The sequence below is a fragment of the Prinia subflava genome, chromosome 12 (assembly GCF_021018805.1).
Source record: "Prinia subflava isolate CZ2003 ecotype Zambia chromosome 12, Cam_Psub_1.2, whole genome shotgun sequence".
NCBI lineage: Eukaryota > Metazoa > Chordata > Aves > Passeriformes > Cisticolidae > Prinia > Prinia subflava.
In genome coordinates this window covers 21,896,071-22,175,113 of record NC_086258.1, presented here as the reverse complement: position 1 = coordinate 22,175,113, position 279,043 = coordinate 21,896,071, and the positions used below count along the sequence as shown (strand labels likewise).

The 279,043-nt window shown below is 55.1% G+C and overlaps 7 protein-coding genes and 1 long non-coding RNA gene across 16 annotated transcripts in view; 2 read left to right on the top strand and 6 right to left on the bottom strand.

Moving 5' to 3' along the window:
- Nucleotides 1-3,605, bottom strand: part of LOC134557112 (bMERB domain-containing protein 1-like) — a 14,368-nt gene extending 10,763 nt beyond the window's left edge. Inside the window, exon 1 of one of the 2 annotated variants that reach the window (XM_063409771.1) lies at nucleotides 3,394-3,605. In XM_063409771.1, coding sequence (XP_063265841.1) covers nucleotides 3,394-3,469 — 76 coding nt within the window. In that variant the 5' untranslated portion in view covers nucleotides 3,470-3,605. Of the gene's footprint in view, nucleotides 289-3,393 lie in introns of those variants that run through there. The other variant, XM_063409772.1, reaches the window with a different exon arrangement.
- A 3,390-nt stretch (nucleotides 3,606-6,995) lies between these two features.
- Nucleotides 6,996-9,335, bottom strand: MFSD6L (major facilitator superfamily domain containing 6 like). Its single transcript, XM_063409858.1, is given in 6 exon segments — nucleotides 6,996-7,776; nucleotides 7,778-7,865; nucleotides 7,867-7,897; nucleotides 7,900-8,274; nucleotides 8,277-9,281; nucleotides 9,284-9,335. Coding segments are annotated over 6 exon segments (1,842 nt in total). The 3' UTR covers nucleotides 6,996-7,485.
- Nucleotides 9,336-9,954: 619 nt separating this feature from the next.
- On the bottom strand, nucleotides 9,955-34,684 carry PIK3R6 (phosphoinositide-3-kinase regulatory subunit 6). Of its 4 annotated transcripts, none has more exons than XM_063409289.1 (20): nucleotides 34,305-34,683; nucleotides 25,906-26,002; nucleotides 25,663-25,746; nucleotides 24,576-24,667; nucleotides 22,531-22,599; nucleotides 21,924-22,056; nucleotides 20,937-21,006; nucleotides 20,392-20,575; nucleotides 19,565-19,712; nucleotides 18,511-18,597; nucleotides 17,503-17,947; nucleotides 16,841-16,934; nucleotides 15,964-16,080; nucleotides 15,258-15,368; nucleotides 13,448-13,538; nucleotides 12,725-12,795; nucleotides 12,399-12,489; nucleotides 11,944-12,014; nucleotides 11,565-11,677; nucleotides 9,955-10,938 (listed from the first exon to the last, which is right to left on the bottom strand). In XM_063409289.1, exons 2-20 carry the CDS (start codon nucleotides 25,916-25,918, stop codon nucleotides 10,782-10,784), a joined length of 2,241 nt encoding a protein of 746 aa, XP_063265359.1. In that variant the 5' UTR covers nucleotides 25,919-26,002; nucleotides 34,305-34,683; the 3' UTR covers nucleotides 9,955-10,781. The 4 variants fall into 4 exon arrangements, with proteins under 4 accessions (XP_063265359.1, XP_063265360.1, XP_063265362.1 ...); XM_063409290.1 differs by lacking the exon at nucleotides 34,305-34,683 and adding an exon at nucleotides 30,123-30,260; XM_063409292.1 differs by lacking the exon at nucleotides 34,305-34,683 and adding an exon at nucleotides 29,924-29,945.
- Nucleotides 34,685-38,541: 3,857 nt separating this feature from the next.
- PIK3R5 (phosphoinositide-3-kinase regulatory subunit 5) lies at nucleotides 38,542-81,804 on the bottom strand. Of its 4 annotated transcripts, none has more exons than XM_063409586.1 (20): nucleotides 81,694-81,779; nucleotides 61,580-61,704; nucleotides 60,147-60,256; nucleotides 54,643-54,743; nucleotides 53,343-53,411; nucleotides 52,527-52,665; nucleotides 50,181-50,250; nucleotides 49,434-49,608; nucleotides 48,794-48,947; nucleotides 48,273-48,356; nucleotides 46,935-47,694; nucleotides 46,711-46,861; nucleotides 46,474-46,599; nucleotides 46,162-46,287; nucleotides 45,303-45,396; nucleotides 44,024-44,100; nucleotides 43,398-43,491; nucleotides 42,045-42,127; nucleotides 41,746-41,858; nucleotides 38,542-41,128 (listed from the first exon to the last, which is right to left on the bottom strand). In XM_063409586.1, the coding sequence occupies exons 3-20, from the start codon at nucleotides 60,241-60,243 to the stop codon at nucleotides 40,987-40,989; spliced, it is 2,655 nt and encodes an 884-aa protein (XP_063265656.1). In that variant the 5' UTR covers nucleotides 60,244-60,256; nucleotides 61,580-61,704; nucleotides 81,694-81,779; the 3' UTR covers nucleotides 38,542-40,986. The 4 variants fall into 4 exon arrangements, with proteins under 4 accessions (XP_063265656.1, XP_063265659.1, XP_063265657.1 ...); XM_063409589.1 differs by having other exon boundaries at nucleotides 41,746-41,855; XM_063409587.1 differs by lacking the exon at nucleotides 61,580-61,704 and having other exon boundaries at nucleotides 81,694-81,804.
- An 8,212-nt stretch (nucleotides 81,805-90,016) lies between these two features.
- LOC134556864 (uncharacterized) lies at nucleotides 90,017-98,187 on the bottom strand. The gene is made up of 3 exons (XR_010081949.1): nucleotides 98,055-98,187; nucleotides 92,030-92,142; nucleotides 90,017-90,450 (listed from the first exon to the last, which is right to left on the bottom strand). It is a non-coding gene; the product is annotated as an uncharacterized LOC134556864 (long non-coding RNA).
- On the top strand, nucleotides 97,317-184,747 carry NTN1 (netrin 1). The gene is made up of 6 exons (XM_063409276.1): nucleotides 97,317-98,634; nucleotides 145,283-145,471; nucleotides 158,931-159,080; nucleotides 161,390-161,443; nucleotides 173,885-173,959; nucleotides 179,773-184,747. The coding sequence occupies exons 1-6, from the start codon at nucleotides 97,611-97,613 to the stop codon at nucleotides 180,099-180,101; spliced, it is 1,821 nt and encodes a 606-aa protein (XP_063265346.1). The 5' UTR covers nucleotides 97,317-97,610; the 3' UTR covers nucleotides 180,102-184,747.
- A 1,770-nt stretch (nucleotides 184,748-186,517) lies between these two features.
- Nucleotides 186,518-271,192, bottom strand: STX8 (syntaxin 8). 2 transcript variants are annotated; one of them, XM_063408850.1, is made up of 8 exons: nucleotides 271,060-271,192; nucleotides 270,553-270,652; nucleotides 267,021-267,115; nucleotides 265,327-265,437; nucleotides 259,250-259,374; nucleotides 257,809-257,901; nucleotides 218,717-218,818; nucleotides 186,518-187,716 (listed from the first exon to the last, which is right to left on the bottom strand). In XM_063408850.1, exons 1-8 carry the CDS (start codon nucleotides 271,074-271,076, stop codon nucleotides 187,649-187,651), a joined length of 711 nt encoding a protein of 236 aa, XP_063264920.1. In that variant the 5' UTR covers nucleotides 271,077-271,192; the 3' UTR covers nucleotides 186,518-187,648. The 2 variants fall into 2 exon arrangements, with proteins under 2 accessions (XP_063264920.1, XP_063264921.1); XM_063408851.1 differs by lacking the exon at nucleotides 186,518-187,716 and adding an exon at nucleotides 215,533-215,597.
- Nucleotides 271,193-274,138: 2,946 nt separating this feature from the next.
- The window catches only part of LOC134556949 (TBC1 domain family member 24-like), a 5,550-nt gene continuing 645 nt past the window's right edge, over nucleotides 274,139-279,043 (top strand). The window contains 7 exon segments of the mRNA XM_063409453.1: nucleotides 274,139-274,280; nucleotides 275,294-276,326; nucleotides 276,717-276,820; nucleotides 276,823-276,874; nucleotides 277,220-277,283; nucleotides 277,756-277,851; nucleotides 278,036-278,312. Coding sequence (XP_063265523.1) covers nucleotides 274,205-274,280; nucleotides 275,294-276,326; nucleotides 276,717-276,820; nucleotides 276,823-276,874; nucleotides 277,220-277,283; nucleotides 277,756-277,851; nucleotides 278,036-278,312 — 1,702 coding nt within the window. The 5' untranslated portion in view covers nucleotides 274,139-274,204.

Sequence of the window (279,043 nt, the reverse complement as noted above, 5' to 3'; positions counted from 1 at the left end):
AGGGAAGGTTTACTGTGGAAATCCAGTGGTTTGGATTCACGTGAGTGGTTTGGAGAAGAGGTTTTTCTGCTGTTTCTGGTTTGGAAACTCTCAGAGGTTGTGTCCCCCTCCCTGGGCAGGAAGGCCACACTGAGCTGATGCCAGGGCATGACTCGTCCCTCATTCCCTGTTCCTGGGATGCTCCCAGAAGCCAGTGCTTGATCAGGACAGACAAATCCCTGGGCTGGGCAGGGTGTGAGGCCGGATGAGCTCTCCAGCATCTCCCGCCCGGGCTCTGCACAGCCCCCTCCCTTTGCCTCATTTCCTGACGTGGTTGCCAAGGGACCGGCCTGTGGCTGCTACAGCATCACCATGCGGTTGCTAAGGGACTAGACTGCTGTTGCTAGGGGACCAGGATGCTGAGGTCCCTCATCCCAAGCATTCTGGGGCTCTGGTACCCCAAAGCTCCTCTGGTCTGGGATATTTTGCTGCAGCTGCACCCAGCTGAGCAGCTGGGGATGGCCCCAGGGGCCCACGGCAGATGCTGACAGATGTGCAGGTACCAGCACAGCTGGAGGGGCAGGTGGCACAGCTGGGATGTGCCTGTGGGTGCCACTCCCTGGGGCTGTACCTCAGCTTGGCCCCAGAGCTGTCACCAAACGCTGCATTGCTACATCCCCTCTGTGCCCAGGCTGGGGGGACAAGGCTGGTGGCTGTCCTGATGTGCCAACAAACACAGAGACAGATGAACTCGGAGCTCCCTGTGGCCTCAGTCCCCAGGGGCACACCAACCGGCCCCGGGAGCATGGGGCGGGGCTGGGGAGGGTGAGGTCACTGCTGGACTGCCCGGCTGGGGAATAACCCGGAATGGCTCTGATCCCTGCTGGCACAATCACCGGGCCCAGGTTCTCAGCCAGGGATTTCCCAGCGGGAATGCCAGGGGCTGGAATAGCTGTCAGCATCCCTTCTTCTCCCTCTCATCCCAGAATGTCATTGGCACAACCATTCCAGGGGGACAGGTGAATCCTCCCCTGTGCAGGCAAAGGGAGAAGATGATAATGCTGGGAGGGGAGGAGGTGACAATTCTGGGAGAGGAGGAGGTGACACTTCTAGGAGGGGAGGAGGTGGCAGGGCTGGAAGAGGAGGAGGTGACAGGGCTGGAAGAGGAGGAGGTGGCAGGGCTGGGAGGGGAGGAGGTGGCAGGGCTGAGTTGCATTCCCCCAGCTGCAGCAGGAGGCTGGGATGTAGTTCCAGCCCCTGGGCAGTGCCCATAAGAACAGGAAAGCTCCTGGCTCCTCTCTGGGATGGTTCCCATCGGGCGTGGCTGGCACCACCCTGCCCTCACACACTGCTCCCAAGGACCTTTTTGTTGGACACTTACCAGGTCAGGAGTGTCCTGTGACATGGGGACAGTGGGAAGGCCACAGCACAGCCCAGCCAGGGCTGCAGGGCTCAGCTGGATGGTGCCAGCCCCTGGCTGTGCCTTCAGGTGCTGTGGTTGGGTCCTGGCACTCTGCATGCCTCAGGAATTCCAATGAACTGCTCCCCAAAGCAGTCGGTGCTGGACAAGAAGCTCTGACAGGACCTTTGTGTCCCTGGAGTTGCTAAATTCAGGGCAGAAGCAGAGGAAGGGCAGAGCCAGGAGAAAACTCCTGGAAAATGAAGTCCACAAACCCTGGGAGGGAGCATCTGGAGAAGGGAACACCCAAGGCAGGGTGCTCATTAAAGCTGAGATCAAGCCCAATCCAAATCTCCCTTTGGGGATGGACAGGGATAGCCTCAAGTGGGGCCACACTGCCCAGGGGTCCTTTCGGTCCCACAGCTCTCCCACAGCAGCACAGCCATACACAGAACCCCCCACACAGAAAACCCCACAGTGCCTGAGCCAAAGGGATCCTGCCTGGCACCAGTTCAGCCTGGCAAACCAAAGAGGGGGAGAAAGCTTTGACAGAAATTTGGAGATGCTTTAATCATCACATCCAGCCCAGGGAGGGGCCTCCACTAATGAGGAATGTGATAGCCAGAGACTTCCATTCCAGATGGTTTGGGCAAAACGTTTGGACAGCCAGCAGCAAGCCCGGGATGAGTCACTGCAGCCAACAGTGCAGGCTGAGTTTAAAGCCATTTTCTTCATGATTAAAGTTGGGGAATCCCCCTGTGGAGGGGTCAGAACTCTTTAAGGGGGCACCATCCCAAGAAGCCTCTAACTCAGCTGTGTGTTTTCCTCTGCTCCTGACAGCAGCAGGGACAGGGGAGATTCAGCCTGAACTCCAGCAGGACAAGAGGCTGAAGGAGCTCAATGCTGCACAGGCTTGGTCTGAGCTTTCCTGGCTGGGAGCAAGCAGCAGAGCAGCATCCAAAGAGCAGACAGGGATTGTTGCAGGTTCTTACCTGTCCCAAAGCTCTCACCCATGCCAAGGTCCCCAGGAGCTGGGAGCCCACAGAGCTGCACTGAACGAGCAAAATCACAGCCACCAAAGCCCTGCTCACAGGCACCCATGGGGGATGTCCAGGCTATACCCAGCACCCTGAGTCCAGCCCCGGCCCATCCCGATGTCACCCAGCTGCTGGAGCAGAGGACCCGGGTGACAAAGGTGCTCAGAGCCCCATGGGAGGTGTAGGGGAAGATACACACTGCCGGGAAAGGCACAATGGGAAAGGACCAAAACTTCCCACAGCTCACCCAGGGGCTGAGCAGCTTCATGGGCACCACACCCCCCCCCAAGCAGTAGCCAGCAGGATGCTGGAGTTGGCTGATCCCTCCTCCCTGGCCTGTCCCTACCCCACTGTGTGCAAGGGGCTAAGGGGGTGCAGAGAGGAACAGGGAAGGGGAGAAGTTGAAAGGATGGCAGAGCAGAGGGATTGCAGGCGCCTCCCCTCCGCACAGCCCAGCACTGCGACCCTTTCTCCCAGCCCAAGGTCGAGGGCTCTGCTCAAGGCAATTCCCCTGCCTGGCATCCCCCGCCCTTCTCACCCGGGGTTCTACTGGAGGAACTGGTAAGAGAGGGGCAGAGGCGCTGAAGGACAGGGCGAGCCCTCCTGTGCCCCGGGCACAGCCGTGCATGGCAGCGCATGGCAGATGTGACCGTGCTCCCCCGGTGTGTCCCTCCAGACATCCCCCCTACCGCCCTTCGTCCCCTCCAGCCCCCCTTCGTCCCACACAGCCCCTTCTGCAGGTCCTTTCTCTCCCCCGGCCACTCCATCCATCCATCCCCATTCCCGATGGTCGCTGCGCGGGGCTCCGCCGGTGCCGCTCCGGGGACCCCTGCCGGGCTCCGTTTGGTGGATGAAGCCGCCGGTTCCCGGGGCTCGGGTGCCCGGATTGCCCCGAAGCCCCGGGGGCGGGGGAAGTTGGGCTCGGGCGGTGCCGGTGCCGCTCCGGTGCCGCTCCGGTCCCGGTCCTGCCGCGCTCACCTGGCCCCGCACCGGCCGGCGGCCAGCGGGTGGATTCCATGGATCCGTAGCGGGGAGAAGCGCGGCTGCCCTCCATCCGCAGCCCAGCGCGCCGTGCTCCGCCGGGGCGGGGGCTCCTGGCGCTCCCTCCGCACCGCTCCCGCTGCTCCTGCCGCTCCCGCTGCTCCTGCCGCTCCCGGGGCTCTCACTGATCCCGCCGCTCCGACCGCACGGCTCCGCTTCTCCTGGGCGGGAGCTCCCGCCGCTCCCTTCCCTCCGCCCCCCACCTGCAGCCTCCGACCCCCGCTTCACCCGGGCCCTACCCCGGGGCTCGTCCCTCCCCCTTTGGGGCCGTTTCACCCCCAAAGGCGCAGCACTGAAGGCGCCCAGGCTCTGGGGACACGGGGTGCTGCAAATGAGGCACAGCACTCAACAGCCCCCAAAATTGCTGCTGAGCCAGGGCAGCTGCGCTTCCCCGTAGATGCAACTTTTCCCCATGGAAAAAGCCAACAGTGAGAGTTTGAACAATGTTCCAAGGGCTGAAATCCAGCAGGGTGGCAGCAGGGGTGGATGCTCACCTGAGCAGGACCCTGGTGGCCTTGCCTCTCTGGCCAGGTCAGCAATGACCAGTGCCACTATCCTGAAGGCTGAGCCCAGCAAACGGGCACAGCAAGGTGTGGATGGATGCGGGTGCAAAGCCTCCTGCTCACAGGGTTTGTGCTCCTGGAGCACCTGGCTGAGGATTCACAGCTGTGGAGGGACATGCCTCAATGCCCCCTCCCCAAATCACACTGAAGGGACACACAATTGTCCTCTGCTGGGACACTTCTCAGCCAGGACACTGATGTGATGTAGGTGACACTGATGTCCCCATGTGCAGGTCCAAGGGCTCAGGGGCACTTTGGGAAGTGCCACTGGCTGGAGAGCAGGGGCACAATGACATGAGGGGTTGGGGGGATCAGCCCCTGCCCAGAACCAGCCCGTGGGCTCTGCTGGCCTCACCTCCAGACAGTGAAACACAAACCTGAGCAAAATCTTGGAATTCGCACCTCCAACAGCCAAAGAGGAGCTCCTGACTTTTGATCTAGTCTAGTGACTTGAAGCAGAACCCTTGCCAAAGAGATGGTGCTTCCTTCTTCAAGGATAGCACAATAAGAAGGCAAAAATTAGGAGTCTCTGTGTAAAAACAGGAGAAGAAAAGAGAGGACATGGGAGCTGCTGCTCTGGGATGGAAATGCAGCAGCAGCACCTTGCTCCAGAACTCCTCTGAAAATGTCGGAGTACCTCTGCCAGGAGCAGCACAAAGGCATGAGGCCATGGAGGTGGGCTGTGAGCTGGAATGGTGATCCTTGACAAACAGGGAGTTCCCGTATTCCAGGAAATTGCTCAGGAATGCCCTGGGTTTGTAAGGAACTGCCAGGCTCCCAGCTGAGGGACAGGGCCACCCCGGGGTTGTTTTGGGTGTTTGGATGTGCAAGGAAGGAGAGCCATGAAGCGCCTGCCTCTCACTCATTAAATGATGAGCACCAGCAGCCTGGAACCAGCGGGGCTGCAGTGACTCACCTTGTTTTGGTCACTCTGCAGTACAGAGGAAATGAACCTGTAAATATTTTAATCAGTTCTTCAGGCAAATACTCTCCAGGATGATTTTCACTGTGAGCAGCCAGACCTGCTGGGGGCTGAACTTGAGTTTAATGCATTTTATATGCTCCCTTTATCCCTAATAAAAGCACGGGAGTAAATCAGACAGTCCAGAGTCACCCACAGGATGCAATTCACACACCATTGGATCTGCTGGATTGGATGGAATCCTCCTGGGCAAATCCACTGTGCAGAGGGAAGTGCAAATCAGGGACAGGAGCAGCCTGGGCTTCTTCCCTCGCCCAGGTCCTGGAATTCTGAGGCTGAGGAGTTTCAATGGGATCTTTCCCTGCTCCTACTTAGGGGATGTGTGCTCGTGCTGTGAAGGGGCAGCATTTAAGGCAATGCCCAGAGCTAAGCATCAGTGTAATAATCTTGCACAATAAGAGGGGTTTTTTCCCAAATATTATTAATCCATTAAACACATTCGGTGCTGATTCAAGGGAGTCACCCCTCTCCACAGCTCCAGGATGGACAGGCACCTCCAGGTCACTCCAGGGCTTCTCCTGCTGAAACTGGAATCCAGCAGCTGCTGCTGTGCTGAGGCAGATGAAAAGAGCACAGCTCACCCAGGTAATCGGCTTCTAACGAGGGCAGCGCTGGCAGCTGAAGCAGCAGCTGCATTTCAAACCATTCCAGCTCTTTCTGTGCCTCTCACAAAGGCTCTGGATGTGCTGTGTGCGGGGATGAGCCTGACTGCAGGCAGATCCCCCATTAACACGCTTTGTTCCTCAGGTATTACATGATAATAAGACCGTGAGAAATTCTTGACATCAAAATTGCTCCACTCGTGTTTGAATTCCTGGGAGAAGATAACATCTTAATAAAAAGTTCCAGCTATTCTTGGCACGGGGACAATTCTATCTATAGAGCCATTCCAGCAGAGCATTGTGCTGGCACGGAGGATCGTGCCAGGAGGAGAGGGAGCTAATTACCCTGAAAGCATCTGATGTACAGATAATGCAGGATCGATGCATACAGAGAAAGGAATTATCAGCCAGGAGTCCTTTCCTTGTCTCCAGCACTTCCTGCCGAGCCCACAACACGGCAGGGTGACACATTGCCAGTCCATTTGCATATGCCGTATTAAATATGCATTTCCATAAACATTCTGCCCTTTGCAGCTGCCTGTCTCGGGGCTTGTGAGCCACTCAGGCAGATGTTATTAAAATCCATCCCTCTGCACAGGAATGATAGGATTCCCTGACCAAGGAATACCTGACCAACTGACAGCAGCCTTTGCTGGTGGCTGAAGGAACTCCAAAGCTCATTTAAATCCCATCGAAGATCTTTTGTTGACATCAGACCACCTATTTCTCATTGATAAGCAACTTACCTCCTGGAGAGGGGCTGAAACCTGTGCCTTGGAGGTGAAGGCAAGGCAGGTAAGGAGGTTTAAGCCAGGAATGGGTTAAAAGAGGAGGGCTGGAAACCAGTGGCTTTCAGCTGGGAATAACCTGGGATAACTCAGTGTGAAGGAAATTCTCTGGCATGGACAGAGTGCTGCTCTCTGCTTGTGCACCTGTGCCCAGGTGTTGCTTTGGGGGTCCCTTGGTTCGTGAGGGACAGAAATAAATTCACCTTTCTCTTTCTGGGGTTCTGACTGTCCCTGCCTGGCTGTGCCCTCCTGGCTGTCCCTGTCTGGCTGTCCCTGCCTGGCTGTCCCTGCCTGGCTGCCTCAGCAGCTGGAGCACCCTGCTCAGGATCCAGCTGAGCCAGGCAGGATCAGCTTCCAGCAGTGCCAGGCCGGACGGACATCCCATCCTGATCTCCGGAAATTCCCAGCCCACAGAGGTGAAGCAGGCGGGAGGCCAGGCTGCTTCCTGTCACCTGGAATGCTGGGGACACCTGGAAGGACCACCAGGAAGCGCCCAGGTGGGCTGGGCCAGCCGCAGGCTCTGAGCACACCTGGAGGGTTTTCCCAGCAGATTCCAAGCATGAGCCCACTGAGAACACAAAACACGACATGGCAGATGGTCGGTGGAAAAACCTTTTACAAATGAACCAGGTTTTTATTCACATCCCGTATACAGTGCAAAGAGTTCACAGCCACCTTGGGAGAGTTCTGTGCGCTGGCAGCATGTCAATAATTTCCATTTGGTTGTGTCACAGCCCAGGTCACAACTGTCACTCACAGCCTCAGCAGCAGCTCTGGCAGCAACAATCCCAGTCTGGTTTTCGACTAAAAACTCAGCTACATTCATTTAGCCAATGTACACCTGAAATATCCTTTTGGGATTTTGGAAGCAAAATCATCAAGTTAAAAAGGAAAAATTACAAAAAAGGTAGAATGCGATGAAGTACGAAAATAAGTTTTATAGGTTGTTGGGCTTTTTGTTTGTTTGTCTTTTAAATAAAAATCTCTCCTGTCAGATATAACCTGTATATATTTAGCACTTCAGAATTGATGGTCATTTCTGGATGTTATCATTATACCAGGTTCCCTTTCCACCCCACAGATTTAGGTACAGATTAGTTGATCCCATGCTGCTGTATCCAATTCCTGTTAAAGCCCTCATCCTTTATAGCCTTTACCAGCCAGTCCTTCTCGTTCTCCTCCTCAGAGCCACTCATTTCACTGGAATCAGCAGTCAGGAGCCGGGAATAATTAATTTTTCTCTGCCGGGGCAATTTGGATGGGACAATTACGAAGAAGAAGATCCAGACCCCGAGCCCCAGGCAGCTGTGCTGGAGCAGCACTGCAGCCCGAAGCGCTGCACCACAATCCCCTGGGAATGTGCCCAGGCCGGCTCCCCCGCACACAGCCCCGCAGCAGGGCGAGCAGGGAGCGCCCCGTGCCCGGCCTGGCCGTGTCCCCCGCCGTCCCCTCCGGCCGCCACCGCAGCGCCCCTCACGGGCAGCGCTGCCCAGGGAGCCCAGAGCGGGACCAGCTGAGGAGCCGCGCTGCCAGCACGGCCAGGCTCAGCACCTCCGCCCCCCAGAAGGGCTGAAGGGCCAGCTCTGCCAGCGGTCCCAGGGCCACCCGGAGCCCCTTGAGCTCGCTGCTGCCCTGGTCCTGCAGCTGCCACAGCAAGAAGTTGTGCCCGGCAGCGCTGGCAGCACCCACGAGGAACACGGTGCCTGCCAACAGCAGCGCCCGGCCGTCCTCCCGCAGCAGGGACAGCGCTTTGGCCAGCCCGGGAGCACGGCCGCTTTTCCTGGGAATGTGGCCAGGAAAGAAGACGCTGACCATCAGGGAGAGCATCACCAGGACAGCGTAGCCGTAGAAGTGCACGGCGAGGCGGGGGATGGAGCGCCGGGGGAGCAATCCAGCGGATCCACCAGCACAGACACGCCGCTCGCCCCGTCAGCCGTGCCCACAGAACCCCACGGCCACAGCCGCCCGTACCCGTCCGTGGTGTCCACAAAGTCCAGGTATTCGTAGATACTCTCATCCATGGTCCATTCCAGGGAAGCGGCCAACAGCTCCCAAAGCACCACAGTGCCCAGGACAAGGAGAAAAACCTGGTACTCTCTGCCCTGGGAGATGCTCTGCACTGCCTCAAAGTTGACATCGCGAATGTCTGAAAGGTTTTCAGAGACGTGGGCATCTCCAACCGTGGGAAGAGCTGTTTTAAACAAAGCTGCCTCATTGCTCTCAGTAGCATTTAGGCTTTCCTCGGCGTTATCAGCACGATCGGTTGCAGCAGAGCTCGGAGTTTCCTCTTGGAGCCCAGGGAAGGGAGATCCGTGAGATGCCGGCCCTCCTGGTTCCGGTGTCGGCTGATCAATGCCTTTCACTGTCCAGCCAGAGGGACCGTCCAAGGAGCCTTTTCCCTTTGGATCACCTTCCTCAACCCCTCTGCCGTGTTCCTGAAGGGCACCTGTCGTGCCCCATAACCCCTGGGAGATTGAGCTGCCCGTAGCGGGCTCCCTGCCGGCTGCAGACACATCCGCAGGTGAGGTCCCCGCTCCCCTTGGCACAGCTCTCGCCTGCGCCAGAGCGCCCGGCTCTAATGCTCTGGAACTGCTTGTGCCGGGGCCGGGCACCGGGATGCCCACGGGGCTGGGCACTGCGGTGGGCACCGGCCGGAGCAGAGGAAAGGCAGCAGGGAGGGCAGCGGGCAGGGCAGGGAGCCGGGCACGCCGAGCTGCAGGCTGTGGCGGCAGCCCGTGCCCCCCGCGGGCGGGATGAGGGTGAGCGCCGAGCCCAGCCCCGAGCCTGCCCCGCGGGCAGCACAGGGGCACGGCCAGCGCCGCCAGCTGCCGGGCCCCGGCCGCGGCCCCCACCAGCGGCACGGGCAGCCCGAGCAACCGCAGGTACAGGGCAGGAACGGCGCGGCCAGCGCCAGGGCCCGGCCCACGTCCCAGGGCTGGCTCATGGTCTTCTCAGCATGTCCTCACCCGCTGGCCCCGCTCCGGCGATCGCACCTGCGGCACCGGGGCGGCTCCGGCCCCGCCGCACCTGCCCCGCCCCGGACGGGACGGGAACGGGAACAGGAATGGCCCGGGACCGACACGGGAACGGCCCGGGACGGGAATGGCCCGGGACCGGCACGGGAACGGCCCGGGACTGGCACGGGAACGGCCCGGTTCCGGCACGGGAATGGCCCGGTTCCGGCACGGGAATGGCCCGGCGCGTCCCCGTGCCGCAGGGTCCGGGGCGGCTCGGGCTGGAAGCGGCCGCAGCGCTCTCCCGGCCCCGCCGCCCGCACAAGGCGGGGAGCGGCGGCTGCGGTTCTGCTGGGCTCAGAGAGGACCAGCCCCGGGCTCGCCTTCATCCCGGCCCGCTGGGGAGCGGGGAACACAGACGGGAACCACACGGAACGGGATTGTGTCCAGGTGGTTCTGGAGTATCCCCAGTGAGGGACACCCCACACCCTCTCTGGACAATCTGTTCAGGGCTGGGCACTGCACGGGGAAGAAACTGAACTTCATGTTCAGGTGGAACTCCCGGACATCCGCCCCCCAGCCACGTGCAAACACACAACCACAACCAGCTGGCAGTTTCAGCTTGGGTTTGTCTTAATTTCTCTCAATTGGCACCCTCTGGTACAAGTCATCCGTGACACCTATACAAATAATTTATCATCCATCTACATAATTTACAGCTTTACAGAACAAACTCTGGACTCACAGCCCACAGTCCAGCCCGGTTCAAAGCCTTTTGGCTTTTTGAGCATTTTCTTTGTGTGCACAAACCCCACAGTGAAGCCCCAAAGAGGCAGAGGGGTGTAGAGCCACGGAAACTCCACATTATCCCACCAACAACAGCTGCTTGTGCAGGGGGTTCCTGATGTGCCCGTGAGCCTCCTGCCTCCCTCCCACTTCCTTCAGGGACAGAATGTTTGCTGCCCAAGTCTGGCATAGGGGAGCACCAGCAATGTTTGGGATGTGAGGTGAAAGCCTGATCCCTGCTGGGCTGAGACATCTCCAAAATAAATGTTGCTGCTGCCAGCTGCCCTGGGCTCCACAGGACAGCCATGGATCTTCCTCACCCTTCCTGAATGGAGGAGCTCCAAGCTTTCCCTGAGCTGTGCAAAAGGTGAAAGCTCAGTCCTGCAGCACGGCTGTGCCCCTGGCAGGGGCTGTCAGCCAATGTCACATTGTCACCAGCAGGGTGTGGCTGTGCCCCTGGCAGGGACTGTCACACTGTCACCAGCAGGGCGTGGCTGTCCCCTCCGAGCCCATCCGCCTCTGCTGGGGCAGCTCTTCATTCACACCATTGCCATTTAAAGTCACAGCTGGTGGCTTTTGGTGTGCTTTCTTTCCCCATGTCCTCTGTGCTGATCCCATGTCACAACTCACAGCACCTTTTCCCCTTTCCTTCACTGGATGACTCCTGCGAAGGTGTTGATGGGCAGCAGCAGAGACTTGGGCAGGTACTTCACAAGCCCCACGTCTTCTGTTTCATCAGGGCTGAATTTCATGGTCCTTGTCTTCTGCAGGCAGTAGCTGGGCTCGAGGCAGGGAGACACCTCCAGGCTGGAAGAGCACAGAACACATTTCCTGCATGTTCAGATCTGATCTCCGAGCAAATCCCAGCTCTCTGCACTGTCTGCTGGGGGAGAGCTCTCCCACTGTGAGCTGCAGCTGTTTTTATGCTTTCCCCAGCTGGGTTTGACTGCAGAGAGGAGCTGCTGTGTGTCAGTGCTTTACCAAGCCCCAGGTCCTGAGCCTAGCTCAGTGTGGCTCAGGAATTCACAGTTGGTGTTGGCTGGGCCTTGAACTGTCAGCACATCCCACGTCACTGCAGCTGCTCCAGGCACTTAATTAATCCCGGCCATTTCACAGGGCTGGGCTCTCTTCCCCACCTGCACCTGCACCCAGGTGAGGGATGCCGTCAGTGCAGAGAGCATCAGATATAATTCATCATTCAGGAGATCTAAGCTCTGTTTGTCCCTGGAGGTGCTTGTTTTTCTACTGTCTCAATGACAGCACTTTTTGTGTAAAGAACCATTTTATTCCTCTCACCATCACCCAAAACCACAAATGTAGGGAAGCCCCAGTGTGCCCTGCTTTCCCTGGAGAAGGAACGTGGGGTTTTTGTCATGGATGAGGCTCAGGGCTCCCTGGCAGATGTGCAGGGCCCGGCGCCCCGGGGCTCTCACCCGATCACGTCCCTGTAGGTTCTCCTGCTGTCCTTGTCCAGCCGCACCGTGAAGGGTCTCTGCTCTGGGCTCCTGACCTTGATATTCCGTGTTTTGAACCTATTTGCCACAGCCTGGATGGGGAGAGGAGGGAAAGCCTGCTGGGGGCTCTGACCAGAGATGTCATTGACCAGCAGCAAGGGCAGTGACCAGCAGGGAGGGCAGTGACCAGCAGGGAGGGCATCTGGGGCTTTGGCTCAAACATCCAGGCATTTCCATGGAAGATAATTACAAAAGTCCCTCTGAGCAGGTTGCCCCAAAGCCTTCTCCTCCCCGCAGAGCTGCCCCTTTCCCTGCTGTGTAAGGGACTCTGGCCCCTGAGGATCCCACAGGTACTCACTGAGAACGACCGTCCTGCCAAGTTGTTGATCCTGATGATTTCAGTGATGGTCACTCTCAGACAGCCCAGGCCTGTGACAGAAGCTGAGGGTTGGGCTGGGGCCATGGTACAACCTCAGCTCAGCCTGCCCCACGTTTGGGAGCACTGACTATGGCACAGGACTCTAGCAGGCTCCATGGGCAAAGGAATTGTGTGGGATCGTGCTCAGGGTGGAAAGCTCAGAGGCTGTGCTAAGGGCCAGGTGAAAGAGGAAGGCTGCAGCAGAGGGAAAATGCTTAAATCCTATCTGAGCCTCAGACACAGCATTCCTGGGAAAACCCCCACCAGACCATGGGGACGCCAACATTCCTGTCACTGATTCCACCCCCACAGCCCAGACACAGCAGGCACCAGGGACTGTGGCCAGACTTACTCCACTGAGCATCAGAAAGCTCAGCAAAGCAGGAAGAACCCACCTTCAGCCTCCTCAGCAGGGATGGCTTTCATCAGCAGGCCCGTGGAGCGCAGGGACAGGGCCAGCTCCTTCTGCCGGTCACTCAGCACAACCTGTGGGCAAGGGGCAGGGTCCTGTCAGTGCCCCTGGCAGGGGCTGGGCGTGGGGAGGGCTGGGGACAGCTTCTCACAAATACAGGGGGAGCTAACAGGTTCACCACAGCCTCTCTGTCCTTGCCTGGAGAGCAATTCCAGAGGAGAGGGAGGGTCAGGTTCCCTTTAGAAGATCTGTGCCCTGCTGGGCATCCCTGGGAGCAGAGACATTTGGGGTGCAGGGAGCCCCACTCACCTTCCTGTAGGTCACAGTGAGATCGATGCCAGGGCCCTCCAGGGTGCTTTTCCTCTTGGTCGTGCTCAGCTCTGCAAAGAGGGAACCAGGAGGTTCACCAGGGTGAATTTCCCTCATCCCACCTGTCTGTGCTCAGCAGAGAGGGATCCTCCCATGGGCTGTGCCACCCCAGAGTCACACAATGGCCTTCTGTCACACTTTGTCCCTTCTGTCCCTGCCGTGGGAGCTGAGGCTCTGTGCCAGTGGGACAGACCCACTGCAGGCTCTGTGCCCAACCTCAGTGACAAATATCCACTGGACTGAACACCAGAGTGCACTGATGGAGGAGCTGGATGGGGCTTCTGGAACAGTCCAGCCTTTGAACCCTCTTGTTCCATTCCTGGCATTCAAGGAACTGGACTTTTAACAGGAAAACATCTGGCTGTGAAGCCCAGCTTATCTCCTCAACTAAGCCAGGGCTCTGATCCAACTCCCAAGCACACTGGAGCCAACCAAAGGCACAGACTACAAACCCTGGCTAAGCCCAGGAGCCAGCAGCAACCAGGGCTTCCATTTAGCCTGATTTCCTGGGCCCAGGAGGGAGATGGAGGCCTTTAGGGAAGTCTTGTTAGGAACAAGGAATATTGCCTGTGCCCTGGAGCTCTGCAGGCTGAGGGATGGGCTGGGTGGGATCTGGGGAGGGCAGGAGCTCTGTCCAGGCTGGGGCTGCTGGGACACACACACCTCTGTGGGAGGGACTGTCCTGCACCTGGGCCAGCAGCTCCGTGAGGAACACGTCCTCTGCTGGGTCCTGTGCCGGGTCCTGGAACAGGACCTGAAAGACAGAACATCCCTGAGAGACAGCCCTGAGAGACACAGCCCTGAGGGGAACATCCCTGAGAGACACAGCCCTGAGAGACACAGCCCTGAGGGGAACATCCCTGAGAGACACAGCCCTGAGGGGAACATCCCTGAGAGACACAGCCCTGAGAGACACATCCCTAAGAGGAACATCCCTGAGGGGAACATCCCTGAGGACAATGTCTCTGAAGGATTATCCCTAGGGACATCTCCTCTGTCACCCTGCAGTGTCTCACGAAGCTCATAGCATGGACAGCTTCTCCAGAGCAGCCACGGGAGAGCTGGGACCTTATCAGGGCACTCAGGGTTGCTGTGGGATGGAGGAACTGCCCTGGCTCTGCTTCGTGAGCTCCAGGACTGTGGCAGACCTTGCCTGAAGCCCCGGGGACGTGGCCAGCCGAGCCATGGGCACTGTCCCCTGCCACTGGATGTCACTGTGCCCTCAGAGATGAGTCAGCTCCCAGCCACACACCCACACCACCGCGAGCACTTCCCCCAGGCCAGGCTTGGATGCTGCTGAGCTTCAGGGGACGCAGTTTCTCTCTGATCCTAGGGAGGATCCTAAATCGCAGGTCTCTCTGGCCCTAGGGATTATTTTCTTTTTATGGGTTTGCATTGGGCAAGTCGTGAAGAGCAGGTGCTGGGGAAGCTGTCCCAGGCACTCCTGGCCCCACACCTGGCTCCTTCAGGACTTGGCTCACAGCTGTGGGCAGCTTCCTGCAGCCAGGGAGGAACAGGGGGGTCCTGACCCAGAAGGGAAAGCAGGGGCAGTGCTTGCAGCCCAGGCAGCCTCACACCCTGTGTGACAGGAGAGCAGCTCAGGGGCTCTGTCTGAAAACCACATCTGGAGGCAGCCCCTCACCCCCTGCCTCAATCACCCACCCCCTCACTGCCAGGTTTTACCTGGGAGGACAAATGAGTGGAAGAAAATTTCACAGAAAATCAAAATACCCAGCCACAAACTGAAGCCCAGGTGCTCCAAGGACTGACAGGTCATGGGTTATTAGTGAAGTCCTGGGGATGCTCTACCGGGAATTACCAAAGCTCCTTGCAAGCATTGTGCCAGTTTGCTCATGCAGGGGCTCCTGTTGTGCTGCCACAGCAGCTGTGAGCAGATTAAAAGGAGCTCTGTGCATAGCCTGAGCTGTGGAAGGGCTGCCAGAGCTGCCAGGGGAGCAGGGAGGGCAGGGTTAGTGTTGCATGCCCAAATTTAGCCCTTCTTTGCTCTCCTCTCAAATGCCAGGCCTCACTCTGATACCATTTCAGAGCAAAGCTGGCAGGAAATAAATCAAATGGTGCTGCAGGAAACCCTGCAAAGCCCCTGCAGGTACAAGGAGCTTTTGGCAAAGCTGCTCAGCAAAGCCCTGCTTGCTCACAGCATCTAAAGCAGAAAGAGGTACCAGGACTCCTGAGCACCCCGAACCCAGCAGAGCAGGAAATCTGTGACCACGGGGGGAACATCAAGGCTCCCTTTGCTGAGCTGAGATCCTGGGATGGCCTTGCCAGGATCATGGGCTCCAGCTGAGCTGAGCTCCAGGGCCAGAGGCTCCAGGAGCTGGCAGGGAGGGCCGGGGTAACGCGGATCCAGGCTCGGATCTGCAGGAAGCCTCCAGACCCCTCTGGCTCTGCACAGCTCTGCCAGCCCTTGCGGGGCCACTGAAGGCCCGGGGGCTGTGCCAGCTGTGCCACCCACCTTGACAGAGTGCACCTGGAAGCCGATGGGCTGCGTGCCCATGCGGGCGTAGTAGGCGATGACATCGGTGAGGAACAGGTCGGTCACCAGGGCCCTGCTCGGCAACGACGGCTGGGGACAAACCACAGGCTAGGTCAGCCCCTGGCACTGCTCAAAAACCCTGCCAAAGTCCCACACCTTGCTGGACACAGTGAGGGATGAGCTGTGCTCTGGCCCCGTCATCCACAGGCAGTGGGAGCTGTGCCCACTCTCAGCCCTTCCTGTGTAGGCTGTCAGTGGTGGCTCAAACTGCCGGGAAATGAGAGCTGGGGGGATTTCAGCAAAAGTTTTCTTTCTTGAAATCTGCCATTTCCTGTCCCCTGGTCAAAAAACCCATCTCAGCAAATGGCACTTGTGGGCTGGGGCAGTGTCAGCCACGGGCATCTCCTGGCAGAGCCCTGGGGAAGGTTTGCAGAGGAAAAGCTGTCTGGGGATGGAGAGCCTGCAGGGATGGGGAGGGTTTGCAGAGGAAAAGCTGTCTGGGGATGGAGAGCCCTGCAGGGATGGGGAGGGTTTGCAGAGGAAAAGCTGTCTGGGGATGGAGAGCCTGCAGGGATGGGGAGGGTTTGCAGAGGAAAAGCTGTCTGGGGATGGAGAGCCTGCAGGGCACAGACCCCTCCTCAGGTGCTGCAGGCATTTCTGGGAAATGGGAAGGTTTTCCTCATACCATGGTGGCCAGCTTGGGGATCATGTGGCACAGGGTGTTGATGTTGCTCTCATACCAGGGGTCAGCCCTGCCCAGGTACCTGGCCACTTCACACAGCTCCTCGGGGCCAGCAGGGTCCTGTGGAGCAAACACAGCTCACAGTCACTCCAGCCTGGAGATTGTTTGCTTTTCCTGGGCTTGTATTGAGCAAAACGTGAAGAGAAGGTCCTGGAGAACCCCTCCCAGCCACTTCCAGCCCTAAATCCAGCTCCTGTGGGACTTGGCTGACGCTTCTGGGAAGCTTCCTGCAGCCAAGGAGAAACAGGGGGGTTCACCATATCAGAGAGACCTGCAATATTCCCCCATCCCTTCCCTTTCCCTGCTCCATCCAGAGACGTACGCAAACTCATTTAGCAGGTGCTCAAGCACAGAACTTCTGTGAGGACTGGAAAGAAAGAACACTGATTTTTTAACAGCCTGTTTGTCAGGGGTCACAGCCAGCTCTAAGCCAGCCTGAAATATCCTAAATGCAATTGTTAATTTACCTGTGTCTCGAGGCTGTCTGAGGGGCAGGGATGTGCCTGACATAAACCACAAGTAGAGACTCACAGACCTAAACCTGGGGCCGTGACCAAGGAGGCAAAGCCCTCAATGAGCAGCAGCTCCTTCCCCTCAGCATCAGGGAGGCGGGAAAGGCAGCAGCCCTCGGCTAAACCTCACCGGTCCTCCTGCAGCTGAGGCCTGGAGGCAGAACTGAAGGAGCTGGGGCTCCAAACTGAGCCCAGCAGCTCCGTGTTGGCTCCCACCCTCCTTGCTGTGGGACCAGGGTAGGGACGGGCAGGGATGCCTGGATGCCCCTGTCCCTCCCCCTGCAGCCCAGGCACTGCCAGGCACTCACCGCAGCAGCCGAGGGCTGCCCCGGCACCACAGGGATGTGGTAGAACTGCAGGTCCAGCCTGGCTGTCAGGAACACTCGCCGGGCCTCCCGCTTCCTGAAATGACAAAGGAGATGTCGCCAGGGGAGGGGGAGAATGTGGCTCCTGGGCAAGGCTGGGCAGTGCCAGCGGCTGCTCTGCCACGTGTCTCCCTCGCTGCCTCCTTTCCCACAACGTGTCCTAGGTCCCCAAATCAAGCACGGGGAGAGAAAGGGGAGCCTCAGAGAGGTTTTTGTCAGGGCCTGCTGTCCCTGTGCAGCCAGCTCTGCTCCCCGGGCTGTCCACGCTGTCACCCACCCCTGGGGAAGCAGCTGGGGAGAGCGGGCTGAGAAACAGCTGCTCTGCAGAATGTTTCCCTTTGGCATGGGAAAACACCTTGATTCACTTGCTGTTCATTTCAGCGAGCCCACGGACAGGAGGGACGGCTCGCTGTGTGCGTCACTCAGGCCACGAGAGCTGCTGGTGACAGTCGGGTGTGTTTGGGAGCCAAACACCCGAGTCCCAGTCTGCCCCAGGTAAGGCTGAGCCCAACCCCGGCCCCAGCCACCCTGGCTGCTCCAACAGCCTGAAGGGCAAAGCAGACACCCTGTCCTGCTGTCCCCAGAGCGTGGGTGGCCGCAGGTACCTGAGGGAGTGGAAGGCTTGCGCCAGGCGGCCGAGGATGCGATCGTCCCCCAGCAGCACCACGCGGGCGGTGTGCAGCCTCTGGAGCGGGGCTGCGGGCTCCGGGGGCATTCCTGACCTCCTGGGCGGCTTCCCGGGGAGCTTCCCCCTGGGAACAGCGCTGCCAGCCTGCAGCAAGGCCACGCTGTCCAGCGGGAACAGCTTTTTCTTGATGCCGCCCTTCCTGTGGAGCCGGGAGCGCTCGGTGTCCACGGCGCAGGGCTCGTCCTGCGCGGGCAGGTCCCGCTCGATGCCGCTGTCGGTGGACAGCACGGAGAAGCGGCTCTGCTCGCAGTAGTCACAGTCCGCAAGGATGTTCTGCATCTCCACGGCGTCCAGGTCCTGCCCGAGGCAGTCGGGCTCGCAGCTGTGCGACAGCGGGCGGAGGAACAGCACCAGCTCCTTCCCTGTGGGCACGGAGCGGCTTCAGCAGGGAGCACCAGGCACAGACAGGCTCAGCCCTGTTTCCCTCCTCCCGGGGAAGCCGCCAAGCTGAGGTCTCCGCCAGAGGCTCCAGGGGAACTCAGTCCCTCAGCCCCATTTCCCACAGAGTACCACTCCAGTCCCAGAATCCCTGACTGCTTTGGGTTGGAAGGGACCTTGATGATCATCTGGTTCCCATCCCCTGGCATGGGCAGGGACATGCTCCACCAGACCAGGCTGCTCAGAGCTCCATCCAGGCTGGCCTTGGACACTGCCAGGGCTCCAGGGGCACCCACAACCCAGGGGCACCAGGATGTGGGCACATCCTGCTGCAGCCCCAGCTCCTCCACCCCTTCACAGCCCAAACCCCCTGCGCTGGCCCCAGCAGCCCCCGGGAAGGAGGGCAGTCAGCACAAATCCCCACGAGCAAGGCCTTGGGGCAATGGTTCCAAAACTCCCTGCCCAAGGGCTGGGGCTAAGCGACCCCTTTGGGACAGGACCTCCAGGCTCAGAGCCCACCCAGCTCCCCCCAGCCCATGGCACTCACAGAGCTGCTCATCTTCTGTCCACAGGTGGAAGCTGATGTTGGGGTGGGGCAGAGGGGTCCCCTGCAGCCCTTCCTGGGGAGCATTCCCTGGGGAAAGAAGCATGCCTGGAGCACATGGGAGCATTTCCCACACAGGAGCACGAACCCCCAGTGCTGAGTGCTGGCTGGGGCAGCCCTGGGGCTCTCCCACCCCAGTGCTCCTGGCCAGATGTGAGGCTGTGAGGCCTCTGCCCTCACAAATGGAACCATCACCAAGAGACTACACCACTGGTGGGAGGGACAAATAAAAAGGGGGAAACTGAGGCACGGGCAGGAGTGAAGGACCTTGCTTTGCAGCCAGCAGAGGGATTGCAGAATAAATAAACATTCCTCTAGCACTGGGCCTCCAATGCATGTGGTGGTCTGATCTGAACCTCCTGATCCCACCAGCACCAGCTGTTTTAACCCGTGAGAGCTCTGTGACACTAGTGGGACGATTTAACACTCACTGCCCCCAAAAAGTGATGGTCCCACCCCCTCACCCCCTCACAGCCCCCAAAAGGTGATGGCCCCACACCCCTCCTGGCACCACCACCTGCTCCTCCCAAAATCCTGCACTGGGACACTCTCCAGCCTTCTGGAGGCTGGAGGGGGTTGGGACACAGGGAGTAGCCAGGAGAGGAACCATGACCCCATTTCCCTCTGGCTGCCCCAGATCTGTGTGAGGAGATGTGAAGGATTGGGATTTTGTTATAGTTTGTGTGGCTGCAGTGGCACCAGGCTGGAACAGAGCATGGCAGGGATGGCAGGAGTTGGCAGTGCCACCATCCAGCACATCAGAGAAAGGTTTGGGCACAAAGAGACCTTAAAACCTATCCAGTCCCACGCTGAATCAGCAGCAGGAATTTCCATTGTTCCTTTCCTCAGTGACAAATCTGCCTTCCAGGGCCAGCTCTCCCTGCTGGCCATCGGGTCAGCGCAGGGAGCCTGATCCTGCTGCTGCAGGGGATGGCAGGGACACTGTGGGGACACTGTGGGGACCCTGTCCTGGTGGGAACGTCTGCCTGGGGCTCACCTGCAGGCAAGGAGCCCAGGAGGCCGTGGTAAATCCTCTCCAGCCGCGCTGTGCGCTGGCCCCGCTCCGAGCCGCCCTCACTGCCCGCACACTCCACGGCCGCCACCACCTGCTGGAACCAGGGCTCCACATCCCCCGGGGGCAGGGCCTGGAGGGAGAGCGGCTGTGAACACCTGGGAATGGGGAATGAGCCATGGCCAGGGCAGCGGGATGGGCAGCGAGAGCAAATGAGCCCTGCACAAATTGCTTCCTAGGGGCACACACACGTCCTCTTGTCCCCAGGAGAGATGGTGGCTTTGCTGGCAGCTTAAAGCTCCTTTGGCAGCTGGTGGGCACCTTGGGGCATCCTCAGCCATGCTGGCACTTGGGGTGACTCTTGGGAGATTGGGATGGCAGGCACACAAAGATGTCCTGGGAGTGGAAATTGCCGAGAGCCTCTGCAAAGTTTCTGAGCCAGACATTTGTGTTACTGTGGCACCACAGCTCCTTCCAGGAGGTTTTGGAGAAAACTGATGGAAACCTTTCCCCCGAGAGTTCCTGTGGTGCCCAGGGGCTCTCAGAGGAGCTAACAGAGGCCCTGTTTCAGCTCTGCTGGGTGAAACCAACACTTAGACTAAAGGTTCCAAACTCTGGCTCTGCTCTAGCCACTGCTTTCCATCTGAGGGATGTTTGAGTCCAGCCCCAGCCCAGCTCTGGAGCTGCTGGGTCTGGAGACCAGTGCTGAGGAGCTGGGGGGTTTCTCCACTGGCCAAAACACTTTTTGTGTCTCCAAAGTGTCCAGCCAGAGCAGGAGCATTGGAAAAGCACCAGAGCAGCTGCTGCAGTACCTGGAGTCGGGCCCTGAGGCCGTGGATGTCGCAGGTGTCACCCAGGGCCGCCTGCAGGGCATGGGTGACCACGCAGCTCATGCAGCCCCCGGGGCTCTGGGACACCTGGGCCGCCTCGGTGTCGGTGACCAGCGCATTGCAGATGGCTTCAGGCAGCAGCTCTGGGTCAGCAAAGATGAAAATCCTGGGAGGCAGCAGGGTGGGCAAGGGGGGGAGATGCAGATTCACATCACCGAAGTCAGGGCTGGCAGGAGCAGCTCACATTTCACTTTTTCTGTTGTTGCTGTTGATATTCCCCTTCTCCACCCTGTCTCCCCACCAGGGGCAGCTCCCTGCCTCCCCAAATAATTTTGGACACAGGAGGAATGTGCCCTCCCAATGGCAGTTTAGTGAGGTACTGCATGTCACCCAGCTGTGTCCCCCACATGGCTTAGGCCCAGGCTGTCTGCTCCAACCAGGACTAATTCTGAGGCTTGGAAAAGGACAGGTTTCCCCAAGAGACCACGAAATAAAAGCACCAGCCCCTCCCGAGAGGCAGCACTCACTTCTCCTGGTAAGGGAACGGGGCGCTTGGCAGGCTGTGCTCGGAAATGACCATCCTTTGGTACAAGGCTCCTGGGAAGGGCAGGAACACCAACAGTGAGGGCAGCAGCAGTAACACAGCTCTTGGGATAACCCAGGGCTGCTCCCAGGTCAAGAGGCTGAGGTGGCTCTGCCAGGTCGGGGAACACCCACTGAGATGAGGTTGAACAGCCAAGAATTGGGCCAGAGCTAAAATCAGCCAAGGACAAAGGCCAGGCTCCAGAAAAAGAAACCCCCTTCTATTCTGGGATGATTTCCTGTGTTTCCCTTCCTTTGTTTAGGGCGTTTTGAGCTTGGGAGTGGAGTTGGAGGCAGGAGGAAGAGCTCTGTCGCCAGGGCCACATGGGGACGGTGTTTCAGGGCAGCTGAGGAGCACCAGGGATCAGGAGAGAGGCACTTCCCTCTGCCCCTGCTCAGGGCTGGGGCTCTATGCCCTGCCCTGGCTCAGGGACAATCCTCCTGTGAATCCTGCTCTGAGGGGAGCCCTGCTGGAGATCCCTTCTGTGCACACTGAACCATTCCTGTACCAAAAATCAGGGGAGATAGAGGTGTCCCTTAGGGCTCCAGCCAGAGCAGCGCTGGGGAGGAGTGCTTGGGGTATGGGGGTGGGCTGAGACTCCCCAAAATGGCACCAAAATTCCCCACCAGGTTTCTCCTGTTTCACCTCCCCCTCACAGGGTGTCTGCATCTTGCTCTACTCTAAAGGATTGCTTTCAAAGGCTCCTCTTAAAGAAAGCTCTAACTAGAAGAAATTTAATGACAACAGAAGAAAAGAACACAGAGGAAAAAAGGAAACCGCCTGTCCTTGGGTTTGCTTCCTATACGGGGCTGTTCCCTGCAGTCCCACTGACACCTCAGTGTCCATGGGGCTAGTTTAGAGTGGATTTCCTTCAGGCAAGCCCTCGAGGGCCCTTCCCAGTGCCAGGCTGGGCCCAAGGGGCACCCCTTACCTGGGGCTGTCCTCTCCACCTGCAGCCTGCTGGCATAGTCCAGCCCAATGGTGCAGAAGGGCTTGGGCAGGGTCAGCAGCCTCTTGCAGAAGTCATAAACCCTGGCACAGAGCTCATCAGGGATGCAGGGAGCCTGCAGGGGGACAGGGAGGTGACAGGCAGTGACCCCTAAATCTGCTTTAACACAGCCCCTGGGCTGGGAGGGCACAAAATTCACCACGGATTAAACTCAAAACATGGAGCAGAATCAGGCCCTGCAGTGGTTTGGGAGCCTCCAGCAATACCCACTGGAGGTTGGGGACACTTTTTTTTTGTCAGTTTGTGGCTTCCTGCACCACCATGCACTGAAAGGCCTCCAGGAAAGGGGTCAGATGGAAGGACTTGGCACTCTGTGTGTCACAGGGGCATGGGAAATGCACAACTGAGCCCACCCAGGGCTGGCTCAGGGCTTTGCTGGTTCTGAGTGGCTGTTCCAGTTTGTGAGTGGCTTCAGGTGGACTCTTCTGTGGCCCCTGACATTTCTGGATCCCCCCTGATGTCCCTGGATGTCCCAGGGAGGCCCAGGGCAGGCTGGAGGTGCAGGTTCCCTTTCCGAGGCAGAGCTCACCTGTATCAAGGTGTACATCAGCGTGTGCAGCAGGGGGATGATGTAGTGCCGCAGGTCCCCTCGCTCTGCCTGTGGGAACAGAGGACAGGGAAGGCACACTCAGGTCCTGGCAGGAGCAGCCCCAGAGCCCCCAGGGTGTGCCAGGTTCTGTCTCTGAGCACGGGGATTCAGCCTGGCTTAGGGGGTGACCCCTGAGTTGGGGTGGGGTTTGGGATCCCTCCCCAGGCTTTTAGGGTGAGCAGGATGGCCCTGGGGAGGGGCACGGGGGACGGTGGGAGAAGGCGAGCTCAGGATTCTGACTGAGCTCATGAAGGAGCTCCTTTCCACTCCTGTGGGAACACAAACCCCTGGGGAAAGCCTGTCTTGGGTTTGGTGAGGTGGGAGCAGAGGGAACAGGGAATGTTCCCATCCTGTGTCCCCATCCCGGCCCCTTGGAATCCAAGGGGTGCTCCAGCCCTCCCTGCAGCCTGCTCTGCCTCTAACAACAGCTCCAGCATGGGGAATGCCCCTGGCTAAACCTGGGAAAGAGATTCCCACCCCAAAGATAATTCTAGCCCCTCTCCTCAGGGCTGCTGAGCTGATGGATCTGAGTTAACGAAGCTGATGGCAGCAAAGCCTGAGGAAACATCAATAAAATGAATAGCAGGGAGCTGCTGAGTTGATATCAGCCCTGGAGGAACTCGGGCATGAAATTGCTAAATTATCATCCCTGCTTGGTGCTGATGGCTCTGAGCTGCTGGGGAGTGGAAAAAAAAAAAAAAAAAAACAAAAACAACCACAAAACAAAACAACAAACCAAACCACAAAATCCGCAAGTGACAGGGATTTCCTGGAAGAGCTTCAGGGAGATGAAGGGAATTATGGAGCAGGAGGGCTACCCCCGCTCCTGGGCAGGGGAAGAGAAGAGTGACAGAGTGATAACAGCTAGAGGGGAGGACTGGCCTGGCTTCTGCAGAGGGAAACAGCCCTCAAACACTCAGGGAGGATCCCTGAATCCACAGCCAAGGGTGACGTGGATGTTCCTGTCTGGGTTTCTGAACACCACGGGATAAAATCCATTCCCAAGGCACTGATGGAAGCTGAACTGCCACAACACAAGGGAGAGCCTGCAGATAACCCCAGAGCTGCTTCAGAGGCTGGAATTGGGATTGAGATCACTGCTGGGTGTTCCCAGCACTGCATGGGATCAGGGGTGGGCTGGGCTGGGATTGGGATCAGTGCTGGATGCTCAGTGCTGGGTGTGTGCACAGGAACCTGGGCTGGGCTGGCACAATCCAGGGGGGACACAGGAGTCCTAGGGGAGGTGACAGACTCGGCAGGGCTGCTCCAGCCTGCCAGGTCAAACGAGAAATAGCAGAGATGCAGAGAAAATGGTCCAGGGGTGTTTCTGGACAGGGGACAAAGAGTGTCCTGGCTTGGGGTAAACTGAGGCAGGCTTGGAAGAAAGTAAAGGTGCTGCTTCTCCACATGCCAGGTCCCCAGCCCCCAAAGCAGGTCACAGCAGGATGCAAAGGCTGCTGAAGGTTGGTACCAGAAGGTGATGTGAGAAATCAATGAAACCAAAACCCATCACAGGTTTCCACTGATGGCTCCAGGGCAGGGCACGGGGTTGAGTGGGGTGGAAATAAGAGATGTGGGGGAGGAATTTCCATTCTACCTGAGGCTACAGAGGCTGGGGAAGTTTGGGGTGGTTGGGAGGGTTTAGCAGTGTGAGGGCTGCCCTGCTGTGCAGGGAGCAGTCTGGGGGGCTCCTGTGGGCTCACGGGCTCTTTGGGACCAAAGCCTGGCCTCTGAGCATCAGCTGGGACAAGCCCTGGTGTCCCGCAGGGTTTTTCACTCTCTGCTGAGCCCCAGTGCCCAGCCAGGCCCCAAAGCCCTAAAAGCCCTGCTTGGGGTGGAGTTGAGTCCATCCCTCAGCCTCACCCAGCACCCGGCACAGAGGGACCAGCCTTGCACTCAGGGCACTTCTCAGAGGTGGCACTGCCTTCTCTGAGGTGGCACTGCCCTCTCTGAGGTGGTACTGCCCTCGCTGAGGTGGCACTCACCCTTTCCAGCTCCTTCACGAGGATCCTGACCAGGACACAGCTGGTGCTGGGATTCTGGTCGATTTTCTTGTGCAGGGTCCATCGCAGCATTCCTGAGAAGGGAGAGCCAGGGAAGGTCGGGTCACCAAGGGAGGCACCCGGGTGAGGTTTCACAGGGGAATCAGGGACCTGAGCACTGGAGTTCCAAAATCCCCTCTGGGACGCTGCTCTGACATCGCTGAGAGCTAAAGCAGCCCCCTCTGCCCTCTGCTTCCACCTGCAACCCTCTGCAAGGGCCTGCCCTGCCTCTGGATACAGCACTGGTGTTAGATCTAATTCTGGGAAACCCTTGGGAACGGCTCCTTGAGAGCCTAGGAGCTGGAGGAAAGCAAGGATGTAAAGTTTGTTTTCTGTTCCTCTGTTGCTCTGTTTGAGCCCAGCTGCTTTCCCCACCTGCCCCAAGGAATTTGGGATCCTGCTGGTCCCAGCACTGGTCCCTGGCTGCCAACAGCTCACCCTCAGAGCAGGGACCACAAAACCTCAGCCCTGAGGGTGCCACAGCTCATTCCAGGCAAAATCAAATTTAACTAACTGTAAAATATCCTGTGTTCTCCAAGTAAAAGCAATTGTTCAAAATTCCTTAGGTTTCCCCAGGCTGTAAGAGTTTTATCCTCCAAACCCATAACGCAGAGGAACCAGCTGATTCCTTAGGGACGAGTTGGGCAGGACACGGCAAAGGGACATCCCCGGGGAGGGACCGGGAGATTGCAGCCCGGGGCTCGCCGAGCTGGGCATGGCTGGCTGAGGGGTCGCGGTCACCCCTTGGGGCTCTGCGTTTATGTCCCAGCTCAATGCGGGACCCAGGGTGAGTGAGAGACGTGCAGGGGTGACCGAGGCTGTGCAGGGGGTGACAGAAGGGTGACAGAAGAAGGTGACAGAGGCTCCTGGGGCACGGATGCAGCTGATATAGGATTTGGCACCTCTGGGAGAGCGTTAGGAAGGGCAAGTGAGTGAAGCCACTGTGTCCCCCCACCTGCTCTGAGAGGGGAGCGGGGGGTGTTGGGGCAGGCAGTGCCCAGCGGGGCCCGGGTAGTGCCAGCCCCCTCACCTCGGTCGCTCTGGCAGGAGGGGTGGTGCCCATCCAGCTCCCGCAGCAGCGCCCGCACCCGCCGCAGGATGTCCGACTCCACCTCTGCAAGGGACAAGGGGACGTGAGCCGGCCCAGCCCCTCCGAGGGAGGGATAGCCCGGGAGGGGGCACGGGACAGAACCCCTTCCCCAGGGCCCTCAGAGCCCCGGGAAGACGCGATGGAACCACAGAGCTGTGCCCAAGGGGACTCAGCGTCACCCACCTGAGCTCTCCATGGCCGGGCTGAGGCTGCAGCTCGTGGGGGAGCTGCACGGAACTCCTCACTGCCCTCGGGCATGGCCTCGGGTCCGGGACCGTGCCTGCGGGAAATGAGGACACACGCGGCTCAGGTGGGGGTGGACATCAGTCAAAATGAACCTCGGGAGAGCACAAAGGCACCGGGACCCCTGTGGGGCAGAGGCAGAGCCCCAGGGGTGAGCACAGATCATGTTTGGGGAAGAAACCCCCAGCTCGAAGCTGATCCCATCAGGATTTTGGCTCCCAAAGCCTCGTGCTGCAAGGAGCTCCCCAGGGATGAGCAGCAGCATCACTGAGAAGGGCAGGATGGGAATCCTCATCCTCCCAGGATTTAAGAGATGTCCAACTTAAGTCAAACTGAATCTGAAATGTAAGGTTCATCTCGGAATAAAAAGGAGGGGGGAAAGCCTGAATTTCCATGATTTAATTTTTTTTTCTATTTGATTTGAAGAATTAGGGGCAAACCCCACCCAGCTAGTTCCTAAATCTGTAAATCTCCATCACCAAATCCACCACTCTGCAGGAGGAGGAGGACGGACACGGGTGGGAGAATTCCTGCCATGCACCACTCGAGCCCCTGAGCTCACAGCAGCTCCCAGACACTCGTTAAAGGCTCCTGCAGCACCTCCAGGACCCGCCTGCGCCCAGCCCCGTGTGGGCTCTGTTCCTGCCCCTGGGAACAAATGTGGCCAAGCTGGGAGGGGCCGGGCTGCTGTCCTGGGGTGGGAGGGGTGGCACAGCTGTTCCAGGCTCCCTCCAGACCCATTCCCTGGATATTCCCTCCCTGTCCAAGGCCCTGGCGATGAGCTGCACCCACGGATTTCCAACTCCCACCAAGCTTTGAGAGCTGAGAGGGCAGGGGAGGAGAGGACACAGTGTGACAGTCCCCGGCCTTCCCCTGGCACCGGCACTGCCTATCCAGGCCCCAGGTGGCTTCCCAGAAGTGCTGAGTCCCTGGGCAGAGTGGTGGGCACAGGCAGGAGGCTCCCACAGCCTGGGCACCGCTGACTCAAGCCCTGGGGCCGCTGCCACAGCCAGGGACGCGATGTGCCCGCTGGAACGCCAGCCCGGGACACACGAGAGCATCAACCAGCCCTCCTCATCCCCGGACTCACAGATCGCCCCCTGAATCCCTGGCTGCAGAAGGAAAGGCATGGCTCTAATCCATTCCAGGCACCAAACGCCACCAGCAGCGTGGCACTGCCAGCCCCGGGGTTCAGCTCCTGCTGGGAAAGCACCGGGCTCCCTGGAGCCACGGGAGAGCCCTGGCTCTGCCCTCGGGCTCCTCTTGGCCGTGCTGCCGGAGGAAGCAGCAGCTGAATGCGGCTGGAGATGTCGGTGGCTTCCCACATCCGCATCCTCCCGGCGCTGCGGGGGCGGGCGCTGCTGGCCCGCCAGAGCTTCCAAATTTAGCAAAGACCAACGTGAGCTCAGCCTGCCTGAGAAACTCTGCTTCTCGGCTCACCTGTCTGCTCCAGAGGGGCTCCTCTTCCTCCCTGGCAGCAAGGAGGAGCTGAGGCTGAGCCCGCGGTGCACCTGCTTGCTCCTGGTTCTTGGGTCTCCCGGGAAAACCAACATAAAGGGACAAAAACTGGTCCCCAATCACACTGCCCACAGGCAGGTGTCATGGGAGAAGAGGATGAAAGGACACGTACAGGAACAGGCTCTGAGGAAGAGTGGGGTCAGGCAGGGCCCTGCCAGGCTCCAGCCACTGGTTCTCCCTTGGCCAGGACCAGCACAGGACCCAGATGAGCAGAAATTCCCTCTTTTCCCTGGGGTGTTTTTGACCGGCACAGGGCCCAAATGAGCAGAAATCCCCCTGGCTTCCCTGGGATGTTTTCTGCCTGCTGTGTTCCCCGAGGGTGAGGGTACAGCCCCTCAGGCCTGGCTGTGCCCCATCCCAGATCCCCGCAGGCAGGCAGGGATGATGCCAGCCCAGAGGAAGGGGAGCACTGGGTACCCTAACCCAGAGCCCCCCACTCTAGGCAGCCTCTCTGTCTGCCACAGCTCTCCTGAAAGGATCCCTGGCACAAGGAACAGGAATTTTCCCCATTTCTGGGGATGGACCCTGCACTGGTTCCTTTCTCTGGGAACCCCTCCCTGCACCCCAGAAGGCTGGGAAGGTTCCCTGATCCTTCAGGATCCTTCCCAGGAGGGTTCTCTGCTCTCTGTCCCCTCCTCTCCCTGGATCTCCTCTCTTCCCCTGCAGCAGACACGAGGCACAGCTCATCCCATAACCGGGTATTTTGCTGTCTGCCAACTCAGCAAGACCAGAGCCTTCTCTGCATTCATCCCACTTCTTTGCAGAGCTGCAAATCTCCACTTCCTCTCTGCAATTCTTAAAATACCCATGGCATCAGCTGGATTTTATTCCTTTTGCAGGGAAGAAAATGAAAAAGGAAGGGCAAGAAGAGAAGTCGCAATTCTCCTTTCAGGTTTCAATAATTTTGAAATTCATAGTGCAAAAACCCTAAATGACCCCAAAGCCACCTTCCCCAAGAGTTTGGGGAAGTTTTGGGGAACACTTGGCTCTATTCTTAAAAAGGAAGGACTTGGCAGTGAAAGTGCAGCTCACTCTGGACACTGGCAGATAAATTCATGGATTAAAGGGAGTTGCAAGGCTAAAGGGAATACTTCTGTTCCAAACTACAGGTGCTGGAGACAGCAAGAGCAGGACCTGGCTGAGCATGGGGTGCTGAGCACCCACAAACCCATCCTCAGCCCCTCACAGCAGCACCCGTGGGGGCCCAGGGTGGGGAGCTTGTACCCCTGCTCTATCTCAGCCCAGCATTTCCAAGGTGAAGTTTGTCCCATTTTGGGATCCTCCAGCCTCTGCCTCCCTCTCCATCCTCCCCTGCTTGTCCCACTAAAGCTCCTTCCTCCTAAGCAGGGATCCCTGTTTGCTCAGGCCCAGGTGTGCACAAGGAAATTTTCACCTCCCACCAGGGTTGTCCCTTCCCTAATCCTTACAGGCTGGGAGGAACACTGGGGACAGCAGCCCAAGTGCTGGGGACAGCACCCCTGAGTGCTGGGGACAGCATTCCTGAGTGCTGGGGACACCACCCCAAGTGCCCTCTCCCTTCTCCGAGGGCTGATCACGAGCACCAAAGGCATTGCCACCAGGTGATCCAGCAGATCAAACATCACCCTGCTGGCTTATGGGCGTGTCTGGAGGGTCCTGGGCAGCAGCAGGTACAGCCAACAGGTCACTGTCCCCACAGGGCCATCAGTCCCCACACAGAGCCCAAGCTGGGCTGCTCCTCATCCTCCACGAAGGAGGATCCACGTTCTTTCAGCCCTTGTGCTGGAGGAACAGCTCAGCCCTGCAGGGAAGCACAGCCCCATCCCCACAACAGGGTATTTCCTCCTTAACCCTGGGGCAGGGGTTGAGGCTCAGCCCTTTGTGAAGCCTTTGGGGTGAGACTGAAAATCCCATTCAGAGGACGGGGACATGTCCATCCAGGTGAGTCCCTTCAGCCCCACCGTGGTGACTCAGGCTGTCCCCTGGAAATGTGGGGCTGCACAGGCTCCCCAAAGTCCCCCTGCTCTGTCTCACAGGCTGTCAACACTCTCAGAAATCACTAAACCCCAAACCCCGCTGACCAGGTGAAACACGGGAGGCACAGAAATAGCTGACGTGAGGCAGAAATAGCTGGAACCACAAAAGAAAACCTAAGCTCAAACCCTTCGGTGGGGGGAGCTGGGCTGGCAGAAAACAAGGCTCCCCTGGGAAGCTCCAGCTCGTCCAGGATCCTCTCTCTGCGCCCCGCACACCCTGCCTGGATTCCAGATGCCAGTACCTGGAGCTGGGCTGGCTACGGGCACCCTGGAGGATGTCCCTGTCCCCCCTCCCGGTCTGCCCGAGCACAGCGGTGCCAGAGCGGGACACGGAGTGCAGCCCCTCGCTCCCTCCCGGTTATATTTATCCGCTCCAAAGCCATCTCCCCACGCCTCCGGCAGCCCGTGGTTAGTTACAAACTCACCGCCCGGGCACGGCTGAGCTTCCCTGGAGCTGTTTATCGGCTGCACCACAGAGAGAGAAACGCGCACCCCGCACCCGCACAGGGGAGCGGCTGTGCCCTGTCCCCAGCCCACCCCGGGCACCGCCCCGCTCCCAGCCCTCCCCCCCGCGCTGCAGCCGACCCGGCCGGACCCCTGATCGAGGGAGGATCTCACAGGTACCATGGGCAGGATGAGCCGAGGTTCAGCGCCGCAGCGTCCTGCCGGAACCGCGGGGAGAGCTCAGCCCGGGGGACACGCGGGCAATGGGCTCAGGGAGCCGGGGTGACAGCCTGGGGACTGCCCAAATCCGCCACCCCTGGTGCCGCCCTCCCCCGTCCGCCCGCGGCTCCTGCGGGCGAGGCTGGTGCTGAAAGCGGCACAGCAGAGCCTGGCACGGCTCCCGGCACCGCCCAGCCCCGGCTGCTCCTGGAGCCCGCATGGCCGGAGCACGGGATAATGGGATGGGATGGGATGGGAGCTGGAGAGGGCTGTGGGAGCTGAAGGGCTGTGTCTCCCAAGCTGTGCTGGGGATCTGACGTTGCATCCTCTGGGCTGTATCCCAAACTGCAGCTGGTGGCTCCAAAAGTCTTAGAAACGTCTCCAGCAGCATCCCTGATGCCCCTTAACGCTTTGCACCCCTAATCCCTTGTACCTCTAGTCCCTTAATCCCCTACACTCCTTAATCCCTCACACTCCATGTCCCCTAGTCCCTGACACCCCTCACAGCCTCACCCCAGGCCAAGCTGGAGCTGCAGGGGACCCTACCAGAGGTAGATGCTGCATCCTGTTTGCTCCTCCTCTCACAGCCTGCCATCTGCCAGAGCACCATCCACTGTTTCTGGCCTGGATCCTGACCTCCAGCCCAGGTAGGAAAGTGGGACAAAGGCAGCTTTCCCTTCTCCAGCCCTCCTGGCTGGCCAGGCAATAGCAGCTCCAGGGTCCCCTGAGGACCCTGGCCAAGGATGAACAGCGAGGGCAGGGTCTGCTCCTCTCCCTTCCATCAGCTCCGAGGGCTCTCAGTTCTAATGAGAACTGGGCAAAACCCTGGGTATGAGACTCAAACCCCACAGAAAGATGCCCTGCCTCCTTTCTGGCCCTTTGGACACACTGCTGGAGTGGACAGACCTGCAGCAGAGCTGGGAGCACCTCATGTGCTGGGGCCAGCCTGAGCCCCACTCCTGCTCTAATTTCCAGTTTTAATTCCAGCCCTGGCAGGGCTCTGCCTCCAGACAGCTCTGAGATGAAAGCAGATGCTCTCCCTCAGGCTCTTACTGCCAAAGAAGAGAATCTCGAGCCCAGACTCAGCTTTCCAGCATCTCTTTGAGGCTCCATTTGCCTGCTGGCTGCTCTGGGAAGGCATGGCCCCACCAGGGGAGTCCTGCTCATGGACGGCTCAGCAATGAAACTCCTCCCCTGGCACTGCAGGGGGTGTTCATCAGCCCCCAGCTCTGGATGAGCCCCCAGGCCTTTGCTGAAGCTGTGGAAGTCCAGCAGCTTCCTGGACACCACTTACTGTTCGGAGACTTCCTTGCCAACATCACTTTGCATTCTTCCTAAGGAAAGGAAAGAGTTTTCCGGGAACAGCAGCTTTTTAGATTTAGCATCTCTTTCCATCCCCAGAGTCAAAAAACTTTGGAAAAACAATCACAGGGAAAAAATATGTGTGATTTGAAAGCCACTGCCAGGACTGTGCTCACAAACAGCCCAGACAAGCACTGTCTACCTGAGGGGAACTCAAAGCAGGGAGAGCTCAGACTTCCAAATGTGGCCAACCTGGGAGTGACCAGGCTGCTTTCCTGGGCTGGGAGGGGCTGTGGGGTGGCACAGCTGTTCCCAGGCTCCCTCCAGACCCATTCCCTGGGCATTCCCTCTCTTGGGCAGGAGCGTCAGCAGCACGGTCACTGGGACAGCCCTGCACTGTCACAGCTGTCTCTGTGTCACCGGCTGGGACAGAACAATGTCCCCGTGCCCGGCTCTGTGCAGGCTCACAGCACTGTCCTGTGCATAGCAGAGGAGCTCCAGCCTCTGCTGGGAGCTGCCCACAGGTGGCCACAGCAGAGGTGACTTGGGGAGGGCACAGAGGAATCACCTGGGGGGACAGGAAGAGGGTGAGCAGAGTGACCCCAGCACGCTGTGCATGGCACCACCCCTGTGGGCAGCAGGTGCCTGGGCTGGGGGAGCTCTCTGGGCACAGAGGGCAGAGTGATGTGACAGCTGCTGGCAGGGAGGGCACAGGGAAGCCCTTAGCCAGGAAGGGACGAGGGTTTAGGGTTGCACCAGGACAACGAGGTCAAAAAGGGGATTTAATTACAGGGCACAGGCACCAACAGCCCCCTCTGCTCTCAGTGAGCACCCCAAAACTCCAGTTTGGCCTGAAGAGCTACAGCACCCTAAGCCTCAATCAAAGCTGGCCCAGCAGAGATCTCTGCCAGCAGCTCCCCTGCCCCTTCCACGGTGGGTGGCTGGTGCTGCCTTCGAGGCGTGTCACACCTCAGAGCAAAGATGTGACTCAGTCTGCTCAGCCCCTCCTTCAGACACCAGGAGCAGCAGCACAGCTCAGCAAAGCCAAAAGCCACAGGGACAGCAGCCCCTGAGAGCCCCTAGGGCCGGCTGAGAGCCGTGCCAGCCTTAGAGAGGCTGGACATAACCACAGGGCTGCTCTGGGGGCTGTGCCTTCCCAAGCTCTTGGAGCACAGGAATCCAAGGGAAAATCGTAGTTTGGGTGCTGGGGAGGGGTCCTGCCCACATCCCACCTCATCGAGTGAATGAAAGGTCCCTGTGACCCTGTCACAGCAGCAGCTGTGCCCACCCCACCTGTCAGAGGCTGGGGGGGAGGTGGGAACCTGAATCCAGCTGAGCTGGGGCACAGGGAAACCCCTGCCAGGAGCCACACACAGGCTGTGCAGGACCCCTGTCACCTGTGCAGTGACACCACGTCCCAGCAGGGCTGCTCTGAGCTCACGGGATCCCAGGGGAACCCTCTGAGCACAGCAGAAAACACGGGAGCTGCTCCATGGGGGTGTGCAGCTTGATGCCTGAACAGGAGCCAGTCACGGCCCTTCTGTGAGCAGAGATTCTCCCATCTGGGGCCAAAGTAAGAAGGCAGTGTTTGTGTCACAGAACAACCTGGACACGTGGCCCCGCAACTGGAAACTCCAATAAAACCACTGCTGGCTGCCTGGGTCATCTCACCAGGGCCAGGACAAGTCTGTGATACTCAGAGGTGATAAATCAGCCCTAGAAGCCCAGGGGAATTTGTTCCTGTGTTCAGGCTTAGTCAAGGGGAAGAATGCCAGAATCCCAGAATTGTTTAGGATGGAAAAGACCTCCAGGATCACCAAGCCAAAGCTTTAAGGGAATGATGGAAAGAGAAAAGAGCTGCTGAGCTGCACAGACGCTTGGAGAGCTCCCGTGGGAGGGAACAGCATCCCGGGGAGGTAAATGGTCACGGGAGGTGGCTCTGAGCAGCCAAAGGATGCCGAGGGAAGCGCTCAGGGCGGGAGGACTAAGCCCTGCCTGCTGCAGGGTTGGCTCGTGTGTGTTTGTTCGCAGCTCGGGCCCCGAGCATGCAGATTTTTGCTTCCTTTCTGGACGGGGCTGTGCTCTCTGTTCGTTATCGCCGCTGCCATCGCTCTTTATTGCCCTGTCACTGCTGCTCGGGGCCCCAGGGGACAGCCGAGGCCCCGGGCCAAGGGCAGGGGAGCTGGGCAGCCACACGACTGCACACACAGCCAGTGCCAGGATGTGCATCACCCCCGGCCGTGCCAGAATCCCCAGCAGAGCCCCCCGGGCACGGGGAGCTGGGGCAGGGAGCGCCGGGGGTGGCACGGGGCAGATGACAGTCCCTTGCAGCTGTTCTGCACAGAACAAAGCCACCCAGCAGGGCTGGTGCGGCAGCAGCCCCCGGGACGGGGTGGAACCGCTCCCTCACTCCGGCGGAGTGGCCGGGGCCTGGCACGGGGCCAGGGCAGCCACCGCACCAAACCCACCCGCTGTCCTCTCCGGGGCACGGGCAGCAAAGTCCCCACGCTCCTGCCTGGGGCAAGCCCCAGGGCAAACCCCCTGCCCAGCAGGACCTGCCGGCTGGCAGAGGAGCTGGCACGAAAATTTCCATTCCCGATCTCCTGCACCACCGCTGCTCCTTCCCCTCGTTCTTCCCGAGAAAAGGAATGGCTCTGCCCCCATCCATGGCTTTCCAGGTCCTTTCACCCGCGGCACTCAGTGCTCGTGCACACGACGCCAGTCCCAGACAAACCCTCCAGTGACAGAGCAACCCCGGGAGCAGCGGCAGCCGGGAGAGGCTGAGCCACAGGATTTACCCACGCCCGGAGCTGGGAGCACCGCGCCCTCCGGGGCTCTTACCTTCCTCAGGGCGGGCACGGGGGGCTCAGGGAGTCACAGCCCCCTCCCCGGGGGCCCGGCCAGCGCGGGGGGCACCGCAGGGTCCCGCAGGGGACATCGGGGACGGGGCGCGGGTGCCCAGGCGGCTCCCGGGCTCTGCAGCCGCTTCGAGGCGCGCAGGGCAGAAAGGGAAGCGCGAGTTATTTCGAGACAACTTCCTCTTTCGCGGAGAAGTCCCCCGGTGACAGAGCTGTCCCCGTGTGGGTCTCTGGCGCTCTCTGGACGGGCGGCAGCAGTGAAGGGGGCTCAGCCTTGCCCTGGCTCCAATCCCCTCAAACCAGCCCCGCCGGTCGGGCTGCCCTGGGATGAGTCTGTGAGCCCTGGCACCGCCCCTGGCACCGCCCCTGGCTCTGGCCCTGGCACAGCCCGTGCTGGGCTGCCAGCCATCCCAGACAGGGACAATCCCTGCGCTGCTGCCGCCCAGGGAGGCAGAGCGAGCCTGGATGCTCCCAACAAACAGCGTTGCTCTGGGAGACCAGGAGTCCACCCAAAGACACTTTTGCAGCCGCCCGTTCCAGGCACGGTGTTTGCGCCTCTGCCAGAGCCTCCCGCCCACAGCATCTCCCACATCTGCTTCAGCTCAGAGCCCCGGCAGCTCCTGCTGCTGCCAGCTCGGGATACAGCCCGGGCAGGGATGGCCGGCCCCTCTGGAATGTTCCTGGAGCAGTTTGACTCTGCCCTGACAGAGCCTGGAGCAGGTGTGGCCGTGCTCAGCAGGGTGTCATTGTCACCCCTCGGAGCAGGGCTGAGCCCCAGGGCGGCTCCGGGCTCTGGCGGTGCGCTGGGGCTCGGCGCAGCCCGGGAGCTGTGTGCGGGCTGGCACACGGGAGGGGTGCGGGGACACAGCCCAAATATGGAAATGAGCGCTGCTCGCTGTGGGATGCGGGGCAGGGTGGGATGAGCTGGAGCCCTGTGTGCCCCTCGTGCAAGCCCCAGGCTCTGCTGGGCACAGTGCCCAGGGCAGCCCCAGCACAGTGCCAACCTCTCCAGCCAGCGACTGCCACCGCCAGAGCTGTCCCCTCCTGTGGCCAGGGCCGCGCTGGATCACACCCTCGCCCCACCTGGTACCTAAGTGGGGTCTGAGGCGCCGAGCTTTGCTGGAGGAACGGGGAAGAAGGGGAGGGTTGGGGGAGAAAATCCTTCCGGAGGGAGCGTGGGAACTGCAGCTGACGCTGCATCACTTCCCATGTCTTTTGCACGAGGAAAAGCCTGAGGTACGGCTCCGTACCTGGCCTCAGGTTTAAAAATAACCTCCTTCCTTCCTGAGCGGGACAGACGGGCAGGAGGAGGCAGCTCAGGCTGTCAGCGTCCCTGGCCGTCAATTCCCTCTCGCTGCGCTGGTGCCAAGTCCTGCATCCCCTTCCCCAGCCCCGCCCGGAGCCGCCCCGCGGGCAGGAAGGCTCCGGGAACAGCAGCAGCAATGAAAACATCCTCGTTTTCCCCAGCCTGTGCTCATCCTCGGGCGCTCCCGTCCGTGAAGGACGCGGACACGGCACGGGCACACACGGGACGCTGTCTGTCCCTGCCGGGGTCACGAACAGCGCCTTCAGGAGCCCAGCTGAACGTCCGGGGCGCCACTGCTCTGTAGTCCATTGTCCCGTGTCTGTCCCCCTGTCCTGACGCCACCTCTGTCTGTCCCTCCTCAGCAGGAGTTTCCCAGCCTGCAGGAGCAGTGGCATGGGCAGGACGTGCCACGCTCTCCTGTTTTCCATGCAAATTCCAGAGGGAAGAGGGCGCTGCCAGGACAGGGGTGAGGCTCACGCTTTGCGTGGGACGGGAGGGGTGGCCGGGGCCCCACGGCCACTCCGTGCCGGGTGTGCTCCTGCTTTGCTGCACCTGCCAGGGCCGGGGTCTCTCCCTGCCCCCGGATATTCGCCCTCCTCCCCTCCCAGCTGGTCACTGCAGCCCCAAGCCTTCACCATCCCCTGTTTTGCCCCAGAACTGGACCCTGTCTCCCTGCACAGAGAGGGGGGAGGCCAGAGAGCTCCCTCGGACACTGCCCATAGCACACACCCCCTCACTGCCACCAACTTCGGCATCCCAACCCAAAATCCATTTCACTCCAGGGTCCTGCTGGGAGCCTTTAGCCTCACCCCACCCCTTCCCCTGCTGCCTTTTCCATCTCTGTCACAGCACCATTAACCCTCCTCCTACCGTGGGGCCACATTTCCTCGTGGCAGCCCATAGAAGGGGGAGGAAGAGGTTGGTTCCCCGTTTTTTCTGATGTCATTAAACACCAAAGCACAGCTGACAGAAACCCTCAGAGCAGCATAGGGAACTGCCGAATCTCCCAGATAACATCAGCTCCTGGCCACAGAGAGAGGAAGAGCCAGGTATGACTGTGCTCACACAAAGCTGCCAGTCAGAAGACTCAGAAAAAAAAAAGGGAAGAACCAAACTGAAGCAGAGAAAGAACCTCTTGTGTGACTGGCCAGGGACAAACCAGCTCTTTGTCCCTGTGAACGCTGTGCTCTGGAATTTACAGGTATTTTGGAGCCCTGCCTGGTCACTTCTGTGCATGGGTGGGGTGCAGAGAGGTTTTGAAGCAGTGGGAATCTTCCTCACATGGAAAAACTCTGTCTCCTAAAGTGATCTCCTGATAGTCTGGCGGCTGGAGAGCTCAGAGCCCCTTGCAGGGCCTAAAGAGGCTCCAGAAAAGCTGGAGAGGGACTGGGGACAAGAGATGGAGGGACAGGACGCAGGGAATGGCTTCCACTGCCAGAGGGCAGGGCTGGATGGGATATTGGGCAGGAATTGTTCCCTGGGAGGGTGGAGAGGGGCTGAGATGGAATTCTCACAGCAGCTGTGGCTGCCCCTGGATCCCTGGCAGTGTCCAAGGCCAGGTTGGACACTGGGGCTTGGAGCACTCGGGACAGTGGGAGGTGTCCCTGCCATGGCAGGGGTGGCACTGGGTGCGCTGTGAGGTCCCTTCCAACCCAAACCATTCTGGGATTCAATGAAACCGAGAAAGCTCACCTGAAGCACTAATGCCAGAGGGGGTTCCCTGCCCGGAGAGGACCCTGCTGCCCAGGAAGGGGCTGTCCTGCCATGGCAGCAGCCACAGCTCTCTCTGCTCCACAGCTCCCACTGCCACCTGAACCCGTGCCACAGTGGCAGCTCCTCAACACGGTCACACCACTGTGACACCCACACGGGGCTGGCTCCCTCCTGCTGCTCACACTCCGGCCCTCAGAGCCCGTGGTAGCCCCCTCAGTTGGCACCAGCCTCCCCAGGGCTGTCGCAGTGCCAAGGGGGCAGTGGCCATGCCCGGGTGGCAGTGGCTGTGCCCGGGTGGCAGTGGCCGGCAGAGCCGGGACTGTTTCTCCTCCTCCTCCTTTGACGTTCTCTTCCTATTTCGGGCCCTGCCCCGCACCCTCCCGGCAGGGGAGCTCGGGACAGCTCCCTCCTGCCCCGGCTGCTCTTCAGGGGTGCTTTGCTTTTCCCGCTTTAATTTTCCGTCCCTCCGGGGCTGCCTCAATAACGAAGCCCCGCGGCAGCCAGGGGTCTGAAGGGAGCAGAGGGGTTTGGCCAAAGCCAACGGAGCTGTCCGAGCCCCACTCCCACCCCGCAGGGAAACTGGCCCTGGCAGAGGGCCAAACCCAGCCCCGGGTGATTTCCTTACACGATGGAAGGAACAGGTCATAAACCAAACACTTTTGATGCTGCGGCTCTATTTTCTACCCTGGCCTTCAGCCCAGTTCTATTTTTAGCCCAGCTCCAGCAAATATAGAAGGTGAGGGGATCTGGGGAGAGGGAAAGCCAAGCTGACAGCTTGGTGGCATTGAAGCTGCCTTTTTCATTTCTCTAAACTGAGTCATCTCCAACCCTTCTTATTTTTTTTGTCTTGAAAAAAAAATCGTATTAAGGAGATAAAAAGACGATCGTAATAAACCATGGAGTGTTCAAGTCTGAGCAGCATCTCAGGATGTCCTGTGAGGGTGGAAAATAGAATTTATTTGATAAAGATTGTGGAGTTTCTACCTGCAGGTTAATCCCAGGTTACCCACATGTGAGCAGGAGACTTTGGAGCACCTGAAGGAAAAATCCCGGTGCTGTGGTGGGTGCTGGAACTGTCTCATGCCAGTGAATCCCTGAGCCTTCTCCTGCTTCCAGGTCAGCTCCTCTGGGGAGATTTGGAGACTCCTCCCATGCTTCCCACCCACCCAGGAGTTCCTTGACCCAATTACTGCTCCTGTACTGGAAATAAATCAACTTTTAATATTTTACAATTACTTTAAAAGTTCTCTGCACAGTATTTTACAGATCAGCTCAGACTTTACACAGATTTGCTGAGGCTACACAAATGTACAACGATAACCCCAAAGAGCCGTGGAATTCTTTCATTTCCAGAAAGCATCAGAGGTCAAAACCTTGGCCACGATTATGAGTCCCTGGAGTTTGTGCTTGGTTTTCTCTATGGGAGGGAAATTCACTTCTGCAGGATTGTTGTAGGGCCAAATGAACCCAGAGGGATTTATGTCCTGGCACGATTTAGCCACAGATACCAAGACCCCAAAGAGCAGTGTTTGACAGGATAAGGTGCTGTTTTAAAGCCCTGAACAAAAACAACCACCCGCCAAATTCCAGCCCCACTGGAGAGAACACACCACAAACCTGTTTGGGGAAGGAAAAGTCAGTGACAAAACCTTTTCCAAGTGCATGGAAAGAGCCACTAAAATCTGATTCTGATCCCTTGAGCCTATTTGGCTTAAAATAGTGATGGAGAGGAGTGCCCAGGCATGAGGAGGGGACAGCCCAGCAGGGTCTGGCACTGCCAGGGGGTCCCTGCCAAGGACAGGACTGCTCCAGGCACTGGGAGAAGCTGGGTGCTCCTGGAGCCAGTGTGAGGCCAGGGAAGCTGGATCTTTGCTGGGAGAACAACCTGGCTCTGCTCTGGGGTGGGGCCAGGGCTTCTGCTCATGACCAAGGGATGCTTCACCCTCCCGAGGGGCTTTCCTTGGATCCCCAGGGCAGCACCAGCCTGGGGTGGGTGATTCAAGCAGGAGGGGGAAGCACAGAGGCCTCAGGAGTGCGGGCACATCTCCGATGTCCTCATCTCTGGCCCTGGCAGGAGCTGCACCCGGAGCTGCTGAGGACACCAGGGAGCACCTTGGGGACCACGGTGTTCACCCCTGGGCCCAGGCCAAGCTGTCCCCAGCCATGGGCCAGTGGGAGCAGAAGGTGTCCAGCAGCCAGCTCAGCCAGAAGAAGAGCCAGGGGCACAGGAGGGACCCCCAACACCCCAGCACGGATGAGGGAATCCAGCACACCAACCTCACCTCACTCCTCTGACACACCTGAAGCCCCCAGGAGCTCTGGCCCTTTCCCCGGCAGACTGAGCCTCAAGTGACACTGCTGCTGTGCCACCAGCCCTTGGGGACAGTGCTGAGAGCTCACCAGGTCCTGTTTCCCAGAGGATCAAGGGACTCCATGGACTGACCCCACTGTGGCTGAGCCCTGCAGCCCCCAGCAGGGCCAGGGTCCCTTCCAGACACACCCAGGGAACACAGAACCTGGGGATCAAGCTCCTTTGGGCCTGCAGCAGGCAATGAGCTCTTGTGCTGCTAACACCAGTACAATCCCCAAAAACCACCCAGAAACAGCCTGAGGCTTTTCCAGTCTTATTGCTTTGCTCATAGGGTCAAATTACCCCTAAGTATCCTCAAATATTGCACCGTTCTGTACTCACAGCCTTGCAGAGAGGGAAGAGGTTGGAATGTTTGTGGGGGGGAGGATCTCCAATCCTGCTGTCACTTGCAGGTGTCACTCAGGTTTGGTGCAGGGTCCTTCTCCAGCAAGTGTGACCCTGCAGGTGGGCCTAAGGCAACCCTGGAGCTTTCCCCAGTGCCTCCCTGCCTGATGGGAGTCCAGCACCTACTGAGCCTTCAGCCCTGGGCTGGCTCTGGCACACAGTGCTGGGAGCAGGATGCAAGACCAGGGATTACAGCTCAGTGCTGGAATCCTGCAGGGATTGGGAATTGCCTCTCCTGGTTGCACAGGAAATACACGGATCCACCAGCAGCTGTCCTTGCCCTAAGATGGCCTATTGCACTCAGTTCCCTGGGACACAGCTGCAGGATCCCTGCTCTGCTTCCCTACAGGACACTCGACCTCCACAAGAGAAGGAAAGCCTTGGGAAACCTGTCCCTATCCCAAAAAACTGTCCAGAGCATCGTCAACCTGTCACAGGTGAAAGACCACCAGGACATGGGTAGGTATTTCACCAATACAATGGGATCTGTAATTCCCATGCACTGACGGACACCTGGCACCCCTGAGCCAAGGACGTTCCTTTTCCCAAACATCCCCCCATGAGCTCACCCCCATATCCCACTTGCACCATCTTCTGGCAGGGAATATCCCTGTCCTTGCCCTGCCCTCCCACCCAGGTGTTGGCATCTGCTGATCCACAGGGAGATATCCAGGAACCACCTTCCCCTCCTTGCTGGGAACCCCAGAGCACAAGGATCCCCTGTCCCGAGGAGGGGCCGAGCCTGGAGCAGGAGCAGCTCAGCCACCACACGGACACCACAGCGACTCTGCAGCTGCAGGAGCTCTTGGCCAAGCAGGGCTGGTGTCCTCCTCCTTCTCCTGAGCCTGGATTGATGTGGGATGGAGTCTGGTCCGGAGGGACACAGCTCCTCTACGGCAGTGCCCCACTGAAAGTGGCAATGGGCAAACACAGCAGGGAGTGGAACTCGGAGGGGCCCTGCGGGGGCACAGGGGACCCTCTTGGTGCCAAGGGGTCACTGTCCCTGGGCTTGTAGCACACGGAGATCTCACACCTGGGGAGACACAAGGAACAACCACTGAGTGAGGTGTGGGCTGAGAACTGCCAGGGGCAGCGGGAACGGGCCTGCAAACCCAGCGGGAATGGGAACGGGAACGGGCCTGCAAACCCAGTGGGAATGGGAACGGGAATGGGAGCGGGAATGGGAACGGGAACGGGCCTGCAAACCCAGCAGGAATGGGAATGGGAATGGGAACGGGCCTGCAAACCCAGCGGGAATGGGAACGGGAATGGGAACGGGCCTGCAAACCCAGCGGGAATGGGAATGGGAATGGGCCTGCAAACCCAGCGGGAACGGGAACGGGAACGGGAACGGGCCTGCAAACCCAGCGGGAATGGGAACGGGAATGGGAACGGGAATGGGAACCCAGCAGGAATGGGAACGGGAATGGGAACGGGCCTGCAAACCCAGCGGGAATGGGAATGGGCCTGCAAACCCAGCGGGAATGGGAATGGGACTGCAAATCCAGTGGGAATGGGGCTGCAAATCCAGTGGGAATGGGGCTGCAACCACAGCGGGAATGGGGCTGCAAGCCCAGCACCCCTTTCCCATGCACAGCTCAGGGACAGCTCAGGATGCCCCATCCCAGGAGCTCTGGCTGCAGTTCCCACCTGGTTACACTCTGCAGGATCTTCTGCTCATCCTGGTCCAGGCACACGGCAAAGGAGGACTGGACCCCGATGATCTGGACCTTGTCCACTTTGATCTGGGACACGCTGATCTGCTGAGAGGAAAGGCTGGAGTGAGGGAGCTGCTGCCCTCAGCCATTCCCTGGGCTGGGCAGGGCAGCTGGGGGCAGGACTGGGGGCAGCAGCCAAGCGATCTCCCAAGGAGCTGCTCTCTCCAGCCCTGCTCCCCTCCCAGGCCAACCTCATCTCCCCAAATGTAAAAGCTCCAGGATTAGAGTTACCTGATTGAAACTTTTCTTGGATTTGGAGTTCTGCCTCTTGACCACCTCAGTCATGGTTAAGTTGAGACATTCTGTCTTCGAGGCTGCAACAGAAGGAAACTGCCATGACCTGGGGCTCTGCTGCGAGCCCAAGTGGTCCTTGCAACTCTCAAAGCACACCAGAGCTGGAGCTCCAGCAGGATCCCACTACTGGGGGAATGCAGTGCAGTCCCAGCTTTCCTCTCCTCCTGCTAAATGTGCTCTGTAATTCCAGCTGCTTTCTAAACACAGCAGGAAGGAACACTGAACCACCCTGGGCTGCAAACAGGAGAAGCACTGCCCATCAGCGTGAGGAAAGCCTAACTCTCCCCGCGTTGCCTCTCCTGAGCCCACTTGGAGAGGCCTCTTGGTGCCTGGAATTACAGTGACATCCTGTGGTCAAACTGCTGAACGGGAAAAGCAACGGAGCCAAGGGGATCCCATTCCTCTTGGAGACGTTTCTCCCCAGAGAGGAGCTGAGGGCACCTCTGATGCAAACCCTGAACTAGAGCATGAACAACCAACTCTACATTTACAGGGGGTGAGAAAGCCATTCCTGATGTTTTTCTCCCAGGATTGGCTGCATGACTCCATGGATGAGGAGGCACAGGAGGGACAGTGCGGAGCTCCACGGAGCATGCAGGGATGTCTCCAGTTCGGTACAACCACCTTTCCCCTGATTATGCTGCTGACAAACACCTGCCAGGCACCAGGCACAAGGAAAAAGCACCTAAACGCCCTCAGTCTCCTCAGAACTGGATGTGTCTGATGGCAAACAAACCAAATACATGCACGGACCATGAGCTTTGGAGCTTTTAAAAGGCTCAAAGCTTGATTAATTGGAAACCTGATTAGAAAAAAGGCTTCTGAGGCCAAGGCAGGTGGCTGGGAGCTGTGTCTGAGCGGCAGCAGCAGCTCAGGAAGGGCGTGCTGAGAGATGCATGTGAGGCAGGGCTGCTATGGATGCAGGACAGGCACCTGGCCCTTGGTCCTGCTTAATCTGAAGAGTTTTACCTGTTGCTTCTCCTTGCTAAATAAGCGTTGTTCTGGAAAGCATCACTCTCCAGTGGCCATCCTGGGGTTTGGAGCCATCCCAGCCCCATCCCCAGTGGATGTTTTGGGACAGTGGGACAGGACATGTCCCTTGTCCCTGATGTGGTGCTGAGGATCGGCACACACCTAAGGACTATAGCACAGCTGAGGGAACATCAGGCACCTCCCTCGTGTTTCCTGCATCCTCACCTCTCTCATTTGCTCCAGCCAGGAGATCCACTCTGTTCCCTCGCTCCCCCAGTGCCTCCCACCCTTCTCTGGGCATGGGACCCCTGTACCCACCGAGCTCCTCGTGCCTCCTGCAGGCCTTGCTGAGGTTGACGGAGGTGCAGACCTTCTCCACATCATTCCAGTGACTCCTGCCACTGGCAGCTGTCTGCAGGGACCAGCCAGAGCCCAGGGGAGAGAAGCACACAACCATTCAGCTTGGAAAAGACCTTTAAGGTCGATTCCAACCCGAAATCTAACCCTGCCAAGTCCTTAAGCACCAACCCTGCATCTTTTAATCATCCCCATTGATGATGACTCCATCACTGCCCCAGGCAGCTGTGCCAGGGCTGGAAAACCCTTTTGGTGAAGAAATATTCTCTCACATCCAATCTAAACTTCCTGTGGTGCAGCTCAAGGCCGTTCCCTCTCCTCCTGTCCCTGTTCCCTGGGAGCAGAGCTCAACCCTGCCCCAGCTGTCCCCTCCTGTCAGGAGTTGTGCAGAACCAGAAGTTCCCCCTGAGCCTCCTTTTCTCCAGGCTGAGTCCTTTTCCCAGGTCCCTTAGCTGCTCCTGGAGCTCCATTCCCTTTCCCAGCTCTGTTCCCTTCCCTGGACAGGCTCCAGCCCCTCAGTGTCCTTGCCATGAGTATCCCAGAGCTGTCCCCAGCACTGGAGGTGCCCCAGCAGTGCCAGCACAGACCTTGCTGTATGCAATCTGTAGTGTCAGTGGGATTGCTTCCCTGTCTCCATCTATTCCCAGCCTTTTGCTGCCTGGACCTGCAGGAAACAAGGAGCAAATGTCACACAGGGGCTTTTTATCCCCAGCCCTCCCTGGCTGCTGATACAGCAGCACACCCAGGAGCTGCAGGAAGGGGAAAAGGGCTTGGTGAGCACAGCTGTGGGGCAAAAGGGCAAAAAAACAGAAAAGGTGGCTTAAAAGCTGCAGAAAGCAAAGAATGCAGAGAGGAATTACAACCCAAAACCACCTTGCAGAACTGAAAGTGGCTCTGGCTGAGCTGGTGCAGAGGGGTCAGAGCTCCAGGGAAAACACAGAGCAATAAAGGCCACAGGGCTCTTCCTGGTCCTGTTCCTTCGGGCAGATTTCTGCCCACATTAAACCAGCCCTGAAACACTGGGCCTGACACTTTCTAACTGTTCTTCCCCCCGCCCCCCGGTAATTTTTTGCAGCTGTGAAGCAGTGCCAGACAAGCCAAGGGGGAAACATTGGATTCAGCACCAGTGGTTTTATGAGCTGGAGGGAAGAGCTCTTTGCCCAAGCCTGATTTTGGGGGAGAAGGGTGGGAACACATCATAGGGGAGTATTTTATGGCCTCTGCTTCAAAGGACAAGTGCAGCTCACACCAAAGCCCTTGGTTAAAGCCATGAAGAAGGTGTTCAGGTGCAGTATTGGGGGCTGGCCATGAGGTGTCTGTGTGAGCTGCACTTCACCAGAGCATCCCATCCCGAGAGGAACTGCAGCCAGATGTTCCTGCCACTGCTTCTGCTCTCCTAATATCACTAATGTTATAAATTCAGAACATTAAACACAAAAAAATACACGCAGAAGGCTCCAAGCACACACACACACCTGGCTTTGCCCAGTAAAATAAGGAGATGAAAAGAGGGATTTTATCAATGCTGCTTTTGGACAAAGCACAAAGAAAAAGCAGTAAAAAGAAAACATAAAGAGCTGCAGTATTTGGCAGGTGCTGATGAGAGGAAGGAAATGGGCTTGGAGATGTTTTATTGTAAATCCACTCTAGAGTTAAGAGCAGCACAAACAATCAGGCATTGCCATGGTTTCACTCCCAGAGGGAATACAAACTGGGATGTTTCTCTCCCAAACCAGTGAAGAGCTCTCTGGATCCTGGCTCAGCCACCTCCTGCAGCTGAGGCTCCCCCAGCCCCTCCTTCCCCTCCCTCACAGCCCCGCTTTCAGATCCCCAGGGCAGGCAGGGGATGCAGAAGCAGCTACAGACCTGAGGCCTTGATGGCCCTTGTGGCTGCTGAGTGCCCCAGCTCCAGCGAGTGGATGAAGACCTCGGTCCTCTTCTCCCCCCCGATGAAGGTCAGCTGCCAGAGGGACAAGGGAGGATGTGGGGGTGAGGGGACACAGCCTGGCCAGGCAGCCTTCACCCCTCTCAGTCCTTAGGAAATGGGGCAGTTTGGGAAAATCCTTCCCTGTTTTCAAAGCACCTTTCAGCAGCTGCTTGGGGTGGCACCTGCCTTGAACTGGACTTCAGACTGAACAGATCCCCCAAACAACACAAACCTCTCATTTTCACCTAAAAATCTACTCATACTGGAAAAATAAATCCCACAATGAGGCAACAGCAGGGTCTGGGAATTGGTTTGGGAGCACAAATCCTATGCAGCTCTGCACACCAAGCCCTGCTGCAGCTGGTCCCCAGCCACAGCCCCAAAGCAGGGTTTGCAGCCCCAAATTCAACCTTCCCCAGGACACCTGCCCCAGGCACACAGTGGGGTGTAGAAAACTCACCCCATGGAGGGGTTGATTTGGGAAGCAGAGCTCTGGAGAGATTCCAGTGATGTGGAAAACCAGGCAGCACTGTCAGGCACTGCTTTGTGCCATGGAGACAGGTACTGGGGTGGAAAACTGCTTGTGGGATTTCACAGTCTGGGCAGGAGCTGCTCGCAGTCCTGAGCCAGGAGCATCAGCCAGGGCACCACGGACAGCCAGGGGACGAAGAGCTGTGCCTTAGAAGCAAGTGGTGGCTGTGCCACAGCCCCCGTGCTTCACAGGCAGCTCCTGATCGCTGGCACAGGCAGAGCCACCCCTCTTTTCCCTCGCCAGGCTGGGCTGAGCCTCGTGCCCACCTCGGTCTGGTAGAGCTGCAGCAGCACGGGGCGCGTGGCGAAGCGGCAGTAGTAGAGGATCATGTCTGCCAGGATGGGCAGCTGCTCCTGCGAGTCCTCCTGGGGCTCAGCCTCGGGCTTGGCACACTAGGGTGGCAGAATGGGTCAGAAACGTGATGGGGTAGGTGGCACCTCCAGTCACAACTGCCCACCCGCTGGGGACAGAAACCTCCTGCATTCCATGTCCATGTGGCACAGCAGAAGATTCTCCAAAGAGCTGCCCCGTTCCCTGGGGAAGGGGCACCCCCCGCCCTGCCCGTGGCATGCACGCACCTGGCACAGGACGTCCATGGGCAGGTTCATCAGCCCCAGGACGTTGCGCTCGTACCAGGGGTCCAGCAGGCCGATGTAGTGGGAGATGTCGTTGGTGCTGCCCTCCATCCCAGCCAGGGAGGGGTCCTGGAACCGGACACCAGGGTCACCCCGAGGGTCCCCTCAGCCTGCCCCACCTCACACAGCACCCCCGGGCGGAGCAGAGCCATGCTGACCCCGCGGGGAGGGGACACCCACCTGCACCCGGGGCGGGGGGTCCCCCAGGGACGGCGAGGGGTGGTGATGCATCTGCGGGGTGGATGGAGCCACGCAGCTCCTCTTCACGGGGACGTAGAAAAACAGCAGCCTGAAGTACCGTGTCAGCGAGGGGCAGGAGCTCTCCTTGAGCCTGGGGAGGTGGAGAGAGCTGAGCGGAGCGTCCCGGCAGGGCGGGCACTGTGGCCACCCGCGGCGCGGCTCACCTGAGGTCGCTGTAGGCGCGGGCCACCTTGCCCGAGATGCGGTCCGAGCCGAACACCACCACGCGCAGCGTGCCCACCTTGGCGTCCTCGTCGCAGCTGAGGCAGGGGCGGCGGGGAAGCCCGAGGGGCCGCGGGGCGAGCGGGGCGGGCCCGCGCTGGCCCGGGCCGTGCTGCGGCAGCGAGAGCGCGCGGCGGGAGCGCGCGGGGACGCGCGGCTGCGCTGGGGACGCGCACAAGCTCTCGGCGCGCCGCAGCGACAGCGCCAGCGGGCACGGCCCCGCGCAGTCCCGCAGCTCCCGGCGCAGCACCAGCTGCTGGCTCTTGCTCTTGAACAGTTTGTAGAGCCTGTTGGTCAGAGACTGCCGGTGCTTGGGGGGCGGCCTGTCCGCCCGCAGATCCAGCCTGCCCGCCGTGTCCAGGGAGCTCTCGTCGCTGTCCTCAGCGTAGCCGCTGTCCATGCAGTCCTTCAGGCTGGACACGAAAGACTTCAGGGACTTCCTGGAGACCACCGTCAGCTCCGAGATGGACTCCTTGGAGGAGGAGAAGAGGGACACCCGCGAGGGCCTGGAGCCCTCCTCAGACAGCACGGAGTACACAGAGTCACTGGAGATGGCACACAGCGGGGACAGCAGCGAGTCCTGCTCAGGGGAGCCACCGTCAGTCTCCACATCCTCCTCCTCTTCCTCATCCTCCTCCTCGTTCTCTGAGGCCAGGGGCTCAGCAATGCTGCACTCCTTACTGAGGACATCATTGAGGATGTCTGAAAGCAACCAGAGGGAGAAGGTGTCTGCCATGGGCTCCAGTACAGCCACTGCGAACGCAGTGACCCCACACACCACTGTCACTCCTCATGGCCAAAGCTCTCCTCCATCCTGATGTCAAGCAAAGAGCTGGAAACCTCCCCAGTGTTTTTAGATTTCCACAAAAAGCTCAGTTGCAACACAAAGAAAATCGTGTTTCTCTCCTCCAGGTTCTGGCTGGGCTCTCAAAGGGCAACCCCCAGTTGGGCTTTTGCTTTCCTTCCCACCCAGCTTTCACCACATCCTCACGTCTGATCCAGGTTTAACTGGAGAGCAGGAGCAAAGCCAAGTCTTTCGCTGATCAAACCCCACCATGACCCGCCCTGCCTCCCTGTCAGGGCTGCACTGCAAAGCCTGGGCCAGAGCTCTGCTCCCGCATGCTGGGGTTAGCACGGCAGGAACACAGGGCCTTCCCAAGAACAGACAAGGTCCTTCCAGGAATGGGGAAGCTGGAGGCATCAGCTCAGCACAAGGGGAACCTTCGACTTCTTCAAAGCTGCTGGGCCCGGCCAAGAGCTCGGCCAAGCCCCTGACTCACCAAAATTGTCCTGGTCCCAGCTGTAGGTGTAGCAGCGGGCAGGCGGGAGGGGGATGGGCTGCAGCTTGCAGGGCTGGGCCTCACCTGGGGAGAGAGGAGGGACAGCAGCTGGTTTGCAGGGTCCCCCAGTGCCACCCCCACAGGCCTGCGAGGTGCCACCCACCCCTGCACATTTCAGGCAGCCCAGGCCATGCTGAGCCCTGGTGCTGCTGACATGCCATTGGAACAAGGGGACACTTCACACCTGCACAGCCACCTGCTGTCACAGCTACCACGGCTTTCTGATTGAATGCTTTCATCTTACCCTTAGATTGCTCAAAGCCTGGACAACTCACTTTGGTGCTGTTTTAATGAACCCATTTGTGGTTCACACTGTGGTCACTAAACAGGCCCTGGGTTGGTGCTTTTGTACTGCAGACCTTGCACTCCACTGAGACTCTGCTGAACCACTCCCCACTGCTGCTGCGGCAGGGGCTGAGCTGGCAGGAAACCCTGGGCAAGACAGGGATGGAGATGCTCACCTGTGATGGCAGGGAAGGAGGCGGCCCCGGCGATGTCGCACAGCACGGCCTGGAGGCGCTCCCGGGCCAGCGCGGGGTCGCTGCTGGCCGCCGCCGCCTCCTGAGCATCGGCAGCACTGGCGTAGAGCTCCGAGAGCTCCTCCAGGGGCTTGGACTGCGGAGCAGAGTCAGGGGACACGGTCACGGGGGTCTCTCCACTGAGCCAACTCCTGGGCAGCATCGCTAGTGGGATGACTCTCTCCCCTCCACTGCACCCACCCCCCTCAAGTCACCCCCAATTTTTCCAATGAAAATAAAAATGACTTTGAAAACACCTCATGATTTTTTTGCCTCTACCCCAAGTGTTTCTCTGGTCAAACAAACACTTCTGCTGATTTTCAAATCTGGGGGCCCTTCCTCTCACCACTTGGGGATGAGAAAAGAGTGACAGGGTAAAAGGGGAGTGGGCCCTCTGCACACACTTCACAAAACACTTCAGACCTCAGGTCTAACCTGAGAAGGTGAAAACATGCATTTCTCCTCCGAGAAGCATTACCAAAACTCCTTTGCCAAGCCAGTCCTATTTTGGGTAGGAAACCCAGCAGCCAAGCGCACTGCACCGCTCCTGTGGCAGCCCAGGGTGGGCACTGCCCCAGCCCACCTTGAGCAGGTGCTGCAGCCTGTCCAGGTCGCAGCGGGTGCCGAAGTTGGCCTGGTAGAGGTGCTGGAGGAGCAGCACCAGCGTGGAATGCTGGGGGGGCTCGCTGGAGCTCAGCTTCTGAGCGATGGACAGGAACTCGCTCTGCACCTCCAAGCGGTTCAGCAGCAGCACCGTCCTGGGGACAGGGACAGCAGTCAGCCAGGACAGTGCACCCACACAGGGCTCCAGCCCGGCAGCCCGGCTCACCGGACATGAGTTAACCCGAAACATCTCCCTCCTGAAGGTGCAGCTCTGAGGAGAAGCTTTAAGGATGGCACAGGTCTGTTTCCCAGCCTCATTTCCCTATTTACATAGGAGGATGGCATGGAGGGTTCAGCCCTCAAATAAGGTGCAAAGTCTGACTGCTCAGAGCTGCAGAGCTTTCACTCCTTGCTGTACTGGGGCTTCTGGCTCCAGCTGAGGTGGTGGCTCCCAGAATCATTCCCAGCTGTACAACATGTGCTGAGATCAGCAGCTCCCTGGGGAGGAGACTCTGCCTTCCCCACATCTGTGCCCACATCTGTGGGCATGGGGAGCCCACAGACCCTGTCCCAGGCCTCTGGAAATGCCCCAGCTGCTCTCCTCACCCTTCTCACAGCTCAGCCCAGCTCCTCAGCCCTCCTCCCCAGCCCCTGGGAGATGCTGCAGCAGTGCCAGCCTGTGGGGATGCCACAGGGAGTCCCCAGTAGTGCCCATGGCCACACTTACACTGTGGAGCTCTGGTAGTTCTTCATAGGCAACCCCTGCTCTGTCCTCACCAGCCTCTGGAATGTGATCCCTGGGGAGACAGAAGAGCAGTGAGACACAGAACCTCTGCAGAGCTGGCTCTGCCCCCCAGGGCAGTCCTGAGCTGCCTCTGCCCCCCAGGGCAGTCCTGAGCTGCCTCTGCCCCTGCCTGGAGGGGGAATGGCAGCACCAAGAGCCCTCGTGGGGACAAGGCACAGCCACTGGGTGAGGGGCCAGTCCAGCAGCAAGGGAACTCAGAATGTGAAGGGTAAAAACCCAGAGTGATGGGACAGGAGACCTGCTCCAGTCCCAGTCCCTTCTGCCCCACTGCTCATGCGGGATGGGAATTCCATGGATGACATTTACTAGCTTCTCCCACGTGCTTTAGCCCCCAGGCTCTGGATGTCACACAGGGCCAGCAGGTCACAGCCACCTCCCCTCCTGCAGGGATGGAGCCCTGACTGATGCAGCAGGAGAGAGGCTGCTGTGGGCAGCCACATCCTGGGTGCCTCCCTGGGACCATCCCCAGGATACGGGGTGGCATCTGATGGGTCTGGACTGGGTGGCAACAGCACAGCCCTGTCACCCCAGTCAGTAGGACAGGGGCACAACTTGGGAAAACCTCATGGCATCAGCAAGATCCAGCCCTTATCCATGCAGGGTGCCACATCTGACCCAGCCCAGCACCCACGGGGGGCGTAGCACCCACAGGGGGCCCACCCTGATCCTCACAGGTCATGGCAGCACTGACACCTCCTGCAGAGCCGCCAGCCCCAGGGTGCAGATCAAAGCTGCTGCGTTCCTGGCAAATATTGACAGCGGCTCATTCCCTGTTAATCTTTACCCTCATCTCAATAAAAAGCTGTGGCCTCGGCCCCCCAGCAGGTCAGGGGGCTGTGAAGCAAGCCTAGAACAGCCTGGAAGGTCCTGGCAGCTGAGCAGCAGGGGACACATCCTCACTGCTTCTGGAGAGGGATCCCCAAAGCCAGCAGCCAGTGCCTCCCACACAGCACCTTTGGCAGGGGGAGGAAATCCTCTCTGCTGTGGGAGGGGAAAGCTTTTGGGCCAAAATCTCCCCTCACAGCCTGGGGCACTGGGAATGGCACAGGAATGGGGCAGAAGCCCCAATCTGGAGCTTTCCAGAGGTGTGTAAAGCACAGCCCTGGCCAGGGCATAGCAAGAAATGATCAGGAGGGAGCTGGGGAGCCTCACAGGTGTCCCCATGTCCCTGTGACCCTGCAGCTCTGAAATGAAGCTGGACACAACCAGACCCTGCCTGGTGGCCATGGCCATTGGTGCTGGGGCTAAAGCAGCCAGTCCAGAGCTCCCACTGCACCAGGCAGGGGAAAAAGGTGATTTTCCAATCTTTTTGTTCCTTTAAAAGCATCTTTCATCCCATCCCCAAGTTCCCATCTCACAGGAATCGATGCCCTGACAGAGACCCTGCATCTCACATCCCCCAGGGCTCCCCAAAGCACCTTCCCAGTTTGAAGCGGGGGGGGGAACACCCCCAGCCACAGCCACATCTCCCTCCCAGGCCTCCCAAACCCTGCCCAGGATTAAACATGGGCTGCAATGTGCTCTGTGTGATAACAGCTCTTCAAAAGCCCCCAAAAGGCAGGGAGATTAGGAAAAAAGGCTTCGAGAAATAATTGGAAGAGCTGCTCCACTGGGAACCACAAGGCATCCACAAGGAGTCCTTAATTAAGAGGAGCACTGGTGCTGCTCGTGCATGTGCCCAGAGCTGGGTCACAAGAAGTGTCTGGGCTGGAAAGAACAATCCAGGGAGTCCCTCAGCCCTATGGAAATCTCCATGGAAGAGCAGGCTCGGAGGCTCCAGCCACCCTGATGCCCATGAATGGCCCCACTGTTGTCCCCCCACTGAGCACCTCACATAAAGGGCAGGCTGGGGGGAGCAGCCAGCACGTGCTCTGCTGAGGAAAAGACCCTCCAGACTGAAACCAGCCAGGAAATCCTTACCCATGTGGCTAATTGCCTCTGATCCACAGCTGGGAAAGCCTGGGATGCTCCTTGCACACCACCAGAAACACTTCCCTACCCGGCTCCTCCTCAGGAATCCAGTCCCACCCTGTGCTGGACCACCCAGGAATGCCATCCTGAGGGAGGAGGGAGGGCAGGGTCCTGACCCCTGGAAAAGCTGAGCTTTGGGATGGACTCAGGAAGCAAGGGAGGAATGAGCCAGGAGCACCAGGGGGACAAACCCCAAGGCAGGGCTGGGTTTGGAGCTGGCAGAGCCCAGGGCTGGGTTTGGTGCTGGCAGGGCCCTGTTTGGTGCTGGCAGGGCTGGGGCAGGGCAGCAGCGCTCACCTGGCGCCTTGAGCTCGTTGCTGATGAAGGTGAGCAGCTCCCGGAAGGTGTCACAGTAGGGCACGGGCCACGTCAGGAAGCTGTGGTAGACACTGGCAGCTTTCAGGAGCAGGTCAGAGCCGGGTGGGAAGTGAGGGGCCTGTGGGGACAGAGGCACAGGGTTCCAGAGGTGCAGAGACCCCAAGTGCCGTGTGAGAAATTCATGGTTCAGGCTGGAAGTGGGAGGGGGAGAAGCAAAGCAGAGGTTCCCTCTGTGCCATCCCATCTCCCCCCAAGGAAGGGCCACAGGATCCTGTGGGCACAGCTCCAAGGAGCTCCTTCCCAACCTCCCCGAGCTGTGCTCACGCGCCCAAGCCCAACTATAAATTCCTTTTCAAGCCCACAAGCCACACAGATGAATTCCATACAGCCCATGCTTGTGCAGGGTCTGGCAGCAATGATTTCCTCAGGATAATGATGCATTGTGCTGCGAATAACAATAATAAAAAAAGTATTTCCTTGGAAAGCTCTCCTCCTTTTCATTCATGTTGCCCACGTATTTTGCGCAACTATAAAGGGCAAAGAAAAAAATTCCCTTTATTGTCCATCTCCCCTTCTGATTAGCCCAGCCTTAAAAAAAAAAATCTTCAAAATCCCTGAAGCCCATTTTCTTTGTCTCTCAGCTTGCACAATGGGTGCTTGATCCTGACCCCTCTGGATTCATATGGAATCTTTCTTTCTGGGGTGAACTGATGAAAGAAGGCTGTTCCAGTCAAAGGCATCCTGATTTTGGTGCCTGCCCTGGGCTGGGATCAGTGCAGCAGCCTCAGCACTTACATAGAGCACAGCCGAGTAGAAGAGCAGGGCCAGGGGCGTCACCAGGTCGTAGTCACACCTCTCCTGCACCTGTGGGAACAGCCCGAGGGCACAGGGATGAGCTGCTGGCCAGGAGAGTGCCCAAAATCTCCCTGGAGGTGCTGGGATACTCCAGCCCCACCATCCCATCACCACGGGAGATTCCCTATCTCCATGGGAAAACCACCCCAAAAGCCCAATCACAGTGTGGGACAGGCAGAGCAGCACAATCTCCCCTTCTGTCTTCTCCCCGGTGTGACCCACCCCACTGAGGGTACTGATGCTTGAAATTCCATGCAAGTGGCTCAGAGCAGGCAGCCCAGCCACTGCAGGTATCTTGGGAGGATGGGCAGGACACTGAAATCCAGGGGATGGAATCCAGGGGGTGGAACCCTAGCCTTTATTCCAGGGAATAGCCAGCAGAATGCTCACTGAGGGCTCAAGGAGACACTTGCACAGCCCAAAGTGCAGTAAACCCTCATCTAAACCCCTCTGTACCAAAGCACTCTGCACCCAGAGCAGTTCCAGTCATTGAAAGAATACAAGCGTGAATAAGCTGGACTGCCCTCAGCTCCACAGCCTCTTGCCCATAAAATGGAAGCCAGCATTTATCCCCTCACATGAATCCCAGTGCTGGGGATTTAGGAAACACATCCCCATTTCCTGCCACATCCAGGGATTCCTCCAAGGCCTTCCTGGCTGAAGTCCAGGATGACCCTGCTTGACCAGTGAGCCTCGAGTTCCCCTGGCACACGATGGGACCATGGCAGGCCCATCTGATTGTCCCTGCTGCTGCTTTGTCCCCTCACTGTGACCCCACTGTCACCTGCCAGGCTGCTGTGCACTGCAAATCCTGCCTGTGGTCACCAGCCCCGCAGGAAACCCGGCAGAACTGCAGTGAAGTCTCCACCAAAAACAACAGGAAATTTTCCTTTGGCTCTGCTTTGGAGCAGCAGCTCCATGGACACGGCCAGGGAAGGGCTGGGGAAGGCTGGAGGATCTGCACAAAACCAAGCAGCACTTCAGGGGATCAAAACCCACCCCTGGGGATCCACAGGGCTGCCCAAACAATGGCTATGGGCTCGTCCTTGTGGGACACAGCATTGGTGCCACCAGAGCTCTGCACCTCCTGACCCAGCCCCACCTAACCCCCAGCACTGATGCCCAGCAAATTCTCATGACCCAAAATCCCCCACCCAGCTTTGCCAAAGCCCATCCTGAGCAAGCCACGGAGCTGCCAACACCTCAGAGCCTGCAGCTCCCCCTGACAGCCCCCACTCACCTCCTTGGTCTTGCCCAGGATCTTCTCCACCAGGATGAGGTAGTTACCGGCGTCCCGGCTCACCAGCTCCTGCAGGCTCCAGCAGTTCAGGCACAGCCCGGCTGTGGGGACACAGAGCCAAGGTCACTCACTGCCCCATGGTCATTCACAGCCCCACGGTCAATCACTGGTCCTGGGGTCATTCACAGGGTCACGGTCACTCACTGCCCTGGGGTCATTCACAGGGCCACAGTCACTCACTGCCCTGGGGTCATTCACAGGGCCACAGTCACTCACTGCCCTGGGGTCATTCACAGGGCCACAGTCACTCACTGCCCCGGGGTCATTCACAGGGCCACAGTCACTCACTGCCCTGGGGTCATTCACAGGGCCACAGTCACTCACTGCCCTGGGGTCATTCACAGGGCCACAGTCACTCACTGTCCTGGGGTCATTCACAGGGCCACAGTCACTCACTGCCCTGGGGTCATTCACAGGGCCGCAGTCACTCACTGTCCTGGGGTCATTCACAGGGCCACAGTCACTCACTGCCCTGGGGTCATTCACAGGGTCACGGTCACTCCCAGGCCAGCTGTGGGACAGAGCCCCACGGCCACTCATGGTCCCACAGTCACTCCCAGCAGCATTGGCACCCTCAGCCCTGCTCACGAAGGTCAGAGGGGGATGAACAATGGGAGGGGTTCAAGGGGAAGGTGCTGACCACAGGCATCAGATCAGGGCAGAAGAACAAACCTCACATCCTCCCTGGAGCCAGATCTAGCCTCAAACACTGGTGTTTATCTCAGGGACACCACAGGGCACCTGAGCACCTGCACATTCTCAGCCTGTCACACCCAGCTGGGATGGAAGCCTCTGCCCTAGGTGCCAGGTGAGTACCCAAGATGCCAGCGCTGCCAGGTGTGCACAGAGACCAAAGGGATGCACTGGGCAGGGGTGGGACCCAGCTTCCTCCTGCTGAGCTAACCCAGCAGTGTGCGCCTCTCCCGGGCCACCCCTGGCTGTTATCCCAGCTCTAAACTCCCAAATCCCTCCAAACGCAGCTGCCTGTCAGGCAGGAGCCCAACCCCTGCAGCTCTTCACACCTGCAGATGCCCCAAGGCAGCAGCATCAGCCTTGCTGCCAAGCCTGCCCAACACCCAATTCATCTCTTAGCACCCTCCAATTTTCATTGGATGTATCAAAACCCCACCAAAAGAGAGAGGGACATTGCCACGCAGAGGGATGGAGGGGCCCCAGCCCCTTCCCCAGACATCTGGGGGCTGCAGGGAGCCGCCTGGTGACAATGGCCAAGGTGTTTCCCAAGGCCATGGCTCTCCTTGGCAGTCAGGGCCAGCTCTCAGCTGCTCCTGGAGGAAACACTCCAATGTGTGAAGGCTGCCAGGAGCCTCCTTCCATCCCGGCCCGCATCCCAGGGGAGACATGCAGCTCGCTGGGATCCACCGCCCCAGGAGGAGCAGCAGCTCCTCTACCCTTCCTCCTCCTCCTCCTCTCCGCACACAGCCCTGTGGGGAATTTCAAGCGAACAGCCTCACAGTATCCGGGCAGGGTCCGTGCCCGCAGCTCCCGGCGCTGCTTTGGCACGGATTGTTCCAGCAGGGGAAGATGCAGGACACACACCCAGCACGGCCTCAGCCCAGGCACAGCTCAGGGGGCACTGCAGCTCTGCCAGGCTCAGCCCAAAGGCACGGCCAAGAGAAACAGAGCGTTTCTCTCTGCAGAGAAGAGGGGCTAAAGATCAGAGAGGAAAATATAAATCCAGCTGGGTATCACTCTCATTAGAAGTAGCACAGGACATAAACACTGATGCAGGGGGTTGGTTGTCATTCTGGAGCCAGGAGGGGACAATGCCAGGAGCTGGCAGGGGACACAGCACAAACCTTCAGGTCACCCTGCCTCTCCCTCAAAGGCTCTTTCAGCTGCAGAGGCTACAAACTCACCAGACACACAGAAATGCCACATCAACACCTTTACACACCATCCAGGTGAATTGAAGCCACTGCAGAGACCTGGGCCATGGCCAACAGCAAGACAGTAAAAACCAACGCTGAGGTTGCAAAGCTACACCCATCTCCCAGCGTGGACAAGCATTTGCTCAGTGGGACACTTGCTGTGGCTTTGTGCCAGGCTTGCAGCTGAATCAGCAGGGAAAGCCCCTTGCTGCCACACAACTTTTTACTTTCAATGAATCAACATTTTCCAGTGAAGAAAGATCCCACTGGAGACTTTCCAAGCAGCTAAGATGCACTCACTGGTAATTACAGATGCAATTCTTAATTTTCCTCTGCTGCCATCCAGCAAGAACCTGGGATATCTTGGTCAGTGAGGGAGCAGCCACACCAATTCAGGAATTCAGTTGCTCCAATTTTCCTTTGAGTCTCTTCCTTAGGACAGCACGAGGGCACAAAGCCATGGGATGGCTCCAGCAGATTGTCCAAATAAATTAATATTGTCCCAGGCTGCTGCACCCTCTAGGGAAAGCCCCAGCACCTGGCAGGGAGCCAAGAACTGGCCCAGCAGGAGTGGTCAGAGCTGCTGGGAGCTTTGCTGACCTCATTAAAGAGCTGCTGGACTCATGTGGTGTCTTGAAAAACTCATCCTGCTCCAGCTGGGAGGAGGATTTATCTTAGAGCCCTTTCCAGTGACTACAAAGAGAGCTGGAGAGGGACTTGGGACAATGACATGGAGTGACAGGAAAAGGGGGAAGCTGAAGGAAGGTAGGTTTAGATGGGATATTGAGAAAAAAAATCCTCCCTATGAGGGTGGGCAGGCCCTGGCACAGGGTGCCCAGAGCAGCTGTGGCTGCCCCTGGTCCCTGGCAGTGCCCAAGGCCGGGCTGGACAGGGCTTGGAGCAGCCTGGGACAGTGGGAGGTGTCCCTGCCCTGGCAAGGGTGGCACTGGGTGGGATCTGAGGTCCCCCCAACCCAAACCATTCCAGGATCCTTTTCACCGCTGAGAGCATGGCTGGGGGGAGCAGGATCCATGAGAGCTGGGGGAAGTGTGGGGAGCAGAGAGGAGAGCAGTTCATGGCTCTGGAGGAGCCAAGACCACCAATAAAGATGCACCTTGTACAAACAGCACAAACCAGAACTTCACCTTCCGGTCCCTAAATCCAAGGAATTTGCCCCAAGAGGCCCAGGAGACCCCCCAGCAGGGCAGTGGGAGCAGCACAGCTGAGGAGCTGCTGCCATCCCCCCACCCTCGTGCTCATCCTTTTGCTTTGGTCCACTAAACCAGGGCCAGTTGTTTCTTCGTTAAACAAAGAATGAGTCAGGTTTATCTGCCAGCAGCACAGGCAGCCCCAGGAACACGCTGTCCCCAGCTGGGGCAAAGGCAGGACTAAGCTGGGCTTATCCCAGCATCCCATAGAGTGTGAGTCAACTAAACTCAGCATGACAGTGACCCACAGAAAAACCTCATTTTGGGAGGGCAAAGCCCCCAGCAAAGCCTCTGCAGAGCCAAAGGAATTCCTCCCTCTGGGAGAAGAGCACAGCAAAGCCCTGAGCAGGCAGCAGGTGCTGGGCAGGGGCTGCTCAGGGAGCCTGGGCTCGGCTTTGATCATTATCAGCACCAAAGGTGCCAAGACCAGGCACAGCAGTGCTGGGCAGCCTCAGAAGGATGAGGCTTTGCCACTGCTTTTCTGAGAAGTGCCCCAAGATGCCCTCTTCCTCCTCCTCCTCCCGGAGCAGCTCCTTCCTGGCCTCAGAGGGTGGCATTTCCCCTCAGAGGGGGAAACCGCCAAGTCGGAAATGCAGCAGCAGAAATGGCACCTTGCAAGCTGCCCTCACCCACGGCGCTGGGCACGGCTCCTGTGCTGTCAGGAGTGACACAGCCCCGGGGTGGAAAGCAGAAGACTCCGTTTCCTCCTCCCCCAGAACCGCTGCCACCATCTCCTCAGCAGAGGGAGGTGTTTTCTGCCAAGGACTGCCCCAAGGAAGGGCAGCTCGGGGCAGCTGCTACAGGGAGGCTGGAGGTACCCAAGGACAGGCACAGCCCAAGCCTGGCAGCCACAGCATCCCTTGGGAAGTGCAGCAACCCAGCCTGCAGCTGCTGAGGCACGGAGGGTGGGTATGGATGTCCAGCACAGGGGCACCTCCACGAGGGTCCTGGGGGGGTCCTGGGGGTCCTCAGCAGCAGCACCAGGGCTGGGGCACAGCAAAGCCACCAGGGCACAGCGGAGATTCCTGGCAGAGCACAAATCCTTTGGATAAGAGGGAGATTTTTGAGGTCAAAACGGCCAAAATCCTCCCAGGAATGTCAGGTCCTTCTGCCAAAGCCCAGAGAGCCACAGGAAGGGGCCTGGGAGCCAGGGGCAATCACTGGGGATGGGGCTCCAGGGACTCAGCACAGCTGCCCCCAGCACAGCCCCCAGCCCCGACCCCTGCCCTGCACACCCCAATCTTTGCTAATGAGCTGGAAAAGTGATAGAGTCGTTGTTTAAAGGCTCCCCCAACCCAAAGAGCAGCGCCGAGGGGCTGGGATTAGAGCTGTGAGTGACACGGGAACTGATTGATGGTAATTACAGGAGAGGTGAGCTCTGGGCATGCAGGGGCTCCTCTGGCCACGCGCTGTCACCGTGCCAAGCACGAGGTCACGCTTCCAGGAATCGGCAATGTGGGTCACACTTCAGGGCCTGCTTCCCAGAGCAGGGCAAAAGAATAGGGCACAGGAACCTTGGGCAGAGCCGCCCTAACCAAGCCCCCAGGTGATGTTACAGCATGGAAGTGGCATCGCTCCAGTGGCTGTGAGGGGATGGCACAGGAATTCCTCTGGGATTGGGCAGGTAGGATCCTGATGCATCTCTTTGTTGATCTTGTCGGGGAAAAGAAAAGCAGGAAGGGTAGAAAGCACGGCACAGACTAAAAGGAATCAAAATCTGACAGCCTCCAGATTCTTTCATCCACAGGAGGGTTTGGCAGTGATTTAATCCCAGCTCACAGACACAGCTGTGAGGCAGAAAGCTCAAAATGACATTTAGAAATTATTTTTGCTCTGCTCTCTCCATGTCAGCCCCAATCCCTTCACAGCCCCCTGAGCAAGACTCAGCTCTTTATGACCACCACGGTATCTGAGCCAGGGTTAAATGATAACAAACATCTCTGAGCTGTGTGTGACAATGCAGCACAGATCACAGCCCTGCCCTGGGGGCCGTGAGCACCGCGGCAGGGCTGGCTGATTGCACAAAGGAGCCTTTCCTTGTGCTGAACAAAGCCTTCTCCTCTCCCCAGCTCACTCAGGGATGGCTGGCAACACGCACGACTGCCCTGCTGAGTCCTAACACGAGTCAGACCTGGCGTGACCTGCTCAGGGTCCTGGGGACATCTTCCTATTCCAGCAAAATGTCTAGCAGGACTGGCCAGGCTGGACACTACTGCTGGCTGACCACTGGAAGGGAAAAGGCCTCCAGCAGCACCAGCAGTTCCCTCTAACCCAGAGAGTCCTGGGTGAGACCCCACCAGGGGCCCAGGTGGATCACAGAGAAGCCCATGGGTAACAGGTCACCTACCAGCCCATCTGCTGGACACAGCGTCCCTGCTGAGCCCGTGGAGACACCTTTCCAGCGCATGGTAGATCCTGTCCTCTGTGCACGTGGTGTGCTGCATTTTAATTCATCTCCTGAATTAAAGAGGAAAGGAGGAGGACAGTTAATAAGGGATTACCCTTGATGGCTCCAGTGTTCTCTGGCAATGGCCACAAACCCACACCAAGCGGCCAGGGAAGGCTGCAGAGCTGTCCCCTTGCTGCCAACAGCCAACGGGAAGGAAAGCTCCATGTGCCCCTGTGGCAATGGTGGAAAACACCAAGGGGACGTGAGCCCAGCACGTGAGGACATTGTGAAATTGTGGCTGTTGTCACATCCCATCTCTCCTCCAGGGCCCAGGGTGCAACCTGAACCTTGGCTGCCAGAGACTGTGCTGGGGAGGAAGGTTTTATCCCACCCACTCCATATCCATTCGCAGGGGCACTGCTCCCATGTTCCCTGAGCAATCAGAGGTGACCAGGACATTCCCTTCTCCCCTGCCACCCAGAGGGACCCTAGGCACGTGTCCCCCCCTCCCAAAGCACACCCATGGGTCCATCCCACACATGCTTTGCCTCTTGTTTAGAGGCAACACAAATGCACAAAAACAATCAAGTAAGGAGAAATAAAAGCTGCCAATGTTACAAAACCACCTGCAAGGCGGCCTTTGCTTCATCCATGCCACACACCCACATAATTCCCATAGATATCCTAAAGCGCTCCCTTCTCTGCCCATCTGGCCAGCATTTGGTGCCAGTTCCCAGCCATGGCTGTGCCCATCACAGCCCCACCCAGCCCTGCCCTCGAGCCACTGTGACCTTGGCAGAGGCTCCACTGCCTTCCTTGCCTGCAGCACGGCCACCTCCACCCACACCTCATTGCCAGCAGCTCCCCCAGAAGGGCTCAGGAAAGCCACGCCTGCCTCCTGGAGCTCCCTGGGAACATGGGGAGTCAGCTCCAGCCCTGCCCCTGAGCTGGAGAGAGCCCACCAGCAGCTCCCCTGAGCTGGAAGCAAACACACCCTGAGCACCACTGACCTGCCCCAGAGGTGGGAGCAAACACACCCTGAGCATCACTGACCTGCCCTGAGCTGGAAGCAAACACACCCCGAGCACCACTGACCTGCCCTGAGCTGGAAGCAAACACACCCCGAGCACCACTGACCTGCCCTGAGCTGGAAGCAAACACACCCCGAGCACCACTGACCTGCCCTGAGCTGGAAGCAAACGCACCCCGAGCACCACTGACCTGCCCTGAGCTGGAAGCAAACGCACCCCGAGCACCACTGACCTGCCCTGAGCTGGAAGCAAACACACCCCGAGCACCACTGACCTGCCCCAGAGGTGGGAGCAAACACACCCTGGGCATCACTGACCTGCCCCAGAGGTGGGAGCAAACACACCCTGGGCATCACTGACCTGCCCAGTGCCCACGCTCTCCTTCAGCCCAGAGAGGCTCACAGCTCCTCCTCTCTGTGCCGCTGCCAAGGCCTGGAACTGGGCTCTGCAGCAGAACTTCTACCTGTGCCCGGAGCCGAGGAACTCTGCAGTGCCACAGGAAGGAGCAGAGAAATCAGCCCAGCACCTCGGTCATGGCAGGAGAAGGCAGTGAGTAAGAGCCCAGAGTGACTCACAGACACCTTTGCAACACCCAGCTCAAAAAACAGCTTAGTCCTCAGAGGGGAACGGGCTCCTCACCCCACACCAGCCCCACATCCCTTCCCTCGTGTCTTAGCACACAACAGGCAGAAAATTTAAAATAAAATACCCCCAAGATATTGCAATAACTTTCAAACCACAGAGTGCACTCTTGGGGTGTTTTTTTCCTGCTGTGGCATGGACCACACATGAATCTAAACCTCCTCTCCCAGGGCAGTGCTTAGGGAAGCATTTTCCATGGGAAAGGCCTCGCTTCATCCAGAGCAGAAACTTTGCAGCCTTTTCTGCTGTGTCTTCCCTCAGCTGTCCTCTCCTTGCCACCCACCCACACTGAGCATGATGAAAGGGCAGGGGACAGTTCTGGAGAACGTAATCTGACTTTCAGGAGCCCTGTTAAGCATCTCAAGAATACCAAGAAAAACAAGTGCTGAGGTCAAGGGTTTGGAAAATGCTTTGCTTTTTATGAGGGTGTTGAGCACCTCCATGTGACACCACCCCAGTGATGGCACAGCCCTCTCCACACTGCAGGGACAGCATCTGGGTTTAAGAGCCCCAAGAGAAACCCATTTGCCTCAAGGTTTTGTCCCATTTTCAAGAGATGCTCAACAATTCCCATTGTCAGGACTCAGGACAAGGTCGAACCCATCCTCTCTGGAGGTGTGAGTGTCCAAAAGGGCAATTTATAATAATTAATTTAAAATAACTTTCTAACTAATGACTTTCTAAAAAAGCACTGATTAAAGTGAGTGAGAAAAGGCTCAGCACACCAAAGCTCAGCTTGCAAAGTATCCTAAGATTATTTGGGAAACTGTCCTTGCATAGGTGCCAGATCCTTGGGGAATTTCAGTCCAAGATTGCTTCATTCATCTCTGTGGGTAAATATGAACAGGCAAATTTTTCTGTTAATTAACACCACACTGGTAAACATTTACTTTCTTGGTGGGAAGTGGGAACTTGCTGTCCACTGGTTTAGATTTTCCCTTGTTCTGCTTGAGGCAAAAAGTTTGTAAAAGTTTAAAAAAAAAAAAAAAGTTTTAAAACAGTATGAAAAAATTTACCAACAAAAAAAGTCTTTTCCTGCTGAGCTGTGAAGCCACCAGAGGTTATGGGAAGCCCTTGGGGTGTCCCAGCTCTCTGGCAGGGAATTCCCACTCAGCTGGGACCCCCTGGGTCCACTGGGCCTTCAGTGCCCTGGCACCTTTCCCTGCCAGGGCCTTTCTGCCACTCAGGACCTGCTCCACACCTTGCAGCAGAAGGTCCCTCGGCAGACAAGGTGACATCAGCAGCCCTGGAATGGCAGGGACAGGGCACACAGCAGCCTTTCCAGCAAGGAAAATCCCTTTTCTCATATTGAGTCCCATCTTCAACACTCAGTAACTTCCCTGAGCTGCTTCTGCAGTGGTGGAGCCCAGGACAGCCCCCAGGAGATGAGAACGGAGGAAGAGCTCAAAGATCCAAAATTCAGGAGTGAAGAGGATCAGAGCCTCCCTGCAGGACACCCCTCACCCACCAGCAGAGCACACCCCGGAGCCTGGGGGGCTCCACCGCAGGCAGCAAATGCTCCAAAATCCACTCTGCAGCACAGCAAACCCCGGCACACACGGAGCCAGCTGAGATCTCCCCTCCCACGGCAAATCCCTGCGGCATCTCCCTGCGATGCCCGAGGCAGGAAAGGACCTGCCAAAGACCTTTCCAGAGGGAATCCTGCAGCAGGGAAGCAGCCACCTCTCCAGGGCACTGGGGAAAGCCCGCGGGTACCCTCGGGGCAGGACAACGCCCTTTCCTGCCCGATTGTTCTGAGCCTGAGCATCCCGGGCAGGAAACAGGAGAGGAAAACCAGAGCCCCTGGGCCTCGGGAGCAGCTCTGAGCGCACTGCTCACGTCCGGCGGCAGTGGCTGCAGGGACAAGGATGCCCTGCCTGGGTTGGTGCCAGGACACGGCTCAGCACCTGGATCGATGCTGCAGGAGGGCTCTGGGCACCGGCAGGGCCAGAACAAGAAGCCTGACAAGGCTGAAGGAAACAGGAGCTTGGGCTGATGCTGCACCAGAAGGAAAAATCATTTATTTTGGTTTAAAGCAAAGGGATCCTACCCAGAGCTTTTTTCAAGGTAAGATCCTCACACAAGCTCCCCAGAAAGGTCATCAACACCTTCGAGCTCCACCTCAGCTTTCTGCCTCCTCCAGCTCATCCTCCAAAGGTGCAGGACAGGAGCTTTGAGAGATGCATCCTCCCTGCAGAGGAAGAGCTGGGTACGGAGCTGTGCCAGGCGCAGCAGCACACGCTGGTACCTGCCCCTCCAGCGAAACTGTTTTTCTTAGATTACAGGAGAAAACCTTGGGTTTCAGCTGTTTGTTTGTAAGATTTTACTGCCTCCCCTCCACCTCACACAGGAGCCAAAGATAGAAACCCAGAGTGAGGGAGGGAGCAGCTGGAGGAAGCCTTTGTAGAACATGGGGCAGTGCGGGGAGAAAGCTGCGATTTTCAAGAAGAACTTCAGCCTCGGTGTGCTTCTCAGGCAGGCGAGAGCTCCGCACACAGCGGGAGATGAGGGTGATAAGAGGCTCGATCAAACCACACAAAGGCAGGTATCAGGCCATGCAGGAGGCAGCTGGTTTGACAAACATCCTCTCAGGGTGCCTGCAGAGGAGGCTGTGCCATCGGAGCCCACGGCTCCTTACAGGGCCGGGTTCCTGTCCCACTGGGCGGGGGCAAGGCTGCTGTGACACTGAGGACAAGGACACACCAAGCCACAGCAGGGACCATGGGGGACACTCACTCCTTGGGCTGCAAACCCTCACTCCAGGCAGTCCCACTCCCTGAGCCAACAGGGAAGAAGCAGCAGAGCAGGAGCATGGAGAATTGCCCCCAAAGCACAGTTTAGGCAGTGATTTCATCTTAAAGCAGAAGATAAAACTGACACAAGAAGATGATCTATTTCTGAGCCTGCAGGGTAATGGTGCTGAGGGGCAGGAATGACACGGGACATCCCACTGTTCACAGGAGAAGGCAAAATCCGGAGATATTACTGGGAAATGGCAGGTTGGGAAGAGGAGAGGTACCAGCCTGGCAGCTCCCTGCAGAGAAAGAACGGGACCAAGCCCTACCCAGGCAGCCTTTCTGAACTGCAACACCTCATTTATACCAAAAATGTGAGAACTGGAGAGCTCTCAAAGAGCCACAACGGCAGAGCTCCCTCTGAGCCAGAGATCCCTCCCTGCTCTCGCTGTCTCTGGGAACAGGGCTGAAGGAGAGGCTCCCACCACGGAGCAGGGAAAGCACCCAATGTGCAAAGCAGTTTCGGAATCCTTTGAGTGTCAAACAGCATTTACAGAACGTGACTGACACAAGAGGGGCAGAGCAGGTTTCACACCCAGGGCTGGCTGCCTGCTCTCCCTGTGCCAGCTGGGCACCTACAGTGAGCACCGAGGGGCTGGGGGTGTCCTTGGCAGCAGTGCAGGAAGGGGGGATGAGCCCAGCCCCAGGAATTGAAAGGTGATTCACCAAAGTGCACCAGCCACAGTCACACAGCTCTGTGAGCCTGGGGCTGCTCAGCTCCTGTAAGGGACACCCATGGCGGGCACTGTGCCCTGCCTGCTCCTCCCCACCAAAGGCAACATCCCAAATATCCCCAGCTCGTGGCTGTGCAGCACTGGGGGAGCCCAGCAGGGACTGAAGCCCTTTAGCACAAAGAAGCCTAAATTAACTCCCAGCTCCCATTGCCATAAGCAGATGGCTCCGTGGGAAGTGGTCATGGTCACTCCATGGCCAGGACACAGATTCCTGTCAGGCAGGTGGGAAAGTGAGGCCCCCTAACAACTGCCTCTGTGTGGTCAGTCTGTGCCGGGCTGACCACGGGCTCACAGCACCAGGATGTGGCAGAAAGAAAGATTTGCAGTCAGAGGGGGAAGGTCTCCAGCGTAGGAAAGAGCTTCAAAGCACTCTGCAACCAAAGGATGGCTCATCACCCAAGCAACTGCAAAATACCATCTAAGAAAGGCAGAAATAAGGGAAATGATCTGCAACCTGCCCGAGATGAGCAGCCTCTGGTCATCAATTGTGTCTAACCGGCAAACACACACCTAAGGCATCAAACCCCAGCTAAAATCTGGAGATGGGGAGAGTTGTGTGCCCTGGGTGCCAGGCAAGGGCGAACCCCAAACCCAGACACAGCCTCATCCCACCCCAGGCTGGATTGACTTCTCTTGCTCAGGGTCTCTCCAGTGCTTCCCTCTCAGGGAAGGGCTAACCCAGTGAGCTCTGAGAGGCACCAAGACCTGGGGAGGGCGAGAAGGGGACAAGGGACAGCACAACAACACGTGTGTGACACCGGCAGCGCTCAGCACTGCAGAACCCCGAGCAACAGCACCCAAAAACCCCCAAATCCCCTGCCCTGCACGCAGCCAGGGGAGGGGTGACGCTGGTGTGGCATCGGAGCCGCAGAGAGGAGCTGGCGGGAGCGCAGCAGAGCTCGCTAATCCTCGGTGGTTTCATCGCCCCAGCCCCTCCCGGCACAGCCCGGCCCCAGGGTCACAGCAGGAAACCCACAGGAGGCTCAGAAAAGCCTAAGACGAGTCAGCCCACTCAAAGCCCTCCATCCAAGCCCTTGGTGCCACTGCAAAAAGGAGTTATTCAATGGGATTTCCCAAATCCCAGTCCCAAGGTTACCTGTGTTAGCAGCCAGAGCTTAAGGCTGGGCTTGGGAGGTGAAGGAACTGTGAACGCAAAAAAAAAAAACAGCCCGAGAGGTGCAAACAAACAACAACAGTGTAACTGCCTTTGTTTGGGAGATTTGGAGGTAAAGGCCCCACTGAAAGGATGGAAAAAATCCAAATTATCAGGAGCAGGATCCCAGCACTGCCCACCTCAGCTGCCCTTTGCTCTGGGATGTGCTGTGCTCGAGCTGAAAACGTCACAGAGATGCTGCTGCAGCATCAGAAGCAGGACTCACACCCCTCCCAGGGTGAAAGCAGCCCATGGGGGCTGCCAGCATCATGAACCAGCTGCCAAGAGGCACCTTTGCCACGTCCCTCCTGCAGGTCAGCACAGGAGGCAGCCTCACAAACAGCCTTGGTGATAACAGAGATGCTTGACCTGAAATTTAGGATTGAATTGTCCCACGTGTGTGCAACCAAACTGAATCACAGGAGGAGGAAAACCAGGGCTGCAAGAGATTCAGAAAAAAGAAAAAAATCTGAGAAACTGTTCTGAGGTGAAAGAATTCCTCAGTAAATGGAGAGGATGTCAAAAAATAGATCTGCCCAGAGGGTGCACAATGGAGAGACTGGAGAGTCTCAAGGAGTCAGAACAAAACCTTGCAACTCATCATTTCAAAACAGTGTTTGCCCTCATTTGATTGTGATTCAAAAAGAAAAAACACCCAGCCAGAAAGAACGAAACTTCTCGCTCCTGATCAAAGGAGACATTTTGCTCCACACACCAGTTTAGATTCCCGTGGCAAGGCACAAGCCCCCCAGCACACCAGCTCTCCCTGGGGCCAGTTACTGCTGGCAGAAGTGGCACCCAGGTGGGAACCTGCCCCCAAGCACATTCCTGTGCTGGTCTGCCCTCCTGCAGCATCCCTGAGACATCCAAAATCCGCAGCTCTGACTGTACTCCCGTGGCTGCAGAGCTCGCACTCACTGCCACTCCCTGTGGGAACACTCGTGGCTTCCTGGGATCAGGCTTCAACCCCATGTGAGGGCAGCTGAAACAGCTGGATCAGAGGGGGAACAATTCCCCCTGCACAGGAGGCAGTGCCCAGCCCTGAGCAGAGACCAGAGAGGGCTGGAATCTCCTCCCTGGCATTTTCCAGAGGTGTCTGGGCACAATCCTGTGCCCTGTGCTCTGGGATGGCCCTGCTGGAGATGAATCACTGGGATCCCTCCCAGCCTGGCCCATCCTGGGATTCAGGGATCCCAAGGGTACCTCAAATCCTGAGCATCTTCCCCTCAGAGCTGCTGTAAAATCCAATCAGCAGAATTATCCTGTGCTTGTCTCAGCTTTTCCACCTTTTCTATTCTAACCTGCAGCACTCACAGCTCAGCTCACACCTGGATTCAGCTGGGTGCTCAGGACTGCTTCTGTGAGCTGCCTGGATGGTCTCTCTTAGACATTTAATTTTTTAAAAAATAGAAACAGCACAGGTTGAGCCAAGTGAGGTCACTGCCAGCACAGAGGGAGGCTGGGGGCACATCCCGACTTCCCACCTCAGCACTCCCGGGCTGGCAGCAGCTCACTCCCCTTCTCACCTCTGGGGAGACCTCACGTTATTCCTGTGCTTTTTAACTTCAAAACGCGAACTCAAAATAGCTCCGCGGTTATTTTGCCCGAGTTCAGGCTGGCGGCTCCCAGCTGCAGCTCCGGGCTCCCCCCCGGCAGGGATCAAAAGGCTCGGCGAGCTGATGGGGATCACCTCCCGGGAAGTGCAGCTCCCGCCGGGAATACCCTGCACTCTCCAAATTAACAGGGAGGCGAAAAGACCCGGCTAATTAGCCGGCCTGGCCCCTGTGCTATTAGGGGCACCAATTAGCGGCACTTCGCTGTCCCGGCGGCTGGGCCGCGCTGGAGAAACACTCTGGGAGGGCAACTCCCGGCTGGGTGAAGGGCAAAGGGCTCTCGGTCACAGCTCGGGGACACCTCGCAGGCATTCCTGCTCTCCTCCCCAGCTCGGGAACACCTCGCAGGCATTCCTGCTCTCCTCCCCAGCTCGGGAACACCTCGCAGGCATTCCTGCTCTCCTCCCGGGGTCAGGAACACCTCGCAGGCATTCCTGCTCTCCTCCCCAGCTATGTGGCCACAGAACTCCTTCCCGGAGCTGCAGCACACCTGGTGGGCAGTGCTTGAGCCCCTCCTGTGCAGGGCACTTTGTTGGCATTGGAAACAGAAACCAGTGTCTTGCCCATGGCGTTCTGCGGGTGAGGAGTTCTCCCAGCTTGGGGGGAATGTTAAAGCTCCGTGTTTCCAAGAGCTTGTTGTTGGGTTTTTTCCCTCCCCCAGCTCAATCTGTAGCCAGGAGCCCCAGGAGCCTCCTGCAGCCTCCCCAGGGTGTCCCAGGGCCTGACAAGGGAGAGACAAAGCCCCAACACTCACCATCCTTCCAGAGGGCTCAGCCCCTAAAGCAAGGCAACACAAGCTGGCATTGCCCAGTGCTCCCAGAGGGAACCACAAGTCCACAATCAAAGCGCAGTGTTCGGTGAGACCTCACTGTGCCTCAGTTTCCCCTCCTGCTCAGCACAGTCCCTCTGCAAAGCAGTGGCAGGTAAAGGTGAACCAGAATTTTCTTTCATTCTCTCACTTTTATCTCCTTCCCAATCCCATCTATAAACCTGGCAGGCAAAGCTGGCAGAGCAGGGCATGCCAAAAAAAAAAAAAAAAACAAAGGCATTTTTATAATACATAAAAACATCCTAACACTTCACCGAGGTTATTTGTAACCCACAAGAACCACTTGCCTTAACCAAGATATCCTGCCCTGGGCACCAAGCATAGTACCCAGCCACCCATCCCCAAACTCCCCGGGCAGCAAAACAATGACACACACCCAGAACTGCCCATGCAGCAGCAAATTGCAGAAATAAAGCTGCACACGAGAAAACCACGTGTTCCCAGCAGCAGTGCAAGCAGGGGAGCTGTGGATTTGACCACTGGGACCAGAACTTCCTTGGAACTGGTTGGTTTTGTTTTTTTTAAACCCCGAATTTCCAAGAAACAAAATATAGAACTGCTTTGTCCAGACTCTTGCTGCTGCAGCAAGCACTCAGCTCAGTAAATCTAATTAATGAGCCAGGAAAAGTGTCACTCGTTTGCTAACTACTGCACCCAGGGCTGCCAAACAGACAGATAAAGGATTTAGCTAGGGCCTATTCCAGCCAAAGGAGCTGGGAACCTGGCAGGGAGAGCAGGAGATTAGAGGGGCCTGAAAAGAAAAGCAGAGGAGGGGGAAAAGAAAAAAATCCCACTAGATTAGCACTTGGAAAATGCAAGCATGTAAATCAGCTTAGTCTGATATAATGCCACCCTTGTGAGCATCTGGGCACAGCAGCGCAGGGCCCGGCTGAGCCCGGCTTTATTTGGGCCCGGGAGTTTGAGGCCAGCAGCTCCCTCACAAAAACAGCAGTTCTGTTTTTACCAGCTCTGGAAGTTCGCACAGGAAGGCAATTAGGGGAGACCTGGGAACAGAGGAAGATTCATAATTGCAATTAAGGCTTCAAAGTGCTGATGCCAAGTGCAGATTGCATCGAGCTGGGGGAGGGAAAAAACCCAACAAACTCTTTAGGACACAGAGCTTTGGGATACCCCCCAGGCTGGGAGGGCTCCTCACCCCCAGAACAAGGCATCACCTGGCAGAGAGGGGCTCAGCTCTGAGGGGCCCTCGCAGGACCAAGAGATTTGGGGTTAAATCTGCATCAAAGGGATCCAACATTGTCCCTTACTGCTGCTGCCCATGAGCCTTTGTCCCATCCCACCTGAAGATGTCTCTGGCCCCAACCATGGATCTGCTGCTCCTCTGTGCCATTGGCAGGAGAAAGGCTTGAGAACAGCTAAGAGAAAAGGAAACTCACCCGAGGTGTCAGGGCCACCCCTGGCTGTGGGGAGAGCCCAGAGGGGCTGCAGCAGCTCTTGTGCCACTCAGGACGGCTCCACTCTGCCCGTGCCCGCTGCCAGCTCTCACAGACACTTCCCTGTGGTGGCACCTCCTCTCCTCACACGCTCCCAGCTTTCCCTCCAGCCCCTCCTCTCTGAACAGCTGGAGAACTCCTCGCTCCAGCAGGCAGCAGAGCTGGGGGCCTCGGGCTGCTCCCCTTGCTGGGGATGCTCCTCCTTCCTTCCCCCAGCCCCCAAAAGCTGCAGCAGGAGCCCTGAGCCCGGGCTGCAGGGGAAATGCTGCTGTGGGACCCCAGAGTCCACAGGGACAAGGTGAGCCCTCTCAGTCATCTCCATCCTCAGCATGTCCCAAACTGCTGCTGCTCTTCCCCATGGGTCCAACTCCTCCTCTCCCCCCTCAGCTGTTCTGGGGAGTTGTTCCCAGGCTCAGAATTTGTGCTGTGATCTTGGAAAGTCCTTTGTGTCTCTGGAAGCACCGGCTCTGGGTATTTTTGCATAAGCTACTTTCCCTGGGATGTTTTGCCCTAGTGCTGAGCACATAGGGCTCAGTAATCAAATGAGGTCAAACAAAATTCCAGCCAAAACCCCGACAGCCTCAGTGAGAACAGCCAGGAGCATCCCCACGAGCACAGCTTAGCCTGGCTGAGGGCTCTCCCTCCCCAGCAGCACCAGAGAATCATCACAAAGTGGGAATGACCCCATGGAAACCAGCAGCACTCCACGAGATCCGAAACAACCCGTGGGCAAGCAAGGACATGGCATGGTGATCGCCAAGGGTGGGAAAATGGGAGAAGGCAATTTCCCGGAGCGAGGCCTGCAGAGCCTGCAGCCCCCCATCCTCTGGCTCTCCAGACATTCCCACACTTCCCGGCTGAGGGGGAAGCCCCAGGCCAGGAGCCGAATCCATTCCCACATGGATCCCCCTTGCCAGGGACACGGTTTCCAAGACCAACCCACCCTTCCGCAATTTCAGAGATCTTCTTACCCCACCTTCTGTGTGCTGTGCCAAAAGGAGAAGTGCTCGGAGCCAGGGGGAAGTTGTGGCACCCTTTCCTATTCTGGAGGAGGATTTCAGGCTCCTGCCACATCCGAGGGGCAGCTCCAGCCGCGCTGCGCAACGGGGATGGCACAGGGCTCTGGTTTGGGGCAAGAGGTTCCAGGAACCCCAACAGTCGTGAGCAAGAAAATACAGAAATAAAGCCCACACACAAATGATCTGGTCAGAAATAACCAGGCTGGCCCTGGCCCTCACCAGGCTGCCAGATACTCCAGCAGGGCATGTGTCCATGGAGGGCTGCGCAAGGAGACACAGGAATCTGCTCCAGGACCAAGCAAGGACTCTGAGCTCACCAAAGTGATGGCACATGTGGGTAAGCTGGGCTCAGGCCATCCTGGGGCCTTCCCTCCTTGTTTGAGGGGTCAGCTCCCCTTCAGGCAGCGCTGTCTGGTGCCGGGGAGGAGCAGAGCCGAGAGAGCCACTCCTCCCTGTGTGTTCATGCAGCTGGATCTTCCCACCTGGATGTTGAAAGAACAGCTCCATCCTGACCAGCTGCTGCCAAAAACTGAAGGAAAGGCTCTTCCCACCATCCATCACCAGAGCTGGCTCCATTTGCTCAGCATGAGGGCTCTGTTTTCCAGTCTGGATGAGACTCAATCATCACCCCTTTCCTTGCAGCCATCACAGCCTGGATTTCTGCCGCCACAATGGAAATTTCATCCCCAGTTAAAGGGAACAATCTCCTGCTTCCCTTCCCCAAGGGGGTTAAGCGCCATTACCAGAAGCTTTCTCTAGCACACCTGAAAGTAGCTCAGCCCTCAACACATTCACTATTTAAAAGTTCCTTCTGTACCTCAGAGAGGCACCTGGAGGTATTTTCAGGGGGAATATCCATGAACACAGGAATTACAGGGCATTAATTACCAGGGAGAGCATCCCAACAGTCACAAGGTCAGAAGACAACATCAGAATTCACAGCTCCTTGGGAGTTACTGAGGGAGCAACACACAAGATCTGCCACCTCCAAGGGCTTCCATCCCTCCTGAAAAACAGGGGAAGTTGACTTTCTCAGATGGACCAAGTCCTCAGGGACAGCAAAACTCACTGGGGGCTCCACAGGCAGGTGGAGAAGGAAACTGAAGGCCCTCATCAAGCCCTGATGGTTTGGGGATGGGAGGGGCAGTGAAAATAGAAGGAATGGTGAACGTTTGCTCTTCTGGGACAAACCACAAAGAAAATTTGGCTGCATTTGGTCTCTGTGGCCATCAATTCTCCTCAACAGACAATGCAGCCTCAGCCTTCCAGCTGCGGTAACTTGAATCTGAGGGATGGAGCTGCCTGTGTGAATGACTTGGGAAGATCAGAGAGAGTTTGAAGTTGATTGGTCACACAGGTGGGCAGATTCATCTTCCTGAGCTATTTAGATCTTTCCTGAGGTAGTTCCTACCCTGCCCCCACCCACCCAGCCTCTCCCACTGGGTACAACTTCCTGGCAAGGAAGTGTCAGACAGGTGAGCTGGGGCAGGGCTGCCCACAGCTCCCACTGCACCAGTGGCCACAAGGATCTGCAGCGAGAGCAGCGTTCCCAGAGAAGGCATCGTTCAGGTTCATCCCTGCTGAGCAGGGCAGCCCCACCAGAGGAGTGGATTCAGCAGGAAAACCCAGTTCCCCTCCAAAAACTCCCCAAAGAGCAGCTGCTCAGAGAGGGAGAAACCACTGGGGGATTAAAGTCCACACTCACCACCAGTTAAAGAAGCGAACTGTCATTGCTGGCCTACAAAATATTGATCTTGACAGGGATTCAGTGGAATTGTCAAACCACGCTATGAATGAACAGGAGCACAGTGCACCTGGCCATCCACAGCCAGCTCTGCTGCTGTTATCACCTTTTTGAGATGGTTTTTGAAGGAAACTCCAAAAGTCCTGTTCCTAGAGATGCTGAAGGACAAGGTTCAAATTGAAGGGTGGGGAGAAAATGGGCTCTGGTCTGCAAGAGGTGGGAAATGGGACTAACTTCCCATAGAAAGGCTGCTGTGAAGAGACTGATCTTTGCCCATGTCCTTGAAGGCAGAACAAGCAGCAGCAGACTGAGAGGGACAGGTGGACCATGATCCTTGTCCCCAGGCCAGGGAGGGACCCCCAGGAGCCCTTCCAGCCTGCACTCCACTGCCTCAGGCAGAGCAGCAGCCACGGAGCTCTGGGAATTCCTTGGGTGAAGAACTCCCTGACACTCACGGTGACTTTCTGAAAATAACAAATGGGTGGGTGGGGACCCTGTGCTTCTTTTTCTCTCCCCTCTACCAGCACTGTGCCCTCTCTCAGACCCACCAGGCCAAGACTGGCAGGTTTCAGCAACCTGGGCTTTGCTTTCTGCCCAGGAGCACAGAGACAAACCCATCTCCTCTCCTTCTGCTCTCATCAGCAACAGCAGCTCTGCAATCAGCAACATCTCCAACTCTGCCTGGAATCCCCCACACCCAGCCTGCGATGGGGGTGGAGAGGCCATCCAGGACATCACCAACCCCACTCCACCCCTGCCCACTCACTGGACTCCGTGAGTTTGGCAAAGCTCAGCCAGAGTAAGAACAGCCTCTGTTTTCCTCCGCAAAAACCCCAAGGCCAACAGAAATGACACAGATCTGATGTGAGTAAGAGCAGCCCAGTTTTATAGCTGGGTTTTCAGAGAGGAAATGTTCTTGTTCCTGGCAGCAATTCTGAAAACCCCTGGCCACATGATGCAAGAGTTAATTTTAGCCTCTACCAGTCATTGTCACCACAGTGAAGGTTGAAGTTCCACCCAACACCACGGGCAGTTCCTGGCCCCAGGTGAAATCCCAAGAGGATTTAGGCTGGGGATAGCCATGGCATGGTCACAGCCTGACAGGAGCTGGGTGTCCCCCAGCAGGGTGTGATGGAAACCCCAGGGCTGCTCTCCAGGGAAGGTGGAAGTTCAGCACAGGAGTTCCTGCGTGTCACAGGAGAGACAGGGTGGGCAGGAGGAAATAAAAAATTCAGCAAGTGCATAATTTAAAGAGGAGAAAAAGGTGTTTCCCAAAGCACAGCAGCAGTTCAGGCTGTTCCTGCTGAGAAGGAAGTGAAGGACACAGCAGTGGCCAGGGATTCCTCCCAACACTCCCCAGGGCCAGGACACAAGGGAACATCCCTGCTGGGAGCGGGGTCTGTGGCCACTCACCCGGGGTGAAGGTGGTAAAACCCCAGCTGTTTCCATGCCCAGCAGGAGCCCCTCCCAAAGACCTGGGGGACACTCCTGTGGGGTCCATGCCCACACGGAGCAGGTGCTGAGTTGCTCCCACGAACTCCTGGCAGCTGAGGATGCTCCAAGGAAGCGTTTGGATCAGGAGGGCGCCCAGCACCTCCCGCTCGGGGCACAGCCCCGTGTCCCACAGCAGCTGCCCCATACAAGGCCCTTCTCTGGCCATGGTCCCTGGGGAAATCCCTCTCCACTGTGCCACTGTGCAAGGTCACGTGTGGGTGGCACTGTCACACTCAGGGCAGCATCGAGCACAAGGGAAACACCAAGACTGCGATACCAGGAAAGCTGTTCACCACCCGCTGTGTTCCACTGACCCAGCACTTTCCTGGGCCTCTCCAAACCCTTCCCAATGCTTCTTGCCTCCCACAAATGTCCTGTGGCTCCTTACTCTGCTCCCCTGGCTCACAGGCAGGGCCGCTGGATTCTTTTCTATTGAAAAAAGATCTCCCAGCCTTAATGGGGTCAGGGACCATCCCAGCAAGGTGGCACAAGGGTCCCTCCCAGAGGGGACCCCAATCCCTGCCCCACTGCCTTCCCCTTGCAGCTCCATCATGCAGGAGGGGAGAGCTGGTCCTAATTCCTTCTAGCTGTTTGGAAAAACAAGTTTACACGTGAGATTTCAATTGGCTCTGTCTCTGCTTAACTCCTCCAGCTGTGAAACAAAGTAAGTGAGAGACAAAGCCCTACAAACAAGCAGCGTGACTATTTCTGAGGGCTTTTTGTGAGCTCTAATGCCAGACCCACTAAACAGATTAACTTCCAGCATAAACAAGCAAGTAAATCTTTCCCCCAAGGCCCTGAGTATCCAAAGGAAGCTTTAGAAGTTGCTTCCTGCCATTGTGGAGGCCCTGCTGGGAACCCAGGAGCCTTTTCAGTCCCTGGCTTGGTTGCCCAAACCCTTCGTTTACACCCAGAACCGCTGGCTGCAGCACCACAAAGGACAGATGATGGCAGGGACGTTTTCAGCGGTCCCCACTGCCCTCAGGCCAAGGGCAAGCAGGGCGGGAATTCACCAATCTGACAGGAGGGTGTGAGCCCCACTTCGGGTGGCACAGCCACAGTGTCCCCATCACAGCGAGGGGAAGAACAGAAGTCCCCAAATGGGGGGAGAGCTCAAAGAGAGGAGGGCACCCATCCAGCAGTGGCCAGGCCCAGCAGGCTTCACCCCCTGAGCACCCTCAAACTGCCACAGCAGCATTCACACTTCCTTGTGAGAGAGAGAGAGCCTGAAACCTTTCCAAACCCCATGTTCAGCTGTGGGAAGCAGCAGGCTCAGTGCTGGAGGCCACTCCCGTGTCCCAGATGTGCCAGACCTGCAGAGGTGAAGGGGGCCAAGCAGCACGGAGGGAAGGTGCTGGCACTGGGGAGGTTGGGGCAGTCAGCAAGGCCCAAGCCCCTGGGCTGTCCGTGCCCTGAGTTGGACCATCCTTTAGCCTTATACAGCCAGAACTACATCCCTGGCAGCCCAAAAATCCAGCTCTGGAGCCAGGAGAACACAAGGCTGCTCCCTTCTACACATGAAGAACCCATCCATGACTCTCCATCCCCTCTCCCCACCTCAGAGACTGGATCTGAAGGTGACACTACAGCCACAAGTGACACTAAGTGCAACCCAGCTCTGAAGAGCCTCCAGCCAGGAGGCACAGCCATGACCTCCGAGCAAGCTTCCCAACCCTCCCAGGCACCCATCACAGGAGCAGGCAGTCCAGCACATGAACTTCCAGCCCCCAGATCCTCCCAGGATAGGCTGGAGCATCATGGCACAAGGGTTTTTCTTCCAAAAGGGGCAATGCTCCACCCTAGCCCTGCTCCTGGGAGCTGGGCTGACACTGACTGTGAACAGCCAATTCCCAAAGGCTCTTCCCTTCATCCTAAAGCATCACCCTCATGCTGATGAGGGTTGGAGCCCACCTGGAGCAGATGGGACCTCGTTTAACTCTCAATATCCTTCATCACTTCTAAACCCAGCACCGGGATCTGGCAGCTCAGGGCCATGAAGTTTCCAGGCTCTGGGTCACGAAAGTGGGTTTGCAACCATTCCCCCACACCCTGGAATTCCCTAAGGGAACAGCACCCATCGAGACCAGAGCAGCCCGACCGGGAACAATTCCCAGTTAATGAGCAGCCCTCAGGGAACATTAACCTTGGTGGCTTTGATTGCAACCCAGCTAATTGATCCTGCCTCGGGCAGGATCCCCACAGCTGGATGAGGAGCAGCAGGGATCTCTCCCAGGCTGGAATTCCCTCATCCCTCAGGTGCAAAGCCTCCTCACAGGAGAGATGCTGTGACTCCTCCAGGCAGCTGCACACTCGTGTGGACCCATTGTGGGCTTTATCAACACAAAGACAGCGAGAATGAAGAAACATTGGCCGAGTTTCACATGTACAGACTGCCAGCAACAATGAGAAAAGGGAAATGCCACCTGAAAGGATGGGAGCTTGTTTGCCGAGAAGCCTCTGGGCTGAAGGTTTAAATAGACACAGCGATGGGGGAAGCAGCTGAAAGGGGAAGCGTTTCATCCTAATTTGAGACAACAAAGAATGAGCCTTTGTGGAAAGGATGAAAAACACTTCTGCATGCTCAGAGCAACGGCGCCCTTCCCAAAGCGTGCCCGCAGCAGCCGTGCCCCATGCACACAGCCCTGCGCTGGAACCGGCGAGCACGGCAGTGAAAACACCCCTGAGCGGCCACACAAACCCTCCAAGGCCGGATGCGATCATGGCAAATTCCCTCCCCCGGCAGCTGCCTGGGGCAGTCACAAGGTCGGGGGTGAAGCTGAGCCCTTCCTGCCCAGACACGGCAGCGCCGGGCACCCGCCGGCGGCGTGACCGGGGACGGTGCCCGTGTCCTCCGGCCCCACCACATGGGCTGCTCATGCCAGCTCTGCCCACTTCTGCTTCAACACACCTCAAAATAGGCACCGGCCGCGTTCTGGGAGCACCCAAGCTCCACAGCACTGCGGGGATTTGGAGCAATGAGACGGGGCGTTTGAGCGGGAGCCAAGACCCGGCCCCATCTCTGTTACAAAAACAAACAGAGCCCCTGCGGCACCCAGAGCCATTGGTAATTGCCACTGATAATTGTCACAGCGCCACGGCACCGCCCCACGCAGCCAGGGAGCGCTTTCCTATTCCCCTTTTAACTCAGCCACGGCTGCCGCTCGCATCTCCTGGCTGCAAACACGTGCGCTCCTTTTCCCTCGGCACAGGTGGGCAGCGGCGGAGCCTGCCCGGGCACCCCGAGCGTTCCGGGAAGGAGCAGCACAGGTGGGAGCGCTGAGCCACAGCTGCCCCGGCAGCTCCGGCCTCCAGGCTCGGCTTTACCAAGCCGGAGACTGAATCCGGGTGAGCTCTCAGCCGCTGCAGGTTCAACACAACTGAGGTGAAACCAGCCCAGCCTCGGGCTCCAACCCTCCCGCCACGCTCCCGGAGCATCGCTCTGCTCCGGCTCACAGAGCCAGCGGCACATCTGCCATCCCCGCAGAGCACTGCCGCTACCCTCAGCCGCAAGCTGAAGTTGATTTTTTTTTCCACAGTAGCAGAGCTTGAAATCAGAGATGAACAAGTCTGAAGGAGCTCCTGCCTGGCCTCTCATGTATTCCAGATGCACATGCTCCAATCGCTGCTTGCCAAACAGGATACGAGGCGCAAGGAAATAAAGCATTTTATCTTCAAGCTTTTCCAAGAGGGTATTAGAAACAATGGGGAGGAAATACAAAATTAACACTAGAGAAGAGCAATTGGCAGTGCCCTTGTGAGGCTGTTCTTCATTACAAGGCTGCCTATTCAGCGGCTTTCATTAGGAAAATCACATCGCAGAGCCATTCCCAACAGTGTCCCTATTTCCTAATTAGGCTTCGCCAAAGAGCTGCATCTCTCAGTTCCCGCCCGGCACACAATCACAACAATTACCATTTCATTGCACCCGGCCGCCGAAAACACCGCAATTAAAGCATCTGAGGAGTCACACGGGCGCGTCAGCAGGGAGACAAGTTCTCACGTCGTGCTAATTGGCGGCCAAAGACGGATCAGAAGGACGGGAACGGCGGGGTTTGGTCTCCGTGTTGGGAAAGGCGCTCGGGAGCTGCGGCCGCTCCCCGGGCTCCCACCCAGGAGGCCGCGGCGGGGCTCGGTGCCAGCAGGGACCACTGGTGACAGGTCCCGGCCGCCCCTCTGGGCTGCGGCGCACGGAGATGCTCTCTGGATCCTCGGGAAGATGCCTGGATCACACCCCTGTCACCAAACAACCCGGAGCCAACACCAGGTGGACACAGCCCTGGGTGGGTTGCAGAGGTCCCCTGGAGGCCCCGGTGATGGCTTTGGATGGGTGGGACCCTGTCCCCACACCGGACATGAGAGATGGGACAAGGATGGGGAATCCTGAGCCTCTGAGGGAAGCGGGAGCAAAGGAGAGAGGAGGGAAAGAGCTGCAGCTGCAGAGCCTGGACTGCATCCACAGCTCCCATTTTCCTCCAAGCAGTGACATTTCCAGCCCAGAGCTGCAATGACAGCAGATCTGCCGGGCAGCAGTGCAATGCCCAGGGGACTGGGGGGCAGAGCTTCCATAAAAACCTCATCCTCCCTCCCCATCCTCTCACCTGGAAGTTCAAAGCGCTGCTGGGAGCAAAGTTCAGACACAAAAGGAGCCTCCCATTGCTCAAAAGCATCTGGGGCACTCACCTGAGCACTTTCCCCTGGCACCCTCAGGCACAATTTTCCACTTGCAGAATAATAAAGCAAAAATGGGCAGCCACTGTGCTCAGCAGGCACCCAAAAAAGAGAAGCTGAAACTACTCCAGGGTGAGCTGCAGCATGGCCAGGTCCCCATGCCATGCTGGGGTGTCCCTGGCCCCCAGCAGAGCCAGAGCACTGATTTTGGCATCCCTCAGCCCTGGGGCTGCTGCAGCACAGGCAGCTCGCCCTGCCAGAGCAGCTCATCCTGCAGGAGCAGCCCCTGCTCCTCTCCAACAACACTTCCCACTGCTCTCAGTTCTTCTTTCTCAGTGCAAAACCCACATCTTCATTTCACCATCAGCAAAAAGGCCAGTTTTGGTTTCTGTCCCAGCTGGATGCCCTGATCTCCCTGTGAAGGAGGAAAAAGCCAGCAGCACCACCCTACAGCCCAGAGATGTGGGGCTGCCCCCCAGCCAACCATGCACACCCACACTGCACTTTCTCCCTCTGCAGAAGCACCTCCAACACCTCTCATGCCCCTTCCTCTGCCCCAAGCCGGCTGCAGAACCGCCGGGAGCAGGATGGGGTAGCCCCACAGAGCCAGGGAAGGCAGAGCACTGAGCTCTCCCCACCTCAGTTCCGCAGGATCACATTGCCAGGCCGCAGCTGCCCTTGCTCACATCCCAGGTCCCGCTGCAGCACACCTGGCTCTGCCCAGCTGCTCCCTGCAGAAACCTGCGGAGCACCCCCAGCATCACCTGAGCCCTGCGGCCTCACCAGACACCGCGACCGAGCGATGGAACCACTACAACAACCGCAGCCGGGCTCTGCTTTCTTGTCTTCTCACCTTTCTGTATTTGAGCTCTAATCTGAGCAACACCCAGAGCTCCAAACCACTTTGCAACCAGGTTTCGGAAACACTTCACAACTCCATCCGAGTTTGTGCTTTGAACAAGAGAAAAAACCCAAACACCAAACCAACAGACTTTTCTGACAGCCAGGAAAATCAAAGCCTTGACATCCTGCATAATCCCTGGAGTTTGCAGCAGACCAAGATTTAGAAAATTGACCTAAATGGGGAAACAAAATAAATTGCAGCTGTTCAGCATCAGGGCAAGCAGCAGGAGCAGCACCAACCTGCAGCTGCCAGGGCAGTTTCGCTGCCCCGGGAGCAGCACAGCCCTGAAACCAGCCCTCAGCAAAGCTAACGGTGCTGGGTGACAGCAGCCAGATTGTCACAAACATGAAAACAAAGGGCTGAAAGCTCTTTTCTCCTGCTTTCGTTTGTGATTTGAATCAGCAGAGCCTTTTCCTCCCTCAAGGCTCACACCTCCAAAGCAGCTCAACATCCTCTGGGTGCAGGAGGGAGCGTGGCCCGAGGCCGGGCTGGGCACTGACTGGGTGACACTGGGAGGCCACAGAAGCACCTGATGGAAGATGAAGATGCTCTTTGGGGGCAAAACAATCAGCACTGGCTGCTGCAAGAGGCAGCACGGGGACAGCTCGGGGCTGGCGCCTGTCCAGCCCCCGATGCTGCAGAGGTGACGCTGCTGAGCTTGTCACATCCCAAACCACATCCTGTTGCCAAAGCAGAGCCTTCCCTGGGGCTGCGGAGACCCAGCTGAGGGAGCAACAGGAGACTTGTGACCTTTGGGTCCCTTCAGGGACCCGCTCCTGTTGCAGTGACCGAGGCTGAGTCACTGCCGCCCTGCCAAAACTCCGGGCGGGGACCGGAGAGCCCCCGGGATTTCCCGGAGTCCCCACCACGGCACGGTGGTCCCCTGGGGCGGGCAGGCCCCACACCTGGCCCCGAGCAGCAGCTCCGTGGGGCGGAGGAAAACAAACACAGAGTCCCGAAATGAGTCACAACAGCCGGACCGTCCCCACCCGCGGGTGACACCGGCTCCTCCTGGCCAGGCACGGCCGGCCACGGGCTGCAAGGGCACTCCGAGGGAGACCCCCGACAGGTGCGGGGGGCCTTCCAAGGGTGCCAGAGAAACCTCCACCCTGAGTAGTGACACCCGGCTGGTGGATCGAAGAGAAAGCCCCCATTTCCACGAGATCCCCCCATGACACCGGTTTCTGTCCCCGTACCGTTACCCCATTTACAACGAGCCGCCCCAAACGACACAGCCCCCTCCGCGTACGGCGGTGCCCAGCACACCAACGCCCCAACCCACGGCTTTCACAGACACGCTGGGAATACAAGGGAGCTCTTCCTCCACGTGCACGGGGTGTACGGAGCCCCCCAGCCCCGGTTACCCCGGGCTCGGCGTGTGCGCGGTCCCCCCGCCCCTCTCACATGGCCCCCCGGCTCTCCCACCTGCGGGGCGACTGCCGCCGGGGCTCCGTGCCCATCCTCGGCCGGCCCCGCCGGGCTCTCGCCGGGCTCCGCTCCGCTCCGCGCCGGGCGGCACCAGCAGCACCGGGGCAGGCGGGGCTGGCGACGGGTCCGCCCCGTACATGTGCGCGGTCCGCCCCACCCCGGCCATGCCCGGCACCTGCCCCCCGCCCCCCGATTCCTCCGCCCACCCGGCCCTCCGTCCTTCCCTCCCTTCATCCAGCCATCCCTCTGTTCCTGCCTCGCTGCCAGTGCCCTGCCGATCAGCCAGCCGGTCATCCCCTTGTCCATCCATCCATGGATCCATCTGTCATGGCACCACCACCACTTTCCCTTCCACCCTTCACTCTTCCATTCATCCACCCCTCCTTCTATCCCTTGCTCCTACCATTCTGCCCCTCATCCATCCATACATTCATCCACCATCCTGCTATTCACACATCTGCCTTTCCCTCCATCAATCTCTCTTTCTTTACATCCATCCATGCACCTTTCCAACCCTTCCGCTGCCACACCATCCATGCGTGCATGCATGCATCCATCCATCCATCCATCCATCCATCCCTCCATCCATCCATCCATCCATCCATCCATCCATCCATCCATCCATCCATCCATCCATCCATCCATCCCTCCATCCATCCATCCACCCATCCACTCATCCATCCATCCACCCATCCACCTCTCCATTTCTCCTCCCTCTCTCCATCCCTCCATCCTGTGCATGACATTTCCCTTCCCTCCTTGCACTGCCCTGTACCTCACCTCTCTGGTGCCAACCCTCAGCCCCTCCGTGCCAGTGCCAAGCCCAGGCTGGTGACACCAGGCTGGGGACGTGCTGCTGGTGTCTGCCCTGGCAGCACCAGGGAATGGCCTTTTCCCGTTTCCCTCACGGCTGCTCCTGAGCAAAGGCCCGTCCCACCCTGATTTCTGGCCCCACACCTGTGCCCTGCCCCACCTGCGCATGGGGCTCGTGGCCGGTGCTGAGGGCGGGAACCCGCACGGGTTCCTCTGCGGATTTCAGTTTGTCCAGGAGAGTGACCGCTGCAACCGCTGCTCCGAGACTCGAAACCTGCTCAGGGCCAAAATAGCTGTGGGTTCTGCAGTGAAATTCCAGTGAATTTCAAAAAAAGCAAACCCAGTCAGAGCTGAAATCCCCTTTCATTGGTGACCCACGTAGACAAACACCCACTGTGCAAAGCGTGTGAGACGAGAGCCCTGGGTGCCTGCATCACCTGCGCCAGGTGAAACCCCCGTGGGGGGACGTGGGCCCGGCTTTCGCCAGCTGAGCGGCCAGCAGCAGTTCAGAAGAAATCCCGAGGCAGCAAAAATAGTGGGACAGGGAAGGTCTGGTGTTGATGTCATGGTGCCACCTGCCCCAAGGCCCTGACCTGGGGAACAGCCAAGTGCTCAGGTGGAGCTTTGTGTCCAGCTCCTCCTGGCCTGAGCTCTTCACTGCACGTCAGTCTGGTATGCCAATCTGACCTTTGCCACTCCTTCTGGTCCATTCCCACCTCTTCATTTCAGACCCAGCTCTTCAAGCAGATCCCTGAACTGGAGGAACTGGGAGGTGTCTGAAGGGCCAAAGCTGCAGAGGCCAAACTCCCCTGGCTGCTGGGGCTGCAGTGTGTCCCCTCCTGTCCCCTTCCCTCCCCACCTGAGGCACTGGGAGCTCCTTGTTTTGCTCCTGGGGGCCCGGAGCAGCTGAGGAAGTTACCAAACATGGGCTGGGGGGTGCTCGTGGTGGCGGAAGGAAGCGGAGGAGGGCAGGGTGGGGCCGTGCCAGGGCTGCAGCAGTGACAAACAGCACGTGGGGTCACCAGGCTGACACAGCCAGCTCAGGGAAAGGGCTCTGGAGCAGAGGCACCTCCCAGGGAGGTCGACACCAGCAAGTTCCTGGGAGCTCCCTGAGGCAGGGGGCTGTGTTCCTCCTTATTGCTAGCTGGTCTGAGTTCAGGAGATCCTGGGGATGCTGGTGCCACACCAGGGTGACAGCAGGCAGCATGAAGTGATCCCAGGTGGCTTTTGGGATCATACAGAGAGCAGGAATGGCATCCCCAGAGGCTCCCACCCACGAGTAGGGGTACCATTGACCGTGGCTGTGGTGACTCCAGTGATGGTGCTGGAGCTGTTGGAGCTCCAGCCAGAGCATAGCCAGGGAGCACCAGCAGCTCCAGCACATCCCAGCTCAGTTCCTGCCCCTGGAGCTGCTGACCAGTCCCATCAGGAGGAAGCTGAGACTGGGTTCTGATGAGCTCGTTTAGACCTTTGGGTCCTCTCTGAACACCCCAGAGTCAAAGAATGGGTTGGGTTGGAAAGGACCTTAAGGGTCATCTTGTCCCAAAGCCCCAGCAGGTGAAGGGACAGCTTTAACTGAACACATTGCTCCAAGCCCTGCCCAACCTGGTCTTGGACACCAAAGTACACTTTACATTGAAGTTCAGTTCATCACAGTCTTGTTCCCATTCCTCTCTGCTCCACACCCAGACACACTCCCTAAAACAGCAACTCCAACCCAGCCCCACACTGGGAATTGAGCATTTCAGCCCCCAAAGTGCCATAATGTCACCAGCTCTACACTCAGGCCAAGCTCTGCAGACTGCAGCCAGCATATCTCCATGTGGTGCTGCTGCTGGCGCCCAGACCGAGGGTTTCCAGCAGCTTGGGGACGGCTGACCCTGTCCTTACACAGCCCCGAGGCCGCTGTGTGCTGCTGGGGCTGCACAGGCTGCAGGTGAGCCCATTGCTTCCCTCTCCCTGAGTTCCCACAGGAATGGAGCAGCCTCATTCCCTGCTCTGCAGCCTCTCCCCACTGCCAGTGTCTCAGAGGGAAGGGGAAGCAGTGTCACTGAAAAGGGAACCTTCTGCTCTCTGGTTTTCCCCACAACTTGTGTTTTTCATTTCTTAGTGCACACTCAGAGGATCCTGACAGACTCTTCTGCAGCCCTTGAGAAATGAAACTGGGGCAGAGACCTCGCTGCGGGCAGATGTGACCTTCCCCTTCCACCTCCCATGAAGGAGGTGACGATGTACCTTCACATGACCCAATCTGTTGAGGTGTCAAAGGTTTTCTGGGCAGTTCTGGGCTCGGAGAGCTCCAGAGCCGTCCCACTTTCGGCAGATGGATCTGATCTGCTGTGATCTGGGGCTGCCGCATTCCCAGCTCTTCGCTTGCCCCCGGCTCCGGGCGGGATTCAGCCGAAGCTGGAACTTCACACTACTCAGAGGTCCCTGCCCTGACAGCGGAGGATTCCTGTCTGGATCCCTGTCCGAGACAGGAGGAGCGCAGGCAGCTCCGGGAAGGGACAGAGCGCTGGGAAGAGCCGAGCTGGGAGCGGCTTTCCCGTGGGCTGAGGTTTCCACCCTGTGTCCTGCCGGAGAACTGCACTGATGGAGCGCGTTCAGCATCCCTCGGGGCTGCAGCTCAGCCGGCGATGTGCACCCAGCCGGCCAATGAATCCCTGGAAAACACTTCCCGGGGATCAGCAGCCTCCCCGGGTCAGCCCGGAGGAGGGACGACGTGAGGGTGCTGAAATTCCGTGGGTTCCGTGGTATCTGTGGCTGTGGTGACCCTCAGCTCTCTGTCTCGTCCAGAACCAGCAGCAGCTTCGCTTCCCAAAGCACCACAGCACAGCTGAGCTCCTCAGCAACCGAACCGGGATTGCGGAACTCGCTCTGGGCACTGCCAGCTAAGCTGTGTCCACAGCCAGGACTCGCTCCAGGTCCTGAATAAACCTGGGCAATCCCTGGAGCTGGCTGCACACTGAGCCTGTGCTCTGCTACCCCCAGGCCTGGGGACAGCTGGACACATCCCCAGGCAGCCACGCATCCGGAGGGGGAGGTGGCGGCATTCCAGGGCTGTGATCACAGAGCAGCTGCAGTTTGTCCTTCTTCAGGTCACAGCCTTGTCACCCAGTACAGCCACGAGGACACCAAGGCAGCACTGCCCAGCTGTGTGCCACCCCTGTCATTGCTACTGCTGTGTGCCACCCCTGTCATTGCCACTGCCGTGTGCCACCCATGTCATTGCCACTGCTGTGTGCCACCCCTGTCACTGCCACTGCCGTGTGCCACCCATGTAATTGCCACTGCTGTGTGCCACCCCTGTCATTGCTACTGCTGTGTGCCACCCCTGTCATTGCCACTGCCGTGTGCCACCCATGTCATTGCCACTGCTGTGTGCCACCCCTGTCACTGCCACTGCCATGTGCCACCCCTGTCACTGCCACTGCCATGTGCCACCCCTGTCATTGCCACTGCCGTGTGCCACCCCTGTCATTCCACTGCTGTGTGCCACCCCTGTCATTCCACTGCTGTGTGTCACCGCTGTCATCGCCCCTCCACTTTTGGATGCACATTTTCTGATGACCAAGGTGTAAATCCGAAAGTCTGAGTAGAAACCACAGGTTCCTGCACCCCTCAGGAGCCGGTGCTGCTTTTCCAAATGCAGGGGCTGAAAGGCTTCAGCAAGAAACATCCCAGAGGAGCAAAGGACAGCCAAGATCCTCAGCTGGGACACTTGGGGCTGTTTGGCCTCTCCGGAGAGGTTTTGCTCCCAAATGAGGCTGCAGCGGGAGAGGACCCGGCCCAGAAAAACAAGGACAGGGATCCCGTTCCCTTGCAGCCCCCTGGAGGGGTCCTTCCCCCCAGACCCATCCCCAGTCCCCGTCCTGGGCTGGCGCTGGGACCCCAGCAGATGGCAGCAGGGCCTCAGGGTGAGCTGCTGTGGATCGTTTCTTTCCTTGAATTTCCTTTTTCCCCTGCTTGCTTTAAATGAAAGTAATCACCCCGTGCAAATCCACTGCAGATGCACCTTGGGATAAGCTGGACTGGGAGAGGGACGTTTGTCCTGCACCATACCCAGGTGACAAACCCGGTGTTCTCTGCAGAGACCTGAATGATGTGCCCACATCAGCCCTGAGCAGAAAATGGGGTTTGTGGATGGGATTTATCTCGCCCTCGGGTAAATGGGAAAAACAACCCAAGCAAAAGAGGCTGGAAGCAGGACAGAGCTGGACTGGAGCAGCCCGTCTTCAATCCTCCTTTGGGGGTAGCAGAACGGGCAGGACAAGGGGAGGTGCCCAGGTGGGCACAGGTGGTTCTGAGTGAGGACTACAACAAATCCAGGACTCCTCCTGGCTGGAGGCACCCCCAGGCCCTCTTGCTGTCCATAATCCCTTAAACCTCAAACCATTTTGCACCATTCCCAGTTCCCAGTGGCTGGTTTCATCCTGATGCTTTAATTCACGGTTATAGTGAAGCCACTCGGTGCTCAGCAAAGCCTCCCAGGTGCCGTCTGTGGGTCCAGGCTCAAATCTGCAAATGGCGTGTTTAAAGCAGCTCAGGAACCCAACCCTCTGGTCTAGCAGCGGCCAGCAGGGTGGGTGTGTTACGGGTATCTCCCAGTCTCAGGCAGTGCAGTTTTCTGTGCATTTGGGTGCCACGAGAACAGCTCCCACCCTGCATTAACCCTCACAGCAGCGACATTTGACTGCTTCTGTTACAATTTAATTAACGGTGCCATCAAATGATGTGCAAGGGGGAACTGCTGTGGGCAGCGTGGTCCTGGAGCAGCGTTTGAGGGATGTGAGGTGTTTGCAGCTGGAATTCCGTGGGACAGCGTCTGTGTGCATGCAGCCGGGTGCCCGGGCCAGGCAGGGTTGGGAGATGAGGGTCCAGCGGAATCCACAGCAGGCGCTGTGCCGGGAAAATGCGTTTGCTTGTCTCCAGCAAAAGATGAAGAGTGAAAACCAGCAGGGGTTACTGGAGCCATGGAGGGAAGGGACAGAAAAAAAGAGCTTCGCCTTCTCCTCCCGCTCCTTCCTGAGGCATCAGGAGCAGGGATGAGACCTGCAGCCACCCCTGGCTGAAGTTCGGAGCTGCCTTTCCTGCCACGGACAGCAAAGATCTTTACCAAGTGTGCGAGCATCTGCTTAATGTCTGGGGAAACTGAGGCTGCCCCAGAGTGGTCCATTCGCCTTCTCCCACCAGCGCCTCCATCCCCTCGCCTTCGTGCTTCCCATGCGCTCTCCTCCGGCATTCCCGGGGCTCAGGCGTGCGCGCCGGGATCGGCTTCCAGGCAGGCCACGGTGCCGCTGAGCGGGAGCCGACAGCGAGGAATTCGGCTCGGCAAAGAAGCGTCCGCAGCTGCTGCAGCCCCGCCAGGAGCCGCGGGGGCCGGGGCAGTGGAGCAGGGGGGCAGGGGCAGTGGGGCATGGGGGCAGGGGGGCAGTGGGGCAGGGGAGCAGGGGGGAAGTGGGGCAGGGGCAGTGGGGCAGGGGCAGTGGGGCAGGGGAGCAGTGGGGCAGTGGGGCAGTGGGGCAGTGGGGCAGTGGGGCAGGGGAGCAGTGGGGCAGGGGCAGTGGGGCAGGGGGCAGTGGGGCAGTGGGGCAGGGGAGCAGTGGGGCAGTGGGGCAGTGGGGCAGTGGGGCAGTGGGGCAGTGGGGCAGGGGGGCAGGGGCAGTGGGGCAGTGGGGCAGTGGGGCAGTGGGGCAGTGGGGCAGTGGGGCAGTGGGGCAGGGGCAGTGGGGCAGGGGAGCAGTGGGGCAGTGGGGCAGGGGGGCAGGGGGGCAGGGGGGCAGTGGGGCAGGGGCAGTGGGGCAGGGGGCAGTGGGGCAGGGGGGCAGGGGGGCAGTGGGGCAGGGGGCAGTGGGGCAGGGGGGCAGTGGGGCAGGGGGGCAGGGGGGCAGTGGGGCAGGGGGGCAGGGGGGCAGTGGGGCATGGGGCAGTGGGGCAGGGGCAGTGGGGCAGGGGCAGTGGGGCAGGGGAGCAGTGGGGCAGTGGGGCAGGGGGGCAGGGGGGCAGGGGGGCAGTGGGGCAGGGGCAGTGGGGCAGGGGGCAGTGGGGCAGTGGGGCAGTGGGGCAGTGGGGCAGGGGGGCAGGGGGCAGTGGGGCAGGGGGGCAGTGGGGCAGTGGGGCAGGGGCAGTGGGGCAGGGGCAGTGGGGCAGTGGGGCAGTGGGGCAGTGGGGAAGTGGGGCAGTGGGGCAGTGGCGCAGTGGGGCAGTGGGGCAGGGGGGCAGTGGGGCAGGGGGGCAGTGGGGCAGGGGCAGTGGGGCAGGGGGCAGTGGGGCAGTGGGGCAGGGGGGCAGTGGGGCAGTGGGGCAGTGGGGCAGGGGGGCAGTGGGGCAGTGGGGCAGGGGCAGTGGGGCAGGGGCAGTGGGGCAGTGGGGCAGTGGGGCAGTGGGGCAGTGGGGCAGGGGGCAGTGGCGCAGTGGGGCAGTGGGGCAGGGGCAGTGGGGCAGGGGCAGTGGGGCAGTGGGGCAGGGGCAGGGGAGCAGTGGGGCAGTGGGGCAGTGGGGCAGGGGGCAGGGGGGCAGTGGGGCAGGGGGGCAGTGGGGCAGGGGGGCAGTGGGGCAGGGGCAGTGGGGCAGTGGGGCAGTGGGGCAGGGGGCCCGGCTGGGCTCGGGGCAGTGCAGACCCCGCAGCACGCAGGGGATGATGCGCAGGGGGAGCCGTACCGGGGCTTTGGGCTTCGCTTGCTCAGATCCACCCGTGCCCGCTGGCCTGGCGTGGGCACCACGGCGATGGATGGCACTGGGGAACGGCTGGAAGGACGGACAGAGCGCCGAGATAAAGCTGCAGAGCTCAGCCCAGCAGCGGCAGCGGTGGCTTCGCATGAACCCAGCCCTGGGATGGGGCGGGATGAGGGCTCTGTGTCCCGGGAGGAGGCCCCGGGAAGGTTCCTCCGATAGAGCTGTGGCGCCATCCCCAAAGCTCCGTCCGAGCTCCCAGGACGCCGCAGTGCCCGGCCCGGGCCGCTCCCGCCGCCTGTCCCCGAGCCCTCCATTAGAAGGTTAGAGCCACTCGAAGGCCACTTCATCCCCGCTTAATACATCCTTAATTATAATTAGGTTAGGATGGCTGCCAAAACGAGCCCGAACGCTGCGCAGCGCCCTGGGGAAGGTCCTGGAAACTTCGTCCTGAGAGGTGGCGGGGCTCTGCTCGGGGCTGGGCCAGGGCTTGCTCCCAGCACCCTCTCGGCGGCCTCCCCTGATTTTGGGGTGCCAGGAAGGCCCCCGCACGCACGGTACCCTGTCTGATATCCAGAGGACACTTCCCTTAAGGAAGATACAAAGCCAAAACATGGATGGGGTTGTGGCATGACCCCCTTTGCTGGCTCAATCCCTACAAATCTGCCACTCTTTCCCTCAGGGAATAGAAAGCTTTTTGGTGTGTATATATATATATATATATATATATATATATATATATATATATAACTTCTAAACAAAAAAACAAAACAAAAAAACCAAAAAAAAAAAAAAAAAACCAAAAAAAAAAAAAAACCACAAAAAACGAAAAAACCCACAAACAAACAAACAAACAAAAAAAAGCAATAAAACTCCCGCTTCATCTGCAATGCTGAAACAGAGCCTGCCCCGGGACTGTCCCAGCTGCAGTCGGAGCTGTGTCCCACGGGCCCACTTATCACTGCAGAGGGAATGTTGGAGAAGAGTTAATTATCTGGCAAAGGGAGTTACCTGGGAATCTGGAGGCTCTGGGGATCCATGTTTCGATAATCGTGCTCCTTAGGTTGCTGAAATCCACCCTGCCCTGCCTGTTCTGGCCCCAGTTTCTGCCACGCTCCCTCCCTCTCCCTTGGAAGCCCAGCCCAGGTTCCACCTTTACCTTACAGCAGCTTAAGGAGATCGAGTTCCTTTTCACAGGGGAGGAACATTCCCGCTGAGATCTGGGTTTCAGCTCCACCACCTTCCACGGGTCCTTCCCCTAAACAGTCTCTGTCGAGACAGAAAATCTCTGCATGGGCCAGTTTCTCATGCCAGAGCCAAAAAAACTCCCACACGGAGTGATACCAGTAGTGTTCACTGTGCCCAGAAGTAATTCTGCAATGTAGGTGAGGAGCTGTCTCCCCTCAGTTTAATTATTTTAAAGGAACGTTTGTTATTTTAAAGGACCGTGGTTCACTGCTCATTGCACTGTCCCTGCCCTCAGCACAGCTGGGGCTCCCTGTCCTGCCTGGTCTCTCTTTGCTCTGGACCAGTCTGGCCCTCTCCATCTTCATTCCCTCAGCACCGCAGCTCTTCTGCTGGGATTGCTGCTCAGACCTTGCTAAAGCAACTTAAGGCAGTGAGCAAAGGGATCTATTTTCTCTGAGTAATACTGGGCTCAGATCAAAAGGAAAAGGCTTTGTTTGCTGTTATCCGCCCTCGGCAGGGCCCAGGTGGGGATGGTTCTCAGTCAAGGCTGGTTTTCTCCCAGGGGAGCAGCTCGAAGTGCCCAGGACTCTCTGGAGCTGCTGCTCCAGAGAGTCCTGGGCAGTGCCAGGGGGAAGTGAAGGGGCAGCCGGAGTTGGAGACATCAAACTCCTGTGCAAAATGCGAGGTTGGGTCAAAACTGGGTGCTTTGGGGCAGCGATGCTCACTCTGAGTCCCCAAAAGCCCTCATGGCACCTGAGCTGGGTGGTCTCTTAGACCTTGGTGGTGGGGATTTGTGAATTGCTCGGGTGTCCCTCTGTCAGTCAGACCCACAAATACTGGATAGAAAGGGAATACTCCCAAACAGTGGAGTAGGAAGCCCTTTGCAATGGGTGGAGTTGCTTCAGGTCCCTGAGATCCAGGTGGATCTAAAACTGAGATCTGCAGAGTGGCACCAAAACCTCAGTGAAGTCTCTCTGAATTAAACATTTTGCTGAATAAAGTGGAAGTCCCCATCCCTTCCTCTCCACACAGATCCCCAGGAATATTTATACAGAAATCTGCCTCTTCCAGACCCAAACCTGCTTCCTTCACCCACATCTCCCACACCTCAGCCTGGCAGCAGAGTCCTGCAGTTCCCTGAAATCGAGGTTACAGAAACATGCAGGGATGTTCCCTGCGTCAGTGCAGGGATCCTGCCAGACCTCCATCAGTTCAGTGCAGGGAGGTTTCTCCAGCAGTGCTGGGGCATTCCCAGTGGCCCGAGCTCCCAGTTGGGGGATTTCTTTCCCCTGGAGCTCAGAACATTGTTGTGAGGCCACCGAGTCCCTCTTGTCCCATCCCTGTAATGTATTGCTCAGAAAAGTAATTCTAACTTGGAAACAGCTTTCAAATGTAGGGTAGCCTTGTTTGGGGTGCAGGAGGAGCTGGGCTCCGGAGGCTCTGCGCGTGTTCCAGGACCCGTTTTTCCCTGGATGAGCCCCCGGCAGCGTGTCCAGCACACGGCAGCATTTCCCAGCCTAGGCTGCCTTGTTTATGTTGTCTCCATCTGCAGCCATCCAAACGAAGCCGTTGTTTCCGTAGGGAAGCACAAAAATAAATCAAAGGGTTTGACAACTTTGCCATCCAGGAGCGCCCCTGTTTTCCTGCGGATATCTGGGACCCGCAGTGCTGCAGCGGCTGAAACCACCTGCGAGTTCCCGGGAGCGCCTGAGCCGCTCCGGCTCCTGTTCGGGCCAGCCCGGAGCTCTCCTGGCTGCTGGGTGTCCCGCAGCTCTGTTGAAAATAAATTAAATATTACTCACGGAGCTTCCCAGCCTGCCTGCCCTAAAGAAGACATTTTGCAAGAGAAAATATAGTATTCCGGAGGCTTATCTCACTTGGTGGCAATTGTGGGTGTGTAATTGAAAACCGAGTGATCATTAGAAGTTCACAGAGATGCTGAATAGCCCAGTGTTCAGTGGTCTCTGCCAGCCACGGCCAATTTACATTAACGGCTTGATTCCTTCTCCAGCCCACTTCTCAGCCCCTGGGAAATCTCCTCGGTACTTATTCCTCGTTTGCAAGGACAGTCGAGTGTGAGGAAAAGTCTTGCCTGGCTCTGCTGTTGCCGCTGCCCAGGCTGAGCCGGGATGTCCCTCACTGACCGTGGGCATCTGCAGGGGATTCAGCATCAGCCCCGTGTCCAACTCCCCCCATCCCAAACGGATAGTCAGGCTCGACCCGCCGTTCCCTGAACGGTTACTTTTTAATGTAAAATTCGTTGGGGTTTGATTTGTTTTGGTTTTGTTTGGGTGTGGTTTTCTTCTTCTTCTTCTTCTTTTTTTTTTTTTTTTTTTTTTTTTTTTTTTTTTTTTTTTTTTTTTTTTTCCCATGAATGAGAGGAGCCAGAGGTGTGGTCTCCCGGGAACTGAAAACTGGATTAGGGGCCAAAGACCTACAAAGCGATCGGGGAAATTACACTCGTTGGGGAGCAAGTAAATATTAGAGCGACAATAATAACAATAACTGCCTGCCGAGAGCCACAGAGCTTTAGGGTGGAGGATTAAATGTCATGTGCAAATGTTGTCATCTGTGCTGGCAGAGAGACATCGGTCCGGAAACAAGAACCAGCGGTGCCTTCTTCCCTAATTCCCTGTCTCCCCTTTCTCCGCGGTGTTTCTATGACCCTCCAAGCCAAGCAACGCTAAACGAGTTATGGATCAGCATCCCTGCACAATCCTTCGCCCTCGCCCTTCCCTCTCCCATCGCAAAGAAGAGACCGGCTGATCATTTTCGCATCCCCGAGCCGGCCCTTCGGAGCTGAGGGAATTCAGGAATGCCCCGGGCTCTCCCCCTGGCGGCTCAGCCGCCCATGGACCGCTGCAAACGGGGTTGGGGGCAGCGGGGCTGCTCCTCCCGGCGCTCCGGCACCGGCGCACGGGTGAGGGAGAGTCCCTGTCACGGGCAGCGGGCGGGTGACGGGGAGTGCCCGGAGGGGACGCCGGACCCCGGTTCAGCCCCGCCCGGAGTCCGCGGGGCGCGGCGGCCCCGCCGGAGGTGGGAGAAGCGGCAGCAGCGGGGTCGTGCCGGAGCCGGGGCAGGGGACCCGGAGCGCGACCCGCGGCATCTCCTCGGCCGCTCCGCCCGGCTCCGGCCGCAGCTGCCCCCGCGCTTGCGGAGTGAAGTTTGGGGGCTTTGAGGGGAGCAACCCGGGCCGCCCGCCGTGCCCGTGTTTAAGAGATCGAGGAGATATTTTCACACCTCAAACCGCTGCCCCCCTCTCCCCTCCAGCCCCCATCGCCTTGATTTAGCCCTTGGTAATTAATTTGGCATTTCAGAATAGCTACTGGGCTGGATAATGGCCTCATTCATCTCCCCAGCCTAATCTGAACAGAATCTGGAAGAAAAGCTTTCAGAAAGACAGAAACTGCCATTCGGCAACTGCTCAAAAGAACTGTCACTCCAGGGGAATAAATCGCTCCTGATTATTTCAACCCGGGTCTTCTCTGCTTTTCCAGCCGCTCCCGGTCCCGCCGGGGAACGGCCCCCCGAGAGCCGAGGAGGAGAAGAGCGGCTCGGGCTTTCCCCCTCCCTCCTCCAAGCCCGGGCGGTGCTGGGGGAGGTGGGCGAGGAGCAGCGCATTGTTCCCGGGGAGGAGGACGAGCTCCTGCACCCGAAGCCATTTGACTTTTAAAACAGGCTCCGAGCGCCGGGGCCGCCTTTCCCGCTGCCCCCGGTGCAGCTGAAATAAAGCCCTTCCCGGTTCTCCGTCCCTGGGGCTACTCCCGGGCCAAACGCGGGGGAACGGGGCCGCTCCGCTCAGCCCCGGGGCCTGCACGGGCCCCGCCGCGCTCCCGGGCAGGGACCAGGGCACCGGAGAGGATGCTCCGCTGTGGTCTCAGCAGTCCTTTGCTCCCGGTGCTGGTCCCAGCGGTGTTTCGTTCTAGTGCAGGTACCGGAGCTTGTCCAGTGCTGGTCCCAGCGAGGCTCCGGCCCCGGTGTTGGTCCCAGCAGTGCTCCGGCCCCGGTGCTGGTACCGGAGATGCTTCGGCGTCTCGCCGGGGCTGCCTTCGGCAAGGACCCGTCCCCTCACGAGGCAGGACAGGGCCGGGACTGGCTGGTGCTTCATGTCAGGAGAATCACATTCGAAGTGGGGGCTATCCGTGGAGAGCACGGCTTGGCGGCCCGAGCATTGCCCCGCTCCATCCTCCCGGGACGGCCCCAGGCCCCTGCTCTGGCAGGGCCCGGCAGACTCGGGCGCGGGCCCGGCGAGCTGTGCCTCGGTCCCTGCCGAGCTGCTCACATGCATTTAATAGCTCGAGGGCGAGGTAATTAGAGGAGAAAGCCTCAGTAAATCACGTTAATGACCGCAAGAGCCATTACAAACCCCGGGGGTTGTGAAACACCGAATAAACCCAGCGAGAAGGGCAGGAGGGAGGCGAGATCCGCAGCCCCGGGAACGCCGGCGGGCAGCGCGGAGTCCCGCGCCCGGCAGCGCCGGAGGTTGTTAAATTAACACCCTGCTAATGGGATTAGGCAGCATCTCGGCTTGGCGGGGGACTTCCGCAGGGGCCAGCTTTCCTTAGATTCACCCCAGTTTTTGCTGTGAGGCGGTGAAGGACCGTGCGGGCTTTGCGAGGCCGCCGGGCGACCTTTTTAGGAACCCTCAGGGGTTTTAAAGAAACGCAGCCCTGCCCTGCGCACCGGGGGCATTCCCGGGGCCGCGGTCGGGCCAGCGAGAGGGTCCGGGAGCGTCCAGAGAAAAACCTGCATCTTTCCCCCGAGTAAAGCGGGGCCTGGCAGCGGCACCTGCTGCACCGCGAGCACCCCGCGGGTCCCTCCCGGGCACAGGAGCCGTCCCCGAGTCCCTCTGCAGCCCCGGCACGGCCCCGTCACGGGCGGACAGGGAACCCGCGGCGAGAGCTGCTCCCGGACACGCGTGAGCGAAGGAAAAGCGCCAGGCGGGTAAAGCGAGGGATCACGAACGACGAGCGGGGATGCTCACGGCAGGCACTGGAGGGGTCTGCGGGCCCGAGCCTGGGGCTCTGGGCTGGGCGTTCCCGTTGTCCGCCGGGCCCAGTGATGTCCCGGGGCCTCCCGCAGCCTCCGGCCTGACCCCCACGGTCCGGGACAGTTTAGTCTGAGTCATCCCGCTCCCTGCTTGAGGTGCCCTCCCAGAGCTGGACGGGAGCACACACCTCCCTTCCCAATTCTGCAAATGGGGCCGCCATTCAGGAGTGGGGTTAAAACTTCCTCCGGGGCTGCGGTATCCCGGGACTGTCCCTGAGTGTCCCGGGTGTGCCGGGCTGCGGCCGAGCCCCTGGGTGGCTCGGGTGGGACCAGAGGGACCGGACACCCCCAGTCCCGGCTTCCCCGTCCACGCACACCTCGCCTCTTCCCCCGGCGATGGAGGGCGCCGGGAGCGGGACGGAGGGGGCTGGTTCCCCGGGAAGAGTTAACAAATCCCGGGAGCGACGGGGCTCGAGGGGCGGCTGGGGGGGTCCGGGGGGAGCGATGGGGGCAGGGAGGCTGCGAAGCCCCGCTGCCCTGCAGGGAAGGCGGTTGCATTGCCAAAGACGCCCCGCTGGGCTAGCAGGCCCGGGAGCAGATTAATCAGGCACTAATTCAATTTACAAGAACCACTTTTATTCAGCTCGGTGGCAAGGAATTCAAAGCGGGAAGAGGGGCGGGCGGAGAAGAGGGGGCGGAGGCCGGCCTGGGGCTCGCCGCTGCCCGGGCAGCCCTCGTCCCCTCGGGCCGCCCCGCCGAGGCTCTCCGGGGAGGGGACCGCGCTGCCGTGCCAGGGCCCGGCCGCTTGAGTGACACGGCGTGGGCAGCGCTCCGAGAGAGGGCACCTCCGTTGGAAAAATAAAAGTGCCCTTTTAATGAAAGAGGGAGGGAGGGGGGGCGAGCGGGGCGGTCGGGAGCCGAGGGAAGGAAACTCTCGGCTCACTCCCGGGACCGTCCCTCCGGGACCTCCGGGCTGTGTCGCCGGCGGGATCACGGAGGGAAGAGCGGAGCCGGAGTGGATCCCGGGGGAAACGGCCCCTCGGCACCTGGGATCCGCAGGGTGGGTGGGAAGGGGAGGCCGGGGCTGGGCCACGGCCCGGTGCGGGACAAGTGCCGCCCTTTAACCCCTTCCTCGCCTTAACGGGTGAGCCGACAAGCTGCAGAGCCATGCGGGGGCGGCAAGAGGCGCCCCGCAGCCCCTTGTGCCCGGTCTGTCCCGGGGCTGTGGTAGAGAGACTGCCCCTCTTCGCCGAGATCAGCCCCCTAAGACAGCCTTCCGAGGCTCGCCAGGCCCAGTAGTTCTCGTGCTGTTTTCCCCCATTAAACTTCCCCGGCACTGGGTTTTCTGTCCCAGGGGTGAAGACTGTGGGACCCCGCTGGGACCGGTGCCCCTTCCGACGGCGCTGAGGGGACCAGTCCCTGTCTGGGCCGGGAGGGGAGGGGAGGCCAGCAGGGACCAGGTGGGAGACGTGCCCACCCTGATCCCACCGGTATCCCCACAGGTGAGCGGGGGCTCCTTCCGGCCTCTTCCCCCCTTCGCACTCCGCGCCCACGGAGTATCCCCAGCTACGGGGCGCGGGAGGCCGCGGCTACCCCAGCCCCGTCGGGGCCACAGAGGGACGCGGAGGGGAAGAGAAGGGCCCTTGCTCGGTTCCCCTAGCCTCGTCGTGGGCACAGAGGGGCGGAGAGGAAGAGAAGGGCCCTTGGCCGGCTCCCCCAGCCCCGTCGGGGGTACAGAGGGGCGCGGAGGAGGAGAAGGGTCCTTGCCCGGCTCCTCGGGGCGGCTCGGGAGCCCCGCGGCGGAGCTGGCGCCCATCACCGCGGTGTCAAGGCGGGCTCTGTCCCACTCCCATCCCCCCCCCCCCGCCCTCCCCGAGGCCTGTGCGCGTCTCTGGCTGAGCCGCCAGTGGATGTCGTTGTTCTGTTCCTTGAGCGCGATGTCACTCCTTTAGCATGACCTCAAACGCGGCGGGGGCTGGGACCGCCAGTCATTCTCCGTGCGAGGGCCGGGGCGGGAGGCAGGCGGGACCCAGCCCCGCCGCCAGCCCCACTTTTGTGGTGCCGCTGCCGTCGCGGTCTCCCCTTTCTCCGCGGGGCTGGCCGCGGGGCGGGCGATGCTCCAGGCTCCCTGAGCCGCCGCACCGCGTCCCCGGCCGAGGTGCCCCGCGGAGCGGCGCGGTCGCGCGGCGGCTCCCCGGTCTGCCCCGTGTCCCCCTCCCCGCTGTCCCCACGCCGCGCGGAGGTCGCGCAGGATGCCGCGGAGGGGAGCGGAGGCGCCGCTGGCCCTGCTGCTGGCGGCGGCGTGGCTGGCGCAGCCCCTGCGCGGCGGCTACCACGGCGTGAACATGTTCGCCGTGCAGAACGCCCAGCCCGACCCCTGCTACGACGAGCACGGGCTGCCCCGCCGCTGCATCCCCGACTTCGTCAACTCGGCCTTCGGGAAGGAGGTGAAGGTGTCCAGCACCTGCGGGAAGCCGCCGTCGCGGTACTGCGTGGTGACGGAGAAGGGCGAGGAGCAGGTCCGCACCTGCCACCTCTGCAACGCCTCCGACCCCAAGCGCGCCCACCCGCCCTCCTTCCTCACCGACCTCAACAACCCGCACAACCTGACCTGCTGGCAGTCCGACAGCTACGTCCAGTACCCCCACAACGTCACCCTCACCCTCTCCCTCGGCAAGAAATTCGAGGTGACCTACGTCAGCCTGCAGTTCTGCTCGCCGCGCCCCGAGTCCATGGCCATCCACAAGTCCATGGACTACGGCAAGACCTGGGTGCCTTTCCAGTTCTACTCCACGCAGTGCCGCAAGATGTACAACAAGCCGAGCCGCGCCGCCATCACGAAGCAGAACGAGCAGGAGGCGGTGTGCACCGACTCGCACACCGACGTGCGGCCCCTCTCCGGCGGCCTCATCGCCTTCAGCACCCTGGACGGCCGCCCCACCGCCCACGACTTCGACAACTCGCCCGTGCTGCAGGACTGGGTGACGGCCACCGACATCAGGGTGACCTTCAGCCGCCTGCACACCTTCGGCGACGAGAGCGAGGACGACTCCGAGCTGGCCCGCGACTCCTACTTCTACGCCGTGTCCGACCTGCAGGTCGGCGGGCGCTGCAAGTGCAACGGGCACGCGTCGCGCTGCGTGCGGGACCGCGACGACAGCTTGGTGTGCGACTGCAAGCACAACACGGCCGGCCCCGAGTGCGACCGCTGCAAGCCCTTCCACTACGACCGGCCCTGGCAGCGAGCGACGGCCCGGGAGGCCAACGAGTGCGTGGGTGAGTCCCGGCCGCGGGCGCGGACACTCCGGCACGGGCGGGGAGCAGGACGGGGACGGGGCGCGGCGGTCCCCGGAGGGCAGGTGGAGGGAGGGCAGAGCGAAGGAGCCGCGGGGGACAGCAGCGAAAGGCACGGGGACATCCAGGGACACGGGGAGCCGTTCAGGGACACTCAGGGAGATGGAGAACGCGATAGGAGGAGGACACTGAGGTACCGGAGAGTGTAGGGATGAGGACGGGACACGAGGGACCTCGGATGTGAAGGCACCCGGCAGCGCAGGGGACGGGACACTGAGGCGCCCGGCAGCTCAAGGCAGGGGACGCTGAGGTACTCGGGAGCTCGCTGGTGACAGCACCGAGGGACGTCCGGGTGCAAAACAGCGGGCACGGGGAACCTGGGACCACCGGGCAGGGCACAGAATTTGGAGCAGGGGACACCGAGAGCCGCGGGACGGGGACACCGGAGGCGCCCGGCGGAGCAGGACAGGGTTAGCTGGGGACTCCGATGGACAGAGCAAGGGGAGGCTCGGAAACGAGAGGCAGGAAGAAACAAGGAGCTCAGGAGAGGGGATAAGGGGCATTCAGGATTTCAGGGAAACGCCGTTCGTGTCCGGAGAGGCCCGGGGGGCCCCTGGCCTGTCTCCGGTCTCCGATCCCGGGCAGGTCCTGGCCGGGGGACCCGCAGCCCACGGCCCGGCTCCAGTCCGGGGATCCCGGAGCTTCCGCAGCCGCGCTCTCTTCCCCGGGACACGGGCTCAGAGCCGCCGCAAAGCCCTAGAGGCTCCGCGCCCGGGCGGGACGGGGACGGGCTCTGGCCCTTTCCGGAGAGGGAAGGTGGCCGGGAGCAGGGCAGGGAAACCCGGCAAAGCCTGCAGCTCCTGTCCCTACATCCTCAGGAGGTGCGGGCGGCCCTGGGAGGCGGCGGCGGGGACATGAGCGAGCCCCAGGGCCAAATGAGAAGTGGGCAGCAGCCGGTTCGATCCATCTCGAGCGAGAAACACGCGCTGTGCTGGCTGTCCCCGGGCGGAGACGGAGTGTCCCTCGCCTCTGCCGGGGTGGATAAGGGTTAAGGGTTTGGGGAGTTCTTCCCCGTGAGTCCCCACACATTCCGCCGAATGTTCCCTCCCGTCTTCCACCCCCGCTTCCCATCGGGATCCCCGCGCGCTGCCGCTACTCTGCTCGCGGTTTAGGGGGCCGGTGCTCAGCCGTGTGCCCGTGGGGACCCGGCCCCGGGGCTGGGATGCCCCGGACTGGGCTCGGCTCCCCGCGCCGAGACCCCCCGGCCCCGCGGAGAGCAGTCCCGGCCCCGCCGCCCGCAGCCGCCGCCGCCTTGTTTACACGGAAAACACGGTCCTGTCTTCCAAAATATTTGCAACTCCGACGATAGGAAAAAACCCTAGCCGAGCGGCCGGGGTTGGCCGCTTTTTTTTTTTTTTTTCCTTTTTTTCTTTCTTTCCTTTTTTCTTTTTTTTTTTTTTTTCTTTTTTTTTCTTTTTTTTTTTCTTTTTTTTCCCCCAAATCACAATCAGATGTGCCCCTTGCAGAGAGCGCAATTTCTTCGCCGGCGTCTTCACCAGGGAGGCACGGCCAAGCCGGGTTATCTGGCAGGGACAGGGGCCCGCTCCCGCGGCCCGGTGGCACCGGGGCACAAGCGGTGGCGGCTCCGGGGGCGGGCGCGGGGTCCCGGCAGCCTCGGGAGGATGCTCGGCCCCGCCGCGGAGCCCCCGGGCTGCGGGTCCCGTCGGGACGGGGGAAGCGGCCGGGAGGTGCCGCGTCCCCAGGGAGAGCGGCGGGTGCCCCTCGGCCGCCGGGGTCAGCTCCGGGTTTGCTTTTCCGCTGTCCCGCGGGTCCCGGCAGCGCTCGGGGACGGAGCTCCGAGTCTCGCTTACTTCCCAGCGCTGTCTCTTGCCCAGCAGCGAGGCCGGGGGGGCAGGAGGGCTCCGGCTCTCCCAGCCTCAGCGCCGCTCCCTGTCTGCAGAGTCATCGCTATCAGCGATGCCGTGAATTACGGTGCGGTCTCGAGGTGCTATCGAGATCCCCAAATGCTTTGCAAGATCCCCAAATGCTCCTAAAGCGCTTCTATTCAGTTATTGTGCTGGCGCCGTGCTCCTACCATCCTTCCCCCTTCCAATTTATTTCCAATAAAAGGGAAGCAAGTTCCAGTTTCCAGTAAAATGTGTCACTTTTATGCCAGGCTTTGCATTTCAGACCATGTGCAGTCCTAGACGCGTCAGGCTTCTGCAAACGAAAATCGCTCTGTTTTTTCCTTTTCCACCGGCTTTGCTGGGAAGTGAATGTTTTGCAAGGATGAAGCTACCGTAAAACAATTTTCCGTAGCCCAGTCCTGCTGCTCCTTCCCTGGGGCCGCACCTATCTGTCTGTAAAACCAGCCACGGCCAAAAACCCGCGCTGCCCTGCCAAGCCCACACCGCCTGGAGTAATCCCCCCAGATAAAGATCACAATAACCCCATTCAGCTCCCACCCACTCGCTCATGACCGCCGGCCCACCCTGGTTTCTCTCCCAAATCCCCAGAGAAAGTCAGGCCGGGGGTCAGCGGGGGCTGCGGAGCCGCCTGCGCCGGGCAGGGGCAGGGGACGAGCGGGGAGCTGCTGCCGCCGCTGCCGCCGCTCGCTGGAGGCTCCTTCCAGCGCTGCACAGGGATCCCAGCGCCCTGAGCCGCCGTGCTGAGGGAAAGGTGAATCAGCCGAATCAGCTGAATTTGCACCAAGTAGCGGTGGGAGAGCTGGTTGCGCTATTTTTTATTGTTTTTCACTGAATTTACTTTTTTCCTTTCTGGAAAATCGTTGGGAGTTTTTATTTTTCTTTTCATCCAAGGATAAAAATTACAGAATGTGTCTGCTTTGCTTAAAAATTTTGGGTGTTTTCTTTGGTAAGCCCATTCCCCCTGCCAAAACTGAATCTTTGTTCCTATTCATGCTTATTTGGGGCTGAGAAAGAAATGCTCTGGAGTTTCTGACAGAAAGTCAAAATTTCCCACGGGAACAGTTTTTGCCAGCCAGATCGATTTTTTCTTTATAGCTCCTTGCGAGATCCCAGCACTGCACATGGAGAGGACAGGGCTTGTCCCAAGGAGATTTTCTTCAGGGATCTGCTCCCGCAGAGCTTTTCACAGCTTCAGGTTCCCATCAGCTTCACCTGGCAAGTAACTCATCCACGTAGAGCTGGGCTTTGGCCGGGCGCCTGGGAGCCGGAGTGCTCCAGGGAGGACTCAGCTTGGAGAAGAGCTCGGAGGTCTGTTCTCCATCCTGCCTCTTTCCAGCGCCGCTGGGCTGGCTCGCTGCTCAGCGCTGGTCCAGCCCAAGCCCCCTTCTCCAGCCCAGTCTGTCCTGATGCAGCTTCCAGCTCCCCCGGGAGAGGAGACTGCAGCTGGGAAAGGTCTGAGCTAAAACGCTGTCAGAGCCCAGCTGCTGGTGAGCTTGTGTGGACACAGGAGATTGCAGGCAGGGTCTTTGATCAGATTTAACAGCGCTAAAACACAACGGGCACCAAACTGCCCGTTTCTCCACAATTCCACTATTCCTCCAGAATCACGATGCTATTTAGAGGGCTGGGAATGAACCCGGCCAAGCAGTTTGCATAGAGCACCTTTGCCTGGGATACAGCACTACTAGACAAGCCCAGGCTGCATCCCGCTGACAGGCACTTGGAGAACTCCAGGCTCCATCTCCAGTGCCGGCTCTGGATCCCCACGGCCTTTCCCCCGTGGAGCCAGGAGATGCTCCCGGCACCTGCACGTGTTCCTGACGTCAGCGGTGGCTGCAGGTGCTGGGCGCCGCTCGGATTTTGGCCCTCTGCGATGCCTTGAGAGCGTTTAACAAAGCCGGGAGCGAGCGCAGGGAGAGAAAGGAAACACATTGTGTTCCCAGATAGGGGATTTGGCACAGGCAGCACGGGGAGCCTGGTGTTGGACAGGCTCTGCTCCGCTGCCGAAGGGTTCCCAGGCTGGGATGTGTCTCATGTCAGAGCAATTTCCGAGCAAGTTCCTTATTCAGCGGAAAGAAAACTTCACCTCAGACAAGGAGTTGACCAGGAACTCTGAGAGAAGCACCCGCCAAACACTCCCAATGAAAAGCTTCCTTCCAGTCAAACCTGGGGCTTTATCGCCTCCGTGGTGGTCCAGGGAGGCATCTGCAGGGCAGTGCTTGCTGAAATAGCAAACGGGGCCCCTCCACCCACATCACAACCAGGGAAATCAAATCCTCCCACACAGCCAGCTCCTCTCGCTCCGCTCGCACGGAGGGATGGGAGGGATTTCATGCCAGGGAGTTCCTGATGTCCCTTATTAAATTCAGGTGGTTCCTTTCCTTTACCCTGCACTAATCACCTCCCCCTCAGAAGCCTTCCCAGTTCCCATCCTGTCTGTAGCCATTTTCCCCAGGCTGGCACAGAGGGATATTGGGGAGCCCCATGAGATGATTCCTGCCCATTCTCCTTGGCCTCCAAATGGAAGGAGTCAAGCTGGTGGTGGCTTTGACTCTGTCCCTCTGGACGGTCCCTGCAGGGATTTCTTGTGAGCCAGCGCCTGTCTGCAGGGTCCAGGCACCCCAGAGCCGGGCAGTGCAGGGAGCCAGAGCGAGGCCTGGGCCACCAGGGGCTGACAACAACTCACAGTGGCTGAGGCACATCTGACCAGAAGGGCTGGGCTGGTGGGAGATGTCCTTTCTGTCTTCTCCTCTCCTGTGGTGGTCAGGGCTGTGTAGGTCCTGAGGGGAACACAGGGACAGAGGCACTGGCTGCAGCAGTGGGAAGGGGAGTGTGGCTGGGACTGGCAGAGCTGGCAGGGACCTGGGCACACAGGGCACATCCACTGAACCCTCTGCTCCTGCAGTTCCATGGTGGCATGGGGGTCAGAGGAATAAAATGGTTTTGCAAATCCCTCTGTGAGGAGAAAAGGAGTCTGAGTGTCCCCATGTTCACCCTGCTCATGGCCATGTCTGTTCCAGAGGGATGGGGAAGGTGCAAGCATCCATCCCTTCTTGCTTGGAGAATCAGCCACAATCCCAACCTGAGCAGAGAGGCTCTGAGCCGGAACCCCAAACTGCCCCTGCAGGATCCCCAGGGTCCTACAGAGGACACCCAGGGTGCCAGAGCAGGATCCCCACAGTGTAACCTCCTTTTTCCACCCGAGGCCGTCGCTGGTGCCTGCATGTGGCAGCACAACACAGCTCTGCCTGTGGCTGCATCCAGCCAGGGTTTCAGGTGGGTTTGGAGCTGCTCTGTGGTGGTGCTGCCCGTTACCTCCTGATGATAACAGGAATGCTCATAATTTATGATATCCAGGTTTGTCCTGGGCCTCAATTTCCCCTTTTATAGGGAGCAAAGGTGAGGGCTCTGTAAAATCCTTTGGATTTGGTTAAGAAAGGCACAAAGCATTATTGCAGCATCCTTGTGCTCAGGAAACTGCAACTGGGGGAGCTTCACCAGCAACTGCACCAGACCTTGCGAGGGCTGGACTTCTTGTGGCTCCATGTGCCATCCATGAAGCCACAGGTCCTTTCCAGCCCCTCCTGGTGCAGCTCCCGGCACATCGTGCTGCATGGGGAAGCGCACGAGCAGGGATAACTGTATTGCTGAGCAGATGGGTGCTGTAGCCATAGAAATTTGGGCCCATGAGCTGCTGAGGCTTCCATTGTAGCCTCCCAAGGGAGCCTCGCATGGGCAGAGCTTTCTCACAGGCTTTTATTCTCAGGAAGCTTAAAGTTAAACTGATTTCCAACAGAAAGGTTTTTACACCAACAAACAAACAAACAAAAAAGCGCAGTTAAGGCTAAAACAAAACCAGGCTTGGCACTCCGGGTTGGACACTTGCCTTCCCTTGAGCTTGTCCACGGCTAATCTCTGCCCTCCTCTTTCTGGGCCAAATCATGTCATCCTTATTCAGCCTCCGCTGTCTTCGCCTCGCAAATTCCCTGTGCCTGCCCGGGGGGACGTGCTGCCTCTCCAGGGATGCAGCAAAAAGCACCCGAGGGCTCTGGAATCCCCACTGCCTGTAAAAGCACTCCCAGAATTCTGGGATTTCTATCTGGCCTGTGAAGTGGCAGCAGCTGAGCACACGAATTTGTCTTTATATTCTTAATTTATCTCCCCTTCATCCTCAGGGATGGGAGATGGATTTTTGTGACCAACTGAGAGTTGATGCCTTTTTGGCTTAAATCTCTCCTGCCTCTCCCTTTTGTGACACCCAGTTTTTTTGGTAGTGGTTTTCGAGGCTCTTGTGCTTTTTATGGGACTGCGGGATTTCATTCCAGGGAGTTCCTGGTGTCTCTTATTAAATTTAGGTGATTCCTTTTCTACCCTGATCGATCACCTCCACTTCAAAAGCCTTCCCAGTTCCCATCCTGTCTGTATACGTTCTGTGGTTGGGCTGTGCAAGCAGAGTTTTATTGAGGACTTTCTGGAGGATTTCACGGTGCGGTGTTGAGTTTTTTCCTCCACCAGTTTTGTCCTGGGCGACATCCAGGGCAAAGGAGATCGTGGGTCAGGATGGCTGGAACAGTCTGGGTACCTGCCTGGCACTGCAGAGGCTGAGGGTCATTTGGCCACTTGTTGCTGTCAAACAGCGAAAAAAAGAAAACCCAGCCCAAACCAAAACCCCAAAACAGCCCTGGGAGCCGTCAAATCCAACATCCACCTTTTCCTAGAGAGCGCCGGCACTGCTGCCTGGGGCACAGGACACACCAGCCCCGCGGCACGGCTGCGCCCCAGCACTCGGGGGGTTCACAGCCTCAGCCTCGCCAGGGTGATTTATTTGCAGCACGTTCATGGTTGCACCGAACAGGCTCCCCCCGTGTTTCGGGAGAGAAGGGAGAGGATTTGATGCCAGGATCGGCCCGTGCGGAGGGCTCAGAGCCGGGACGGGGCTCGGATGTGGCAGAGCTACATCTGCTCCGTCCCCAGGGTGCCTCTGCAGCAGCGGCCGCCGTTTGGCCTCTGCCGCTGCCATCAGCAGGAAACATTTGCTTTGCATAAGCCGAGCTCCCGTCCCGAGCATCCCTGCCAGATCCCCGCGGCTCCCGCACGGAGCGGGCACGGCCGGGGCTGGCACGGCTCAGCCTGGCTCTGCAGCCCGGCGGGACGGGGACAGGCTCCGCGTGTGAGCAGGGATCAGACCACGGGACAGGGACAGGGACAGGGACAGGGACAGGGACAGGGACAGGGACAGGGACAGGGACAGGGACGGGCCGGATCCTCACCCGGGGCAGTCCCGGCTCTGCCCGCGGCAGACTGATCGCCGCTGACCGCGCTCGAAAGCGTCCGGAGAGCTGCGATGGCGCTGGCTGGAGTGACAGGCAGGCTTTTAAAAAGATATCTGTATAATGGATTTCATTTATAAGGGGATTAGGATGCCCTGGGGACTGATAAGGAGACAGGGAGGCTTTTCCTGCTCTCGGCCCGGGCAGAGGGAGGGAACGGAGCAGGGACTCGGCCGCTCCCGCTCCATCATAGGCAGAGCAGAGGGACCAGTGGCGCGGAGGGGCTCAATCCCACACTGAGTGGGAATTTGCTTTAGGCTCAGCAGAAAACAGGGAATTAATGATGGAAAGGGAAAATTCCTGTCTTCTTTTGGGAGATACTAAAGAAACAGACTGACCCGGGAGAACACGGGAATGGCAGAGACACTCAGCTCTGCTGGGGGATGAATTTATGGAATGTTTTGTACACGGCTGGTTTTAGTGAAGCCTGGAGTTTAAAAATTGATGCAGTGATGTGGGCAGAGAGATTATTTTGTTCTGGGACTCAGCTGGCATGAGGGGCATCGACAGCACAAACTGGGCACAGAACTGCTGCTCACAAGAGGCACCTCCTGCATCGCCGGGATTACAGGGGGCGGAGAAAGGAACAGGCAGGGAAGGAGCCTGGATTCATGTGCCACACACAACTGTAAGGCCATGGAAGAAGTCTTCCTGGGCAGAAGCTTCCACAGGCAGAAATTTCCCTTTCCAACCTTTTCAAAATGTCTTGTGGGTGACGAGAGGGTTGAAAATTGTGTCTGCATCCCCCACCTGGGCAGAGGATTGGAGAGCAGGGAAGAAGCAAACCTTTATTTCACTCTCTCCTGGAAGTACAGGATTTTTCTAAATTATTTCACAGAAGGACTGGAAGGGGCCTCTGGCTTTGCCCAACACCTGTTGTCACCCAGGCTGTGGTTGCTGACAGAGAAAGATCCCCTCTAGGGCTGAGACAGGACACCTGGGGATGCTGCACAGGGAATCACAACCCTGAGCCCAGTTCCTGTTCCCCTGGGGACGGAGGGGCTGCTAATGGATGAGCCCGTGAGACCTTGGCCATCTTCTGCCAAAAATAAGCAGCAAAAAGAGATTGTGTGGGCAGGTGAGTGGAAATTCCAATACAGGTAGGGGGGAGCAACCTTGAGAATCTCTTCTTGAGGATCAAAGCTGCTGCATCTCCCGTTTGGGGAGAGGATGGAGAGCCCAGGGCCTACACCCAGCATCCCAAATTTCCCCGGGAAAGGGCAAAAATGCCATGAGGGGCAGGAGCAGGCAGTGCAGTGACCCAGGCTGGGAGCAGCCCGGCTCTGTGGGGTTGTTTTACAGCAAATTTATCCTTTTTGATGTGCTGGCCTGGGAAACTCTCTGCCAGCGAGAAATAGGCACAGATTTGTTGGTGGTGCCTCACGGAGTGGCGAGAGCACTGCCCAGTCTCTCCGTGCACGAGGGAAGGAGGTGAGGTGTCCTGCCCCTGTCCCAGGTGGGAATTGGAGGAGGAGCACGGCAGGAATGCTGCTGGCTCAGCAGGCCCCGCGCTCCGGGCTCGGAGCCATGTCCGTGCTGGGGCTGTGCGCTCCCAGCTGTTCCCCCCATCCCACCCTCACAGCCTGCGTGCTCCAAGTTCAGGGCCCGCCATGGAAAGATGGATGAGGTGTCCACGTCATCTTCCCTGTGGTATTTCGGAGCCATCCATCACCCAGATCCCTGCCAGGCTGCTCTGGGTGGATCACTGGGATCTGTACTTTATTTTGACCAAGGACAACAACTTTCATCGGAATTCACATTAATTATCCTATGGGAACAATTAATGTCCCTTAATAGCAGCTCTGTGGGTGTTTAGGGTGCAGGCTCAGGCAGTCAGACCAGAGTGGGTGAGGAGAGAATGGACAGCACATCTGAATGGAAAAGGAATTTTAACACTCACTGGGGACTGCCCCAGCACTTGCTTTGCTCTCACAGCCCCAAAAGGACTTTCCTTCAGGGTGGAGAGTGTCATCTCTGCCTGGCCAGGAGATGCTCTGGGAGAGCTGAGCCCTGCCTGCAGGGAGGGGAGGAGAGGGGAGGTCGGGACAGTGCAGGCAGGTGAGACCTGGCTCTTCCTGGCCCACCGGCTGCCCCAGCAGGTAGCGATGCACGAGCAGAAGGAGCCGGTTCCAGCAGCAAAGCGAGCCCTGGGGAATGCGACAGAAGCATCAGGACACAGGAAATAAAACAGGGAAGAAGAAAGGTAAAGGATGAGAAGAGCCGCGGACAGGAGGAAAATGTCTGGGTTTAAGAATCAGAGTTTGTGGTGCACGAGAGCAGCCTGAAGAGCATCCTGGGGTGGGCGAAGCACTGCCAAGAGCCTGTTGTTTTCCAGCCCCATCTGATAAGCGGCGCAGAACCAGCCCCGCGTTTTGCCTTCCTCTGTCAGCGCGGCCCGTCCCGAGCCAGGGCTGTTCACTGCCTCATCCTCCCCCTTTGCAAGAGGGAGTCAGTTCTGGTTAATGTTGGAGATCGGAACGTGATTACCGAAAGCCTCATGAAATTAAATCCCTTGTCTTCAAAGCGGCCGGGAGGGAGGGGAGCGGCCCTCTGGCAGCCGCGGTGGCCCGGCGGATATTGAGAGCGGCCTGGTGGCCAGCGCTGTCCCGCGCACAATCGGGCTCTGACAGTGGGAAGGCAAATACAAACAGCAGCTTGTGTTTGCGCACAAAGCCTCTGTGCCCCGCCATCCCCGGCCCCGGGCTTTACACCCTCGGCTCTTGGGCAAAAAGTCCTGGGAGGGTTGGAGGGAGGGAAAGGCTGCTGAATATTTAGGGATGAATTGAACTGTGCAAACACGCCTTTGGGAAGCTCGCGGGGCAGCGCCTTGGATCAGCTGCCCGCCGGGGCTGGAACGCAACCGCTGCGCTTGAAAGGGCGACTTTCACGCTGAAGCAAAACGGGACAAAGGAAGATAAATGAAACGGGCTCCCGGCAGGGCTTGGTTTGTTTGTTTTTGTAACTCGGCTAATATTCCCGCATTGTTCAGCGCAGCGGCCCAGTGTCTGTCCTTCACACGCTGCTCGTAAATCGGGGCTGGGCGGGCGGCGCAGGCAGCGGGCGGTGCGGGAGGGATGGCACCAGCGGGACAGGAATGGCACCAGCGGGACAAGGATGTGACCAGCGGGACAGGAACGGGACCAGCGGGACAGGGATGGCACCAGGGGGACAGGAATGGCACCGGGGGACAGGAACGGGACCAGTGGAACAATGATGGCACCAGCGGGACAGGAACGAGAGCAAAGGGATTGGACCGGCGGGACAGGGAGAGGGACAGGGAGAGGGACAGGGAGAGAATGAGCGGGACAAGGACGGGACGAGCGGCTGCGGCTCCGGCCCTGGGGACCAGGCATTGTCGTCTGCGGCTCTTGCTGTGCCGGGAATTGGGAGCTCTGCGGCTGCGGGGTCGCGGTCGCCCCGCACTGAGCTGGGCAGGTCCGAGCCGGAGCGGGAGAGCTCAGCCCTGCTCCTTCCCAGCCGTGCCTGCGTTCAGCCAGAGGCGGGTTTGGGTGCAGCGCAGCATCTAACAGGAATGCGTCAAGGGGTCTGTGCACCAGCAGAGCTCTGTTATCAGTTCATTCCTCAGCTGAGCGTGGCGTGTCCTGATGGTTTTTCACGGAGCTGGCAGCAAATCTGCCGAGATTTGTCCAAGTGGGGACATCCCAGGCAAACCGTGGGTACCAGCACTGATGTGTCAGCCCTCTGAACCCCATTATCCCATCCCAGGGCAAGGAAAAGCGATCCTCCTCTCCGTGCCGTGTGCGTGCTCGGGGATGGATCCCCGCAGAGCTCAGACCTGCCCGGGGCTGGTGCCGTGGGATGGACGTGAATTCGGGATTAGGGATTGCAGGGCGGACTCAGCCAGGTTGATGCAGGCGCTATGGTTGTAAGATTAGAAGATCCCCAGTGCAAGCCTCTTGAAAATTCCCTTTCCCTCCGGATTTTAGGCAAAGCAGGTTTAACACCGCAACATTTTGCTAGTGCGAGCTGAGTAAGCAAAATTTAATAATCAGCCGCATAATAGTTTAGCTCAAATCAAAGAGCAAGAGCAGCGTCGCCTTTAAAACATTTGAATAACATTTAATATCCTCTGTAGCATTTACTTTTCACAAGCCTCTGCAAAAACACCAAATGTTCACAGAAATTTGGCAAACTGACTTCTTCACAAATCCAGCCCCTCGGATGAGCTGTTTGTTAGTCTCCACAAAGTTTCGCCCAATCAACAACAACAAAAAAATCTCAACAAAACCCCAGACAGCGCCTCACGTGCTGGGGGCGACCAAAGAAATCCCCTGATTTGGGTGACCAATGAATGTCCCCAGCAATGAAAAGCGAACAATTTGTCGTCAGCCCCTGCGCTTGAAAACGAATGATCCAAATTATTCAGCGAGTCTCCCTGGATAGTGAATCCATTGAAAGGGGATCGAGACAGAGTCATAAATTATTCATTACCCAGAAGGGACTGAAATGCATATCATCATAACAATAATAATAACAACAACAATCGTTACACTAATAATAGCAACCAGAGCCCACGCAGCTCTGCCCGGAGAACCAGGGAGCCATGAAGCCTCCCAGACTTTATTTTCCATTTATCCTAGCCCCTATTTAGAGCAGCTGTGTTAAATAAAGGAATGTAAAGTGGGTCGACATTTGGAATAAATGTATTTATTGCCAGTGATTGGGCTCGCTTGCCTTGGTTGGGGGTGACGGACTTTGTGCTCGGGTCCTTGGCAGGCAGCAGCTCCACGAACTCGCACTCATCCCTGCTAATTGCTGCATAGAATGGATTTCTCCGTGTCCTGGGCTGCTTTTAAGGAGCCTTTGGAAGTGGCTGCAGCGGAGGCATGTCCTGTCCCTCTGTCCCAGGAAAATTTATAGGAGCCCATGGGCTGAAAGAGAAGTGGAAAGTGCTGGCCTGACACATCTCCCTGGATCTGACTCTTCCTGACTTGAATGGGACCCGGGACCCGGAGTCACCCGGGAGCCATTGAGCAGTGCGGGGGCTGAGGAGAGGCCACAGCACTTGTCACCCAGCCCGCCAGTTTCCTGTTGTCGCTGGCACGCCTGGCCTTGGCTGGGAAAGCCCCGCCGCGGATCCGTCGCAGTTCGGTGCCTTTCAGCTCCCCGGCAATTTTTGCTGCCCTTGGGACCCGAGGTTTCCTTTGGCCATCTTCGACTTGGAAGCTCCTGGCAGCGGCCCCCCGGGGGGATCTTCCCCACGGGGAGCTCTCTGCTGGGCGATATTGAACATTCAAATACATTTCTATGCCTGCCCCGTGGTGGAAGGAGCCCGGCTACCACTCTGGCATGCAAATGAATCGCCGTTCGCGGCGCGGGGGCTCAGCCGTGGCACTCGGCCATCTCCCAGGCATTTCCCACAGGTCGCCCCGTGGTCGCAGGGAGGGGTCAGAGGGGCCCGAGTGTCCTTTCTGAGGCTCCCTCGGAGCTTCCTCCACCTGCTGCTCCCTGGGAGGAGAGGGGAGGGCTGCTGCTGTTTCCTGCATGCAGGGAAAAATGACATTTTTAAAGCCGAGGAGCAGCAGGTTGGGCCGGGAAAGGGTGAAGCACTCACCTCACTCGCTGGGTGCTGCGGAGGGGACTCAGCACCCACAGGGTTGGGGTTGGGTGCCTTACTGCTGCAGCAGAAGCAGCCTGTAGGGGTAGTTTGGACACCAGTGCTGAGATAGTGTCACAGAGATGGTTCTTGTTTGTTTGGTGAATTAATCTGCAGCTCAGGCTGAGCCTGCCCAGGTGGGAAAGGTATGGGAGGATCGGGAGATGAGGCAGGGGCAGAGCAGGGCCCGGGGCTGGGGGGTGCCCGCTGCTGAGCCTGGTGCCATCAGCTGGGCTTGGGGACACGTGGGACATGTGTGGCACGGCAGGAGGGCTGAGCTCGCACATCCTCTGCTGCCGGGCAGCTGCAAGGCAAGGAGCAGAAGAAAGAGTTCCTGCTGGCATTTTTGTTGGAAGTCGCCTGAGTATTAAGTGGAACACGGTTTTCATTACCAGCTCCATTTTGGTGCAATAAATCACGATCTAGAAACACACTTCTGGCCTGGATTCTGCCCTCAGTTCTGAGTGGCAGTAACCAGAGGCAAAATCCAGCCTCGGCTTCAGCCTCACAGCCCATATGGTCACCTTTTGGAATTAATTTCTTCTGGTAATTTCTGTGTAATTATTCAGCACTGAAGGCTGCTTCCTCTCCTGGGCAATTAATGGCGCTGATCTCGTGCCAAAGGTGCAAAGCACCGCACAAACCTGTGAGGAGAGACAAGCTCAGCCTCAGGTGACAATCTGGAGCCTCAGCAAGGGGACCCTGGACTCCCCCAGAGTCCTGGGAGGAGATGAGGCCACCGAGCAGCAATTCAGCACAGAGCAAGCAAGCCCTTGCTGTTGCGCTGTAAAGAGAACACGGAGTGTTTGTGCGAGCTCCAGCTGCTGCTGGAATATTTGGGAGGTCATTCCCGCCGAGCAGGCTGCAGGAACCTGTAATTGCAACAGATGCTCTCCGACAGCGGCGGCCCCATGGGGGAGCAGAGCCGCTCATCCCCCCAGGGCAGGAATCTAATTTATATCTCATAAGACAGTTTTATTTTTCGGGCTTACCGACGGATTCCGTGCCAGAGAGCACCGCGGGCTCCGGCCGCTGCCTTGCTCCTGCCTCAGACAGGGGGAGTGCAGGGTCGTAAAAGAGACTCCCCGTGCTGGGTTATGGGGCCTATAAAATTATCCCTGCTAGGAGCCGGCTGCCCATTTAAACGAGCCATTTAAATGGATAACAAAGGCAGCCCCTTGCCCCCCCTCGCAGCTTCTGTACAAACCCTGGGCTTCGATGGGGAGGAGAGCCGCGGTGGGTTGGGTTGAGCCAGGCTGCTGTGCTCGGATGCTGCTGTGCTCAGAAGCTGCTGTGCTCAGATGCTGCTGTGCTCAGATGCTGCTGTGTGCTCTGACTCTGCTGTGCTCGGATGCTGCTGTGCTCTGATGCTGCTGCCAGGATCCCTTCTGCGAGCAAACGGCTCCGCTTCCAACGGGGCAGACAGGGAGAGCGGGGGGAGGAGAAGGAGAAGTCATTCCTCGCCTCGCCGCTGCTTTCCGTGGGTTTTGGATGGAGCCCTGCTCTCCCTCTGTGCAATTTGCTTGGGGTTTGGATGGAAGGACGGCCCTGGCTGCCTGTGGGCTGATGGATTTGCTCCCGTTCTGCCAGAGGCAACAGCACAACCCCGAGCAGGGGAGTCGGACACCAGAGGGGAAGGTGCTGCCTCCAGCAGTGCTGGGGGTGGAGAGCTCCTGCAGCCCCTCCTTTGCTCTGGGGGCTCCCCAAAGCCAGCCCCAGCAGCCTGGGGCACAAACTGCTCCCCAAAGCCAGCCCCCGCTCAGTGGGGCACAGAGCACACAGGCTCCAGCTTTCCCCCAGCTCCAGCTGCTCTCTTCAGTTCCTTGAATTGGAGGAGCAGTGATTTCACCTCCCTGGATGGTAGCTGGGGCCAGGGAGACAAAATGGGCCCTGTGAGTGGTGCCCTGTCCAGGTGTAGCCGCCCTGCTCTGAGGTTTACTCTTGGGAGAAAATTATTAGAAAACTGAAGGGGGAAAGGGGATTTGTGTTCCATCTTCTGTGCATCCAGCTCTGAACATCAGATTCATTTGGTCAGGATGGTGCAGCCATGTTAGGTGAACATTTCCACCCATGGGAAGCACTCTGCAGGTCAGTCCATCACATCTGTGCTTGGGAGCCTCAAGTAAGCTCCTCATGCTCAGTCACAGTTTGAGATCCCAGGCAGAGAAATGCTCCTCAAGCCACAGGCTGTTATCTGGTTTCAGAGTGAACACACCCCCGTAATGGTGAGAGCAGCTTGTCCTTGCCCCGTTAGCTGGGACAGCACCATCCCTTCCCAGACAGCTTCTCCCACCTTCCCAAACCTCAGCTCCCAGGGTCACATGCTTGTGTTTTCCCTCACTCCTTCCTCTCACAGCAGCAGAGAGAACCTGGGAAAGTAGGAGCTGAATCCCACCACGGTAAACAGAAAAAAATGACCAAACCCTCTCAGAGGCGAGAAAACCCTTCTGGTTTTACCCCCCAGCAGCACTGTGCACTTGGGAGCTGCAGCTCTGCGTGGATCTGGGCACTTTTGGGGGACACAAGGTCTGTCCCTGCCCTGGGGTGGATGCTGGGGAAGCAGCCACAGCCTTTAAACAACTCTTCAGGCTCCCAGCCTCCTGAGAGTTTAATTTTTGGGAAGCTTTAACATCCCCAGCTTACCAAGCTCTGAAAGAAAGGTCAGCTAATCCTTCCCACCATCTGAATGAATTCAGGCCCAGAAATGAGATTACTAAACAGGGGAGCGGGAGGCCGGCAGAGCTGCATGGATACAGGGACCCTTCCCATAGTCAGGCCTGGCTTTCTAAAGAAATGGACCTTTTATTCCAGTTCTCATCCCCCAGGAGGAGGGAGGGGGTGGGCAGCCGTGGCCAAAGCCCCCAACTCCTCCCCCAGCAGCAGGGCTTGGTGGAGGGGAACCCTGAAAGAGACCTGAGGGTCCCCATCCATGAAAGGGCAGCGGGGACACTGGGGTGTCCTGTGGGCACTGAGCAGCACCCATGGCCTTTGGATGCCCTGCTCTGGGTGTCAGCTCAAGCATTTAGGAAAGAAACCCCAAAAGCAGGGTCTTTATGTCCCTCTGGCTGATGGGTGGCTCAAGATCCATGTCTGAGGGCACTGAGGTACCAGCAGGCCCCAGGCACATGGAACAGAACACTGACACAAGGCAGGAATTCAGGGCATTCTGGCCGTTGCTGTGTCCCCAGCACTCACCCCCATGGCTCAGGTGGCCTTTGTGGGACACCTGAGCTGTGTCTGGGCCGAGCAGGGTGAAGTGGGTGCCCAGAGAGGGCAGTGGGCACCGTGCCCAGGGGCTGAGGGCAGCGCAGGCATCCCCTCCCCGTGCTGCACCCACACTCCTTTGTGAGCCTCCAGGGTGAAGACATGACAGCACCACCAAGGACGAGCTTTTCTCCTGCAAATCCAGTGTCCTGCTCAATGCTGGAGGAGCAGAACCCATTGAGAGCCCAGGCAGCAGCCCCAGGCATGGATGTCCTTGCATGAGCCATGGTAACCTGGCTGCAAATGTGACAACGCAGACACCCAGCCCCCGAGCCTCCCTGCCAGGCTCCCCAGCTCACCAGACTGGGAATTCAGTCCACAGGGGTTTCTCTATTGACCTCAAGACACTGCTCTGCATGGGAGAATTCTCCTTCTTTCTCTCCTGGTAACTGCAGAACTGAGGGTTTGCAGTTGGAAGGTTTCACTCCCACCACAGCAAGCCGGTGACTCAGCCAGGAGCTGCTGGCCCAGTGGTGGCCCTTCATTCTCAATGTCCAGGGGCCAGCTGGGAGAAAATGAGAGGATGCTCTTTCCAGGCACGCTGTGATGACTCCAGCAGGGTGGGATGCTCCGTGTCCACCAGCAGAGCCCCCAGTGCCAACACACAGAGCTGCCAGGTCCTGCCCCAATTCTCTGTCCCCCCAAAGCACTGGGGGTCATTCCCCACCTCACTGGGATGTCTGATGGGAGAAACCCATCCAGCTCCCAGTGAAAGCCCAAGGTGAGACCTTCTCCAAGCCTTGCTTTCTCTTTCAGAGCCCTGGGAGAGGCTACAGCAGTGCTGAGGTGCTGCCTGGCCCTGGGACCCCTCAGCTCTGAGTGCTGTCTGCAGGTCCTGCAGCTCTGCAGGTCCCATGGGGAGCTCAGCACCTCCCTGCTATTGCAGGAAAAGTGGGGAGAGGGATCACTCACCCCCCTCAGCACCCTGTGGGTGCCCCCAGATCCCTCCTGCAGGGAATAAATTCCTGGTGCTGGCAGGAGGGATCTGTGTGATGGGAGGTTTTAACACCAGCCGTGGGCACAGCCACCCAGACCTGTTCTAGAGGCATCTGTGCCCCTATGAAATCCAAAGTTTGATACACAGGAACCTGGATTCTGAGTAAATGCCCAAATTACAGTGAGGAAATCCTTAAAGCCAGTCCCCAAAGGTGGCTTTCACTGGCAGGATCAGGGCAGGGGCACAAAGGTGCCCTGCAGGGCTCTGGGATGTGCTGGACCCGCCAGTCAGGAGCAGTCTTCCTTCACTGTGACACTTGTGACAGCAGCAGGGACAGCCTGGTGCCACCAGAGGCAGTTTGAGAGCAGCCTGTGAGAATAAGTGCAGAGGAAAAGGACAGGTGCTCACACAGAGGCAGAGAGGTGCAAGACAATCATGAGCTGTGGGGTTGAAACCAGCCCCATCTGCCTTTTGGGGAGGTGCTTTTTGCTCACTTTGTGGGGGAGTTTCCAACTGCAGCCCTGATAGAAACCAAATTGGTGTTGGAGTGTCTGAACATGACATCTGGTGTGACATGCAATCCCTGGCCTGGGGAAACTGAGGCCATGAGCCACCAGAGAGGCTCCCTGGGCCTAATTCTCTTCCTTTCCCCAGTCCCGCATGGCTTTTACTACAATTCTTGCTTTACTGGGAGGAAAGAGAGGATCCTTGCTGTTAACCTGGAGTCTGTGGGCTTTTGGAGGATACTCCTTTAGCTCGGCCTGATTTCAGGCTGGGCTGGTTTCGGGTGCACCTGAACATTTCCATCTCATTTTGTGTCCCTAAACAGGGACAAACATTAACCCACAGCTATGGGCAGACACAGCGAGTCCCCAGTCCCAGCAGGAGGTGGAGAGGGCTGTGCCAGGATGAGGAGAAGGGGACAGTGCTGTCTGCCAGGATAAGAGGGTCTGTCCCATGTCCCTGCCTGTCCCCTCATGTCCCAGCCCTGGTGAGCCCATCTGAGCCTCCCCTCCCGTCCCCTCCTCAGCTCCTGCTCCTCCAGACGTTGCCCCCAGCTATTCAGCCTCTCTCCGGATCATTAAACATATTGAGCAACACCAGTCCTGTGACTGGTTAATTAGTAAAGACCTGACTAATTAGTTAATCGTGTTTACCGAGCGCTTTGAGAGTGCTCAGTGTTATTATTTTTAATTATGGCTGGTCCCGGGTGCCCCTCCCCTCCGCATGCCAAGCCTTGCAGGGTTCACAGCCTTTGTCTCTGCTGCCCCAGACTGGGTTTGGGGTGCGAATTTGCCTCTTCTCCCCTGGTCACCAGGTGTCTTTAACAGTATCTTCGGGGGGATTTAGAAAAGCCTCTCACAAATTTCCATGCACCCTGAGACACTGAACTGGCTCTTCCAAAGCCATCCCAGCCCTGGAGGAGTCAGGGTTGGCACTTGGAGAGCAGAGCTCCTCTCATCCCACATCCCTCTCCCGACCTTAAGGGAAGATCAGCCGACATCCAGCCTTGTTCTTCCTCCCCAAATCCAGCCCTCAGTGCCGTGGACACCTCGGATTTGGGAGCCTCCCATTCTGTATGAGAGAAATCAGATTCCCAGCGGAAAGCGAGGCAGCTTATTCCCAAATCTGAGTGGGGCTGATCAGGAGAGGACAGGCAAAGATTTCATCTGCCCAGAAGAATGTGAATGGTTTGTTAGTCAAGGGAGGGTCTTGGCATCTCTGAAGAATCACCAAGTCTGATCTCCTTGGGACTGTCTTAATTTGTAAAAATGTCACCAGCTCATTAAGCACCCTCATAACGAGCCCCAGTCACCCCTTATCACTGTGGGATCTGCAGGGGAGGCTGCCAGCACCAGCTGCAGGAGCAGCCCCACCTCCACAGAGTCCGAGAGGAGAAATCTGGCTCTGGAGCACACCACGAGCTGTAAAAGTCACCCAGGGCTGCCACAGCAGCAGGGCTTGGGAATATTTCCATCCCAGGGAGTTGGTTGCAGTGCACATGGCCAGTGACAGTGACCCTGGTGCTGCTGCCTTCACCCCAACCCTGCTGTCCCCAGGCTGCAGCTGGGAGCTCTTTGCTTCTGCTCTTGTACAAACCCCCAGAGGCATGGTCAGGGCCTGCCACCTCCGGATGACACTCACCTGAGTGGTGGTGCCACCCTCCCTCTGTGCTGTGGGGATGATGCTGCAGGGCTGGGAATTGGGGAGGAGTTTCCCTTTGCACTCTGGATTTCCTCTTGGAAATCCTGCCTCCCTCCATGGCTGCTAGACAAGGGCAGAGCAGCCTAAAATGGGCACCAGTCAGAATGTCAGTGATAATGGGGATGGAACTGGCCGTACTTGTCCAGAGAAAGCCCCTGTTGGTGCAGGATCCTGCTTCCAATCTGAGCAGCATCAGATTGCCTGGGAGGTGCTTGAGTATTGAGCAGCCACGTGGCAGTTGGGGTTTCTCTGTAATTTGGGGGATTCCCTGTAATTTAGGGGGTTCTGAACCACACATGGGATCCTTGCAGTTCATTTTAGTAACTTATCAGTAGTAAGAGTGGTTTCATGGCTTCCACTTCTATGGATCATACATCCAGGGCATTTTCAAGTTGTTTGTATGGATTAACTGGCACAGGATAAGGGCTTAGAAGAGGATGGGACCATTTGGAATCTGGAAATTTGATTCTCAGCTGTGCTGCATTTGTCTCCCCATGTGTAAAGGTCAGAAGGGGCCCTGGACTCTGTGTGGGCTGTGGCCCTAGCCTGTTGTCACCCCTAGGAGGGAGCCCGTGGGTTACTGGGTGCCTGCAGGAAGGGCAGGAGCACCAGAGTTCAGTTTTGTTTCTTCCACTAGACCAACTTTCCTCCTTGTCCTCCCTCCTCCCCACCACCCTCCTCTCAGAACCCATTTCTTTGCTCCATGAAGTTCCTCCTGCAACCAGGACACACCAGGAGCCCTTCCCCATTGTCCCACTGCTGGGGAGGGGGAAACTCCTTTCTTGCAAGGTCTTCCTGGTCAAGGCAGAGCCCGAGCCCTACTCCTCAGCCTGGGGGTTGCCAGGGTGTCACCTGTCCTGTCCTGTGTCCCTCAGTGTCAGAGCTGTCCCTCTGCCCCAGCCCAGCCATGGCCTCAGCATTTCCAGGCAGGAGAGGCTGCTCCATCTCTGCCTCTCCAGAGAGAGAAACCCAGGCAGGCAGGGAGGGAGGGAGACAGACACAGCTGCACCTGGGAGATGTCATGGTTGGTTTTCCAGCTCCAAATGGGCAGTGACAGCAGCTCCGTGGGGGCGTGAGCAGGCGGAGCAGGGCAGATTTATGGCTGTGGGTCAGGCTCAGGCTGAGCCAAACCTCCTGCCTAACATCAGTTTTATGAACAAGATGAAGTGCAGAACCTCCAGTGCGGGCGCCCTGTGAGAGGAGAAACCCTGGAGAGCAGGAATTGTGTGAGGGGCCATCCTGCCCCTCTCCCTGCTCTGCTCGGGGCTCTCCTGTCCAGCCTGAGTTTGGGGTTGCAGTGACCAGGCACAAGCAGCCCCCAGCAGCTGCAGGGTCTGGTCCCACAATCCCATAGAGCTCACGGGCTGTGAGCCATAAGCAGAGCAGCTGGAGGCTGAAGGAAGCAGGAGGCAAGAGCTCCTCTCTTTCAAAACAAAATAAAATTCACAGCAATTCCCAGCCCTGCAGGAGGGAGCAACGCCAGAGAGAGAACTGAAACCTTGGAGGCAATTCCAAATTCAACACCCTGCTGGGCATCGGCATTGCCAGGCCAGGGAGATGCTGTGGAGATTGTCACAGTACCGCAGGACACGAGGGCCCAGGCCATGCCAGGGCTTCCATTTCTGGCCAGACACCCAGACTGAAACTCTTGTAAACTCAGAACCTTTTAGAAAAGATTAGGCAAAATTCCTGGAGGCTCCTGGCCCTCCCTGAGATCAGCGTGGGGCAGACCTTTCTCCCAGATGTGGTGAGATTGTCACTTCATCGCCGCCTGGTACTGAAAGCTGGGTTTCAGCTGGGCTTTGACGAGTAATTGATGGATGATGCAATGGTTATTGTGCCTGCAGTGTCCCCACAGTGTCCTCTATGACAATGCCTTTTGATGTCCCTCTTCAAAGGACAGGGGCAGATCCTGCCCTTTCCCTGCGAAGGGATGACCAGGAAAGCCTTGGAAAACCCCAATGAAGTGCCTGTGGTGTTGAGGCTGCTCCTCCTCCATCCCAAGTCCCTCACCTGAGGCAGGAGAGGTTTTTCTGATACTTTTGCTCCATGAGACCTCGTGGCATCTCCCCGAGTAAATCAGGGGGATCAGTGCAGTTGTTTGCCATGAGGTGCTGGATACTCACACAACGCCTGGGCAAACAAAGGGCACAGCTCAGTGGCTCTTAATGGGTTACAAATCCTCAGCTTGGATCCATAATCGGATGAAAATGCCGTTATTTATTTATGGGATTCGAAGGACTCGTTTCATCTTGGATAAAGCCAATGGAAGAGCTGGTGGCAGCTGCTTCTCTGGAGTTAATGGAAGCATCCCACTGCTCCCAGTGGGAGCAGGGCAGAGCTCCGAGGGGAAGTGCCAGTGCTGGGATACCTGTGCTACTCCCTCCGTGCCGAGGATAAAGGGACTGTCTGTCCAGGCAGCTCCTGCTGCACCAGCTGCAGAGGGCACAGCTCTCCAGGTGGCTCCAGGTGGCCTGGGAGGCTTCCAAGCCACAGTGGCTTTATTTTCCAGGGAAGCCACAGTCAGAGCTCAGCTCCTTCCAGCTTCACTTCCAGCTTTCACTCCCGGTACTGCCGTGGTACCTGGTGAGCACCACAGACCTCCTGGCTCAGCAGGGCTGCCCAGGAGCCTCACCCAGAGCCTGCCGGGGTGCCCTGGGGCCACCCAAGGAGGGCAGGCATGCTTCTGCAGCCCACCCAGGGCGGGTGCTGGCTCCTGCCCAGCCAGGCAGGTCAGTGATGCTCCTCCAGCATGGCCAGTGCAGGTGGGGAAGCTCCTCCAGTGGCTGAGGGTTTAGGAGCAGCTGCCCTCCCTGCAGCTGGATTTGAGTCTGGCTGTGGATGGGAGGGTTCCACAGCCCCTGAAGCTGCTCAGCAAAGCCTGACCTGTCAGGGAATGGGGTAGGAGGGATCTCTGTCCAGGGAGTGGGGAGCTCCTTCCTGAGCCTCGGAGCCACATCCCCTACAGTGGGACAGGAGGCTCTGTGGGGACACAGAGGGGATGAATGAAGCCAGTGGGATCTTGATCCAAGTCAAATGTAAGGATCCTGCATCCTTCCAGCACCGTGGGCAAGCCCTGGAGCTCCTCACACTTGATGCAGAGGATGACAGAGGGTTTTGTGGCCCCAAGTAGCGACTGCGGGGGTGGGGGGAAAGGGGGGTCTCAGATGCTCTATTGACATGTAAGGGGAGCTCGACTCCCTCTTTGTGTTTGTGCTGGTAGGAGAAAATTGAGCATTGTCCGCACACCTTGGGACTGGGCAGGGATTGGGAAGGCTGGGCCTTGTTATTCGGGAGCAAAGCCCAGAGAGGGCCGTTAAGCAGAGGAAAGCCATGTCAAAGGAGGGATATAATGGCAGATTACAGGGAATTCCTGGGGTGGCATTGAGCTGCCCAGCCCTGCTCAGGCCAGGCATTAACATTCATTGTGCTGCCTGCTCCCCCAGCCTCTGCCTCGCAGGAAAACCCGAGCTGCTCCTGCCCCAGAGCCCCGTTTGTGCTGTCACGGAGCCATTGACAGGCTGCCCTTTCATGCACACCATCAGCTCCCCAGGAACCTCTCCCGAGGTATTTTGATGCTGCGGTTTGTCAGTGTGGCCCGGAAAGGGCCGGAATGTGCCGCAGGGTGCCCCAGGGCCCGGGGAGCTGCAGCCCCATTCAGCACAAGAATACCCCAAGCCAGCAGGTGGGACACGGGAACCCTTAATCCCAAATCATTTCTCTTGCTGGCATCCTTTTTTTTTTTTGTTGGGAAAGATGATGATTGTGGGCAGCAGCAAGGCGTGGGCTCGCCCCTGGGAGAGCGATATTATTCCCCTTCTTTTGTGCCCGGGCCCATGTTTGAATTGGGAAACAAAGCTGAACAGCTTGTGCCTCCTGTTGGAAGCCTTCCTATCCCGCTGGGGATCCGGGACCTTTTCATCTCAGCCCATGCACTCCAGAGGCTTCTGCCTCTTCCCATCTTTAAGTCTTTAGTAAATATCAGAAAAGAGAAAATAAAGGTGATCCCCAGGGCTCGGGAGCGTTATCTTCCCTACATTAAACAGAAGGCGGGAAAGGAAAACAGATATTTATCCTCATTTTAGCATTTTTCATGTGGCACTTGCAGAGTAAATTATATTTAGCCTGATTTTGCAAGCTGGGAACACTGTGGAGCAGGGTGGGTTTTACTCTTTGTGTATGTACCCAGATTTCGGGGGGATCCAGACCCTGATCCATGGGAAGGGGAACAAAGCAGTGCCAGGCAAATGCCAGCTTGGATGCTCCCATCCCAGAGATTCTGGAGCCATGGGCAGGCCAGGCTGGGAAGGGGAGAGCTCAGCCCCCCTGGAACCATCTTGACACAACTCAGCTGCAAACCAGGCCCCCTGAAACTAACCCAGGCGTCAGGAGTGGCAGCAGACAGAACAGGGAGGTTGTGTCCTGTAGGGAAGGAAGTTACATTGCTGCTAAGAAAGGAACAGTTTGAAAACATCTAACTCCTTTTAATTTATTGTCTCAGATTTGATGTGAATGCCTGGAGAAAACTCTTCCCTTTCCATGAAGTTTGTGATTATCTGACAGAAGGCAATTCGAAACAGGACAGGAATTTTTTTTCTTTTTTTTTGTTTGAAACCCAAACTTTTGTCTTGGCTTTCAAAACTCCAAATGAAATAACTTAAATCTGAAATACAACCAAAAATGTTTCTACTATGTTTCAATATTTTTCCTTGGAAAAACGAAAATTCTTCCTCCTGCAGCCTCCAAGCACCCTGTGATTCCTGTCTGAGGCTTCCACTGATCAGCTCTAGATTTGACACCCAGGCAGGTTGGCAAAAGCCAAGCTCAGCTCCCCGGCTCTGTGCTCTGACATCTACAGCAGTTGCACAATCCCCTGTTATTCCTTCTGCAGAGGAACACCACAGGAAGAGGTTTCCTGGCACAAATTTGGTGATGGCACTTCTTCATCTGACTAATGGTGTTCACATGTGGTTGTTGTTCATTCTTTGCTCTTTAATGCTTCCTTTTCCTCCAAAGCTCTTTGCAGGCCAGGTTTCCAGTTTGGGTTCATCTGCTGTCTCCAGGGCAGATGTTGTCCCTGGTTCTGCTGTCCCTGGGGGCTGATGGAGGGGCTGGGTGGCTCCAAGGTGGCTCAGAGGACATTCCGAGTGTCCCTTGCCACAATGCCTTGTCCCCTCTGCAGAGAGCTGCCACCTCAGGAACATTCCTCCCTTCCCAGCAATACCAGCAAGGTGGGGACTGGTGCCCAGAGCCAGGACAGGCTTCTGCAGATGTGAGGGAGGTCAGGGCTGGGGGTCACAGAGAGCACCAGAATCTGCTCCTGCCAGCCTTGGAGCATGGGGACACACGGGAGGTGACAGAGGTCACAGTCCCACTCCTCCCCAGTGTCCAAGCCTTGGAGCAGGCACCAGGGCACGAGCCAGAAGCCCAAATTTACCCACACAAACAGGTGTGTGATTGGTAGCTCACAGGAAAACAGCCCCTTCCCAGGACATCCCTGAGGAGCTGTAGGGCCTGGACTCCCCCGACTCTGATTTTCAGCCCCTCGGTCAGTGAGGCTGAGCCGGGTCCCTCTTGGTGCAAATACAAGTGCAGAAGGAATGAGTTTGCTGCCCTGGCTGCTTGGAATAATTCCCAGAAGAGTCAGCCCCTGGTCTGGAAGGGCACAGAAGGCATTTGGGGCTCTCGCCATCACCTGTCCTGGGGCTGGGAGTGACAAACACCACCAGCAGCGCTGCCCAGGCAGACCTGCCACCTGTGGCACTGCCAGTGACAAAGGAATGCTTTAAGTTTAAAGCTGTGCCTGGCATGGTGGGGCTGATTTAAAGCTTTTCCCTGGGGTGTGTGGGTGAGGGTTGTGCGCGTGCCCCACTCCAGCGAGGAATGAACATTTGGATCCAGCTCCCTGCAGCTCTGCAGGTTCCCCCAGGACTCCCATAATTGCTGCATTTGGTTTGCTGTGCCTCGTTATTTCCAATTTTTCCAGCCCTAATGCCAAAGGGGGGGCACTGTATTCGATGTAATTATTACTCAAAACTTTGAAAACCTAAAGGAGGAAAACCAGGCCATTAAACAACTAAGGAGCAAAGTAACAAGTGTGAATTATGGCCCTGCCCTGTGGTTTGCCTGTGATGGGTTTGTTCCACCCATGGAGAGATGCTGGAGAAGGGAAGGTTGAGTGGGTTGTTTTGCTTAATCTCTCTGCTGTCAGAGTTGCAGTCCCTGGAGAATGCAGATCTATAGAGAAATGTGCCTCCCCTTTGAAAGGCAGCGCACATGCCCAGCTCCCAGCAAAGGACTTTTGTTCTGCTCTGATTTATACAATTCTCTGGGGCCAGGAGAAGTGGCTGTCATGGTTGCAAGGATTACTCCCGACTGGAGGCAGGGGTGGACTGTGCAAGAATAATTTGTTCTCTTGGCTGGGCACAGAGATCCTGCTCCCCCTTTGGCGGGCTCTGTCCCCTGACCCCCAGCCCTTGCCCACCAGGGGATGCTGACCCCCAAGGTCTGCTCTGCGCTGCCACATGGGGATTCCTGTCCCCTCACAGAGTGAGGTACAGCCTGGGGACACTCCTGCCCGTGGCCCAGGGCTGGGAGGGGACACTGAGTACTTCAGCCAGAGCAGGGGATGCTGCCAGCAGGTTGCTGCACACCTTGGGGTGTGAGCCCGGGGACTGAGGTGCAGCACTGCAGAGGTGGCAGCTTCTCCCCTGTGGCTCTGGAAGGGAATTGGGGTGTTTGGCTCAAGGGTAGCCTATGTGGCTACTGGAGCACAGGGTGAGGCCTGTGGGCTTCCCCCACAGCCACAGTTTGCTCATCCTCTGAGTGCATCCCCTGCACACCCACGGCCCTGGCACAGCGTGGGATGAGGTCTCTAAACTCCTCTTGCAGGCAAGGAAAGCCTCTAAGCCTGTTCCTGGTGTCCAGGGATGTCCCCGGGGCTCCTGGAGTAGCTGAGCACATGGTGGTGGACATGGACCTGTGCTGTAGAGGCCAGCAGCCTCAGAGGGCTCCATTTGTCCATCCAAGGGTCACCTTCCACCTCCACCAGCACCTCTGTCATTCCAGGGAAGGACGTGACTTCACTTATCTGCTCCCGGAATTTCTCTGCTTGTTTGTTTTGTTTCTTCCTGTGAGAGGAGGAGGAGGGTGGTGCCTCCACACACACAGGGCCGGCCACCTCTGAACCGCAGCACCAGAAGCCCTTTCCATGCTCTATAAATTTTACTGGAAAATCTGTTTCTCTTGGGGGAGGGGTGGTGGCAGTAGTGCATTTCTTTGCTCCCCGGGTAACGCACCATGAAAGGCTCGTTCGACGCCAGCTCCTCGCTCTGATGAATCCTCCCAGGCAGGCAGAGGTGACACAGACTGATGGCATTTCCAGGCGGGCTGTCCCCAGGGACAGGCCGAGGCGGCCGGAGGAGACGCGTTGGACGGTGCCGAGGTTGCTCTTGGCTCCGGCGCTCATTTGTGGTGGAGAAACGCCTGAGGAGCCAGGCACAGGCTGTGTCCCCGGCAGGAGAGGCAGGGTTGGCTCTTGTGTGCATTCCGTGGACTGTCCCGGCAGCACGAGCTGTTCCCAGCCTCGGGAGGGCTGCGGAGGTGAGGGAGGGACATCCCAGGTGCTCACACGGACTCGTGGCACAGAGCAGCGCTGACTGAGGCTCCGAGAGCGCCTGTCTGCACCAGGGTGTTTTGTTAACCTCAGGCTGCAGCCTGGCCCTGCCAAGGCTCTGATGTTCTTGGAAAACCCTGGGCTAACGAGACACCTTCCCAAACAAGGGCTGATGAAGGGACTGCCTGGCCTGCTGAGAGGCACAGCACCCATCCCAGCAGACAGCACCAAGGTGGATCTCCCTGGATCTCAGTCATTCCCTGTCCCTAGCACTGCTTGGCTTCAGCACTGGAAACTCCACCTTTACCCAGACCCTTCTCCACCTCTTTGCTGCCAAGCCACACCTGCCTTCTGCTGAAGGTCCTGGATTCCTACACAATTTAAGGGTTGTGAGAACCTAAAGTAGAAATCCTATCCTGCCCCATGCTGTTGGAAACCCTGTGCAGCTGGAGGCAGAAAGAAGCAGGAGTGTTCCCAGGCTGGGGCAGGGACATGCCTGGGGCCACCCAAGGTGTGCTGGATGGAAGGCAGACCCCGCTCAGGAGGTGCCAACGTGCCTGAGCAGTGCTGATGTTTCTGTGCTCAGACCCAGCTCTGCAGTGACACAAGGCAGAGATCCATCAGCAGAAACTCCCTCTCCCTGCCAGCTCCCCCTGCCCTCAGCAAACACCCAGCCCTTCCCTCATGGAGGCTTTCACCCAAGCCTGGCCAGGGACCAGCGAGGTGCACCCAGCACTGACTCCACCTTTGCTCCGAGGGTCTTGGCCGTGGTGGCCAAGAAACATAAAGAAACATGTGATGCTTTGTTGGGCCAGCAATAAAGGCAAGAAGGTTCCCATGTTATATAAGAAATGCAAGGGGAGATGTATTTGGACTGGCAGAGGGCAGTTGTTTTCACTCAAGCAGAGCCCAGCTCACGGCTGCTTCCTCACTGAGCTCTTGTTCATCTTGGCCTGAGCAGCTCCAGGTCAGGGAGGCAAAAGCTGTGGCTCCTCTGTGGGAAGGGAGAGGTGCAAAGGGCAGCACAGGGCAGTCCATGTCCTGCCTGGGGCCGGGAATTGGGCTGGGGTCAGGCACAGCCCTTGCCAGCCCTGAGCTCCAGCACAGGGTCCAACACGGGGCACTCCCAGCCAGGGGTGGGTCCAGCAGCTGCCCTGAGCTCCCTCCCAGTCTCTCCCAGCTTGGGAGCTCTCAGGATCCCAGTGGGAGCATTCCCAGCACTGCCCTGGATGGAGCTGGAGCAGAATTTGAGATCCAACACAGAGCCAATTTTACTGAATCAGGGCTTTCAGCACTTGGAGCTGCTGGGAGTGAGTAGGAGCTGGACACGGAGGTGTGGAGCATCCCTGGCTTGGCTGTGCAGCACGGGGAGCACGGTGGGATGAACCATAGTGGGAGAGTGCTGCTGCCATGGTCAGCAGGGAGGGATTGCCCTGAGGAGGGGCACAGAGCTCCCGTTTGGCTGCCACCCTGGGGAGTTTCTGTGCAAGCAAAGCAGGGGCTGGATTCGGTGTGTGGCCACCCCCATACTCCAGCAGCAGAAATGCAGCTCTGGGGCTGGGGCTCAGCTCTGCCTTTGCCTCTGCATCCTCAGCCTGCTCTGAGCATGTCAGTGCAGCCTCTGGGCACAAATCCCATCCCTCCGGTCATGTCAGGGGTCAGGAACGGGCAGAGCAGCAGATCCACAATTTGAACCCATCAGCCAAGGATTATTGAGAGTTTCCTGCCCACAATCTTTGTAGAAGACCTGAAGCTGACCTGAAGAAACGAGACATAAATGTGATGCTTGGCATAGAGAAGGTTTTGCAGTCCCTGCTGAGTGAACTCTTTCAAAAGGTTCATCACTGACCTTGGGATTGCAGAGATGTCTCAGGGGTCAGGTGAGCCCAGGGCCATGGGCTGATGTCTTTCAGCTAAAGCCTGTGTCTCCCATTTATAGCCTTGATGCCTTGAAAGGAACTTCTCTGGTCAAATGGGGAACCTCACTGAGGCTGCAGAAAAAATCAGATTGAACTTTGCCAAAAAATGCGGTTAAAGGCACCAGTTGTGGCAGGAGATGGGCCAGGAGAATTTTTTCCTCGATGTAGTAAAAAAAGGGTGGCAAGAGCAGCAGCAGCTCTGCCAACAAACCACGGCAGGGCCTGGTGAACCTTTCCTACCCCTTCCTTAGGAGTGCTTGCACAGGGAACTGGGAGATCCTCGCCTGCTTTATCTTGGGTGGCTGAAGCAGCCCGCGTTAAAAGGGGATGAACACAACACAATGGAGCCCGACTTTGTTTCCGTGCTCTGGGATTCATTCAGGGGGATTACAGGCGCTTTTCAGCCCGTTACCACCTGGAGAGGCAAATACAAGGCAGCGCTGCTTGCGATCGGCTTCCCACCGAGCAGCCTCAGTTCTGCCGCAGCCCCAGCCGGGCAAGGTTCAACACGATCTGGGCAGGAGCTGAGCGGAGCGCTCGGAGCACGGGCATGTGTCGGGCTCACGGGGATGGTTAAAAGGGTTTGGTGTCGGCGGCACGGGCGAGGACAAGCTCAGAGCGGGCTGCAGGCTTGAAACCGAGCCTAAGACCCTTCCGGAGGGAATTGTACCCCGGATTTGTAAAGGGATGGAGGATTGCACAAGGAGTAACGTGGGAGGTGGATGGGGCTGAGTTAAAGACCTCTGTGCTCAGGCGCAAACCCCTCCATACCCATTCCCTGGGGTGGGTATTGTTACGGATGAAGGGATGAATGACATCAGGGCTTATGTCCTATGGGCTGTGTCTCTTGTCCGTGCCCCCAGGGGAAATGGAGCCACCCGGAACACCTGGGATGGAGAATGCAGCCAGTTCCTCATTCCCTGCACTGCTGGATCCGGGAGAGCATCCCAAAGTGCCACCACGGGGTGGGAGCCCCCGAAATGGTGCAGCCCGAAGGGATGTGCCGTGCTCTTCACAGGGAGAGGAAGGGTTTGCTCCCGGGAGGGAACGTGTTTGGCCGTGGGTGAACTCGAGCTCCTGAGGGAAGGGACATCAGAGAGAGTGGCTGGTGGGCCGATGGGCCAAGCCTGGTTTGGAAAGAAGCAATATTTGTCCTGGTGAAGATGTGTTTGTTTCTCTGCTTGTGATGAGAAGTCCCCAGGTCTTCCAGGTGAAAACACATCCATTTTCCAAGTGGAGTCAGCAGCCATCCCCCTGCTGAGTGCCAGAACTTTCATCCAACACCCCCATGGCAGCCAGGGAATGCTGAGGGCCAAATACAAGAGCTGGTACCGCCCTTGCCAGGCTGGGCTTTGCTCCTGTGCTCTGGGTGTGACAGCAAGGTGACACTTTGGTGGCTGTCATGGGTTTGTTTGCCTTGTCTCAGCCCTGGAGTCTTCTTTTCTGAGGCTTTTGAAGGCATTGTTTCCTGATGTAGGAATATCCCCCCGGGCCCTGCGCATTCCCTGACATCAGCGGGAGCAGCCCGTGGGTTCCCAAACATCTGGGTTCCTGGGAAATGCCGCCTGTTCCCGCCGGGATCGCTGTCTGTTAATGCTCAGAAAATGATGTGAATTTCCTGCCATGGGGAGCAGGCTGCAGCTCAGGGTTGTTTCCAGCGCTGCAGCAAGCCCAGGACTGGAGATATAAACCATGGCAAACGAGGATTCACAGCCTGGTGTTCAGCACTGGGCAAACCACAGACATTTCAGGGCTTTGGCTTGGGAAAGGGTCACCCCGAGGAGGGCAGTGAAGGGACCTGCTGGGACAGGGGCACCCTGAGCTGCCCTGGGTGGGGTGGGGATGGTTGTCCCACCCAGCTCCAAAGCTTTGCCATGGACAGTGGCACTCACCACCCCTGGGGGCACAGCTGGGCCTCCCTGTGGAGCTGCTGCTGTTCTGCAGAGCAGCTGGGTGCAAAACCAGCCAGGAAAGCTTCTGTGGCAGAGGTTTTGCACATCAGCCCCTGCTGCAGCCAGGCGTTTGGGAGCTCACAGTCTGGGTCTCTCGCAGAGCTGCAGCTTTGTTCTGGGGCCAGCAGAGGCAGAGGCAGGGCTTCAGGCAGCTCTGGGGTGGGAAGGTGGGTGTGGGGTGCTCGCCCCAGTGCGGAGGGCTCTCCCATCCCAGGACACACTTTGGTGGCCCCGGAGGGAGCCGGGAGTGGGCGAGTGCCGGTGGCTCTGGCCAAGCTGGGAAGTGCAAAAGCTTTTCTGTCCGGAGGTGGGCTCAGCTCAAACCTCTTCCTTTTCCCTGTCAAAGCATCTGCTGTCCTGCACACTTCCCTTCCCCCTTCCCTGCAGCATTTCAGGCCGTGGAAATGTTCGGTGTGATCCCCCCAGCACAGCTCCCTTTGGTTGGATTCTCTGTGGTTGGATATCCCTCCTCTGGCTGCCTTGAGGTGACCTCAGCTTTGCAGTGCCCTTTCACACCGGAAAACCAAAATATTGCATTTCAAAATTGCCCAGACGGGTATTTCCAATGAGCTAACAGGGAAAAGAGTGTTTTTTCACAGCTCCATCACCCCGACTTTGTGAGCAGCTCCAGATGGTCCCAAGCTGCTTTAATTATCAATAGCTTGATTTTGTTTGGCTAAAGTGTACCCAGCCAGGTTGGGATCCCACAGTCCTGGGGTAGGTGTGTCTGGGTCCTGTGGTGATCCCTGAGATCCAGCTGTGATCCCTGAGATCCAGCTGTGATCCCTGAGGTCCAGCTGTGATCCCTGTGGTCCAGCTGTGCAGCATCACATATGTGAAAATTGGGTGTAAGAGCTGTAGATGTCCAGTGCCCAGAGAGGAGCCCCTGAGCCAGGAGCACTCCTGAGGTGCTCCAGGGACACAGCAGATCTTCTGCCCTGGCCAAGGGCAGGACCTGATGTGCCACCACGGGAGGTGGCTGTGAGAGAATCAGCTGTGCTGGCCACCCCAGCATTGCACGGTGACTCCTATGGAAGTTTGGGATGGAATTGGAAGATGATCCTACTTGGCGGGTCAGACCTGGGTTCAAAGGTGGGTCTGTGTCTGCACTATCCCATTAAACCTCTGCCATGGTGCAGCCTTGGGCTGTGGGTGGGCCAGCCTGCAGCAGGGTGGGGGACGCATCCCCCCTCAATGGCACTGGAGGCTGCAGACTCCCCTTCCCTTTGATCCCCCTCGGAACCCCTCCTTGATCTGCATGGGGATCAGCAAGTCCCAGGAGGGGTCTCCTGCTGCTGCTGCCATGCCCAGCTGGCTCAGGCACAAGGAGCCCACAGCAGAAACACTTCTGGCCCTTCAGGACAAAGGAGAAGCAGGGATGTTCTCCTGGTGGAGACATAGGGGAGGAGGGGGCAGCTGAAATTAGGAACACTGGGGAAACAGCAGCACCAGTGCTCGGGGTGTGTTTCTGAGCTGCCCAGCACCCTCACCCTAGCAAAGCCCAGTTCCCACTGCCACATCAGGCCCTTCCCTGAGCAAGCATTTGTGATGGAAAAGCTCCTGAAGGCCCTGTGAAGTCACTGAGCCTCGGTCTGTGGCCATGCTGGAATGCACTAACCAGGAGTTGTTTTGAGGTCAGAAAGGAATAAGTTCTTTGCAGACAATTGATGTTGTTATTAAAAACATCCACGGCACAGAGCAGGGGGAGGGAGGTCCTCTTTCCTGTTTAGGAAATAGTTTCTCACTGCATCCATCAAACGAAAGAATTCTGTATGAAAAATTAATTTAGAAAAAAAGTTTCTGGGGCACACGCGCCTGAAAATGAACCACAGCAGGATCAGAGGTTTGGCTCAGAGCAACATCCAAGACTCAAAGGCAGAAGCCAGATTAAAACCCAGGACTGCTCCCAGCCTTGCTGGAACTGGAGGAAATGCAGTTTCCTTCAGAGAAATGCAATCCCCTCTCTGTAAGGTTTGGGCACAATTCAGGAACTGCAGCTGAAGCCCGGAGCAGTCTCCCACTGAGACAGACTCTGTGTGAGTCTGGAGCAGCAGCTGGACTGCAGGGAAGTGGGGATCACGTACAAAAAGAAAGAAAAAACTCTCAGATGAAGGGATTAGGCTGTCACCCTGCCCCACATGGTGAATCTTCCAGCTGAGGGCGAGCAGCTTTTCCAACCCTGTCTTGCAGCAGTGAGATGTCACCTGAGGTGTGACCTGAGGAGCAGCCACATCACGTGGAGCTGTCCCACGAGAGCCAGGTCACCCTTTCAGCATTTAGCACCACGTGGACCCTGGCACAGGGCAGGCCTGGCCCAGCTGTCCCTGTTCCCAGCCCCTCTGAGGGGTCACACATCCAGAGACCATTCCATGGGATGGACAGGACGGAGGACACTGGATGTGAGTCAGTCCCTGCAGTGTCCCTGGCACATCAGGTTTAAGCTTTGGGAGTAGCTCCAGGGTATTTTGGGCTGGGACTCTGTTCATGGCTGATGTCAGGATTTGTGGGCTCATGGCTCAGTTCCTGCCCTGCAAGCACCAGCCTGGCCCTTCCTGTCGGAGTGGTCAGGGGCCATCACGGCAGCTCCAGGACAGGAGGAAGGCTCCCCTCATGGTGGTGGGATGGGCAATTTTAGTGACAAGGTGGCACAGGCCAGGGTCTGAGTGGCAAAAGTGCATCTCTGAGCATCCTCTTCACCATGGCCGGCGCTGCCACTCCCACCCGATTCCCGGGAATGTCTGCACCTCTGCAGCCTCCTTTGAAACCTGCCGAGTCTGCAGCCTGCGCCCCAGGCAGTCGGAGCTAATTGCCCGTGATCAGCTAATTAAAGGGTCCCTATAAAATCTGCCTGGCAGGCACAGGAGCGCATGGTGGCCCCGGCGTCCCCAGGGCAAGGGAGAAGGTGGCTGCTGGGACACCCAGGGCGCATCACAGCCCTGCCCAAGGGGTTGTCAACACCTTTGCTTGGACCAGGGCTCCAGGTGGGTGGTGGCAGTGACCCTGGGGTTACAGATGTGACCTGGGTTGGTGGCAGTGGCTGCATGGCCACAGCCCTGTGGAGAACAAGGGGCTTGGAAAATGTGGGTGATGTGGTGTTTGGAAAGGGGGGACCACAGAATCCTTCTCTGCCCCCAGGGAACTCACTCCTGGGCATTCCTATTCCCCAAGTTTTGGCCGAAATGAAAAGTAAGGACTTCCCACAGCCAAAAGAGCCTTTGCTGCCCTGCAGAAGGTGCGGCTTTTGTGTCTGGGTGTTCAAGCTCCTCTCCAAAGGCCTGCCAGGTTTCCAGGAATGCTGTCCCATCCAGGGATTACTCATCCTCTTCAAACAGCCCTGGTCTTCCCTGGCCTCCATGCCTGGGAGAAAAAAAAGCAGTGAGGGCCAGGCTGGCCAAGTCAGTGTCCCAGGACCACGGCATGCACGGGAGGCTGATCTCAGCAGAAAAGCTGGGAAATCCCTGTTTGATGAGCTTTGATCTGGATTAAATCCCTCCGAGACAGACAGGAACAGCCTTCCTGGGGCTGTGTGTTTTGACTTGAAGCCATCAAAATTTGCCCTGAGCGACCTCAAAAAGTGAGCAGGCAGCTGCAGGCCCTCGGCTGGGCAGGGAGGAGCTGCTGCATTTCCAGGTGTGCTGTCCTTGCCCAAGGGAGGCTGTAGGGTCACATTTGGATTCAGGATTGAGTAGATGTCTGCCTGCTTCCTCATTGGTGCTGCTGGCTCAGTGGGATCACTCCAGCCCCACACCACCTCGGGGCTGGGCTCCGTGCAGAGCCAGGAGCTGTGTCCTTCACAGGGTGTCCTCTGCTTCACAGGATGTCCCCTGCTGCTGGCAGTGTGTCCATGCCCACTCACTCCCCTTGTCCTGCACCACCAGGCATTTCTCCATCCAAACACTGGCTTAAGGCAGACGAGACTTGCCTCAATGTCCCTGCCTTACAACAGTCCCATGACCCCAAAGAGATTAGTGTTTCCAGCTCAAGAATTCTTTCTGTAGGAGCCTCACACCTCTGCTATCCCACAGCCTTGGGTGGAGGAGCAGGGAGGGATGAGCACACACAGACCATGAGCTCCTGGAGATGGTGCATGTGAGGAGCACAGAGCAGCTGAACCCAACCAGCCCACCACATCCAGCAGCCCAGAGCCTCTCTGGGGGGGCTTCCAGCCAGCACAGGCCATCGCTGGCCAGCTGGAAAGCAGCAGAACAGAGAAATAATTCATCCCATGGCAATCCCAGGGAAAGTGAGGAGGGGAAGTGCCGTGTTCCAGATGGACGTGGGTGTGGGACCTGCGGGCTGGCAGCTGCTCCCTCCAGGGCAGGGATATGGCCTCAGAATGTTCTGGTGTTTGGGTCTGAGTGTTAAACATGGGCAGTGCAGGTCCCATTCCTGCATGGGATCGTGGTGCTGCATTCCATGGAGACCCCGCAGGGGATGCTGAGCCCAGCCCGGGCCGCCCAGCCTCCCTGAACTCCCCGAACCCGGCACAATCACAATCCACATTTCTGCCCGGAGCCTGCTACAGAAAACCATTAACAGTAGCACAGCTGCCCTGATAAGGCAGGATAAGCCTGTCAGCTTTTGATAAAACCCCAATCTCCAGGAAAACAAAATACACCCGTGCCTTGTCGGGAGTCCCGGGACCGCCCAGCCTGGCTGGGAGCAGAGAGCCGCGGTGTGGGGGGAGCAGGGCAGGCAGCTCGTCCCAACACCTCCCTGAAATACTGCCATGTCCTCGCCGCAATACCAGCTGGGATGGCAGGCTCATCAGCCGGAGTTTTCCTTCCCTCTCAGATGCCCCGATAGTGTCCCAGAGATAAGATAGCTCTATTTACCCAGGGCAGGCAGCAGAGCTCTGTCCACAGCCCCGAAGGTGTGAATATCCCTGAGCAAACACAGCTCTTCACACCTGTAGGGCTCTGCCAAAAGCCAGCCCAGAACGACACCGGGTCCAGGTGACTGTGGGATGTGAGCTGCGGTGACATCCCATCCACCACCGTGATTCCTGCTTGGACTGGGTTGCAGGACTAGCTCAGGCTTAGGAAAGCTTGGAAGCGGAACTAAAATCCATCTCTGCTGAACTCTCCCAGCTGGAGCTGAGTTTTTATGTCCTCTAGCATCATTCTGCAGATCCACAGACCATTCTGACTCCTGTCACCCAGAGCTCTCAGCCTTTGCCACAACAAAACCCTACCAGGGTCCCTCTCCCTACTTCCAGAAAGGGAAACTGAGGCACAAAGGAGTTAGGCCAAGCCATGACAGGACCTTTCCTGCATCTGGGCGGCATCTCCTCTCCCAGGGCAAAGCAGCTGAGCAGCAGTGGCTGAGGCCAGGCCGTGCAGCTCAGGGGACAGCCCAAGGCCAAGCTCTCCACGCCAGCCCCCATGCTCGGCCCCGCTGGGCCGGGCGGGAATGAACGCGCTGAGCTGCCAACGGCTCCCCTGAGCCAGCTGGGCTCCGAGAGAAACCAAAACCCTTCCCAGAGCCATCATCTGTCAAGCTTGGGTTACTGTCTGGCACCTCGAGTGTCCAGGCTGAGGTTTTCCACTCATGGGAATGGGAGCGCTCCCAAAGCCACCCTGAGCTCCACCTCCCGGGGAGAGGCACGGGCTGAGCAGCTTCTGCAGGCACAGGCAGGACCAGCTCCCAGAAACACGTGACAAAACACAGGGGACCATCCCCTTGGAGAGTCCTCCTCCCTGGGGCTTTTGTCCATGCTGGGATTTCTGGGATCTGCCTGCAGGGTAAGGTGCTTCCCCAGCTCCAAGAGGTATGCTCTTTCCAAGGAGGGGGTCATCCTCTGGCCAGGGATCCCCTGTTCCCTGCTGCCACGGGGATTTGGGTTCTGGGGTTGCGAATACACAGCTGCAACCACTGGCACTGCCTGGGAGGGGGAGGCCATGGGGTCCTGCAAAAAGGAGGGAAGGCAGCACCATACCAGGCCTGGGGAAAGGCCAAAAGGAGAAAGATGCAGACTCCAGAGGGAAATCCCGCAGGAGCTACTCTTCAGAGAGGCGGTTCTGGTGTAGCAGCATCGTAGTGGGGATGCTGCTGGGTCTGGGGAGGGATGATGAGCCCTGGGTTGTGCCCAGCTCTGTGCACAACAGGGTCCCTTCGGAAGCGGGGCTGGCTGGGGCTGGTTTAACAATTCCCCTGGCCCTGCTCCAGAGAAGGATGGAAAATGGGGTTAAAACAACACAACACGTTCCTGAGCTCTGTTATGAAGAGGAGCCCGGCACAACCCGACCTCACAGGAGGCTGAATTAGCAGGGACCGGGCACGGGAGCGGCATCGCTTTAAGCCATGTCTGCCCTGGGGAAAGCTGAGCCTGAGCTGGTTTAAAACCGCCTAGCTTTGCTTTCACCCCTGGCTGTGGGGAAGCACGGCCAAGTTTCCCAGCTCCCTGGGGCACCGATGGAAGCAGAGCTGAGGCTGTTTGTATCCCTGGTCCTTCTGGGCTGAACAGTTTTAATCCAGATTTGAAAAGCCTTTGACTCTTCGCAGGGCTGGTTGCGTTATCAGCCTTGTGCATCTTGGGTAACCTTTGCTCTGAATGAGCAAATTCTTTCAGTATCTGTTTGTGCTGTGGCTTTAACACTGAAGTGGCTGATCCCTCCTGGGGCAGAAATGTAGGAAAGCTTATAGGAAAATATCCTGGAGGATCACCTGGAGCTTTGGGGTGCTCAAGCCCACCGTCTCGTCCTTTCGAGGTGCAGGGTTCTGGTTTTACAGAAACACAAACCTATTGATGAGCACAAGTACTTGGGGACGGGGATGAGGATTTGGGCCATTTGGAAAGCATTCCCTCAACCTGCAGCAGTTCAGAGCTGCCCGGAGGTCGCCAGGGCGGACAAGAAACGCCAAGGTGTGGGACAGAGAGAGGAGAAAGGTCTTGGAGAGCACCACGGCCCTGCCCTGGAGCAGCTGAGGGAAGCTGCTGCTGAGATCAGTACCAGATAAGAGGGAAACCACAAGGGCAGAGTCTAAGTGGGTAAACTGTTCCCAAGAGGATTCCCCTCCACTCTAAATAAACACTGACGCTTCAGGAGCACCTTGGAGCTGGGCTGGAGGCTCTGTGCTATCCCTGATAACCCAGGGACTGCAGGATGAGCTCTCCCATCAGCTCCTGCCTTTGACTGGCATCTGGACGAATTACGGGATGCAAACAATTCATTTCAAAGGACAATCTCAGGAGACTGGGCTTGGATGGTGAAATTAAACAAAGCAAGCTGATGACAGGCTGGTATCATCTCCCAGAGTGAAATAGAGTTCACTTCTTGACTTTTCCCTTCTCAAAAAAAAAAAAAAAAAAAAAAAAAAAGCACTTTTCAATCTGAGGTTTATCTGCAAATTTTCTGCACAACACCTGATTTGCGGAGAAAAATCAAATCAAATCTAAATCGAATCCTGGTCAAAGCTTTTGCTGGATGCTTTAAGCTTCATCAGGGGAAGTTTAGGCGAGACATTAAAAATTTTTGTTACAGAAAGAGTGGTTGGGCATTGGGATGGGCTGCACAGGGAAGTGGTGGAGTCACCATCCCTGGAGGTTAAAAAGCGCCTGGATGTGGCACTCAGTGCCATGGTTTAGTGACAAGGTGGTGTTAGGTTATAGATTGGACTTGGTGACCTCCAAAGCCTTTTCCAGCCTCGTTGGTTCTGTGCGTGTAAGCGCCACCCCTTCAGTGTCACAGTAGGACCTGGTGTGGCTGCAAGGTGCTGGACAGGACAGGGGGACAGCGCAGGACAGAGCAGGGATAGCCCTGCCCACGCCACAGAGCAGGGGACATCCCCTGGAGCTCCATCCCTGCTCACAGCTGGCTCCTGAGGCAGACTGCCGAGGCTGATCCTGGGACAGCTCCTGGAGGTGCTCGGGCAGGAGAAGGCTCCGCTCCAGCCTCAGGGCAGCGCTGTCCCCTCGCAGCACTCGGGAGGGACCGAGGGCGATTTACAGCCCATTTCCAGGCGCTTGGAGTCCAGCCGTGTGTGCTGCACCAGGGCAAGGCCCGCTTTGTGCTCCCCATCCTGTATTGAGCAAGAGCGCTTTTGTCTTGGGAGAAAATGCCTTGGGTGAGAGGCTGCCACAAATCCCAACATTTCAATGCAGCACAAACGGGCCGTAGGTTCCTCCTCCACCCCATCGGCTGCTGATGGACCCTCAGCTGCCTGGTGGCTGTGAGGGAGCCCTTGCAGATCACTGGACATGTCCCCAGGACTCCAGCAAGGAGCACACAGCCCAGCTGGACCTCGAGGGCTGCCAGCAGCTGTTTGCCACGTGTGCTGCCTGGCAGTGGGGAGAGCTTCTCTGCCCAGAGATTGTTCAAATCTGGCTCAAAACCCGAATATCTGGGAGCTGTAAATCTCCCAGGAACAAGGCTTGCTCTTGCTCCTCTGATGCTTCCTGTGGGGCCAGAAGCACCACGTGGACAGTCAGGAAATATCTCAGGGGGTTCTGGTGCTCCAGTCCAGGCTGGAACCAATAAATGTCAAAGAGCTGTGGCAGTCTCTCCCTTCATGAAATGAATCCAAAGCTAGGTCAGACCCCAGCCCAGCAGGCTGAGCTCCCAGTGGTGTCTGTGGTTGTTGGGATCAGCTCCCGTGGCTTGTGGGGCTGAGGATGGACGGGCGGCCACAGAGCCTGGTGGGCAGCAGCGGCCAGCTGCTCTCCAAAGGGATCTGGTGCTGCTGGGAAGACCTTTGGTCTCACCATGCTGCAGAAAGTTGATAATTCTGAGTGTCAATAATTAACCCTCAGCAGCTGATCTGACAGGACTTGTTTTTTTCCTCTCAGGGGCTTGATCTGTGAACAGCTCTGGACTTTCTCCCTGGATCTGCACTCAAAACCAGACATCACATTTTGGGATTTGGCTGTGCCAAGCTGTCCATCTGCTGCCCACTTTGGATGGGCACTATTTCATCTGGCTCTGGGTGTTGATGGACAGCTGGTTCACCACAGACATGCCTGATTTGCCCCTATTGTCTCTGGGGTGAGGGCAATCCCAAAACATTCACGGGTTCAAATCAGCCAAGCTCTGCTGTTCAGCATTTGCTTCTCCTCCCCACTCCCCAGCCTCTGCTGGAAGCTCTCCCTTCCTGCTGGTGGGGCTGACAGTGGCCACGCAGGGCAGGGCTCCATGGGCAAGTCCTGATGGACGGAGCTGAACCCCAGGCAGGAGGGGTCAGGGTGGCACTGCCACACCCAGCACCTGAGAATCCACCAGCAGGACAGGAAACCCCTGTCCTGTCTCTACAGGCCTGGCTTTGGGCTTGGTTTGGGCAGTAAAAATCACATTTTCAGGGAATTCGTCTGCAGAACTCCATCAACTTGGACCAAATGTCCCCCCTTTTTCAGCAACTGAGAAAAGCAGCCAAGCTTGAGCAGCTCTTCCTAGAGACAGCAACAGACACATCCCTCGCAGAGAGCAGTGTTTTTCTTTCTAAGCCTTGGCTTCAAACATAAGGGCAATAGATTTTCTTTAAGGAAATAAATCCCCAAATTTGTTAGGGTTGGCACAGCACAGGATTTTTCACTCGCCTTGTTTCTCATTTCTAGCTGAATCATTTTAGCAGGGACTTTTCTAGAAACGCTCAGCCTGACTCAGACACCCAGTCTCAAACATTTCAACCCAAACACTGAATCTGGCTTTTTTTAAGGAAAAGAGAATGAAGGTCTTATCCTTGGAAATCCCAGGCGGGTGTCAATGTTCTGTTACCAGCTTCAGTGTCACAGAAAGTTGTTACACTTTGCAGAACCGATGCTGACAGCGAGACATGTCCAAGGCCTCTCTGTCCCTCAGGCATGCGGGGATTTGTGAACTGGCAAAGTGGGAAGTGAAGGGCACTTGGGCTGTGCAGCCTCCCCAGAGAGGTCCTGAGTCACTCTGATGACATCTCCTCCACAGCTTTTCCACAGAAATTCCTGAGGATTTTCAGGTCTGGAAAAGCATTCTGATCCCCAAGCCCTTTTTGTACCAAGGGGAAGATGTCCTCAGCGTGTTCCTCCCCAGGGTCCTGCTCCCTTGCCTCTCCTACATTGGCAGTTTGGCCATTCCCTGCTCTCACCGGTGGAGTGGGGTCAGAGGCATTTGGCCTCATGAGGAGTGATCAGAGTGTGAGGGGCTCCCCAAAAAGCCCTCACCCCAACAGGGTGTCCCAGCAAGGCTGGGGCTCTGCCTCTCCTTCCCTCCTCCCCATCCCCACGTGCTGTTGCTGCTGTCCGGGTCTGCAGCTCCAGCCTCGGGGGCGATGCCAGCCACAGCTGCATTTTTTGTGGTGTGTCCACACACTTCCCTCCTTCCTTTAGCTCTGACTGGCAGGAAAACCTGGGCCTGGTGCAGCCCTGGTGTCTGCCCCTCACAGCCACAACACCCCCGTGGATTTCCCCCTGCCTGAGCCAACCCAACCCATTCCAAGCCTCCTCCTTACTCACACTCAGCTGTTCACGCAGATGAATTTTCCTGAGCAAACGTTTTTGTTTGGTGCTGGCAGCTGGGGCTGTGGTGGGTGGCACTGGGCCACGCAGGGGTGCATGGGGATGACTGCCCTGCGATCTGAGCTGGATCTGACCCCTCAGTCTCTGTGGCTCCAAGCTCTTGGCCACCTGTGGTGACTCTACTCTGCAGGACTTTGCCACTGGTGTTCATCCTTGCTTGGCCATTCTGCTGCAGCAGACATGGACAGAAACCCTCTCCCAGCTGGGAGACCCCCAGGAGAGATCCCTGCAGGGTTACAGCTGGAATCCCTCACCGGGCACAGCCCTGGCAGCCTGTGCTGGCCTGGCGTGGCCCAGTGACCTGGAGTGGTGTGAGAGCTCCTCCACCACTTCTGGGTTCACGCCCAGCTGCTCCAAAACCTCAAACAGTTGGCAGTGGCTTGAAGGGACACTGTAGGGACACCCTCCTGCTGTCTCCATGGGCGATTTCTCTCTACCTCCCAGTCCAGGCAGGTCTCCACTGGCTCTGGCTGCTTCACCCCTGTTGTTCCTGTGGGTGTTCCCTTAACCATTATGGTCCTCAGAAATAAAATCCCTGAAGATATCCCTAGGGATTCCCTGGGAGCAAAGCCTCCCCTGGACGGGCAGGAGCAGGGGGTCCCTCTCAGGGACCCTGCATGTCAGGATTTCTCCTGCAGAAAAGAAATAATTGCTTAGGCTGAGCTAGCAATTTTCTGGAGGAAAAAAACCAAAAAACAAACAACCCTTGTTTGGAGAAAGGATAATTTTAAAGAGACTGAGACTGTTCATAAATTCAAGTCAAATTTAGAGATTATTTTCAGTCTCTGGATTCTTCCATCCTCCCCTTTTCCTTCCCCCCTCCCCTGAATTATTGTTTGCAAAAATTAAAACAAAATGTTTTGGGGTTTTCGTTTGTTTAAAAAGCAATTTGCATTTTGAAAATTGCCAAAATATAAGCTTTGGGAGGGTGGGGTCTTTTGAAAGGGCAGCATTGTCATTGCTGAATGAAAACCATGGAGAGGAATTCATCCTGGGAGATGCAGGCGCTGGGGACATGGTGGCAGCACAAAGACCACAACCACAGCTCCCAGCCCCAGCCTGCACCTCCATTCATGTCCCTCCTTCCCTTCTCCCACATGGAAAATCCTGCCCACCTTGACCTCCTTGAGGGATTCATTTGACCAAGTCACTGGTTTGAACATGGAGAAGATTCCTTGGTGTTTTCTCCGCCTGGTTCCAAACCGCAGCTTTCCTCTTTCCCTCTTCAACCTTTTCCAGGTTTCGGAACATCTGTGTTTAAATGAAATCCGGTTATCCAGAGCCTGGCAGCTCAGGTAGAGATGCTCTGATGAAGCTCTGCACATCTGTGCACAATAAAGTCAGGGAACAAAAGACTTGTGAGGTCCTTGGCAGAGTAAGAGAAAGAGGAGAGTGGGAGACAGCAGGACTGGGCTTAGTGGAGCAGCTGGAGCCAAAACCTTTCCTCGCAGAGCCCTCAGCACCTGGCCCAGGTTTGGCTCATAACTGGGTCTGCAGGGGTGCAGAGGTGTCTTCTCCACCAGGTGCAAAGGAAAGCTTGAGGAAGAGATGTGATGCCAATCCTGGGAGATGATTTTTATTACAGTCCTCAAAGGCGTTCATAGAAAGAAAAAATGGGTTGCTAAAGAGCAGCTTGAGCTCAGGGAAATTCAAACCGAGAAGCAGTGGCAGAAAATTAAAGCCAGGCCAAGTCATGTTAGGAACAAGGCAAAAGGCTTCAGCACAGCAGGGGATTAACCTCGGGCCGAGCAGAGGGAGGGTGGGAGAAGCGTTTCCTGAGCCTCTGTCCAGGGAAAACGTAGCCAGGGAGCCCCACGCCCTGGCGACATGCATGGATTTGGAGCTGGGATCCAAAACCATCCGGACCTGCTGCTGGGATCAGCGATGTGCCTGGGCACTGCCCACACTCCTCACCTCCAGAGTGATCCCATCACAGCTGTCCCAGCCTTGTCCCTTACAAGGACTTTGTGATGCCTGGCTGGGACATTTCTTTCATTGCCTCAATTCCTGCATCCCTGTATGCCATCGTCAGGAGAAATGGGATGGGTATTTTCCTTCAGCCAGACCAAGCCTCTCCCACTGGGCATTCTGCAAACACACCAGGCTACAGGCAGAGCTTGCCCTGGCTGGTGGCCAGCTGTGCACAGCGCTGACCACTACAGCCCAGGCACTCAGGGTGGGCACAGGACACAGTAATTGCAATTAAAACCATTCTCCCTAAGTTTGGCCCCTTTTGACTACAGAAACAGGTGGATCAGGAGGGGGGATGCTGGAAAAGCAGCCATGTGTTTGGGGTTGGGAGGCAATCGCTGCCCAGGTCTTTTCAGCTGTTTCCATGGTGCCCTGGGGGTGGAAGGAGATAGAACCAAGGCTGAGACAGTGGAGCCAAAAGAAGCTGAGAGGTCACAGTGCAGGGGTGGCTGTCACTCCCTGGATGCCTTGGGAAGCTGGAGGGAGGATGTGCTGGTCATGGAGTGGGGCTGGACCAGAGCACACCATCTCCCACCTCACTCACTGCCTCCCTGGAGGGTTTATCCCCTAAGGCACCAACAGTATTTAGGTCATTGACTCTGGATGAGGACAGCGATGGCTATTTTGGGGAGCTCCTTGCAGCTTCTGCTGAGGTTCAGCTTCTTCCCTTCTTCAGGAAGGGAACCCCTGGAACATGAATGGAAAATTGATCCTGGGAGCAGAGCTGGGATGAGCTCTGCACACTCCACTTATTCCTGCACATTCCTGTGCAGCTCTGTTCTGGTGGCACCAGTGGAAATGTTAGCAAAGAACTCAAGAAAATCCCCTGAGTTCTGTTTTCCTGGCTTTGCAAATGCATTTCTGCTTATCAAGCAACCCAAAGAAATGCAAAGATTTTCACTCACTCTTCGTGTGGGCTCAGCTTTGAATTTTAAAAAGGGATTTGCCAATGCAATCTTGCAAAATACTCCAGTGCCAAGTCCAGCTTTCCTAAAATACAAGTTTTAGGAGGAGGTGAGCTCTCATTCTCCTGGGAAAACATGCATTTCTGACAGATTTGAGGGAGAACTAAGGCTTCTGTGAGGCCACGCCACTCCCTGGAGAAATGTCCCCTCCTGTTGATCAACAGGGACCAAATCCTGTGGTTTGTGGCACCAAAGGCACAGCTGCTCATGAGCCTCGAGGCTTTGAGCAATGGAGATGTGTCCCCGTGGTCCCAACCTACCATAGACCTCAGACTGAGGGAATTTAATCCTTTTCTCTCTGTTTGAGCTGAGTACTGAGGCTGTGCCATGGGTCCAGGTGCTGCCTTGGGGGTTAGGTGTGGCCAGGAGATCATTCCCTGTATCCCAACCCTGGTCTGTGCCCTTGGGAAGGCTCTGCCCTGAGGGAAGGAAACAGCCCTGAGCCCTGCACCTCCAGGAAAAGGATTTAACCTCTCTTGGTCACCTCTGTAAAACAAGGGTTGGGAATTTAAAAGCCCCACCTGCTTCCCAAAAGCTTTTCATCCTGCAGGGCAGGAATCATCTCCAAAACCCTCTTTGTGGTGGAACCGTGGTGTGGGCTGGGGCTGCTCAGCACGTGTGGGATGAGGAGAGAGCAGAGCTGAGCACAGCAGGCTGCTCTTCCTGAGCTTTCCAGGGAAGGGGAAAACCCACGAGGGGGGACACACACGAGCCTGGTGCGTGCTCCCGTGCTGCTTTGAGCTGCAGAAAGTGCAGCTTCAGCACATGTGGGACTGGGCCAGATCTGAAAGAGCCATTCCCTCTGGAGGCAGGAGCGCTGTCTCCGGCCTCCCCCATGGTCGTGTCCTGTTGGGGAGATGACAAAAGCTCGTGCAGGCTGCTGGGCTCATCCCAGGAGGGCCAGACCACAGCTCAAAGCCATGGCCCAGCTGCGTGGCAGGGAACTCTCTCGCTCACGCCTGGCAAAGCTCTCCCATCATCTCCCTGTCACCATCAGCACATTGGTGGCTGCTGCTCCTCCTCTGCCAGCCTTGGTGGGGATGTGAGGTTTGGCCTCTCCGTGTCAGGCGTTGGAATTCGGGTGGCAGAGCACGGAGATGGCGGCTCTGTCCTGCGGGGGGCACGGGCATGGGGGTTCTGCTCTCCCCTGCACTGTCACGGCATGTGTCAGCTGGGGATTGTTCCTGAGAAACACCCCGGAGCTGCACCCTCATTTTCTGGGCTGAAATTCGATAATTAAGCAAATACAGCATGGCTTTGTGTTGGGAGAGCACCATAAGGTAAACAGGAAGGAATGAGGGATTAAGACGTCTCTGCTCTGAGGGAAGGTGACAAGCCCGGGGCTGTGACACCTCCGTGCCGGGGCGAGGGGCCCAGCTGTGGGCTGGCATGGCACAGCTGCATTGTTCAGGGGTGAAGAGCAAATAAAAGCCACGGGAAAAGAAAACAAGCTATAAAATTCTCAGCAAAGCACAGAGCCCCAGCAACTGCCTCCTGATGGCCCCGTGACAGCTCTGGGGAGAGGCGGGCGAGGGGTCGAGCTTTTGAAGTCCCGGCGTTGTCCTTTGCAAAGGCCCCCTGTTAAAATAGGCCCGGTGTTGACTTTAGGCTGCATATGGTGGAGGAATTGGACAGCTCAGTCACAGCAATCAAAGCAGGGGGAGACTTTTTGGAATTTGGATAACTGGGTGTCAGGCTGGGCCTGTCTCAGGAGGGGTGGGGGATGCAGGGGCAGAAATGAGGATTGTCAGCGTGGTCAGGGCTGCAGGTGGGTTATAGAGCCTGTGGTGGGGAGACCTGAGGGAGAAACCAGCTAGGAGAGTCTTGGAATGGTATTCAGAGCTCAAAAGTGTGTGTGTCAGAACTGGGGAGAGTGGGAGTACTGGGAAGGTCAGGCAGGGATGGTGGAAACCCCTTCCCATGGGGACAGAGGGGGGTACTGGGGTGCTGGGAAGTGGGGGGTTCTCAGCAGTCTGGGGACCTTTGCACTGAGCAGGAACAACACAACGTGAGAGTGGAGGAGAAGGGAGATGAGCAGAGCTTCCATGGGGGGAAGTGACAAAGCTGAAGGTGCCACAGGGGTTTGTGTGCTCCATCCCCTAACCACGGACAGGCCCCTGTGCTCACAGCCCTCCTGCAGCCCACACTGCCAGCAGGGAGAGGAAAAGCCACATTTAATGCAAGTCAGTACAGTGAAATGTGGCCTTGGCACCCCCATTTTGCCCTCCAAAAAGCTGGGCTCACCTCACAGCACAGCCAGGAGGGGATGTGGGTGAGCAGTTGGCTCCCCACAGCCAGAGGTGCCAGCAGGGCCTCCCATCCTGTGACCCCCCCCAGTGTGACAGGGCACACACAGAGGGGTTGGCAGCACTCCCCGGGGTTGGCACCTCCCTGTTTGGGCACAGATGGTGATAATGTACCCTCTTTGCCTCTCCCAGCCTGCAACTGCAACCTGCACGCTCGGCGCTGCCGCTTCAACATGGAGCTGTTCAAGCTGTCGGGGCGCAAGAGCGGCGGCGTGTGCCTCAACTGCCGGCACAACACGGCGGGCAGGCACTGCCACTACTGCAAGGAGGGCTTCTACCGCGACCTCAGCAAGCCCATCTCGCACCGCAAGGCCTGCAAAGGTACGGCCCCGGGGCTGGCAACGCTCGGCTCCTCCTGCCCCAGCCTCTCCCTGCAGCTTCGCACCCTAGCTCTCCCTCTTGCCCGGCTCCTCCCTCTCCTCCCGATCCCAAACCTGTTTGGAATTGCTTTTTTTTGCGGTTTAGAATGACTCCTCATGCCTCCACATTCCCTGCCATCACCTCTGCAGCCTCCTGGCGAGGACAGGGCCACCCACATCCCCTGCCATCCCCTCTCCCTGCTGTCCCCAGCCTCCTGCTGAGGACTGGCCATGGAATAGAAGCCCTCTCTGCTGAGGGGGACTTCAAATTATTTCGGGGTTTATCACTTACAAATGGTGCTTTATCTGCTCCTACCTGGTCATCACTCTGCAAGGGCAGAGGGGCATAAAATCCCAGATATGGCTGAGATGTAGCATTTAAATCAGCCTCCTCCAGGCCCGTCTCCAGCTCCCACCCTTCAGGCAGAGCTGAGCCCACACACAGAACTTGTCACTCCTCCGGACGAGGAGAGAACAGAAAAAGGGGAAACGAGTTTATTTTGAGCTTGGAGTATTTTGAGGTTTCCTCGTGTGGCCGTGGAGGCGAGCTGGGATTCAACTGGGGCGGGAGTAGCAAGAAGAGCAAACCCTGCAAATGAACCCTTTTAACTCTCAGCTGCTGCTGGAAGAGATGGAAACCCTGGACCTGGGGTGCAGTGAAAGGAATCAAACATTCAAAAGCCAGATTAGGAAATGCTGGGGTTTCCCCCAGAAATGCTCTGCTCTTTTCTCTCTAAAGATTCGTTTCAACCAGAAATGGAAAGCTTTTTGGCTTCAGATCAGTATTTTTGGCTGGGAAGTTTTGAGTCTCCAGCATTTTTAATTTTTTGCTTTGTTTTATTTTCTTTACTGAAAACAGACATTTTTTTGCCATAGCAGAAAATAAATCCCTTTTTCAGACAGATCTACCCCCCTTTTTTGAGTCTTGTAAAAAATGATTCCAATGAGATATTTTTGATATTTCCCAGGTGCTCATTCCTGCTTTTTCCAGCTCTCCTTCCTGCCGGGCAGCTGTTCCCCTCTCCTGTCTGTCCCTCCTTGCTGTCCCTGGCCCTCCACTGTCACTGACAGCACCGAGTCCTGCCCAAAAACCTGGCTGGGTGGCACCTGCAGCTGGGAAACCTCTGAGCCATTCCGTGCCTCAGTTTCCCCAGGCAAGCACCGAGAAGACCTCAGTGGCCTCCAGGAGGTTTTCAGGCTGAGTTCCGCACTTGCAGGATCGTTCTCTCTCTTATATCCCCTTTGCAATTGCTCGCTTCTCCTGCACTTCCTTCTCGAGCCTCTCCCTCCCTTGAAGCTGGAGGTGGCCAAATTTCAGCGCTCCTCCAGTTTGTTTGTGACAAACCCGTGCCCATCGGAGCCGCCAGACACAAAGGTTTGTGATACCGTGCTCCCCGGCTCGCAGCCCATTAGCGCCGTTTCCCAGGCCTCGAGGGGTTTTCGTGGGGGCAAATCCACTACAACAGCAGCCAAATGAAGTTCCCACAGCACCGGCATCCCTTTGAAAACTCCTTTTCCTGAGCTCTGTTTATCACACAGCAGGGTTCGTGTTCCCTCTGTTTCTCTCTCCTGACTCAGGGCTTGTGCTGAAATAATTGCTGAAAACGGGCAGGTTTAAACCCAACCCTCGCATTTAACAGCTCCAGCCACCTCTCCATTGATAGCAACATTCATTTACCATCTCACCAAACCAACACCCCCAGAGCCTCATCTCGGCTGAATGTGGTTAAAATTAAGGGACTAACCATCCTGAGCTCCTGCCCTCTCCCTCATCACTGCCTGCACCCGGCAGAACCATATTTTCTCTGTACTTTCTCTATACTTTCTCTATATTTGCTCTATATTTTCTCTATATTTGCTCTTTATTTTCTCTATATTTGCTCTTTATTTTCTCTATATTTTCTCTATATTATTTTCTCTACATTTTCTCTATAAAACCTGATTCTTTAATCCATCCCATCACTCTGATCATATCCCATACATAACAAATTTAAATACAAGCATCTCAGAGAGCCCTGGTACCTTGGGAGCTGCTGAGGAGCTCGTGGCTCTCACCCACCCCAGCAAGATCTTGGGTGATCTCACAGCAAAGGCTCCATGAAAGAGCTGCCAGAGACATTTTTTCATTAATTCAACTCCATTTATTCAGCCTAACAGACCCATCCAGCTAAGCTGCCTCTCCTGCCTTGCATTCCTCATCTCCCACTCCACCCCATGCACGAGGTGCCTCAACTCACAACACATCGAGCATCAGCAAATTAGAGAGGCTGGAGTTGCATTGTTTGAAATGGTTGGTTTGGGTAATTATGCAAAAATACAACATTGCCGAAATGCTTGCACAATGCCTCCTTCTTTTTAACTTCGGGAGAAGGAGAATGCCACAAACTTTCGCACGTGTTGTAGGGCACGAGTCCTCTGGCAGCGAAAGGTGAGCAGAAAACAGAGCTGGGCAACACCCCCTGCCCAGCTCAGGGCTGCTTGTGTTTCCAACAGCCAAACCCTTAATAATTGATAAATAAAAGGCTTTTCTAATGATCTGGAATTCAGATCAGCACTGCAGGTGAAGGCATAAGGAGCTGGGATTTAAGGATGATTTTCCCTGATGGCTTACAGTGATCCAGCTGTGCCAGGTGCTTTGCTCTGTGTTTGCTTCTAGTGGTTTTCCTTGCAAAAATGATAAAAGCCTGGAAGTTGTCAGTGCCCAGAGTTGCCCTAGGACAGAGCCACACCAGGCAGGCACGGAGGCTGCAAACCACAGACGAAGGAATTGATGACAGATGGAGCAGGGATATTGCATGGAGTGGCAATGCTGGCTGTGTGCCAGAGCCTGCCAGGCTGGAGCTGGGCACGGAGCTGGGGGAGGATGTGGCTGCTCCGGGTGGGTGGTCAGGCAAGTCCTGGGACACCAAGGCAGCGCTCCCCTGGCGTTCCGAGGTCAGGCTGCAGCTGATCCCTGCCCCAGCCTTGGACCCTGGGCTGGAGGAGCACGATGGTCCCGCTGCTCCTCCTCCAGGGGGTGGGTGGGCTCATCCCAGCGGGCAGGGGAGCAGGAGGCCTTTTGTCCTGGCACACGCTTCACACCCCCGGCCCTGGGCACACCCCTGGTGTGGGGGCTGTCCCAAGAAGCAACAAAACTCAGGACATAAGAAATTTTTACGTTCATGTTTTCAGACTCAGACAAGCACGAATTGTTCCTCTTTTCTCCCTGGTTTCTGAGACATCACCAAGAGCTCCCAGCACGCTGAAGCCCTGCTTCCAGTTCCTTCTGCTTTCCCTCTGCTCCAAATGATGTTGCAAGTGAAATTCCACATCTGGGTCCTGCAAACCCTCGTCCACCCTGCTCTGTCATGGGCTGCTGTAAATCAGGGCCCTGCTGTTGGTTCTCTTGATTAAATTCCCTCCTGATATTTGCCAGATTATTGGCACTAATTTAATTCCATTGGAGTAGGGAGTCTGCAGGGTTTTATAGCCTGGCTGTAAAACAGCTCTGCACTTCGGGGAGAGGCTTTGCACACTTTTTGATGAAAAGATGACAAACGAGACGTGCTCCGAATGCATTTGTGCTGAGGCTGCCAGCACAAACCCCTCGTGCAGGGGCAGGATTTGGCACCTGGAGAGGTCACATTCATCAGGGCTCAATGTTTTGGGAGGAAATGGGATTGTCTGTGTGCCTGCTGCTGCTGCAGCCTGGGGAGTTTTCCAGCTCTGCTGGAGGATTTGATGCCTTGTTCAAACCCCAAAAAGCACTCCCAGCTTCCCTGCCCGTCCTGGCCTGCACCCACCAAGGGTCAAGGTTTGACATTTCCATTTTGGAAGCAGTTTGAGCTGGAAAAGAGGGAGGTGAGATCTGTCCCCATGGGCTCAGCCTCCTGTCCTTGATTTCATGGCTGCAGATAAATCGTTTTCCCCACCCAGTCGCAAGCATTGAGTGGGAGAGAACCCGACCCCCTTTGGCTTCGGGTGCTGTGGGAGAGCAGAGCAGGGCCCCCGGTGACAGGGACAGTGGCACAAGTCCCCGTCTCTCTCCACTGACTATAGAGGGAGCTGCGTGACCAGCTTAGAGCTGAGAGCTCATTCCCTGGAGGCTGGGCCAGGGGAGATGGAACCTCTCTGTTCCTGCTGCTGGGTCGCACTGGGAAGTTGGGGCTCAGGAGGTGGCGGGGGGAAAATTCTGAGAATGGTGTCACTGCCAGCAGAGGTGCCCCACTGCTGGTGTCCCGCTGTAGGACAGGGACACAAGTCTGCCCATGGTCCCAGTCGTGGTCAGCATCCCTCCAGCCTTGGAGATGTCCCCTGTCACCATGGTCCCTGATCGTGGGTGGGGTGAGGCAGACAAGCTCCCAGCTGAAGCATGCCAAAGCCATTGGGATGGCCTGGCTGGATCCTACACCGGGGCTCCAGGGCCAGCAGGGCCAGCAGTGGTGGCTCCTGCAGGGCTCTGTCCCCAGCCTTTCCTCACTGCAGGTCTCCTGTGGGACCAGCACAGTTCTGGCCTTGGGCTCACCTCAGGAGGGGCTGAAGTGCAGCCTGAGGGAGCTGCTCCTCTCTCCAGAGCTGCCTCATTTTGATGCCCATCTCTTGTCTTGCCATTTTAAGGTAAACTCCAAGGCAGTACTTTCCAGGAATTCACCCCAGGGAATTGTCTTTAATGGTCAAACTTCCTTCCCTTCCTGTCCTCCTTTTGCTCCTCTTTGGATTCCAGCTGGAGCTACTGTTGAGATGAGAGAGGAGCCAGCTCGTGGTGCTGGCTTGGGTTGGGCTCCTGTGTCAGGGCTTGGTCACCTCTGGGAACTCACATCCCTGGAGAAGTTCCAAACTCCCCAGGCATGGATCTGCCAAGCACAGACTTGAATTTCTCCCCAGGACTGTGGAGATTCTCTTCCACTGCCACAAGAATGATTTTCTAGTTGCATTTCCATCCTGCATTTGTCAGTGGCTGTGCCTGAGTCACCCCTTCCCCACGGCCCCATAATTCCTCATATCGATATTATTGCAAGCCCTGAGAGCTGATTTATGACTTCTGCATCTAAAACTTGTCATCACAACCCCAGGCACACACAGACCATAGGAGAAGGTTTCTAGCAATGCAGCTTTAAGCTGTCCATGCTCATGGGTCACTGTGGGAGTGTTGTGGGGCAGCACGAGTGCCACCAAGTGTCACCTCCTCCATGGCACAGCAGGGCTCAGGGCAGAGCTGCACCATTCACCCACCTGGGCTGGAAGGATCCCAAAGGAAAGAAGGGACATGAGCATTACTGAAACTCTCACACTGTTCTGAGTTAGTAGAATGAAACCATGGAAAAACAGTGAATTTTTGTTCAAGCAAGACTCAAGCTCAACCCAAGGCATCTCTCAGCCCATGCCAGCTTTTAAAAAATCCATTAAAATCCACATTTTAATGATGGATGAGCAGACGCATTAGACTGGGCAGCTGCCTCTGTGTGAGGCAGAGTGGGCAGGGTTTGCTGAGCTGTGGAATTTAGGGCAAGACACTGCTGAATCCAGGGAGTCATGAGGAGGATGGAGAAGGCTGTTCCAGAGCCCCTCAGAAGGAGCTGGAATCTCCATAGCCACATGGAAAGCACCTCAGCACCTTCAGAGGAGAGACACAGCTCCCAGCTGAGTCCCGAAGCCCTGGCAAACACGTGGATGGTCCAGCTGAATAGGAAAATGTAGACAGTGTTGATTCCCTGACAAGAGCCGGCTCTGCATTCCTGAAAAATCACATCCTGGCAATGCTGGTGCCCAGGAGGAGTTTACTGGATAAACTGGGCGCCGGCCACCTTCCAAACTGGGCTTTGGGTTTGGGTTTCCAGCAGAGAAACATCCAGGAGCAATCCCAGAGGGCAGGTTGGGATGTGGTTTGTCAGAAGTGGTGACACAATAGAGGGGAATTTGCACCCTATTAAGAAAATAAACCCAGACTAAACCTTAACTCTCCATTACTGGTCTCAGACTAAGGACAAAAGTTGCTAAATTCACTTGCACAGCCAGACCTTTGCATATTCACAAGACAGAGGAAAGAAAAGGAATAATTTGCCTTCCCCATAAATGTTTTCCAATAATTGAGATAATTTCCTGCTTCAGACCAGTTCTCAGGAGTGGAAAGTGCTTCAGGCTTTCTGATCCTGAGAATTAAACCCGAACTCAGTCCTGCTCATCCCCACACTCTGGTTTTCAGTGTACTGAAATAAAAAGGGTTCTTTTTTCTGGTAGGAAAGGATTTCTTTTCCAGTTAAACAGATGCTTCTCAGAGCATCACAAACGAGGGGCTAGGATTTGTGTCCCAGGAGCTCTCTCTGGGGTTTCTCCCTGCTCTTGGGGTCTTGGGGACTCTCCCCGCTGTAGGTGCTTTGGTGTCCCATGATGGCTGTGCACACAAAAAGGATCCTTTTATGCAGAGCTTTTCTAGCTTCTCCCTCACCTTCCCCACTGCCTCCTTTCCCGAGGCTTGTGGCAACCTCATTATCTCTGAGACTTCTGCTCTGCTGCCAGATTTGATTTTTATTATTAGAGGGAGAATGCACTTGTAGGGACCTCATTTCCTCCGGAGCCAGGCTAAAAACTCATCAGGAAGAGAAAAACTTTGCCTCTGTTTTCTTTTCCTTCAATAACAGCATTCCCAACCCACTCTTCCTCATCTCTCATGAGAGCAGGAGGAGTTGGGTTTTTCTTCAGATCCATGAGGCCACCGTGCTCCAATGAGCTGCTGCTCTTGGCCTGGCCAGGACTGCCCCTGCAGGTCTGACATTTTTGATGGAAAAATCAAAGGGAGTACAACCTCCATGATAAAACCCAAGTCTTCCCAGAAAAGTGGGGTGAAGGAAACCCCAATGCTTCATCTCAGCATCCCTGGCAGCTTCTCCAGCCCTGCTGGAATCACGTGGGAAGGGCAGTTCTCAGTGGACAGGGGAAATTTTAACAATTTTGGAACAAGGGAATTTTCCAGCATTTGGGGAAGTGCTGCCATAATTGTCCCATTGTGTGTGTCACTAATGCCTGCCCAGAGTGCCCCTGCCCAAAAAGTGGAATTACTGCCGGGGTTCCAGGGCCCTCCGGATTAGCGGCGACTCCGGCTCAGTGGAGGCTTTGTGGCCCCGTCTGTTCCTTGTTATGGAGAAGACAAAGCCAAGGTCTAATCTGTGAAATTTGGCCCAAACTGCAGGGCACCAAAGCCCTTGGCTCCCCTGAGTGCCAGTGCAGGAGGGGAAACGGGAGAGCCCTGAGAAGTGGCGCGGGAGGAGGGACCGCAGGAGACACCCAGAGATTGTTTGGCTCTGCCCAATAAAAGGAGGAATTCATGTTCTGCTGGCAAGAAACCTTTAAATCTCCAGGAGAATGTGCTGAGGGACACTGAGCACGAACATGATCCTTTGGAGGGCTAAATCCAGTTCCCAATGTCGCAGACAGGCTGGCGAGCTCACGACAGAGCAATTAATGGTTAATATTTAAGTCATTATTGGTATTCAGAGTTAGCACAGAGACTTTGCACCCCTGGTTCTGCTTTGCAAACCAGCTGGGGCCAGACTGGGTGGGTGCACACCAAATTCCAGCTTCTCTTCGCCATAAATCCGTGGGATTTGCAGGACGTGCTGCCCGTGCTGGAGATGCTCTGGCAGTGCCTGTGGGCTCTCCCATCCCCATGGAACGTCCCCAGGGCCAGCACAAACCTCTCCTCAGCGCTCAGGTGCACAGGTTCAGCTCAGACTTCCCTGATCCGTGGACAAATAACTGGGATACGCATCCAAAAGAAGGACCCTGCTTGTTTTGAATTGATTTCCCAACGACAGGAGCCAAAGAAAAGCTGTGAAAACATCCTGTCCTCCTTGGGACCACTGCAAGGTCACCCCTGGGATTTCAGCTACGGGGGAATCCAGGAATTCTCACACCTTGAGTTCCCTGGGGAGATGTGTTCAGAGGGAGCAGCATTTAAAGTACCTGAGTTCCTAAAGACAGTGGAGCAGGAAAAAGAAAAAACAACTTTACAACAACAAAACCCCTCACTTATGTAATAATGCCAGAACCACCCCTCTAAACACTAAACCATAAGGTTAAATGAGACATGTTTGCTGCATCAGGATGCGTTGTTGAGGCAACAGGAGAATTTAAACTGAATTTGTTTTGACATTTTGACAACAAACCTGGGTTTGTTGCCGGTTTTTTCCAGCAGACGTTTTCTGCAGCTACTTTTTTTTTTTTACTCCCGTTGAAGTCTTTGGAGGAAAGAAGGGAAGAAACCAAAGGGAAGCAATTTTTTGGCCATGATTCTGGAAAAGTATTTTAAAGCCTGGTTAAATATAAATGTGCACCTAAGGCACATTGGCTACCTGGGACTGAATTTGTGCTTTAAACTGAGTGTGATTTCTGAATACAGGAGCCTTCATCAATGATTATTGCAAATTAAGGGGTTTTTCCAATTTAATGCGTTCTTGGGTCCCTGCTCAGTCCAGAGGCTGGATCTGGAGCCCTGTGAGGTTTGTGATCCTGGCCCATCCAGGGTGACAAGAGGAAATCTGGAGACCCTGGCAAACCCAGCCTTTTTTTTTCATGTCCAGGCAAAAGGATTTTTCATCACCTTGAAAACCTCCCAAGGAAGCAGCTTCCCCGAAAACAGGAAGATGCTAATTCTTAAAAAATGCAGATCTTTTCAGGCACCTTCTCCATAAAGGTCACACTTGAGGAGAGCTGAGCCTGGAGATTTATCCCTCTGTTTACCTTTCACCACACGTGTGTGGGGCAGGATTAGCGGCTGGGAATGCCTCCGCCCGAACACCGGGGGTGCGAAAATATTTGCACTTTTTGTCGTGCTATTTGTCAGTCTTCAGTGGGCCAGAACCATCTCAGCAAGTTCAACCACCTTGAACTGAAAAACCGTGGGGCTTTTTTATCCCAAGCACGGCCCCAAGATGTTTCCAGGTGTTTTTCAGCCCCAAACCTGAGCTGAAGCACAGAAAGGCGTCGCTGGCTGGCTGGGCTGGGCTGGGTGATGCTTTGCCTCAGCCAGTTTGTACAGAAAATAGGGGCTGATTTGGAAGCTCCAGACAGAGCTATAAAAGCCCAAGGCAGCCAGTCCTGCAGAGCCTGGCCCCGGGGGAAATCTCCTGGCTACAGGCGGTGAGGAGCTGCCTGGCAGTGCTTATATCCGTATATATATTAATCCCAGCTAACGTAACTACAGATGTTCTCATTCAGAGCCCTATCTAATCCTGTTGGGCCCTTGCCATGGTGTCTCGTAGCAGGAGTTCTACGAGTTAATTAGGTGCGGTGCAAAGCAGCGTTTCCTTTTATCATTGAAAAGGTTGCCTTTTCAACGCCCTCAATGTCCCTTTGTTGCTGGGCTCTAAGGACCAGTGAAGAGGAGCACCTGTCTGACCTTGCCGGCGCTGTGCATTGCTTGGCAGCCCTCCACCGTCTCTTGGCAAGGCATTCCGAATCTTTTCCGTGGGTGCTCTCCGTGCCTTTCACTCCAGCTCCCAGCTGAGGACGTGCTATTGATTTCTATAGTGCCCTGATATGAATTCAGAGTTTCTCTCTCCCCCTTTCACAGCACAGCCTCCCATCTTGTGGCTCTTCTGAGCTCCGCTGCAATCAGCCAGATGTTTCATTGACTCCCGGATCTTTTCCTGGAGTGGATGCGGTTAATTGGGACCCTTCAGCGTGGATGAGCCATCCTGTTCCCTCCTTCCAATTATGCCTCCTTCTGCACTCCGGATTTTGGCTGCTCTCCCCTCATCCACTCGCCCACTTTGGGTCTGTCTCGCAAAGAGCGACGTGGTCTCCTCACATCTGGAGCAGCCAAGCTCAGGGTGCTCACCTGGGCGTGCTCTCAGCTCTCTGCTTTCCAAGCCATGGTTATTTTATAGGGAAAATCAGCTGCTGGGAGCAGAGGCACCCCCACTACTGCCCTCACTGCCCGTTAAAGTCTCCCCACAGATTCCTGTTCCTTACTTTCCCCTTCACAGCCATGTTTTCAAACAAAGGATAACTTCATTTTTCACCAGGAATTCCTGGCCATCTCTGCCACAGACACTCAGCATAATTTTTTCTTGAAGGTTTTCTGAACAAACAAAATCCTGAGAGTTATTTCTCTTCCCCGCTGCTCTGTGGGCTGACAGAGTGCAGACATCCCTTTTTCTTGCTCCAGCATCGTCCCCCTTTGCTCCCCTCCCGTCTCACCGTACCCTCCATGGGGTGACCCTTCCAAAAAAGGCATGAGGACAAACCTCGTGTTATCCTCCTCCTCATCTCCAGGGGTGTCCCAGACACTCTCCTGTCCCGAACACGCAGTGCCCTCAGCTCGAGGGCTCTGCTCAATGCAGGGCACTGCTGAATTTCTGCACCTCGCTGCGTGACGAACAAATCCACAAATGCCCAGGGAAGTTCAGGGATGAAAGCCAGGGATGTTCAGGAATGCTAAGGTGAGTCCCAAGGTGCCCATCGGAAAGGCAGCGGCGATGCCAAAGGGGCGTTTGCACCAATCAATCCCCGCTGGCATCCTGGTGCAGACTTCCCTCAGTTCGGGGCTACAGCCCAAAGGAATTCGAACTGGATTGGAACAATCAGCATCAAGCACCAGCAGCCCGGCCCTCCATGGCTGGGGAAGGAGAAGAGCCTGTAATTGCTGGCTGCAAGTGTTTGCACTGGCCGGAGAACTGTAAATTACCTTTAATTGCTCCTAATTGCTGGCGCTGGTTCAGCTTCTCGAGGGCAGGGACAGCAAATCCACATCTGCAGGCGCTGCCGAGAGCACCCCGTGCCTCCCCGCGCCGGTGCCCGGAGTTTGGGGGGACAGGCAAGGCAGGACGGGCTCGGCTGCTGCCCGAGGGGCCTGGGGGGACGCTGGGGGACACAGAGCCCGTCCCTGCACCCAGAGGGGATTTTCCCCGCGGTGTGGCAGAGCGAGCTGGCAGACATCGGCCGGCATCTCAGGGCCAGTGAAGTCCCTGTGCCACTCGTGCCCTCTGCAGCCCTGGGCACATCGCACACGGGACACCAGAGCCCTCACGGCAGCCCGGCCTGGGGACAGAGCAGACAGCCTCAGAGAGATTCGCCTGTGAAAATAACCCCGGCAGCTCTGGCCGAGCTGCGCCGAGCCACTGCCTCGTGAGGGAAGGAAGCAGCAGCACCGCGATTTATTTATTCATGTGCTGCCAAAGAGGGCTCTCTGCTCTCAGCCCGGCCTCCAAGAATCTGACTCTGGGGATCTTACTCATCACCAAGGCTTTTTTCCCCCTCTTTTCCCTCTCTGGTCAGAGCGGTCCCGCCGAAATGAGGGCGACCCACTCCCATGGGGGCATTCCCTGCAGGATGGGCTCTGCAGGCGATGCCTCAGGCAGTCCCGGAGAGGACTCCTGGAATATGAGGCGTGTTCGTCCCCATCCTCCTGCCCTTTGCCTCTTCTTGGGTAACCCTTCCCTGCTTATTTCTGTATTAACTCCTGACTCTCTGCTCTTCTTTAATTCTTTTCTCTCCTGTTCCTCCTTCAGGCCTTCACTCAAAGCGTTTTTACTTCCTCTCCCCCAGCACTACCTTAGCCATCCCTTGAGGCTGCAGCGTGAAGGTTTTCCCACCTAAGCATCCCTCTGCTCATCACCAGCCACGCTGATTTCACATTAAAACTTTTCCAATCTAAATTAGCTGTAGAAAAGGTGATTTCTGCTGTGGGCAGGTTTCCCAGGGGGAGCTCAGGGCAGGGGGTGGGAGGGACTTTTAATCAAAAACCCCAAATCAGAAGTGTTAGGAAAAAAGGAGAAAAGGAGCAAAAGTTTGTTGGTTACTTGAAGGTTTTTTTCTCTGATATGATAAATCATCAGATTTTGGCAAGGCTCTGTCTCTTCCCAGCCCAGACTGGTGGGGTCAGGGCTGGGAGAAGTTTGCTGGAGATCTGGGATGTCCCCAGGGAGAAGCTGGCCATCCCAGGGCAGGGGTGCTCCAGGCACCACCCAAACCCGGCCTGGGAGCTGCTGCCAGTGAGGGTCACGCTGGGGGCTGCTGCTGCAGGGAGCAGGATCATGCTGGTGGCTTGGAGAGAGCCTCTAGCCCAACACCAAAACTTGGGAACCCAAAACCGATGTGGGATGCCGTCTGCTGTCCCCAAATGAGACAGATTCAGGGTGTTTGAGAGCCAGGGGGGTGCAGAACAACCCAAGCAGCACTGCAGGGTCCAGCAAAAGCCCTCTTGGGAGTGATGTGCCCAGAGTGGGGGGCTTGGGGGGGTTGAAGCCACTGGTGCCCATGGTGACCCCAGTGCAGCCCCCTCCAGGGCCCAGGCAGTGGGTCAGGGTTCCCCCAGCCCCCGTTTCTGGCAGGCAGCTCCCCTGAGGGGCAGGAGGAGAGCGGGATCAGCACTCCCCAGGGAGGGATTTGGCTGGCTCCTTCCCGGGGATGCTGCAGAAGAAAAGGAAAGCTTTCCTGCCTGCCTGTCCCTGCCACGACTCAGCAGGGGCAGCCCACAGTCTGGCACGGCGCTTGCAGCTCTTAGAAATCAGGGCTGTTAACAAATGTGCGAGGCCGTAATCCTTTTGGAGCAGTGATGATAACAAGCCTTGATGCTTTTTTTTTTTTCCTTCTTTTATTTTCTTTTCTTTTCTCTTCTCTCTTCTTGTTTTTGTCTTTTTTTTTTTAATTGTTTTTCTTTCCCCCAAACAGCTGCACCGGTAAAGTCCCACTGTGGGAAATGAGATGGTGAATGTTTTCAAGTGCAGTATTTACATCCCCTGCCAAACCCTTCACATCTGCCCAGCTCTGCCATCAAGGCTGCATCCATCTGGCCGGGAACAGCAGGTCCTCCAGCCTGCCTGCCTCCCACAAGGGCATTTCCTTCCTGTGCCCGCAGTGCCAGCTGCCAGGGATGCTGCTCAGCGGGAAGGGCTCGAGCGAGAGCTCTGAAAGGACTGCCTTGATTTTTCTTGGAGTGCACGTGAAACGATTTCCCAAGCTCTCTGAAGGGATTGCTTCCTGCCCGAGCTCGGCGTGCTGGGGGGTGGTGGAACCCGACTGCGTTTGTACCTCTGTTCCAGCCCTGTCAGGGCTCCCGGGAGCCCGGGGAGTTTGGATTGCTGGGTGGGGGCAGTGGGTGCTGCTCCCCCGCCTCTAAATCCTGCCAGCTCCTGATCTCAGCACTCCTGGGGTGAGGAGCTGTGTCCGTGGGATCCATCTCCAGGATCAGTCATCCCGGCTGCCCTTCTATCTCCGCAGCGGGCCTGTGACAGAGCCACCCCTCCCCGCCGCTGTCCGCCCTGTGCCCGCCGCTGTCCCCTCGCCCCTGTCCCAGCTCATTCCCTGGTTTGCCGCAGGTGCGGAGCCAGCGGCAGAGAAGGTGGAGCCGTGCCGGGGGAGCTGCCCCTCTGCCCGCCGCTGCCACACCGCCCCCGTGCCCGCTGTGCCCTGCCCTGACCCCGCTGTCGTGTGTCCCCCCGCAGAGTGCGACTGTCACCCGGTGGGTGCCGCCGGCCAGACCTGCAACCAGACCACGGGCCAGTGTCCCTGCAAGGACGGTGTCACCGGCATCACCTGCAACCGCTGCGCCAAGGGCTACCAGCAGAGCCGCTCCCCCATCGCCCCCTGCATAAGTAGGTGGATCTTCTTTCCGTGTCTGTGGAGTAGAGATTTTAACCCTTAAAACCCTGCCGGAGCCGCTGCCCAGGCTGGGGGTCTGCTGAGCCCCACCAGTGCTCGGGGGGCAGAGCTGCCCGGGGACCCCTGCTCTCCACTCTGCCCAAACATGGCCCCAGAGCAGCTTCCAGCAGCTCCCCTGCCCTGCTGGAGGTGTTGTGCGAGTGCATCTACAGCCAAGTCTCCTGGGAATTCAATGTGGCTTCATGGAACAGAGGTGCCCCAAGAGCACATTTATTTACGGGTGCCACATCGGGGCTGGATGCTAAAGCAGATAGCTACAAACAGGTTTTTCTCTCCAAAATCAGGCTGTGCTGCACTGGCACAGAGCTCAGATCAGAGGAGCTGCTCCTCTGATGGAGTTGCCATCACAGCTGAGAACACCTGGATTGCTGAAGGGGCTCTTGCACTCACACATCCCTCCCAGCAACACGGGTGGTTTCACCTTTGGCTTCCTTGGGTTTGCTTTTCAATCACCTTCCCAAAGCTGCTCTCACCCTCTGCTACTGAAACAACAGCAGAGGCACCCGGTACAGCTCCCAAAATGCCTCCCTTGCAGCATCTGCTCTGCAAACACCTGGATCCCCCTCAGCCCCTGCTGAGCTCTCACTGCCTGGGAAGCTGGGGTTTTGTTTTGTGCCCCTCTCTGCTGCCTGTGGGGTTTGCTACTGCTGGATCTTCCAGTGGCTCCTGCACCTTGCGGGACATCTCCACCTGCCCTAACAAAGCAAAGCACCAAAATTAGTGTGCCTGGGATAGGATGGGATGGGAAGGAGGAACTGCTCCCTTAAGGATGATTCCCTCCTGCTGAAAGGAGAAAAAGGCCCAGCAAGAAAAGGTTGAAGAAATCAAGCCTTTGTTGGGAATCCACAGTCTGCTCCCGCACTGTTCTCCCCTCTCAGCATGGTCATTGCCGAATTCTGGGGCAGACACCCTTTCTCCATCTCCTCCTGCTGAAGAAAACATACATTCCAGGGTGGTTTGGGGTCACTTGAGATTCATTTTCCCCCATGTTGCAATGGGACGGCAAGAGCCCAAAGCAGATGCTTGTTGTCCCCAAGACCTCGAGCCATGGCTCCAGTCTGCTCTGCAGCAAGTGTGCACAAAGGTTTATCATTAATCATTCCCCAGGGCCAGGGGAAATCAGAGAGTAAATTGTTCCTTGCATCAGCTCCCTCAGGATTCATGGCACTAAATAAAGACAGACCCAGGATTTCAACATGGCCCATCCAGGGTTTGGGGCTGGGCACAGTCACGCTCTGATTTACCACAGCTCGTAATTCCCTACTCCCAGAAACTTGTAGCCATGAAAAGAACACCTTGGGGGAAAGAGCGAGACCCCCATGGGGTCTGTGTCAGGCCAGGCTTTGGGATCTCAGTGCTGCCTGGCCATGCACCGTGTCTTGTGCTGTGTTTAATTGCACAAAGGTGAGCGACCCCAAAAATCACCCAATGCTGACTGGGCTGCACCTCTACGAGCTGCTGTCACACTCCCCAGCAAACCCTGCCTTGGTGGCTTCCAAGAACAGAAGCAGAAAGAAGCAGATGCCCACTGCCAGCTCAAGCCTAAATCCCACTGTCAGACTGGACTGGTGGGGTGTTCCCCCACCAGGATTCCCAGAATGCATGGAAATGCCAGCAGAGTGCCCTAAATGCAGGAAGAACATCCAAGGGGAGCACCCTGCAAAGCTGGGACCGTGCAGCTCCCTCTATGCACAGCCCATCCTCTCAGCAAACACAGCCAGGCCTGGGAATGAACATCCAGAGCATGATGTGGTTTCAGCTCTGCAAAGCTGGCCCCAAATCAGAGCCAGGGAGCAGGGAATTGGCACCAGATGTGTTTGTGTTTCCTTTAGATGTGGGAGGCACTCCTTGCATCCCAGCAGAGCTGCAGTGCTGTATCTGCACCCTGCCTCTCCCCGGGGGAGTGCCAGCACTGCCTCCGACCTGGGTGACAGCAGCTGGCAGGGACGCCCCAGGGACAGGCAGTGACAGCAGCCGGCAGGGGCTGGGCACAGTGCCGCGTGCAGCCAAAAGCCAGCATTTTTTGTTAAAAACCCCCTTTGCAACACCCTCGAGGGATGCCCTGTTCCCCAATTCCCGGTGTGCTTGTTTGGGGGCTCTTGCTGGGGACCCTCCTTGCTGGCAGACATGGCTGGGAAGGGAACGTGCAGCGAGTGCAGGGTCCAGGCTCCTTGGGATTTGGAATAATTGCTCCTCCTTTTCTCTCCCCTCTGTTGCCGTGTTGCCCCTGGCTGTCCTGCAGAGATCCCGGCTGCTCCGCCCACCACGGCCGCCAGCAGCGCCGAGGAGCCCGCAGGTACGTTCTCGTTCTCTTCTTTTGGAGCATCTCCGTGCTAAATGTCTCTGCAGCAATCACTTCCCTCGAGAAAAATTGCACCAAAGGTATAAATCGTGTTGCTTGTACCGGGACCAGTGGTTTCCTTTTATGCCCAAAGATGCTGGAAACACGTGTGCAGCATCCTGAGAGATCGGTGTTCCCCGGAGTGCAGGGGAGGTGCAGGAGGTTTTCCTGCTGGATCTGTGAGCACAGGGGGGTTACCCAGCGTTGGGTCTAAGTGGAACCACAGCTGTCCCCACCATGTCACCGAGCGACTCCTCTGTCCCCAGTTCCCTCGTGTGGGATGGCTGTGACCAGGGGATGACAGCAGGAGCAGGGTCCCAGCAAAGGCTGACTTGTCCTGTGCTGCTGCCTGGAGCTTCCCGGGGTATTTGAGCCCCAGCTGTGAGGGACATGAGGTGTAAAAGCTGTTTGCTTTTGTCTCAGCAGTGCAGGAGGGCTCATAAATGAAGGAGTTTGTACTAAAAGTGACGGATTGATCCCTGAGCCAAGTCCCTGGCAGGGATTGTCACCCAGGCTGTGTGCTCAGGAGCAATCCCTGCCTGGCACACCCAGGGAGCAAAGGGACACTTCAGTCCCCAGTGCCAAGGGAAGGCTGATCCCAGGGGCTGTGTGGGACTGATTTAAGGGACAGGTTTTACCCCGTGTAAACCCAGCAGCATGGCCATGGGAGAGGGGCTGTTTGGGGAGCTAAAGCCCAGCTGAGATTGCATAAAGCTGATAACTGAGAACTTCCCAGCAGGGTTAGAGCCCTTCCTTAGCTGAGGAGCCCTGGCTGGAGGCTGGGAGTGGGTTATCCATGGTCTGGGAGTGATGAGAAATGCCTGGACCGTGTCTTGTGGATCCCTGTGTCCCTGGAGGGCCAAATGTCCCCATGCCCTGCCCAGAGGGGCGGCCAGGGACCAGGGCATCCCCTCAGGAGCCACCTGTACCACCTCCCAGTGAAAGCCCAGTGAAGGCTGAGTCAAGCTGAGTAATCCAATAGCCCCAGAATCCCATCATAATTCTTCTCTCTGGGATTTTATTGGAGTTTTTAAGCACTACTTTGCCCAAGGAGCTTGAGCCCTCCATATTTCATCCCTTTTCCTCAACAGGGAGCATCCAGCAGTGCTGTGTCCTGGCATCTCTCAGCTCCCACCTCCACCCTGCTCAAATCTGTGGGGTTTTTGGCAAGTCCTGAAATCAGTGTCTGTGAGCCAGAGCTCCCATGCTATGGGAGGAAAAGGGTTTGGAAACAAGATGGAAAAAGCAGTTAGTGGGAGACTCTGAGTGCAGCCAGTTGGGGGAGAGGTGCTGCTCCATTTCCTGTGCTTGTGGCCACGAGGGACAGAAAGTGGCCAAGAGCTGAGGGAGCATCACCCCAAACTGAACCTGGACCAGGGGCCAAAGCTGGCCTTGGAATGAGGGTGGGACAGTGTCAGCTCTGCTGTGGGGGGTCCTGCCTGGCTCTGCTTTACTCTCAGGGGTCCCAATCAGTTTGGGAAAACAGGCCAAAACTGGATTGTTTAGATGAAATGCATCCATGCTCTCCCATGCTGGGAGACTGGAGGATGAGGAGGGGCTGCTCCTCATTTTTGCTGCCAGGCAAGAGGAGCTTTTCTGGACCTTTTTTGGTCCCTCTTAGACGGAAGAGACCACAGTGAAAGGGCAAACAAAAATAGCAGTGAGGGGGGTGAAGGTTTACAAACCTGCCAGTCAGTCCTTGTCTTATCTGAATCAAATCCAGATTTTCTGGGGAATGATTATCTGAGGTGGATGATTTCAGCCAGTGGGCTTAAATAAAACCAGGTGATTGGATTGATGCAGCTCCCCGTGTTTTTTTTTCCCTGGAAATCAACCTCTGCAGTTTCAAAACCAGATCTGGCCCTTCCAAATGTCATTGTGGGCCCTTTTGTTCCTGGCTGGTGAGGAAGAGGTTGGATGTAAATGCAGGAAAGGGAAAAGCAGCTCTGAGGGGTCCCTGGGCTCCCCAGGGTGCACAGGCCCAGAGCAGCTTTGGCTGCAGGTTGCAGCTTTCCCCGAGGGCAGAGGAGACCCAGTGCAGAGCTGGCTGCATGCTGTGCTATCCAAATTTTAGCCCGATTCCTCCTCCAAGCGCCAGGAACGGGGAAAACTTCCCTCCCTGATGAGCTTGGACTCTTGTTCCAGCATCATTTGCAGGTAGCCAGAGTATTGCTGTCCTATAAAAGGGTTGTTTTTCCTTTGTCTGAAAGCCAAAGCTTTGATTTTTGCCTGCCCATGCCTAGATTGAGGGGATGCAGAGCCACCCTCTGCTCCCAGGTGAATTCTGTCTATCCTGGGACTATCTCAGGGTCAGCATCAGAGATGGGCTCCTCTGCCCTCAGCAGAAGGCAAAATGCAGATTTCAGGGGGTGGCCACAGGCTGGCATCCCGTGCCCATGGGCAGACAGGGAGGAAAAAGGGATCCCTTGGGTGTGCTGGCCTGGTACCTGCAACCTGCATCACCCCAGGGAAACCCCACCAGGCACAGGGGAACATGGATTAAATCCCCTCTCCCACTGCAGGTCCAGGGGCTGGACAGCTGAGAGTTTCCTCATTTCCAGCCTCCCAGCCCTCCTGCACCTGCACATCCCCATGGGAACGTGTCCTTTTTGGGTCAGCAGCTCCTCCCCAGCAGAGCCTGAGGACCACTGTCCCCAGCTCATGGCCACATAAACACTGTGACCATCACTGCAGCAACAGCTCTAAGGGAAAATTACAGTAGGAAAGGATTAAATATCCCACAGCTCCTCCTCATGAGCTGCAGCAGCTGGAAACAAGGAGTCATCCCCCTGTGAGCCTCCAGCTGCCTCCACAGCATTTGCCAGGGTGCCAGGGTGGTTTGGAGATGAGTGTGGGCACAGGAGCACAGGACCCAGCCCAAGCCTTGCTTTGGATGTGAAGCAGGGCCCTGTCCCAGCCGTCTCCCGGCACTGATACTCCCTGAACAGGAGCGTGTGCATGGAGCTGGGAACAGGGCTCAGCCTCCTCCCCGAAGGGCTCCTGCCTGGGGGAGCTGCCAGCCGGGGCCACAGGCGTCTCTTCTTGGTGAGGTTGCTCCCAAATCCAGGGATTTGCACTGGTAGGGAGAAAAGCCCGAGCCCTTGGCTGTGGGGAACTCAGCCCTGAGGAGAGCCGGGAGCATCCCAAAGCCTGGGAACAAAGCACCGCCCAGCTCCCTGCGGTGCAGTCGGGAGGGGAAATCGTCATTTCATTCACCGTGGGGTAAAGCTGGGCTCAGCCTGGGAGTCTCTAGCTTTGTACCCATCCAAAGGAGGAATTCTTTCAGCCCTGCCTGGGCTTTCTCTGCCTTGTCCCAGCTGTAAGCGAGGTGATGGATCGGCCGCGTGATTGATTGACTGATTGATCAGCAGCATCCAGCTCCTCTGAAAGGTTTCTCACGGTGATCCCCAGTGAATGGCTGGGAGCACAATAGGGGAGAGGGGCTTCCAGTCAGGGAGCCCCTGGTCACTTCAAAATAGCTCTGAAAGTCTGAACCAACCCCCCCGAACTGCTGAAATGCAGATCAGCTTCATGCACAAGGGCATCATGCTCCTGTCCTCCCAGTGCAGGGCTTCCTGCAGCCCCACATCCATTCATTCTTTCATCCCTGCATCCCTTCACCACCAAATCCCTGCAGTCCTCAAACCCCACATACCCGCATCTGATTCCCTCCATCCCAAACCCCTCCATTCCTGCACCCCCTTATTCTTTCATCCCCGTGTCCCTTAATCCCTGCAATCCTTTATCCCCACATCCCTCCATTCCTCCATCCCCACACCCCTGCAGCCGATTCCCTCCACCCCAGCTTCCTCCACTCTTCCATTTCCATATCCTTTCATCCCCATATCCCTCCATCCCTGCAACCTTTTATCCCCACGTCCCACCGCAGCCAAGCCTCGAGCTTCAGAGTCAGGACTGACAAGCTCCCTCTCCCCATCCTGGGACATTTCCAGAGGCTGATTCCCCCTGGAGACACAAAGCTCTTGTCCTCAGCACCAGCTCCCTGTTTCTGCATCTCTCCCCAAAGGAAAACTGATTTTTCCCCTGGGCTGAGAGCGCAGTCAGGCAGGAATTTATGGGGTGCTCGGCTCCCGAGGACAGATGTTTTCCTGGGAATGTATTTCACAGTGTTGGCAGTGGCTCCTGGCAGGGCACCCCTGGATCTGTAGCCCCTGTCCCCAATGTGTCCTGGGGCTTAACACCGGGATAAATCCTGTGGGAAGGGATAGGAAATGTGCAGGCAACCCTGGCTGCTCCCGGGAGAGAGCTGAGGAGGAGGCAAAGCTGGTGTGGAAGAGCTGTAAAACTCCCTGCTGCTGTGGAGTTTTCCAGTTCACTGTTTGTTTTCCAGTGCAGTGTTCCCACCGCTGGCTTTTCCAGTGCAGTGTTTCCAGTGGGTGTCTGGCACAGCTGGACTGTCCCCACAGTGCCACCAGCAGCCATCGCCTGCCTCCTGCTCCCTTCAGATGAGGAAAATTGGGGTGCTGCTGCTGAGGCCCCAGCTGCTGTGGGCATGGCTGTCCTGAACACCAAAAATCCCTCAGGCCGTTCACCCCCATCGCCAGACCGGCACCAGGCAGCTCCGGAGGCGGGGAGTGAACTCCCCCCGAGCTGGGGTCTGGGGTGGCTCCCCCTGACCGTGACCAGAGCTCCCAGCGATGGGCCAAAGGCGCCCAAACCGTGCCCGGACCCAGCTGCTGGGCCACAGCTGGGGCTGCAGCGGCCCAGCACGAGGGGCCTGCCCAGGACATTGACGGGATGTGGCGGGGACAACCTGGGCACATCCTGGAGGCGCTGGGGTCCTGGAGCACCGGGGCTGCTGGCCCCCAGGCCCCGCTGGAGCTGCCAAGGTGGGAAGGGACTCCGGAGGTGGAAGGGGCTGCAGAGGTGGGAAAGGGCTGCGGGCTCCCGGGAATCCCTCGCTGCCGCTTTCCAGCCGCTCCAGGCGAGAGGCTTTAATCTAATTACATGCTTTATTTGCGCCAATTTGTTTTTCAATCAATCTTGCTCAGCCAGAAGAAAGGACGTTACTGTGGGCTCATTTGCACCTTCTTGTTCCAAGGGAGAGGTTAATGGTCGCTATCCGCTGGGATCTGCGCTGCCTGCCCGGGAGCGCCGGGATCTTCTCCCGCAGCGCAGGCAGCAGGTTCCCAGCGTGGCACCGAGCAGCCCGGGATCTTTGGGACACGCTGAATGTCAGCAGCCGCTGCGGGCAGGACTCGGGGTGCTCCTGCCAGGTGCTCCCAAGGGGCCGTGGCATCCTGCAGGAAAGGTTTTGTGTATCCATTGCAGTGGGGCCCCAGGGGAAGGTTTGGGTCTGCAAAGCACCAAAATGAACAAACAAATAAGAGTGGAAATTGCTCATTTCGCTTTTCCTGCCCTGCCGGGAAGTGGCACAGCTCAGTGCAGGGCAGGCCTAGGTGCCCCCACACTCCTGTGCTGGTGCCAAGGGCTCCTCAGCACACTTTGGAGAGCAGAGGATGCTCTGATGCTCAACAGGTGCCTCTGCCTTGACAGACTGGTCACAGACCTACCTCAGGGACAAATCCCTGCCAGCTCCTGGGGACTGCAGCTCCCCGCTGCGAGGTGACCAAGGACAGACCACAGTCACTCGGTTAAATACAGCCCAGTGCCAGAGGCTTGAGGCACTAAGGCTCAACACAGACCCTCTGGGGGCACAACCAGGCTCCTGGAATTTCTGTCCAAAGGCTGAGGCTGTTCCAGACCGGGGGACCATCCTCTAGATGACACAGCAGGCACAGCTGGAGCAGCCCAGCCCTGGCTCATCCCAGGTCCAAGGCCTGGAGGGGATGTGGCTCCCTGTTCCAGCTCCTGGCCATGCTGGATGAATGGCCAAGGCCACCCTGCTGGGGACATCAGCTGTCCTGCAGCTGGCCAGGGAGGAAGGGCACTAATTTACACATGATAATTGCAAAGAGCATCGTGCAGGACAGCTGGGTCACAGCTAGGTGAGAGGAGAAGAGCCAATTAGTGATAACAGACCCAGTTTAGTGATAACAGACCCAGTTTAGTGATAACATACCCCCCTCCACTCAGTGGCCGGACGAGGGTGCAGCAAAGGACAAGAGATGTCACTGCTGAAATGAATAACCTGGGAAGGATTCTCTGCCTTAGCTTTGCTATTTTATTAAAGCTTCTTTACATTAAAGCAGCCAGCTCCGAGACAAAGACTCCCAGTGGAGTCCTGCACAAATTAAATTACAGCAGTGATCCCTCAGAGTCACTGTGTGCTTCGTGAGGCAGACGCTGCAGTCCCTGTGCTTGTCCCGCAGGGAAGAGCCCATCCATGCTCTGGGACAGGAGAGGGCTCCTCCAGAGCATCCCTTCCCTCAGGACGTGTGGTCAGCACAGGCCCAGAGCCAGCAGCTTGGAGCAGGCAGAGCTGGAGCTCTCCAAATGACTCTAACAGTCGTTCCCTGGGACCGATGGAGGAGATGGTAAAATAATTCTTGGGGATGGAAGCAAGGGGCAGCTTGCTGTGGGAAGTGAACCAAGAGTTCATGGTCGTCTGGGGAAATCTCCAGAGGTCTGAGAGCCAAAGGCATCCCTGCCATGGCTGCTACAGGGCCATCCTCTCCTGTCCCAGTGCTGGGTTGCTTTTTATCCTGTGTCCCTTGGGAATGTGGCTCCTACCTGCCTTTGGGATGCTCTGAGGTAGCTCTCAGAAAGGTTTTCATGCTCAGGGGAACATTCTGATCCCACACTCAGCCCCAGGGCAGACACACAAGGTTGCTGCCCCTGCCCTCCCCAAGAACAGCCCCCCATGCACCCCCCTTTTGCTCCACAAGCTTTTCTGCCAGGCCCCAGCCGCAAGCTGAGGATGTGGGGCTGCTGCTTGTAAAAGGGGCTGGAATTTTCCTTCCAGAGCCTGCACAGCCTGGAGGAGCTCTCAGTCCCATGGGGCAGTAGAAGCTCTGCAGAGCCATGGATCAGCTGTACATCCCACAGGACTGCAGCAGTTCTTGGGAGCACCTGCAAGAGATTTGATTGTTGGATGGGCTCAGGGGGCCAGCCCAGGCTGTGGTTGAGAGCAGAGGGTCTGGGCACAGACCAGCCAAGAGCTGGGATTCCCCAGCTCCTGGTGAAGGGAGGGATCGCTCAGGTCTAGCTTCAAAAATTACACAAAAATGAACCTTTTCCTCCCTGGGCCCTCGTGGGGGTTGTACAGCACTGAAATACAAATCCCATCCCTCAGGTGGGGACAGACCCTCCCACTGCAGGGGCTGTTAGAAAGCCAGGAGTTGCCCCAATGTGCAGCTTTAGGGATGCTTGTGGAGAAGTTTAGCTGAAATTTGGCCAGAGACAGTGAGGACCCGGAAGCTGCCATGTCCCCCATGGCCACTGCTGCTCTCCCCCATCATGAGGGGCAGCTCATGCACAGGGGATTTCTGACCAGTAACACTGGGGAGGGAGAGAAGAGGGCAGGAATCTGAAAGCTGCTCACCACCAGCCTCCCCTGGCATTGCAGCAAATCAAACCAGCCCCGCTGATGTGCCCTGAGCCACTCTGGGGATGTCTGGGATCCCAGGGAAACCCCACTCCTATTTGCTCAGTCCTGCTCTCTCTGGTAAAGGTATCACGGATTTAGGACTTGATATTTGGAGCTGCACCTGCATTTAGTGGTTCAGTCTGGTTGCACATCCCCCCCAGCGACCACAGGAGCTGGGGGCACCCAGACCCCCACCCGCAGAGCCCCCAGAGAGCACAGCCCCTGGGAGGGAGGGCAGGAAAATGCCCCTCACCCCTGAGTGCTGGGGTCAGGCTGTCAGGGCTGGAGCTCCCCTCCTAAGCCACAACACCTCCACTTTGGATCGCAGCCCACAAAGGCATTTAGGGCCCTACCTGGGGGAAATCAATAGGAATTTAGCTGCATAAATTTGGATTAGAAATCTGAATCCCCTTGGGGATCTAAGCCTTATATCTGCATTTCCAGTTAGGTACCCAGGCCAAGAAATGTGGCTTTAATCGCTCTATCATGTCAGAATCAAGGGGCCTTTAATTTCCGTTCCCGACATGTGGCTTTCGCAGTGGCTCAAAGCTGATTTTGGAGTTGCAAGCGCAGCAAGAGGCGCCTGGTGCAGGGTCTTCCCTGCAGCAACACTCAGCACCCGCAGCTCTGCTGCCAGCACCTCCTTCCTGCCCAGCCCTGGGAGCAGCAGCGCTCCGGGAAGAGTGGGATCCATTAACCAATCACGGGGTGAGCACTCAGCACCCCGCAGTGCTCAGCCTCACCACAGCAACCCCAGACAACTCCCCAAACCGAAGATGTTTAAACAGAAAAAAATTCAACTTTCTGAAAAACAAAACAAAACAAAAACAAAAACAAAAAAAAAAAAAAAAAAAAAAAAAAAAGAAAAAAAAAAAGGAAAAAGAGGAATTAAGCAAAACAAAGAAGGTGTTTAGCTGTGAAAAGTCTCTGCCCAGCCAGAGAATTAGTTCTATCAAGGGGATGGGCTGAGCTGCAAAGCTGCTGAAGGCTGTGCTGACACGTTTTACTGAGCTGAGAGCGACACGAACCAGCCGCCCGCCACCTGCTCCCTGTGCGAGCAAGGAACTCCAGCGGCCTCCCCCCGCCCGGCCCCTGCCTCTGTCCGGGACACGCGGGGAGCTGGAGCTGTCCCCCCGCCCGGAGCAGGAGCGGGATGTCCCCGCGTCAGGGTGCAGGGCTGACAAAAACAAACCACCGAGGGCCGGGGGTGCTTGGGGCTCGTGGCTCTGCAGCAGGATTGGCACTGGAATATTTGTGCAGCTGAGCAAACTCGGGGAGGGAAGGGCCAGGAGCAGGGGGCCTGGATGTCACCGCGGGTTTGTCCTGCTCCGGGGGTTGGGTGCTGCAGAAGGGTGGCAGGGATGGACGTGGGCTGAGGGGGGCTCAGAGAAGTCCCGGGATTGCTGAGGGCAGTTGAGCAGTGCCAGGGCCAGGAGGACAGGCAGGACAGCAGCAGGGTGAGCAGGGTACACTTGTGCAGTACAGTGGGACAGGGAGCTGGGGCTGAGCCCATCCTGCTGCCCCTCATCACTCCTGCAGGACATGAGCTGGACACTGACCCCCAGGCCACAGGTACCAAAAGGTGTCCTTCAGGCAGCTCTGGGAATTCTCAGCCTGGTTTGTGGCCGGGCTCTGGCACCACCTCCCACGGACAGGTTATCCCAGGCTGATCCTCTGCAGCCTCACAGACAGGGGTGAGAGGGACCTGCAGGAGAAGGAGCCTCTGGCACAGCCAGGCAGCACAACTCTTGCGACTCCAGAGCTTTGTCACATAAACATCTGGGGAGAGAGTTTGCAAGAGTCTCACATCATTTGTGTCTCGTGTGCACACCCACGAGTCACTGAGCTCTGCATCCACCCTCTCCTCTCCTTCCCATGGGCTGATCCTTCCTCTCATCCCTTCCTCAGCTCCACCATCCCTTTCCAGCAGCTCACCAAAGCTTCCCCAGAGCCCAGACTGCTGCAGAGTCACTTGGTGAGGAGAGCAGGGTCTGTCCCTGGCAGCACTGACAGCATCCTGCAGCATCTTCTCCGTGCACTGCTCCGGAGGCAGAGGGGCCTCGCAGCCCACCCCACACACACAGAGCTCAGTGCCTGCTCACAGAACTCTCAGCTGCCCTCCCAAAGAGGCCCCAGAGGATCTCCAAGTCACCCATGAGGCAGAAGAACTCTCCACGAGGAAGACAAAGGAAATGAACCGGAGCAAATCCCCCACCCACGGAGCCCAGCGGTGGCATCTGGTGACTGCCAGTGATTTGCAGCAGCTGGCTCTGGCCAGGCCGGTTCAATTCAAACCAGCTGAGGCTCTGGCACAGCCCCTGGGGCTGAGGAACCAGGAGAAGGAGAGGGCAGGGTTGTGTTTAGGCAAAGCAGGGTCTGCCGTGGCTGGACTGGATGTTTTGAGCCCCAGGTTGTCCCACGGGGAGAAGCAGAGGCTCTGGGTGCTGTGGGCATGAAGTGTTGTCCTGCAGAGTGTGGGGACATCTGAGTGCTGTCCCATCGTCCCACAGCCTCCCTGGCTGGCAAACAGCCCCGGGGTGGATTCCCATCAGGTCTGTGACCTCAGGCAGAATGGAATTACCGTGGTGCAGGGTTCGGGAGCTCAGCTGTGCTCAGGGATGTTTCTGTGGGGAGAGCTTGCTGAAGTGACTTGGGGTTGCTCCTATGAGGGTTCTGGACTGGAGTCCAGAGCAATGGTGTCTCTGATTGCTGTTTCTTGGACGGGATCCCAGCAGCAGTGGGGCTGCAGGAGGATCTGCTGCAGGTGTGCTCTGCCAGCCTGGCTGCTGCAGATCCCTTGGGGGGCTGAGCCATGAATGTGCAGGTGAGAGCTGCTGCCCACCCCCACTGCTTGGGGCCAGCTGCTGGCCAGCGTGTGCTGGATTTGGCCAGGGCAGGAGGGATGTGCAGCCAGAGCTTCCAGGCTTGTCCCTGCTCCGTTCACTGCCCACCTGTCCTTGTGTCACCTCTTCTTCTGCCCAGGGGCTGAGCTATGACAGCAGCAGTGAACATCCACAGAGCTCCAGGGTGTCTGTGCCAGGGAGAACCATCAGCAGCTTTATCACATCTGCATTGGTGTCCTGAGGACATCAGCAGCCTGGCAGAGCAGAGTGGTGCCGGCAGCCTGGCAGAGCAGCCGATGGCCTGCCTGTCCCTTGGCATTCTCTCCTCCCCCAAAAAGCTCAGGGGAAGCTTCCCCGGGCTCTTAGGTCACGGCACAGACATTCAGTTCCCTTAGAGACTTTTCCTTCGATGCTTATGGCCAGGAACATCTTAGCACTACATTGGAGCAGGAATGTTTCTGTTCCCTGAGTTCAGTGACAGCAGACAGCCATGTCCCACTGCATGGTGGCATCCTGCCACTTGGGCATGGCTGGGGCTTTGCTAGCACATCTCCATCCCTCAACTACAGTTCTGATGGAATATCCACTCCTTTCTCAGTGCATTTCAAATTTTATTTGATGTTCAGAAAAGTTAGATGAGAAAAACAAATGGGAGGCATCAGTGGCTGGAAGCCCTCAGTCATCAGGGTTTGGAGGGGCCTTGGCTGGGTTGTAGCTGGGCACAGATCTCAGCTGGGGCTCTTGCAGGAGGAAGATCTCAGGGTTTGGCTTTGCCTCTGGCTGGGTGATGCTGGAAGAGCAGGAAACCTGGTTTTCCTGAGGGTCTCTCCTGAGGAGTGGGAGCAGCAGGGAGCCACGGGGCTGAGATGGGGATGCTGCATGGCCATGTTGAGAGGGGCTGTGGCACACATGGGGCACAGGGTTGGTGCTGAGGGAGTTCCTCATGGTCTTGACACCCAGTATGAGCTGGCCCTGGGATGCCAGCAGCTTTCCCACCTTCCCAACAACCCCTGCTGGGGCACCTGAGCAGGTTCCACATCTGTGCTCCAGCAGTGGCTGGGGAAGGACAATGCTGGGACAGACGGAGGCCTCCAAGGGCTCTCACTGTGCCAAGGCCTCCTACTGCAGACAGATGAGTCCCTTCTCCCTGAATAAGGGGATTCTGTGGTGCTGGGGGCCTCTCTGTGTGCTGAGGAGCCGTGGCTGTGTGTGGGCAGCACGTCCATGTGCCCACCCCGGCCCTGGCAGCTGGCACGGGCCAGCCCCTCTCCAGCCACGCTGGTGGGGCCATGGGGACGTTCCCGCGGTGGCCGGAGGGCACTGCCCGCCCAGCGCAGGGCAGGGGCTCCCCGGGCAGTCTGGGTGTCCCCAGCCCCGGGCCCGGCCCCGCGGCGGTGGCAGTGCCAGCGGGCCGTGCCAGGCTCCCGCCGGCCGCCCGGGCCAGCCCGGCGTGTCCCAGCAGTGGGGGCCCATTAGAAACGAAATGTTCCTGCTGGGGGTATTTTATTTGCACACTTCAGTAGAGTGGACACCAAAAGGCTTTGCTAATGCTTCATGGGCTGCTAATTTCCTCTCTGACCCGCATTGTGGCGGGGTGACCCCAGCCCGAATCTCTCGGCAATGAATGCCAAAGGCTGACACCGGCCCGGGTTAGGGGTGACAATGGGGCCTCTGTGGGCTCCGGGCAGGCTCCAGTTGGGAGCTGGAGAACAGGGGGAATTTGTGTGGCTCTCAAAAGCTCTGGGTGGCACAATAAGGGAGGCCCCCGGGGTCTCCCAGGAAGACAGAAGCGGCCGGGGAAGCCGGGCCGGGGGAGGCGGAGGGAGGATGGGCTCCTTTGTGAGCAGCTTTCTTTAGAAAGGAAGGGCTTTCTCAATGCCCCCTCCAGACCCAACCGGGGCCTGGCAGATGGATATCACAGGCACTCTGCTTATTCATGGCAGGCTGCAGCTTTGAGCCGCCCCCCTTCCCCCAGCGCTTTCTTAATTTTAAGTCTAATTTGTTTTGTTAATGTTTTGTTGCCCTCCCCCTCTCTCCGTGCAGACTGTGACTCGTACTGCAAAGCCTCCAAGGGGAAGCTGAAGATCAACATGAAGAAGTACTGCAAGAAAGACTATGGTGAGTGTCCCCTCTCCCGGGGACGAGCGGTGCCAAAGGGATGTGGGGCAGGAGCATCCCAGCGGGGCTGTCCCCAAGCCCACCCAGCCCAGGCCTGGTCCCAGCCACAGCCCGTGCTGGGGTGGCTGCAGGCTGGGGAATGGTTTTTGCCAGGTTTGCAGAGGCAGCAGTGCCCGGTGGAGCAATGATGCCATGTGTCACTTGGGAATGTGGGATGAGCACCCTGTGCACCTTGATCTGGGTGGGGGTTGTCCCAGCATCTGTGGGAGGTTAATGTTTTCCAGGTGTTTTCCAGTGTCTTCTGGTTTATGATGACACCATATCCCCTCTCCTCTCACTGTGCCATAGCTTTTAAATATTTTAAAATATTTAAGATATCTTTTCCTGTGGGGATGGGCAGAAAGCTGTTCCCTGTCACCTGGATCAAATCCTGCCGTAATTCCCAGGAGACTTGAGAGGGTGGTGCAGCCCTGGGACAGCTCACACTGGGATCTGTTGGAGGTTTGGGTGACACTCACACTGGGATCTGTTGGAGGTTTGGGTGACACTCACACCCAGATCTGTTGGAGGTTTGGGTGACAGCTCAACACTGAGTTTTGTTTAGGGCTGCCCTGTGAGCTCCAGCAGACCCTGGGGAGCTGTGGGTGGCTCAAGAGGTGTCTCGGGCAGGAAATACCCCTGGAACAATGAACAGGGAGGAGATGCCACTGGAGCAGTGATTAGGGGAGCTGCAAAGAGCTTTCCCCTTCTCTTTTCTCACTCAGCACCACTCCTGCAGCTTCACGAGTGAGGCAGGGCCGTTTGCTGGGGCTGGTCCAGGTGGGGGAATCTGCCCCAGTGCTGGCTCTGGGGTGCTCCCACCCGACCCTCCTGGCCGTGGAAAGGTCCCCCGCAGTCCCACGGTCCCAAACAGCCCCACAGCCCCGGCAAATTTGCTTTTCTGAGGACAAACCATGGCTGTGAGGCAGCGGGGTGAGCGATGCTGGGGCAGCCCGGGCTTTCACCAGGGCCAGGGAGGGAAGAAAGGGTTGAAAATGTGCAGGGAGGGATAATAAAGACTTTGGGACTGACACCGCAGCAGGAAGCCAATTAGGAGGCTCTTTTCCTCACCGTTCTGCTGGCATCGCTGGGCTGAATGTCCTAAAAGGCCCTAATTAGCTTGAACAGAGTTCCTTCTCCCCCGGGCTCAATCGGGAGCTATCATCCGCCCCGCGCTCCTCAATGGGGCTTTTTAGCTCCCCGTTTCATTCAGCCTTTCAAAGGGGATATTTTCCCTTATTTATTTTTCGTATCTGTTTGTTTTTGTCGGGTTTGTGTTTTTTTTCTTTTTATTTTAATTTGGGCTTTTTCCCCGCGAGATGGGTTTGGGTGCAAATATTTGGAGTGAAACAGGACACGGGGAGGGCAGGCCAGGAGATTCGGGGAGGGGGGAGGCAGGAACAGAGGCAGAAACAGAGGCAGAAAAGCTTTTTCTGGGTTTATTTTGGCTTCGTGGGGGAGCGCAGGGCCACTGAGCTCCCAGAAAAGCAGGGACAGAGGAGGGGTTTGCTGGGGTGGGGGCAGTTAAATCCCAGGGAAGCAGAAGGGATTCTGGCTGAACCCACTGAGCAAGGAGATTCCCCAAAGGAGAGGGGATTATTTGTTGAGAGCAGGTGATGCTGATCCAGGTGAGGTGCGAACATCCTTTACTCCCTCAGGCACCACATTTTCTCCCTGATTTTGGGGATCTTTCTGCTCTCTGTGGGGTGTGATGGTGGTAAAAGAAACCTGGAGCTTTTAAATCTCTATTTTGCCCCCAATTCTGAGCTGCCTGTGCTGCAGCAGGGCCCCATCCTGCGTGGATGATGCTGGAATGTTTTTGTATCAGTGGTGTGGTCCCAGGCATTGCCCCCATGCCGGCCCTGGGTCCCCATCCCAGCACTGGGGAGGGACTGGGACTGAGGAATAGAATCCTCATCCCATAGGTGAGATCATCTGTTCACTTTGCCCTTTCTTGGAAAAAAAAGTTTAAAAATCCTTCCTTCAGCGCAGCCTTCTCTTACTCACCCCCTTTGTCGAGAGAGCTTGGCAGGGGCTGCTGGAAAAAAGCAAAACGTGTTTTCAAAAGGCAGCTTGAAAAGAGGAAGGGAGGGGGGAGAAAAACCCCAAATCCCAAAAAAACCCCCAAGGCGGGGGGAAGCACCACCCCCAGCACTCACAGCCCCTTGCACTGCTTGGAAGGTGGAGAAATCCCATCCCTGGAGCTGAGCAATCCCTGCTGGAGCCACGTGCTGAGGGAGAGAGCCGGGGCACTGAGGGGTCCCCCAGCACCAGGGCACACCCAGGGATTAGGGATCATAAATCTCCAATATTAAACCAGTAGGAAATTGCAACTGGAGCGAGGCAAAGCCGCCGCCAAATAAATTAAAAACTGAAAAAAAGGAAAAAAAATCCCATTTTAACACTTTGCTGCAGCAAGGAGCCAGCCCTTTACATTCCCAAACCCAGATGGTGTTGGGGTCACCTTTTGCTGCTGGTTGGAATAAAATCCACATGGACTGCACTCCACTTGTGCAGTGAGAGGGGAGCCAAGCCTTTGGAAAACCCTGCCTCGGACTGGGACATCTGTGCCTGCCACCACTGTCCCCAGCACCCCCTTCCACCTGGCCATATTAAAGACCTTCAAACTCTCTGGTCCCACTGCCACTCCTTGGGATCTTTCCCAGAGGCCAGCACAGTGATGGTCCCCAAATTTCCAGCTCCCACAGACAGGACCATGCACAGGGTACGTGGGATATTCCAGGATTCCACAATAGGATGCACAGATTTGGCCCTGCAGCCCAGCCCTGAGTCAGCCTTAGCAGGGGAAGCCTTGAACTCAGGAGATTTATCACAAACTCCAAATGCAAATTAAAAAAGCATTAAATAATTAGGTTTTCCCCAGCCTCTCTCTTTTCATGGCAGCCTCAGGAGTTTTGACTCACAATCTCTGAATGCTGCAAGGCACTGCTTTGCTTTCAGCCTCCAGCAGCTGCCCTCAAACATTGTTTTGAGGCTTTGGGCTGGGTTTTGTTTTTATTAACATCAAACCATCCACCCCTGGGCTTTCATCTCCAGCTTCCAGCCTTTGGGGCTTTCTTGTGGCTGGAGGCTCCCAGCCAGGTCTTGAGGAGCTGGGGGCATCCCTGAGCTCTGGAGATGCAGGAGGGAACATGGGACCCTCCCTGTCCTCCCACAGCCTGGGGACCACTCAGTCACCACCTTCTGCCAAAGAACCATAACGTGGTGAGAGCTGGAAGGCACCATCCAGGTGGGACTTGTGCTTCAGGAATGTCAGTGTCAGGTGAGATGTGATTCATGGGGCAGCCCCTGCCCTCACCAGGACCCAGCTGTGCCCCAGCTGTGCCCCAGATGTGTCCCAGCTGTCCCTCAGCTCCCCAGGCCCATTTGCTGCCTGAGAGCTCCCTTGGGAACAGAGTAGGCTGCAGGGAAGTGAACTTGGAGAAAAATCTCTGGATCTGTGGGACTGCCTGGGGTACAGCAGCCCCAGATTTCCCCCAGGGCTGCCCAAGGTTTACAAAGGTCAGGGAGGAGCAGACACAGGGCACAGACAGCCCCAAGGTACAGCAGGATCAGGAGCTGGTCTGGATCCCCTCTGACACTGAACCAGTGTCACCAGCCTGGACCAGAGCCCATCCCCACTGAAACCAGTGTCACCATCCTGTACCAGAGCCCATCTTCACTGAACCAGTGTCACCAGCCCCAGCTGGAACCATGGAAGCTGTAGCTCCTTTGATTTTGTTCTGCTGCTCCAGGGAACCACAGCAAGGGGAGCACCACCCCCAGGAGGAACCATCCTCCCCTATCACCTCCTTCCATCTGCTGCCCCAGGGGTTTTGCCAGGGATATGTTCCAGGGAGGTACAGACAGGGTTCAATGGGAACATCAGCCAAGTGAGAGCAGTTCAACACAAAGCCAAGCTTTGTCCCAGGAGAGGCCAGGTGAAGGCAACACCAAGCCTCAAAGCCAGCTTTGGACTGGGGGGACACACTGAACCAGAGCCCCAAGTCAGGAAGGGACTGAAATCTCCTTCATGAAAAGGGAGTCTTTAAATCCCTGGGGATTTCCCCAGAGGAGCCAGCTTAGGTGCTTCCAAAAATTCATCCTGCCCCTTTTCTGCCTCTCTGCATGTCCTGTGTCCCCTGGGAGATGCTGGAGGTGCTGGTGCCACCCACCACTGAAATACCCAGGCAAACACCACTAAAGCTGGGCTGCAACACCCGGCTCAGGAGGAGCTGAGCGTCCTGGATGTGAAGCTAGGGCAGGAATCTGGCTGTCAGGGCAGGCAGCTGTGGCTGCGCCCGTCAAGCCTTCCTCAAAGCTTTCACTCCTTCCACTTCATTAATAAAAAGGGAAAAAATAAGAGACGGGGGCCTTGACATAAAAAAAAATACAGACTGTGTGTTTTAGAGCAGAGTTTCCTGTAACCACCTCTCTCCAGTTCCTTTTCATTCATTTTCTCCATTTTGTCAGTGTGGACCCAGGCAGGTCAAAGGTTTAAGCTTTTTTGGAAAGATTTGTTTCCAAAAAATAAAAATTGGCTACTCTTCACATTTTGTTACCTTCACACCAGACAGGGAAATACACAGTCAGAGCTTAGGGTTGGTTTTTTTCCCTTTTTTCCTTTTTTTTTTTTTTTTTTAATGAAAGCATCTGGCCTCCATGACATGCTCTGAAAAAAAATACCCCATATATTTTGCAACGTGTTAAAAAGCTGTGCTGAGCTACAGAGCTCTGCTTCCTCCCAGAGCCTGGAATCACTTGATTTTAGAGACAGGGGGATGCTCCTCCAACACCAACACAGGGGGGAAAACTGGACTGTTACAAGGCAAATGGCAGAGTTTTCCCTGAGGTTTTTGGGAGTTTCTTCTCCCTCTGTTAATTTATACAAAGAGGACTGGCCCCACTGGGGCTCAGCCAGGCAGCTGAGACAGGCAGGTGAACAGGCAGGGGTTTATAGCTCCCAGGGCATGAAGGGAAGCGTGGGGAAAGAGGGAAAAGCTCAATGATTTGGCTAAAAAAGCTCTTTGTGGTTGTGCTGCATCAGCCTGTGCAGAGCCTGGCCCCTGCCTGCTCTCCCAGCCAGGCCCAGCCTCAGCTGAGATTTCCCTCTCTCTCTGCTGGTGGGGATTCCTCATCCCACACTTGGCAAACAAAGCCAGGAGGGCTGGGCAGGCCCTGCCTGGGGAAGGTGTTTTCCTGGAAGATTTTTAGTCCTAATCCAGGAAAGAGCAAGATCTGGAGTGGTGAAGGGCTGAGGTTTCCTCAGTCCATGGCTACCGAGGAGGTTACACAGCATTAGCCATGAGCTTGGAAAACATCATCATCATCAATCGTCATCATCATCATCATCATCATCATCATCACCACCTTGTGCAGGGATCAGGGTTGTTCTCCCAGCTCAGTCTTGCTATGGGAGCTGCTGGTCTCCCAGTCCTCTGCCAGGATGCCAGGAGATCTCCCTGGAGCCCAGCGCTGCCGTTCAGCACCTGCAGAGATGTTCCAGGGACTCTGCCAGATGTGGAGCTGGAGAGCTCCTCCCAAGCCTGTGGTGATCTTGGGAGCTTTGCTGAGACCCTCAGATGCAGCACTGGCTGCTCCTGTTCTTGGGGGGTGGCCTAGGGACAGCATTTTGGGGCATCCACAACCCTTGGCTGCCGCAAAATCCCTCTTCCTCACACAGCCTACTAGGTAAGGCTTGAAGTTCATTTTCTCCTTGCCAGCCCAAGCAGTAACACCTTTTCCTCTCTTGCCTGTGTGTTGTTTTTTTCCAGCTGTCCAGATCCACATCCTGAAAGCAGAAAAAAACGCAGACTGGTGGAAGTTCACGGTGAACATCATCTCTGTCTACAAACAAGGCAGCAACCGCATCCGGCGTGGAGACCAGACCCTGTGGATCCACTCCAAGGACATAGCCTGCAAGTGCCCCAAAATCAAGCCCATGAAGAAGTATTTGCTGCTGGGCAACAACGAGGACTCTCCTGACCAGAGCGGCATCATTGCGGACAAAACCAGCCTGGTGATCCAGTGGCGGGACACGTGGGCCCGGCGGCTCCGGAAGTTCCAGCAGCGGGAGAAGAAGGGGAAGTGTAAGAAAGCCTAAAGGAGGAGGAGAGGGAGAGACTGACTGTGCATGCTGCTTTGTGTAGAGCTGGGGTGGGCAGGGACCGGCTGCCAGGGCGGGCTGGGGGACAGGGGGACAGCAACCATGGCTGGGGGGGTGCTGGGCTTGCATCTCGTATTCCAGGGAAGACAAGACCCAACAGGACCAAACAGGACCAACAGAATCCAATAGAACCCAACAGGATCCAACAAAACCCAACAGGACCCAGCAAAATCCAATGGAACCCAACAGGATCCAAGAAAACCCAACAGGACCGAAGAAAACCCAAGAAAACCCAACAGAACCTGATCACACACGCGGACAGAACCCACGAGTGGGGTGCGGGTGTGCAGCCCCTGGGCCCCCCAGCTCCCTCCTGCCCTGTTGCTGAAGAACTCAGAGACACCAAACTGCCTTCCAGCTGCCAACATCTGCTGCCTCCAAAGCACAGCATGGGCAATCCACCCCGTAAGAAACTAATCAACAGCACCGCTGGAAATTAACTCCCCATCCCCAAAATACGTATTTGCAACTTAGGCTGACTGAGACAGTTCTTGTAGAGGAAACTAAACCGAGACTTTTGCTGAGGACAGATCCGAGGATCGGCGGAGGGCTTTGGAATCCGACAGCCGTGGCCACCACCCGCTGATGGTGCCGGGGGCGGCCGAGGTCTCCAGCTGTGATGATGCTCTGGGTCCACTTTAGGCACAGCCAAGAGGGGACAATGTTGGTGGGTGACTTCCTGCTGTGCATAACTGTGGGAATGGCTCTGTGCTCAGCCCCTGACCCTGAGGATGCTGCCTCCACCACACTGAAGGAGTGAGCCCACAGAATGCCCTGTCCCCCTCCAGCCACCCATTTACAGGCAAGGAGTCAATAACCAGGATCCCCAAGGAAACACCCAGACCTGACAAAAAATGAGTTGGCATCCAGTTCCCATGAAGTACCCTGGAAGATCCTGCCAATCTCAATTCCTGAATCTCCAGTGTGGCCACCCCTGAACCTCCTCCATGGCCTCAGTCCCCTCTGCTGCTGTCAGCACACCAGGAACCCTTGGATGGTAAAAAATCCCTGCAGGTGACACCGAGGTCCTGGCTGGTCTCATTCCCAGACTCGGGCAGCTCTCCCAAACCCGCAGCAGCTCTGTCCTCACTCCCTCTGGAGCTGCAGCCCCGTGAGATCCCTGGAAAAGGTTGTGGAGACAAAGTGGGGAGCAGAGGGTGCCCCATGGGCAGTGGGGCCAGTGCAGAGCTCTGAAGCTTGGCTGGGGTAGAGCCCACACAGGGCAGGGACCAGCTCAGGGAAGGGGTCTCAGCCAGGAGCAAAGTGTGACCCACCTGGAGCTCTCCTTCTGCTGGCGGGGGGCGCAAACAGCCAATTGAAAATTCCCAATTTCCAATCATTAATGCACTGAGCACAGTGGAGGCTGCCTCACATCAGACTGGAGCACCTTCCCCCTGGGGCACCCTGTGGGCAGGACTGGCTCTGGAGCTGGCACCCCCATGCCAGGGTGCTCCCCTGCCCAAGGGGAATGGGGATATCCAGTTGTACCTCATCTGTGGGGACAGGAATAGCCAGGGCAGGAAGGCAGCGAGAGCAGGACACTACCTGGAGGAGAAGCAAACATTTGTCGCTATGAAAAGCAAAACCTCCCTGATATTTTTCCTTTTAGGAAACTTGGAAACATCCCTTTTATGACATTTTCCAGTGCTTTTGCCTTGTTTTATAGCAATTGACAATATTTATATAATGACATAAACCACCATAAAGCAGGGCAGCCATGTAAATAGGTGCAAAGAGGAGGCTCCCAGGGCTGCTGGAATCACCACCGTGAGGGACCCAGCTCTGCTGAGCCTCCCCTGCCACCACAGGCTCCCAAAATTAATCTGGGTATTAGGAGAAAAATCTCACCCTGGACATCAAGCAACACCCCCCCCCCTCCAAGTCTGTGTTTTCTCCCCTTCCCCAAATTGGACTTGGTTTTCCTTATCTTGGAGCTCAAGGAGAGCTGATGGTTTTGCAGCCAAGGGAAATTGAAGCCATCAGGTTCTGAAGGATAAAATCTGACCTCAAGTGTCTAAATAGAGGCTTAAAACCCCAAAACTGCTCTCCTGCAGCCACCATCAGCTGCTGCCAGGGAACACCAAAGCTGGGGACAGCACATCCCTAGGGAACTGGGATGCCCCCAACCTTTCAATGGTGCCTGAAAGTCACAGAATCCAACCCAAAGCCAGTGCTGCACATGGAGAGCAGGAAGGAAAGGCCAGGGGGACTTGGGAACTGCCCACAGCACACCTGCACACCCAATGCTCACTCTGTTTCCAGCCTTGTCAAGCACAGCCGCCCTCCCCAGCACAGCCTGGATACCCCAAACCCCCAGGGACACCCTCCAGCCCCTTCCCTGCTCCCACTGGTCTTGGAGGCTGCAGAAGAACCCCCACCCCTCATGCCACGGCCAGACCCCTCCAGGCACTGACACAGCCTGGGGACTCACAAGGGAATGGGTTGGCACAACACCTGGATCCTGGCACAGGAGGGCAGTGCCCAGCCCTGTCCGACCAGGACCTGTCCCTCCATCCCTGCTGGAGTTTTGTTCTTTCCACTGAGAGCAGGCAACCCCCCTCCCTCCATCCACGTTCCCAGAGCCCTTCATGTGCTCCCAGTGACCCTCACCTGCAGAGCTACTGCTGGGACTGGTGCAACTGGAACAGCCTCTGCTGGGAGGGCAGAGCAGCCCCATTTCAGGGCCCAGAGGTGCAGCTCTTCCCTGCAGCCACCCCTGCTCTGGGACATCTCCAGGAGGACCCCTCTGCCTGGCCACCCAGAGGGACAGGCTGTGCCCCTCAACCCCACACGGCAGCTCTGGGGACCAACCCCGTTCTAGCAGCAAAGGACCCAGCGCCCGCCCATCGCCCTGGGGACAGCATTGGGGCCCTGAAGACAGTGGGGTGGCCGGGGAGGGGCTGTGGTGCCTTCAGAGAGGCTTCGGAGAGCAGCTGAAATGCCAAAACAATCATCACTGACCATAGCACCTGACAGAAGTCGCTTGGTCTCGTTTCTGTTCGTTCTGTTGTGTCCGTGCCCCCTCCCCATCCCTGCCTCATCCCCTCACAAACCTGTGTTCGTTTTGGGGTTGTTTTGTTGTTGTTGTTGATTTTTTTTATTATTTCTGTTAATATCTTGAACTGTAAATGTTGTTTAGTTATGACCATGGCAGACTGCTTTGGGCGATGTTTCTTTACAATGCATACTAATATATTATGGTTATTATATATGAATATATTTAATGACACGTGAAAAAGTTGTGGATTTTCTTATTGTTTTTCCAAGTTGTTTCTTTTTTTCCCTTTTTTTTTTTTTTTTTTTGTCCCCTTTTGTTTGTTTGTTCTTTAGATTGGCTGTAATTGACCCGAAGGAGCTTGTAACTGTTCAGCACCCCCTCGGTAGAACTAAAGTCAGAAACCAGTTGAATAAACTCTTGTAAACTGTAAAAATCTCCAGGAATTTCTGCTTTTTTTCCCACCCCATTGCTTGGTGAGCCTGTGGGACAAGGACCTGGGCAAGGAAACAATGGTGTTTCCTCCACCCCTGGGTCTGTCAGCGTCCTCTTGGCAGGGCTGAGGTGGCACAACTATTTCTGACTGGCAGTGCCAGCCCTGTCCCTGCCCAGCACCCTCAGGCAATGGCCACGTGGCCTTGGGGACAGCGGGGTCACCATGGGTGGGTGGCATGGGGGGGTCCCCACCAGCCCCTGTGGGCTCAGCTGTGCCCAGCAGTGAGACCCTGCCCAGAGCTCAGGGACAGCCAAAGTTTGGAGTCAGGAAAGCTGTCAGCCCCACTCTGGACCGGTTTCTGTCCCATCCAGAGGCTGCTCCGCAGTGCTGGCCCTTCCTGCCCATCCTCTGCAGGCTCAGGGCTCCATCAGCTCCATCCCAGCACTGACAGGGCCAGCACTGCTGGAGCTGAGCCCGGGCAAGGGCTGGTGGTACCCACAGCATGGAGAGCTGGAGGCAGAGGGAACTGAGGCAGCAAAACACTTCCAGGGACAAAAATCCAGGCAAAAGGATCCCCAAGTGCTGGGGGTCAGCCCAGCTGACCTGAGCCTTCAGCAGTGCTGGGAATTTATGAATCCAAAAACATCCCAGGGGGAGGAAATCTCAGATCTTTATTGCTGAGACAAATGGGTCACAAGTGCCAGCCCTCTGCTTCGAGGGGCAAATGGGCTTCCCAGATTGCAGGTGGCCACTTGTCCAAAGGTGACATGGTGGCTCTGGAAAGAGGGGGATGAGGCTTTTCCCACGGAGGGCTGGGCCTGCAGTGGTTTTCCCAGCCTCGTCCCACCAGGCAGTGTGGGAGAGGAGCCATCCACACACTGAGCTCACACCAGGAATCAGGGAATGTGAAAATGCCCAGCAGCCTTCCAAGATGATCCCTGTTCTCATGCAGGAGGTGGGGATTTCTCCCAGGGCACTGGAACATCCTGGAGCACACACCAGACCTGCTCCCAGCACCGGGATTTTTGATAAAACTACAGCTGGAAGCAGCTGAGCACATCTTTCAGGAGAGAAATGGAGGAGGTGACAGGGAAGGCGAAGCCTGGGATGTCTCTGGGAACATTCCAGGAAGATCTTTGCTTGGAGAAACCACTCCAGGTTCAGAGTCAAACCCTGGCGTCTCTCATATTTTAACCTTCCTTTTTCTTTAGTGGGGCAGGGAGACAGAAAAGCTTCCCTGCACACAGCAGAGCGCTGCCAAATCCACTGCTTTTTAATAAAATTCCTCACCCACATGACACGTTAAATGTTACCTAAAGGGCAAGGCTGAGAACCTCTTTGTTCGCCAGCACAACGAGCAAATCCTGGTGTTTCCACCCTTCCCAGGCGCTCACAGGAAAAATGTGTTGGAGGACCCAGTGGGTCAAAAAGTGCCTTTGAAAGCCTTGGTCAGAACAAAGTCCCTTGGAACGCTGATCAGGATGAGTTACACGTCCATCCTGTGTGTCCTGGGAATTCAAACAAAGCTGTAATTCCCTCCAGAGCTGACAGTTTTAATTAGAAGCCCAGGCCCGTGGTCTCATCTGAACAAACCTCATGTTGCTCTCCTGCTGTCACTGAAGGTCCAGGGGCTGCTTCAGAGCTGGGAGTGAAATCCTGCTCCAGGCTCAGAGGCTGCTGCTGAGGAACAGCTCCAGGAGCATTCCCAGCATCGCTCCCGCTGCAGAGCTGCAGGAATGCACAGGTTTGGAACTCCGAAGCCTTTCCTTGTTTCCAGCTGGAGCAGCCCTGCTTAAAGCTACATTTCTAATCTGACATTGACAAGGAACTCATCAGCCCCTTGCAGTGTCCTCTGGAAAACCAGAGGACATTAAACCACCCCTGTTTGCCCTTCCCCTCCTCTTGCTGCCACAAATGAAGCATCTCTCCGAGAAAACTGGCCAGGCACAGCCTGGGCTGGACTTGTAAAGGCTTCAAGGATTTTCTGCGGCAGAGCACAGGGAAGACTCTGGAGGAGCTCTAACCTCCAGTCTCTCCTCCAGCTCTGAGTGCTGAGGATGGGCTGGGCACGGGCACACAGCTGGAGCAGAGGGGCATAAGTGGATCTCTGGCCTTTATCTCCACCAAGCTCCTCTCTCCCCTCCCCAGGAGAACGAAGGGAAGGAAATACTCCTTGGATCCAGGGGACAGCTCCCACAGCTACAGGACACAGTAGCACCCGTGACAGGGGAAGAACAGAAGCTGTGGATCCCTGGGAATGTTCAAGGTTAGACTGGACAGGTCTGGGAGCAGCCTGGGCCAGTGGAAGATGCCCCTGCCTGTGGCAGGGGTGGCACTGGATGGGATTTAAAGTCCTTCCCATCCAAACCATTCTGGGATTCTGTGGATTCTATGTGTCCCATGGGGTGCTCAGGAGCTCCCTGCCCCTGCTTCCTGCAAAACTCCATCTTCTTCCATGGCTCTCATCCTCCTTGGGCAGGGTCCGAGCTCCAGCCAACACCTGCACCCTGCAAGGAGACAACTGCAGGTGATCTGCAGTCACCGAACCCTCAACACAAGGGGCAGTGCCCAAGTCTCAGCCTAGGGAAACAGCCCAGAAGAGAAGAATGGATTTGTGTCAGTCAGGAGGGGATAGAGCACCAGGACACCCTGGTTCCCACCTCCCAGGGCAGTGCTGGATGTGCTGTGTGGGCAGAGGGAAACAAGTGCCAAAGCCAGGTGAGAGCTGTGAGAGGAGACACCACCAGGGCAGGTGAGGGCCAGCCCTTGCAAATCTCACACATCTGTCATAATACACACAAAGTGTGACAGAAATTGCTTATTTCCTTCTCCAGACCAGCTCTCAAGATACGGCAGCATTGGATAAATCATTCACAGACAACACAAGACAGTAGGAAACAATAAAACCCCAGGCAGAGAAACTGTATATAAATGGATCAGCTTTAATCAGTATTTATTGCTTGCTCTATTAATCCTGTAATCAAACTGACATGTGTAACAAAATAATTATTCTCTTGGCCAGAAGCAAACATTTAATACTTATTTTGCATTAGTTTTGAAATAGATAATCCTTCCTCTCAGCTGTGGAAGGGTGGGAGGAGCTGTCAAAGGAAGAGACAGAGCTCAGTGAGGAGGTTAATTCTGATGCATCTCCCAAGGCCAGGCTGGCAGAGCCCCTGGGGAGCACTGAGGGCAAAGCTCTCCGCTCTCACAGGCTGGGCTGAGTCCTGCTGCTGTTCAACTCCCTTCCCTGCAGATCAGTAACTCACCAGTAACTATCCATGGAGATCAATAGCTCACCAATAACTATCCATGGAGATCAATAGCTCACCAATAACTACCCCTACAGATCAATAACTCACCAGTAACTATCCCTGGAGATCAGTAACTCACCAGTAACTATCCCTGGAGATCAATAGCTTGCCAATAACTATCCCTGGAGATCAATAACCCACCAATACCTCCCCCCAAGGGCCGAGCACTGACCCAGTCACCAGCAATTCTGTGCAGCCCACGGGGGTCCTGCAGGGCTGTCGCTTCCCATCCTGTGAGAATCCAGATGCAGTCACTCCCCAAGACCATTCCTGGAAAACCACGGAGCCTTTTCTCTCAAGGAGGGATCCCAAAGCAGGGGAACCTTGCTCCTCTCCAAACCACTCCTGGATTTTGCTACTTGAAGCTCCTGGGATGTCTGAGCTCAGGGAGATGGGCAGAGCAGCAGCACCAGCGTGTCCCCAGATGCAGATGCAGAAGAGGTGGGTCCATCCTACAGCTGCAGCTGCCTGAGTGCCAGAGGAAGGTGGGAAGAGTGGGATGAAATCCTCTTCTCCCACTGAAATCCTCCAGATCCCGCCGAGCTCCTGAGCCATGCCCCGAGGACAGCGGATGTCTGGTGGATGCTGCTCCGGGCTGCTGCTGTGGAGCTTATTGCCAGCTGTGGAGTTCATTCCCAAGGACGGAGTTGGTTCCCAGCACAGAAGGTCCCTGCACACGGCAGGGCCCTCCCCGGAGCCCTGGTGCTCCCCTGGAGCAGCTGCCCCGGCGGGGCTGGGGTTAACCCGTGGGCCAGAGCGCGACCACGGCAATGGCGATCAGCAGCAGCACGATCACCACCAGCATCCCTGCAGGAGACACAACAAGGGTCAGGCTGCTGCCTTCATCACTTACAAAGGGTTTTCCGGGATTAAATTCCCCCTCCTCCTCCTCCCAGCCGGGTAAGATTCCCCCTGCTCACCCCTCGTGACCTGAGCAGAGACCTGGACCCAAACCCCACGGTGGCAGAGCTGCTCCTTCTCTTCCTGACCCTTCAAATCAATATTTCCCAGCAGTGCCTGTGGGGTGCCTGAACATCTGCCATGGAAACATCAGGGGATGTGTTTAACTCACAGCCAGGCCAGTCCAGCTTTGCTGGAATCCCTCTGTACCATCCCACTGGGGCAAAGGATTATCCAGGAGGAAATCCAAACTGCACCAGGAAATTGTTTCCAATACAAAGTACTCCTGCTTTCAGACAGAACTCTGTGCAGAGCTGGGCTTTCAGGCATGTACCTGATTTGGGGAAACAGGGATCATCCAGCTCTGGAGAGAATCCCACAGTGCTCTGCCCCCCTCTGCCCGTGGCCCCATCCTGCTCCAAAACCCACTGGATCCCTGCAGAAGTTAATGACAAATGAGATCTTGCAAAATGAGATCCCCTCCCTTCTCCTTAACTCCCCATTTCTCAGGGGGAACCCTCCTCTTTCTCTCCCATTTTTTCGAGGAAAGGAAGAAATGTTTTAGTGCAAACATCCTGAATCCACCTTCCAAACCAGCCCAAATAAACAAAATCCTCACCCAGCTGGATCACTGTGCTGGGCACTGGCATCACACCCATGGGCATCCCCTGGGCTTAAATGATCTTTTAATTAAGAGGCTTTTATTTGTGTTGGGTATCTGCTCCGTGCTGTCTCCCTGCCTGAGCTGAGGGAACACAGAGGGTTCCAAGTGTGGAAAACCTGTCTCTTCCTCTGCTCTGCTCACTGAGGACTATTACTCAACCACTTACAGTACTTACAAGTCCAGCTCATGGCAATTAAAAAAGGATGTATTGAAATAAACTCCTCTTTCCAAGCTGGAAAAGGATATTAGACACTGTTTTTTGTAAATAGTGTCATGTTTTCTGTGCAGAAACTGTTCCTCTGCCAGGGGGCCAGGATTTTTTTTCCAGGGAAATAAGAGTTGCCACCAACAGTATTTCTTTCTCTTGTGCTCAGCTGAAACCATTTGTGATCCCATCCCTCCCTGCCCTCTGGCAGTGGAAGCCATTCACTGTGTCCTGTCCCTCCATCCCTTGTCCCCAGTCCCTTTCCAGCTCTCCTGGAGCCCCTTCAGGGTCTGGAAGGGGCTCTGAGCTCTCCCTGGAGCCTTCCTCTCTCCAGGCTGAGCAGGCACGACTTTCTCACCTTTTAGTCTCACATTTTTTACACCTTAGTATGCATTTTGGGGTTTTCAACAGAGCCAGAAGCAAATAATTTGCCTAAATAGGGAAGAAGTAAGATCTGATAAAGCTGCCACATTCAGATTCTCTGTTATGTTTTGCACTGGAGGGAGAAGTTTTAGAGGGTGCAAATCCTTCACACAGTTTCAGTGTAACAGAGTTTATGGACTCCAGCAATTAAGAGACAACCGAGATCAGCTGCTTGGAAAATACTCCATAGGTGTGAATTAGTAATGATACAGAGGGGAGTTAATGGGGTGTAATTATTCTGTGATGAGTCCCAAGGAAAACTGCACTTAAACCCCAAATTATTCCCCAGCAGGAAGGGGGGAAGGTGGGGGACTAATAACGGATTCTAATGGGCATTGCTGAGTGAGGGAACTGCAGGGCACGGCCAGGGCAGTGAGAGAGGGGACAGCAGGATGAAATAAAGCCCCTTTCATTCCTGGAAAAAGACTGGCACTAAAAACCTGCAGCCAAAGAGCAGCGGTCAGTGCTGTCCTAGTCCCAGCTGAGGTGGGAGCAGCAGAGCTGCTGAGCCCAGGGACTGCCCACAGCACACACATCTCAAAGCACCCCTCGTACAACACAGACCAGATGTTACACACATTTCTCCCCCCTGTACCACAGAACAGCAGATTAGAAGGATCTGAAGGTTTTAAACCTGGGTGTTTCACGTGCTTACCCCACTAAAGCTGTGGACAGGATCTGACAGGAATTCTGCATTCTGAGGTTCCTGTCTGCTTTGCCTTTTTTTGCTGAAATGCTAAGAAATATAAATATTCCCCTTGACAAGCAAACCTCAAAGAGAAGTTTGGGAATCCAAACCATTCTTAAAGTCAACAGGAGTCCGAAGAGAACAAAGAAAAGATTCTCATGCAAAAGGAAGCAGAGCCAGGAATACAAATCCAAACTGCATCTCTCAGGGAAAGGTGGGAAGCAGAAATCTCTGTGCAACTACAGAGCAAATAATTAAGGCAGGCTGGAGTAAATGCCATGCTCCTGAAGCTACCCCTGCTGAAGGCTCTGGGGCAGTGCTCCAGCTGCTGATCCAGCTGCTGATCCCGGCAGGAATGCAGGGAGCACATTCCCAGCTAGCACCGAGTTCCAGGGCTCGTTCCGTGGCAGGATGGGGATCTCCCCAGCATTCCTGCAACGCTGGCTCTCACAGGATGCTACTGCTGAGCTCAGCTGCTCCTCTGCCCCTGCCCCGTCCCTGCCTCAGGGGGTTCAGGGCTCCACATCTCACCAAACCTTCTCCAAACAAAGATCCCATCTTCAGACACCAGGTGGAAAGAAAAGGTTAAGTTACATGTGATTTAGGTCAGTGTTGCTCTTTGGTCTGTCTCAGCTGCTCTGTCCAGCCCTGGGAGCAGAGGACCTGGGGCAGCCTGAGTTCCCAGGCCATTCCCTCTCCCCAGGATTTGTCAGCTCTGAGGGTCACTGGTTTGGGGTTCTTCATTCCCATGGATTTACTCCCCAACCACCAACTTTCCAGCTTCGGTTCGCACAGAAAAGCAAAACCTCAAGGTCCAAATCCACCTGGAGGGCATCCAGGACAAGACTGTCCACCCCAGCTGGCACCTCTGTGTCCAGGGCAGATGCTGAGGGGTGATGTCCCCTCTCCACAGGGTGCCCAGCCCTGGATTCTCTTCCAGCCTGGAAGCAGATTGCTGGGGCAGCCCCTCCCCACAGGGAGCAGCTCTCCTTCGGACAGTTTTGACCAATGTGATCCCATCCATCACCCCAAATCCACCTCAGCTGGAGCCTCGGGAAGTGCCTGTCCTTGGGGGGGCTTGGTGGTTCTGTGGGCTCAGCCCTGGGGATATTCAGAGAGCAAACACAGACACGTGGTGCTTGGGTCCTGGGGACTGAAGTAAATGCTGATTTCAGCCCATAAAAAAAAAATTCTAAGAAATGTGCATGTGTGTGTGTGACCAAGTCCTCTGCACTGGCTTCAGAAGCTGCAAGGCTGCATCCAAGTCCATTTCAACAATGTCCAACCTGCCATCAGCAAATCCCACCCCAAAACCGAGATGTGCCCATGGCAATGGCCTGGCTCTGTGCCTGCAGAGAGGGGGTGCAGGGAAGGCAGCCCTGCAACATGCCCTGAGCATCCCCCAGCACCCTGTCAGTGAATATTTCTGGGAACTGCAGTTGTCCTCGGGATTTTCCCCACCTTTCCTGCTGATTTGAGTGGATTGCCATTCCCAGGTTCAACACTGGTGTCTTTTATAGATGATAAAATAATAATAAATAGCATGCACAGGCTTTTAAGAGCCTGTATAGCATTACATTATCTGGAAAAAGCAGCTTGGTTTAGGCCAAGGAAGTTATATTCCCATAGAACTGTCTATCCAGAAGCTTATGAATAAGTCTTCTTTTATAAGGGACATGGAGCAGTAACATATAAACACATAATCGTTGTTTTATAGGGCAGTAGAGAGGCAGGGCAGGGATGGGAGCTGCAGCAAGGGACTGCAGAGGCCTGGCTGCTTTCCTCAAGGACTTCTATTTAATATCACAGTTTTAAAGAACCCAAATTTTATCTGCTGTTTCAGTAAGTTAATTTTAAGCCCGTGTTGCCAGATATATGGCAGAAACCCTGCCCAAATCCCTTCCAAGCCCTGCTTTTGGAGGCAGCAGAGAACCAGCTCGGAGGCTGGCTCCGAACCCTCTGCACATACCTAAAGCACTACTTTCACATGGCAAGCACCCCAAGAAATCCATCTTGCTGTCCTTTATGTTCCCTAAAAAAGAGCCAAACACTTTCTCCCCCAAAAGCCATAAAAACCCTTTCCCTCTAACATTTTCCCCGTGCCGGGTATTCAATTTGTGTTGCATTAAGAAGCACTTGAGCTGAAATCCCACGCTATTAAGCTGGCTTGTGTGTAAATGCAGCCCCGATTCCTGCACCTGCAGCACTGAACCCACCTCTCTGGAGGTTTTTCTTTATTAGTTTTGTGACAGCCAAACGTTTTCTTGGGCGAGGGGGCCGGGGAAACGCTCCTTCCCCGCCGCCCCCGCCCGCCCAGAGGAACCTGGCCCTTATTGCTTTTGACCTTCCTTTTCAACTGCTCTGCCTCGAGGAATTTAACACTACAATTGTACCTCTCAGCCCTGACATCAAAATCATTGGCAGGTCTCAGAGAAATCAAGACCAGGCTTGGCGAGCGGTTATTAAAGGTTCCAAGTGTTCATGTGTTTCACTGGGTCTAGAGGAGGGGAAAAAAGACACTCCTCAAAAAAGCTGAGCTCGTTGGAAACAACAACTATTGCATTATTAATTCCTTATTTGGAAGAAAGAAAAGCCCAGGTCGTTCCTATGTAAGATGAAAAAACTCTTGGTCTGTGAGTTATTGCACATTTGGAGCTGTTCATGCGATGCCAGATTAACCTGAGGAAACGATTTATCTGAGGGAAAGGTGCAGACTTTGTTTATGCACATTAACTCCTCGGTCAACATTATTTCACCCACTAGAAATTGCATTTTTGTAAGGTTTGGTCACCTCAGGTTGGAGATAGGACTCCCTCTGGGGTGCACAGATGAGTTTGGTGCTAACACAAGCCTTGATCAGGGTGTGGGCATACCTCAGGTCACTGACAGAAGGGCCTGTGGGCAAACAAAGTGTGGCTGGAAACCAGCAGGATGAGAACCATCACTATCAGAAAACAAACGTCAGCTTAGCCCCAGAAGCAGTGTGGAGTGAGTTTATATCCAAACCTTTAAGACTTCAGCAATCTAATAAACCCAAACTTGGGGTCCCAAACCCCATGTGCAGCCTGGCTGAGGGAAGGGAAGTGAGATAAGTGTTTCTCTTAATCTATTATTGTTATACTTCAATTTGCTTCTTTTTTAATCTATTTTTCAAATTCCAGACTCATGCCAGGTAATGCCCTGAACTGCTTCCAAGCACAACTGCACCGAAATCCCAAACTCCTTCAAGGAGTGGCACAAACCCAACCTCACCAACAGCTCAGGGCTTTGCTCACAGCCTCCAAGTGCTGCTCATGTTTCAGCACCCCTGATGCTCAGCTGCTCCAGGGGAAGGTCATCTCCTGCCTTTGGGGGGCTCAGCTCCAATGGCTTGAGGTGCCACACTTGACTGTGTATCTGTTAAACAATTCCTAAGCCTCCTGCACTGCCCTGAGAACCAGAAGTCCAGAAGAGCAGCTCAAAGGCAGGAAAGTTTCCCATGGAAATTAGGAAATTTAAATTATTTTACCTTCTGAGCCACCAGAAGTGAAGCTCAGATACAGGCAAGACATTTGTTTGGAGCTGAAGACAAGGCAAGAGCACAGCAAGAACTAAACTGTCACAAGTTTTAACTTTCAGAGGAGCTTGTGGGAAAGGGAACACTTGGAGCTAAATTTGTATCTCCTCTAAATAGCAGCAGGTAGCTGGGAAAGGACAATGGTGGAGAAATGGTTCATGTACCTCAGACACAATGACTGAACCAGAGAGCTTTAAAGCAATCCACACCTGAACACCTTCTGCAAAAATATTGGGTAATAACATCACTTCCTGGGCTCACCATGGCATGAAGAGCAGGTGTGAGAGGCAACAGCTTCCCCAGGTGACTCCCCACTCCCAAAACCCCAAACCAACCCCAAACTGGCAACCTCAGCCCATCTCTGCCTGTTCTGAGGGGTGGGCTGGGGCAGAGCTGTGCAGATCACCCAGCCCCCAACAAGCCCCAAACTGAAAACATCTTCATGGTTTTTTCCTTTTGTTCTTCTGGAGTGACTTCACAGACTTTCCTTGCTTGGCCCCACACCATCATCAGACTCTTTCCAGCCCCAAAGGTCATGGGCAGATGTGGTTACTGCTTTTCTTTACATGTAGCTTATTTTTCTTCCCCTTTTTTTAAAATTAAACAAGCACTCACACGCAGTTTCCAATTGTCCTTCCTCCAAACTCTGGGGCATCCTTTCCCTTACATCAGGGACACCAAGGAGCAGTTGAGGAATACTCAGCATTTCTGAGCAACAGAGCTCCAGCTTGGAATGGGACCTGTGACAGTTTCACAGACCTCAATGTGCACCAAAGGTTTCCCAGGAGAAAGGAAACAAAACAGCTCAAACAGGAGCACAAAGGTTCTAAAAATTCTCTGTTTCATGTGAGGGTTACTCAAGTGAGCCCAACCAAGCCAAAGGTGTCATCTGAACCCTTTTGCTCTGGAAAAACCAGCAGGAAGGGTGAGAAAGCACAGGTCTAACTGGGATATCCCCATCCCCACCAGAAGTATTCCCCCATGCCATAAGCAATGAGGAACAGAAGGGTTTGCCATGAACTGTGCCATGAACCTTCAGAACTGTGGTGGGGAGAGCAGCTGGGATCAGGACAGTAGGGAAAGCTCTCCCAGCAAGAACAAAATACCTCAGAAAACCCAAGGGTTTCCAATGGAGAATCCAGCCAGGTGGGACCTTCTGCAGCACAAGTCACAGATCACTGAAGAGACTTCTCACTGCTCTCCAAACATGGGAGATTCACCAGCCCTGGCCAAGGAGCCACCAGCCTGAGCCAGGTTAAAGAGATGGGGCAGTGTCCTGAGGGCTGGGGCTCCTCCCAGATCGGTGCTTCCAAGGACCTTCTCCAGCTCAGCTCCCCTGCCCAGCCCCAGCTCCAGCAGGGGATGCAGAAGCCCAGCCCAGCTGGCAAACTCCAAAGGGTTTTGCTGAAAGGAAGGGTCACAGCCCAGCTCTGCTACCTGCAGCAGGCTGGGAACAGGCAGAAGCTGTGACAGATGATCTCAGCAGGGAACTGGTGTCCCTGCACCACTTTCTCCAGTAAAAACAAATGGGCAAAGAAAAATAATCGAATGAAAGGCCAGCTCTGCTGGTCTGGCACAGAAGGGACATCTGCCCACATCCATCTGCCACCAGCCCCACACCCTGGCTTTGTTTTTGGTGGGGTCACTTTTCTGCCATTGTAGCTGCCTGAACTGCCTCACCAGGACACCAGGGCCAGACAGGGAAAAAGGTGGGAACGTGGGGAGAAGGAGCAGGCAACCTCCAGCTCTGCTTAGATGCATCACTGAACTGTCCCATCAGGCTCTTAAATCATTTGGGGAAGGATTATCTTTTGCCTCTGCCTTTGTTTTTCACTCTGGCAAATGCTGCGATTGCTCCCTCCCTACTTCCATGGAAGTATTACAGCACCAAAACACTTCCAAATTGTTTCAAGCATCACATGAAAAAAAAAAATAAACAAGAAATAAAAATAATCACAGCTCAGTCAAAGGAGCGGAACAACAACAGCAACAACTTCCCAGTTTTGCTGATCCCTCTGAACCTGCAAGGACAACTTCCCCAGCAGGGCACTGACCAAGCAGAGCCTACAGCACAAAAAAGATCATCTTGTGTTCGTATCAGTCATTTCAGGTCAGGTTAAGTGTTCACGAAGGCTGGTCCATGTGTCTCCGATTTTCCAAAGTGCCCTGCTCACCCAGGAGTTGTAGGAACTTTTGAAAATGGGCTGCTGGCTCCCAAGTGCCCAGGATGCTTGAGCGAGTGGTCAGGAGGGCTGAGATTTTCATACAAATTGCAGAGCTCCTAAATGGCTTCCTTAGCACAGGGCCGGGGGTGGAAACGGGAGAATATTTAATGATTAGTTCCTTATGGCTCCCACATTCTTGAAGCATATTTCTTGCAGTCCCTGGAACACTCCTGCATTCTTGATTGCAAAATGGCAATAAGTGATTTCCTTTAAAAGCCTTGTCTTTTATTGGAATACTAAAAATACCCCACTAGCCCCACTGCACTGCACTCTCTCTCTTTCCTGGACAGGCCCCATCAACCCTGATGTATTCTATTTTGAAGACAGCAATAAACATTTCAGCATGGGCCGTTCAATCCACTTCATAATAGATCTTGCATTTCCAGTGGAGCCCTTCTAGCACCATAAATCATCTTTACACAGACTTAAGTATGAGAAACTCCAGCTCAAAACCAGCATGGACTTTTTTTTCTTTTTAGAAATTAAGAATGGGCACAAAACAGTCACGAATTAAATGTGTGACAGCTTTAAACATGAAACCACTGGGCTGACCCTGTAAAGCAGGGCTGCTGCAATGGTCAGAGCCACACTGTGCAGTGCTGCTCCAGTCAATCCACTTGACACAAACCTACCTTGGTGGGGTGAGGTTCAGAAAAAATTCCCTGCACATCCACTCCATCTGAACAAACACGGCTTTCAGATCTGGGAGCCTCTGGCTGCTGCTGATTTTAAAAGCCACAGATGAAGATTAATGACCCTGCACGCCTGAACTGCTTCCACACACCCAAAACTCCTTTTGTTTTTCCAGTCCATACAGACTGGAAGCCCAAACTGTTCTCTCTGCTCACGGTGTCTCTCTCCATCTGCTACAGGCCTTGGAGAACAGCTCAGAGCTGATTGCAGGTACACAGCAAGGAGGCTCCGGCCCGAGCCAGGATTGATGTCCTGGCTGAGCCGAGGAGCTTCTCCAGGAGCAGCAGCTGAGCAACCGCGACCAAGAACTGCGACAGGGGCAGCCAGCCCTGCTCAGCCTCCACCACCAGAGCCTGTGTTCCTGCAGGAGGCACCAGGGATGGAGCTCAGAGCCCCAGCAGGGCAGGGTGCCCAGCCCAGCAGTGGTCTGGTCCCCAGGAAGGGCAGGTTTGGCTGGACGAGGTGCCCGAGCGGCTCCGAGCCGTTCCCCCACCACAGGCACTCCCCTGCACACGCAGGGGCTCTGCTGGGACCCTGACCTCAAACCTGAGTTGACACCTTCACCCTGCTCCAGCAAGTTCCCTCAAGTCCCTCCACCTCCTCAGCCAGAGGGCAAATTTAATATTTGTTTGTGGGTTTTGTCTGTCATAAAATAAAGACAGTGGGGTTTTCCTCATTTCTTGTCACATCTGGACAGTTAGTTGCATTTAGTTGCTGTTGCAGATGATCAAGTTCTATATTCAGGAGCATTTCTTTCTATTTCTCTTTAGGATAGGAATTTTTTTGAAACACCAGCCGAGAGGAAAGAACTGTGAGCTCCTGTTGGTGGTGCCAGAGGAGGTGGAAGCACATCAGACCGGAGAGCTGAGGTGTGACCTGGGCTGACTCTGACCTCCCACCACAGTTCCTCCCCTTCCCTGAGCCCCACGTGCCGGATGAAACGCAAGCTGAGCCTTCACCTGGGCACAGCCCAGCACGGGGGGGACCTGGTCACTCCTCCACAGCCCCAGAGGAAAGTGAACCTGACTGTGGTGCTGTGGCTGCTGCCACACAGATGGACACTCTCTGTTCCATCCAGACACCAACAGGCTTTGCTGGGACTCAGCTGCCCTTTCTAGGGTGAATCTCACCCCACTGAGCCCTTCCCCACCAGGCTCAAACAGCAGGGCCTACAAAACAACAGCTGCCTCTGGCAAGAATTTTCCAGGCAGGCTGAACAGACCCCTGCAGAAACTGGGCTGAAGCCATTTGTGCCAAGTGGTATTTAAACCCATTAGGTTTCACCTAAATGTTTAAAGAGCCACATGAGAAGATGTCGAGTTGTTTTTTTTTCCAAGCACTGATTTTCAGTTGACTCATTCCATGAATTTTATCTGGGTGAATCTCCTCCAACAGCAGGATCTGGTGACCACAGCAAGGACATACTCTGGAGAAAGACACCTGGAGTCATCACTCATAAAAACATCAGGAGGAAATGGATCATGGAAGGTTCTAGTACAACTCAGTGCTCCAAACAGCGTCAGCTTAGGGAGCTGGGCTTGATGGTCCTTGTGGATCCCTTCCAACCCGAGATATTCCATGATTCCACGATTCCAAGACCAGACTCAAGTTGCTCAGGGCTTTGTCAGCCCGAGCCTTGGAAGCCCTTAAGGACATGGAGCTGTTGAGGGATCCCACACTCTGGATTCCCAGGATGAAACCCAACCAAAGATGTGCCCACCGTCCCCACAGCCCTGCTGCTCTCAGGAAGGCGCTTCCCAACCCACCACAGCTGCTTGGGGAAGCCCAGCAGAGCATGGACAAAAAGCTGGAGTGGGAAACTGCTCTTCACCTCAAACACAAGGAAAGGGAAAATACCATGCCATCTTCCTGGCTGGATCTTTGAACATTCAGGTGAAACTTCCTTGGTTTTAACACCAATACCACTTTGGATTAAGAGTGTTTCACCCCAGTTTCTACACCCCAGGAGTGTAGCAGCCTGCCTGAGAGAATTCTTGACACAGATACAGCTGTTACTTGGTTGAGAGTTGTGTTTTCACAGCTCAAAGAACAATCCTGCTTTTAGAAACTTGCTCAACCTTTGGCAATGCAGCTTAATCAGCAGAGAAAACTGCAGAAACCAGCAACCAAATACTCCTTATTAATACCATTTACAGCTGCTAACAACTACAAGAACCTTCTAAAAATGCCAAGGGAAACAGGGTGGGTGAAACAATGCCTTGCAAACAACTGTGCCAATATACACAAGAACTGTGATAAGAAATTAGGTTTGACTTGCACAATCACTTTAAAAGATTTTGGAAAATGGAGTCTGAAGAGCAGGAGGCTGATAAAATAACAGAGTTCAGTAGCAATGTGAAAATGTCATGCCGGTGAAGTAGGGAATTCAATCCTTGCTGAATTCTTGACATCACTTAGATATTAACAGAAGTTTCTTCTCCAAAAAAAGAAGGCAAGGCATCTCTTAAAGCCCACACACAGATCTCTGACTCCTATATGCAGAGTACTACACAGAACTATTTTGGTTTTGGACGACTGCATTGTCTCATGTGTCAGGATGACTATTTGATTTTCTTTTATTTTTTAATTTCAGCCTCAAGCAGAGCCAAACCTGTACAATTTATGCACGTGCAGTGCAAGAGGTCCCCTCTCATTTTGTGTCAAAAGAAAAAAAGAAAGAAGACAAAGGAGGAGTGAAAAACCACAGTATCATTCCATCTCTGTACCTTCCTAAAACCTGAGAAGTTCATAAGCTCTTAACTCCAGTTCCCTGCTTTTGCCTCCCCACATGACAGCTCCAAGCTGCCTCAGCAGCTGCACAGTAAAAGCCCTCAAAGGAAATAAGGAAATTACTTATGCTCTGAGGAACATGCTGGGGACCCCCTGGCCAGGGTGCCAGGAGCTGATGACACTGCTGTGTCACCGTGTCACTGCCACGGGCACAGCTCTGCCCCCCACTCCCACCGGGGCTCCACCAACCCAGGAGAGCACGGGAGAACCTGCAGAGAACAGGATGTTTGGAAAACCTTCTCTGGTGCCCAGTGAAGTTGATGATGCCCCATTCCTGGAATTGTCCCAGACTAGGCTGGACAGGGCTTGGAGCAGCCTGGACCAATGGGAGGTGTCCCTGCCATGGCAGGGGTGGCACTGGATGAACTTTAAGGTCCTTCCCAACCCAAACCACTCTAGGATTCTATACTTTGCATCGTATCTTCTTTTTGGAGAATATCTCCCTTTTTCAGCTCCTTAAGGTTATTCCCAAATATGTGTGGGGGTTGACAGAGAAAAAGGATAAATATATAAAGTTAAGGAAAAAAAAAATCTGTGTAAGGATTGGAGCCTGTTATCAAACAAACAACCAACATTAAAATACTTGGGAACCATAAGCTGCCTGATTTACTAATTACATTTTTTTTCCTGGAGTCTAATCCCACAGTTAAATCTACAGAGCTTTTCCCCTCACACTTCCAGGGGGAGAAGAAACCCTCCCAGCAAGGAGACACATAAATCTCCCTGGATCATTTGTCTGAATCCTGCTCCTGCCCAAACACGGGATGCTCCATATGCTTTTGCAATAGCTCTGTTTTGATAGAATTACCAGGACTGTCCCTTATTAATCATATTGCCACTACAAGTCCCTCTGGAGTGTTTGCTTATCCCATAGTTTTCCAAACCCTTCCAGTTTCCTCTTCATTTATTAAAAACTCGCTGAAGATGACCACAGTTACAGCAAAACTCTGCTACTACAGAATAGAAGGGAAAATCAGGGGGGAGAGAGGGAAAATCACCTTTAACCATGGCTTTTCCTCTGTTCCCAGAGGAACACTGGTTTCAGTCTTTGCTTCCCTGATTGTGGAGCCTGAGCTGTGGCTATTTAAGGTAGCATTAAGATCCAAGGAACACTTTCCTGGATGTTACTGTTTGAGTCGGGATCATTGGAAGAAATCTGGTATTGGCTCAATCCCTCAGTGCCCTGCAATCAATGAGCTTATTCCAGCCTGTAAAGTGTTCTCAGAGCCAGGCTGAAGTGCTCTGCTGGCCGGGGAACAAAGGCCTTGGCACCCTGCAGGACTGAACCCTGCTGAGGTGCAAGGCGTTTCCAAACACTCCCAATTAACTAAAAGAATCCACAATTAAGAAAGTCGCAGTCCCTGGGCTGACAGAAGAAAGGGAATGTTCAGCACAGCACGCAGCCCTCCACAATCCCCGGCACGGGAACAGGGAGCGTGGCCAAGAGTAGGTGGGGGATAAAGAGCAGGAGTGTTCTGGGGAATTCGGCTGCCTGCTGGAATCCTGGGCTTCCCCAGGCCCCTGCTCCAGTCCTGGGAGCATCATGGACATGGAACTGGCCTGAGCTGACCTCCAGCCCCTGCCCTGCTACCAGGAAGCTCCGTGGATGCCACGGATCAGCCACGGCTGCAGGAAGGTTCTGCTGCTGCCAGTCCTCATTTCCAGTCCCCATTTCCAGACCCCATTTCCAGTCTCCATTTCCAGTCCCCATTTCTTATCCCCCACCTGAGAAGGGGCTCCAAAGGAAGGGAGATCTGCACTATGGAAGCTTCCCACCGACTTCACGTGGGCTCTGATGGGGAAGATCCCCATTTATTGCCCAGACTTTACATTTTTTGAGGACTCTGCTGTCTGCAAAGCATTAACTCAAACCAAGTGATACAATTCTGCTAAAATCACTCTCCTAAGCCAACTACGTCTTTCTGAGTCACAAAACAAATATGCCTCTCCATGCACTTTTGGAATTGCAACATGGATTTCATTCTGATTTTCTCCCAGCTCATAGAGAGTTTACATAAATGATTTTTCATGTTTATCTTTCCCCATAAAACCCATGGATCATGCTGGTGCTATGGTAACAAAAGCTGCGCTCACCCAGGCGTGGGGCAGCAGGGAGAGGCCCCTTGGCTCTCTGGGCTCTCCCTGGTCCTGCAGACAGGACCCTGCAGCCCAAGCAGCCTCCAGCTGTGCTCAGACCCCACCTGGATGCAGTCATTCCCACTGGGAACTGGAGGCAAAGCCCTGTGGAACCTGTGCAGGGGACTGGAGAACTCTCCCAGGTGGAGAACTCAGCATGGGCTTTCCACCTCTGCTCCAAGGCTGCCTCCCAGGACAGTGGCCAGGAATGGGGCTATTCCACCAGGGCTCTGAGCTCCCCTGGGGGGCTGTGAGCTCCCTGGGGGGCTCTGAGCTCCCCTGGGGGGCTCTGACCTGTCCAGCACAGGGGCAGAAGCAACAGACAGCCCTGGATCCCTGCAGGTGTCCAAAGCCAGCCCGGACAGGGCTTGGAGCACCCTGGCTCTGCCCACGGCAGGAGTGGAACAGGAACATCTTCAAGGTTCCAAGGACCCAAACTAGCCTGTGGTTCGGTGATTTGTGAAATCCAAAACAGGCTGGAAAGCAGAAAAATCTAACCAGCTCAATTTTAAGAAGATGGAGCTGAACCCCAACATCTGCACCCACCTTTGTGGCAGCTGGAGAACAGAACAGGGGGAGAGACAGACTCACAAAAGACTCTGAGCCACCGAGGGGAAAAGTGACACCACGACTCCTGCCTGGTGTCACCCTGCCAGGGCTGGGTGTGAATGACTCTCTAGTCATGCTAAAAGAATTTTTTTAAGGTTTCATCAATTCCTGCCTCGATCACTTCAAAAGCTCCACGCTGCACACGCAGCATTACAGCAGCAATAAAGTCATCTGCAAATGGTTAATGAAATGCATATTAGGTGCAAACCACTGGGACTGCAGGGAGATGCCTGGCATGGTTTGATTTCGAGGAAGCCACAGAACATGACAGTAATTTAAATAAAACCTGTACAGTTTATCCAGTGCCTCTTTCTGCCTCTGCTCCCATCCAAACCAGCACAGGCTGGCCACGTATCACAGAGCCCATCTCCAAGCAGGAATTTTACCCACAATGTTTGGCTTTAGGAGTAGGCAAATTAAAAACAGAGATGAAGGGATGCTTATACTTTTATTTTTAGCACAAACAAAGTTTGGTGGGAGGGTATCCTAATAAAATTTAAAAGGCAACACTTCTAATGGAGCATCCTTAATTTTCAAATGAAGAGGTGGATGCAGTGATTAGTTTCTGCTTGCTAACAGTTTTATTTTTTTGTTATTTCAATATAGTTCACTGTGGTTTTCATGGCTTCGAGGGGAGGTTTTTAGCAGAACCAGCTGCCAAGAACATCTCCCAGTTAGCTGCTTTGCTCATCAGTCAGTAGCTGCCATTAACACAGCAGTTTCTATCTGCAAATCAAATAATTCTAGAGCTACCAAACATAATTTTTCCTCGAGATTTAGTTTTGGTGGAGAAAAACATCTTTTGGAAGGCAAACCTTTTTTTTTTTTTTTTTTTTTTTTAGTATTTTAGCTATCAAAACACATGGTGCAGCCTGGAACAGAGTTGCCCATAAAAGCTCTGCTCCTCAGCCAGCCTTGCCAGTGAACATGGGAAAGCCCCAACTCCAGCTGCTCCAATTAACTCCCAGCATCTTCCTCAGAGCCCAGACAATCCCGGGCTACTTGTCATGCAAACAACCTGGGAGCTTCATTCTCCTGGCTAGGCAAGAGGAGGGCTAAATGACTGAGTTAAGTAGATTACTGGGGAAGGAGTCACACTCAGCAGCTTTATGAGATGATTAGACCCTGGGAAATTCACACCCCAAATCCCCCGGCCCCGATAGTGCACATTCACTACCAGCCCTGGGATCCACCGCAATCAGGAACCTTCCCTGGCAGCATTAAATATTCATTTCTCACTGGACTTCCATCTAGCTGCTCCCCCCTCACCCACCAAAAAGGAAGGTTATGTTGAAAATTTTACAGGGGAAGAAGTTGTAGCAGCGTTTAACAAGCCAGCAGGTCATGCTAAAACACCTTTTTTCAGAAAATCACCCACGTTCTTGGAGCGAGTCACAGCAGCATCACCCAGAGTGGAGATAAGAGCCCTCATGGGCTCCTGGGACCGCACAGAGAGCAGCAGTTCCCTGCCCTGAGCCCTGAACAAACCCAACACAGCACAGCAGCTCCTGCAATCCAAAAAGGGAGAAATAATCCCATTTGTGGCACGAGAGCCAGCAGGGCTGGGGACGGGCTGTGCTTCCGTGGCTTTGAGACCCCAGTCTGGGTCTGGGTGCCCCCATGGGAGATGGGTGATGCCTCTCTCTGCACTCCTCAGGACCTGGCAGAGCACAGGGACTGAGGACAGGGATTAATGACCTGGCACACTGGGAGAATCCTGACTTTTTGCCAACTCACAGCACCGTGAGGAGCGACAGGTTCTGGAAGAGGCTGTTCCACAGACAGGGCTTTGTAACACTTCATGTTACAAAAGACTCCAAGTTTAACAGGAGTCTATACAGCATTATTCAGCAGCCCTCCATTATCTCAAGAATTACAACCCCCCCATTTTCTGGATCTATATAAAGTAAAGGGCGTAACCCCATCACACTGGAGAAGGTGAGCGTGCCAAGAGTTCTCCCTCCTACCTGTGGTATTTTTATCAGAGATGTCTTTAAAAATACCTCTCAAAGAAAGTCTCTTATGCAAGAAGTTAGACAGCTGAGGACTCCTGAAGTCTAGTTCCATCAAAAGAAACTCCATCACCAGGGATGGTTTCACCCCGGTACCTAAAAGGATAAATTGCACAGACCCAGTGACCAACCCGATGAGAAGGGCTCATCTGCCTGAAGCTGCATGGCAGGATAGCTCTGGGGAAGAAAGAACAAGGCTAATTACTCCTGCTGAGAGAGCTGAGGTTATTCAGCCTGGAGAAGGATCTAGGGAGACCTTAGAGCTCCTTCTAGTGCCTAAAGGGGCTCCAAGAGAGCTGGAGGGGGACTGGGGACAAGGGATGGAGGGACAGGGTAGGGGAATGGCCTGAAGCTGAAGGAGAGTAGGGTTAGATGGGAAATGAGGAAGAAACTGTTCCCTGTGAGGGTGGGCAGGCCCTGGCACAGGGTGCCCAGAGCAGCTGTGGCTGCCCCTGGATCCCTGGCAGTGCCCAAGGCCAGGCTGGACACTGGGGCTTGGAGCAGCCTGGGACAGTGGGAGGTGTCTGCCATGGCAGGAGTGGCACTGGGTGAGCTTTGAGGTCCCTTTTCCAACCCAAACCATCCTGTGATTCTCCAAAGACCCAAGAGCAGAAATAACACATTTCCTGCCTCCCTGATCCCCATTTCTTGCTTTACTAATGCTGATTGAAGGTGTGAAAAGGAGATGGGGTCCCCTCACTGTCTTGGGGTCTCAGGTGAGCCAGCCCACAGCACAGGCAGGCATTGAGCAGAGCCCAGGCAAGCCCAGCTCAGCTGTGCTGGGCTCTGTGTGTCCTGTGCCAAACCAAGCAGGAAGCAGACGACTGGAACTCATCCGCTGTAAAACTCCTTCAGTCATATCCCATAAAAATACCTGAGTGCCCACCTACGGACACCATCCTCCTCTGGGAGCTGCCACCTCAACCTCCAGGCCATTTAACACCTAAATACTCCCCAATTCCAAGTCCTCTGATGCCTTAACTGTGTCCTTACTGCCAGAACAAAAGATGGTCACCAAAAAGCCACCAGCATCATGTTGATCTTAATTCACACAGCAGCAAAGGAGAATCAGTTCTACTCTTCCTCCCTGGGAAGATGATCTGCAGTGTTCCTCTGGCAGCCAAAATACAGCAGGGATTTTTTAAGGAGAGCAAGCCTGGGCATCCTGGAATCATGGAATCCCAGAATGGTTTGGGTTGGAAGGGACCTTAAAGCTCATTCCCACCCCTGCCATGGCAGGGACACCTTCCACTGTCCCAGGCTGCTCCAAGCCCCAGTGTCCAGCCTGGCCTTGGGCACTGCCAGGGATCCAGGGGCAGCCACAGCTGCTCTGGGCACCTGTGCCAGGGCCTGCCCAGCCAGGATTTTGGGCAGTTGCAATGAGAGTTGTACCTGAACTCAGCTCTCCCTGTGTCCTCAGGGCTTGCGGAGCACAGCACACAGTGAGCCTCCATTCTCCAGCTCCTGATTTCAAGCAGGATCTAAAGCCCTAAAGCCTGGCTCTGCTGCAGGGCCAGCAGCTCCTTGGACACACTCTGGGCTGAGCAAATCCAGTGGCAGAGAGGTCTCAGTGGAGCATCCAGCACAGGAACAGCTTTTCAGCACTGGGCAGGGCTGGCTGATCCCAACTCGAGATATTCCTGTCCAAGACAGTTTCTCTGTTAACCACGACAATTCACACACAAATACGCTGTCAATGCTCCAAAAAGGACAGAGGAACTCAGGGGAGGACTGAGCTCATCCTGCATTCATGGGCACAGCTGCATCCGGATCCAGGGCAAACAGCATCTCCCAAATACCAAAGGTGATGGCAAACAATTAAACCACTTAATGATGGAAGTGGGACACAAAAGCAACCAAGGAAATGTTAGTAATACTGTCATTACCACAATAACCAGTAAAGCAGAAGCAGCGACGCTGGGAAAGGTGCAGGAATTGAGGAATTTTAATTCCAGCAAAGGGCTGAGGTGCAGTGAGAAGTCTGGAGAGCCACTTCTTCCCCGCATCCAACACCCAGACCTGCAGGTCTAACTAAAGCTGGAGACCAACTCCCAAGGGATCTGAGCATCTTGTCCAAACACAACGAGACAAATGGAGTGTTTCTAATTCTGAAAACACAGAATGCACAATTCACAGGAAGAAATCCCATCATCTCATCTGAGGAAACTGGGAATGTTCCTGTTTATGGCACTGCCTTGCCCCATGTTGTAAAATACCCAGCATGAATCATTTGGCACTGCTGCTGTTTTTCTAGAAGGCCTAAACACAGAGCTTTTTCCCCTCACTTTTGAGTCTTTAATTCAGTATCAAGGTGGGAAATGAATATTTTTGCATTACTTAAATGCCAGAAAAACATTTGCTGCTTTTCTAGCAGGAATGAGTCACTTTGGCTCCAATAAGGTGCTTTTCCAAAGCTTTTTAGCAGCACTGTCACCTTGCTAATGCTCTCGAGCTAAACACAAAACATTGTCTGCTGGGATCCCCCAGACTTTATAAACACTGCAGCAGAACCAACACATCCAGCCCTGCAGGAGCTGGAAACCTCGGAGCTAAATAAAATCTCCAAGCCCAGGGAGAAGCATTAAAGCCAGGAATACCTTCACTTCTGGAGAGATTGTGCTTCCCAAACTCCTTGAATTTGGCAGATTTGGGACAGTTCTGCAAATGTGCCTGTGATGTTCAAAATCTACCCCTCGTGACACACATTGTGCTGTGTAAACCACTTGTCTTCTCTCACAGGTACCCAGAAACAAGCAGCCAAGGGGCCAATGCCAGTAAAACTGCAAATTTCCTCTGCCCTCACACCAGCAGTGACCTGGCAGTGCCAGCAGTGATCTGTGGCAGTGCCAGCTCCTACACCAGGGGTGAGTGACTAGTGGCAGTGCCAGCTGTGACCTATGGCAGTGCCAGCTCCCACATCAGGGGTAAGTGACCGGTGGCAGTGCCAGTAGTGACCTGTGGCAGTGCCAGCTCCCTCTCCCTGCCCTGCAGTTTGCCGTGTCCATGTCCTTGTCCCCTCCAGCCCAGCCCCTCTGCATGGGGGGCCGAGCTTCACACGTTCACAGCCCCCTCGGGACAAAGCCTGGGAGTTTCTTAATTAAGTCCCAGTGAAAGGCAGCCCACAAGCATCCCACTTCCATCCCAGGGGTAGCTGTGTCTGGACTTCAAAAGCCCGGAGCACTGCCCGGCCTCAATAGCTGCTGCGGGATTTTCCCGCTGTGAATGGGAATGCCCGGCCTTCTCCCGGCCTCTTCAGCCTCCTCTCATTTCCCTCCACTTTTAGACGTGTCTCTGGGACAGAAAGGAGGGAACAAAGGGGCTGCTTGTGTGTCAGGAGCCCTCAGAGGGGCTGTGTTTCAGTGCACCCTTCTCTCCAAAGCAGCGCAGTGTCTGGAGAGCTCTTTAGGAGTTTTCATCTCATTAACATTTCCATGAGGGATCAAAGAATATATTAAAAAATATCTAAGTACAATTCCTGCGACAGAACGGCAATATATAAAAAAACCTGCTCGGATGCCTTTCCCTGATCCCTGGCATTATTGTTGGATAATTGTCTCCTCAGGAACCCAGCCTTTATTCCCACCCAAAGTCTTGGCACATCCGTCCCACTGAGCCCCGCTGCCCCGCACTTTTCCCATCGTCATGTTGCTCCATGTCCCTTCCCAGAAGATCCCAACCCTTCCCTGGCAGTAAAACCACCAGGAGCAGGAATTGCTTTAATGTTGCCCCTGGGAGCAGCTGGGGTGGGCTGGGAGCTGGGGTGAACGCTAAGGGAGCGCTGAGGCATGGCGGGGGGACGGGCAGGATTTTCTCCTGGGGGGAAGCAGGTCAGGGAGCCCTGTGTGCCCCAGAGCCTTTCCCTCCCTCCTGCTTGGGGATGTCCTGCACGAGCCCTGCCACACCTGCAGCTGTGTCCTGGCCCTCTGCAGCACCCACAGGCGGCCCCATCCCCGCTCCCTGCCAGGCTCATTAGGGATGCCCAGCAACACCCGCGGACAAAGCCACGGCAAACAAAGTGTGGGGAAAACGGGGAAGGGGGGAGAAGGGGATTTTTTTTTCCCCTTTTTCCCAAAGAAAGGAGTGCGGAGGAATTCCTCATTCACTGATCTGTGGAATACATTAATATCCCAAGTGTTGGCACAGCCTCCCATGCTCGGGGGACCAACAATGCGAGCAATGACTCCGAGTCTGGGATCTTCAAATAAACCACCCCTGCTGTCATGGCCACCAGGAAAGAGAATAACAGCAATATTAGCTGACCTTCATTTTGTTGTTTCCCCAGACCTGACTGCTAGACCTCTGTTTGCCTGTTACTAGGATTTCTTGGCTGAAAAATGTGAGCATTTCCTAGACGATAAAGAGGCAGTTTATTAGGTAAATAAACCAGGCCCTAAGCAGCCTCTGCTGCTTGATAATGAGGAGGGAAGGCTCAGACCTCCCTGCACCACCTAAAATAACCCCAATCAAGGCTCTCTAACTACCACCACACGCATATTTTTCAACAGACAGTTAATGAACAAGAGAAGGTCATTCCAGCCCAGCCAACTTGTGCTCAAAACCATTTGCTGAGAAAACTATAGGCCATAAAAATCCCAGCAGGCACTGTCTGTATCCTATAAAACTGTCCCTCTGTGGAAGCAGATAGAAGTTTAAAATAAGTGTATTCTTTCAGGCTCCTGACAAAAGAAAGCATCAAGGGGAAGATGTTTACAGAGGAGGGGTAGGAGGGAGAGGCTGGGGACACCCTGCACCGTTCCCTGCTTCCCCCAGCCCCAGAAGCCACAGTGACCAACATAATTAATTATCAGGCACACAATGACCCAAGGGCGAGGTGCAAGCCTGCAACACCTCCCTCAAAAGGCTACTACAAATTAGAGCCAAGTTTTCCAATGCATCTCAGAGATAAATGTAATAACCAGACGCATTCAGCAAGCATGGCTTGAAAAATGAAATTTCCAGTGAAACACAGCTACTGGTACTGTCTTCTTTGCCAAAAGACCAATGTTCTGGTGCAGATTTTGTGAATATTTAGGAGATAAGTATTACACAGGAGCTCCTGTGTGTCACAATCCATCTGGGGACGTGGTACAACACAACCTCAATGCAGCCAGTGCCCCATGAGCCCCAAGCTCACACCTACAGAGCCCAGAACCCACCAGAATGTCACACCAAAGCCACTGGCACAAGCTGCTCATCCTGCAGCAGAAACAAACCCCTTCCCTTCCCTCCCCACACCTCTGAAGCAGACAAGGCTGCATATTGCAGCCTCCAATCCCCCCCTGCTGCTGCAGGCCTGTGGCAGGGGAGCACTCCTGGCTTTGCAAACAGCTGTGACACTCCAGTGTCACCGCTGTGCTTTCCTGGGAAGCTCTGGAAGTCACTGCAGACTGCAGCTCCAGGGATGGCACAATAGCCTCAGCACGAGCCCTGTGTGACATCCAGCCCCCAGCACCTGTGTGTGACACTGAGCCCACAGGGAGCCCAGGTGACAGTGACACTGCAGGTATTGACACTGCCAAAGGGGTGTAATCTGCAAAAATCATCTGTATTTAAATACAGACCCCTGCCCCACATCCCTCCCCAGCTCTCCTGGAGCCCCTGCAGGCCCTGGCAGGGGCTCTGAGCTCTCCCTGGAGCTTCTCCTCTCCAGGTGAGCACCCCCAGCTCTCCCAGTCAGTTCTTGGACCATTTCTGGGCTCTCTCCAGCAGCTCCACATCCCTCTGCTGTTGTTCCCCAGGGCTGGGGCAGCTCTGCAGGTGGGATCTCACCTGAGCACAGGGGCAGAATCCCCCTTCCCTCTCCTGCTGCCCACACTGGGGATCAGCCCTGGACAGGAGGGGGTTTCTGGAGGCCAGAGAACACAGCCAGGGAATGCTGAGCTTCTCATCATCAACACCCCAAGCCCTTCTCCTGAGGGCTGCTCCTGGTCCATCCCCACCCAGGCTGTGCAGGACCCTGCACGTGGCACTGCTGAACCTCCTGAGGGTCACAGGGACCCCCCAACCTCCATGGAGCCCTTCCCACCTGAGTCCCACGTGCCACCAGTGCTCCCAGCACCCCGAGCACAGCCCTGGAACAGCAACACTGCCCTGCCCACGGGCCTGGCTGGACACAGAGCACTTCTCCTTTCCCAAAACACAACCAGCAATCCCAGATGTGGGATGAACATGCTTTGTTAACACTCTGCCAGAAGCAAGAATCCCGTGTTGGAATGCCACCAGATGAATGCTGCACAAAAATCTTGATTTTTCACCTTAAGTCAATACATTTTCTAAATGCCCAGCTGCCCCCAGACCTGACAAATCCCCCACAAGGGCAAGGCTTCCTTACTGCTTTTCCCAAGTGCCCGAGGACACTTGTCCTCCAGCCCACTGGCAGGAATGGCAAGAATTCTACTGCACTTTTGCAAAACAAGAAATATTTGAGTTCCCAGCCCCTGTTGATTTATATCCCCGGATTCTGGTGGGATCAGCATCCTCCATGCATCTCACAAAGCCCTGAAGAGACAACATAACCACTTGTCCCTAGCACACTAATTTCTCCACTGACCACATCCTCCGTGCATTGTTGTGTCCCTGCAGTGCCCGGGGCTTGGGAAGCAGAATTCCAGATGCTGGACCCTCGCTCTGCCCAGGCACTGTGTGCTCAGCACAGCTCTGCCTCGGCCTGGATTCAGGGTTACACCACCAAGAGAGTCTGCAACAGGCTCAGCACTTGGGAGCCAAGGATTAAGGCAGAGTTTCAGTCTGCAGGAATGACTACAAACCTTTCACCCAGATGATTTCCCCCCTAACTGAGGTTTTAACGTGGCACGAAATCCCCGAGCCTGAACACCGTTGTATTTCAGCTCCAGATCTGGGAGAGCAATTATTTTGTCATTGAGCATATTAGGAAATAAAAGGCAGAAGGAGGCAAGTTTGAGCCTCTTTGGTAATGTACAAATTAACACATTTCATCACTGTTTTCAGATATATAAATTAATGATTTAATTCTGCAACATGTATCCTTGGAAACCAAGCTGTAAGCAGTCGCCCTTGGATGTTTCACACAATTCCATTTTTTTCAATATTGCAATACAATTAAATGCTTGGCCTTTTGCAGTGATGGACAGCTTGGGTGAGCAGGGTGCCCAGGGGCTTATTTTACCACCAGATTTGTAGGATCCCACTACGTGGGTTGACAACAGCTGCTCTAAATCTCCTGATGGGTATGAACAGGCACTGGTGAACTTCAGTCTGTTTGAACAGCTGCATATGCAAATGTAATTAAGAAGATTTCTATTGCCTTTTGCTCCCCCTCTCCCCTCAGCCTGTCTCCTGATGGGGAGGGTTGGCATTTCACTGCTCCAGGCTTCAACCTCTGCCTGATTTACCTCTCACAGCCCAGTCCCAGAAATGCCACTCGGGCTGTCCCTAAAGTCAGGGCTGAGCTGCTGAACACAGGATTATTCTGCAATCTCCAAGCCCGTGGAAGCAGCCCCTGCCCCAGGAAATTTCTCCCCACCTGGTTTTACACAATTGTGGCTGCCCTTCACCCTGGGTTTGTACCACACCTGCAGCTTGGATGAGCCATTTCACTCCTGTCTCTGCCTGCCACCACGACGCAGGGATGAATATTTAGGGAGATGCTCTTGGGTCACCACAGATGGAAAAAGGCACATAGGAAGGGGCTAGGGACAGAGTGGCTGCAGAGTGCCTGGTGAGAAAGGCTCTGGGGGTGCTGTGGCTGTGGCTGGACATGAGCCCAGAGGTGCCCAGGGGGCCAAGAGGCCAGTGGCACCTGGGCTGTCCCTGTGCCACAGCCCCAGGGCAGTGCCAGCCCCTGTGCTGGCACTGCTGGGACACCTCCACTCCTGGCAGTTTTGTGCCCCTGATGACAGGAAGGGGGGCTGGAGTGTGTCCAGGGAAGGGAATGGAGCTGGGGAAGGGGCTGGAGCCCCAGGAGGGGCTGAGGGAGCTGGGAAGGGGCTCAGCCTGGAGCAAAGGAGGCTCAGGGGGAACTCCTGGCTCTGCACAGCTCCTGACAGGAGGGGACAGCTGGGGGGGGTCGGGCTGTGCTCCCAGGGAACAGGGACAGGAGGAGAGGGCACGGCCTCAGGCTGGGCCAGGGGAGGGGCAGGGTAGAGTCAGAAGGAATTCCTCCTGGAAAGGGAGCTCAGGGCTTGGAAGGGTTCAAAAAACGTGTGGCTGTGGCACTTGAGGACATGGATTAGTGGTGATGCTGGGGTGACAACTGGACTGGATGATCTCAGAGGCTTTTTCCAGCCTTGGTAACTCTGTGATTCCATGATTTTAAATGATCACTGGTGAAATCCCCCAAGCCAGGGCTTGGTGGGAGCATGGGAAAGGCTGTGGTGGTTCTGGAGGGTCTCAGTGCCACAGGGTGAATTCTCATTAAATGAAAAGAGCTGGTTAATGAAGGCAGGACTGATGCACCCAGACCCTTCCCTTCAAACTGAGCCTTAGCCAGGGCATGTATTCCAAAAATAGCGATCCCTTCAGAACCAGAGGGGAACTGCAGCACCCACACAACTGCCACCCACAAAATGTAAGGAAGAACCAGCTGTGAGCAACCCCAGGCCTGTCTGACCAACCTGGGCAGGGTGGAGGCTCCAGAGCAAACCAAGACTAATTAGAACATGAAACCAAAAAGTAGAGAGGGTAGAAAACACTGAGAGTGCACTGAGGGGAAATCAAATCACAGAGCTAACCAGGTTAGCTGGTCAGATAATGAATTTTCTAGACAAAGGAAGTGAGGCAGATCCTACCCACACAGACTTCAGCAAAGCGATAAAGCCCCACATGGGAAATGCTGAAATGAAAAACTGGGGATTAGCAGAACTGGAAGAGCAGGAAACTGGTGAAAGGGGAAGTGGCGTTGAAAGAAGGATCAGAATGGATGGAGGTCACGGGCAGAGCTCCTCCAGGAACGGTCAGCAGGCTGATCTTATTAAATACTTTTATTAATGACCTCGGCACAAGAAGTAAGTGTGCTAATGAAATCTGCCACTGACACAAAGTTGGAAAGCAGGAGCAGCACACAGGAAAGCTGGGATGGACAGGGGAAAAAATGGGTAACTGTGAAGATGAATGGAGGAAGGTTGAAATTCCACAGGATGGGAGAGGAAGCCACGCTCTGGGGATAAACAATAGCTTTTGCTGTGAGTTGGAAAGAAAATGAGCTTGAGTGGAAAATGTTCAAGAGTGAGAAAGGCCCGAGCAAACAGCTTAAAACCAGAATGACTGAGGCACCAACATGCTGGACTTGCACTATTTCCAACAGCCAGAGAAGTGCTGGAGCTGCTGGACAAGGCAGCTTACAGGGTTTACAGAAACCCAGAACTGTGAGAGACCTCCAGGGATGCTGCCCTTGGTTCCTGTGGTTAAACATCCAAAAGGTTTAAGTAGGAAGAAGTGTGAAAAAAAAGACTTGGCAGAAAACAGATTAATTTAGGAGATTCAAATGTAAAGATACTTGTTCAGCCCTGCAAAACAGAAGCTGTAAGGGCACACTGAGTGATCTCTTGGACACACACATTTGAGGGGAAAAATAGCAAAGAGGAAAGAACTATTCAGGACAGCAGAACAAGGGCTGCATGTGGGCATCATGAAGTATCCCTGACAAGCCCAGGCTGGAAATAAGTTTATGACCATTTCAGCCTTCCAATAGGAGTAATGGGGGGGAAAAAACAAGCTTGTTCTCAGAAATTTATCTTGAAGGGATCCTCTGACCCAGAAGGTCCCATCTTTTCCTGCTCAACACACACAGGGCTGACAGCACCAGGACATGCTGTGCTTCCCACCTGGAAGAGGAGTCACAAAGGAAATCCAAACCACCTTTTTTTTTTACAAAAAAAACCCCATTTGTGACTGCATAGGTCCATCCTCTTTCATCAGCTGAATCCATTCCAACACCTCAGCACCAGCAAATATTTGAGAAGTGAATATAGTGAGTGTGAGGAGGAGGAGGAAAAAGAGGAAGAAGAGGCAGAGGAAGGCCATGAGCTGGCTGGAGGGCACAAGGGCACTGCAGGAGCGAGCACCAGGCTGGGGGACACTGCCACCAGCACGGGCCTCATCTCAGGAAAACAGGAAATTGCCAGGCCAAAAAATCTCGTGCCATAAAGGCTGGACAGGTGACTCAGAGCAGTGCAGTTGTCAGGGCAGCACTGAGGAATATCAGTGTAACTTCTCCAAGAGTCAGATTGCAGGAAAGGATGAATTCATGGCAACTGAACCAGCTCCTCCTCTCCACTGAGAAAAAAACAAACGGATGGGGACTTGCTCATCTAAACACACAGGATATGTCAGAGGAACAAACCTGAGCAACTGCCATTGTAATTTATAAAACAAATTAAATCCATGGCAAAAAGAAGCAAAACTTAGAACAGAGAGATCACAGAACCTGGCAGAAAAAGGCCCCAGCCTGCATGAATCATTATTTTCTAGAGGAAACCTTATATAATCCAAGCTACACTGTTTTAAAACAAACCAAACCTTCCAAAAACTCCAATTAATGGGTTTAGCCAAGCTCTGTTTTTAATTCAGGTGTTTTGGTAAGATTAAAAAAAAAACCCACCTGGTCCAGATTAATTTGATGTAGTTTACACCCTGCTTTTGGCATCCCCAACCCCTCCCTGAGCAGGAAGGCAAAGGGAAGCTGAGAGCCTCTACCTGGGGCTGAGGGAGGTGATTAGATTGCATTGCCATCTTGTGGAACAGGAGGAAACCAGGGCCAGGGGAAAACTGCTCAGGCACCTCTGTGCAGTGGGGTGGTGCTCTCCAGGACACAGCTCCTGCCCCAGAGCGGATTTGCTGGGGTTGTTCCTCATTCTCCTCCTTTCTCTGAAGGGGCAGAGGGATGCACACAGGGAGGACATGGTCTGCTGCCCTCACGCTGCTTGGAAGGGGATGGACACAGACTCATCAATCAGAAGTAAAAGTTCTCTCTCTCTCTTTTTTTTTTTTTTTTTTTTCCCCTTGGTTTTACTGTGACAAAGTAATGATTTTCTGTGTTGCTTCCCCAGGAAACAAAAGCAGCTTTTCTTTTCTCCCTGGCTACAGGAGAACACCAGAGTGACTGGGGTAGGACCAGGAGCAGAACCAGCAATGCCCAGGTCCCCTCCCCAGTTCATGGTCAGGTCCCAGCAGGACCTGAAGAGCATTTCTGACTGCACACGTGGCACAGCTCAGATGCAACCACCTCTGCCACCAGGGCTTCCAGCCGTGGCCTGAGCTACTAAAATCCCCTTGACTCCTCCAGACACAAACACTTGAGGATGTTCTTATCCGAGCCAAAGCCTGGCTTTGACCATCCTCTCTGCAAGGAGCTACCCACCTGTGTCTTTAGGGAAAACAACCAAACAAAACTTAAGGATGGGTGGAAAGTTACCCAAAAGCACCAAACCCCTGTTTGCAGCCAGGCTGGGGGCAAGGGGAAGAGCTCACTGCTCTGGTTCTTGTCTCAAGGAAGGCCTGGATGTGGCACTCAGTGCGGGTGACAAGGTGGGCACTGGTCACAGGCTGCACCCGGTGCTCTGGGAGGGCTTTTGCAGCCTCAGTGACTCTGTGGAACTGCAGCCTGGCCAGGTGGACACTGATGGGAGTGACTCTGAACTGGTGTGAGCCGTGACTCGGGCTGTACCTCACGGGACTCACCGGGGCAGGACCAGCCTGGAGTGGAGAAGTCCTACAAGGAGCAGTGTGAGTGCAGCACTGACCTGACCTGAGCTGGTGCTCAGTAACCACAAAACACCAGCTCACTGTCCCCAGTGACCACCAGCATCCAGAGCCATGGACTAAACCAACTCAAGGAACATCTTCTGGACTTTTATGGGCTTTTCACACACATTTCCCAGGGGTGGCCCACAGACTGAAGGAATGATTCCTGTGGGGACAGGGAGAGGGGTGGCTCTGGGGAGTTGGGCTTAAACCATGACATCCCCCAGCATCTCAACATGAATTATAGTTCAATTTATTTGCAAAATTTTAAATGCAGTTCTTAAGAGGATATTTTAAGTGTTAAAGTTTCTAATAGAGAAGTTATTGAGAAATGGTTAGTGAGTGTTACTGTGCAGAAAGCTCTAAATGTGCCCAAACTGGAGAGAGAGGACAAACCAATCCAAGAGCACTGGTGGGGAGGCTGAAAAGTCAGGATTGTGCACGCAGCCACTCCTGGAGCAAAGCTGGTACAGGCAGCCTGACACTTGACTGATGATCTGTGTGAGCACTTTGGTGAAAGCTCAATGCAAATTTCTGAAATCTAAGAAACTTATATGTCCCACCACCCCTCCTAATGCCCAGCACTCACTGGGAAGGGATAAAACAATGCCAGGCAGCGTGCAAACATTTGCCTGTGGATGACTGATGATTTTCAACAATAATTTCATAAATGCAGCAGGCTGGAGTCTATCCATTGGTTATTCTGCTGCTGCAATCCCAGTGCCACCAGTGTGGGGCTGCCCGAGGGAGCCAGGACAGCCTTCCCTGGGCACGGCCAGGGCTGGCGCTGTCAACAGCTCTGGGGCCAGCCAGAAAAATGGCACTGAAAATAAGCTGTGAACAAAACAACCCACCCAGGACAACCTGAGGGGCTGTGCCAGGCTGAGGATGGGCAGAGGCAGCTCCTGGGCCAGGCAGGTAATGCCAAGGGCACAGCCCAAACCCCAGTGGGCACTGGCCACAGCCCCCCCAGCTGGAAACGAGCTTTGCATGAGAAGGAGATGTTGAAATATTGATTAAAGTTGGGTTTCACCAGCAAAACTTTGATTTTATGATTATACTGGCTGCTAACAAAGACACACCCATTAATGCATTACATTCCTGCTTGTAAAACAGGGATTATTCCATTATTCCAGCCAGTGTGCTCCGCTTGTATCCACAGCCCGTGGCTCCAGCACAGGCACTCATCAGGAAAATAAAAAGACATCATGGCTTCAAAAAGGAGGAAAAAACACAATAACAGCCACATGCTGGAACAGAGTGGAGGCTGGGTCTGAGTAAGGATGGGCTGAGCAAGGAGGAAGGCTGAGCACTTCACCCTGCCTTAAATCCAAAGTAAGGCACCAAACCCCAAGAGCTGCTGAAGATTTTATCAGTTTAAATGATAAAAAGGCACTCTGACAGAGTCCCCTGGCAGGTGCCATCTTCCTGCTGCTTGGCCTCACTCCAGGGCTAATCATACATACAGGGAGGGTATTTCTCATCCCAGTGCATCACTTCATTCCAGTGCCAGGGATGAGGGTGGAAAAGGGATGGGAGGAATGCCCTTAAAGCATGTGTCCTCAGCATTATTGTTCCAAAGCTCACGCCTGGGCAGGAGGAAGCCGCCATCTGAGGCAATATGGTGTTTACTCATGCCCCAATTGTTATGCAAACACAGGAAGACCTTTGGGAGCAGAGGGAGCAGGCACCAGAGGCAGCACTTCTCACCAAAGCAAAATGTTTTTCAATGTGCAAAGGGTGAGAGAGGTCACCCCCAAGGAATCCAGCCCAGGATCCTCCCAGCCTTCCTTTCTCCTATCCTCCTCCTCCTCTGAAATTCCCCAGGCAGCCAGGATGGACTTCCCAAGTTAAAGAGACAGCCTCACCATGCAGCAACGTCTGGGACTGCACTTGCATGAAGAACCTAAAATTGGGGAGAAATCCCTCCTGGATGCCACGGGACTGACTCCCTGCCCACCCCCCACACCCCGCTGAGCTGCCCTGCACTCGTGAGGAAAACGAAGCCACAGGAATTAGGGGGAGACTCCAAAGGCACACAGGGGTACTTAGCATCATTCAAGTGCACTGAGTTTTAAATTAAATCCATCTTGCATCAGCATTCAAGATCTAAAATAAAAGAGTCAGTCATGAACTCTGCAGTCACGCCTTTAATTCCATCTGCAGTTGGTACGAGAGAACTCAGAGACAAATGACTCTGACAAGTCAACTTTAACCTCCAGAAGATGCCACAGGTTTTCATCAACCTACATCAACCAAGCTTTCAAAACGTTTTCACTGATGGAGAACCAAATAAATCCCTGGAATTGTCAGTGCTGGTAAGATGCTTCATTGCCAGTCTAAGCTGGGGAGCCTCTGCAGCCAGAGCCTCACTGCACAGAAGGAAATCTCCCACCAGCCACAAACAGGTTGTGACCACATCAGCCCTTGGCTTTCTCTTTAGTGAACTACATAAACCAAATTTCAACAACTTCTGACTCTAAGCCAAATTCCTGTAGAGCACTGTGAGTCTCCCAGCACGACCCAAACCACGGACACCAGAACCAGATCTGCTGCTCCCAGAACTGAACTGCCACCACCTCCCCAGGGACTCCATCCCTCAGTCACTCTCCCCACATAAAGACACTTTCTGCCATCATCCACAGCATCCTCTCCTGGTCAGTGCTCCCAGCCCTCAGCTCTTCATCAAACCTGCCTGTGATTATCACCTCTCCCTGGCTCTCTGCAGAGGGAGGCCAGTGCAGCTTTAGCAGCTTGCACATCACTTCAGGAGCCACCAGGCAGGATTTCATGCCTGGCAGGCTCTGAGTGCTGCTGGGTTAAGAGCTCATTCCTGCAGGACACCCCCAGGAACGCCCCTGCGGCTCCCCGCTGTGCCAGCTTTGTGAGAGCTGGTAGCAAGTTTGTGTAAGGCTAATTAACATGCACAGCTCTAATTTCAAACCATTTCATACAATCAGGATATTGTGCAACGCTGGAGTCAAATGGCTCAAGGAAATTAACTGCACCAGCACTTCAGCACAGCCAGTCAAACCTGCTGGAGATGCTTGAAGTGCTGGGGTTTGTGCCTTTGAAAGAAGCTGTCCTCGGTGGGGAGCACAGCAATTAGCAGCAGTCAATAACTGCACATCATCAGTGAAGAAGTGCCCTGGTATGGGATGGTTTGTGCTGGGGCCATTTCCTACCACAGGACGTGGATTTCTTGTCCACCAGCTTCACGTGCCGGGTCTGGGTGCGCAGCCGCCCGTCCGTGTTCTCCACCAGGTTCGTGAGGTCGTCGATGATCTCTGGGGAAACAGGAACAGCAGCATGAAATCTGAGCCCACAGCAGCCCTGCTCACCCACCCTCCTGCTGAAAGCTCCAGAAAGGGAACCTGCAGCAGGACAGAGCAGTGCTCACACCACTGAAAGGTCCAGACCCTGGGAGATACTGCACCAGGGACTTCAGAGTCACTGCAGTGCTCCACTGCAAGAGTGGACGAGAAAGTACAGCCTGACACAGCAGCATCAGTCTAGGAGGTCAGGGAGTACAGGATGACGGCAGCCACCAAGCTGAGGTGAATTCCCTCACTGAGCCAAAATGAGGGAATTAGTGCCTATGCTATAGGAAATCTGGAATTTCAGTCCCTGGACCAGCATCTCAACACTTGGTCATGACATCATCACTAAACCACATCCACCATCTTCATAAAGGGTTCTGAGAGCACTCAGTGCAGCCCTGACCATGCAGTCACTGAGGTCACAAAGTCCTGCCTTGGTTCCCTCCTGGAGCTGTGGGTCTGGTAGCTCTCCCTGCAGCCCAGAAGGTCCTCTGGGAAAAGGAAAATGGGCAAAGTTTCCCCTACACTGAGTTTTAGAGAGGAGAAAGGAAAATTTCAACCCAAGCCACCCTCAATCTCTGTAACTGATGGCTTCAAATTTGTCATGGAAAGCAGAGCTGGTACAAGGCTTACACTGAGAGTGGCTGATGGGATGGCTGAAAATTAAAAGCCACATTCAGGCACTAAATTTCCCTCTCACTGCCTGTTACGCTCTGATTTCCCTGGAACACACAGCCAGTGCTTCTGGTGTGTGAACACACCGTGTCTGGCTGCCCTTGGCCCCGCAGGTAGGAAAGGCTTCCTTTGTGCATGATAGATCAGAGGAGGACAGCAGCCAAGTCCTGAGTGCTGCTGCACAGCCTCTTGCTCTGGTTCCACTTCCAGCACTCTCCTCACTACTGACCCCTGTCTCTGTACGTCCTGCCTGTCTTTGAGCCAGGCTTGGGGACAGTGGCTGTGCCCTTGGCTCCTCTGCACCCCAGCAGGTCCTGGCACTGCAGCTCTGCCCTGAGGAAACCCTGGGTCCAATGGCCCTCAAGCAACAAAAGCAGAAGTCAGAGCACACAGCATCCAGTTAGCAAGGCAAAGTGACATCCTGCCCAAATGTATGGATCATAACCTGCATGGACGATGGCAGAGGGTTAAAGAACATTTAAAGAACACAACTCCCACCAACAGGACGGGGCCCTTCATATTAAGCCTTTATTATTTTGACTGTATTCCTTCAAACAAAAGATTTTCCAAATGCTCTACAAGGAAAAAGGGGATGACAGTGAAGAGGGCATTTCTTGTACTTCCCAAACTTCCCTGTGACACAAGGAGTCCTTGTCCTCACAACAGCAGGGCCAGTGTGTGACATCAGTTCTTGCAGCTTCCCTGCTGTCATCCCTGTGACACCAGGAGCTGAATGAGAATGGTTTTCTCCACCATTCACCTTCTCAGAGCAGATCACAGAAACTCCTGAGCTGGAAGGGACCCACCAGGATCACCCAGTGCAGCTCCTGTCCCTGTCCTGACCCCCCAACAACCCCACCATGGGCACCCCTGGCAGCGCTGTCCAAACCCTCCTGGAGCTCTGGGGCCGTGCCCATTCCCTGGGGAGCCTGGGTAGTGCCAGCACCCTCTGGGGGAAGAACCTTTCCCTGATCTCCAATCTAATCCTCTCCTGACACAGCTCCAGCTGTTCCCTCAGGTCCCAGATGTTCATTATGGAGGGTGTTTATGTTTTCAGTCTTACCAAGGAACAAGCACTGTACCAAATACAGATAAAACCAGTCTGATCATACACAGAGATAACAAAAACCACATAAAATTATCAAAGTTCTGCAGGCACAAAGGAAATGTCCAAGGCACACGGAGCACGGAGGTTTTGCTCTCCCAGAGAGCTGAGACATTCGAGCATCGTCCTTGCAGTGCATGTTTCCATCTGCTCCACAAACACTCTGTTATCTCCAGTGAGTCCCTATGTAAAATGATATCAGCACTTAAAAAAACCCCTTTACTTTGAAAATATACAGCTTTCCTAAAACATGAGCTCCTGATTCATGTCCTGCAGCCCAAACCACCCCTGAATCCCCACAAAGGGAGGGCAGAGGGCAAACATCAACCACTTCCCTGTGTTTTATCCTCTGGATCTGACCCATCCACCCCACCAACACTGCTCCATTCCAGACACAAATGCTCCATATTTCTAAAGCTGTTTGCAATATTTAAAATTATTGTCCATCAATATTATTACACTCAATATTGTCCATTCTACCTCAAAACACATTTTCACAAGGGATGGGAAGGCACTTTGTTTGAGCTCCAAGATTTGCTCAGTTTGCAGTTCAGATATTCACTCTCCTCCCCAGTCCACCCAACTTTCCTGGGTCTGACATCTGCAAAGCCAACAATATTTTGGGGAAACTTTATCTGTCCTGTGTGATTCAGCACACAGGAAGAGCAGGACAATGCTGCCTGCAAGGGCAGGACTGCTCATGTTTGCCTCTCCATGAAAAAAAGTGCAGCAAGTTCCCATCGTTGTCAAGGACAAAGTGATAAGCATGCTTGGGAAATTGGAGACTTTCCTCTGCCAACACTGACCAGACCCTCCTTGAAAAACATCCTGGTGAACAAGCTGTAGCTAAATGAGAACAAATGTGAGCAGGAAAATTTTCTGTCATCGTTTCAAAGCCCAAGGCACTGCAATTGGGATTCTGTCTAGAGCCTCTCCTTTCCCATCCCCCTGCCAGGATTCATTTCTGAACCAAAGGGCTGCCCTGGACATCATGGAAGAAGCATTTCTTCATATATATATATATAGAGAGAGAGAGAGAGAGAGACATATATATATATAAACATATTTTGTGATTCAGTCAGGTTCTAGGGGACCAGGGCACTTCACCCAACACACAGCCCAATGCTCAACAAGCACCTAGCCCTCTGATGTCTCAGTTGAGACCTGAGAATTCTGGAGTGCTCATGGCAGGACCTGGGGGTCTGAGCAGCTGGAATGGGAAGGAAGCACAAGGAGGTTCTGACCCCCCCCCCCAGTTGAACCAGAAGGTTCCCCAGGCCAGAGTGCCCCTGTAACCAAAAACCCCCAGAAGATAAACATCCATCCATCCATCCATCCATCCATCCATCCATCCATCCATCCATCCATCCATCCATCCATCCATCCATCCATCCCTCCTGTGCACCCACAAACTCCTGTTGTGGTCACACCCAAGCACAGGGCAGTGCTCAACCTCCATGTAAATGAAATATTTCTCCCCACTCCAAAGCAAAGAAATGAGTGTTGGATAAAGCAGAGTTGAAAATTAGCTCTGGATTTCTAAGGTGGGCACCAAATAATCCATGGCTAAGGAGTCCTCAGAGCACTGGCACTCCACAGGTTCCCATCCTTCCTGACCCACCTGCAACCCCCTCTGCCCTTCAAGCTGGCAATGCCATGTTCCATCACCTCCCATTTAGCTGGATATGCAAGGAATAGGCTAAAAAAAGATGGAGAGAGACATGAAAAGAGGGAAGGAGCCAGGTCCCCCCGGCGGGAGGGAGCAGACGGGGAAGGCAGGCTGGCTGCTGGTGACCTTCCAAAGGACATTCCTGTAACATGGCACTGCAAACCACAACTCAGCCAGAAACACTAATTTAGCCAAGGTCTCCTTTCAGGGAAGCAGGATCTTGAAGCAGAAGATAAAAACCCAGTGCCCAACCCCAGCACTAAACTCGGAGTCACTTAAGCACCGCTGAAGTGGGAGAAGTTTGAAGGTCAGTGCTGGAGGTGAGCTTGGCCAGGAGCTGCCCTATCAGCAGGGACTGCTCAAAAACCACTGTCCCCATCCCTGCACACGAGTCCCTGTGCTGCAGGGCCAGCCACCAGCCAGGCAGGAGGTGCTGGAGCTGACCAGGAGCTGAGGCAGCCCCACATTCCCCGTGGGAAGTGTGCAGTCCCTGGAGGAAGGCAGAGGCACTCCCAGGTCTCCTCAGCTCCCTCCAGCCAGGCCGTGGCAGGGAAGCACCACCTGTCCCTACAAATCCGGGTGCTTTTTCTGGTGATCCAAACTATAAAATCTGGGATGGAGCCCCCACAAGGACAGCATTTCTTCAGGTATGTGTGAGACAGCAAAATAATGGTGCGATCTGAGGTCAACACAGACACACCTGAAACCTGGACCAAAGTCATGGCAGGTCTTCCTTGGGGACACAGGTGTGGCTGCAGAGCTGCTCTGGCTCCTGCAGCCGTGGGATCAGCCATGGAGAGGGCAGGGGCAGCCCCTCAGGAAACTGGGATCAATTCCACACAGAAAACACCCAAGGAAGGAGCGGCAAAGCCAGCCCACGACAAGAAAAATGTAGGTTGATGTATTCTGAAATACTTGACTTTTATACTTTTGTTCAAAATCGCACAGCAGCAGTTTTTGATCTTAGGCAATGTGGTTTGGACAGCTGAGCTGACAGGCTGAATGTGGGGCCAGGTCAGAAGAAGCATCCCTGAGGAAGAGGTGGGAGAGGCTGGAAGTGCAGCCCAACATAACTGCCTCCCAGGAAGGGGAGAGGTGTTTACTGCAAAAAAGCTTGAGCAAAGTGAGGAAAACCTCCTCCTATTTTTCTTTAAACCTGTCTTGGGTTAATTTGGTTTTGTTTAATAATTTCCATTAAATGTGCAAAGGAACAACCTGGCAGCAGTGGTAAGGGTAGACTTGCACACATCCCTGAAACCACATCTGCTAAGAGCTAAAAAAGTGAAGATTTATGCAAAGAACACTAAGGGAAGACAGATGATAAAAAAGTGAGCAGAAGAAATTGTATGGGATCCTAGGAATTTCTCAGGAAAAAAAGCTCATCCTTCATTTCCTTTTTCCTTCAGAGACTTTGCCGCTGCCGTGAAAATCAGAAATGTTCTGTCTGAGTTCCTGAAATCACCAATACCTCCTGGGAAAAGCTGATTGTGCCTCTGTCCAGCCACAGCATGGATAATTTCAGTGCCTCCCATGGGCCAGGACCCCAGGCTGGAGCTGTAACTCATCCCTGCAGGAAGGGAATGCAAGCCTGGCCGAGCTGTGCCAGATGTGGAGCAGCCTGAGCTCCCCAAACGGATCCTTCTGCCTTCCTCCTCTGCTGCCCCTCCAAAGGCCACCAGCTCAGGCCCTGGGCTTGCCCACAGCCCTGAGATGCAGTACAGCACAGACACAGCTCCCCCAGCAGCACTGCCAGCTGCCTTTCCCATATTCCCAGCGTCTCTGCTGACATTCCCAACAACCCTTCCCATCCGTCTGGGGCTGGACGCCTCTGGCAGCCCCATCTTGTGTCAACTCAGCCATCAAGTCTTTCTACAGCTGGCCAGAAGTTTTCCAAGGGAACAGTTTCCCCTGGAAAGCTGTTTGGCAGATGGCAAAGCCAGCCCATCCCAGCTCCGCGGGCCGGCACCGCCAGCGTTTCACCTCCTCCAGGGTGCCCTTGGTGCTGGAACTCCTCCCTGGCCAGCCTGAAGTGAATAACCAAATGAAATTCTGTTTTGCCCAAAGGAGCCCAAACTTTTCCAGGGAGCAGAAGCCCCTGTTCCAGCTCTTGCAGCCACTCTGTCTTTCCTGCCTCTCCAGCCACAGAGCCAAGACCCGCTATGCATGATGGCAGTGTGCTCCACGGGACATAGGAGCAAATGGACTGTGAGGGCACGAAATCTCACCACAAATTAATATTCCACCCTCCTCTGCAGGGCTCCAACAGCAGCGAGGACACAGAGGTACAGGACAGGGATCAAGGTGCACATTCCAGCCAAAGAAGTGTCACTTTGGAGAGGACAAGCCCCAGTGTGAGGGGCAGCACGGGGACACGGAGGTGACCCTGTCCCTCTCAGAGTGTTTCTCCTGTTAGGGAGCTCCTTCATGAGAGATTAAACACCTGATTCTGGGGAGATGAGCAGTTCCTTACAGGAGCGAAAGGCAGGCAGAGGCAGAGGCAGAGAGCTTGAGGAACTTCATGTTTCATTTTGCAGGAAGCCAAGACGGGGTTTCCCTAATCTTTCCTCACTCAAGAGCAAAAACACGACCTGGTTCCTTTCCATCCTGTGTCTCCCTGTCTCTGCCCACGTCCCACACAGCTGCACCACCTTTCTGAGCACGAGTTGTTTCGGTTCTTTTAAACCCTCTCTTTAACTCATGGAATTCCTTGGGAAGGATGACTGTCTCTTCCCATGAAGTGGAACAGGTTTTAGAGCTCTGCATACATGACTTTAATTTTTTTTTTCCATTTGTTTTCTTTAAAATGCATAAAAAGCCACATTTGGTTTTGGCTACTCCACCTCTGACCTGCACTCGTTCTGTCTGTGGAATGAGAAACCCAAAAGCCAAGCAAAAGCAGCCACATAAATCCAGCACTGGAGGAGAGGAACAAACCTGGGGTTTGATCAGTTTAGCAGAGCAGTGCTGTTGAGCAAATGTTTCCTTAGAATTGTTTGGATTTTCCATGGATTGAAATTTATGGATCACTCAATAGCATTTATCGATGAGTAATGCACCTCCATGGCCTACCCCACTGAGTCATGGAAGACTCCAGTCAGCCTTAAGAAAACACACAGAGAACTAAAATCCCTACACAGAACCAATTAAAATAAGGCTGGAATTTAGTGAAGAAGCCAAGCAGGCTTTCCCTCCCTCCTTCAGGTTCCTGGTGCCTCAGAAGAAGAGCTGGATACCACAGAAATGAATCATATAGGGAATGCCAACTTCTATATGTCCAAACCCCATAATTACAAGTTAATAAGAAAGCAAAGCATTGTTCCAAGTGCCAGGGCTATGAAATGAAGATTGCAACTAATATAAGTACATCAGAAACCTGAAGAACCTCAGCACAATGTGCCAGCTGTAATGTCAAGGCAGAGTGAAAAGAGAAAAAACGCAGTAAAAAATACAAAGCCAGGAATCCTAATTCCTGTCCCTGGCTGCAGCTGTGGCAGGATTTTGCAGCCCCTGCGAGGTGTGCAGCTCCCTGTGCCAAAGGCAACACAGGAGTGCACTCCTGGGCTCCAGCTCCACCTCAAATCCCCGCAGTGCTCACTGCTCCACAGGACACTGGGACACAACACTCCCTGCTCTCATCCGTTCTGCATTTCGAGCAAACACCAAGATTCTTCCCTCCACCGTCCCAAATTTAACTGAGGACATTTAATCTCTTCTTTGGCAGAACTTCCTGTAAGCATTAAAAACCCCAAAAATACAAACTTCTCCAAGGGGTCAAACCAACTTGTTCCTCCGTGTTCCAGCTGTCTCACTCATCAGCTCTTTTAATTAACAGGGATCTCGATGGTCCCTGAGGACAGGAGGTTTCAGAAGTTCTGTTTGGGCTCCTGCTGGGAAAGTGTCAGGATGTGAACTGGAGGCAACTTTTTGCAACTCCTACATGAATATTTCTGTTACAAAGGTGAACACAGCAGTGCCAGAGCTGCAGGGAGGCAGAGGGGATCTCACCCCGCAGCTCCATGGGCTCCACGTGGCACAAGGACATTTCTTACCTGTACCTGTCCCTGCCCTGCTGGCAGAGGAGCACGGCCAGACTGCGGGGGCTGCAGGGCAGGAGCTGTGTCCTGGCCAGGAGCTGGGGACAGCACCAGCCCTGCTCTGTGCCCAGGTCACATCCCAAGGCACCCCATGCTTTCCTGGCGGAATGTCTTGCTCCTCCCAGCAGGAGCTCCAGGCCATGCTAGCTTCTGCCTGAGGAATTCTTGCAGAGGAACAGCAACTCCTTCATTGCCAGAACTGCTCCTGCCTCCTGGAGCTCTTGACAGCAGTGGCAAAGGCACAGGCTGGAAGGAAGGAGCTGCTCCAGAGCCCTGTGTCCTCTGCCTGCCCGTGGGAAGTGAGGAGCAGCCCCAGCACCCAGCTCAGAATGCCCAGGACCAGCCCACGCCTTCCCCAACCAAACCCTCACCACCCTAAGGGCTAACACGTGCCAGAACAAGAGGAACCTGTTGGTTCTGCCACAGAGAACCTCACCCCTTGCCCCAAGGACGTGTCCAGGCCCTCTGCTTCCACCCCACAGCACCTTCCACACCGCGTTCATCCATCCTACGATATCTGACTGTATCTGGGTCAAACTCTGACACCCCCAGGCAACACAGGACACTTCATCCTCTCGAAAGCAGGTCCAGGAGCAGCAGATGGTGACTGGAGAATGCGTGGAGGTGACACAGAGCCATCCAAGGCTATCAGCTGTGGAAGCCCTCACCACCTCACCCCCAGCTACAGAGCAACACAGGCAAAACAAACACTGCTATCAATTCCAGCTCACCCAGTTATTAGTTAAGAGTTGTTATTTTAAAAGCACACACTGAGAAGTTCTCCCTTCTCCAGCTGCTTATTTTGTTTGATTCGAACAAAACCCATGGACATTAATTTTAGCCATACTTAATTGAATAATTTCTCCGGGGAATGGTTCAGGGACAGTTTTAATGCAGGCTGTTTCCAAGAGCCATTACTAACTGGCATCTACCACAGCCCCAGTGTGCCAACCAAAATAGTACTTTTGAATGTTACTGGAACTGCTCTCAGCCCAGATGTGTTGAGAACTCGCAGTGATACAAGGCAGGCAAGAACTATATTCACATGATATGGCATTCTGAGCTTCCTCTCCCAGTTATCTGCGAGGAGATAAAAGTCTCCTTCCCTGGAAGTATTTGAGTGTTAAGCCATTTGTTCCTCCCCTTTGCTCCCAACAAATGACCCTTCCTTTTACTCACCGTGTTTAAGGCACAGCAGCGCAGTCACCTGAGATCAAACAGAGCTTTAGAACAAAAATCTTCCTGTAGGAATTATAAAAAGTTGCCTCCAGTTTACAGCACTGGCTGAAGACCCCAATGCCACACACTCAGGGCACTCTTCTGGGCTCTCCAAGCTCACAGCACTCACTGGGCTCTTTGCACTTGTAATTAACAGTTATTTTTATTCAAATCCCAAATGCCAGTGCCCCAGCAACACAAACAGATTTTGGGGCTGGACTACCCAAACTTCCAACAAAATCTTCAAGTTATAGGGACAATGTCACCAAATTATTTTCCTATAGACGTGACTCTGGGAAAAAGCGAGGAAGTCCTGCTAATAGATAAAATCCCCATAAAATCTGCATGTCTAGGAAAGCCTGGAGCACTGGGAGGCTGGAAGGCCACTTACATGGCTATAACAAATCCCTGCCAAGCAAAACACTTTTCCTGCTACAAATGTGTTTGTGCTCTGCAAACTTACAGCAGAAAATGAAAGGACAGAAGCTGTTTCAGACTCCACATTTGTTTGTTTTCCCTTTATCCAAAATCTAAGCAGGTTTTTTTTTAAAATATTGCCTTCAGAATTTGTTGGCAGCACTCATGCCTGCTTTCTTTTAGCAACTCTCATTTTTCCCAAGTTTTTACACCATTGCAACCCTTTTTCATAGATATCAACAGCTTTCATTACAAATACACATCAGTTGCCACAATTTCCTAAGGTGGTTTAGAAAATCCCCATAAAACACTGTTCTGGCTGCTAAACACCTCAAACTGAGGTTTCCAGTCCACTTCACAAAGAAAAGAAACCAACAAAACCCCACAAAAATACCAAAATACCTACAACCAGAACAATCAACACCAAAACAAAAACACCAAAAAACCCACCTAGTCCTGGTTCTTAATCATGGGAAGGCTGCCATCAGCCTCAGAATTCCCACAGCTTTTGGAATACTGGGAGTCCACACAGCCTTCTGAACGACCTCAGTGCACAGAGCCAGGGGAGATGTCACCCTACAGCACATTCCCACGTGTTGACAAATCAGTGACAAACACAGCAGAGGAGGTCATGAGGCCAGCAGGAAAGATCTCCCTCAGCAGCCCACACCTTACACCCACAGCAGCTGAGAACTCCAGGAAAGCTCCCCAAAAGCAGGCCCAGAATGACCAAACCCCTCTGCCAAGCGCTCAGAGCTGACTGCCACAGGTCCTGCAGGTCTGTCCATCCACTCTGCACATCCCAGTTCAGCCTCTCCTAAAACACCTCAGCCTCACCTGAGCACTGAGGGACTTGTTTCACTCTGCTCAGGAGACTGGGAGCAGAGGAAAAGGCAGACCCACGGATCAGTGGGAGGTCAGGCCTGCAGAACACAAGTGCCATTTTAATAAACACTGGCGCTGGGAAGGAGCCAGCAGAGCATCAGAGTGCTCACCACAAGAGCATCATGCTGTGGACAGCTGCAGGGCATTATCCTCTTGGATCACAAACGAGGAGGAAAGGCACTTCAGAATTGGGCTATCAATCATGGGAGGAACCAGAAAACTCACAAGTGCTTCATGGTTACAGTATTGAAAGCAGCTGATAAAGCTAAGGTCAACCCAGGCATCTGGGACTAATCTCCAGCTGACACCCTTCATCAAGCTCTACTGGAATCGGTGATAAATTGAGCAAATTAGCATGAGGAATACATCACCTAACAACATGTTCAGAGCTGGGCAGATAGCAGGAATTGGATGCCCTGCAGTGATGGCACTCCTTGGATCCTGCTGGCATCAGTGTCCTGCCTGCCCAGCCACCTGTCCAGGAGACTGCCAGGCCAAAAGCAGAGAGACAGCTCCAGAGTCTCCAGAGCTGATGGCTCAAAAATATTCCATTCCCAGTCTGCAGGCATGGAAAAAGTTCTGATTACTCAGAGAAGTGGTTAAAAAAACAGAAAGGGTGGAAGAAGAACTTCCACAGATAAGACGACCTCAAGTTTAGGCATCCCCATCAGCCTTAGCTAATGATTTTCTTTCTTCCCACTTCCTTCCACCAAGGGCTGTGCCAACTTTCCACATGCCCTCCCATGGATTTTCTGCAGATGTGGCTGAACGCTCGGTGTTTGAGGTGGCTCTGTGCCTGTGGATTTCTGCAGAGCAAGAGGAGGCTGCTGCACAGAGGGAACCCTTCCACAGCTGCTCTGCTCCTCTGTGACTTTCCCCTTCCCACAGCTCATTTGCTGGAAGGTCCCAAAGGGATTCACTGGCACGAGCTGCACTGAGCTGAGGGGTTGGTGCCACTGGGGACACTGGTGTGGCTGAACCCTGCTCTGGTCTCCACACACCAGTCCTGAACTCCAGTGTGACAAACCCCAGTGCAGGAAGGAAACCTCCACTTTATCAAGCTGCACAAACAGAGGGTTTATCAGACTGCAGAGACTGCTGTGCTTCGCCTGCAAGTGTGTGCAGGACTGCTCTCGTGGCTCTCAGTGCATGGGAACAAGTGAGCACAGGACCTGACTGCAGCAGCCAGAGTTCAACACCAAACAACATCTTCTCAGCCAAAAATACATTGTTTCCAAGGAGAAATTAATTTTAAAAAGTGAATATATACATGGCAAAAAATGAACTCCTAGTTTTACAAGTGTAATTTTGAAGTTGTTTTTTCTAATTACTCAGTTTAGGACAGCCCCCTTTAAAAAAAGATACACTGATACTACAAAAGGCAGTTTTAGCCCAGGGGTTTTATTTTTTTCCTGATTTTTACCTAGGAAGAGCATAGGCCATATTTGTCATTTGTAAAACCTGCTTTTTAGCATCCTTGTACTCACCCATTGTTCCACAACACGGAATAAAGGCAGAGATGTTTCTGAACTGAGCAAACACCAAATATCTGAGTGTACAGAATGTGTCTCTGCTACAGTAAAGTCGCTGTTCTGCAGAGGCTTCCTGAGCCTGATCAGAACACAACACAGTAGGATTATTAGTCCCAAATAAAGAGCCACAAGCTTTTTACAACCCCGGTTTTAATAAATCCCAATAAACCCCATTATATTTCCCAAGGCAACTGGAGAATGACCTGCCCTGCAAGGTCTGCCCTTTCTGCCTTTGAGGCTATGATCTCAATTTTAAGACATCTGGTAGTGCAGACTCCTCATGTTTGCACTTCCCATATGGACTGGGAGAAAGTTATGGATGTTTTCATCATTTCTCTGAAAGGACAATGAATTCTTGCTGCATTGTTTCCAACCCAAATAATTCTGAAACCCAAACGGGCATTCATGGGTAGATGCATTGTACAAATCTTCACAAGCACAAAAGATCACATTCAATGGCTTGGCTGAGGCCATTGTGTTTCTCTCTTTAAAAAGATGTTTTGGACATTAAACACCACTATTAAACCCTTTTCCATTTCAGTCATGACCTGGCAGCCTGGTCAGACCTTTCCCCTGCAGTGGGGATGCTGGTGAACACACCTGCACACATGGGCCTTCCTCCACCCCCCTGGAAACAGGGATAATTCTGTGATCAGGAAAACTGTCAGTTTGTCAAATCAGAAAACATAGCTAAAATCTTTAGCTATGAAAATCAGGGAAACATGGTCATTTCCAAGTGAGTGCCTGCAGCTGTCCCCACACTGCACAGGTTTTAGCAGGAGCAAAAGCCAAACCATCCTTTAACCTGCACTGATCGCATGAAGATGCACAATTTGATCACTTAACACTCTGTAAAACCTCAGGAAGCCAGTGTCAGGTGCTCCAAAAGCCACAGGGAACTCGCAGCCTGGCCACACTTCCAAGTGTCCTGATTTTGAAGTTTCACATCCCCAGCAGTATTTCAAGACTTCAGATGTTGGGTTCGGGGCCTCAGCCTTAAATTATTTTTTTCAAACCCTCTTAAAACGCATTTAATCCCTTGTTTTCTTTGTGAGGAGAAAGGTTTCACATCTGGACTGTCAACCTGCATTCCACAGCATTAGCCTGGCAAACCAAAGCAGCTGAGCTGTAAATCTCCCAGAAGAGAACTTGTCATGGAAATCGAAACTCAGCATTAACTGCGGGCCCAGTTCAGCAAGAAAGCCAACATAAAAAGCCAAAACAATGCAGGCAGCCCCAAGACAATTTTGGAAATGAATCCTGCTGTCTGAGAGAGCAAACCAACCTCATCCAACGCCTCAGACTGAAGCAGCATCACTTACCTGGGTTTGATCCCAAACAGACACCTAAGAGTACACTGAGAGAAACTTAAAGTTGAATTTTGCACCATTTTCTACAGCCAGCATCCCGATTTCATGAGCAGAGCGCAGTTTCCAAAAGTGCTTTGTGAGACCTGAGGGCTCAGTCCCTGTGAGCTCCAGTTCCCTTGGGCTCCCACTCTCTGTGTATGAGTGTGGGGACACAAGCAAGGAGATAGAAAGCAACAAGCTGAGCTCCAAAGATTTAAATTCCTCCAGCCAGATTTCAAGAGAAATCCAAATGCCAGCACTGCAGTATGCAAAACTGGTTCAGTGACAAAAGGGTGTAGAACAGTAAAAATAATAAAAATAAAAGTATCAAAATTGCGCAGGACAACAGCATGTTACCACGTGTCTCAGCCAAGGTCATAAAAATGTGTTAATGTAACATTTTTTGACCATTGCAGCATATATTTGTTAGGCTTTTAGATTTAAAAGTTAGCTGCTAAAAAGAAATCAATTTCTGCCAATAATTTGCTTCCTTTAGAGGGAAAGCAGTTTTGGAAAAAGACAACTGAGGTTAATTCAGCTCTGGAACAACCTGGAAGAAAGGCCTGGCTGATGCACAGAAGATACTGAGCACCAGTGGTGTGCTTGGTTCACTCCCCTGTCAGCTCTCACTCCCCAAATATCCAACAGCCCAATTCCATTATTTCTCATACTTTATACCAAAGCACTTTATTAAATCTCTCTTCCTCCCAAACACACAATGCAGAGCTCTGTGTGCTGGGCTCTGAGGATGATTTTGCTCCTTCAGCTCTGTGTCTCCACTGGTCTAAGCCCTCCAGGAACGGGTCCATCACTGCTGAACACCACGGCTGAGCCCTCTTTGCCCAAAAACTGGAAAAACACTCTTGACAATCACTTCTGCTGAATTAACAGCATTCCCACAAGGCTCTGCTGCAGCAGGAAGGCTGCCAGGAAATCCCCTCACCCTGTCAGAAGCATACCTGTGACCCAGCCTGCCGACACAGTTACTAAATCCACACCCAGTCTCAGTGAGCAAGAAAACACAGCAAGTTTTTCTCCAAACTGACACACTGTGATATCTGTACCTGGACACCTAAACCACCATGTGGGAGCACCTTGTTATCCCCCCACACTCTGCCATCAGCATCCTGAGCCACCTCAACGTCTTCCTCTGCTGTTTCTGTGCTGTCACCCACCAGCTTTTCACACTTCTTGCTCCAAATCTCCTGCATTCCCTTGGCCACAGGAGGAGGATGCTGCAGCTGTGGATGCTGAGAGCAGACCCCAGCGTGAGCCAGCAGCCCAGGTAGGCACCAGAGCAAGCACCTCCAGCCATCTCCTCCTGGGCTGACAGCACTGTCATAATTCTGGGGCAAATGAGCCCCCACCAAAATGGGCACTCTTTTGCTGCTGGTTATGGGCTGAGGTAATGGCTCTGAGCTTTCACAGCACACTGGGTATAATACAACCTTTTGAAGTCCAGCAAGGAAAAAAAAAATGAAATAAAGAGGGTTTTGTTGGGTTTGTGTGGGGTTTTTTACCCCCTTTCTTTTTTCTCTGAAAGATGTGATACAAACCAGCTTGATACACAAATTAGAGGTGATCTCATCAGGCCATTAGGACTAAAGCAAGACCATCACTTGGGAGGTGATGTGCTGGCCAGATAGCCCTGATTGGCCTGTGTGCAGCTTTACTGTGGGGCTACAAATGCAGCCTTCATTACACAGGCAAGGCATGGCTCCCAGCTTTCAATCCACCCCTGCACATGGCATTGAAAAGTGGGATTTGGGAGCAGCGTCCCACACTCGCCGCTCCCATCGGCGGGCACAGAGCAGGGCCAGCCCTGCCACCTCTGTGGATAGAAGGAAATGACCTGCAGACACCACATGCCTCAGTGATTCACACCAAACACTGCCTGCGACACTGGCAGTGCCTCAGAGCAGCGCAGGAAAGGCACTTGAAGATTCCCTGAGAATGGTAAAATGTGGTTTAGAGGCTTTCGCCTTTCACTTCTCATAAACTGGGACTCCATCACATCTTTCCACCGAGCCTCTTTGGGTTTCTTTGTTGTCAAGCTAACAATGCTTGAAAGTGAAGAAAGTCTCATTTCTGAGATGTTTCTGTTTTCAATCGAGCAGCAGAACTATTTATTTTCCCAGCAGTGATGGAATTAAACAATTTGTCTTTGAAAACTACATAAGCCTTCACCGTGACATCCCCCCATCTGCTTTTGAGATTAAGGTACTTTGATTTTTACCAGCTAAAGGTTTATGAACTGCTGTATAAACCCAATTACTCTCATAGTAAATTATGTAAAGCTTACATGTTATTTTTTAAATTTGCCCCCATGGAGTACTCAGGAGGTTCAGAACAGGAAAGGCTCACTGAGGCATTCTGAATTAAAAATGTGTAACAGGGAAAACCACGGAGCTTCCAGAAACTTGGAATAAAAAAGAAAAAAACCTCAACATCATTAAGTGAGAGACACCCCGAGAGAGGCTTTTCAGGGGAGGACTGTTAAAAAACAAGGAAAAAACCCCTCTGTTTCAGTGGGAGGGAGTTCTTTAAAAACAGATTAAGTTTCATCTGAGGCAGTATTTATTCCTCAGCCACTCTCTGCCTCGCTTCCTGATTGAAAGCAGGGATGGGAGCGATGCTGGTGTGCTCACTTTGGGTGTCAGCAGCAGCAAACACAGGGTGGACAGTGTGATTTGAAGGAGCTTTCAAGGAGAGCATCCCCAGAGCACCAGGCTGAGCCCCGAGAAGGTGAGGGGAGCACAGGACAGGGACTGAGCCCACCACTGCTCCTCCACACTGGCACTGACCTGGCAGGTAAAAACCACCAGTCCCAGGCAAGAATCACAACCTAAAGCTGCCAGGACCCGAGTGACCTTCTGGGCACCAGTTCTGGGACACCTTGCCCACAGAGAGGACACACAAGAGTGTAAGAGACTCTTTTACAGCCTATACCCTGATACATCTTTTTTTCCTCTCTTTACAAGCCTTTTTATTTTTGAAAACTTGCATATTTTTGTTTACTTGCTGCACTTCTCCTTCCACTCACTTTTACCTACAAGATCTCCCAGTGCCAGCAGGAGTCAGGCCCCACGAATTAAGGACATTAACAGAATTTAGCACTTTCTAGACCAGAAAAGGGGCTGACAGCACTTGATCCTGTAACCCCAGCATAGATCCACTCTGCATTAAATCAGTTTTCCTGCCTGGGTTCCTTCTGACTATCACTGCAGCCAAGGACACTGGTGTGTGACAGTGGGTCACGTAGGGCTGATGCATCTGTGTCAGAAAATCTTCCAGGCTGGTGCAGAACACTGTGCATGCTTATCACACTTCTAGTTCAAACCCTGATGTCATGTTTCCTCCCCTGAGCAGTTCCCTCCTGCCAGAGCACCCCTGCTCTGCCCGTGCTGATGCCACTGATGTTGTATTTACAGCAACCCAGAGTCCACAGGAGCTCAGCTCAGCGCCCAGGCTCTTCCCCAGCTCGGATTCCCAGGAGTCCTCGTCACCCTGAGCAAAGAGCAGCTGGCTCCGGGGGCAGGGAGCTGTGCCAGCAGCACTCACAGTTCCCCAGGCTGGGCACAGCCACCCCCTGGGTGCCCTCCTGCACCCACCAGTGCCCAGGACTGCTCTCCCCTCAACACCTCAGAACTCTGCTTTCAGCATCCCCCACTGACGCTCCCACCTTCCTGAAGTCTCCTCCCACCCCACACTCCCGGAATTCTCTCCCCTGTCCCGTTAAGATTCCTCTCTCCTGGACTATAGCTTGCTGCAGGATAAACCAAGTACTCAAAAGCTTCTTTGGCAACACAAAATTGGGATGAATGGAGCATCTCTGTTACACAAGCACGGCGATGCTGGTGCCAAACACGCCTCTCTCAGCTCCAGCATCCGCAGGGATCTCCCAAGCCAGCCTCCCCTCCAATCCCAATTCGTTCCGGGAGGTCCTGCCATGCCTCCCCTTTGTCTGCTCTGCTCACAGGGGTGTTGGAGGAAGCTTTAACAAATCACTGCCATGGCAGTGTCAAGCTGTCAACATGACCACAAGGCCGCTCTGGTTGTGAAAGGGCTGAGCTGTACAACAGCCTCTGCACCCAGGCACCGCCCAGGGGCTTGTCAGGAGCCCTGAACCAGCAACTCCTGCTAAGAAAACCACTCATCAGCACTGTGTACTCAAAAAAACCTGATACAGACCACAAGGAAGAAGGAACACTCCAAAGATCTCTGAAAAAGGAAAGAAAAAGCTTCTGAGCTCCAACCACAGAGAGATTTGAGCACCGGAATGTCTAAAAAGTTTGGTTTAGCTACTTAAAGATAACGAAAGTTTGAAATAAGCTGTGTTTTACCTGGGGAGGGAATCCCACCTCAGGGATTCACCATTCAGCTGCTGGGGCTGAAAGAGTTTTACAAAGAACCCAGCTCTGGTGTGATGCTGCTGGGAGCAGCTGGGCAGCATCAGCACCTCCAGAGCTCCTGCAGGGACACACAGACACACCGCCCCCAGCACCACACCCCTGAGAAACTAAAATACTACCACCAAAGCAAGAGGAAACAGGAACTACAACTACTAGAGATGGCAAACTAAGAGAGGACTCTCCTTTTTTTATTTTCGAGGTTTTTTCCCCTTTTGGAGAAGAGCAGGAAAGTCATTTCCTTACGCAAGATGTTTTAATTCACATTTTCCTTCTGACATCTCCTTCACAGGCCCACCAAAACAACCCGGGGAAAAGGTCAGACACAGCTATACATTAAGCAGCAAGGAAAAACAAGCACATCCCACGCTGAGGACACGCTAATGGCTCTTTGGAGTCAACACTTCCCTAATTCACTTTTTAAGACTTTCAGTTGCAATTTTTTTATTCAGCTTTCACAGCACAAATAGCCACAAGAAAGCTACCCAAAGCCCTAACTCGCCATGTCAGGATTATTTGATATGAAGGTCACTTCCTCCAGCCCCAAGCAAACTCCTCCAAACCCTTTAAGAGACACAAGGAAAAAGGACAAGGAATACTTGTATCGATTTTAGGATATGAGACAGGTCACACACTGAGTGCACAAAAATAATTCCTACTTCTAGAGGAATATAAAAGCACTAAACCCTCAGAAATGCCCTGTGCTGGCATCTGTGGGGTGCAACAATTAATTTATGATGACAGATTAATGTGCCCACAAACCCTCCTGCATTAAGGCAATTCTGACCTCTCCAGATTGGCTGCCAACGTGATATAGGTCCAAAAGAAATCACCCTGTTCTGCTGAGAAAGAACAATAAATCGGCTTCCTCAAATACAGTGGTTAAAGAATCCAAGTTCCTGACCTTGAATGTTTCCCTAGTAGGATGCTGTGCTGTAGGGAACAATCAGGATGACATTTGCTGAAATGTGTGGGATTTATGATATAATAGGTTGCACATATGTGCCAAAAGAGAAAAAAAACCTCTTAAATCCAAGCAAATCAAGATTAATTAGCTATTAAAATAGCTAAGAGAACACAGTGCAGTACAGGTGGTACAACAAACCAGCTCCCTCTCCGTGCACAGTGACTCCGGTTGTTTTTGGGGTCACGCTGTCCGTGGATCTGCGAGCGCACTCTCACTGGGAAAAGCAAAAATTGCTTCTCCTTTGTCAACTCCTGCTCTCTGCAATTCTCCAGGTTTGCGCTTTCATAAACAAACCTTACGCAGCCCTTCTGTAGGAAGTCCCCCCCAAGTGCACAGGAAAATCCCATTTTTGCCTGGCTTTGATCACCAGGACAGGCTGAGAATGAAGCCGGGAGTTTTTACAACGCTCCTCGTGCTGAAGAGAGGCCAAGCTGCTCACATCCACCTTCCCGCTCCAGCACATCCCCTCCAACTCTTCCCCCTTCCTCCAGCCCAGTGACTTTTTGTTTCCTCACTGCTAATTGCAATTACAGGTGTCCCACAGCCTGACAGATGCCACATGTCTTCAATGCCAGCGCCGCGCTGGGGCCGTGCGTGTCCAGCGGCACCACAAAGCAAACATTCCTCACCAGCAATCACAGCCCCGCTCCTCTGCCCCTTCCACCCGCCCCAGGAATGCCAACAAGTTGTTAATACCCTGCAATCTGCTCCGTTTCCCTCTTAATCCTGGTTTTAAGCAGGGCTGTGCTCGCAGGAGATCCCATCAATGCATCCACAAGGCGGGACAGAGCCAATGTTATTGTGAGCCTGAGGTGGAACGACTCCATCCCAGCAGGAGCTCCGTTCACACGAGGAACCAGCCAGCTCTGCTGCAGCAGGGCAACCACTTCAAACAGGCAGGCTCCCTGCAACAACAGACCTGCCGGGGCTGTGGTCAGGCAGGAGCAGCTCCCACGCTGAGCCTGCCCTTCCCTCTCTGCAGGGGAGGGACTGAGATGCCCCCTCTCCTGCTGCACACATCTTCACCCTACACACCTTTATCCAGCCCTCCACATCCACAGAGACTGGGAACATGATGTAGGAACAGGCTTCTTGCAGGCATGGTCTTTGCCCCACTAACCCTGAAAAGCTGAGCCACATCCCTCCTTCCAGGTGAGGGATTTGCTTTTTCTTCCCTCCAAAATCCTTATTCTGCAACAGAGCAGACTACCATGGGATTTATTTTCACACAATTTTCAGCAATTCTCAGGTGCCACAGTTAAACACAAACACATTTCCAGCATTGACAGCAGCGTTGGGCATCCCTTGGTTTGCTTTGCACAGCCCAACTGCTGCAGCCCAGAAAACTGAGCCACTGACCTACCACTGCTGCACACCCACATCTGCCATGGAACCCTCTTGTTTTGTCACTCCCAGCTTGGGAAAACTTCAACTACTGACAGACAAAATAATGAATGTGAAGATTCTTCCTGAGCACATTGACCTGGTGGAGAGGCAAGGACCAGCTGCCACAGGGCCACAGGGGTACCAAACACTGAAACCTGGGCAAGAGGATTCCCCTCCTCCCCAAGCTTTGGAAGCCTCTTTTAATACTTCACTCTTTTCACTCAGCTGTTTCCAGGACATTTGAGCTGTTTGTTAAAGACTCAATATCCTCTGCCACTTATCTGGAGACGGGAAAAGCTCCTTGATCCACTCTTGCAGTAGCAGAGTTCCCTGAGCAAACTGAGACTTGCCTTACACAGAAAAAGGGGCTGCTCAGCAGAAGCCTCCCACGTGAACACCTTGCTCCCAGCACACCGACAGACAAAATCAGCAGGGAAAAGCTTTGAATCCTCCCCAAAAATCACTTCTGTGAACGCTGCGCTGTTTAGGGAGAGATGGAAGGGGCACAGTCAAATCAAACACCACTCCACCACACGTATTGGCAAAACACATCCTCAGGGCTTTGCATTTTCCAAAAATACAACCTAAAACCGAGGGAAGATTCCTCCTTCCCCAGAGTGGCTGGGGCAGAGCAGAGCTGTGGCAGTACCTTACCCTGGGATTAGGCCGTCGTTACTGCAGCACTGACGGACGGATTAATTGGAGACAGCTGCAAGGAGAACTCTCCTAACGACATGATTCATTAGTTTTCATAGATAATTACATCTGCTCATGGTCTCACACTGAATCATTCATTTAGGGAATTTTTGGGGCATTAAATTTAAATGCAGTAATCAGATTTGTTAATCCGTGGGACAAGGCAAACCAAACACAATTTTATTCAGGGGATTGTTTATACTTTCAAACATTGACATGAATTCAGCAGCAGGAAAAAATTAGCAGCATAATGTATGCTCGTGAAGGTTAGAAATTATTAATGGTAATCTCCCTCCCTCCCCCAGTGCTGGTGACCAGACTGGGCAGATTTCTTCTTTCTTCTGGACTGCAGGTTCCTTTCCTGGATGCATCTTTGTGCCTTACACAATCCAGTGGTTTTCTCAGAATACACAAAGATTTTCTGATAATTTTTTGATAATAAGGTCTTTCCATAGACTGAAAGGATGAAAATCATTGATATTTGGGTTTGCCACTCTCTAGATTCAAAATACAGCTGGTTTTTCAGTAGTGGTGTATTATACATGAAATAATCAGTTTCAAACACGGCTTAGCTGGTTTTATTACTTTGAAATAGCAGCACATATTCGCAGATATAAACCCCAGAAAGGTCTGGAGATCCAGGTTAGCTCCCTCCCTTCCAAGTCACAAACTTTTTACTAAGCTGAACTCCACTTTAAAAACTGGCTAATTTTTGCCCATATTTTCTGGAAGCTCCTTTCAAATTTTTCATCTCTCAGTTAAAAAATAAAAAAGTCACTTTCTCATCTGTATTATTTATGATCAATTCATTCCCATTTTTTCTTGAACCAACACCCCTCTTCAGCTTCAGCAGTTTTTTCCCTCCCCAATATTTTACTGCCAAAACATGAACAGAAAGCAAACCATTATCTGCAATCCATCCCCAACTGGCCACACTGCACAGCCCAGACATCAGAGCCCTCTCTGCGCTTTCCCACTGACCTCCACAGCCCTCACTTCTACTCTGGACCTTCTTCTCCTCCAATTTATTTTTCTGAAACAAGAAGCAGAGAGTTCAGAGAACATTTTTCACAAAGCTGTGTCCAGGTGCTGTGACTTCTCTTGGCCCCAGGCACAACTGTCACCTGCTCCAGCTAAATTCTGTCCCCATCAAACCAGCAAAGATCTGGCCAGGTTTGGGATGAGCTCAGGACGTGGTCAGTCCATTGCTACAGCTCAAAAGCTGCAGCTTCATCCTCACACCATCCCAGGACCTGAACCATGCTGAAGAAAACACAAAGGATCTGGCAAAAGGAATCTCGTGGCACATCAAAGACCCCACAGCTTTCAGAGCAAATCAGCTTTCAGAGAAGAGCAGCTCAGGTTCACCAGCACAGGGGAAATCCCTTTTTGGGGAGCCTAGAAACAAAGGGCAAGGTAGAGAACCCTGCCCAAAACCACCCAGTGAGTCCTTGGGCAAGCCAGGAATGCGACCACCAGAGCACAACTGCTCGATGGCAGCCACAGCAGAGCTGCTCCTGGGTGGACAGGAGAGAGCACCTCTGATAGCACAGCTTGGATTCCTCTAAATTCACAGGCTACTGCTGAGAACCTGACATTAATGTGCAACTTGAGATCTCCTCCTCTGGTGAAGCTGCACCTACGCAGTCGTATTTATTCTTGTTGAGGTTTGGGGAGATGGGGGATTGCTCCATGGAAGCTGGAACAAATTAATACTGCCCTCAGAGTTATTATTTTAAGAGAAAGAAGCAGCAGAAGCACAAAGGTAAGCCAACAGCTTCTATTTTCTTTTAGTGAAGCGTCTGACAACACACAGTATATTTTGCCAGGGTCCATCCCAAACGCCACATGGTGATAAGCTCCTCGTGAGGCTGTTCCTGGACAGCATCCCAGGCCCTGCAGTCACGTCCCCATTTCTGCAATACCTCCAAACCTCACACTCCTGTCACAGGGAGACCCTTCAAGGAGCGGCACCCGAGACAGCTCCTCACCTCCGCGGGAGCAGCTCCACTTGTTTGTGTAACTGGAGACGTGTCAGGCCCTCTCCTGCCGTGATTTAAGCTCTGCCAGTGTTAGAAGGAAAACAAAGAACAAAGATGCTGAGATATCCATCATCCCAGCAGCGCCCATGGGGAGTAGCTGGAGGAATGCAGCGCTTCCAGGGCAGCCTCCCCTTCCTGTGCACACCGAGAGCACCCAGAGGAATTCTTCTCTTCCAGCCCAGCAGGGCTCAGCACCCAAAGGAATTCTCCTCTTCCAGCCCAGCAGGGCTCAGCACCCAAAGGAATTCTCCTCTTCCAGCCCGGCCAGGGCTCAGCACCCCTGCAGGAGCTGCCTGGCCTGCAGGCACCAGGGGCTGCTCAGTGCCATGACCACAGCAGGTTCCTGGAGCCCTCACAGGCAGAGCCCTGCCTGTTTATTCCTGCAAGGAATTCAGCAGCTGGAAACAGCAAACCCAACAGTCAGAGCTGTTTGCTAAGAGGGGTTTTGGTTACTAAACTCAGAAACTCACAGCAGACTTTTTTCTCCTGCTCTCCAAGAGAAATGGAGACGATACACTCGTGTTTTATTACTGCACAAGTGCCATGAAAGGAACTCATTTCCAAGGAAAATTAAAATACCAACTTCCCTCTCATTTGCTGAGGAAAGTGAGCACAACTGGGGAGACAACTAAAATAAATCAGAGAAATGCAAGAGAAATGGGACAGCAAGTACAGTGAGGAGCCAAAGGGGTCCAACACTGTCCTTGGAAAGCACAGCACAAAGGGACCACTCTCAGCACAGGAACAGCTGCAGGACAGCTTCTCCAAGGAAACGCAGGCACAAGCCTGAGCTTGGTGTCCTGCCTGCAAGCAGCAGGAATGACTGTGAATTGCGTGGTCAACAGCTCTTCCTGCCCAGCAGCAGAAGCAGCCTGAGCTGAGCAGCTCAAAAGAGAGGATGTGGAAGCAGAACTTGAGTCCTTCCCTTATTTACCTCATTGCATTCTCTCACTGGAGAAGAGCTCATCAATGACTGTCAGAACTTGAGGAGTAACCCAAACACTCAGGGCTGTTTTCAGGAGCAGGAGAACCAAATGAGCAGAGCCACAGCTCTGGAGGAGCCGAGCCCCAGCACCAGGGACAGACAGGGATGTGACAGCGATACCGAAACGTGGGCTCAGCACCTTGCAAAACACACCCGAGGGCAGCACGAGCATCTCAGAGCTGGGACAGAGAAACAGGCCCAGGAGCCAGGTACCCTCTCCCAGGACAGCTCAGAGACTCTTCCTCACTGAAGGGCTGGACTTGCTGGACCTGCAGAGGCTTCCCTGGCATGCAGTGCTGTGGTTGGGCAGCAAAACTTCCACCTCCCCCTCCTCCCCTCAGGCAGCACTACCTTTTTTCCAACAGTTAGGCAATTGTCTGAAGAAGTCTAAGAGGAGAAAAACACATTCCTCTGAAACAGCATCACTGCCAGGCACAGGACTGCAGGATCATCCAGCCTTACTGCTGACCCCATGCTTAAAAAGCACCTTGAAAATCAAATACAGCCATTATTTCAGGCAATATTAAAAGCAAGAAGAAAAGCAGTGCCCTCTTCTAAAAAGGACAAAACGTACCTTTGGATTTCTAACTCTCTGTTTTCAATGTTTTGCATTTTTTTTCCCTGTGCTTCTCTCCCACGTGGAAGGGCTGAAGAAATATTGGGGAGGGTGGTGGTTCAGGACAGTTTAAGTGTGCATGAACCGGCTGTTCACTCTCAGCACTGCACTTGTGCTCCAGAGGGATCACCCCAGGCCCATGACACTGCTCCTTCCTCCAGCAGACCTTCATGAATTCCAGCTGGAGACTCCTTTTTCTTCCCCCAGGGCCAAAGGGAAACTCACTGATATTTGTCATGTTTAGGATGTGGGGAAGGACACGCAGGAACACTGAAACACATTAAATTGCTGAATTTCTCTTCCCCCCCACTCCTCCCCTCCTTTTTTCCTGAAAAAGGGAGTCTTCCAACCCCTAGAACAGAGCAGAGGAGCAAATCCAGGGACCCCTCTGAGCCCCTGTGCACCACATGCTCACAGCAGCCACCTCCAGCTCCACTCCCAACCCCTCAGCTGGTGTTCAAACCATTTTTGACTTGGGGAACAAGAGGAAGAGCATCCTCTGCAGGAGGGGACACAAACCCAGTGGCCCTGCAGGACTGGGGACAACCTCAGCTATGTCAGCAGCTCAGCAGTTCACAGCTTTGGGCAGGAAGAGCTGCTGCCAGCAATGACACATTTTACCCAAGATCTCCTGAGCAAAGCTAAATTTGGAGAATTCAGTGTTTATCACCATTGCTTTGATCCAGAAAGAGCAGAGGATGTGATGGGAGCTTCAGTGGAGCAGCCATGGGCAGCCCAAGGACACTTGGGCAGGACCAGAGCTGTGTCTGTGGTTGATTTTCACACAATAACTGTTAGTGAGAACTTTTGGAAAGCTTCCCCCCTTTCAAAAACCTAACCTCTCACTGAAGCCAGCAGTGCCAGTCAGTTTCTGCAATGTTTTTATCCCAAACTGAAGGATGGGGGGTTGGCTGTATTTGTGTTTGGCAGTGTCTGTACATTTGCAGGATTTAGGCAAACAAGATCTGCTGCCTTTAATGCCCAGCTGCTCTATTTTATCCCCATTAAAACTGGTTTTCCCCTTCCAATTTCTTCAAACACTACTGGGAGGCTTGTTTAATACACCCCTTATAAAGGCTCCTGGCAACTCTGAAATGAGAGTTTTCCTTAATCTTCCTGTAACTTCAGGGGATAAACTGTTCAGCTGTCACCGTGTCACAGTGTGGGTGATGTTAATGAGCTGGAGGAGAAGCCAGGCCACAGAACTCCCAAGGTGCCACCCCACTTCCCTCTGCCCTCACTCAAAGCAGGTCTCCTGAGGAGCTATGACAGACCAGGAGTCCCCAAGTCCTGCAGAGGAGCCAAGCACCTTACAGCAAACACTGATTGAGATCTACTAATTAAGGTCCTCTTCGCCAGGACTGTGATGGTCCCAAGTGTCCACCAGGACCTGGACAGCAGGAAAAGTTCCTGGGCATTTTGTGCATGGAACTGGATGTGCCTTCTGCAGAGCTGATCTCTGTAGCTGGCTGACAGGCTCAGGCCCACATCTGCACTTGCAGACAGGAATGTTACTCCTCCAACTCACTTGCACATCAAATACGTATCGATTATGATAAAAAATAAATGTAACCAGCTTTAATAAATATCAAACAGGAAAAACTCCACACATATCAGAAATTACATTACTTTGGTGTAGTATCCTGCACCAGCTGAAAGCCTGAAGCAGAGCAAGCCTGATATGTACTCTCTTTAAAAGGTTCTCCAGCCCCTGTATTAATGGGTTTTTCCTCACATCACAGAAATGTGAAAGTTTCTCTTTCAGCAGGGACTGAGGAACAATTCTTACCTTCAGAATAAAACCACGTAAAGACACAGCTGTTCAGGGTAGTTTGCCATCACACTTGCACTGTAAATACTCAACAGAAAGGAGAGTGAGAAACCTGCCTCATGCTTCTAAGATTTCTTTTAAATCAGCTGTGATTGTTGTATTTTTGATTTATGTTTGCTTCTGAGGGATGCAGCCTTCCCTCCCCCAATAAAACCTCCCAGCATTCCTCCCAACAGGAATTCCTGTTGGAAGCACAGAGCTGGGGAGGAAGCACAGGGCAGATCTGGGGGTTATTTCCACTTCAGAGTTCCCTTTTGCCAGGAAGTGAAACAGAAACCTCTCCAACCTCTCCCTGCAGTGAGGGACAGCTCACAGGTGTTGTGTCCTGCACATTGCCACGGGGCAGTGCAGAGCTGGCTTAAAGCCCTGCTCTCCTCTGCCCAGCACCTGCCCCAGAGATAAAAGCAGTTTGAAATGCTCAGGGAGCTTCAGCAGCAGCACCAGCCACTGAGGGTGAAGGCTGGCCCTGGAACAGAAGGGAGGAATACACTGATTTTACCCTGAAACCCCCACAGCCCTTCCCTCTCCAAAGTCCTGTGGTCTCCAGCTATGGAAGTCATTTTCCTTTCATTGAAAACACACCACCCACATTAGCCATCAGCAAAATTATTGCAGTTCCCATTGTAACAAAGCATCAAATGGAGCTCTTCCATAAGAAGAGAAGTCACAACAGCTTAACCAGTGGAAAGAACCACACTGCAGCCTAAAGAACCACACTGCAGCTCCGATTCAAGTCTGAGCACCCCTAAAATGACCTGTGATTGGATCATGGAACAGCTGGAAAACCCAGCACTGACCTCAACTGCCACACAGAGGCACCAGTACCACAAAATCATCATCCAGCCCCAAAACTCAGGCCTTTGATAATTTAGCACATGAATGTGTGCCATGCTGGAGTCTTCCCTATCCCCAGGCTGGTGCTCTGAGGCAGCTTGGACCTAATAATAATTTCCAAGTGCAAATACTGCTTTATAATGAGTACATATGAGGTAGCCCATGTCCTAAGCTCAAGCAGAAGGAAGCTTTCCTCCCAGCTTATCTGATTTTCTATTCATTGCAAATGCCACTTTTCAGAAGGCCACGTCAGAGTTCAATTCTCACGGCTCATTTTCCTTGGCAGGAGCCCAGGTTATCTGCAAACACTGGCTGAGAACCCAACTGCAGCAGCGGGACACCCACACCCCGCTGCACAGCAACGGGGTAACACAGGGGTGTGGAAACCTGGATTGTTCCAAAATAAGGGCAGGTGGCAGTTATTGCCATCAGATTGCAGGGGCATGCAGGAGTTTGAGAGGCAAGGAGCACCAAAATGAAGAGATGGCCTCCCAGTGCCCAGCCTGCCTGGGGCACTGTCCCTGCCTGCAACGATCCCTCCATGTCCCAGTGGGCACCTCCTGTCTTCCCTCTCCTGTTCCTGTCCCAGCCTCCAAACCACGAACAAGGAAAGCTCCTGCTCACCCCTGCAAGCCCAAGCACAGCTTAATCAGGGAAATATCATCTGGAGAAAATGAAGCAGACAAATGAGCAGGTCCCCGCTGCAGCATCCCCCAGGAGATTTCCAAGCTCAGCCAACTTTTGATGGATTTTTCCTCAAGCCAAGGATCATCCCACATCAGTCCCCTCCACCACTGCCTGTCTATGCTACAGCACAGATAACAGACCTCTGCAATATAATTAAAATCATTACAAGAGTCTTAACACAGTAAAATTAACAATTTCTAAGTTTCTTGCCCAAGCCACCATGTTTCCTACCCTAATTCCCTCACACGAAATGACAAACATGACAAAGTCCATGACAACCAGCCATCAAGAACCAAAAATCTTCCCTCTACACCCAGAAGTGCTTCTTTGTTCCACAGAGGAGGAGCTGGATCCTGCTCCCTCTTCCAGTGCTGCTGCAAGGCACCACAACCCCAGTGCTGACATTCATCTGGGGCTGTCTCGTGATCCTACAAACACAGAGCTCAGGGTCATACAGAACAAACATTTGGGCAGTTTATACCAAATGTTCTCTTATTTTTACGTATGATTTGCCCAAACCAGAGCAAACCCAACCTTCTGAAACCCTGGCAGGGCTGGAAACCAACATTCCTTTCAGCATTTGTGCTCACACCTGGAGGAGCTGATGCAGCAGGTTCAGCTGAACCCTGGGGAACCCTGGGGTCCCTGGTCCCCAGTCCAGCCCAGGGTGTCCTGCTCCAAACTGGGAACTTTGGGGTCCCTGGTCCCCAGCTCAGCCCAGGTGCCCTGCTCCAAACTGGGAACTTTGGGGTCCCTGGTCCCCAGCTCAGCCCAGGTGTCCTGCTCCAAATTGGGAACTGTAGCCTCAGTACCTCAGAGCCAAATCCATCACTTTTTATCACAAAGGTATTGTGATAAAAATATTGCTTGAATTCCTACCCCGAACTTGGAAAAAGGCTGTCAGACCCAGATGTTTCAGACTAAAGACTGGCTCCAAACCAGCATTTTTCAGCAAACTTGGTCGTGTAAGAGAATTTCCAACAAAATTTTGAGATCAAACAGCCCTGGAGCTGTTTCAGCACAATGTGATCCACGCAGCCAAAAGCCAGATTTGATTGTGCCCCTGCACTTTGATGCCAGACACTTCATATTTTGGGACCTCATGTACCTTGTGTGATTTATTCCCTTCATGCTGAAGTGTTCCTTGTAAAACTGTTGGGAGAAAGTGGAATTATGTCTGCTTCCACATCCAAGACTTGTACTACTGTTGTGCTGGAGGATATTTCGGTTATTGATGTCTGGAAACAGCAGTTCACTGGGAACACCAAGTACATCCCACTCCCTCCCAGAGCTCCCTGGGATCAGAGGAAAGGACTGGAGTCAGGCAGCAAGGCAGAGGATTTTTCACAGTATATGCCATAAACAGGATAATACCCACATGCACTTTGGGTTTGGGGTGCAGAGGGATGAAACACATTTAATCCATCAGCAATTCAAATGAAAAGGTTGCAGTCAAGCTTGCAAGGAAGTTACTTCAATTTCTAGTAATAGTTATAGCATCATGATTTGATCAGTTCATTAGTGATCTTGGGATACTATAAGATATCAACTTTGTCCTTTTAAAAGAATGCCATGTTTATGTCACAATAATTTTGTTTCTGACTGAAACACAGCTTTGAGGAAGCAACTGCTCCCAGCTTTGCCTCTGCCTCCATCAAGCTGCCATGACCCTGGCATTAAACAGAAATGTCTGACACAGCACAGACCAAACCCTCTCCCTGAAAACTCGGCTCCCACAAACACTGTGGGCACCACCTGGCACTTCAGCTTTAAACTTCACACTCTAAAATTACATGGCAAACCCACCCCCAGTGCTGCACCTAGGAGTTGCTTCTGTTGCCTCAGCCCAAGCCCAACAAATTGGAATTGTGAGCTGTGCTGGCCACCGGCCCAATGTGAACAGTCCCACCCCGGGGATTTGGGCATGGTGAGACAGAGGCAGAGAAGCAATATATCCTGCTCAGGAGAACAGCAGAGATGGGAACTGAGATGGGAGGAGGGATGAGCTGGCCACGCACTTGGAGGTAATGGGAAAAGCAGGAGAATGTGCTGGAGAGCCCTGAGCAGCCGGCTCGGGCGGAGTAAGCCCAGTTCAAAGCACTCCTCAGATTCCAGCAATACCTCATGAGCACAACGTGCCCAGAAACGTGGTTTTCTTCTCCTCTCCTGCGCTGGAACCGTGCAGCTTCCAGCCATACAGGTTTTCTGGGAAATCTATTAAAAGCCCATGAAGTGCCCAGCAGCCCTGACCGAAATCACCATGACACTGGAGCATCTGGTTCCCAGCAAGCATGACTCCCTTTAAAGGCTGCATATCACCTCTCCAACAGTGCCTGGGCAAGCAGCTCCTCCAGGGATGTGGGACAGAGCAGCCACCTCCTCCTTGCGCCCATCAACCCTCAAAAAACCCTCTCAGAAGGGGAAGGCACAGAGGAAGCACTAAAGTCAGAGTCTTTAATGTACACACTGAAGTAGAAAGCATCAAGCTGTATTTCTCTGCCACAAATAGCAAATATTTAAAAATAAAACATTATTTTTAGCCTAAGTGGTGCTTAAGGACTCGAGAATAAACCACTGTCCACAGACAGGGAAATGTCACCATGAGAAAACGCTGAAGCAGCCGTGTCCTGCTCAGTGAACACCAGCTCAGGGCAGAGAGAAAGCATTTGGGATCCACTCTCAAACCTTAAAACCCTCCCTGATTCAGCCAAAAACGAGAGGAGAATGGGTCAGGTAGAACACCTTAGTGTATCTAAAGGGAAAAATCAATAAAATGATACAGAAACTCACATAACATTTTCCAAGATTCTCTACCTAAGGCTGTTCTGCACAGGGCAATTTATCCCCTGCCTTTCTTTGTCACAAGCAGTTACTGTAAGGTCAGGATATAGAATTCCAGCTGCTCCCAGACAGGTAGGGATTTACCAAAAAGGGGCTGTAAAGGAGAACAGACTGGGTTTGTCCCTTCCTGCTCCTTTACGATGCATGACAGACATCCTAAGAAAGCAGGAAAGCAGGCTGGGAAAATAAATTCCCTCTCCACAGTCTCAATCTGAGATTTTCTTGAACAGAGGAAAAGCTAAATTAACATGGAAAAAAATCATCAGTGTTTTGAAATATCTACAATTACAGTTAGGTTTTGTTTTCTTTTAAAACAGTTTAAATCAAATGCCTGAAGAAGCAGATGGGAAACCTTCATGTGCTAAAAGCTGAGGCTTCTACCAGAGCTGTCCATTAGGAAACCAAAGACAAGGCTTAACAAAGATGATGTTTAAGATCATAATTCTTATCAAAAAATCCTGAAAGGCTTGAAACAGTTGGAGACTCATTTTCCCAGCAGTTCTGGTCCCCGTGCAGACAGATGAAGGGAGACAGCCTCCCCCTCCCCAGCGCGGGGTGGGCGAGGTAGGGATTGGCTAACTGTGGAAAAATCCACATAATTGAGAAGACAAATGTTGAACAGTTATTTTACAGCTCGAAGCATTGAAGGAAAAAGGCTGCCCGTGCCAAGGGGCCAGGCAGGCTCATTGTGTGTGTGAGCAGCCCTGGGCAGCAGCAGCGCCTTCATCCCCCACCAGGTACGAACTCAGTCCCTCGAGAGAGCAGCAGCAGCATCTCCCTGCCCCAGGGAGCAGCAAAATCCACACACATTCTGTCTAATTCTAAGTTAATACTGATGTGCAAAGGCAAACACAAATTCTTACACGAATTCTACATACATATAGTATGTAATTCTATCTGTTCCATCTAGGAATTTTCAGCAAGGCTACATTATTTGTTATGACTAGAATTTAACTAACTTCACAAAAGGCAATGTTACTTGAACTTTAAACTAGGCTTTAGGGCTTCTCTTACTAGCTCATACAGCTACTTAAAATCCTCTGTTTACTTAAAACTAAACTTGCATTTCTGCCTCGTGTCTGTGTGGATTTATGTATTTTAGTTCCTCTGATGGGTCTAATTCAATCCTCACACTTCTGGGCACTCCTGGGCCTGTATGGATTTGGCCCAGGGGGATTCATACTCCAACATCTCCCCCTCTCTTTGAACCTGAAGTCCCTCTTAATTACTTTATTAATCATTTGTTGAACACATTGGAGCAAACAAGGCATCATTAATAGCCTTGTTATTATGATGATTAATATGATAAGGCACACAGGCTCAGGAGCACCACCCACGGCTGAGGCCCTTTGCTGCTTGCCATGAGAAACCCTATTTTCAGTGGCTTAAAATGATGGAAAGCTCTAACGACTCAGGCTGGAGATTCCCAGCTTGGAGCCTGCTTCCAGGTGAATTTTCAAAAATAAAATAAAATTTCGGCCAAAATATCCCAGCCATTTCAGAACAATGCTGTCTCTTCTATGTTAAGAGTCTGCAGGGGCCTCAGGAGCTGCAGTACCCCAACGTTTTCAGTGACACACACACAGGAGAGAGGAGGATGGAAAAGGACCCAGGAGGGGAACTGGTTGAGCAAGAATGCTGGAATATGGATGGGTGGTTTCTAAAGTGAGGATTAGACACATTCAGAAGGGGAGATTAAAGATCAAATCAATAAAAGCAGCAGAATGAGAAGTCTGAAGGAAGCCAAGTTACAGAAGAGAGAGGAAAGAGTGAGCCAGGGAAGGTCCCATCAGAAAATGAGAACGTGTCCAGCCCAGCTCCTGCTCTAACTCAGCTGAAGCTGTCTGGAATGATACATGCTCCTAAAGGTGTCCCACAACAAGGGCTTCCCATCCTCCTGACACAGGCAGGGCAGGATTTTTTTGCTCCTTCTGACCTCGACTCAATCCTGTCACCAAAAGCTTCCCTCCCCTCGAGGCAGCTTTGCTCCATTCTTCAGGAGCCTTGTGTTCCCATCTCACCTTCTGTGCCTCCCCCAGCTGCCCCAGCAGGTGCCCTTTCCTGGGATCCCACCTGCTCTGTGTGTGCCCTGGCCCTCCCAGCCATGGTTAATCCCATGAGCAGTGTTCCCCAGAACATTGACCCAAACCCTGGCACTGCCAGGGAAGGGAAATCACTTGTGCCCATGCTGCCACAGACTTACAAGGACATCTCATGCAACAGCACCAAAGCTGTCCTGAAGTTTAAACTACACCTAATTCTTTTCACAAGGCTCTTGCACAGAAAAAATCCAAATTCATTTGACTCTTACAAGGACAGAGCTGTCATCTCCCCAGTGCTTACAAAGAGTTTGTTCTGCTGCTCCAGTCTGACTGCTGGAAACCCATCCCAGCAGAGCCTGAGAGGCTGCACAGAGATGGAAACCTACACCAGCACAGCCTGAGAGACAGAACAAGGATGGAAATCCATCCCAGCACAGCCTGACAGGCTGCACAGGGATGGAAACCCATCCCAGCAGAGCCTGAGAGACAGAACAAGGATGGAAACCCACACCAGCAGAGCCTGAGAGGCTGCACAGGGATGGAAACCCATCCCAGCAGAGCCTGAGAGGCTGCACAGGGATGATTGCTCCTTGTTCCTGCCCGTGCTGTCAGCAGCCTCTCTGAAGCCATGGGCAGGACACCTCACACCTCCCTCACACTGCTCCAATCATCCAACACTGCTGAAATTACCCTGAGCCTGAGCTCCAGAGCTCCCTGTTCAGGTTCCCATCTGGCTTGGAGACAGATCCATTCTGCATTACTTCCCTGCTTTTTCCACATTCGTTTTAAGAATACCAGAAAATTTCACAGATAAATAAACACTGGAAATACTGAAGCAGCAAAATCTTGTACTTAAAAGGTTAGGAAACACTGTAAATACTTTTTTGTGTAGATGCCTTTCTCAAAGCAATGCAAATGTAGTGTAACCTTGGTTTCCATCACCCAGCAGGCAGCACAGGCAGGGTTACTTCCCTGACAGATACCGAATAATTTGTTTTATCCTCATCACCCAGCACAAGGCTGCATTCCTCATGGACTGGACACAGCTCCAACTCTGCTCTGAAGAGTTAAAGCTCCCTCCCAGACCTTCTCACAATGCCCTCCTGACAGCAAGTCTGAGTGTATTTTGATTTTGACAGCTTCCCTGGGAAATGAAACACTATTATTCCACCTCAGGTGGAAAATAGGAAAACTAATAGTTAAAGTTTATTTTGGATGTTCACTAAAAGAGAGTTTGAATCTCTCTTTTTTAAACCACATGTAAACCGAACCTGATCTACCTTTCCAAGCAATATTTAATACACTCTGATGCATTTCAGGGACATGCTCTGGTGGTGGACTTGGCAGTGTCAGGTTTCCAGCAGGGCTCGGTGATGTTAAAGGTCTTTCACAAGGAAATGCTTCTCCATCCCTAACCCTTCCTGGGGGATGGCCCAGATGATCCTCAGAGGTCTCTTCCCAGCCCAAGCATTCCGTGATTTCCTGCACCAAGAGCTGCACAGCCCCTGCCAAGTGCCAGCTCCAGACCGTGGCAAGCCAGAGCCTGGGGCAGCCTGGGGTGCCAAGTCAGGCTCACAGAGGGAACCACTCCTGCAAAGGCTCAGCTGGGGTGGGTTAATCCCCTCCCTCCCGGCTCCTGGGCAGCAGCACAGACAGTTTTATGCTCTGAGGCTTTATCTGCTGCTGCCACAAAGCCTCTCACAAGCCTGGCCTCGCTTTCTAAGCGTTTTCCCACACCTGGCAGGGACCTTACAAACGGTTTTTGTCACCACATGTGCACAGTTCAACCCCAAAAGAGATTGAATCCCATGCACAAAATGAGGCAAGACCTGCAGAAAACAGCATGCAAGTGGTTTAGGACTAAAACTACACCCAAGAAGTGCTGTGTAACCTCATGTTTGCCATTTCCCAGCTTCTCAGTTCAGATCCAGCCTAAGCATTGCACTATTTAAACCATCCAAGACAAAAAGCAAAGTTAATTTTTCCCCTAGGAAGGGTTAAACCCACTTAAACAATGTGCAATAAAGACAGAGCAGTGCCGCAGTAACACTGAAGTTGTTTCTCTTCCATACAATAAGCTCAGGAAGCAAAATTAAAATCTATCTGCATGGTCTGAGGTCACTTGGGCTAGGGATGGTTATTTTAAATCTGAGTATTAAAAACATATGGTCCTCCATGGAGGTTTCCAGCCAAGCTGAACCTGCTGGTGCTCAGCCTTTCCCAGGGAATGCTGAACACCTCCAGAGCCCACCAAGCAGGGCTGGAGCCATCTCCAAGGGGCTCACAGCAGGCAGGCCTGGGCTCCATAGGATGAAAACAGATATTGTTTAGACAAGATGATGAACATTTCTAAAAATTCAATCTTTAATCATTTCTGATTTACAAACTAATCCTAACAATGATGCAATGCACCCCCAGCCCCGCTGGGCTCAGGCTCATAACTCAAGCACAGCCCATACACAGTGCTAATTAGTTTGTATTACAGCAAAAATGCTCTTAATAAACAGATACATGACACAACTTTTGGACTTTGCAATAGCCATGAAAATAATCTTTAGGAGAAGCCCTTCACTGCCCGTATCTTCACTGGGCTGGCTGCACCAAGAGCTTGGGGCTGAGCACTGCCCTGGGAGAGGGGAATCACATTCCTGGTGCTGTTTCCAATAAGTCTGGGCATCACCAGGAATATTTTCACTCCATTTACTGATGACACCAGGACCATTCTCTAGGTGTGTAAAGAGCAGCAGCCAGAACAGGGCTCCAGTCTCAAGCATTTTGATGGCAGTGTCAGGGTAACAAAAATCTCACACCAGGCTGAGCTGAGTCCTCCCTGGAGGATTTTGTGCCACCCACTGTGACCAGAGGTGACACTGCAACCTTGATTTGCAAAGCTATTGTAAACAAAAACATAATGCCACAATTTCTGGTTGGTTTCAGAAACTTGATTTTGACAAGAAATTCAAAATGTTACATAACCATATAATTAAAGGATTATTATGGGAGATGGTTTACTTCAAATGATCCATTCTGGTTAAGTACATCCTGACTGGGTACAGGATTCTCATAACCAGGAAAAGAACATAAAGTGTCTGATTTTGCAGCTTATTTATTTATGAACTCGTTTATGCTCTGTTATAAACTTTAGAGGAGCTGGAAGCAAAAGAACCCATCCTCAACAGAGCAAAGCAAACGGACATTGACAGGGGAAAAATGCCAAACAGGGCAAGTTTTGCAAGCTCCCAGTATTTACCATCCATCCCAGAGTACTCCATTCTCATGCAAGCATGTCACAATGAGAAAACAACATCTCTATAAGGGTAAAACAAACAGCATTCACAATTTCTGAAAGCATTCTTCCACAATTATTGCACTAGATTAGATTGCCTCACCACCAGGGCCAGAGGCCATTTACACTATTTTCCTTCTCTCTCTCTTCTTTTTTTTTTTTTTTTTTTTTTTTTTTTTTTTTTTTTTTTTTTTGTGGAACAGATGAAAGGATTACAGAAAGTTTTCTGGGGCCAAATTTGGAGCTAATGATGGGAAAATTCTTTTGCTAATCCCCATTGCTAGCAGACTCCTGAGGCTGGAAAAAAACAACATCTCCCGGTACCGTGCTTCTATTTTGCTCATCAGTGCAAAATTCCCTGCTCAGGAGGTTTGCAAAGGCCCATCAGCTTTAAGCAGAGCCATAAAATCTCCAGGACAGGGCTGCAGTGAAAACCTGAGTGGAGAACCAGGTGGGACTGCCATTAAAACTTGGATGCCACAGTGGAAGCCAAGGATGGGACTCAGCCACCTCCACCTCAGCTGTACCCCAGGGGCTTTTCCAGGATATTCTGTGCCAGGCAGGCTGCAGGGATCCCACCTGAGCAGTCCTTGCTAGCTCCAGAGGATTCCTGGAGAGATGGGTGCAAAGACGTGGAGCTAAGCCAGGCTGGTGTCACCTGGTGTCCCCACCTGTGCAGGGGCACAGCTCCCACCAAAGCCCAGTGGGACAAAGCTCCAGCCCTGCTCCTCCTCCTCCTCCCAGGCCAGCAGTGCAGGAGCAGACAGCACCGAGGCACCTCCCTCCCAAAGGCAAAGTTTCATCGTTTTGCAGTCATTTAACAAACACAAAGGAATTCGCATGTAGCGGCTCATGAGGAGTAAACTTTGCATAATTAATCAACCCCTCGGTCCTGGTGCATCTGCAAAGGCACAGCTACACCAGCTGGCACTCCGGGGAAAATGCCTCTGGCCACCTCGGAGAGCTGGGAAGTGCAAATACCTCCAGAGAGCTGGAGCTGCCTTGCAATGGAAAAAGCAGACCTGAGGAGTAAGTCTGGAAAATCAGTACCCAACTCCCTAAAGCCTAATTCATTAATGCACATTATCAGCTACTTCTGAATTAAGCCAGGTTTTATTTTAACACCAGGACAAGCTGCAGGCACCTCCTGAGCTGCAGAAGGTGGGAACATCCCCACCAGGTCAGGGAAGCGGAAGTCAAGCTTCCCACAGAAAGGGGAGGTTTGATGGAAAATCTGACGGGAGGAAAAAGAAATGTTGAAGCAGCACTTAATGAAGATGAACTTCCCCTGCCTCCACACAATACAGACGATGCCATTATCACTCAGCACCAGGAAGGAAAGGGATTCCAGGGAAGGGGAAATTACAGGGCAGTTATCCTCATCAACCTGAGCGTGCAGCAGTGACATGAGCTTGGCACAGCGCCTGAGCAAAGTCTGCTCATGGTTAAGCACAGGGCATGAAGTAAGATGTGCACGGGGAAAACAGCCCCTGGAAAATATTGCTAAGGACTTCAGCTTTTCCAGGGTGCCAGTGGCAACAAAATGTCTGACCTTACCCCCCCCATATCCACCAAAAAAGCCCAGGAAAAGGGATTGCATCAAGTCAGCGGAAACATGGGAGTTCCTCTGGCCTGGGAGGGATGAAGACAAGTGCTGAGTGATCTGCCCCCACATCTGTACATCAGGCTGTTTCCCAGCTCTTTTGGACAGCTTCAGCCTCTCCTGATGACACTTCCTACAGGGCTGGCAGGTCTGCTCCTCGTGGCTGGGGGACAAGAGCAGAGCTTGGGCTCTGAGCAGCCTCCTCAGCATCAGCACACACAGTCCTCAGCACCCCCTGCTCCAGGCTCTCAGGAAAGTTCCCCTCTCTGAGAAGGAGCTGCCTGTAGTTCAAGGCAGAGCTCCCATGAAAACACAGGGATTTTGCTCAAGGTAACTGCCTGTAAGACAAACAACACCAGGACTATGTGCATTATTTGTAAAAAGGAGGGTTAAGTATGTTCCATTTCACAGACATTTCGAGGCCTTATAGCTAGAAGAAGCCTGGCAAAAATGCAATGGTACAAAACACAGAACCTACAGGATCTCAAAACCACAGGAATCTGGGGAACCATCCCCAACCCCCAACACAGAAATGGGACACAGATCGTGTATTTTACTGAGGAGGAACCAAAGTTTCACAGAGGGTCTATAAACAGGCTCATGCTTCCCACCTGTTTCCTATTTAGAGAAAAAAAAAAAAAAAGGCAATTAATATGACTTTTTAAGCAACGATTAATAAACCTATGAGATGAGACCCCTAATTGAAAATGTCTTTCCTCACATGAGGCAGAGGATCAAAATATGACAAGAGCACTAAGCAGTCTCCCCCAGCTGCACAAACTCTTCCTTAAAACCTTAAGATTAATAAACAAAGACATGCTCTAGGCATTTCCTATCCCTCCTGGATTTAGCTGTGGCAAGCAGGGGAAATCCATCCTCCTGCTTCACTCTGCTTCAGAACAGAGCTCCCATGCAGCACCTCATGGCAGTGATGGGAATTTGGGCACCCCTCACTCTGAGCAAACTCACAGATACAAAGGGGAAATCCCATCCCAGGAAGAAGCAGGTTTCACGACTGGATTTCAACTATCGCTTCTTAGCAAGAAGGACACTGCCCTGCTCAGAGGTGAAGCACAAGCCCAGGATGAAGGCCAGGGGTGCAGCCTTTGTGGGAGGGAGAAGCCAGCAGGGCCCCATAGCTCTCACTATCAGGACTACTCCTGACTGAAGGAATGAAAAGTCAGGAGCACTGGAGGATCTGCTCTCCCAGGGCCACCTCATGTCATGTGCACAAAGTGGATTTACCCGGAGAGCAATTCCACCGGCTCCCCTGGAAGGAGATAGGTGCTCTCCTGGTTCAATATTGCACTTAATTTGATCTACATTCACTGCCACAAACCCTCCCAAACCAAATCCTTTGGAGCAAACAATGCAATGCTTCTCCTTTAATTGCTGGCTCAAGACTTTCCATTCAGTCAATCAGGAAAAACACAGAATGAGAATGCTCAAGTGAAGCCCTGCAACACATAAAAACTGTCATGAAATGGACACACGCAGAAGATAGAGTACAAAATTAATTCTGTGCTTTGGGCCAGCAATCACCAATCTCTTTGTTCCAAAGTCAGGCTTGGGGAAACACCCCAAGTGTTACACACTGGGCACAGCCCCCAGGGAATGGAGTGAGGCACAATAAAATCAGGTGATGAATGGGCAGAATCTGCAGTGGTTGCTTGACCATAAACCTGTCATGTCAGCTGCTTGCTCTGTGGGCAGAAGGAGCAGTTGTGTGAAGAGAGAAAAAACCAAACCCCAGTGTGACATAAAAGTGAGACAAAATCCTGTCCTTACCGTTCTGCTCATCCAGCTCATTCCCAATTTCCTGCCCCATTTGTTTTTGCCGGGATATGATTGAAGAAAGAGCATCGAGTCCAGCATCTTGTTCTGCACCAGGAAAATACATTAAATTACTTTAAGAGGTTGCTGAAATGCCAGGCTATATAAAATAGGTAGAAGTGAAGAAAAAAAAATCTTCTCTGTGCTTAAAGGGCTAAAATGTATTAAGAAAAACACATGAACACAACATGAAAATTAATCCTTATGGCAACAGTACTCTTGAAATAATGTGAATGATGGGTAAATAATTTCTCTGCTCTGGCTGGGACGTTTTGCTGAGGATCCAAAAAAAAATCCAAGAATTTAACATTCAGCTGTTACTCAATCATAAATGCAGGCAATTTTCTGGCACACACACAGCGAGCTCCTGATTAGCCTTTTTAAATTTTCCAAGCAACTTTTAAGTTGCTTTCTTTATGAATAAAAGAAAACAGGTGATGCAAACACTAAAGAATTCAAAGAGATTTTTAAAGCTGCAAGAGGACACAGAGGGCGGGGGAGCAGCTGAGGGAGAGGGGATGAGGGCAGTGAAGGTGTGATGTGCTCCCAGGGCTCTGCAGAATCCGGGGGGAAGAGGATGAAAATGCCCAGTGAAAATGCCCATGTGCCCTGTGCTCTGCAGGCACCAGGGAGCTCTTCAGCCAAAATGTGCAGCTCTCCCTGCCCTGAGCTGCCACGAGGGGCCCAAGAGGAGCCGCAGAGGGGCAGTGCCCAGGGCACAGCAGTGATGCCCAAACAGGGTGGCCAGGACACCCTTCACTTCAACAGCCCTCCAACACCTCATTCAGCCTCAGTTTAATTACCCATAATGTCATTAAACCCCAGCTGAGGTTCCTCCTGGACCATCCAGGTTCTCCTGAGGTGCAAACAAGTTGTTCCCAGGCAGAGTAAAGCAGTTCTTATCTGGAGACTGATTTCCTTCCATCACTTCCAATACTTTAATTGCCTGGAAATGACCTCATTAACCACCTGACCTCCCCAGGCTGACATTTCCCAACACTTCTAAAGTCAGAGGTTCCTTATGGGTGCAGAGGGCCAAAATCTAAAGACTCTAGCTGGAGGAGTTAGTTCTTACCTTGTTCCAATTCAACAAGACATTTAATACATCCATTAATTAACACCCCTACACCCAGAGCAGTTATGGCATCGCACTGCACACCAAAACCATGAATATGGGCAAAATCAGGACTTTCAACTTTTAATGTAAGAAGTTGCATCCAATTAAGAACATTGCAAGCACCCTGCTGCTCCTGCAAACAGAGAGCAGCTGCTGGAGCTGCAGTGTTTGACATCTGTAAATTATAAAACTTCAGCACAGGTTGGTGTACTGAAGTTCAGATAAAGGCTCCTCTCAGAGCCCCAGAGATGCTCAAAACAACCAGAAAGGCTCCTGTACCTTCAATGATCCTTCTCTGCTGCTGCCTAAGCTCATCAAAGCCAAGTCCTCTGGTCTCCTCCGATTCTTCCAAGAGCCAAGGGTTGGTGATGCCTCGTTTGGCCCCTCCTGCCATGAGGCTGGATCTGAAAAACGTCCCAGTGAGTGATTTCCAACCCCCTGGCAGCCAACAGCCCATGGGGCTCAACACCCCATGGGGCTCTGTGCAATCCCAGGAGGAGTCAGCCAAAAGCAATCCCCGATAACAAATCCATCTCACAGGCTGGGAGAGGTAAGGAAGGAGAGAATTCATTTTACAGGGATAAACAGATTGTGCAACATATCCACATAAAATGCTGTTTGCATGTAGAACACACAACATTCCTGGGAAAATACATTATTCCTATATTTGCTAAGTGATCAAAGCACAAACTTATAAAAATATTGCTACAGCCTCAAACACTAACAGGATCCACTTGTTATTGAGATGCAAATCAGATGAGACTCTTAATTCCCTGCAACCCTGACCAAACCTAACCAGGAACATTCCTGAATTTCAAGAACTGTAGATGGACACAGGTCCCTTCCTACATTTCCAGCCTGAAAGAGAAGCCAGGAACACACACTCTTAAATGAAAGAGTAATTAAATAATGGGTTTTCTTTTCAAAGAATTATGGCTTGAGATTGTTCACATTATAGACACTTCCCTGGTGACCACAGAAAACAAGTTTTCCATGTCCAGGGCACATAAATCCAAGCAGTAAAATGAAACCCCACTTAAACATTTCCTCAATACCAGATTTCTGGTTTCTGCCTTTCAGCTCTTCACTGGTTTCTCCTACAAAACAGATCTCACGACAGACTGAGAGTCCCCTGAACCCACAAGTGCAGCTCAGGTTTGGGGGGAGGCATGGTAAGCTTGCTTCCCCCACATATGTTCACAAGCTGGAGCTTCTGCTTTCTGCTTTCCTTTCTTTAAACTCTGTATTTCATTCCCATTTTACCTTTTCCCTGCTCTTTCCCAAAGCACTCCCACAAACAACCCAAGAATAGAGAAGGTTTTTAGGATCTCTCAAATTCCCAATGATTTTAGTTCTGACCTAAATGTGAATGTTGCAGTTGTTTTGGTGTTTTGAATTGAGTTTTTAATTGAGCTGCCCTCAGGAGATGCTCTGACTCTGCCCAGTGCCCACCTCTGCAGGACATCCCTGTGTGGCCAAAGCCCCAGGGCAGGAGGGCGCAGGGACAGCGGGGCCAGGAGGGCTCCGGGCCCTGCGGGCACTGAAGGTGTCCGAGCACAGCCCCGAGCTCCTGGAGGAATCCCGGGCAGCTGGGGACATCTCCTGGCCGTGGGATGGAGCAGCACTGCTGGAAAATCCCCCGCACACGGGACAGAGCTCTTCAGCTCCTCTCCCTGGCCGCTGGAACGTGGGGACTGCCCTCCAGCTCAAGGTGAAGTCAGAATGAAAAATGGAGAAACACAGAAAAATAGAACAAAACAAATTTTTTTTAAAAATAGAAGTTGCTAAAAATCACTTTTTATAAACCTCAACATCTCCCTTAAGCATCCCAGTGATGCTGAACCCCAAAGCAGAGCCAGCCCTGCAGTGCCACGGACCAAGGGTGTCAAGGGCAGCACCAGAGATCAGCTGGGATTGTTCTGCATTCCTGTCCTGCATCTCCATTAAATTTCCATTATTTATCCAGGTTGGCAATCAGGCTTGATTAGACAAACTTACACACACCTGGAATGCAGTTTTATACATTAGCCAGCTTTCCCCCTGCTCCGGGGGATTAAATATGCTCTTTTATCCCCCGGTCCCATAACTGGCAGCAGGTTTGTGAACACCACAGAAGCATTGCAGTGATGATGTGGAAACATCACTGTAGCTCACCCAATTCAGTTCAATTAGAAGGACACAAAACCCAGGGTAACAACATCTGACAAAGTTGTTTAACTAAAGCAAAGGGAACATAAAGCTCTCTGCTTGCTAAAAAGAGCACGACTATTTCTGCCTGTTAAAAAACAGCCAAGGCAAGCAAATTTGAAATAATTTGCAGCTCTGTCTCTCTCCCTCCCACCAGTGCTCTGCCCTATTCTTGTAGGTTGGGTCATGACAAGTGGTCTGCTCGTTACAATAATCTTTGTGACATGTTTGGTAACTGCCTTCCCACACAACACAGCAGAACTTCCTCCTGCCTCTGATCCTGCCCTGCTTCGCCTGGCTGGTGTGAAGATTAAAGCTTATCCAATTAGCCACCCACTGCCTCCGCCAAGTTAATCACGCAAATCTTGGGAGCCTCGCAGAGCACTGGAGTGTGGGGATGGCTTTTGATGATGGGAGCAGATTTAACTAATTACAAGGCTCAGCAATGCTGCTGAGTTTAAAAGGTGATGGGGTTTAAAATCAGGGAGCTCTGCCACTGCCTAACAAGGGAGGGCTTGTCTTATTGTTTCACTGATGATCCTTAGAACACCTCCCAAGTAACTTAGATTACTCAACCAGTACTTACTTTAGGCCAAGGCCACACATCGAGGCTTAGGGCTTTACAAGACTGATCAGCAAGACTGAGCCTTGAACAAAGCCTGGGTCATATGACAATTGGGTGGATGATCACTTGAACATTCCCTGACCTGCAGAGGGGCTCTTTGAAGCACCCAGGGCACCCCAGCCTGGCTGCACAGGTCACTCCCCACAGGGGTGCTGCAGGACTGGGGCATTCTCTCACTTACACTGCTCACTCTGTATTTTTAGGAAGCTCCAAGCTAATAAATAAAACAACAACAACAACAACAAAAAATTAACATACAAAATAGAAACCCTCTCTATCTCTCCAAAAAGCCCATGACAGGCGAGATGAGCACAGGCACTTCCAAATCCCCTCCAGGTACCATCCCAGGTGGAGATTTCCCCACAGGAACCTCTCCTGATGGGAAGCCTCCAGCGTTCCCTACAGCTGGCAGAGGACTTCCAGCCCCACCAGCACACGAACTGCTGTTCCCACATTCCAGGAGTTTCCATGTTGCTTTGACACCACTTCCCTGTGGCTGAGTTCACCAGTCCCACTGCTTCAAGGACTGAGCTGCCTGGGGAGGGTGTGGGACAATCCCGACCACGCTGGTTCATGACCACATCAGGGCTGGAAAGCCCCAGCCCTAGATCTGATCCTGGGACTCAGGTGCTCTCCTGGATGGACGATTCCCTCTCTTCCCACCCTTCCCATCCACCTCCCAGAAGTGAGGCCAGCCCCAGCCAGCTCAGGATGCTGCAGCCAGGAGGCTCCAGCACGAACTGGGAGGGAGAAGGACACCAGGAAGCACTTTCAGAGGCCCCTGAACAACTCTTGTTCATTTTATTTCCTAAAGAGCATTTCCTCCCCATCAACAAGAGCCAGGTTCCCAAAAGCATTTGACACCTGAAGCCAGGCACTCAACTAAAGCCTGTTTGGCATTAGGCAAAATTCCTGTTTGGATCAAGGCTGAAATACCTTCCATCTGTCAGGAAGGTCTTCAACCAGGAAAAATGGTGATCCACACTAAAGAGAAAAAAGAATATGGACTCTTTAAAAATGTACCTGGGATAGCTCTTACTGAAGGTGCTTTGTGTCCCACAGATACCAGAAGTTGTCTCTGTTTTTGAGGAATTCCAAGAGACATCAGGGAAGGCCAGTGAATTTATTGATTCTCTGGTGACTGACGGGGACTTCTCCAGCCTGAGACCTGGTCAGACAGGAGCAGGAACATTCCCATTCCTCTGTCTCTATAGATGTTTAAATACTCTAAAAGTTGGACATGTGACATCCAGAAAGTCAATGTTCCTGGTTGCTTTTCCCACTCCTGCCTTTGGAATGCAGTGAACCCCTGGGAATTCTGCCCCATTAAAGCCCCTGTTCTAACAACCTGCACAGATCTCTCCCAAGGAGAAAAGGGGGCAGAAGATACTGAAATTGTTATTAAAACCCAATTAAAGGAAATGTAACTGGCCCTGCTCAAGGGGAGTCAGGCAAACAGCACAACCTTTCCCTGGAAAATTCCAGTGGCACCTTAATTAAGGCTGGAAGGGGCAGGAATGCTGTCCCTGAGCCATGGAGCGTCCTGCCCGCAGTTGTCACTTGGGATCAACCCTGAGATCATTACAGCTCAGCCCTGCACCCCAGAAACAACCCTGAGATCTTTAAAGCTCAGCCCTGCACCCCAGAAACAGCCCTGAGATCATTAAAGCTCAGCCCTGCATCCCAGAAACAACCCTGAGATCATTACTCAGCCTTGCACCCCAGAAACAGCCCCAGAGCAGCTTTCAAAGGATGTAAAACTCACTGAGTGGTGACCAAACGTAAACCAGCTTAATTCCAGGGAAAACCTCCCAGCCCCAGGCCCTGGGATAATAAATATGTGATCAGTGGTGCAGGAAGGTTAATGAAAGGAAGGGCTGCTGGCAAGAACAGGACCTGGGCACCGTGGGTGTCACATCAGGCCTGGATTAGATATGGGAAAGCAGCACAAGCCAGGCAAGTGTCGCTGCTCAGCTTCATCAAACTCCAGGTGCTGATTTTTCTAATGCAGGGAAAAGCTGAGTGGCAGCTCCAGGCACATTCCAGGGTGGGCTCTGCCACCTCCAGGATCCCAAAGCTGGGCCAGGACTCTGCAGGGATTTCAGAGGGACCCGGAGCTGGGAACGGCAGCTGAGCCCTACAGACCCTGGGGGCCCGTGCCTGAGACCAGCTCCTGCCAAGGGTTCTCAAACTCCTTCCAAGCTCCTTCCAAGACCCCTCCAAAGTCCTTCCAAATTTCTTCTAAGATGCCTCCAAGTTCCTTCCAAGATCCCTCCAAGCTCCTTCCAATCTCCTCCCAAGTTCCCTCCAATCTCTTTCCAAGCTCTTTCCAAGTCCCTTCCCTCCAGACCCACACTCAGCCCAGGCTCAGACAAGAGAGCAAAGTTGGATTTCCTGGCACAAAATTCAGGGCCTGGGTTGTCTCTGCCTGTACCCCTGAAAACCAGACCCACAAGGGAGACAATGGAAGGGATGTGAATTTACCAGATGGAACATTTGGCATAGTCTTAACCATTTTTAATAAAAGGAGTTAAAAGAGAACTATAAAACATCAAGCCTTGCAACACTAGCAAATAAATACTCTCCCTGATGTTATCTTCTGCTGGAAAATACTGGATTCCCTGCTCATTCCTAATGGGACTTGAAATTATCAAGGGATTTTGGTATTTTCCTCCTGTTTGCCTTGACACCTTCTGGCTGGGGCAAGCCAAGGTTGAATCCCTGAAGCAGCACCCTGCCAACACTGCCCTGGCACAGCAGGGATGGCCACCAAGGCCACACCAGCTCAGGGACTGCTCAGGGCAGGGGACACACAAGAGCTCTCCCACATCACAGTCTCACATTTTGCCTACTCGCTGTTTTATGTGTTTTGGGTGACTCAGTGAGAGATTTAAGAGCCAACACAACAAGAGGAGCTGCACTGAGCTCTGGAGAATCCAAACCTTGATCAATTGTATGGGTTCAAGCATGGTCTGCAGGTTTATCACCTGCAGCAGGTGCTGCCTTGATGTCTGCACACATGCAAAGATGACAAACAAGTCACAATCAGACGTCACAGAATGGGCTGGAAGGGAGCTTACATCCTACCCAGTGCCACCCCTGCTATGGCAGGGACACCTTCCACTGTCCCAGGCTGCTCCAAGCCCCAGTGTACAACCTGGCCTTGGGCACTGCCAGGGACCCAGGGGCAGCCACAGCTACTCCGGGCAAGAAAGGCAGTGCAGGTTTGGGTGTAACAAACACACCAGAGAACACAAGCACTGAAGCCAAGCCCTTCACCACCTCACTGAAGAGACCCTCAGCAAACATAAATACACTCAGGAATTCAGAAAAGCATCAGCTGAACTCTGGGCATCACCAAAACCAGGGCCCCACAGGCAGCACTCACAGAGAACTGCCAGGAACGTGCTGTCACTGACAAAACCACATCACTTCTACAAAAATGGCTCTCCCTTTGTTACCTGCAGGGGTAAATGCTATCACCTCAGGGGTGATATCACTCAAAGCACAGACCCTGTGGGGACTGCAGGGGACAGTGCCATACCTGCTCATGTCTGGCTCCAAGCCTTCATTCCTGTAGGATGCCTCGAGCTGTTTGTGCCGTGTCAGGAGCTCGTCCACCAAATTCTGCCTCCTGTCTCCCTCCAGCTGCGTGCTGATGGTTTTGGGTTAAGGACCAAACTCAGAAACACCGAAAAGCTTTCATGTCATTATGTAAAATAATACTTGTTATACATTCTTAAAATAAATCAGACTTCCTGATCGTCAAAATTGACAATTTTAACTCAAAAAAAAAGGCTTCAAGATCTAAGAGGATTGGTCACATTTTCCTGAATGAAACCTGCTGTTATTTTAAATGTGTTTCTGATCTTTACATTAATGTTTCATACAGTGGCCATAAAATTATCTTTATGCCATCATCTCAAACTAATTAGAGAACTGAAAGGCCATTTACTACCAAATTAGCATCAAGAATAGCAATTCCCTCTCCAAAATCCAACCAAAGTCATTTTTTGTTTATTAGTTGGTGTCTAACACTGACAGTGTAGCAGTGATGCACAGGTTAAGCTCAGAGAAGGATGAGATTTCTTAAAAGAGCTCCAAATTACACTGACACCACCATGGCAGGGCCAAGCAGAACAGAGCCTTTAAAACCAGCGGGGTATTTCTCATCTCACTTCACTGGAGGCTCCTCACACAGACCAGGGGAGCAGCTCCCAGACAAGTGATCAGAGAAAAACCAAAATTTTCCTTTCAGCGTCTGCTTCCACTTGCAATTCATGAGCAGAGGAACAATTCACACAGTGTCTCAAGAGCTGTGGCTTCCACAGGGAAGCTGTGTGGGCTTTTTAAAATTAACCTTAGTGACATCCTGACGGACTTCTAACTCTCTCCTACTGCTGAGTGGGTCCAGCAATGCTGAACTGGTCTGGGTGTGTCTTCTGCCACAGCAGCAGCATCTGCCTGCTCAAGCAGCCACTGGGCAGGGGAGTTCAGCCCTGGCCATCAGCACAGCACTCAGGCTCGGGGCTCGGGAGGGATTTCTGCTGTGCCAGGCTGAAATTAAATATTCCTCCCTCAAACCAGACTGGACCTGGATACCTTCAGGGAGATGGATAAACTGTGACTCCTTAACCTGATTCTTCCAGCATACCTCAGTCTAGCTGTGGAGTGACACTCCTAGCAGAGGATCTGTCATTTCTTCCCAAGGCGTATTTCACAGCATTTTGATCAATCTGAAGCTGCAGCCCTGCTGTTTCTGAAGTCAGCCAAAGTCAGGATACCCCAGCCCTGCCCACAGCCTGAACAAAGCTTCCTCCTTCCTTTTAGCAAGGCCTGGCCAAGAGAAAATGCCAAGAGAAAATGGAAAAGAAAATGCCAAGAGAAAATGTCACCTGGCGAGTTTAGTGCTGGACAGTGACCCTGCTGATACACCAGCACAGACAGCACCAGGCAGTCTGAGGTGCCTCAGATATCTTGTCAAGCTCCTCTCAGCCCATCCTGCTCAGGATGGTGACACAGAGGTGACCAGAGCCAGGCCCCCTCCCAGCACCCCAGAGCCGCCCAGCCCTTCCTGTGCTGCAGCTGCCGTGAAAACAACAACCAGCAGCACAGAGACAGTTCTGGTGACAAACCGTCCTGCAGAGGGAACGAGGGGAGAACCCAGAGCGTGTGGCAGAAGAGTGCCAGCACGTTTTGCACTGTGCCCAGAGGGGCAGGGGCGCTGTTGGCAGATACATCTGGCGCGTCGACACCGCCCGCAGCAGCAGCTCCCTCAGCTGCTCAATCTTCTCCCTGAGGCTCTGCAGCGAGGACCTGATGGCCACATTGACCTGTGGGAACAAGAGATGGTCACTGGCCTGGTGGCCACACTGGCCTGGGGGAACAGGAGATGTCACTGGCCTGCTCTGTTAGGTCTGCATGACATTTCACACTGCTTCATGACAATATATTTAACTTTTACTGCACAGGTGTGAAGGGCTCCACTGCAGCCCCAGAGAGCCTGTTCAGAGCCAAAAGTCACTGCAGGCTGCTTACAAAACAGTGGAAGAGTTTCACAAACACAATTCTAAGGCATTAATGCTCATGACTACGGAAAGCTGTCTTTCAAGTCTTTATAAACACACTTCTTCATATGGGCAAAACATTTCAGCACATTTTAATATTTTCCAGATAAATTTCCAGCTCTTTCCTCGATCTTCAATAAAATACAGGCACCAGCTTCTTTTGCCTCTGGGTTTCTTTCCCAGCTACCAGGATCAGAAAGAAGGCTGCTACAGGTTCACACATTCCCTGCACTGAACTCCTCCAGAGTTGAAACTTAAGACCCCAAAGAAATTCAGATTGTTCCATTTCCCTTCTCAGCAGCACCCAGGACTCCCAATCCGTTCTCACCACTGACCTGCCCAAGATGCAGATGTGTCTGTTCTCAATAAAAATGTAATTCAGTCATTCTTCCCTGCTGCAAGCAAACCCCAGGCTTACAGAAATCCTCCTGCTTTCTCCCCACCCCTTCCCAACCCAAACTCCATTATCCTCTTAGTTTTTCCTCCTCAGATGTTACTTCTTTTCATTCCCGTTATGCAGCAAAAACCACTCTAACTGCAATTAACAATGCAAATCGTCCTAATTAAGACTTGCTGTGCCTCTTGTTTACAAGCTGTAGCTTGCAATGGGCAGCAACCCCAGCTGCTCCGTGGGGAACTGGGACCAGAGAGGAATATCTGCTCTCCCTGTCAGTCCTGCTTTCCTGGAGACACAGAGGCAGCAGCAGCTCTCTGCAGGGTCAGTGCTGCCAGACCCTGGCTGTGCACCGGCGTGGCAGCACAGCCTCAGGAGATTAAACCTCTCTGACTCGGTGCAGTTTGCTCTCAAACACCACCACAGCCAACAGAGAGCAGCCAGGCTGAGGCAGCCAAAATCCACCTCTGGACCAAGGCAGCCCAACAGCAGCACAGCAGCAGATCCAGCCCAGCATGCGGGATCAGCGATTTTGGGAATGCTGAAGCCTCTGAGTGGCCTCCAGCTCTGCAATCAGGTAATTAAAGGTCTTTTCATTTGTTCTCAGCTCCAGGTGGAGAATGCTGCATTTGACTGACCCAGAACAGCAACAGAGCACAAAGGTGACATGGCCAAAAAAGTCACCAAATGCAGCCACCTGGCCAGGAACTGCAGTGAGAGAACAAAAGACTTCACCTCCTTTACAGAAAACTAAGAAGAAAAGAAACCAAGGGAAGTTTTATGATGAGCTTAATAGAGCAGAGTTCACAGATGGTAAGTGCTGGATTAAAATCTTTCCTCACAGTTTATTTTTCCATTTTAGATGTTATGCTCTATTTTTGGCTCTGCAACAAGCAGTAAGTTTGTCAGCCAAGCTAATGACAAAATACTATAAAAATAAAAGCTGTTTACATTCTCCCTACAAGGCCAATGTTGTACAAAGACATTTTCCTGCATTACAGCACTCAGGAGGCACAGGACACACGACTGCTCAGCCGTGGGTTTCTCAACAGGCATTTCTGTTATGAAAACACCTCTCTGGTTGTTGGAAACTTGTTTAGAATCAAACACTGCCAAATATTCCTCTTTACCTTAATGGATTAAAGGAGGCTGGAAAACACAGAGCATGGGACAAATGATTTTATGGAGAAGTCAGTCACCCGTGCAATGTTTCCATAAAACACAACCTCAGAGAGTTCCAGCCCCAGAAAGGCTCCAAACAACACCAACCCCACGTTTCATTGGGGTTTGGACTCCTCAGAGGTGGCACTGATGGCAGTAGAGGACTTTGCCCTCTATAAATACAGATTGAGCAGCAATCTTTTTAGTGGTCTTCTGCTGTTGAGGTGGATCTGCACAATTCTGATAATTTACCATCCTGAAAGCAGGAATTTAATCTGCACCTCCAAACACTCCAAAGCCAGAGAAAATACTGCTCTCAAATCCCACTTATTTGGGGTTTCTAGAACCCCTTCCCCACTCCTGCTGAACTGTGGCAGCCATTTGGCAGCACTGATTATTGTGCACAGCCCACACACTTTTCCTCAGAAGGAAACATTTCCAAAATGACATTTGATTTGAACACCACTCAGCAAAGTGAGTGGCCCAGCAGATCCAGTGATCAGGCGTTCCATTACAGCCCTGATGTAGAGAGGAGGGAGAAAAAGCTCAGGAGCTTTAATTATGCCAATTATTATAAATGACCGACTCAAGAGCTTACAGCAATTTTCATCTGAACACAGCCAAGGGAGCAGGTAATGACTCAAAGCTGCTCCTGAAGGAAAGGATGAGGCTTTGAACCCCAGGGAAGGCAGCGTCCTGAAAACCTTACCTTCATTTTATTTCTTAAAAAGGAAGTGTGGAGAACACAACATTCCTGGGTAAGCTCCAGCTGCTGCTTCTTATTCCTATTTAACTCTGGGCTTGTATTTTGTTACAAATGCAGCTAAAACAAGGCTGCAAAATCCCTGTCCCCTCTGATCTGCAGCCACTGCAAAAGGCAGGAGCCAGCCCTGGGGGAGGAACATCTGTTCCCTGTTCACAGAGAGAGGGCACAGAGCAGCTGCTGAGCATCCCAACATCCCTGAGCCTCTGGGACAGCTCCATCCCAGCATGCCAACATCCCTGAGCCTCTGGAAAAGCTCCATCCCAGCATCCCAACATCCCTGAGCCTCCGGGAAAGCTCCATCCCAACATCCCTGAGCCTCCGAGACAGCTCCATCCCAGCATCCCAACATCCCTGAGCCTCCGGGACAGCTCCATCCCTACATCCCTGAGCCTCCGGGACAGCTCCATCGCGGCAGGGACAGCCCGGAGCAGGCAGCAGGGTGTGCCCAGCACCGTCACAGCCCCTCCCTTAAACCAGCGCTGCTGCGCGCAGAGATTCACTGCTGCTAAACCCCAATGAGCTTCGTGACACTGGGAAGCCACTGTCCATTCCAGAACTGTCCCTTTACAGACACCCCAAGGGACAGACACGGCCGTGGGACACAACCTTCCGCCGCGGGGACAGCGACAGTGACACAGCCCCAGCCCCGGCCCCGGCCCGCCCCTTCCGCAGCTGCCACCGCCCTCCCTCGGCCCCGCATCCCGGGAATCCCGCATTCCTGGGAATCCCGCATTCTTGGGAACGCCGCTCTCCCTCGGCCCCGCATTCCTGGGAATCCCGCCCTCCTTGGCCCCACATCCCGGGAACCCCGCACATTTAAACGCAGCCCGTGCCCAGCACAGCCCAGCCCCAAACCCCCCGGGCCCCTCCCTGCCGGGGCACCTTGGCCGAGCTCTCCCCGCTCCGCTGGTAGCGGTTCCGCTCCTGGATCCTCTCGGCGATGTCCTGGGCCAGCTGGCGAGCGGCGGCGAGCTGCGGGAGCCTGCGGGCACGGCAGCGGCTGAGCCCGGGGCCCGGGACGGGCTGCGACCCGCCGGGATGGGCTGGGATGGTCTGGGACCCGCCGGGATCGGCTGGGATGGGCTGGGACACGCCGGGATCGGCTGGTATAAGCCTCGGGAAAAGGCCCGGGAGGGGAAAGCACAACACCCCCAAAACACACACCCACACAGCCCGGGATGCGCTTTGGGGAAGGACCCCGGGAAGGGCAGGAGCAACAACCCCAGCATACACCCGGGGCGGGCTTTGGGAAGGCACAACCCCCCCCCACCCCTCATAGCCCGGCTCCGCTCCCGCCCCTGCCGGGCCCCGCAGGCTCCGGACGCTCCGCAGCCCCGGCAGGGCCGGTCCCGGCCCGGTCCCGACCCGCAGCCCCGGCCCGGCGCTCACCAGGGGTCCGGAGCCATCGCGGCCCCGGAACCTTCCCCGCGCTTCCGCCGGATCCGCCCGGACGCGCCGCGCGCAGGCGCCGGGAGAGGACGGAGGGGAAACGGGAGAGGGAGAAGGGAATGGGAGAGGGAGAAGGGAATGGGAGAGGAAGAGGGGAGAGGGAAAAGGGAATGGGAGAGGGAGAGGGGAAATGGGAGAGGAAGGAGAGCGGTACCGGGGTACGGGCCCGGGGCAGCGGAGCCGGCCCCAGGGGTGCAGCGGTGCGGGGAGCGCTGCGGGGCCGATGGCGCAGCGGTTCTGATGCGGTCCAGGCGCAGAGGGGCAGGGCAGGTGTGTGGGGGCAGAGGGGCAGGTGTGTGGGGTGCAGGGACAGAGATGCAGATGTTCAGGGTTTACGGGGCAGAGGTTCAGTGCACAGAGAGGCGCGTACAGAGGTTTGCAGTACAAGGTGCAGAGATGCAGATGTTCAGGGTTTAAGGGGCGGAGGTTCAGTGCACGGAGAGGCGTGTACAGAGGTTTTCAGAGATGCGGACCTTCAGGGTGCGGAGGTGCGCGGCATACGGTGCAGATGTGTGCAGGTGTGCACAGCACAGAACCAGAGCTGTCCCCACTCCTCCCTCCCGTGCCTCCTGCCACATAAACCCAACACTGCGCGGTGGCACCGGTTCCCTTCTCCAAATTCCCTGGCCATGCCCAGTGACAGTCGCTGCCCTCCCTGCCGGCGCCGATGTCCCCGCGGTCCCGGGTGACACTGGCGGTGCTGGCACCGTCGCTGTTTCGGCTGCGGTGGGCGCAGCCCCTCCCTCCCGCAAGCAGCTCCGCCAAGCCCTTCCCACCCCTGATCCGCCAGGATTTTCCCTCTCCCTTTGTTTTTGGGTGCGATCGGTGACTCAAATCGGGCACAAAGCCGAGGGGCGCTGCCAGCGGGGCTTTATGGCCCTCGTGACTCGCGGCTGCTGCGGCACGGCCGGGGCGTGTTGGTAACGATAAGTGATGACGATAGTGATAAGGACAATCGTAACAACAGCGATAACGATACTGATAACGATAACCAGCGCATCCCCGTCAGCATGTTCCCGTTCCTGGGAGATGATCCCGGCTCTGCTCCCCCATTCCCGGGCTGATCTCTGCTCCTCCGTTCCCGGGGCTGATCCCTGCTCTGCTCCCCCATTCCTGGGGCTGATCCCCGCTGTGTTCCCCCACTCTCGAGGCTCATCCCCGCTCTGCTCTCGGCGATGCCCTCGGAGCCGGAGCTGCCAAGCGCGGACCGAGAGGAGCCCCACGAGCGCTGGGGACCGGCCCAGACCCAGTCCCCAAGCACGGGGCGGCTCTGAGGAGATGCTGAGCAGCCCAGGCATCCCCTCACAGTTCCCGGCTGCTGTCCCGGGCAGGCCTGGGAACCCGCTGGGCTGGGCAGCGGGAACACGTCCCGCTCCTGTGCTCCCAGGGTCTCTGAGCCCCCCGCTGGCCCCGGCAGCCCCCCGGGGTGGGCTCCGGCCCCTGGCCCGGCTCTCTGCACACCCGGAGATGCTCCCGCAGCCGTGGCCATCAAACATTCATGGCCTTCGGCTGCGCTGCTCAGCCGGAGCCCCACGGCCTTTACATATTTCATATTTCGCCATTAAAAACGCATGAAGCGACATTTCCTTTCGCCCTGTCCCTAATTGCTTCCATCTCCGGAGCGCTGCCGGAGGTTCCGGAGCTGCGCCGGGCTGGCAGAAGAGGCGGCCGCTGTCCTGGAAAAGGCAAATGAGGATAAGGCGGGCGGCGAGGGCCGGGGAAAGGCAGCGGGAGCCGCTGCTGCCGGAGCTGGGCTGGAGCTGCGGAGAGAACGAGCGGCCCCTGGAGCGGGAGCAGAGCGGGGCGTGGTGCGGGGACCCCCGGGCCAGGAGCGGGGCTGGGGCCGGCCCTGCCCCTTCGGGAGCAGCCTGTGGAGCAGAGCCGCCCGCCAGGCTCCTGGACAGGCTCCGGGGCGGAGAAGAAGATAAGGATAAGGAGATAAGCACAAGGATAACTCCCCCTGGGAGACCCCCTCGCCCCCTCCCACCCGGCACAGCCCGAGGGTCTTTGCTGACCCTCGCCCCCACTCCCGGGGGCTCCCCGCTCGTCAGAAGCAGAGGCGGGGGGTGGGGGTGACGGGACAGCCGAGCTGCTCCCCAGGAATTCGGCCTAGCACGGAGCAGGCGAGGAGGAGGAGGAGGAGAGGGTCCTCCAGCAGGGAGCCTCGCTCGGGAGGTGCCGTAGGGCCGCGGTGCCAGCGGATGCTCAGGGAGGTGCTGCAGGTGCAGCCGGACGTGCAGGCAGGAACAACCTGCAGCTGCAACAGAAACAATCCGATTTGAAAGGCAAATAAACATCCTTTAAAATGTTAGGATGCCAATAAAAGTGCCCGCTAAGTGCGGCCTGAGCCGGGAGCTCTGCGGCAGCACTGTCGGCCCGGGGCGATGTCCTGGGAGCCTCTCCCGGCTGCTGGAGGCCGCTTTTCTCCAGCTCAGCCCTTCTGTCCGTGAGTGACCGCTCGGTCTGCGGCTCTGCAGCGCTCTGAGGCTCAAATCGATCGGTGCCAGCCATTCCCGGGGGCAGTGGGAACGCCGGGGCCCCGGGCCGTGCCCGCAGCAGCCGCAGCCGGAGCTCCGCCGGCAGCGGGGGCAGCCGGGGCTCGCTTCTCGCCGCGGGCCCGGTGTCCCCCTGGCCCCGGTTGCGGCCCCGCTGCTCCCCGCTCCTGTCCCCGGGCCCCCGCAGCGGGAAGCGGCGGCAGCCCCGCTACCTGGGCCGGGCTTTCCCGCTCAAGGACGGGCCATGGCCCGAGCCCCGCCCGCCTCAGCCCCCAGCACCTCCTGCCGCGGGCGCTGCGAGGGGAGCGAGCCCCAGAGCGGGAACACCAAGGTTATCCTGGGGGAAATAAAGGCTTCATTTACTGCTCGTGTTGCCGTTCGATGGTATCTCGGCCCACGGGGTGTTTACAGCCCCCCAGCCGGGCCGGGCGCGGAATTGGGGCAGGAAGGGGCGATGCGGGCGCGGAGCTGCTCCACCCCTCGCTGTGTTTACCCCAAATAAACCCCAGGGCCGCGGGCTCGCCCTCCCCTTAAAAGCGCGGGTGGGTGCCGGGCCAGAGGGGAGCCGGCAGGGGTGGCCGAGCTGGGACATGCTGCAGGTGGGGCTCAGCCTGCCCCGCTCCCCCGGGGCCGCGGCCGCGGGCGAGGACTCGGGCACCGGGCGAGGTGAGTGCGCCGAGCGGGCCCCGCCCGCGCCGGGACGCGGCCGGCGGAGCAGAGGAGCTGGGGCAGACCCAAATTCCTGCCCCGACTCCCTCGGCTGGCCCCGGGCGGGCAGAGCTGGAGCCTTCGTTCAGCACCGGGGCCGGGGCACCGGCGGTCGGGTGGGCTCGGGCTGATGCTCCTCGGTACCGGGCAGGGCAGCACCCTGGGGACAGGACGAGGTGAATTTGGGGTGCAAACAGCCCCTGATTCACCCCCGGTGTTGTCTCGGCCTGGTTTCTGTGGCCAGAAGCCCCCGTGACTGTGCCGAGGTCGGGCTGTGTCCAGGACAGGGAATCGGGCTGACCCGCCGGATCCAGCACCTCCTGCCCTGAACCAGCCGAGCCCGAGCCGCTGCTGCTGCTGACCTTGGGCCAGCGCCAAACTGAGCCCGAGAGCCAGAGCCGGGCCCAGCCCGGGCGTCAGGACCCTCCCGTTGTGCCACCACGTGCTGTGCCCCCGTGTCCCCTTGGCTCAGTGCGCATCCATCCTTGGCCCCCAGCAGCTGAGCACAGCCACGATGAAAACATCCGAGAGTTAACGAGTGCGCTAATTGCCTTTATCCCTGCCCGCTAATGAGTGCCCAGCAGAGCTCACCCGGGCCCCGCGCAGGGCTCGGACCGAGCTCTCCCGCAGCTCCGGGGAAATGCCGCTGCCGTCTCTCTAGGAGGAGCTCAGACTCTACTCTTCCCAGCGCCGGGCTGGCGGCTGCCCGAGCCCTGCCTCGGGGCTGGGAGCTTTTGGAGGGGTGAAAAGCCCCTCACGTTGTGAGAAGAAACCCTGACACCCAGCTGGGACCCGGCCCCAGGGCCCTGAGCCGATGGGAGCGGGAGAGGGCAAAGGCTGGAACCCTTCCCTTTGCAGGGGGAAACAAAGAGATCCAGGACGTGGCTGTGAGAGTTCAGCGCCCCCAGGCAGGGTGGAACGCTGTCGGTGGGGCGGTGAAAGGTGCTCAGTAAAAGCTCTTTGTCCTACAGAGGTGCTCGGCTCGTCCCCAGTGACCATCGTGGTCACGTCCGAGGCTGACACGTGGGACATCGACACCTCCTCCTGCCTGGGCTGTGGGCAGTTCGTGGACTGGGACAAGATGCCGGAGCCGCAGCAGCCGGCGCAGATCCCGCGGGACGTGCTGGGCAGGCCCCCGAAGGAGCTGAAGAGGCTGGCCAGGGAAGGCTGCTGGGCCGGGAGCCACGCGGGCCGGGCCCGGCTCTACCCCCGGCTCATCCAGCAGGTCTCCTGCCGCCTCGTCACCCCCGACGCGCCGGTGTACAGGGACGTGGCCGCCCGGCTCTTTGGGAAGCCCGGCGAGAGCTCCCACCCCCTACCCGAGTTCCTGGAGGGCTGCCCGGTGCCCACCTACTGCCTCAACCCGCATGGGGTCGCGGCCCTGAAGAAGATCCTCATCTGTGTGGGCGCCCTGTTCCCCGACATCACCCACAGCCCCCTGCTGCCGGCCCTGGCCGCGCTGCTGCTGCACTACAGCCAGGACGAGGCCCAGTGCTTTGAGAGCGTCTCGCGCCTCCTGGCCAGCAACGCTCCCCACGCCGGCTACATCGACCAGTCCTTCCTGGCCCACCAGGCCTCCTGCATGACCTTTGGGGACCTGGCCAACAAGCACTGCCCGGCGGCTCACAGGCTGATCGCCGGCGCCGCCAACGTCCTCGAGGTCTACTCGGAGTGGCTGTGGTGGCTCTTCCCCGGGCTGCCCTTCGCCTACGCCGTGCGCGTGCTGGACGTGTTCCTGCTGGAGGGCCAGAAGGTGCTGTACCGCATCGCCCTGGCCCTGCTCAAGCAGTTCAGGCTCTCGGTGGCCCCGGCCGGGCTGCAGGGCGCCGACATCAAGGCAGAGCTGCGGGCTTTCGTGGGGAACATCGCCGAGCACGTGACTGTGGACAAACTCCTGGAGAGAGCCTTTGGCATCCGGCTCTTCTCCCGCAAGGAAATCTGGCTTCTGCAGATGGCCAACAGGAAGGCCTTGGTGGAGAGGGGCATCACCGTGGTGCAGAGAAGGTGAGGAAAGCTCGGCGTTCCCCAGCTCTGGGAGCTGAGCAGGCAAAATGTGAGCTCCTGTGGAGAGCACCCAGGGGGAGCTGCAGGCACCTCCTGCAGCTGTGGCTGTGCTGGGCCCTCCCAGCCCCTGGGGACCCTGTCAGGGGACACGGCACAGCCAGAGCTGGGGGACCCTGCCAGGGGACACCGCACAGCCAGAGCTGGGACTCTGGCAGGGGACATGGCACAGCCAGAGCTGGGGGTCCCTGCCAGGGGACACAGCACAGCCAGAGCTGGGGATGTTGGCAGAGAGCTCACGGTGCAAAGAGCAGGACAGAAGCTGCTGCAGGGGGCTGTGTCCCCAAAAGCAGAGGGGCCCCACAGCCCGGCCTGATGTCCCTCCCCTCGCAGGCCGTCCTTCCACCTGGCTGTGGACATGCAGAACTTCAGCTCTAGCACTGTCACGGCGCAGGAGATGCGCCTCATCTGGTCCTGGATCCCCGAGCGCTTCTCGCTCTTCCCCCCCTGCTGCTCTTCTCCACCTCCGAGGACGGCTGCAGCCTGCAGAGGTGAAGCCTCAGCTGCCCAGTGGGGCCGGGCGAGTGGGGAGAAACCCGGGCAGGGCTTGGTGTTGGGGAAAGGAAGAACACAAGTGCCCTGGGGCACCTCTGGGGCTGCTGGGGACCCTGCTGGGCTCGACTCAGGGTCCTGAGTGTGGCTTAGGGGGAAGGGCAGGGGCTGGGCCAGATGGCCACAAACACCTGGGCACTGCCTGGGCACACGGAGACCCGTGGATGTGCCAGGCAGGGATGTCCCCGTGTGCCACACTGTGCCAGGCACGCTGTGAGAGGCCAGGGACAGCCAGCACAGCCCGCCCAGAGCTCCCCGACCCCACCCCTTGTCCATCTCTGCAGGTTCTACACGTGCTGTGAAGGCTACGAACCCACAGTGCTGCTGATCAAAACCACCGAGGGCGAGGTGAGCGTTTCCCAGGCACGGCTGGGGAAGGGGACAGGTTGGGTGACCCCACAGGCATTTCTTGGAGCACCCACGGGCCGTGTGGTCCCTGTCCTGCCCGCCCCGGGTCTGTCCCAGCTCCCAGGACAGAACAAACTGCACCTCTGGCCACCAGGACACACCTCAGCCAGGGGTGCTGGGGGAAACAGGAGGGGAGTGGGTGAGGGGGAGAGGGGCCACCAGTGAGACTTCCATTGCAAATACAGTGCAGGAGGGAGCTGGCACAGCAGGATTTGGCTCTGGGATTGCTCAGGGCAGGGCACCAGGGGTGGGCAGTGCACAGGAGGGAGCTGCACTGCAGGATCTGGGGCTCTGATGCCCCAGGAGATGGGGCAGAGCCTCAGCCCTGCTGAGCCCAGGGCGATGCCCGGTGCTCCCGGGGCTGGCTCTGCTCCCGGCCCATCCCCTGACGGCTCCTGTGCTCTCTCCCAAGGTGTGTGGGGCGTTTCTCTCCTCCGACTGGAGCGAAAGGAAGAAGAGCGGAGCCACATCGGGCTTTTTTGGGACAGGGGAGTGCTTTGTGTTCACCGTAAGTCACGGTTTATGTCCGGCTCTGTCCCATCCCTGTCCTGCCGAGACACCCTGTCCCTTCCCTGCCCCAGCTCCAGGCCTGGACGCAGCTCTCGGCCCAGCCCCCAGCAGCAGCAGCACCTTCCCCCCGCGGTGCCGAGGTGCCCCGGGCCGGGGCTCACCAGGTGTGTCCCGCTGCCCAGGTGCGCCCCGAGGCAGAGAGGTACGAGTGGGTGTTCATCAAGAAGCCGGAGCTGGCCAAGGCCGTGCCGCGCTCCCGGCAGCGCTCGCCTTCCCCCGCTCCCGAGTCCGCGCTGGGCTCGTCCCGGGACAGCCGCAGCCCCAGCCCCAACCACCTGGCCGTGCCCTCGCCGCAGAGGAGAGGCCGCCTGTCCCCGTTCCTGGCCGTCAGGCACTTCCTGCTGCCCTCCAAAACTGCCTCCATGTTCATGTCCGGCTCCCGGGACGGGATCGTGATCGGTAAGGGGGGATCGATATCGGTAACGGGGGATCGTGATCGGTAAGGGGAGATCGATAATTGGTAAGGAGGGAATCGTTATCGGTAAGAAGGAATGGTTATTGATAAGGGGGGATCGTGATCGGTAAGGGGGGGGTCTGTTATCAATAAGGAGGGACGGCTATCGATAAGGAGGGATCACTATCGATAAGGGGGACGGTTATCAATAAGGAGGGATCACTATCGATAAGGGGGACGGTTATCGATAAGAAGGGATCACTATCGATAAGGGGGACGGTTATCGATAAGGAGGGATCACTATCGATAAGGGGGACGGTTATCGATAAGGAGGGATCACTATCGATAAGGGGGGACGGTTATCGATAAGAAGGGATCACTATCGATAAGGGGGGACGGTTATTGATAAGAAGGGATCGTTATCAATGAGGGGGGCCGCTATCGGTGACGCCCCAGGGTGGCACCCCCCGCCCGCCGCTGCCTCGCTGGGAAAGGCCCCGCTCCGGGTCAAAGCCCGAGTTTTGTCCCAAGAGCTCCCGGCTGGGGGTGTTGGGTTAAAGCCCGGGAGGTGAGGGCAGCTCCCCTTCCTCCAGCCCCGGGAGCTCCTCCCGAGAGCCCCACGGGAGCCCACGGCCCAAACCCCGGTGAGGTTCGCACCCCGGGGCTGCGGCGCCCCTTGGCAGCGCTTCCCTCCCTCCGTGCGGGGCCGGAGGAGCCCGGGGCGGGCTCAGCCCGA

What these genes read in the sequence shown, in the direction of transcription:
- NTN1 (XM_063409276.1), top strand. Translation starts at nt 97,611, where the DNA reads ATGCCGCGGAGGGGAGCGGAGGCGCCGCTGGCCCTGCTGCTGGCGGCG. An exon ending in GGAGGCCAACGAGTGCGTGG is followed by an intron (nt 98,635 to 145,282) that starts GTGAGTCCCGGC and finishes TGCCTCTCCCAG; the next exon opens with CCTGCAACTGCAACCTGCAC. An exon ending in CAGCGCCGAGGAGCCCGCAG is followed by an intron (nt 161,444 to 173,884) that starts GTACGTTCTCGT and finishes CTCTCCGTGCAG; the next exon opens with ACTGTGACTCGTACTGCAAA.
- STX8 (XM_063408850.1), bottom strand. An exon ending in TGAGCTGGATGAGCAGAACG is followed by an intron (nt 218,819 to 257,808) that starts GTAAGGACAGGA and finishes CTGTTTCCCCAG; the next exon opens with AGATCATCGACGACCTCACG. An exon ending in CAAGAAATCCACGTCCTGTG is followed by an intron (nt 187,717 to 218,716) that starts GTAGGAAATGGC and finishes TGTCTCCTGCAG; the next exon opens with GGATGCTGGTGGTGATCGTG.
- PIK3R5 (XM_063409587.1), bottom strand. Translation starts at nt 60,243, where the DNA reads ATGCAGCACACCACGTGCACAGAGGACAGGATCTACCATGCGCTGGAA. An exon ending in TGTGTCCAGCAGATGGGCTG is followed by an intron (nt 54,744 to 60,146) that starts GTAGGTGACCTG and finishes GTGTCCCCACAG; the next exon opens with CCGGGCTGTGCCTGAACTGC. An exon ending in ACCCCCCGCCCCGGGTGCAG is followed by an intron (nt 46,600 to 46,710) that starts GTGGGTGTCCCC and finishes GTCCGGTTCCAG; the next exon opens with GACCCCTCCCTGGCTGGGAT.
- PIK3R6 (XM_063409289.1), bottom strand. An exon ending in CAAGCCTTCCACTCCCTCAG is followed by an intron (nt 16,935 to 17,502) that starts GTACCTGCGGCC and finishes TTGTCATTTCAG; the next exon opens with GAAGCGGGAGGCCCGGCGAG. An exon ending in TCACTGTGACCTACAGGAAG is followed by an intron (nt 12,490 to 12,724) that starts GTGAGTGGGGCT and finishes CCTTGCCCACAG; the next exon opens with GTTGTGCTGAGTGACCGGCA.